The sequence below is a fragment of the Oncorhynchus clarkii genome, chromosome 17 (genome assembly GCF_045791955.1).
Source record: "Oncorhynchus clarkii lewisi isolate Uvic-CL-2024 chromosome 17, UVic_Ocla_1.0, whole genome shotgun sequence".
Lineage (NCBI taxonomy): Eukaryota > Metazoa > Chordata > Actinopteri > Salmoniformes > Salmonidae > Oncorhynchus > Oncorhynchus clarkii.
This window is the reverse complement of record NC_092163.1, coordinates 65,127,319-65,415,676: the sequence shown is the minus strand read 5'-3', so window position 1 is coordinate 65,415,676 and position 288,358 is coordinate 65,127,319. Positions and strand designations below refer to the sequence as shown.

The following is a 288,358-nucleotide window of genomic DNA, read 5'->3' as shown; positions in this document are numbered from 1 at the left end:
TCAAGGCTGGGTTGAAACAATGACTTAACAATGACCCAAGACCAGCTCAGCTAATCCCTACCATTGAGACAATGAGTTGTCATAATGCTGCATTAAATGTTCATTATCCTCAGGGTGTTGGCAGACGCATTGTAAGTAACTTAATTTATGTCCGCCTAATTGCCCTGAATTTCTTTGTTAATCCTACAGCTATTGGATGCAGTAATCATGAGCCTATGAACCAGAGTTACACTGTTAGCACTGAGGTGGTGCTCTAGCAGGAAGACCACTTTGTGCAGCTCACCCTGCACTATCACGTCTACTTCTGATACGCTTCCCAGTAAAGCATTAAAAACAATCAAGCAACCCAGAAAAGTGCTAAAAATAGCTAATATGCAGCCTGAGAAACAAGGTCCATGAAGTCAAAAACTTGCTGTAACAGATGATATTCATATTCTGTCTATCTCTGAAACTCACTTAGATAATACCTTTGCTGATACAGTGGTAGCAATACATGGTTACAACATTTACCGAAAAGACAGAAATGCCAACGAGGGTTGAGATGTTCTAATTCTGTTATATGGCTACAGGTTCATTTGCCTCACCTAAAGCCCATTCTTGTGGGAAGCTGCTATAGACCACCAAGTGCTAACAGTCAGTATCTGGATAATATGTGTGAAATGCTTGATAATGTATGCGATATCAACAGAGAAGTATTTTTTCTGGGTGATTTAAATATTGATTGGCTCTCATCAAGCTGCCCACTCAAGTCAACCTACCAGGGTATTACAAACAGCACAGGAATGAAATTTTCAACATGTATTGGTCACATCTTCATTAATGCTGCAGAAATTTGCTTTAAAGCAGTATCCAAGTATCCAGACGCTGCACTTAACACATTTATACAATTTCAGTTACTAATACGCACGCACCCAGTAAGAAAATTACTGTAAAAACTGTTATTTATGAGGAATGTAAAAATTGTACGGTTGAGAGGGATGAGGCAAAAGGTATAGCAACTAAGTCTGGCAGCCCAACAATTTGCAAACGTACTGCAGATTAAGAAATCATGTGACTACGCTAAGTAAAAATTAATCTATACTAAGAGACAAAGATAAATGACAGAAAGAATGATAGAAAAAAGCTTTGGAGTACCCTAAATTACATTTTGAGGAAAAAAGCCAGATGGCTATTTTATCACAAAACCCACTGATATTGCCAACTACTTTATTTACTTTTAAATTGGGAAGATTAAAAATCTTAGGGTTGACATGCCCGCAACAAAAGTTGACTACACATCCAAGTATATCTGACCGAATTATGAAAGACAAGAATTGTACTTTTGAATTCCGCTAAGTCAGTGTGGAAGAGGTGACATTTTTGTTGTTGTTGGTCTATCAACAATGACAAGCCAACGGGGTCTGACAATCAGGATGGAAAATGACTGAGGATAATAGCGGACGATATTGCCACTCCTATTTGCCACATCTTAAACGTAAGCCTACTAGAAAGTGTGTGCCTTCAGGCCTGGAGCGAAGCTAAAGTCATTCCACTACCCAAGAATAGTAAAGCCCCCTTACTGGCTCAAATAGCCGACCAATCAGCCTGTTACCAACCCTTAGTAAACTTCTGGAAAAAATAGTGTTAGACTAGATACAATGCTATTTCACAGTAAACAACAGACTTTCAGCACGCATATAGGGAAGGACACTCAACAAGCACGGCACTTACACAAATGACTAATGATTGGTTTAGAGAAATTTATGAAAAAATTATTGTGGGGGCTGTCGTGTTGGACTTCAGTGCAGCTTTTTACATTATCGATCACGGTCTGCTGCTGGAAAAACGTATGTTTTATGGCTTTACACCCCCTGCTATAATGTGGATGAAGAGTTACACAGATGGTGTTCTTTATTAATGGAAGCCTCTCAAACATAATCCAGGTAAAAGCAGGAATTCTCCAGGGTAGCTGTTTAGGCCCCTTGCTTTTTTTTCAATCTTAACTAATGACATGCCACTGGCTTTTGAGCAAGGCCAGTGTGTCTATGTATGCGGATGACTCAACAGTATGCTCGTCAGCTACTACAGCGACTGAAATGACTGCAACACTTAACAAAGAGCTGCAGTTAGTTTCGGAAAGGGTAGCAAGGAATAAGTTAGTCCTAAATATTTCCAAAACTAAAAGCATTGTATTTGGGGCAAATCATTCACTAAACCCTACATCTCGTAATGAATCATGTGGAAATTGAGCAAGTTGAGGTGACTAAATTGCTTGGAGTTACCCTGGATTGTAAACTGTCATGGTCAAAACATATTGATACAACAGTAGCTAAGATGGGGAGAAGCCTGTCCATAATAAAGCATTGCTCTGCCTTCTTAACAACACTATCAACAAAGCAGGTCCTACAGGCCCTGGTTTTGTCACACATGGACTACTGTTCAGTCGTGTGGTCAGGTGCCACAAAGAGGGACTTGGGAAGATTGTTGTTGTGAAATTGTTAGATTCGATTCCTCGTTGGTTATTACTGCATTGTCGGAACTAGAAGCACAAGCATTTCGCTACACTCGCATTAACATCTGCTAACCATGTGTATGTGACAAATATAATTTGATTTGAGATTGCAGTTGGCTAAGAACAGGGAGCACGGCTGGCCCTTAAAATTACACGGAGAGCTAACATTAGTGACATGCATGTCAATCTCCCATGGCTCAAAGGGGAAGAGAAATTGACTTCCACATTACTTGTTTTGAGGTGTTGACAAGCTGAAGGTACCGAGCTGTCTTTTTAAAATACTAGCACACTGCTCGGCCCTCATGCATACCCCACCCACAAGACATGCCACCAGAGGTCTCTTCACAGTCCCCATGTCCAGAACAGACTATGGGAGGGGCACAGTACTACATAGAGCCATGACTACATGGAACTCTATTCCATATCAGGTAACTGATGCAAGCAGAAAAATCTGATTTTAAAGCAGGTAAAAATACACCTTATGGAACAGCCGGGACTGTGACTTGGCAGCAGCTAATGGCGATCCATAATAAATACAAATACAAACATGTATTCTGACTCTACACACACGCACACCCACTTACATACAAGCTGCTGCTACTCTGTTTATCTTGTATCCTGTTGCCTAGTCACCTTACCCCTATACATATCTACATCCATCACTCCAGTATCCCTGCACATTCTAATGGTATTGGAACTGACCCTGTATATAGTACGCTTAGTACTTACTTAATGTGTTCTTCATATTTCTTCTCATTTTCTGTATATTATTTTCTGCTATTGGTTATTGCATTGTTGGGTTTTGAGTTTGCAAGAGAGGCATTTCCCTGTACTTGTGCATGTGACATTCAAACTTGAAACACGTAGACTCACTGTCCAAAGAATCCACTCTGAGACCAGTTGATTTGCCCTTACTCAGCCCTGTCAAACTTCTTTCTTGCCACTTCTCCCCTCTCCTCTCCGCCCACCTCCTCCAGGAGAATCCCACTGGTCAAGATGTGCCCTATCGTGACCTCAGCCACAGCACTTCCTATTATTACTCATGAATATTCATGAGCCCAGGGTTGTCACAGCTTGTTCCTGCCCTGTCATGTCCAATCCCGTGGGGAGTCACATCACTCACGGCAAACAGACATCTTGTCCAGGCTGGACCAGACGGGCTCTTTGAAGGGGAGCAATTGGCAATCACACCACTTTGATGATTTTGGGGAGCCATAAGGGGATGCAAGCTAAATGACTAGTCTGCTGGAGTGAAAACAGACAACCTTGGGTATATTGTGTTTTCTGCTCCATGTCTTGCTGGTAGCCTTGTCACTGCAGTGCAGAGGAGCCCGTCCAGACCCAGGGCCGCCCTCAGGCTGTTGTTACAGCAGATCATTGACCCTTCCATAGGCTGTCTGCCATCAGACCACAAATCAATACAGTTTGTCCTCTGTGGCATTTTACTTGACGTCTTTCACTATAAATTAAAGTGATACTCCAGAACTTTTGTATAATTTCAGCCAGTAAAATGGTTCCCCATTTTCTTGTGTATTTTTTAACCAGGCAAGTCAGTTAAGAATAAATTCTTATTTACAATGACAGCCTAGTAACAGTGGGTTAACGGCCATGTTCAGGAGTATAATTAAATATTTCTTCCCTTTCAGCTCCGGGAGTTGATCTAGCAACCTTTTGGTTACTGGCCCAACACTCTAACCACTAGGCTACCTGCCACCCCATTAGATCATCCAATTGTTTATTACGTCATCCATTTTGTATGATACGTGACTTACGCAACAACATGTTTTTAATGATATTTTAAGAATACAATCCAATCCCGGACTGTATCTTTAAGTGCATGGCATCATGTGGAGACAGATGAATATACACATTTTCAACACCCAAACCCTCATGAATTGTTTCTGGGGCACATTATGAATGCTGGATTATACTAAACTGGTAAAAAAACAAACAAAAAAATACTGATAATTAATTTTGTCATAAAGTCTTGGTGTTGTTGCCTTTGCACAGCAAAACATTAACTTAGGTGTCAGGTAAAATACACCCCCCCCCCCACTCAGATACATTCAAGAAGTGATTGAATTGTTAAATACAGGTAAATTGGTTTGCCTCTCAGTGATTCAGAACAAGAGCAGGGCCCGGCCAGGAGATCAGGGACAATGGCAGACGTTGAAGAGGATGGCTGACGTGTTATGATACAAATGTTCTGTTTTTCTCCTGAAGTTTTCAGTTCGGGTTCGATTCAATCCGTATCACCGAAGTTCGGCGTTTTGGCACGATTGAAATGTAAAGGTGATTTCCAATTGAGCCGAAATACTCAGCATTTACCCTGAATGCAGTGTCCACTAACGCAGGGACACTGCCTATACATTGATATTGCGCTGTAGCGCTGCGGATTTAATCAAGCCCTTAATCTGATTACTAGTCTCCTTGCACTGCAGTAAATTAATTGTTGTGTACCTCGGCCTGGCCAGGCCAGGGAGTTTTTGGGCTCAGGATCAAGGCATCACCACATAACCTGATTTATTTGTTCTATCAAATAACATCATATTATTTTCTGGATGGATCACTTGGTGTGTGTCTGGCGGCGTTCCTCACTCACAATAACCCAGTGTTTTGTCTCGTGGATGTGTCAGGACAGTGTCAAGAAAAGTTCAAATTAACCATCATCAGTATAAAATAAACAATGAAATTACGGGCTTGTGCTTTCATATGAAAATCTTGTGTCGTAGAATGTCTATTTTCCTCCATGCAAGTCATTTTTACGTGAATATACTTGACCTCCACACAACCCTTTCCCTCAGGCTTGGCTGAGTTTCAAGGCCTCATTTGATACATGACACTCATTTTATTCCAACACATTACCTCCAGTACAGTATTTGCTAGTACTGTGGCGCATACAGGAACATGTGTTGTTTTATTGCTGGCGGTCACCCCTAAATTGCTCAACAGAGGGATGGATATAAATCCATTTAAATGTGAGTGCATGCTCTATTATACAGTAATATCAATTCAGAAGCATTCTCTCAGGCGTCTGTAATTGTAGTCTGTATGGTCTAGACCAGACTGTTGTTTTGACTGGAGTCTCTCTCTCTGTTATGAGCTGGAGACTCTTTGTCACCAAATGGATACCCAATTAAAAATGCATCAAAAATTATACTGTACATCTACAGCTACAAAACTGACAGTTATTAGAATAGTTAATATTGTGATAAAGAATGATGATGACTCAGCTTGCTTTGAACTAAAGTTAACTAAATGTGTCTTACCTCAACAAAAATAAATGTAAAGAATTCAGACTCAAGTGTTGGGAAGGTTCTAACACTTCAAAGAGAAGGAAAGGATGCTGACGCTGTTGTTTGTGTGCTCTGCTGCCCTTGAACGATTGTCAAAACAAAATGTGACTTTGTTTAGCTATGTTTCACAACGTGTACAATGTAGAGTGAAATGCGAAACAACAGCAAACAAGTTTCTCTTTTCTACCCATTTTTATACACTGCTCCAAAAAATTAAGGGAACACTAAAATAACACATCCTAGATCTGAATGAATGAAATATTCTTATTAAATACTTTTTTCTTTACATCGTTGAATGTGCTGACAACAAAATCACACAAGAATTATCAAAGGAAATCAAATTTATCGACCCTTGGAGGTCTGGATTTGGAGTCACACTCAAAATTAAAGTGGAAAACCACACTACCGGCTGATCCAACTTTGATGTAATGTCCTTAAAACAAGTCAAAATGAGGCTCAGTAGTTTGTGTGGCCTACACGTGCCTGTATGACCTATATGGTCTCACAAGGGGTCTGAGGATCTCATCTCGGTACCTAATGGCAGTCAGGCTACCTCTGGCGAGCACATGGAGGGCTGTGCGGCCCCCCAAAGAAATGCCACCCCACACCATGACTGACCCACCGCCAAATCGGTCATGCTGGAGGATGTTGCAGGCAGCTGAACGTTCTCCACGGCGTCTCCAGACTCTGTCACGTCTGTCACATGTGCTCAGTGTGAACCTGCTTTCATCTGTGAAGAGCACAGGGCACCAGTGGCGAATTTGCCAATCTTGGTGTTCTCTGGCAAATGCCAAACGTCCTGCACGGTGTTGGGCTGTAAGCACAACCCCCACCTGTGGACGTCAGGCCCTCATACCACCCTCATGGAGTCTGTTTCTGACCGTTTGAGCAGACACCTGCACATTTGTGGCCTGCTGGAGGCCATTTTGCAGGGCTCTGGCAGTGCTCCTCCTGCTCCTCCTTGCACAAAGGCGGAGGTAGCGGTCCTGCTGCTGGGTTGTTGCCCTCCTACGGCCTCCTCCACGTCTCCTGATGTAATGGCCTGTCTCCTGGTAGCGCCTCCATGCTCTGGACACTACGCTGACAGACACAGCAAACCTTCTTGCCACAGCTCGCATTGATGTGCCATCCTGGATGAGCTGCACTACCTGAACCACTTGTGTGGGTTGTAGACTCCATCTCATGCTACCACTAGAGTGAAAGCATCGCCAGCATTCAAAAGTGACCAAAACATCAGCCAGGAAGCATAGGAACTGAGAAGTGGTCTGTGGTTATCACCTACAGAACCACTCCTTTATTGGGGGTGTCTTGCTAATTGCCTATAATTTCCACCTGTTGTCTATTCCATTTGCACAACAGCATGTGAAATGTATTGTCAATCAGTGTTGCTTCCTAAGTGGACAGTTTGATTTCACAGAAGTGTGATTGACTTGGAGTTACATTGTGTTGTTTAAGTGTTCCCTTTATTTTTTTGAGCAGTGTATTATAGATCATTAACGTTTGCAGCTGATGACTCACACACTATTAAAGTAGAACAGAACAGTCTAATCATCTGTACTATTGTCACAAAGGCTGATGGTGTATTTTCACACACTTGCATCTGTCTTTGTAAGAAAAAATGGAGGCATTTTAAAATTTGTCATCTTTATTAAGTTAACAGAGGTAAACAGAGGTGGCATGACTGGGGATTTTGCCAACTTTAAACCACGCCTGTATGTTCTTTCTCTCTCTCTCTCTCTCTCTCTCACTCACTCACTCACTCACTCACTCACTCACTCACTCACTCACTCACTCACTCTCACCCGTGCGCGCGGACATACACATACACACAACCTGCTCAGTTTAGCATTCCAGGAGAGTTATCCAATTACACCCACAGCATGACCCACATGACATTTGTAAAGTTGTGTAAAATTGACAGTGTGATTTCAGACTGAGCTCCCAATAGAGATGACCTCCCAATTTCCTTATGTGATTCAGCATGACCCACATGACATGTGTAAAGTTGTACAAATTGTGTAAAATTTACAGTGTGATTTTAGACTGAGCTCCCAACTGCCTCCCAGAGGACACTGCTGTTGTCAGTATCTGATGCTGTCTGTCGGCAGAGCAGGGAACAGATTTTCAAATGCTTACAGTTCAACTGCATTATCCAAGATGAGGGCAGATTAATAAATGCACTGCATTCATTTTATAGTGTTTAACAGTTTTTCTCAGTCGCATCAAATGCTTAAATACATTTCCAGAATGTCTGATCTTAGACCCACTTTTACAAAAGTGTAAATACAATTGTTATGAATTAATACAAACTTCACTTTAATGTGTTTTGTTCACAGAATACTAACACGTTGTTTTCATCAGAAGAGAAAATGTTGCAAATGTGATCACTGTTTCCGACTATCAGTAAATATGATAGCACACAATTGCAAATGGAGTTATCAGTAGTATGCCTAAAACAGGCCCAGTATAGGGAAAGATCTAGTCATGGGGACTGTCTAATATTTATGATTTTTCACAACATTTCAGACAGGCAGAGATGCAGAGAATGAGGTTAAGTTATTTCTAAGTAACTTTAGGTTACTCCTAAATAATAATGGAATTGATGGGAAATGATGTAAATATATCACTAGCCACTTTAAACAATGCTACCTTATATAATGTTACTTACCCTACATTATTCATCTCATATGCATACGTATATACTGTACTCTATATCATCGACTGCATCCTTATGTAATACATGTATCACTAGCCACTTTAAACTATGCCACTTTGTTTACATACTCATCTCATGTGTATATACTGTACTCGATACCATCTACTGTATCTTGCCTATGCTGCTCTGTACCATCACTCATTCATATATCCTTATGTACATATTCTTTATCCCCTTACACTGTGTATAAGACAGTAGTTTTGTAATTGTTAGTTAGATTACTTGTTGGTTATTACTGCATTGTCGGAACTAGAGGCACAAGCATTTCGCTACACTCGCATTAACATCTGCTAACCATGTGTATGTGACAAATAAAATTTGATTTGATTTGATTTGAAATCATCATCTCCTACATTGCAAAGCTTCACATTTCCTTATTTCTATTGGGGATTGTGTTTCTGCTTCAATGGAAAGTCTCCAAAACTATGAGCAGTCTATGTATTGAATACATGGAATTGGATTGTGATGAAAACAGTGAAGGAATCCTGTACACAATGTGCTTATTTAAAAAATAATAATAATCATCAGGAATACTTGATCTAAAAATGAGTTTACATCTTTTTTGTGTGAAATATGCTTCAAAGGAGTGTAATTAACCCTAATTCTGCACCTTTTGGTAGTTGATAGTATTTACAAAATTGATCATCATGATTTAGTGACGGCAAATAAAATCTATTGATCTACTGATGTTATTAAAAGACAGACCAACTTTCTGTTTTGTCAGCTTGGACTCAAAATATATGTATGTTTGTGTTAAACTTTTTGACGGCCTACCAAAAGGCCAAAAGGCCTCCTGCGGGGACGGGGGCTGGAACTTAAACAAATACAAAATAAAACACATCATGACAAGAGGGACAACACAGCATGGTAGCATCACCACATGACAACAACATGGTAGCAACACCACATGGTAGCAGCACAAAACATGGTACTGTAGTAACATTTTTGGCCACAGACAACAGCACAAATGGCAAGAGGTTAGAGACAACAAAATGAATGTGTTTGCAATTTTTATGGAATCATTTGATTTTGATTCATGTATTTATGCCTTGAGAAAGCAGCTTAATTTTGAAAATGCATTTACTAATTTTGCAAAAAGCCACAGAGTTCTGTGTCTTCTGAACACTGTTTTGAAAATCAACAACATTATTCCAAAAAAATGCTTATATTCGATTGAGAAAAACTGTGATGAGGAATATGATTACGTTTCAGAATGATGACATGGGTCATGGATCATTTCAAATGGCTTTGCTTAAATATGGAAATGCACTCACTCCATGGTGTGTGTGATGCATAATTGTTGAATTGTAAATTTTCCATCACGTAAATCCCACTCCCCCCTGTGGCTTTTAACCCCCTCCCCTCCCCCCATTATGTTTGGTGAGCTTGTTTTCCAGTGTCAGGGTGATGAATGACTGGTGTGTAAATGCCCATGTGCTTCTCAAAGGAAGAGCACACCCTCCTCTCAGTGCCATGGACACATCACACATCCTCCATCATAGAGATATAGGATCTTACTTTAAACCAGTTTGCTACAGAAGGTAAGTAATCCTGTGGATTATAATTAATGGACATTTTTGTAATGGTTGATCCATTTTCAGTAACGGAAAATCAATTCAGAAATTTTAAAGTGGAAATGACAAACTTCAGAATCCTTTATAAACCTCAAATACACTAGAAGTTGTAAATGTCCTGCTGTACATCACTATCAGATGAAATACAGGAAGTTGAAGGAAACAGTCTGACAAGAGTCTTCACATGTTGTGACATGGTACGTATTTCAAGGGATGAGTTGCTCTTCCAGGAGGCTTTACTTTATGTCTGTCTTTTGGGGTAAGTATACAGCGAATGTGCTTAGCTGTGAAGATGACGTGCAGCGGGCACAGCTTACTTGAAAGGGCACATTTTCAGCTTTGTCAAAGTTGAGTTGCCACATGGAATACTTATCAGTTTGGCTCAGATCTAACGCCCCTTTTGATGTGCCTGCAGCTTACACTGATCAGCCGTGAAAAAGTTTCTCTCATTAGAAATTCTTTAAACTCTCTGCTTCAAATCGCATTAGTGGAGCATAGAAAACTCCCTAGTGATGCAGACCACACAGTAATTGTACTGCATAAAGCACCTAATAGAGTAAAATGTGTATTGGGGGACGGAGCCTGACATATGGAATTGTTTTAAGATGGTCAAACTATGGGTAATTTTTCTATTTGATTTTGAATTTTAAGACCCCTTTAGGTATAAAAAAAAATTATTAAAAAATGATTTGATAAAATGTAGATTATAGGCTAAAGCCCATAAAAACACATTGAATAACACATTTATAAATGGCAAAAGGGACAGTCAAAAATAAATGATAAGAAATAAGCACCCCATACCATCACACCTCCTCTTACATGCGTCACGGTGGGAACCACACATGCGGAAATCATCCATTCACCTACTCTGCGTCTCATAAAGACACTGCGGTTGGAACCAAAAATCTCAAATTTGGACTCATCAGACCAGAGGACAGATTTCAACCGGTCTAATGTCCATTGCCCATGAGTCTTGGCACAAGCAAGTCTCTTTTTCTAATGGGTGTCCTTAAGTAGTGGTGTCTTTGCAGCAATTCGGCCATGAAGGCCTGATTTACGCAGTCTGATCTGAACAGTTGATGTTGAGATGTGTCTGTTACTTGAACTCTGTGAAGCATTTATTTGGGCTGCATGCTTTATTTAGGCTGCATTTATCCTCTGCAGCAGAGGTAACTCACGGTCTTCCTTTCCTGTGGCGGTCCTCATGAGAGCCAGTTTCATCATAGCGCTTGATGGTTTTTGCGACTGCGCTTGACATTTTCTGGATGGACTGTTGTTTCTGTCACACCTTGATCTGTTTCAACTGTCTTTGTGATTGACTCCACCCCCCTCCAGGTGTTGCCCATCTTCTCCATTATCCCCTGTGTATTTATACCTGTGTTGTCTGTTGCCAGTTTGTCTTGATTGTCAAGTCCACCAGCGTTTTTGTGTCTCAGCTCCTGCTTTTCCCAGTCTCTCTTTTTCTCACCCTCCGGGTTTTGACCTTGCCTGTCCTGACTCTGAGCCCGCCTGCCTGAACACTCTTCCTGCCCCTGACCCTGTGCCTGCCTGCCGTCTGGTACTGTTGCTCCACCTCTGGTTTACTGACCCCTGCCTGCTTTGACCTGTCTATTGCCTGCCCCTGTTGGATTATTAAACCATTGTTAATTCGACGTTGTCTACATCTGGGTCTTACCTTCATACCTGAAAGTTTCTCTTTGCTTTTTTGAGATGTTCTTGACATAATATGGACTTGGTCTTTTATCCTACCTTGTCACAACACAACTGATTGGGTCAAACGCATTAAGAAGGAAAGAAATTCCACAAATGAACTTTTAATATTATATATAATATTATATACAATGTAGAAAATAACAAAAAGAAAGAAGAATCATTGAATAAGTACGTGGCCAACATTTTGACTGTTACTGTGTGTAACGGTTCTCTAGTGGTGAAGGAGAGGCAGACCAAAATGCAGCGTGGTTTCTTTGATTCATGTTTAATAACAAAAAAAGATAAACACGAACACTACAAAACAATAAACGTGGAAACCCCAAAACAGCCCTATCTGGTGCAAAACACAGAGACAGGAACAATCACCCACAAACACACAGTGAAACCCAGGCTACCTAAGTATGATTCTCAATCAGAGACAACTAATGACACCTGCCTCTGATTGAGAACCATACTAGGCCGAAACATAGAAATACCCAAAACATAGAAAATCAAACAGACTGCCCACCCAACTCACGCCCTGACCATACTAAATAAATACAAAAACAAAGGAAATAAAGGTCAGAACGTGACAGTACCCCCCCACCAAAGGTGCGGACTCCGGCCGCAAAACCTTAACCTATAGGGGAGGGTCTGGGTGGGCGTCTGTCCGCGGTGGCGGCTCTGGTGCTGGACGTGGCCCCCACTTCACCATAGTCTTAGTCTGACTTATTGTCCGCTTCCGTGGCCTCCTAACCACGGCGACCCTTCTCAATGGACAGAGGGGCAGCTCGGGACAGAGGGGCGGCAGCTCGGGACAGAGGGGCGGCAGCTCGGGACAGAGGGGCTCTGGCGCCTCTGGGCTGAGGGGCTCTGGCGCCTCTGGGCTGAGGGGCACTGGCGGCCCCTGGCTGACTGGCGGCACTGGCGGCCCCTGGCTGACTGGCGGCCCCTGGCTGACTGGCGGCACTGGCGGCCCCTGGCTGACTGCCGGCACTGGCGGCCCCTGGCTGACAGCCGGCACTGGCGGCCCCTGGCAGACTGGTGGCTCAGATGGCGCTGGGCAGACGGGTGGCTCAGGCGGCGCTGGGCAGACGGGTGGCTCAGGCGGCGCTGGGCAGATGGGTGGCTCAGATGGTGCTGGGCAGACGGGAAGCTCCGGCAACGCTGGAGAGGAAGGCTCTGGCAGCGCTGGACTGAGTAGCTCTGGTAGCGCCGAACAGGCGGGAGACTCCGGCTGCGCTGGAGAGGAGGAAGGCTCTGGCAGCGCTGGAGAGGTGGGAGACTCCGGCAGCACTGGAGAGGAGGAAGGCTCCGGCAGCGCTAGAGAGGCGGAAGACACCGGCAGCGCTGGAGAGGAGGAAGGCTCTGGCAGCGCTGGAGAGGCATCCGCCAACTCCTGGACAGTCTGTGGTGCAAAGTGCCGTTGGTGGATGGAGTGAGACATGATGTCCCAGATGTGCTCAATTGGATTCAGGTCTGGGGAACAGGCGGGCCAGTCCATAGCATCAATGCCTTCCTCTTGCAGGAACTGCTGACACACTCCAGCCACATGAGGTCTAGCATTGTCTTGCATTAGGAGGAACCCAGGGCCAACCGCACCAGCATATTGTCTCACAAGGGGTGTGAGGATCTCATTGCGGTACCTAATGGCAGTCAGGCTACCTCTGGCGAGCACATGGAGGGCTGTGAGGCCCCCAAAAGAATTACCACCCCACACCATGACTGACCCACCGCCAAACCGGTCATGCTGGAGGATGTTGCAGGCAGCAGAATGTTCTCCACGGCGTCTCCAGACATGTCTGTCACATGTGCTCAGTGTGAACCTGCTTTCATCTGTGAAGAGCACAGGGCGCCAGTGGCGAATTTGCCAATCTTGGTGTTCTCTGGCAAATGCCAAACGTCCTGCACGGTGTTGAGCTGTAAGCACAACCCCCACCTGTGGACGTCGGGCCCTCATACCACCCTCATGGAGTCTGTTTCTGACCGTTTGAGCAGACACACGCACATTTGTGGCCTGCTGGAGGTAATTTTGCAGGGCTCTGGCAGTGCTCCTCCTGCTCCTCCTTGCACAAAGGCGGAGGTAGCGGTCCTGCTGCTGGGTTGTTGCCCTCCTACGGCCACCTCCACGTCTCCTGGTGTAGTGGCCTGTCTCCTGGTAGCGCCTCAATGCTCTGGACACTACGCTGACAGACACAGCAAACCTTCTTGCCACAGCTCGCATTGATGTGCCATCCCGGATGAGCTGCACTTCCTGAGCCACTTGTGTGGGTTGTAGACTCCGTCTCATGCTAACACTAGAGTGAAAGCACCGCCAGCATTCAAAAGTGACCAAAACATCAGCGAGGAAGCATAGGAACTGAGAAGTGGTCTGTGGTTATCATCTGCAGAACCACTCCTTTATTGGGGGTGTCTTGCTAATTGCCTATAATTTCCACCTGTTGTCTATTCCATTTGCACAACAGCATGTGAAATGTATTGTCAATCAGTCTTCCTTCCTAAGTGGACAGTTTGATTTCACAGAAGTGTGATTGACTTGGAGTTACATTGTGTTGGAGAGGAGGAAGGCTCTGGCAGCGCTGGAGAGGTGGGAGACTCCGGCAGCACTGGAGAGGAGGAAGGCTCCGGCAGCGCTAGAGAGGCGGAAGACACCGGCAGCGCTGGAGAGGAGGAAGGCTCCGGCAGCGCTGGACAGGCGGGAGATCCTGTAAGGATGAGCCGGAGAGACAGCCTGGTGCTGGGGGCTGCCACAGGAGGGCTGGTGCGTGGAGGTGGTGACGGATAGACCGGACTGTGCAGGCGCACTGGAGCTCTTGAGCACCGAGCCTGCCCAACCTTACCCGGTTGAATGGTCGGTTGAATGGTCCCGGTCGCCCTGCCAGTGCGGCGAGGTGAAATAGCCCGCACTGGGCTATGCAGGCGAACCGGGGACACCGTGCGCAAGGCTGGTGCCATGTAAGCCGGCCCAAGGAGACGCACTGGAGACCAGATGCGTAGAGCCGGCTTCATGGCACTTGGCTCGATGCCCACTCTAGCCCGGCCAATACGCGGAGCTGGAATGTACCGCACCATAGCCCGCACTGGGGACACCGTGCGCTTCACAGCATAACACGGTGCCTGCCCGGTCTCTCCAGCCCCCCGGTAAGCACAGGAAGTTGGCGCAGGTCTCCTACTTGGCTTCACCACACTTCCTGTGTGCCACCCCCAAGACATTTTTGGGGCTTCCATCCACGCTGCCGTGCTGCCTCCTCATACCAGCGCCTCTCCGCCTTCGCCGCCTCCAGCTCTTCTTTGGGGCGGCGATATTCTCCAGGCTGTGCCCAAGGTCCTTTACCTTCCAATTCTTCCTCTTTTCGCTGCTGTTGCTGTTGCCCATTACCACGCCGCTTGGTCCTGTTGTGGTGGGTGATTCTGTAACGGTTCTCTAGTGGTGAAGGAGAGGCGGACCAAAATGCAGCGTGGTTTCTTTGATTCATGTTTAATAACAAAAAAAGATAAACACGAACACTACAAAACAATAAACGTGGAAACCCAAAAACAGCCCTATCTGGTGCAAAACACAGAGACAGGAACAATCACCCACAAACACACAGTGAAACCCAGGCTACCTAAGTATGATTCTCAATCAGAGACAACTAATGACACCTGCCTCTGATTGAGAACCATAATAGGCCGAAACGTAGAAATACTGCCCACCCAACTCACGCCCTGACCATACTAGGAAATAAAGGTCAGAACGTGACACTGTGTGTATATGTATACAGTGCCTTGCGAAAGTATTCAGGCCACTTGAACTTTGCGACCTTTTGCCACATTTCAGGCTTCAAACATAAAGATATAAAACTGTATTTTTTTGTGAAGAATCAACAACAAGTGGGACACAATCATGAAGTGGAACGACATTTATTGGATATTTCAAACTTTTTTAACAAATCAAAAACGGAAAAATTGGGCGTGCAAAATTATTCAGCCCCCTTAAGTTAATACTTTGTAGCGCCACCTTTTGCTGCGATTACAGCTGTAAGTCGCTTGGGGTATGTCTCTATCAGTTTTGCACATCGAGAGACTGACATTTTTTCCCATTCCTCCTTGCAAAACAGCTCGAGCTCAGTGAGGTTGGATGGAGAGCATTTGTGAACAGCAGTTTTCAGTTCTTTCCACAGATTCTCGATTGGATTCAGGTCTGGACTTTGACTTGGCCATTCTAACACCTGGATATGTTTATTTTTGAACCATTCCATTGTAGATTTTGCTTTATGTTTTGGATCATTGTCTTGTTGGAAGACAAATCTCCGTCCCAGTCTCAGGTCTTTTGCAGACTCCATCAGGTTTTCTTCCAGAATGGTCCTGTATTTGGCTCCATCCATCTTCCCATCAATTTTAACCATCTTCCCTGTCCCTGCTGAAGAAAAGCAGGCCCAAACCATGATGCTGCCACCACCATGTTTGACAGTGGGGATGGTGATGAGCTGTGTTGCTTTTACGCCAAACATAACATTTTGCATTGTTGCCAAAAAGTTCAATTTTAGTTTCATCTGACCAGAGCACCTTCTTCCACATGTTTGGTGTGTCTCCCAGGTGGCTTGTGGCAAACTTTAAACGACACTTTTTATGGATATCTTTAAGAAATGGCTTTCTTCTTGCCACTCTTCCATAAAGGCCAGATTTGTGCAATATACGACTGATTGTTGTCCTATGGACAGAGTCTCCCACCTCAGCTGTAGATCTCTGCAGTTCATCCAGAGTGATCATGGGCCTCTTGGCTGCATCTCTGATCAGTCTTCTCCTTGTATGAGCTGAAAGTTTAGAGGGACGGCCAGGTCTTGGTAGATTTGCAGTGGTCTGATACTCCTTCCATTTCAATATTATCGCTTGCACAGTGCTCCTTGGGATGTTTAAAGCTTGGGAAATATTTTTGTATCCAATATCCGGCTTTAAACTTCTTCACAACAGTATCTCGGACCTGCCTGGTGTGTTCCTTGTTCTTCATGATGCTCTCTGCGCTTTTAACGGACCTCTGAGACTACCACAGTGCAGGTGCATTTATACGGAGACTTGATTACACACAGGTGGATTGTATTTATCATCATTAGTCATTTAGGTCAACATTGGATCATTCAGAGATCCTCACTGAACTTCTGGAGAGAGTTTGCTGCACTGAAAGTAAAGGGGCTGAATAATTTTGCACGCCCAATTTTTCAGTTTTTGATTTGTTAAAAAAGTTTGAAATATCCAATAAATGTCGTTCCACTTCATGATTGTGTCCCACTTGTTGTTGATTCTTCACAAAAAAATACAGTTTTATATCTTTATGTTTGAAGCCTGAAATGTGGCAAAAGGTCGCAAAGTTCTAGGGGCCGAATACTTTCGCAAGGCACTGTATATATATTGTTGAAGTCTTGTTGAAGTCGGAAGTTTACATACACCTTTGCCAAACCTTAGCCAGTTTTCACAATTCCTGACATTTAATCCTAGTAAAAAAAAACCTGTCTTAGGTCAGTTAGGATCACCACTTTATTTTAAGAATGTGAAATGTCAGAATAATAGTAGAGAGAAAGATTTATTTCAGCTTTTATTTCTGTCTTCACATTCACAGTGGGTCAGAAGTTTACATACACTCAATTAGTATTTGGTAGCACTGCCTTTAAAATGTTTTACTTGGGTCAAATGTTTTGGGTAGCCTTCCACAAACTTCCCACAATAAGTTGAGTGAATTTTGGCCCATTCCTCTTGACAGAGCTGGTATAACTGAGTCAGGTTTGTAGGCCTCCTTGCTCACACAAGCTTTTTCAGTTCTGCCCACATATTTTCTATAGGATTGAGGTCAGGGCTTTGTGGTGACCACTCCAATACCTTGATTTTGTTGTTCTTAAGCCATTTTGCAACAATTTTGGACGTATGCTTGGGGTCATTGTCCATTTGGAAGACCCATTTGCGACCAAGCTTTAACTTCCTGACTGATGTCTTGAGAAGTTGCTTCAATATATTCACATAATTTTCCATCCTCATGATACCATCTATTTTGTGAAGTGCACCAGTCCCTCCTGCAGCAAAGCACCCCCACAACATGATTCTGCCACCCCCTAGCTTCACAGTTGGGATGGTGTTCTTCGGCTGGCAAGCCTCCCCCTTTCTCCTCCACACATAATGATGGTCAGTCTGGCCAAACAGTTCTATTTATATTTCATCAGACCAGAGGACATTTCTCAAAAAGGTACGATCTTTGGCCCCATGTGCAGTTGCAAACCGTAGTCTGGCTTTTTTTGGGTGGTTTTGGAGCAGTGGCTTCTTCCTTGCTGAGCGTCCTTTGAGGTTATGTCGATATAGGACTTGTTTTACTGTGGATATAGATACTTTTGGTCCTGTTTCCTCCAGCATCTTCACAGGGTCCTTTGCTGTTGTTCTGGGATTGATTTGCACTTTTCGCACCAAAGTATGTTCATCTCTAGGAGACAGAACGCGTCTCCTACCTGAGCGGTATGAGAGCTGCGTGGTCCCATGGTGTTTATACTTGCATACTATTGTTTGTAAAGATGAACGTGGGTCCTTCAGGCAATTTGAACTTGTGGAGGTCTACATTTTTTTTCTGAGGTGTTGGCTGATTTCTTTTAATTTTCCCATGATGTCAAGCAAAGAGGCACTGAGTTTGAAGGTAGGCCTTGAAATACATCCACAGGTACACCTCCAATTGGCTCAAATAATGTCAATTAGCCTATCAGAAGCTTCTAAAGCCATGACATCATTTTCTGGAATCTTCCAAGCTGTTTAAAGGCACAGTCAACTTAGTGTATGTACAGTTCTTACCCACTGTAATTGTGATACCGTGAAATAATCTGTCTGTAAACAACTGTTGGAAAAATGACTTGTGTCATGCACAAAGTAGATGTCCTTACCAACTTGCCAAAACTATAGCTTCTTAACATGAAATTTGTGGAGTGGTTGAAAAACGAGTTTTAATGACTCCAACATAAGTGCATGTAAACTTCAGACTTCAACTGTATATACATATATTTGTTATACATATTTAACCCCTTTTTTGGGCGGGCTCTAAACTACCTTCATTTTTTTTTGAATATATATATTTTTTATTTCACCTTTATTTAACCAGGTAGGCAAGTTGAGAACAAGTTCTCATTTACAATTGCGACCTGGCCAAGATAAAGCAAAGCAGTTCGACACATACAACGACACAGTGTTACACATGGAGTAAAACAAACATACAGTCAATAATACAGTATAAACAAGTCCATATACGATGTGAGCAAATGAGGTGAGATAAGGGAGGTAAAGGCAAAAAAAGGCCATGGTGGCAAAGTAAATACAATATAGCAAGTAAAACACTGGAATGGTAGATTTGCAATGGAAGAATGTGCAAAGTAGAAATAAAAATAATGGGGTGCAAAGGAGCAAAATAAATTAATTAATTAAATACAGTAGGGAAAGAGGTAGTTGTTTGGGCTAAATTATAGATGGTCTATGTACAGGTGCAGTAATCTGTGAGCTGCTCTGACAGTTGGTGCTTAAAGCTAGTGAGGGAGATAAGTGTTTCCAGTTTCAGAGATTTTTGTAGTTTGTTCCAGTCATTGGCAGCAGAGAACTGGAAGGAGAGGCGGCCAAAGTAGGAATTGGTTTTGGGGGTGACTAGAGAGATATACCTGCTGGAGCGTGTGCTACAGGTGGGAGATGCTATGGTGACCAGCGAGCTGAGATAAGGGGGGACTTTACCTAGCAGGGTCTTGTAGATGACATGGAGCCAGTGGGTTTGGCGACGAGTATGAAGCGAGGGCCAGCCAACGAGAGCGTACAGGTCGCAATGGTGGGTAGTATATGGGGTTTTGGTGACAAAACGGATTGCACTGTGATAGACTGCATCCAATTTGTTGAGTAGGGTATTGGAGGCTATTTTGTAAATGACATCGCCAAAGTTGAGGATTGGTAGGATGGTCAGTTTTACCAGGGTATGTTTGGCAGCATGAGTGAAGGATGCTTTGTTGAGAAATAGGAAGTCGATTCTAGATTTAATTTTGGATTGGAGATGTTTGATGTGTTTGCTTTTTTGAACCAGTACCGTTTACCTTCAGATGAGTCCCGTGGCACTTGTCGGGGTCGTAGAGCGAAATGGATGTAAAGAGTCTCCCCTTTACATAGATTGTTTTGTAGGCCAAACCGTTCGGACGCTACAAACATTTATGTGAGAAAATAAATGTTTGAGATGTCTCATGGCCTGACAAACACCGCCCTCGTTCTGCCACCATTCACTGCAGATGCGGATGTGTGACACTGGTGGAGACACATCCAATGTGTGACACTGGTGGAGACACATCCAATGCAAAAAAAACATACAGTGCCTTGCGAAAGTATTCGGCCCCCTTGAACTTTGCGACCTTTTGCCACATTTCAGGCTTCAAACATAAAGATATAAAACTGTATTTTTTTGTGAAGAATCAGCAACAAGTGGGACACAATCATGAAGTGGAACGACATTTATTGGATATTTCAAACTTTTTTAACAAATCAAAAACTGAAAAATTGGGCGTGCAAAATTATTCAGCCCCTTTACTTTCAGTGCAGCAAACTCTCTCCAGAAGATCAGTGAGGATCTCTGAATGATCCAATGTTGACCTAAATGACTAATGATGATAAATACAATCCACCTGTGTGTAATCAAGTCTCCGTATAAATGCACCTGCACTGTGATAGTCTCAGAGGTCCGTTAAAAGCGCAGAGAGCATCATGAAGAACAAGGAACACACCAGGCAGTGTGTACTGTTGTGAAGACGTTTAAAGCCGGATTAGGATACAAAAATATTTCCCAAGCTTTAAACATCCCAAGGAGCACTGTGCAAGCGATAATATTGAAATGGAAGGAGTATCAGACCACTGCAAATCTACCAAGACCTGGCCGTCCCTCTAAACTTTCAGCTCATACAAGGAGAAGACTGATCAGAGATGCAGCCAAGAGGCCCATGATCACTCTGGATGAACTGCAGAGATCTACAGCTGAGGTGGGAGACTCTGTCCATAGGACAACAATCAGTCGTATATTGCACAAATCTGGCCTTTATGGAAGAGTGGCAAGAAGAAAGCCATTTCTTAAAGATATCCATAAAAAGTGTTGTTTAAAGTTTGCCACAAGCCACCTGGGAGACACACCAAACATGTGGAAGAAGGTGCTCTGGTCAGATGAAACCAAAACTGAACTTTTTGGCAACAATGCAAAACGTTATGTTTTGCGTAAAAGCAACACAGCTCATCACCTTGAACACACCATCCCCACTGTCAAACATGGTGATGGCAGCATCATGGTTTGGGCCTGCTTTTCTTCAGCAGGGACAGGGAAGATGGTTAAAATTGATGGGAAGATGGATGGAGCCAAATACAGGACCATTCTGGAAGAAAACCTGATGGAGTTTGCAAAAGACCTGAGACTGGGACGGAGATTTGTCTTCCAACAAGACAATGATCCAAAACATAAAGCAAAATCTACAATGGAATGGTTCAAAAATAAACATATCCAGCTGTTAGAATGGCCAAGTCAAAGTCCAGGCCTGAATCCAATCGAGAATCTGTGGAAAGAACTGAAAAATGCTGTTCACAAATGCTCTCCATCCAACCTCACTGAGCTCGAGCTGTTTTGCAAGGAGGAATGGGAAAAAAATTCAGTCTCTCGATGTGCAAAACTGATAGAGACATACCCCAAGCGACTTACAGCTGTAATCGCAGCAAAAGGTGGCGCTACAAAGTATTAACTTAAGGGGGCTGAATAATTTTGCATGCCCAATTTTTCCGTTTTGATTTGTTAAAAAAGTTTGAAATATCCAATAAATGTCGTTCCACTTCATGATTGTGTCCCACTTGTTGTTGATTCTTCACAAAAAATACAGTTTTATATCTTTATGTTTGAAGCCTGAAATGTGGCAAAAGGTCGCAAAGTTCAAGGGGGCCGAATACTTTCGCAAGGCACTGTATCTCTTGCTGAAATTGACAGATTTTTATGGGGATTTTTTGTTATGTTAATCAACTATATTTGATTATACCCTGGTCTAAAGTTACAGCAAGATGTTTTGCTTTTAATTTGGTTCACCTTTTCTTCTGTCAGCAGACACCAATTGTCTCCACACACGGAGGGTGAGATTGTAGTAAAAGCCATGCCATGGACCTGCCCTCAAGCTAGTGGTAATCAATGCAGGGAGAAAAATGAATTAGTGCGACAAATTTTCACGTTACAGACACAATCAAGGTCCAACACAGGGGAAAAGGAGTGCTGTTGAATTACAGCTTGGGTGTTGTGTCCCCTCTCCCCTCCATCCCTTCGCCCCTCTCCCTTCTCCTCTCCCCTCTATCCCACTCCGTTACCCTCAGGGTGTATCCACAGACCCACAGCGGTCAACCCAAGAAATATGACAGCAATATGTACAGGCAGTTGGCTTGACGCTGCTGCTTCCTCTTGTAGCACAGTCACCACAACAAAGTCACAATAATGCTTTCCAATCAAAAATGCATGTGGTTACGTTAATTATTAATCATGCCCTTTATATAATTGCTGTTCCTCTGTGTATTGAATTATTGAGAGGATGGGGAGAATTCTGTATATTTCTCTGGCTGGCACCCAAGAGTTTCTCTCCAGCAATTGCAGAAGAGGAGGCTGGTGGGAGGAGTTACATATGTAGGATCTTAATTTGAGCATGTTTGCAACAGGAGGAAAATAATCCTGGAGCAACAGGAAATGTGAATTAATATGTGGATTATACTTAATGGACATTTTTGTTGGTATTGATACATTTTTCATTAGGGCAAATCAAGTCTGACATTTCAAAGTAGAAATTACAAGCATTAAATGCTTTTTTAAAACTGAAATACACTACAAGTTTGCATTTCCTGCAAATGTTCTCAGCAACAAAAGTGTGATCAAATGAAGATCCTACGTTTGTATAGGAGGACGGGCTCCTTGTAAGGGCTGGAATTTTATCAGTAGAATGGAGTAAAACACATGTTTCCATGTGTTTGGTACTATTCCATTGACACCGTTCCAGACATTACGATAAACCTGTCCTCCCGAAGCTCCCCCCACCAGCCTCCTTTGAATTACAGATGTTTTTCTACTGCATCTGGTCTGGTGAGGACTACTGGCATGAAGAATATCTGAGAGACAGAAAAACAGAGATGCTTTCTCTCTGGATCCCCAATTGGATGTTTGGAAACCTTTTACCTCACCATTACATCATTTAGCAAATGCTGACTCACAAAAAGCATGTATCCATAGAATTCTGTATGAGATGACAAAATGTGTTCACACTATATTCTAGCACACACACACATGCACACACACATATTTGCAATCCCATATTATCATAGTGATGGGATTACAGCTCAAAATCCTTGTCATATCTAAAGAAGATCTGCTGATATTGCTTTGGGATCAGATACCAGTTAATTCAATATTATGACTAAATTCAAATCACCAAACATCCACAAGTTAGCCAATATAAAGAGAAAATTACTGTAATGAAAAGGGATCATCAAAAGACACATCTCTACCCAATCCAAAATGAAACACAGCTGATTTAGCATTCCTCCTCCCTTCCTTAGGACTCTCTCCAGTAAGAGAAGAGCTTATCGAGGCACCGTCTCAGGGTGATATTTCCATGAGATTTTGTGCAAACAAATTAAACGTCACACCCTGAATTATTAACTGGGTGATATCTCCAAGCTGTAGACACATCCACACATCCAGGCACAGCAACCCTGGAGCCGTGACTCACATCTGTCATGACGCCTAGCTGACGTTAGATACAGGGAGCTGTTGGGAAGCAGGCCCAAACAATACATTATTCTGTCCTCACTTCCCAAATGGTAGAAAGCTCCTTAAAGCAATTCACAGCAGTATTATGGCTGATTTATTCGTCGATAATAAAGCTGCCAGACTTGGAAACCATTTATGTGATAACAGCAGTGTTGAATTGCAGTGATTACAGAGCAATAGGCATATTTCACAGGTGTGGGTTTTATTTCAGTATAACAGGAGTGTTAAAGATTTTGTTGACGGCGGTGAGATTCAGTTTGACTGTTGACCAGGGGAGTCATGCACTCCAAAAATCTGAAGGGCAACAAATTACGTGAGGATGGCTAGGGGGTGGTCCGGAGGCCTACAATCTTTTCCTGCAATCTAAAGCCATAATCATTATGCTTAATTTTATCTAACAAATAAGTAAATATTTCTGCATATCTCAGCATACTGTACCGTTGAGCTGTCTGGATCCTCCTGTCTTGTGATTCTTATTTTTTAAGAAACTAAATATTCTTCTCTGTATCTCTGCTAAAATCTGGGTAAAAGATTGAAAGGAATGTTAGTCTAATTCTGTATCTTTAGTTAATGCTAGATTTTTCTAAAGTCGACCAACGTTGCCAGCAGGCATGCCAGCAAAAATAGTTAGACAAGCTAGCTACTCTAACTTGATTGATAGCCTGAAATGGCTTCTTGGTAACTAGTTATGAGGTTGGGAACCTATCTGGTCTAGCTAATGCCAACTTCATAAAATTGCTAGGTGGGTATTACAGAAAAAGAGGACAAATCTCAGGTGGCACATGCCCCTGTGCCCCCTATGGGCATGACGCCTCTGCTGTTGACAGATTTTTAGAAATTTCCCCTATGGCTGTACTTAATCTTCACACATGGCGACAACAGGAAAACCTGCTCACACACACGCATGTAGGCATGCACAGTCACAGGCAGGCAGTATGGCAGTGTGCACACACACATACTGCCACAGCCACCTGTGTTTAATGTTGCAGGCCCATCAACCATGGCCTTATGGGTGCTCATCAAAATCACTATGTCATATCCTGTCTTAGCTCCTGTCCATCACCAATATTTGCTAATTTATAAAACATCTAAGACAGAAATAACTTATTTACATAAGTAGTCAGATTCGTTGCCATGAGACTTGAAATTGAGCTCAGATGCATCCTCTTTCCATTGATCATCCTTGAGATGTTTCTACAACTTGATTGGAGTCCACCTGTCGTAAATTAAATTGATTGGACATGATTTGGAAAGGCACACGCCTTTCTATAAAAGGTCCCACAGTTGACAGTGCATGTCAGAGAAAAATTCAAGCCATGAGGTCAAAGGAATTGTCCGTAGAGCGCCGAGACAGGATTCTGTTGAGGCACAGATCTGGGGAAGGGTACCAAAAAATGTCTACAGCAATTTAGGTACCCAAAAACACAGTGGCCACCATCATTCTTAAATGGAAGAAGTTAGGAACTCTGGCCAAACTGAGCAATCAGGGGAGTAGGGCCACGCAATTGTTACGTCTGGAGGAAACCTGGCAGCATTCCTATGGTGAAGCATGGGGGTGGTAGCATCATGCTGTGGGGACATTTTTCAGCGGCAGGGACTGGGAGACTCATCAGGATCGAGGAAAACATTTACGGATCCTTGATGAAAACCTGCTCCACAGAGCTCAGGACCTCAGACTGGGGTGAAGGTTCACCTTCCAACAGGACACCGACCCTAAGCACACAGCCAAGACAACGCAGGGGTGGCTTCGGGACAAGTCTCTGAATGTCCTTGAGTGGCCCAGCCAGAGCCCAGACTTAAACCCAATTGAACATCTCTGGAGAGACCTGAAAATAGCTGTGCAGTAACACTCCCCATCCAACCTGACAGAGCTTCAGATGATCTGCAGAGAAGAATGGGAGAAACTCCCCAAATACAGGTGTGACAAAATTATAGCCATACCCAAAATACTTGAAGTTGTAATCACTGCCAAAGTTGCTTCAACAAAAGTACTGAGTGAAGGGTCTGAATACTTGTCTAAATGTAGAATTTCTTGTTTGTATTTTGCATGAATTTGCAAAATGTATAAAAACCTGTTTTTGCTTTGTCATTATGGGGTATTGTGTGTAGATTGAAGAGCAAAAATGGTTCTCAGGTGGTTGAGGGGCAGCTCTTGGTGAGGGGGGGGGTCTTGGTGGCCTGGTGGGTGGGAGCTTGGTTTCGGTGGCTGATGGGTCAATGGTTCAGGTCCCCAATTTTGACCTTGCGGGAGATCTGTTGACGTGCCCTTGAGCAGGGCGTTGACACTGCTTGCTTCTGTGGGTCACTCTGGATGGGAGTCTGTTAGAGGACTAATGTGCTGTCGATGTTGAGCGGATTCCCTGCAAGTAGACTGTATGTTTTATATATTCAATAAAACATGTTAAATGAATACATTTAGAATAGAGCTGTAACATAACAAAATGTGGAAAAAGTCAAGGGATGTAAATACTTTCCGAATGCACTGCTTGTTCATTGGATTCTCTTTCGGCCTATTCAAGATCATGTGCATGGGGTCTACAGGGAACTCAGATTGGCTGGGTGGCTAGTCTCAACTGTCAGGCTCTCTCAGACCCTGTAATGTAAGACTCTTAAAATGCATATCTCAAGCCCAGCCATGACAGTGCCTCAGACATTCCCTCATACTGTTGGACCCCCCCCTGGCCTGTGGGTAACCACTCTGCAGATGACGTCTCTAGTGTTTGCAGTTACCTTTTATACTACAGGGAGGCTGACTCACAGTAGGTGGTTTGGCTATGTGGACAAACAGTGTTTGGCTGTATTTTGTGTTTAATGGTGTTAAACTGGATGTAACATGGGATGAATTCCAATAATGAAATGCACAGTAACTTATTGCATACTATCTCACATACTAATAAACAATGCTAGGTGTACACTTCTATGCTACAATATTTTCCTCAAATCACACATTCCATTAGAATGTGAAGCTCCATTAACATAGCAACATATGGCCTTTGGGATGTATTATGTAGGTGAATAGAATTGAAGGTCACCCACAAGCAGTGCAGAATCCTTTAGCAAAAAGGAAGGTATTACATTTTTCTTTCAGAAATGGCAGGTTTTTATCATTTTCTTTTGAGACTGATAGAAAAATGGGCCATCCGTGTGTGTTGATTGTTCAGTGAAGGCAATTCCACCCGGTGAAGTGATATGTATTGAATTGAGAAAAACTTGCAGTAGGCTGTGCACATTGATGCCTTATATCAGCATTTACCAACCCTCTCCTGGGGAGCCACCGGATAGTCCACATATTTGTTACAGCCCTGTAACTCTTATAAGAAAAGAAAACAGTGGAGAGGAGTGGTATTTACCATATTTTGGATTGACTAAGGCTTAGATATTATAAATTCCATAATCCAGAAGGGTGTGTAGAGCATTCGGCTATAACTTGCTGTGAAATTAGATGGCTTTATTCAAGAATTGTGTTGAGGACAATATACATTTACCGTTACATTTACCGACCAAGGAGGAGGAAAGAAAAACAATATCAGCTATGACCCGGCTATAGCTTGTGTCAGTGTAAGTAAAATGTATTTGACAGTGTGTGATTAATGTGGATGACGTCACACTTGGACAATAACCATTTCATCAAAAAACACAAACCATTGTTGTTATGGGCAGTGTCATTCATTTATCGGGGAACACTATGTGAGTTGGATGCAGCACACCATATTCCAGACTTTCCTTTGTTAAATCCACCATTACACAAGTACATTTTACAAACTTTTTTTATTAGATAAATTAATGCTAAACAGAATTGTAAGAATTACAGATACCAGGGCCGGTTCTAGCCTTTTCGGGGCCCTAAGCGAGATTTGGTTGGGCGGGCACCCCCACCAAGTGGGCAAAAAAAAATTGTGGTTCCCCCTCTTGAAGGTGGAGAGAAAAATGTGTTTTAAAGTTTATTTCCTGCAGTTCTATCGCCATGGGGCAGAGAGAAAATGTGAACATTTGATAAAAATGTCATGCAGTTCTACACATTTTGCCATAGCACACATAGAACATTTAGTAATTTTATAAAAAAGGTCCTGTAATTCTACACATTTTGCCATGACTTATGCCATGTTAATGATATCTGAGTGAGAGTGACTAACAAAATCAATGTGGGCCTCCTGTAGGTCAGGGCGCCTGGGCACATGCTCTGCATGCCCGGCCGGTACTCAGCCATGATTATTACAAATTACAAACTGGCTAGACTAACTTACCAATCAATACATTTTTAGCTGACATAGCTAATTAGGTGACTGTCAGTGACTGACAAAACAAGATTAAAACTGGTGACGCACAACCAAATTTCAAACATGAACCTTGTGTAATCTACTATTATAACTTTCAACAGTAAGTTGAGACCCCACGACCGTTTATGTCGCTTATGCCTGGAGCCGGCCCTGACAGATACTGTATACTCTGAGATATGGTTAAGTAAGCTGACTTTTCTCAAATTTGTCCAACTCAGAAGGAAATGTACTATCTGCTTCTTAATTTGTGCTGCTTGGATTGACTGCTTGACTCTGAAAATATGGTTAAGCTTCCCTTTCCAACTCTTCATGACATTTCTATCATCACAGGTTTGGGTTTCTAAGTAGGAAATTCCTTCACGTAGAAAAAGTAGTAATGTACAATATCAACTATTCCTCACACCCAGCCGCTTCCCTAAAGACACTGCTACACTGACACTACTATCTGTTATTTGTTTGCATCTTTGCCGTTTAGCCCAGGCATTTATTTTGGGATGAATGCAATATGCCCTCGTTTCTTCATACGCTGTCAATCATATCACCGTTGTTTTCTTTTTTTTTCAGAGGCTTTGAACGTTGTCAGTGGGACTCTACAGTGGAAGATGACATTTTAATTTCAAAAGGCCTGACAGGAAGGCATGGGCAATATGAGCAGAGGTCTTCCTGTCTGCAGAGTGCTTTCAGAAAGAATAACCACAGACGACAGTCTTCCTGGGGGCAGCAACAGCATCCTCGAGACAGTGAGAAGCAGACAGGATGTGTAGGCATTGGGACTGGAAGAGTGTTATGGTACTGAGGAATAAATACTCACAGTGAGACCTCAGAACTCAGGGGAATCCCTCCCTCCCACAGGTAGGCTGTGTTGAGATCAACCTGGCAGAGACAAAGGTTCTGTATTGCACTCCCAATAATACACCCCTTTCTGTGACATTTTATGTACTTTTATATTAAATTAATATACATTTGGTTACATTATTCTTATTATGAACAACTCTGGCCATTGAAATGTTCAAATATGTCATTTTATCACAACTCAGGATATGACACAGGAGGCGGATGGATCAGTTCTCCGATAATTTATCATAACACGCAAAGGGCAGGTCAAGGACAGGCAAAGGTTCGTAACCAGGTCAGAGGAGTCCGACAGGTACAGGACGGCAGACAAGCTCAGGGTCAGGGAAGGCAGAAAGGTCAGAACCGCAAAAGCTAAAAACAGAAACTAGAGAGCATGGAAAAACAGGAAAGATGCTGAGACAATCTGACAAAACAAGACCAACTGGCAAAAGACCAACAGAAAACGCAGGTATAAGTACACAGGGGATAATAGGAGACACCTGGTGGGGGGTGGAGACAAGGGTGTGACACATTTTTAAAGCACCCCAGGGATGGGTAAAATAATCCGTAAAAAGAGCAAGCTATGGCCCTGAGATATGTCACTACGCTGGATCAGCAGAAGCCCTCCCGTCACCATCATTATGAGCTAGTTAGCCATCACTAATGTGGATCTGCTTCAGTTTATACTCACTTTCATTTACTGGCAACAATGTGATTTTTATAGACTCTCTCTCTCTCTCTCTCTCTCTGTCTCTCTCTCTCTCTCTCTCTCTCTCTCTCTCTGTCTCTCTCTCTCTCTCTCTCTCTCTCTCTCTCTCATATGCAGTAAATGATGCTATAAAATAGATTTTATGGCTGCTTAGTAGCATTCAGGCAGCTGTCATAGGACAGCTTTTATATGTGTCACATTATATGCAGCTTTCCACATCAGTCCCCAGATGCTCATCAGAACCGTCCCTATTTGATCCAAGTGACAGCCATACAAGTAATGTTAATGTTTATCATTGGGACCAAGGCCTCTTAATCATGTCAACAAAGTCTGTTGGGTTTTTGATTACTCACCGCCACCCATAAAACATCGTTTTTTTTCAAGGCTCTTTTAGGAGGTGAGAGGATCTGTGTCCAATCTCCATTGTGCCTTCCTGGTATTCATTATCTACATGATGGAGTTCTGTCTGTGACCCTGACTGTCCTGACTGTCCTGAACAGTAATATCAATGGGCTGTATAAAAGCATTATTCATACTAATGCCTGCGGAGACCTCTGCTTCACTCTTGTTCTCTCTCTCTCTCTCTCCCTCTCTCCCTCTCTCTGCACTGTGCCACCGATGGAACGAGGGTCCAGTTAGTGGCATCAATCTGCAGGCGAGGCGCAGAGAGAGGAGTGACACAGGCCCCATCTCTCACACACAGCCCTGCTCTGGTTGTGACATTAAGCTGGGAGATGATGGGGGAGTGTGACAGGGAGAGAAGGAGGAGGGATGGGGGCCCTCCATCAGAGGCAAGGCTCTGTCAATGCTTGTCTCTACAGTACTTTTTTATTGGACTTTAAGTCCCCGAAAAGCATATTGCAAACTGCCGCTCACAAATTCCCATTTCCAGGTCCCTTGCTGCGTGATAAAAAGTGGGAGATCATTCCAATTCAAATGTAATTTTAGCTTAGAAGAGTGCAGAGTTATTTTCTCCATTATAAAAAAGATAACCAATGTCTAGATGTTACCGTGAGTTTCTATTCTATTGCAGTAACACAGAGCTCTATGTCTTACTGTATTTGTTTTCATTATCATCATCTCAGAGTCATGGTTGACATAGATGGATATTGTTTTGGTTGCTGCCTGTTTAATTATCTCTCTCGTTCTCTGCAGACATCAATTCCTGGCTGTTAATGAGAGTGGTTATTGCAGTAATCATTCAGTGCTGATAAAAGTGAATGTCCTTGTGGGAGGAAATCAGTTGCTGCTGATACAGTCAACCTGGAATGAAACACTGGGCTCCTACCTGCCTGCCGCACTGCTGCGAAACGCTAATCACCTGGTCCCCAAATCTCATTTGTTGTTAATTGAAATTAGCTTTTTTTATTCAATCAAACCAATAACTCATCTGGTGTGCACAGTATTTTAGGCCCATCTGGGGAGACTAGATAATTATTTTCAATACACTATAATTATATCTCTCTAACATTATTCTAACAAATGCAAAAATAGAGCAAACATGCCAGAGCTTAAAATATGCTCTTACTCAGTTCGCGAGGTACATCTTCATTTCTTTGGAGGAAAAAACAGGAATATATTCCATTGAACATACTGTGTGGTAAACAGCTACAGCTGCAATCTATAGACGTATTCTCTATTCAATCTTTGACTTCTCTCATGTCAATTGAGGTTCATGATGGCTGGTTCTAAGGAATGTAACTTCAATACTGTATATCTTCATTATATACAGCCGGCATTCAGGTCAAAATATACATGCAGTAGTTTTTATTAGAAATAGGTGGAATAGGCTCTGTCCATTACCCAAAGCACTGTGAAATAACTGTTCAGCATGCCTTCCACTTAATCCCTCCTGCTGTTAGTACCAGAGAGCAAGGAGCAGCCTTGGCAAGGGAATATAACGACACAAGGTGAGATCCAGATGCAGACACAGGAGGCAGATGGTTTGACTCTCTGATGTTTATTGAACAACTAGGGGCAGGCAAGAGGCAGGTCGAGGACAGGCAAGAGTTCATAACCAGGTCAGAGTCCAAACGGTACAGGGCGGCATGCAGGCTCGAGGTCAGGGACAGGCAGAATGGTCAGGCAGGCGGGCTCAGTGTCAGGGCAGGCAAAAGGTCTGAATCGGGAGGACTAGAAAAGCGCGACTAGGACAAAAAGGACCTTGGAAAACCCGTGGTTGACTTGGCAAGACACGACGAACTGGCAACAGACAAACAGAGAACACAGGTATACATACACTGAGGGTAATAAGATGGGTGACACCTCAAGGGGGGAGGAGACAATCCCAAGGACAGGTGAAACAGATCAGGGTGTGACAGAATAGTACTAGCTACATGTAGGATCTTAATTTGAGCCAGTTTGCTGCTTCAGGAAAATAATCCTGCAGCAATAGGACATTTGAATTATTATGTGAATTGTAATTAATGTAAATTTGTGTAGGGGTTGATACATTTGTCCTAAGGGAAAATCAAGTCTGAAATGTTAAAGTGGAAATTACAGACTTCAGAAGCATTTTAAAACCTTTAACACACTACACATTTTATATTTCCTGTATTACAGGAAGGTTATCTTGTAACAGGCTGATCAAATTAAGATCCTACATCTGTATGTCATACTGTATATGGACAGCAATGAATATGTTGTAGAGTTTGCTCTGTCTGACCACAGTATTCCAGGGAGCTCAATAAACCTGTCACCTCTGGTAACTCCCTAATCAAGGGCACTGAGCAGAGAGCACTCTGTCTCAACGCCACTGCACCGATATTACTACATATTACATCCACCCAGAGACGGCGACAAGAGCGTAACCATGTCAACCCCACTCAGCCACAGATTGGCCCCTGTGGTGTATTGGCCTGGACAGCGATCCATCTCTCCAGGGATCAAAGACACATCAGAGGGCCGTGGGGCCAGCTACAGTATCTGCCAGGGATAAAAATAGAGGTGGAACACAAAGAAAAACAAATGTGAGTCAGCATCCTTGATTTTCTGTCCACCTGTAGAAGAATGTGTCAAAACAGTGTACAGAGAACTGCTGGTACCATATCAAAATGTTTTTAATCTATGATTTTAGGCGTACCTCCTATATACACAGTACCTGGGTATTTCAGTTACGGTAGGTAAAAATGTGCGTACCTTTTTGATTACAATTTTAGCCGTGTCTCAAGCTCTAGTCAGTTCTAAGCAGTGAATTGCTAGTTTGCATAGATCACAGAAGAAAATGTATGTTTGAACGGCATTGGGTATTTATGCATTAATGTCAGAGACGTACATGATCAGCGTTTTGTGTGTTGGGTAGCTGGAGGGAAAGCCTCTTATTGGAAGAGCTGAGGAGATGGGAAGAGTCCCAGGGGATCTAAGGTAGGCTTACAGTATATCTCCAGGGAAACGTTCAGCTCAGAGTCCAGGTCGTCTGCAGGTAAATACTGGCCCTAATTAAGGATTATCTTCCATTTTAGGAGCTCAGATGTGGACAACTGCTATGTGGGAAAAAATATTTGATCAGTTTAAGTGGATAGCTGTTAATTTAAGTGTAAGAAATATCACAGAGAGTCTAAAGGTCACTTTTACGCTCAAGGTTTTCAGTGGTTGTATCGTCAGTCAAGTGTAAAACGAAACATTTCCCTGTAGGGATGTGGAGAGACAGCTGCCTAAATCGTTTTGACATTTACTCAGTATCTACACATTACCTAACTTAGCTGCTACAGTCACAGAAGTAGGCATCCAAATGGAATTGTGCCAAAGAAAATATCAGCTTGGCTAGAGAGGAAGTAAGTCCTAATCCTGGTCTATTAGGAAATAGTCTATCAAGTGACTTGGCTAGAAGTGACTTGAAATGGGATCAGGTCTGTTTAATCACACATTATTCTTTGAAGGAGAATTTCCGAAGAGCATTATTTGGATCTGTTGTAATGAGTAAATGTCATTTGTTATTTGCAGGCTCTTTGACTGTTCTGCGCTTACAAATGCATGGACCAAAATAGAACGAAGTTTCACATTACTCAAATGAGCACATTACAGATGTAGGATCTTAATTTGAGCCAGTTTGCTACAGTAGGGAAATAATCCTGCAGCAACAGGAAATGTGAATTATTATGTGGATTATATTTAATGGATGTTTTTGTAGGGGTTGATCATTTTTAAAGGGAAAACCAAGTCTGAAATTTCAAAGCGGAAATTACAAACTTCAGAAGCCTTTTTAAACCTCAAAAACACTACAAGCTGTATATTTCCTGCATTGCAGGATAGTTACCCTGCAACAGGGTGATCAAATTAAGATCCTACATCTGCAGCTGCATACAAAGCTTTTATTTCTACAATATTTCTCTCAGAAGGACAAACCTTCAAAACAATCAACAGAAAATGGAGGAGTGACAGGTTCATTATCAGGATGGGAGTATTAGAGCATGTTTGTCTCCCAGAAGAGGAACACGATAGTGTCCTGGGGAACCCATGTCAACCTAGGTAATAACTGTACCTCACTTGTCCTCAGCAATTCTCAGCACACATCCATGCTCTACAGAAACTCCTCCAGAATATATCCAGTGACAGTAAATCCCCTCGCTCGTAAACACGCACGCACGCATGCACGCCCGAATGCACAGACACACACACACAGACACACACACACATATATATGCAAACAGGTAATTTAATGAGAAGAAACTTGCCCATCCATTACACTCCTGTATATCTGTTGAATCATTCAGGCAAATATTAAGAGCATTTCTTAGTAATAGAAACTAGTTAGAGCAGTGTTTCTCTTGATTGTCCTAATTAGTTTCCTCTTCAGGGATATGTCTGCTCAGGTTGACAAGGTGTAACTAACTCAGTGTATCTTGGTCAGTCAGTCCACTTACAAAGCCCATTAATCCTCCCTGGTTCTATCCCAAGACGACACCACAAACTGTGCTCTAAAATACCTGAAATTACTCACAAATGATGTACTATATCAAACACCTCCAATAATGTTCTTAAATTTGATCACACATGCATTTCTGAAAATGGCAGCAAGGCACTGATGCAGTTTATATAATTTGTTTTGAAACATGAGAATGTTGAAAAGGTCTGCGTAATCACTTAACATCTATTAGGCCTATGTTGGGCAGTATATACAGTGGAAGAACAAGTATTTGACTCACTGCCGATTTTGCAGGTTTTCCTCCTTACAAAGCATGTATAGGTCTGTAATTTTTATCATAGGTACACTTCAACTGTGAGAGACGGAATCTAAAACAAAAATCCAGAAAATCACATTGTATTTTTAAGTAATTAATTAGCATTTTATTGCATGACATAAGTATTTGATACATCAGAAAAGTAGAACTTAATATAGAGGAATGGGAGAAGGTCATGTGGTCTGATGAGACAAAAATAGAGCTTTTTGGTCTAAATTCCACTCGCTGTGTTTGGAGGAAGAAGAAGGATGAGGACAACCCCAAGAACACCATCCCAACCGTGAAGCATGGAGGTGGAAACATCATTCTTTGGGGATGCTTTTCTGCAAAGGGAACAGGACGACTGCACCGTATTGAGGGGAGGATGCCCTCAATGGGGCCATGCATCGCGAGATCTTGGCCAACAACCTCCTTCCCTCAGTAAGAGCATTGAAGATGGGTCGTGGCTGGGTCTTCCAGCATGACAACGACCCGAAACACACAGCCAGGGCAACTAAGGAGTGGCTCCGTAGCCAAATCGACGCTGGGCCAATTGTGCGCCACCCTATGGGATTCCCAATCACGGTTGGTTGAGATACAGCCTGGAATCAAACCAGGGACTGTAGTGACGCTTATAGCACTGAGATGCAGTGCCTTAGACCGCTGCACCACTTGAGAGTCCATTGATTACTTTTTTCAAATCTAATCAGTTTTCCACATTGACTCAACCTCATCACATTGAAAATGTTTTGTTGAAATGACGTGTAAACAACGTTGACTCAACCCAGTCGGATGGACCTCCTACCACTCACAGACATTGTACATCCTATTTGTCACAGGACTGTGTGTGGAGCTTAATTAGTTGAATTAATATGGCTTGTGGTTGTATACAATATAATACATATATTAAAGTAAACAATGAGGGAATGAAGGGTCCAGGGATCCTCTTGATTCACCATCAACAGTCATCAGAGAGAAATTTTTCCTGTAATAAGGTATTTCCTGCCTGATCAGAGCTTTCATGTGGTTTTGTCAGAATTCAGCACTGAATTGTGCCTCACAATTTATAAGGTTATAAGTAGTGAGAAAAGCTCTGTTAAAAAATGTCCCCTTGCATACTCAGGGAAAATACCCTCCATGTCCACTCAGTGTCATCTCCCTGCTCCTTACCCTGTGTTTGCTCTCACTTAGTTGTGCTGTCTTAGCAAAGTGAGTTCTCAAGGAGAAACATACACTTCCTGTGTCCTTGGAGAACTTTTGCTCACTGCTCTGAGGCAAACTCCTCTCTCTGATCTGCTGTGTATCACAACGGCACCCTGCCCTCCTACCTCAGACACCACTCGGGTACAGGCACTGACGAATAGTGCAGAGAGATAAATCTGGATCTCGGAGAAGCATTCTCTGGCGTATCTGAGATGACACTCCCCACATGGGGCTCCCATAGTCACAATGAGTAATTTGTTGCTGTAGTGGCCTATGGGTGGGGAATACAGACGCATGGTGCCGTCAGAGAAGAGATATACTGCAGAAGATGAATAAGGTTCATGCAGTGATGTAGTTGCTGTATGCACATGTCCTCTGGGGTCTGGTATATACACGTAGATCTTTCTTAATCAGAGTTGGTTTTAGGGGAAACTGCACAAGCAGAGAGGTGATGAGCTCCATACTATGTTGCTGATACTATCTCTGTCTTACCTTACATTCTTGAGGGGGTTGACCTCACCACATTTGCCTTTGAATGTTTCAAATCAAATTGATTTATAAAGCCCTTCTTACATCAGCTGATATCTCAAAGTGCTGTACAGAAACCCAGCCTAAAACCCCAAACAGCAAGCAATGCAGGTGTAGAAGCACGGTGGCTAGGAAATACTCCCTAGAAATGCCGGAACCTAGGAAGAAACCTAGAGAGGAACCAGGCTATGAGGGGTGGCCAGTCCTCTTCTGGCTGTGCCGGGTGGAGATTATAACAGAACATGGCCAAGATGTTCATAGATGACCAGCACGGTCAAATAATAATGATCACAGTGGTTGTCGAGGGTGCAACAGGTCAGCACCTCAGGAGTAAATGTCAATTGGCTTTTCATAGCCGATCATTCAGAGAATCTCCACCGCTCCTATGGTCTCTAGAGACTTGAAAACAGCAGGTCTGTGACAGGTAGCACGTCCGGTGAACAGGTCAGGGTTCCATAGCTGCAGGCAGAACAGTTTAAACTGGAGCAGCAGCACGGCCAGGTGGACTGGGGACAGCAAGGAGTCATCAGGCCAGGTAGTCCTGGGGCATGGTCCTAGTGCTCAGGTCCTCCGAGAGCGAGAAAGAAAGAGAAGAGAATTAGAGAGAGCACACAGGAGAAATACCCCAGATATAACAGACTGACCCTAGAGACCCGACACAAACTACTACAGCTTAAATACTGGAGGCTGAGACAGGAGGGGTCGGGAGACACTGTGGCCCCACCCGATGATACAGGCATGATATAACCCCACCCATATTGCCAAAGCACAGCGCCCACACTACTAGAGGGATATCTTCAACCACCAACTTACCATCCTGAGACAAGGCCGAGTATAGCCCACAAAAATCTCTGCCATAGCACAAACCACCAACCCAACTTTTGAGTTGCACTGGCCTACAATTTGCTGCTGTTTATGGATGAATTAGGAAATGCTGCTGTGGAGGTGTATTGTGATGTCTATCAATACGATGTGCTCAGCCGGTATGTCATTAACTCTGCCTCCAGCCCTTGTGTATGCAAAGGTTACTGGAATCAATTGGAATTCGGCAACAGAAGGGCCTTTCAAGATTGGAAATTAAATTCCCATCATCGTGAAATAAATCTGTTACCCACAAAATATCATGCTGTTCAGAACAGATCATAGGCAGCACATAAATGATTGGCCATTTGAATTATGGAATGCTGACATTTCCTTTACATTTTTCACTGTCGGCCTGACACGGTATAAAGGTTAATTGCATTATGTGGCCATCGCTGCTTTTGTTTCCCAGTGCACACAACAACGGAGTACTGATTATTCAGTATCATTACACTGTTCCCATTCACTCAATATTAATCCTACTCATATCACTGTTAGTCCTGGTTTAGGCTTTGCCCTGTTGGAGTCAGACTGGGCCCAAGCTCTGTGGGAAATGTGTGGTCATGCTGGTCTATGTCCCCTCATCACTAATTGATAAGCTTTGTTCTCTTAGCTGGGACTTCATGCTTCAGCTTGAACGACCAGCATTGTGGGTATTTCACCTCTCTGTTTGTACCTCCATCCATCACCCACCAACATGGCTTTAGAAATGGTGACCAGGCAGACAGATGTTCTAATCTAGAACAGGCCAGCATTCCACCACACTCTGAATACGTCTAAGAATGAGTCTCACTGGAGGCATGGAGCTCATTAATTTCTTTCCCGTGCAGGCCTGGGATAAAGCACTCACACAGGGTTCTGCAGTGGCCCAGCCCATCCCCATTCACTCCCCATAGAGCCTAGGGTCAGAGTCCCATGGCAGGGTCAGGTGACAGGTGCTGGATCATGAATATGGATGGCGCCTCTCCATCTGCGCCACTGCAGTCTGTAAACAAGTAGACAGCACTGGCTGGTATCTGAGTCTCAATGAGTAGCACATGTTGTCCTGGGAGTTTGGATATCAAAAAGTGCAATGCACAGTCATATGTAAATCTGAAGTCCTCAAAGAGATGTAATTATCTTAAACTGTAGTGTAATCACTACAATACTTGTATTGTGAAACAAAAACCTGTAATTGTTTGTAATGTTACGTGCTTCTTTTAATGAAGCTAATGAAACTTTTGGGTTTGGTGAGTCATTGGCCGAACATTATTTACAAATATAAAAGGTAATATAACAGCTTTTGTTTTTTTTCTTCATAAAATTGCACTTCAAACATGAATCAAATTGTAATACTAATATAAGATCTTAATTTTATCTACTTGAGCGCACGTGAATTTTATACTCTTTTGTTGCTAATACTTTTCCTGCACAGCAGTGTATTTCAGTTTTTAAAATGGTTTAAGTTTGTATTTTCTTTTAAATGTTACATTTCAAACTTGATTTTCCTTAACAAAAAGTATTAACCTCTACAAAAATGTCTATGAATTATAATGCACATAATAATTCACATTTCCTGTTGCTGCAGGTTTATTTTCCTGCTCTAGCAAACTGTCTCAAATTAAGATCCTATAGCTGTATATCTTGACATCTACAACACATTTTGATTACATCTGTATTACAATTATTAACAGTGTAGCATAGAAACTGCAACCAAGTTTCTATGTTCATAAGGCTAATAGCCTGAATATGTGCAGGGTGTAACAATTTGTTTTTGAATCAGTAAGTGACTGAAATGCATCGGAAAGGTATTGGAAAGTTCAGGAAATGGAAACTCATCAGGTAATAATTGTGTCTGTAGAAAAGAAGATCTGCATTGCTTTCAATCACAGTTCCTTCTCCTGCGTGGCGGGTGAGCATTGTACAAGGAAATAGATAAGTGTGTGTTATTGAGAATCTTACCTTTCAGAAATGGGGTCATAAGATCTAAAAGCTCCAACTGTTCAAAATCTAAAGCCAAAGTAGAAAGAAGAGAACAGAAACTGCTCTGTTTATTTCAACCACATATAGGAGGTTACTCACATGACTACAAAAAAAGAACATTCTGGAACCTTCTGGCGGGTCATACCAAACTTCGTCACCAGTTTGGTCGGACCTACTCTACATTGTGTTAACTGATTCTCATTGATTGAATGTTTAGGATGTGGGAAATGTTTCATGTAATTGCTGGGCAGATGAACATCTTAGCCAGTGGTATGAATCTTTGATAACAGTCCCTCGGGGACTTATCAGCCCTATCTGAGTCAGCCTAACTCATTCCTCTGGGAGGTTTTCTGTACAGCTAGGTTTAGTCACCTGCTAATGATGTGGAAGGTACTTGATGAGAGTATAAACAGAAGACCCTCTGTGTTGCTAAAGTTTTTAACTGAGAGGTGGCAAACGGCGCACAGCTGAACAGAAGACAGACATGTTAGCAATACACATGGTGATGTGTAGCTCAGTGGAGGCTGGTGACTTGAAAAATTGAGGAGGATGGGAGACCCACGGCATTGGAACGAAACGCACGGAGACCACAAGGTGTGTTTCAAAAATCAAAGATTCATTATTTTAACCTAAAGCATTTAATAAAGTCAAATAAAATACATTATAAAAACATATTATGGGGAAGGGGAATGAGAGGGCTACTTACAGTGTTGGAAAGGAATCACAGCAGTGATTGAATGAGGGTATGTGGCATGAGTTGGTGTTCATAGGCATGACCATTGCAGGACAGGATTTTACGGGGAAGACAAAAAAACAACACTACACAGTTAAACAAAAGAGCTAAGAATGAGTTAGTACAAGCAAGGAGTAAAATATTTGATGTGCAATGTGATTGTGTATGGGATTGACTCTACACACAGTAATGAGAGAAAATTGATATGGGTACTCACAGTGCTTGGAAGGGAAACATTCAATGTGCCAGTGGATGAGTGGTCACATGAGATATTGTTGCTTCAGTTCATGTCAGGAGAAAGTTGACAATGGTAGTGGAGTGGAGTAGTCATCACCTCTTAATCAGGGAACACGAGGGGACTAAGCTGTAAATACAAATAGCAGATACAGTGGGGCAAAAAAAGTATTTAGTCAGCCACCAATTGTGCAAGTTCTCCCACTTAAAAAGATGAGAGAGGCCTGTAATTTTCATCATAGGTACACGTCAACTATGACAGAAAAAAATGAGGGAAAAAAATCCAGAAAATCACATTTTTAATGATTTTATTTGCATATTATGGTGGAAATTTTATCACATTCACATTTTCTCCTGACCCACAAATGGACTATAAATGCATCACGTTACCAATTAGTTTACCCTGACCAGATGGTGGGTGATGGATAGGCTTTATGCAGTTGCTCTAATTAGGAGCCTACAGTTGATCAGATGAAAAAGTAGTCTCGTTTTCATCTCACACAGCATGTCAGATTTCTAATGTTTAGGTGTAGCTAGGCTCCAGCAACATTTATGTCATGTGTTTTTGCTTGTGACTGTCTGGAGTGATTATGTGTGATCATCTTTGCTAAATAAATACCGGAAGAAAGTGCAAAACCTACTTGAGCGCTCGTGAAAAAATGTGCTGCAGCAACCTCTCTCTTTAATCTAACTTTAAATGGATGATGCGATGGAAGCTATCAAATCACTCGGAATTGTTTTTGACATCCCAGAAAATATGTTCAGCGTGTAAAGCATCGTAATGCGCAATTACAGGCAGCTTGACGATAGGCTCAGGGTTAAGCAGCTTTTCATTTGATACCCATTGGTATTGAACACCCTCACTTTTTCATCCTTCTTCATGAAACTGATCTCAGGCAGAGGTCGACCCTCGCTTTTAATTCACACCTTTTCAGTGTACCCCAGAGAATGAAAGGGGTTCTTCAACAAAAAACACACTCCCGCTGGTAGCTAGCTAGCTACTGAAGTTAGCAAGGAAAAATTGAAATAAATTGCACTAACTGGACACAAAAATAGAGTTCTAAACCCAAGAAAACTATTTGTAATATACATCCTCCATCTCCTGTAATTTGAAAAAAAATATTTGAATTGAATAATGTCCCAAAAATGCTCAACCATCACTCTTCATTCTTTATCTCTATCCAACAAATGTCACAAAGCTTCTCAACACATAAAACCTGTGGCACAATCCCAATACAACACACTAGGTTCATTCTCTGATCCTACATCTATGATTGGCTGGACAACATGTCAGTTCATACTGCAAAAGCTTTGATTGGTTGGAGGACGTCCTCCGGAATTGGTCATAATTACCATGTATGTCTATGGAAGGGGGTGAGGCCTACCAGCCTCCTAGGTTCTGTATTGAAGTCAATGTAGCCTGAGGAGGACGGAAACTAGCTGTCCTCCGGCTAAACCATGGTGCTAGGGCGGCAGGTAGCCTAGTGGTTAGAGCGTTGGACTAGTAACCGAAAGGTTGCAAGATCAAATCCCCGAGCTGACAAGGTAAAAATAGATTCTTCTTCCCCTGAACAAGGCAGTTAACCCACTGTTCCTAGGCAGTCATTGAAAATAAGAATTTGTTCTTAACTGACTTGCATAGTTAAATAAAGGTAAGAAAAATCATAATACTTTGTCCTTCCACCACAGTCCACCACCATAGCATTTGGCAATCAGTCCCACTGGAGGAAAAATAACCCCAGCGGTATGGCCAAATCTAGATAGATGACCCACTCTCTGCGTCAAGTTGGAGGCGAATACCACTACTTATCTATGTTGAAAACATTCAAACTTGTACAAGTTCAAAAAAGGCCATGGTGGCGAAGTAAATACAATATAGCAAGTAAAACACTGTAATGGTTGATTTGCAGTGAAAGAATGTGCAAAGTAGAGATAGAATAAATACAGTAGGGAGATAAATAAATACAATAGGGAAAGAGGTAGTTGTTTGGGCTAAATTATAGATGGTGCAGTAATATGTGAGCTGCTCTGACAGCTGGTGCTAAAAGCTAGTGAGGGAGATGTGTTTCCAGTTTCAGAGATTTTTGTAGTTGCAGTCATTGGCAGCAGAGAACTGGAAGGAGAGGCGGCCAAAGAAAGAATTGTTTTTGGGGGTGACCAGAGAGACATACCTGCTGGAGCGTGTGCTACAGGTGGGTGCTGCTATGGTGACCAGCGAGCTGAGATAAGGGGGGACTTTACCTAGCAGGGTCTTGTAGATGACCTGGAGCCAGTGGTTTTGGCGACGAGTATGAGGCGAGGGCCAGCCAACGAGAGCGTACAGGTCGCAGTGGTGGGTAGCATATGGTGCTTTGGTGACAAAACGGATGGCACTGTGATAGACTGCATCCAATTTATTGAGTAGGGTGTTGGAGGCTATTTTGTAAATGACATCGCTGAAGTCGAGGATTGGTAGGATAGTCAGTTTTACAAGGGTATGTTTGAAGCTCGCCTGGAGGGTTGTTAACACATTGTCCAAAGAAGGGCCAGAAGTATACAGAATGGTGTCGTCTGCATAGAGGTGGATCAAAGACTCACCAGCAGCAAGAGCGACATCATTGATGTATACAGAGAAGAGAGTAGGTCCAAGAATTGAACCCTTGAACAGACCCTACGATTTGACACACTGAACTCTATCAGAGAAGTAGTTGTTGAACCAGGCGAGGCAATCATTTGAGAAACCAAGGCTGTCGAGTCTGCTGATGAGGATGTGGTGATTGGCAGAGCCGAAAGCCTTGGCCAGGTCAATGAATACGGCTGCACAGTATTGTTTCTTATCGATGGCGGTTAAGATATCGTTTAGGACCTTGAGCGTGGCTGAGGTGCACCCATGACCAGCTCTGAAACCAGATTGCATAGCGGAGAAGGTGAGATTTGAAATGGTCGGTAATCTGTTTGTTCACTTGGCTTTCGAAGACTTTAGAAAGCCATGGTAGGATAGATAAAGGTATGTAGCAGTTTGGGTCAAGATTGTGTCCCCCTTTGAAGAGGGGGATAACCGCAGCTGCTTTCCAATCTTTGGGAATCTCAGACGACACGAAAGAGAGGTTGAATAGGCTAGTAATAGGGGTGGCAACAATTTCGGAAGATAATTTTAGAAAGAAAGGGTCCAGATTTTGCAGCTCTTTCAGAACATCAGCTGACTGGATTTGGGAGAAGGAGAAATGGGGAAGGCTTGGGCGAGTTGCTGTGGGGAGTGCAGTGCTGTTGACTGGGCTGAGGTAGGGGTAGCCAGGTGGAAAGCATGGCCAGCTGTAGAAAACTGCTTATTTAAATTCTTAATTATAGGGGATTTATTGGTGGTGACAGTGTTTCCTATCTTCAGTGCAGTGGGCAGCTGGGAGGAGGTGTTCTTATTCTCCATGGACTTTAGAGTGTCCCAGAACTTTTTTGAGTTTGTATTGCAGGAAGCAAATTTCTGCTTGAAAAAGCTAGCCTTGGATTTTCTAACTGCCTGTGTATATTGGTTTCTAGCTTCCCTGAAAAGTTGCATATCACGGGTCTGTAAAAAATAACCAGGCATCCTCTGCTGACTGGATGAGATCAATATCCTTCCAGGATACCCCGGCCAGGTCGATTAGAAAGGCATGCTCGCTGAAGTGTTTCAGGGAGCGTTTGACAGTGATGAGTGGAGGTCGTTTGACCACTGACCCATTACGGATGCAGGCAATGAGGCAGTGATCACTGAGATCTTGGTTAAAAACAGCAGAGGTGTATTTAGAGGGCAAGTTGGTTGGGATGATATCTATGAGGGTGCCCGTGTTTACGGCTTTGGGGTGGTACCTGGTAGGTTCATTGATAATTTGTGTGAGATTGAGGGCATCAAGCTTAGATTGTAGGATGGCTGGGGTGTTAAGCATGTAAATATGGATTTGTTTGTCATGTTTTTATGAGGAAATAAGTAAGAACACTTACCACATTTTCCTGATCCATCGTAGTATGATATTTCAAATAGGTAAAAACTTATTTTCTTCTTGGTGCTACTCAAATAAAGAGAGAGTTCCTGTACAGCCCTCCCAGGGTCTTACACTTGATGTTCTGTAAAGATGGCTGCCAGTTACACTGACTTAGTATGTCTGCCATACTGCATTTTAAGACTGAAACCCCTAAAAAAAATTAATAATGAAACATATCCAACTCTGGGTTTCATTTCAGCCTAACATCAGTGATACGGATCACTTGATACTGTCCATAATCATACTGATGAATAATTTGATAAAATCCTTACCACAGGCCACGATTGAAAAATTCTAACCTTTCGATGTACTAAACAAAAATTCATTATAATGTATGTGGCTATGTGGATGACATCTATAAAAGAGGTCTGTTACAGATTCATTTGGCTGTATTAACAGTTTAATGTTGGCAAGCAGACACTGTAGAGTATGGACATGCTGGCTGATTCTCTGCAGCCATCATTCCACTGGATATGGGAGAACACTGTAAAGATGAAGGAACACAAGAACTAAACAAAAAAGTTTTCAGAGACTCCCAGCAGACATAATCTTTGATCAGATTATATGGATTAAAGTATGTTGTTTACACAACATTAAGTATTTTAAGGGGATTTCTGGTTGTTATGCTATATTTTGGAAAATAGTAATTTTCCCAAATCTGTTACAGACTTTTGGGTATTTAAAACAAATATCTTAATACTCACTTTAAGGTTTGTAGAATGGAATGCCATGATATTCATAGCATTTTGGTATTCCAAATGTAATACCTTGACCTTTTTGATTAGTGCTAGGATTGTGGGAAGAATCCTGTTTGTACAATAAGGAATAGCTGCTGCTTCGGCAAAAGCTAATGGGGATCCGAAAAAACATTCATACAGATTCTGTCATGCTCCCAATGGAATATTCATGGGGAGGTGTGAAGTATGTGAAGTATGTGTGCATATAGGATTCTGTTCAGTGAGAATAAAGCAGAATCAACTCTAGACCCTACTAGTCTCCTTTATGTGCCCTTTTTGGTTCTGTGCTTGACAGGCGTTTTCAGAGGTGAGCTTCTATGAATTTGTCCTATAGTACTTTTGTGCCTCTGTCCGTGGAGCTGCAATCACCACGAGAGACTCTGGAGTGCTGTGGAGCATTTCCTGAAAGAGGTAAAACGCATACAAATACACCTAGGGAGTATAACAGCCTCACAGCTGCAGTCTAAACGTTTCCCTACAGGCCCAGGGATATTACTCTGAAGGATAGTCTATACAAGTTTATAAAAACATGGGGCAGGTAGGATATTGGTAGGATCTTGATCTGTCTTATGGATCCAGTGGGAGGTTTATTTCTACACATCACTTTATATCCTCTCTCTCTTACTCTTTATCTTAGAAACTGCGTTTCTAATCCGTTGAACAGAAAACAAACCCCTCTCAAGCTAGGCATCCCTTACTGCTCTGTGGGCAATGGCTGTACACTATAGCAGCCTATGGAAGACAACCAGTCAACCCAGCGAGCTAACACAACAGCCCATTCAGCAACCCACTCAGGTCAGCAGTCTGTTTGTCCCTCCCGGATAAGTATGATGGTACCCCATCTAAATGCTGTGCTCCCTCTACTTTACACACCAAATGGGAGCCCCCACCACCGAGGTCCAAGGTTGCCACGCTTATTTCTCTTCTGACTGGGCGGGCGTTGGAATGGGCCATGGCTATCTGGGAGAGAGGTGAAGAGGGGATCATGGCTCTGTTTGTGCATCTTCGATTATCCCCTGGAGGGCAGAGAGGGGGGTGAAAGCTTACTTCAATTATGGCAGGGGGACCAGACGTCTGCCGAGTACGAGTTCACCTTCTGGACAGTAGCAGCCTCCAGTGGATGGAATGAGCCGGCGCTTCGAACGCTATTCAGAAGAGGAGGTCCAGACGGAACTGGCCTGTCGAGGTGACAACCTCTCCTTGGACTCACTCATTGCGATGGCCATCCTTCTGGATAACCTACTTCGGGACCATTGGTACTCTCATCGCTTCTCTCCCACGCTCAGTAAACACTCTGGATCAGCCTAAACCAATGGAGGTAGGGGTCACTAAGCTATTTTTTATGTCCATCACACTAGTTGACTGCCCCTCATGTACTGTGTCTACAACGTTAGTGGATTCCGCTGCCGCTGGGAACTTTATTGACCAGACCCTTGCCTCTCTTAACATAATCTCACACCCACTCTCCTCTCCTTTCCCGGTTCAAGCCCTCGATAGTTGGCCATTAATATCCGGAGACTGTGTTTAGCACGATGTCTGGTCACTACGATTACTTGGTGATGTCATTTGGTTTAGCCAATGCTCCGTCAGTGTTCCAGGCATTCGTTAACGAGGTGTTCAGGGACATGCTCGGACGCCAGGTGGTCGTGTATATCGATGACATCCTGGTCTACTCGGCTACCCTGGAGGATCACATCACTCACGTTCGAGCAGTCCTGGAATGCCTCCTGGCTAACCACCTGTTTGGCTGAGAAGTGCCAATTTTATCAGAAGGCTGTCTCCTTAGGCTACCAAGTCAGCCCGCAGGGAGTGAGAATGGATGACAAGAAGGTAGATGCGGTCAGGTCATGGCCAGTCCCAACCACCATAAAAGGGGTTACAATGGTTTTTGGGGTTTGCCAACTTTTCCGCCGTTTCATCAGGAACATCAGCTCAGTTGCAGCCCCTCTTACCTCAAGGGTGGTCGCCATGGGTTGGTGTGGAGCCTAGCAGCTGACGGGGCCTTCCGTCTACTCAACGGACGTTTCACCTCCGACCCATTGCTCAAACGCCCAGATCCCACGATCTCCTTTGTGATGGAGGTGGATGCTTCAGAGGTGGGTGTGGGGGTAGTTCTGTCTCAACAACAGGATAATCCACAAAATGTTATTCGTGTGCATATTACTCTAAGAAACTGTACCCTGCAGAGACGAATTTACAACTTCGGTGAAGTTGGCAATAGAGGAGTGGCTGGAGGACGCCAAGGAACCATACGTCATCCTAACCAACTATCGGAACCTGGAGTACATATGGACAGCGAGGAGGCTGAATACGCGCTAAGCAAGGTGGGCCCTTTTCTTCACAATGTTCGACTTCACACTGACCTATCGCCCAAGTTAAAAAAACACAAAGGCTCTATGATTCAGGAGAGGGTCCTGTCCAGAATGCACCTATAATCCCATTCTGGGATGTAGATGTGGACATTTGCCAGGCTCTGGAGAGGGAGCCCGGACCCACTAACTGTCCTCCCGAGCACATCTACGTTCCCACGGGGATAAGGGACCGGCTGCTGACCTGGGCACACACAGCTGTTGTTGCTGGACATCCATCTCTGAGAAGTACTGGTGGTCCACCTTGGCGCAGGACATCACTCGTTACATTAACTCCTGTTCCGTATGTGCCCAAACCAAATCCCCACTGGAACGCTCAGGCAGGGAAACTCCTTCCTCTTCTCGTTCCTCAGCATCCCTGGTCCCATCTATCCATTGACTTTGTTACTGATCTCCCCTCTGATGGTTTCACCACAATTTTGGTGGTTGTAGATAGATTTTCAAAATCCTATAGTTATGGAGAGCCTTTATGGAGAAGCTCGGGGTCACGGTCAGCCTCACGTCCGGGTATAGGCCTCAGTCCAACGGGCAGGTGGAGAGGATGAACCAGGAGCTGGTGAGGTTGCTTTGGAGTCACTGTCAGGACTGGAAGGGAGAGTGGGCTCGATTCCTTCCATGGGCGGAGTAAGCCCAGAAATCGCTACGTCACTCATCCACTGGGTTGACCCCCTTCCAGTGTGTTCTGGGTTTTCAGCCTGCCCTGGCTCCATGGACCCCAGGCCAGCCCAAAGCTCCAGCGGTTGATGGCACACAGAAGTGTGGAGCAACGCTCACGTGAGACTCCAGCGCGCCGTCCACAGTCAAAAGGAGCAGGCAGATTGCCACCGCAGTGAGACCCCCGTGTACCACCCTGGGGATTGTGTCTGGCTTTCTACCAGGAACCTCCCACTTCGCCTGCAAGTAGCTTAGCACCCGGTGTGTGTGGCTGTTCAAGGTTCTCTGGAGGGTCAATGAGGTGACAGGTTCCCAGTGACTAGCATTTCTCCATCAGATCTCTACTGAAATCCCGACGTCGTGGGGGTCAGCTCCGGTATCTGGTGGACTGGGTATGGCCCAGAGGAGCAGTATTGTTCTGGTGGAGGACATTACCAACATCATCCATGATTTCCACCTTCACCGCCCGGACCAGCCCACTCCTCATCCTCGGGGCCATCCCTCTGGTCGGCGTCGTCCTGCGGCTGGAGCCACACATCAGTGGGGGGGTACTGTCACATCTACTCCCGCTCCTCCCCTCCGGTGTTGGACATCACCGGTATACAAACCACCGGTCCTGGGATCAATCATTACACACACCTGGCATCAATCATTACACAGACCTGCACTCTATTACCTCCCCTATATCTGGCACTCCCTTAGGTTCTTTCCCCAGTCAGTATTGTTTGTTTCATGTCTATACACTTCTCATGTTTGTTATGTTGTTCAATGTTCCATTTATTATTAAACTCACCACCTGCACTTGCTTTCCAACTCCCAGGGTATACATTAGAGTTCCTTTGCATTTGCTGAGTATTCATTTTCAATAATTTCAATAATTAAACCACTGCGTCCTATTGACACAACAGACACAACCAATCAGCTCTCTCACTCACCCAACACAGGACACTAATCATCTCTCGCCTAACAACACCCAACACAGACTATCACCCTCATCGCTCTTCTCTCAGAAATTGTCTGTCTTCTAAGCAACAGAACACTGGCTTATATAGATGGAAAAGGAGTTGGTAATTGAAGACAGCTGCGTCCTCTGACGAGAGGGCAGGGTCAGCTCCAATTTGCCATGGAGTCGACCAATCAGCTGCTTGGGGGATTCCAGGAAGCCATCTTGAAACACACACATACAAATACACAAACCACAACACAGAAACTGGGGATCGTAACAATCAGCATTTCTTACCTGAGTATTTCTGTTAGCTATGTATTTTCTGTGTGTGTCAAATCAAAATGAAATCAAATGAAATTTGATTGGTCACTCACATATTTAGCAGATGTTATTGCAGGTATAGCAAAATGCTTGTGTTCCTAGCTTCAACAGTGCGTTAGTATCTAAAAACAATTCACAATTTATGAAATAAATTAGCTTGAGCAATGTCAGAGTGGCATTGACTAAGCCACTGAATTGCGACTCCACTTTGTCTCTGTACTGATGTTTTGCCTGTTTGATTGCCTTACGGAGGGAAAAGCTATACTGTTTGTATTCGGCCATATTCCCAGTCACCTTGCCATGGTTAAATGCGGTACTTCTCGCTTTCAGTTTTGCACGAATGCTGCCATCTATCCATTGTTTCTGGTTTGGGTATGTTTGAATAATCACAGTACAACATCTCCTGTACACTTCCTAATGAACTCAGTCACTGTATCCGTGTATTTGTCGATGTTATTCTCAGAGGCTACCCAGAACATATCCTTGTCCAAGTGATCAAAACAATCTTGAAGCATGGATTCCGATTGTTCAGACCAGCGTTAAATAGATCTTAGAATGGGTATTTCCCATTTGAGTTTCTGCCTATAGGAAGGAAGGAGCAAAATGGAGTCGTGATCAGATTTGCCAAAGGGAGGGCAGGGGTGGGCCTTGTAGGCAGTGTGGAAGGAAATTTGCAACACAAACAAACATGGAAAAGACTGAATGTGACACAGAGTATGGAGACAAGGAGCTTGTACCTAAAAGAGGGGCAACTTCGGTCGCATGGCCGTGGTTTAGGTATGAAAAGTCTGACACGGACCAGAAAACCGTGGACTGCAAAATATGCAACAGGCTCAAACACCACTAACCTATTTTACCACCTATGGAAGAATCATGTGAAGCTGTATGGAGAAAGTCTACGGATGAGACCCAAAAAAGTACAGTCGAGTGCTCAAAACATACCCCCGACTCAAACGTTGCAAGATGGTTTTGCCCACAGCACACCATATGGCAAAGAATCACAAATATGGAAGAAGATAACTGCTGCCATTAAAACTTACATCTGCAAAGACATGGCCCCAATTTACATGGTCGAGAAATGGGGGTTTCCTGAGTTGGTGCTAACCCTCGACCCAAGGTACCAAATGCAAATTGATATGTGACACGTATTAATGCCCAAATAATATGCAAAGCAGGCAAGCCCCAAAAAATATAAATATATTTTAGGCCTATAATTATTTTGTTTGCAACTATAGTTGAAGTGTTTTCTATTTACCTTTTTAGATGTTATACATTCATATTTTATATTTTGTTACATGCCTAATTGAAAATGTGCACAAGTTCTAAATAAAATAAAGAATCAAATATGAGAAAGTACCTTTTTATTTGTTGAGTATAATTCAAAATGATAAGACATAGGCCTTTACAAGTGGTAATTTTATATAAGTTATTTATTCATAGAATTTAAAGAAAATGTGCTATATCGTGATATGTGTTGTTATCGGGATATGAAATTACCTATATCAGGATATGAGATTTTGACCATAACGCCCAGCCCTAATACACGGCTGTGACTATAACCAAAGATAATTCTCCTGTGAGGTAATACAGTCTGCATTTGATTGTGAGGTATTCTAGGCTTCTTCCCGGAGAGTTCTTTATTCCTGTCTACACAATGTACGGAGAACCCAGATGGCTGTATGGATGGGGACAGTATATCCCGAGAGTGCCATGTTTCCGTGAAACAGAGTATGTTACAATCCCTGATGTCTCTCTGGAAGGAGATCCTCGCCCTGAGCTTGTCTACTTTATTATCCAGAGACTGAACATTATGATTAATATACTCAGAAGCGGTGGATGGTGTGCACGCCTCCTTAGTTGGACTAGAAGTCCACTCTGAGAAGCTCTTCTCCGCCAGCTATGTTTTGGAGCAACCTCTGGAATAAGTTCAATTGCCCTGGGGGGTACGAACAAAGGATCTTATTCGGGAAAGTCGTATACCTGGTCGTAATGCTGGTGAGTTACAGTCACTCTGATGCCCAAAAGTTATTTCCGGCTGCATGTATTAACACCCAGAACATTCTGGGCTAATAATGTAAGAAATAGCACACAAAAAAACGAAATACTGCAAAGTTGCTTAGGAGCTAGAAGCAGAGCTGCCATATCTGTCGGCGCCATCTTACAGGTATTGTGTCTGTGTGTGTGTGTGTGTACGTTCATGCATGTTTGTTTGTGTGTAAGAGAGAGATATGAAATAAATACCTATTAGACCTGAGGGAGAAAGAAAGAGCACAGGCATGCAGGAGAGATGAGGTTCCCCCAGTCAGGGAAAGGACAGGCTGCATAGCCAACGTCAAGCCATCAAATCTGCCTGGCAACTGTAGCCATGCGCTCATTATCAGTCTGCCTGTGAGATCTCCTCTCTCTACCAGACTTTCCCTATCCCTATCACTCATGACCCTGTTATTCCCAGACATCCACTTCCTGATTCTCACATTTGACCCAAGGTCACCAGCCACCACATAGCCTGGGTATAGATCCATTCTGAACTCAGAAACACACATTAAAACTACAGCACATTAAAACTTTTTACGACTGAAATCCTGTTAACGGGATCGATTTAACAACAGCCAGTGAAAGTGTAGGGCGCCAAATTCGAACAACAGAAATCTCATAATTACAATTCCTCAAACATACAAGTATTATACACCATTTTAAAGATAGACTTGTTATTAATCCCACCACAGTGTCCGATTTCAAAAGGCTTTACAGTGAAAGCACACCATATGATTATGTTAGGTCAGCACCTAGTCACAGAAAAACACAGACATTTTTCAAGGAGTCACAAAAAGCAGAAATAGAAATCAAATTAATCACTAACCTTTGATGATCTTCATCAGATGACACTCATAGGACTTCATGTTACACAATACATGTATGTTTTGTTCAATAAAGTTCATATTAATGAACTATATTTATAAAATATTTATATTTTGCTTCCAAAACATCCGATGAATTTGCAGAGAGCCACATCAATTTACAGAAATAGTCATCATAAATGTTGATGAAAATACAAGTGTTATACATGGAATTAAAGATATACTTCTCCTTAATGTAACCGCTGTGTCAGATTTCAAAAAAGCTTTACGGAAAAAGCACACCATGCAATAATCTGAGTACAGCGCTCAGAGACCAAAACAAGCCATGTTGTGGAGTCTACAGAAGTCAGAAATAGCATTATAAATATTCACTTACCTTTGATGATCTTCATCGGAATGCACTCCCAGGAATCCCAGTTCCACAATAAATGTTTGTTTTGTTCGATAAAGTCCCAAATTTATGTCCAAATACCTCCTTTTTGTTCGCGTGTTTAGTTCACAAATCCAAATTCATGAGGCGCAGGAACTTAGTTCAGACGACAGTTCCATTACAGTTCGTAGAAACATGTCAAACGATGTATAGAATCAATCTTTAGGATATTTTTATCATAAATCTTCAATACTGTTTCAACCAGACAATTATTTTGTCTATAGAAAGGAAAAAGAACGCAGCTAACTCTCACGGGCTCATGGCATTCTGCCAGACACCTGACACAAACAGCTCTTATTCGCTCCCCCTTCACAGTAGAATCCTGAAACAAGGTTCTCAAGACTGTTGACATCTAGTGGAAGCCTTAGGAATTGCAACCGGACCAAATTTTACACTGTATATTGGTTAGGCAAAGAAAACCTACAAACCTCAGATTTCCCACTTCCTGGTTGGATTTTTTCTCAGATTTTTCCCAGCCATGTGAGTTATGTTATACTCATAGAGATCATTCAAACAGTTTTAGAAACTTCAGAGTATTTTCTATCCGAATCGACTAATAATATGCATATTTTAGCTTTTGGGCCTGAATAGTAGGCAGTTTACTCTGGGCACCTTATTCATCGAAGCTACTCAATACTGCCCCCCAGCGATAAGAAGTTAAGAGGTATTCTACTTGAGGCGAGCAATGCCTCGTGACTTCTTTAATATTAGACATTGCACACCAGCAGTTATTGACAAATAGACAAACACCCCCGCCCATCGCCTTACCAGACGTAGCTGCTCTGTCCTTCCGATGCACGGAGAAGCCAGCTAGCTCTATATTATCCATGTCGTCAATTAGCTACGTAACGGTGAAACATAAGATATTACAGTTTTTAAATGTCCCGTTGGTAAGATAGTCTTAATTGTAGATCGTACAGTTTTTTTCCAATGATTGCATGTTGGACAGTAATACGGAAGGTAGTGGTGGTTTACCTACTCGACTGCAAATTCTTACAAGGCACCCCGCCCTCCTCTGCCTTTTTCTCTGTATTTTCTTCACGCGGATGACAGGGATTTGGGCCTTGTCTAGACAAAGCAGTATATCCTTCGCGTCAGACTCATTAAAGAAAACATCTTCGTCCAGTTCGAGGTGAGTAATCGCTGTTCTGATGTCGAGAAGCTTTTTTCGGTCATAAGAGACAACATTATGTGCAAAATGAGTTACAAACAAATCAAATCAAATCAAATGTATTTATATAGCCCTTCGTACATCAGCTGATATCTCAAAGTGCTGTACAGAAACCCAGCCTAAAACCCCAAACATCAAGCAATGCAGGTGTAGAAGCACGGTTTCTAGGAAAAACTCCCTAGAAAGGCCAAAACCTAGGAAGAAACCTAGATAGGAACCAGACTATGTGGGGTGGCCAGTCCTCTTCTGGCTGTGCCGGGTGGAGATTATAACAGAACATGGCCAAGATGTTCAAATGTTCATAAATGACCAGCATGGCCCAATAATAATAAGGCAGAACAGTTGAAACTGTAGCAGCAGCACGGCCAGGTGGGCTGGGGACAGCAAGGAGTCATCATGTCAGGTAGTCCTGAGGAATGATCCTAGGGCTCAGGTCTTCCGAGAGAGAGAAAGAAAGAGAGAAAGAAAGAGAGAATTAGAGAGAGCACATTTAAATTCACACAGGACACTGAATAGGACAGGAGAAGTACTCCAGATATAACAAACTGACCCTAGCCCCCCGACACATAAACTACTGCAGCATAAATACTGGAGGCTGAGACAGGAGGGATCAGGAGACACTGTGGCCCCATCCGAGGACACCCCCGGACAGGGCCAAACAGGAAGGATATAACCCCACCCACCTTGCCAAAGCACAGCCCCCACACCACTAGAGGGATATTTTCAACCCAACTTACCATCCTGAGACAAGGCCGAGTATAGCCCACAAAGATCTCCGCCACGGCACAACCCAAAGGGGGGCACCCCCCCCCCAGGGACGGTATGAAAGAGCCCCAGTAAGCCAGTGACTCAGCCCCTGTAATAGGGTTAGAGGCAGAGCATCCCAGTGGAAAGAGGGGAACCGGCCAGGTAGAAACAGCAAGGGCAGCCTTTCCGTTCACCTTCCCACTCCTGGGCCAGACTACACTCAATCATATGACCCACTGAAGAGATGAGTCTTCAGTAAAGACTTAAAGGTTGAGACCGAGTTTGCGTCTCTTACATGGGTAGGCAGACCATTTCATAAAAATGGAGCTCTATAGGAGAAAGCCCTGCCTCCAGCTGTTTGCTTAGAAATTCTAGGGACAATTAGGAGGCCTGCGTCTTGTGACCGTAGCGTACGTGTAGGTATGTACGGCAGGACCAAATCAGAGAGATAGGAAGGAGCAAGCCCATATAATGCTTTGTAGGTTAGCAGTAAAACCTTGAAATCAGCCCTTGCCTTGACAGGAAGCCAGTGTAGGGAGGCTAGCACTGGAGTAATATGATCAAATTAGCAGCCGTATTTAGCACTACCTGAAGTTTATTTAGTGCTTTATCCGGGTAGCCGGAAAGTAGAGCATTGCAGTAGTCTAACCTAGAAGTGACAAAAGCATGGATTCATTTTTCTGCATAATTTTTGGACAGAAAGTTTCTGATTTTTGCAATGTTACGTAGATGGATAAAAGCTGTCCTTGAAATGGTCTTGATATGTTCATCAAAAGAGAGATTAGGGTCCAGAGTAACGCCGAGGTCCTTCACAGTTTTATTTGAGACGACTGTACAACCATTAAAATTAATTGTCAGATTCAACAGAAGATTTATTTGTTTCTTGGGACCTAGAACAAGCATCTCTGTTTTGTCCGAGTGTAAAAGTAGAACGTTTGCAGCCATCCACTTCCTTATGTCTGAAACACATGCTTCTAGCAAGGGCAATTTTGGGGCTTCACCATGTTTCATTGAAATGTACAGCTGTGTGTCATCCGCATAGCAGTGAAAGTTAACATTATGTTTTCGAATGACATCCCCAAGAGGTAAAATATATAGTGAAAACAATAGTGGTCCTAAAATGGAACCTTGAGGAACACCGAAATTTACAGTTGATTTGTCAGAGGACAAACCATTCACAGAGACAAACTGATATCTTTCCGACAGATAAGATCTAAACCAGGCCAGAACTTGTCCGTGTAGACCAATTTGGGTTTCCAATCTCTCCAAAAGAATGTGGTGATCGATGGTATCAAAAGCAGATGCAGAGCCTCGGTCTGATGCCATTAAAAGGTAATTTACCACCTTCACAAGTGCAGTCTCAGTGCTATGATGGGGTCTAAAACCAGACTTAAGCATTTCGTATACATTGTTTTGTCTTCAGGAAGGCAGTGAGTTGCTGCGCAACAGCCTTTTCTAAAATGTTTGAGAGGAATGGAAGATTCGATATAGGCCGATAGTTTTTTATATTTTCTGGGTCAAGGTTTGGCTTTTTCAAGAGAGGCTTTTTTTTTCTGCCACTTTTAGTGAGTTTGGTACACATCCGGTGGATAGAGAGACGTTTATTATGTTCAACATAGGAGGGCCAAGCACAGGAAGCAGCTCTTTCAGTAGTTTAGTTGGAATAGGGTCCAGTATGCAGCTTGAAGGTTTAGAGGCCATGATTATTTTCATCATTGTGTCAAGAGATATAGTACTAAAACACTTGAGCGTCTCTCTTGATCCTAGGTCCTGGCAGAGTTGTGCAGACTCAGGACAACTGAGTTTTGAAGGAATACGCAGATTTAATGAGGAGTCCGTAATTTGCTTTCTAATAATCATGATCTTTTCCTCAAAGAAGTTCATGAATTTATCACTGCTGAAGTGAAAGCCATCCTCTCTTGGGGAATGCTGTTTTTTAGTTAGCTTTGCGACAGTATCAAAAAGGAGTTTCGGATTGTTCTTATTTTCCTCAATTAAGTTAGAAAAATAGGATGATCGAGCAGCAGTAAGGGCTCTTCGGTACTGCACGGTACTGTCTTTCCAAGCTAGTCGGAAGACTTCCAGTTTGGTGTGGCGCCATTTCCGTTCCAATTTTCTGGAAGATTGCTTCAGAGCTCGGGTATTTTCTGTGTACCAAGGAGCTAGTTTCTTATGAGAAATGTTTTTAGTTTTTAGGGGTGCAACTGCATCTAGGGTATTGCGCAAGGTTAAATTGAGTTCCTCAGTTAGGTGGTTAACTGATTTTTGTCATCTGGCGTCCTTGGGTAGACAGAGGGAATCTTGAAGGACATCAAGGAATCTTTGTGTTGTCTGTGATTTTATAGCACGACTTTTGATGTTCCTTGGTTGGGGTCTGAGCAGATTATTTGTTGCAATTGCAAACGTAATAAAATGGTGGTCCGATAGTCCAGGATTATGAGGAAAAACATTAATATCCACAACATTTATTCCATGGGACAAAACTAGGTCCAGAGTATGACTGTGACAGTGAGTGGGTCCAGAGACATGTTGGACAAAACCCACTGAGTCGCTGATGGCTCCGAAAGCCTTTTGGAGTGGGTCTGTGGACTTTTCCATGTGAATATTAAAGTCACCAAAGATTAGAATATTATCTGCCATGACTACAAGGTCCGATATGAATTCAGGGAACTCAATGAGGAACGCTGTATATGGCTCAGGAGGCCTGTAAACAGTAGCTATAACAAGTGATTGAGTAGGCTGCATAGATTTCATGACTAGAAGCTCAAAAGACGAGAACAGCATTTTTTTTTTTGTAAATTGAAATTTGCTATCGTAAATGTTAGCAACACCTCCACCTTTGCGGGATGCACGGGGGATATGGTCACTAGTGTAGGCAGGAGGTGAGGCCTCATTTAACACAGTAAATTCATCAGGCTTAAGCCATGTTTCAGTCAGGCCAATCACATCAAGATTATGATCAGTGATTAGTTCATTGACTATAATTGCCTTTGAAGTAAGGGATCTAACATTAAGTAGCCCTATTTTGAGATGTGAGGTATCATAATCTCTTTCAATAATGACAGGAATGGAAGAGGTCTTTATCCTAGTGAGATTGCTAAGGCGAACACCGCCATGTTTAGTTTTGCCCAACCTAGGTCGAGGCACAGACACGGTCTCAGCCTGCTGCCTGGCCTGCACCCTATTTCATTGTGGAGCTAGAGGAGTTAGAGCCCTGTCTATGTTGGTAGATAAGATGAGAGCACCCCTCCAGCTAGGATGGAGTCCGTCATTCCTCAGCAGGTCAGGCTTGGTCCTGTTTGTGGGTGAGTTCCAGAAAGAGGGCCAATTATCTACAAATTCTATCTTTTGGGAGGGGCAGAAAACAGTTTTCAACCAGCGATTGAGTTGTGAGACTCTGCTGTAGAGCTCATCACTCCCCCTAACTGGGAGGGGGCCAGAGACAATTACTCGATGCCGACACATCTTTCTAGCTGATTTACACACTGAAGCTATGTTGCGCTTGGTGATCTCTGACTGTTTCATCCTAACATCGTTGGTGCCAACGTGGATAACAATATCTCTATACTCTCTACACTCGCCAGTTTTAGCTTTAGCCAGCACCATCTTCAGATTAGCCTTAACGTCGGTAGCCCTGCCCCCTGGTAAACACTGTATGATCGCTGGATGATTCGTTTTAAGTCTAATACTGCGGGTAATGGAGTCGCCAATGACTAGAGTTTTCAATTTGTCAGAGCTAATGGTGGGAAGCTTCGGCGTCTCAGACCCCGTAACGGGAGGAGTAGAGACAAGAGAAGGCTCGGCCTCTGACTCCGACTCGCTGCTTAATGGGGATGTGGAAACGATGTGGAAAAAAACAAACAAAATAGCACAGTTGGTTAGGAGCCTGTAAAACGGCAGCCATCCCTTCTGGCGCCATTATTAGATTAGAGGATAGTCTAACCTTCTTTCTATTGGCCAGTGCATTAAAGCTGTTATGTCTAAACTGCCCTAATCTTCCTTTATTACGAGCAAGGATGGGACGTTAAATGGAGATGAAAGAACAGAACAATCCATATCTGCAATTTGCACTACCTCTGCATTAGCTAGCAGATTAAAAGGACAAGTTGCTCTCAATATTCTGTGGAGGCTCTGCCTTAAGTCTGCAGTACATTCTCACTCTCATCTCAGAGTGAAATATGAACAGACTTCAATCAGCCAGTGGAGGAGAGCGGATGGTGTGAGGCTCGACAGTGGTAATTAAAGTGCTGCATTATGGAGGAAACTTCAGAGACATGCACAGTTGAACAGACCTTTAGACAAGTCTGGGTAGTGCAGGGATGTGCTCTGTTGCAGGAAAGACACGTGAAGACATGTTGCTGAATGTTGAGGAGGTCATGTTCCAAGAGTGAAAGGTCACACTATACGGCAGCAAGACAATGTTTGACATGTCTGAGAGGAGGAATGTTTGAGCTCCTTCACCCTGGATCTGTAGATACTACTCAGTATAACAGCAAGATGAGGCTGAGTGAATGTCTCCATCTGGTCCTGCTTCCTCAGAGAAGTGTCAGTAGGCCCATACATGGCTGACGGGCAGTGGTCTTGACAGGCTGACCTCCCTGCTGCCTCACAGATAAATGCCATGTCACTCTGGCCAGGCATCATACTCACACTCTGATCAGACTCTCTCACTGGCCCTCTCACTTCTACACATTATCCTGGAAATGAGCAACCATCAGTCACATTAATCTCACTCTGTCTTATCACTGTCCATCATCGGACATGTGTTGTTTAGCCTAAGATGTATTTGTTTTAGTTTTTACAGCTATCTACAGAGCTTAATTTAATCACACTGTTGCGGGGTAACTTTCCTGCAATGCAGGACATTTTAAACTTTTAGCGTATTTGAGGTTTAAAAAGGCTTCTGAAGTTTATAATTTCCACTTTGAAATTTAAGACTTGATTTTCCCTTATGAAAAATGTATCAACCCCTTCAAAACTGTCCATTAATTTTAATCCACATAATCATGTCCATTTCCTGTTGCTGCAGGATGATTATCCTGCTGTAGCTCAAATTAAGGTCCTACATCTGTATATCAAAGCACTCTTAAAAAGTATTCGTTACTATTAAGTATTCCTTACATGGTCCATATTCTGAGCTGTTTTAGTTTCCCCCTCACTCCCCCTTACATTTCCCATAAACAACCCAGTCATTCAATTGCAGCTGGCAGCTGTGAGAGCGATAGCGATTTGGTCATTCCAGAGGCTGTTCCTTTGTGAGATCAAGCGGTATTAGAAACTGAGACACAGAGCACAAATGTGTTTGTTGTTTCTGCTCCCCAAGCTCTCCTTTGAAGCTGGTTATGTGATGTGGACTTTGGTATTCACAGAGACTCATCCTCTGGGCAGTTGACAGGGCCTGATAAACCACACTGTTTAATGCACAAGTTAATGGGAGGAATCAATAGCAGGCATCGATACAGAGAATACAAATCACCGGAATTAAAGCAGGGCGCGCTTGCCCAATAGTCTATCATTACTGGAGCATTACTGTCCACACATCCCAGCGTGATATGCCTAGAGAGAGTGAGAAGATCCACACATCCCAGCGTGATATGCCTAGAGAGAGTGAGAGGGTCCACACATCCCAGCGTGATATGCCTAGAGACAGTGAGAAGGTCCACACATCCCAGAGTGATATGCATAGAGAGAGTGAGAGGGTCCACACATCCCAGCGTGATATGCCTAGAGAGAGTGAGAGGGTCCACACATCCCAGCGTGATATGCCTAGAGAGAGTGAGAGGGTCCAGACATCCCAGCGTGATATGCCTAGAGAGAGTGAGAGGGTCCAGACATCCCAGCGTGATATGCCTAGAGAGAGTGAGAGGGTCCACACATCCCAGCGTGATATGCCTAGAGAGAGTGAGAGGGTCCAGACATCCCAGCGTGATATGCCTAGAGAGAGTGAGAGGGTCCACACATCCCAGCGTGATATGCCTAGAGAGAGTGAGAGGGTCCAGACATCCCAGCGTGATATGCCTAGAGAGAGTGAGAGGGTCCAGACATCCCAGCGTGATATGCCTAGAGAGGGGTAGCGGTGCAAGATGCAGGCTTCTTCCTGATTCCTCTCTACCTATTTAATGAATTCATCTGTGCCCATCCAGCTCCAGACAGCCTGTGTTTTCACTGCAGCTTCTCTCTGACAGGGCCAGAGCTTGCCATCTGTCTTCATCTCTCTCTGTGGGCAGGGACGGACAAATGGACGTGGGCATGGGAGGAGAAGTGAAAATAAGACCTTTTCTCCCCACCTGCCCCCGCTTTGAAACCATGGCTCATGCACATTCTGCAATATCTACCTCTTGGTGTAGCCTACAATTTAAACTGTTTTGTTTCTCCTTCCAGAAAGGAGGAATACTCAGAGTAATTTTGTTAAAGGCTTGGTATCATTCCTTAATGTATCATGTTTGACCAGTTAATCAGTCCACAAATGCATATGTCTTTTTATGCCTAGGGATCCTAGATAGATGGTAGATACGGTTCAGTATTAAAGCTTTAAACCTGCAATGATTTTAGTTTCAACCTGACATGTTCACTTTCAACCGTAGTAAATTACTTGCCAGTTATAAACCTTAGATATCAAGAGTGTGCATGTCTCCTCTCTATAATGTGGTGGAATGCATTGGGATTATGGTGCTTTAAAGTGAAGAACACTTAAAGATACAATCCAGGATCTTCAAAGCTTACAAATTTGTAATTGAACATTGAACCTCTGGAGCATCACTGGAGCACCTCTGGAGAACAGGCAGTGGGAGAACGCCAAGGAGGGAGGGTTCTTTTTCTTTATTTTTTCTTGTGAGAAAGTCTTGCCCCCCCCCCCCCCCCACCCATCTATCTCCTGCTCTCTTTACATCCATCCATCTCCTGCTCTCTTTACATCAAGGCTTTATCATGAAATCAAGTAAAGTGACATTCTTGAAAATACATTTGACCATTTTGACATTTACAGACCACGGTAAGGATTGTTTGACAGAAACGGCACAAAATTTAGGTCTACATGACATGGATTGCTTGGAGTGTAAAGGGGCCAATATTGTTCTAATAAAGACAAGTTTCCCAGCAACACATGAATGTGAAGAGAGCAGAAGATTGATGTAGGATGGAGATAGATGGCTGTATGTTTTGTTTATTCCATGTGTAACTCTGTGTTGTTGTATGTGTCGAATTGCTACGCTTTATCTTGGCCAGGTCGCAGTTGCAAATGAGAACTTGTTCTCAACTAGCCTACCTGGTTAAATAAAGGTGAAATAAAATACATGTAAAGAGAGCAGGAGATGGATGGACGATAGAGGTAGAGGAGCAAGTATTCATGCAGGCAAGAAAAGCAACAAATTAATGGGTTGCATATTAAACAGCTCTAATTAGAGGAACTTAACAACAGCAAAACAAAGAGGTACACTGTCTCCCAACAAAAGGGGGAGGGGGGGGGTGGCAGGCAGAAGACTTTCTCACAAGAAAAATCAAGAAAAAGAACCCTCCCTCCTTTGCGTTCTCCCACTGCGCAGACCTAGCGCCTGCCTATGTTCACGACATAACAATCCTCGAACAGATGGTGCTCTGCTTGAGCGAGAATGATCCAGCAGCCAATCGGAAGCAGCTGATTCGTTTGGACAGCGGTTCTCATATTTTCCTTGGAGGAGCACTAGGTTACGGTCGAAGAGGAGAATATCCGCAGACAACTAGTCAGTGAGGTTGCAGGTGGCGTTTCGAAGCGTTTAGATGTCTCTACAATCTACACCATGCTCTCCTCAAGGTTAGCCTACATGGGAACCGTGTCTGAATGAATATATAAACGACAAACCGCTGTAAACAGGCTACCCGTTGCTGCTTGAATGGAATAGATTAAGAAATGTTTTACACGATAATATTGAATGAATCCGATTAGGCTATCTATGTATTTATTGGATTTATTTGTTGGGTATGTAGGTTATTGACGCATAGAGGTGAAGGCTATTTGCACAAACCTTAAGTTACTGATGTCCAAATAAACGGGATGCAACTGAGAAGAGAGGGGCTTGCATGTCAATGAGGTGAGCCCTATACTTCACATGATTTATTTTGTATGAACAAAGTCAGAATATATTAAACTGAAGCTGCTTCTTCTGTAGCCTGCTATATCCTCTTTCGAGGTATTGTGCAGTAGTATGAGAACAGGTGGATGTGAATGTTATGGAAGCAGGAACTCTGTTGCCGGACACTTACCTCCACAAAAAGGTTGTGGCCAGGGGGTCATAGCTAGTATGCTATCAATTTTTCTGGAAATGTATAATTTTCCCTAACAAAATGGTATTTGTTTGCCAACAACCTACCGTTACTGCATCTCTGCAAGGGCTTTATGTGCATGGGATGGAGGGACACACGGGCAATATTATACGAAGGAATAACTAATAGGCAATCGGTTTCTATAATAATGTCATATTATAGGCTATCTATATAATTAATAAGGAGTAGCCCTACGACTACTCTGCATCTGCTGTTCTATATCTGCATTTATATTATTGTGATTTGGCTATATCCCAATCAGAAATATTACATTTTCAATCTCAATGCGTCAAATAACATGCTCGGAAACAAACTTTGATCCTCCTGCGGCACCGCTCACCGCTGCAACGTTGCAAAAATGTGATTTGCATATACATGTGAATGCATGTGGGCAAATGTCTCGATTCTTCCATTATCGGCAGAATAAATCGAACAGGAGACAGGTCTTCAAGAAAAAAAAGTCAAGAGAACGGGGTTATAAAGGGGGGCAGGGAGTGGGGTAGCCTATTGTCATTTTAAGAAACGCCTCTGCCGTTTTGCAGCTGTTGCTCCTGTGTAATAGCTGAGGTTAACTGAAACTGTTGTCTCACAAGCTTCTTATTCACCCTTTGAATGTCCAACAGTGTTAACAACACTAAGGCTAGCCTATGGTAGTGAAACAGTATCTTTGGCACTGTTTTAACCCTCTTGTTGTGTTCGTTTCATGTTTAATTCATTCTGTGTTCCCGGTCCAAAATGACCGCCCCATTATAGCTGATTATAAATCCATAATAATACATATATTATCACCTAATGTTATGTTAGATCTTTTTACCAACTTAAGTTCTTGTGAACATTACAAGTTTTGAACTTCTATTTTCTATTTGTGGCCTGTAGGCCTCATTGACCTGAGCTCATAGAACTTGTTTTTTAGTTTAAAAAAAGCATAATACATGGATTATTTTTTACTATAACAAATACTCAGATGAAACATATTGTGCTATTTATAAGAGACTACTTTGTGTCAAAGTTTAACAAGGACTCTCTCCTCCTAACCAGTGTCATGATCAAATATATTACAGTATGTTTCAGGAGTCTCACACACAGTATATCGTTTGGATCACTGTGCTGCCACAGAATGAACTGTGAGCAAGGCCTCAAAAAAGCTTCATAAACCAGAGCTGCAAGAAAAGTTCTATATATTATTGAAACAATGTTGCCATTGTTTGTGAGAATGCCAACAGGTGTGGTTCCTGTGGGGAGAATATTCTATTGGGGAAATGTTCCCGTGGGGGTTGCCATGGAAGCCAAAGAAGGGGAGTGAGGTGTGTGTGTGTGTATGCTCAAATACACATGCATGTGGGGGTCTGGGAGAGGAAGTGTGAATGGGCATGTGCCTGAACTCAATTTTATACACTAATTGTAGTCTCACCCAATCATTTCTAATGACCGGTCATATTTGACCAGGAACACCACAGGTGTACAAAAGTTAAATAAAACACACAAAATTGAATGAAAATCATCAAAATGTATTTTGTGTGTTCAGATGCCCTGTGTGGACAAAGTCATGGAACTTTATGACAATCAGATTAAATTAACTACATTTTTCAGAGAGAACTGGTTGGTCCAATTCGACCGGAACACAGCAGGAGTGTTAAGGAGTTCAGTTGTGTTATCAGTCAGTCTGTTAAAGTTGTAATTCGTTAGTATCACTTAGATACAGAGTTCCATTGTTTTATACCCTGTCATGAATTGGTTGCTATGGTATCAAGTTGCCTGTGCTAGAAGTACCAAATCATCACTTTGCCCACTGAGCCTCGGTCAGTGTTGGCAATATGACATAGACACTGAAAAATAAAGTGTTGAGAATGACCTTTTCTTACAGCAGGACAAATAAAGAGATGTCATCCTAAAGACAACACTGGACCTTGTTTGGAGCCCTATGTGATATGTTGAGATACAATCTGGATCTTGAGAAACAGACAGTGAACAGCAGGGACATCCATTTCTCAAAACTCAAATAACAAAGTATTAGGAGGGGAAGAGGAATGGCAAGGTGCCTGAAGAAGGTTTTGGCTTTTTTTTTCTTTTCGGTAAACTCTGTGGGCATAACTCCCCCTCCAACAAGCACACACACACACACACACACACACACACACACACACACACACACACACACACACACACACACACACACACACACACACACACACACACACACACACACACACACACACACACACACACACTCCTTCAACTCATAGCGGTGAGAACCGTCTGTGACAAAGGCCTGATAATAGGGTGTGTGTGTCTGTCCACCAGGCAGGGTTATTAGGAGACATTGAGAATACTACAATGTCCTCCACCATGGAGAAGAGAGTTCCCTTGGGGCTGGGGAGAGGGGGGCTGGGGATGGAAAGGGAGGGGAGGGGGGAGTGGAGGGTGTTGCAGCTCATGCTTCTCCCATTATTCTTGTAAAAAGGGTCAACACATTAGGATCTCAGAGGTAAGGCATGGTGCAGGCTAGGCAGCTGTTAAACTAATTATGTTCTCATAATCTGCTGAAGGAATCATTCTGTGCAGAGTGTAACTTTTACAGTGGGCTTATGGGCCCAAACCCCCCAGGCTTAGTAGTTGGACATTGCTGTTGTATTTTGTATTTTCTCAGTGCGGAGGGCACAGGCCACAAATACAAGCATACATTTCAGGCAACACTTCCCTTTACAGTATTCTTATTACTGGAAAGACTCAACACTCCTGTCTCACAGATAGTTTATTACCTCTGCAGAGGTGTAAAATGAGGAGTTATCAGTCCTTGGTTTGATGTAGGTGAATTTATCATATTCTAATCTAGACTACAATCAATATGCAGCTTTTCGTGTTAATGCTATGGACATGAAGCAGCTGAACCCTTTTATGCAGGACATAACTTCAGTCTTCAGCCAGCCAGCTGTCTCTGCTTGTATTATACTGTATTCTGAAACAACACACATTTTCCCCCTTAACCCTCCTGTATGTAGTAACCTATTACCCCTCTACCACACTTTTAGGGGAATATAGTTATTTTAATCCTTTCTGGGGGGGTTTATCTTCTGTGGTAGTTACCAATTATCTTTGCCAATCCCAGCCCACCAGACTGTTCGCCTCTTAAAGTGGTGTAAATGTTCATGGGCTTTTAGGAATCAGCATGACAGATTCAGCGTTTTTTTTAAATCTTGGACTTTATGTTTGCACTACTCAAATGAACCAAAAGAGTGTGTGGAAAATCTAATTTCTAATTTTATATTGCTCCTTGTCACTTAATCATAAAGTCACCATAGGAAGTTTTTCCTTGAGTGTGAGTGTCCGTTTAGAAGAGCCATTTGTGATGGTGGAGAATTGACTTATTCGATTTATTTGGTTTTCCCTAAGGGAAGCCTTATCTTGGTTATGTTTATTATGTCAGAATTATGTGATCGGATTGTATGTCTTCTATTGCTCACATCTCTGGAAGGATTACGCCCTGTGAACACAGGATTGGAAAAGTAAACACCTTTCTCCTGGGGGAAAAAAAGGATTTCGCTCCTCAGCACATATCAAAGACCGGCTGTCTGACAGCCAGGGTACAAAGCAAATCATTAACCATAAGCATTCAAAAATAATCCTGTAACTCAAATCTTTATCAATTGTCAGTTTGTATTCATGTATTCTTTGCATAATTCTATTTGATCTGACAACTAGAGGTACTGAAGTGAAGTGAACTATTAGATGTTGCTGGACATTCTCTTCTGTTTGATTATGCAGGTTTTATTGTAATGTATAACTATATAACAAGAGTATAGCTAACAATTTAATCCAAAAAACTCTATGTTGTTAGTATAGTATATGTAGTCTGAGATTGTGTACCAGATATTTATTGTGCTCTTGTCCCCTTAGGGTTTGGTTGAAATACTGTGTATGAATGAATCATTTTTCCTTACATACCTTCCTTTGTTTAGTTTAGCTGAATGTGAATAGACTCACACAATACTGCATCATTAAGGTAAATATGCAGTGACTTCAACCTCACTTCTATTAGACCTATAGTAAACTGAGTACAGTCCTTACGGAAACCAAAGAGAGCACAATTATTGTCATTACAGTCTATTCAAAATGATTACATCGAATGAAAGCCAACATGGAAACTTTTAAATGAAATAGAAAATCATTCTGTAACATTGACCGCAATAACTTTTTTATTGGTGTTGAAAACACATTTTGTTCGAGACTGTTTTGCAAAAGAAATATGTCCCTCCATTGGACCCATAAGTGGTGGAAGTGGACTTTGTGTTCTTGACAAAGAACATTTTCTGGATTTACATGCCATTTTTGTTGTCACAGCAGGCAAGCTATGACTACTGTACATACCAGGAACCATAGATCCCCAAGAATCATGTCCACCAGGGAGTTTTGCAGTTATATGTCCTGTGCTAAAGTAGCATTGAACCCATATGAATTCATACACATACTCCATCTCAATAGTACTACAGACACCTGTGATCTTCAAATCACTTACCCATAGGATCACATAGTTTACTGTGACTACTGTAAGGTTAAGTAGGTTAAGTACCCAATTGGAAGATACAAAGGCTGTCCTGATTCAAGCTAAAGAGCTTTCTGTTTCCTTCCATGTTGTGTTGTTTTCTTCCCCCTGATGTGTGGATGTGGAGGCCAGGTTTCAAGGCTGGTTTCCTCTGCATGCTTGGTTTCCTCTGGCTCTGAGCCCTCTGTGGGCTGTGTCAGGGTAGTCTCAACGCAGCTTTACAGCTGTTTATTAATACAGCATCTGCAAAGTTCACAGGCTCTCTTCAACTGTATTGTCATGGTTCCAGACACTAATTGTCACGTTCTGACCATAGTTCTTTTGTGTTTTCTTTGTTTTAGTGTTGGTCAGGACGTGAGCTGAATGGGCATTCTATGTTTTGTGTTTCTATGTTGGGTTTGTTGTTTGGCCTGATATGGTTCTCAATCAGAGCCAGGTGTTTGTCATTGTCTCTGATTGGGAACCATATTTAGGTAGCTTGTTTTGTGTTGTGTTTTGTGGGTGGTTGTCTTCTGTCTTTGTGTCTATGCACCAGATAGGACTGTTTCGGTTTTTCACATGTGTTGTTTTGTATGTTGTAGTGTTCTCGTGTATGGTCTTTATTAAACATGTTGAACACTAACCACGCTGCATTTTGGTCCTCTCCTTCAACGGAAGAAAACCGTTACACTAATGATAATCCCACCCCACTTAGACTTTCATATACATTTGTTAAATGTCACCCCCCTTGTAAAACTGAAATTTTTCCAATATAACTATTTTGATACTTGTGATAAATGTCACTGTTATCTCTGTCCGACATTTCAAAATGGAAACACCAACATTGGTTTTGTGTACACTGGTTTGGACTGTTGTCAAGGGAACCTATGAGAGCATGAAATAAACAAAACAAATCGTGGTTGAGTCAATATTGGATTTATCTATGGGTTTAACCTTTGGCTTAGACCTTCATTTGAAGCTTAATGACAATATTTAAACTAAAGCCTTTGTTTGGAATACAAAGTCTTAGATGAAATGATAAATGTTATCTCTCACACTGAAATGGTCCCTCTAATGTGGTTTGGAGTCATGGACAGAATCTCAGACTAACCCCACTAACCCATAGATATCAGATTTAAACCAATGTTATCACTGGGAATCCTTTATCCAAAGTTTGTTCAACATTTTAGGGTCCAGTGAGCATATTTTGAATACTCTAAAACAGAGTTCCCCAGCTGGCGGCCCACGCATGTTTTTGGACCCAAGTATTCCGAGCCCAAAATAAATACATGCTGAAGTTGTCCAGCATTTATGAAGTTGTTTATTCTTTTTTTTCATTGTTGATATGAAATACTGCAAAAACACCAGGAAATCAGCTCCAAGTTATGTACATTTGTGGAACTCTGTTCCACACACAATAGTATACAAATGTAAGCGAGGTTTTAAATTATTATGTTTTAGTCAAATATTATATCTCAACCTAGTTGATGATCCTTGCCCTAAAACCTCAGGATTTAGCAACTTGATTTATTTTACTGCAATTTCCTTTTGGAAGCAAGGCATCCTTGGCAGACATTTTTCGCTTTGCTGTATTTTTGATGCACTGTTGACTACATCTAAGCCTATTTAAGCCTATCAGTAATGGCTGTTTATAAACAGTGAATAAACATGATGAGGTAGGTTACAGACATTTGTAGTTAAAGAACACAGTGATCTCTATCTCTCCTGAGGGTTACATTTCCTCAGACTGATTTCTGACTCCACTAATCCTGATGGGTCAAGTCAATCTTAACCACTCACTCTGCCTTAGCATAAGAAACATGTCTGTATTACAAGTATTTCACCCCTTATTTCACCCTGTCCCGGAAGAAAAATCCCCTGTGCAGGAGGAGCTTGAACTTGTTTCATGTCACCCTTGCTCTGTTGCCAGACAGTTTTGCACTCCGATGAATACGCAGCTCTCTTCTTTCAAAGCCTCTTAGCAATATCTTCTTAAGTGAGTGTTGATCACAGATGTTGTTTGGTTGTAAGGCCTATGGCACTGTATTACTAATGTATGTCTCTTCCATGGAAAGGGATACGCTCTTCAGTAAATTCACCTAATTAGGTTAGGGGATTTCTTAAGTGTTGCTCAGATTATAATGCCATACAGGACTCCGCCACGGTAGAACCAGCTAGCCTGGATATGGTGGCAGACCTTTCTGATTCCAACCTCCGCATTATATACGTTTACTATAAAAACAGAAAAGGTTGGTACTCATAGTAAAGAACTAATGTAAACCCTCTTCTCAGTTCAAATGGTCCTAATGCTTCAGTAGTTTCAGGGAGGAATCAGTACTTATTGATTTCCACATGCCACTTTCAGAACTCAATTACAGAGCCTTGTAGTTGCTCAAGTGTGCATATGTGCCAGCCTCTCCTCGAAAATTACTAACACTCTTTAGTGACGGTAGCAAAAGCTTAGGAACCAACTCAATAGTCAGTGAAATCATTATTCTGAAGAACATTACCACAATAAAAATATATTTTAATTGATATAACATATTCACTTTAGGTTTAAAGGTATTGTGGCCCATTTGTTAGAGTCAGAACTGTAGTGCTATATGGGATGGCAAGATGCCTGGTGCTCCTGTTATGAGCTGCTCTTCTCCAGACTAGACCGTTGGGCCAGATTCTGGCTTCACAAGTCCTTCTCCTAAAATCTCTGTCCTTGGATAAAAATCATTCTGGATTATCACAATTTATTTGAATAAGTGACTGTTGAGGCTGAAGAGAAGTGTGAGGTATGTTCAACAAAATGCTGTGCTTGCAATGCTCACTGAAGGCTTCTCTCAGAAACACCCTAAATATGTTCAAAGAAATCCATCATATTTCTGTACCAAAACTAGGACACTGTGGACCCTTCATTAATAATCTAGAAACTTTTAATTTTTTTATACTTACGTATCTCAGAGTATTTAATGATGTGTGAAGAAGCTAATGATCTATTCCTGATGGGCCTATTGGATAGATGAGAGCACTCAATGGAATTTGATCTTTGTCCAAATATACATGTTCTGATGGGTGTTTTTTGTATTATTGTACATGCATTAAAACGAGCTGATTTCACATTTTTCCTCATAACTGATGATGCTGCATAATTCATATTAACAATCTTTCAGATGAAGATGTAAACAGAAGGCTTGCTCTCAACATCATCAGGAGCTGTGTTACGATCATGTTTTATTTAACATGACTGACATGTAACTTTCGGTAATATTATGTGACTGGACGTATGATACAGTGTACCCTTACATATACCCCTGACAATAGTTTTCATCAACTCCCTTTGTCTCATACATATCATTTTGTTATGCTATTTGTGTTCTTTTTTGTCCTTGTGTTAATCTAAACTATAGTGACTCAGTCTTTTTTTTGCATTTTTGTTTTACAGACTCACCTTGCAGTCCTGAGGTATTGATGAAAGAAAAACTCTGAACAGTGGGAGCTCACTGTAACACTGGAACTGTTTCATTGGAACCCCCTGGGCATATTTTTCCATCTGGATCATTTTAGAGGGATACACCTACAGGTCAACACCCCCTCTGGTTAATGACAATCACACAGCTCCCTCCAAGTTCATCTACCCCTTCTGGTGTCCAACCCTGTGGGTTTAGACAGGTGAACGCAGACAGACAGCATGGCTAGAGGGAGGTTTATCTATTGTCTACTAGGCCAGTTGTTCACTGGCCTGATTCTGTTTTCCGTTGGACTATCCTCAATCCAGAGAGATAATGATTGTCCCCAGCAGTGTGTATGCGAGATCCGACCCTGGTTCACCCCTCAGTCCACCTACAGAGAAGCCACGACGGTGGACTGCAATGATCTCCGTCTCACACACATCCCAGGCAACCTGTCCAGTGACACGCAGGTGCTCCTCCTGCAGAGCAACTACATCGCCAGGACCAGTGAGGAACTGGAGCAGCTATACAACCTGACAGAGTTGGACCTGTCTCAGAACAACTTCAGCGGCATCCGTGACGTGGGCCTCAGCAACATGTCCCAGCTCACCACCCTGCACCTGGAGGAGAACCAGATCACTGAGATGCCTGACTACTGCCTGCAGGACCTCAGCAACCTGCAAGAGCTCTACATCAACCATAACCAGATCAACATTATCTCCCCCAATGCCCTCTCTGGCCTGCACAACCTGCTCAGGCTCCATCTAAACTCTAACAGGCTCAAGGCCATCAACAGCCGCTGGTTTGAGTCTACTCCCAATCTGGAGATCCTCATGATCGGGGAAAACCCTATAGTTGGCATTCTGGAGTTTAACTTCAAGCCTCTTGTAAATCTGAGAAGCTTGGTTCTGGCTGGAATGGATTTAACAGACATTCCTGGAAATGCCTTTGTGGGACTAGATAACCTAGAGAGTCTCTCCTTCTACGACAATAAGCTAGTCAGAGTTCCTCAAAACGCTCTTCAGAAACTACCTAACCTCAAGTTCTTGGACTTGAACAAAAACCCTGTGCACAAAATTCAAGAGGGGGACTTGAAGAACATGCTGAGGCTGAAAGAGCTAGGCATTAACAACATGGGGGAGCTGGCCTGCATTGACCGCTTTGCCCTCGATAACCTCCCTGAGCTCACCAAGCTGGAAGCCACTAACAACCCCAAGTTCTCCTACGTGAACCGCCAGGCCTTCCGTGACCTCCCCGCCTTGGAGAGTCTCATGTTGAACAACAACGCCCTTAACGCCCTCTACCAGTCCACTGTGGACTTCCTGCCCAACCTGCGTGAGATCAGTATCCACAGCAACCCCATGCGATGCGACTGCGTCATCCAGTGGATGAGCTCCAACAAGACCAGCATCCGCTTCATGGAGCCCCTCTCCATGCTCTGTGCCATGCCAGCCAAGGTCAGAGGGCAGCATGTGAGGGAGGTGCTCCAGCAGGACTCAGCAGAGCAGTGCCTGCCGATGATCTCCCACGACACATTTCCCAACCACCTGAACCTGGACATCGGCATGACTGTGGATCTGGACTGCCGAGCCATGTCCCAGCCCGAACCGGAGATCTACTGGGTCACGCCCATGGGGAACAAGGTGATGATAGACACCATGTCTGAGAAGTACAGCCTCAGTAGCGAAGGAACGCTGCGCATCTCTCACATCCAGGTAGAGGACTCTGGCAGGTACACCTGTGTGGCACAAAATGTTGAGGGGGCAGACACTCGGGTGACTGCTGTTAGGGTGAATGATACTCTCTTAGACAGCACCCAGCTGATGAAGGTCTATGTTAAGCAGACTGAGTCCCACTCTATCCTAGTCTCCTGGAAGGTCAACTCCAATGTCATGACCTCCAACCTCAAGTGGTCATCTGCCACCATGAAGATAGACAACCCCCACATCACCTACACAGCCAGGGTCCCGGTGGATGTCCATGAGTATAACCTCACACACCTACAGCCTGCCACCAAGTATGAGGTGTGTCTCACCGTCTCCAACATCCACCAGCAGACGCAGAAGTCCTGTGTCAACGTCACAACGAAGCATGCAGCCTTTGCTGTGGAGATATCCGATCAAGGCACTAACACTGCTCTCGCAGCTGTCATGGGAACCATATTCGGCATCATCAGCCTGGCCTCTATGGCTGTGTACATTGCCAAGCGGTGGAAGAGGAAAAACTACAATCACTCCCTGAAAAAGTACATGCAGAAAACATCCTCCATCCCACTCAATGAGCTCTACCCTCCCCTCATCAACCTGTGGGAGGTAGACAGTGAGAAGGACAAAGAGGTGTCCTCCTCCTCAGAGACCAAACCCAGCCAAGTGGACACTACACAGAGCTACTATATGTGGTGATAGCTACTGGGTCGTTCCACCAATTCGGTGCCTTTTGAGAAGTGTAACTTGGTAAAAAAAAAAAATTGATTTCACCTAATATTATCATTCTGTCATAAAGAGCACATGTTGAACTTCATTAAAAACACATTTTCTCATCTCAAAAGGTTAAATACAAAATTACTATGGTAAGTGTCTATTAAGTGCCAAATAAAGTAACAGGGTTGACGGTAACAGGGTTGACAATTTCATCTAATATCAGCCATAAATCCCCTTGTGACAGGGGGAATGGAAGCGTGTTGTGTACAACAGGGAATGCAAGCTTCACAACAAAATTGAAGTTGTTAAAATATTTCTAGCCTGTCTATTGGTAACATGCTCAGTTTTCAACCCGCTCAGTTTTCCACCCTCTCAGTTGTCCACCCCAAAACACCAGAGAATGGCCAAAAAGAGTAGAAGCAGCTCACCTGCTTTTACACTTTTATATATATATATATATATATATATATATATATATATATATAAAAGGAGATTTCAGTTTACGTAACAAGGTTGACCTTAAAAATAAGGGACAGATGAAAATGAATCACTAATCACATTAAATAAATAATAATCTTTTGAAATGACTTTGTCAAAGTAACAATAGCCAAAAAAAGTATAACTTTACAATGATGGTGAAAACTTTAAGTGGGTTAAGTGGGTTCAAATCTTCCTAGAAGTCAGGTCACCGAGGGGGCACAGAGGGTCATGTAAAAATGCTGTTTTTTTTTACTTTACCAAGTCTTTATTCATATGGAAAATCAGATTAATTTAATTCTCCATGTGGTCTATATTAATAAAGGGCACTTCATTTAATAAACAGAATTTCAAAATTAAATATTGTTCCACAATTTCTACTTAAAATATCAAAGGGATGCAAAAGGCACTCATTTCGTGGAATGACCCTACTATATGGTGAAAGACACTACATGTGGGGTAAATCAGAAATCATTTTCTTATAGGAGCACAAGGACATTTCTTTCGCTTCTTTGTGTGACAGTAATATGACTTTTTTTCTGTTTTCTGCTTTGCTCATATGAGGCGAAGGACTGACTAGTATTTCAGACTTTTTAGCATCGCACATTGCCTTTCTTCTCATGCTCCCTTTTTGACACTCAATATGACAACTTTGTTTAGCTCCCAGGACTTGGTAGTCACTGTGCTTTATTTTTAGTACTTGTTTTGATAGCACAGCATGGGTATTGTAAAGGATTCAGTCTGGATCAGCTTGCAGGAGCTGGAATTGGATCCATTTAGATTTCTTTCTCTGGCATTATTCTTAGAGAATGCAATGTTTTTTTTTCTCGTAAAACAGTTTAACTGTTAACTGTTGTGCACTGAAATATATAAACCAATTTGTCTATGGACTCCAATATAAGCTGACAAAGTACGTTTAGACTTGATATACTGTCTATTGAAAAACGTTAGCAATCGTTCTGTAATGTTGTATCAACTATAATTTGAACAACTTTTTTGACATTAGTAAACATTATTTTTTTATTTAGAACTTAAGTTTGCAGAGAAAACACTGTAAACCAGCAATATAAATATGAATGTTTATTAACTTGGTAAGTAGACATAAGGCTTTTTAAATTCTCAGAATATTTGATTTCATTTTGCTAGAATCTGTCAACGATCACTGATTTTGTTGTGATTTACACACGCAAATATGTTGTCTATTGAGGAACAAGCAAAAATAAAATGTATTTTCCTCATATTTTTTATACGATTTCCAGGCCATGTGTCATCATTTGCAGGCTATGCTATGTCAGATATTTAAAACAGGAAAAAATCTACTTTAAAAGCATTTATTTATTAGTATGCACTAATTTACCATAATTCCATATGACTATCAAACTTGAATAAAAATGAAAACATCCTCTGCGGGGAGATAAAAATGTGTTTTACAGGATGACATAATGTCAATCAGTTTGTGAGTAGGTGTAGGCACAGTGTAGATTGTGTTAAAGAGAGTGAAGAGATATAACGACAGAGATTGAAATGCTGCTAAAAGCAATTATCAGAGCATAATTCATATCTGCCCGTTTAGTCTCCAAATACTGTTGTAAAAAGCCTACGAGGAGCAAACAACCCTCCGAAGCCACAGATGAAAAGTCTGAAAACCAGGAAGAAGACATATGGGGATAAATGTCAAGACAAGCCTCCCAAGCTGATTGACTCCTAGACTTCATTGGACACAGATGCCAGATCTTCAGGGTTTACATGCTGCCCACTGCCATTAATGACATGTAGGGCAACAGTGTCCTCCCTTGTCTTGTCCAGTCACCAGGATGAGACGAGATGGGTGTGGGGAGCAGGGAGAGGAGAATATGAAGTGGCCGAGCATAGATCAAAGGAGGAAGTGATTATGGATAATGGGCACAATTAAGCAGCACAGATTGCTGCATTTCTAACAGTCAGCAGCCCTGCCTTAATCAGACAGATGCTAGCAGCTTCCAATTCTCTGCATTCCTAATACAGTACGAGATGGAATTTCACAGGGGTCTAGAGGTGCATAACTGAGCCTTCTGAAGGATTTTGTGTTTATGTGTAGTTCTCCATTTGGTTTTTACATTAATGTAGATTTCCATGGTAGATGGAATCAAACATCAGTCTGTTTCTCATCCACCATAACTGCTCTTTCACCAATAAGCTCACTGGGAGGTGAAGAGGAGGAGGGAAAATGAAGGTTAATGTTGAATGTTAATGATGAATCCTCTGCCACTTCAATGCAGTGACTTTTTCGTAGCAGGTTAGGAGAACTTACGCAGCACGCTAGGATAATTAACGTAGCAGGTTAGGAGACTGAGGTTAAGGTTAGGAAAAGGGTTTTAGGGTTAGCGAAAATGCTCTCCTAAGTTGCTACGAAAAGTCACTTCCGGTCGTAGCTGTATCGAAGTGGTGTGAAAAGAGTGTGTCCCCTGTCACTCAACAGCTTTCTCATTGAAAATCAAATTTCATTGGCTCTGTCTCTAGGAAGGTCTGGGCCTATTGGGAGTTGATCATGCAGGAAGGCTATGTTGGTGTTTGATGTTGATTGACAGCTCAGAGCGCTGTAGAGCAATCAGGCCATCTCAGTCGGTGTTCCCCTGATAACATGTTCATCCCTCTGTTCTCTCAGTTTCTCTAACTGTCCCTCCCTATCTGTATCATCAGAGACCATCTCATAAACTCTAATGTACTACTTCACTGCAGAAAAATGAATAAGCAGGGCAGTAGAAGTAGTATATCTGCTACAGAATCTTTATGAATGTAATGGATGTGAGATTATGTCAACGTGGTTTTAACCAGGTAGGCTAGTTGAGAACAAGTATTGGTGTTGTCTAAAATTATGGGATCTCTCACCTAGATATCAGTAAAATAACCTTGCAACTTTGCAAGCACCACCAAGGACATATTCATAACAACACTTGTCCTATTGTTTCCTGTCAAACCTTTTGAATCCATTTAGGAAATGTTGTTACTCATGTTACATTTTTATTTGTCATTGAATTGCTGCAACAAAACTGGCTAACATTTTATTTCCATTTCCATTATGCCTCAGAACATGCACTAGGTGTGTCCTCCCTCCCTCCCTCCCTCTCTCTCTCTCTCTCTCTCTCTCTCTCTCTCTCTCTCTCTCTCTCTCTCTCTCTCTCTCTCTCTCTCTCTCTCTCTCTCTCTCTCTCTCTCTCTCTCTCTCTCTCTCTCTCTCTCTCTCTCTCTCTCTCTCTCTCTCTCTCTCTCTCTCTCTCTCTCTCTCTCTCTCTCTCTCTCCTCTCTCCTCTCTCTCTCTCTCTCTCTCTCTCTCTCTCTCTCTCTTTCTCTCTCTCTCTCTCTCTCTCCCTCTCTCTCATCCTCTATGTTTCTCTGACTAGTGAGATGCCGGGAGAAGTTGTGAGGAAATGTCATTAAATGTCACAGACCCTTTGGGGAGACTTATGTCCTGTGTTGTGTTGGGGCTGACAGAGCACAAGGCAAGGCTGTGTTTATGGGCATCTGACGATCGGAATGGAACTGTGATGCCAATCAATGAGTTCTTTTGAAAATGTGTGTGGTAGTCTGAGCCATGTCCCATCCGAAAGGCCTGTTTCCATGACAACCCCCGAACTGAGTACACCTTTTGAAGGAGGGGACCACAAAAACACCATGTACACTTTCACAGGTGTGTAGAGAGAAAAAACAGTTGCCTTGGCATTAGAGGGCATGTACACTTAAGGCTAGGCAGGCTGACCCAATGTGTTAATAAGCCATGCTTTTGAAGGAGCGTGGAAAGAACTACATGGATCAAAGTCAAGACAAGAATTTACTGAGAGTAGCTGTGATTTCATTGCGTTGGATTATTCTTACAATTCATGGTGCAACAGATCAATGCCAATGCACAGGTTGGCTGTGTCTGTGTTTCTGCCAATATTTCCTAAATCTTTTTCATTTGTCAAATCTGACAGAATGGGGACACCCCTAAATCTATGGCGACAAATGGAGATCAAATTTAAAGAGATATATTTGGCGAGGCTCTGGAGCAATAACTGAAACCAGATTAAGCGCTCCCTAATGACTGAAATATAAGCCTAATACTGTCTGTTGGCATAGTGTGTGGGAATACAGCTGGAGATTTGTCATATTCATGTTTCAGCCCAGAGCATGTTCTAGGTGGCTGGTGAGTCAGTGCTGGTGTCTGAGTTCTCTTTGCTGCTCTACTGGACTGTGGAGCTGGCAGCAGTGCAGCAGTCCAAAGCTGAGGTGACCTTCTGTCTCTGCCTCGACACACAGCCCAGCTATCAGCTCTCCCCCAACAGGCCCATGGCCGCCGGCGCTCACTGAGAGAAATTAATCAAAATGTAATCTTTCTGCTCAGCGTGAGGAGGAAGCCAAGGCCTGCGCCAGGACCTGACACTTTCTATTAGACCGGCCCATTTAACAGAGATAGTAGCTCCTTTAAGAGGCAGGAAGTAACTTCCTGTAGGCACATATTTGTTCAGCAGCGTTCAGTAGATATTAAAGGGAAACTGGATATACAGTAGAGCCTAGGTACACCTATATAAATGCTGACTTTGGCCAATTGATGATTATCGGCAAGGGGATAAGTTTCCTTTATTTCAAAGAAGAGGTTTTCAACTTATGAGATGTGTCTATTGTATAAATAATAATAAGAAAGTTTATCAAATGAAGATCGCAATAGCTGGGTGGAGGAAGTCACAGCGAGCATGAGAAATCACTGAGCAGCAACTGCTGTGGCTTAACTTTCTCTAAAATTGCTTTTCAGCCAACACAAAAGGTTATGCAATTTAAATATAACATTGTATGATTGACATGAAATGCATTTTCACAAACCACATTTTATGAAACTCTTGGTAACTCGATTTGTTTTCAGAATGCCTCCATAAAGTTACAGATACAAGTGTCAGCTGGAATGAAGGCTGTGCTTTGCCTTTCATGGAATGGTTGTGCCTTATGCTACAACAGATTGACCTTCATTGAATCTTGAGTGAAAGAGCAATTACTCATTCATATCTGAAGGCTTTTATGCCTAACAGATATGAATCATGATTTCTGTCATAATCTAAATAAGGACAATGATTGTAAGCAAATAACTCGGGACTGTGAATTAATCTTCCTCCAAATCCATTGGAGAAGTGATTTGACATGTTTATTAGCATCCCTGAATTGCTCACTCTGATTAAATTAATGACAGCACATTACAAATTCCTAGACACATAATGTCACTTTTAACAGTGAAGCTGGTAACATTTCCCTCCCTTTAATCGAAAGGTTCTCCTTCTCAAGTGACCTGCCTGTCACCACCAGCACAAGGTGTGGGTGTGGGGGAGTTGTTACCATGGCAACATTGATTTCTTTGTCTCCCCCTGGGATTTTACTTAATAAATATTGTTTAGATAACGAATACAATTACCTTGTTCATATAAAGAGTTTGTGAATGGGCTGTGATTTAATGCTCATCAGATTTATGTCCATGAACATAATCCCATTTTAGACGAGAGATAATTATGGAGTATCATGTATCAGCCCATTAAAATAAGGATTTGGAAGCTTATACTGTATTGCTGGCAGATTTGTTTCCGATATTTTGGACATTAATAGACTATGTGTATGTGGAGGCTGCTGAGGGGAGGACGGCTCATAATAATGGCTGGAATGGAGTCAATGGAATGGTATCAACCACATGGAAACTACTTCTTTGATACCATTCCATTTAAGAGTGGCTGACCCAGTGCTTCAGTGGTCTTCAGAGATGTGGAGGTTTAGAACCGTTAGTTGGCTCTCCCTATTTGATTTCTAGAAAAACAATCCTTTATCTGATCTTCCCTGTTTTTGTTTTGCTCCATTATTTTGGTTTGCTTCCTTAAAGTCTTAACGTTTGGTGTGGGTTTTTCTTTTGTTTGCCTCTTAGTGGGCATATTTATTGGGTGCTCATGGGGGGCGTCTTTTAGGTCCCAGTTGTTGTTGCTATGTAACTATCAGTGGACACCTCATGAGTGCCTTTTAGAACCCCTCTTAAAACCCCACCTGTTTTGGGTTTTCTTGCTGGGGAACGTAACAAAATGGGGGCTCGTATCTTGTTTCCCATGAGTATGGTAGTCGCTCTAATCACCTACTCTGACGCTTTGCTGTGCCCAGATAGTTGAGTGTTCAAAATACAAATTTTGTGGTTGAGTTTCCGTGACTGACATCCACCCCGAGGGGTTATAAGATTGATTGAAACATTTTGAAAGTTGCATAACACAGGCAAAAAAAATTAAAAGCCATGGACTTTAAGTTGGAAGAATTTCTGGAAACCCTACATGGGATAGATAGATAGATACATGTATGAAGGCAAATCTGCTCCTCATTACAAAGCATTATGACATCAGGGTGACATCTGGTGATCCAAAAGCAGTAGTCAAAGAGTTGATCTGTACTGTTTTGGTGGAGGAAGAAATCATTCTGGAGAGGGAGGATGATGAAAAGGGTCCTACTAGAGTACACCCCATATACGTACAACTGAGAGAGGAAGAACTAAAGCCAAAATGGGAGCAACAGAAATTAGAGTTGAAGCACAGGAAAAGACAAGATAAGTTGATTGAATGAGTTGGAGCTGGAAATAAGACAAAGGGAGATAGATCTGGAAGTACTCAAGTCAGGCCATCCTGCACCCTCAACAGTTTGGTTTTGGTCGGAGCAGTCAGCTTGTACTGCATTTCAACGAAAAGGAGGTGGATGTATATTTTACTTGAGCGGATTGCCACATCCCTAAAATGGCCGCGTGGCATTTGGTCACTGCTCCTCCAAAGTGTTCTTGTGGGAAAAGCTCCGAAAGTGTACAACGCTTTATCTCTTGACCATAGTTCAGATTAAGGCACTGTTAAAGCTGCTATCTTTCGGGCTTACGAGTTGATCCCAGAGGCATTCTGTCTTTAGTAATTTATGAAAGACAGAATCACAAAGCCATGTTGAGTTCGACAGGGAACAAGTTAATCTTTTTGATCGGTGTTTGGTTCTCAAGAGGTCAAGGGCCTGGAGGATTTAAAGAAAATCATACTTCTCGAGCAGTTCCAGAATTGCCTTCACGAAAGGGTTGCTATTTCTTTTGTTTGCCTCTTAGTGGGATAATTTAGTGGGCACTCATGGTGGGCGTCGCTATGCTGTTGTTGTTGCTATGCATCTTTCAGTGGTCACCTCCATAAGTGTCTTTTATAACCCCTTTTAAAACCCCTCCTGTTTTGTTTTGGTTGTTGTCAATAACTCTTTGTTAGTTCCCCCTTCTGTTTGGGTGACATTTTTGGGTTTCTTGCTGGGGAAGGTAACAGTATATACAGTATTATAGTTCAAGAATGAACCCCCATAATTTGTATTATTTTTAATAGGTCTCCCAAGTTAAAGGGTTTGCTCTTGTAGTCAACTTAGGTAAGAGAGATGGATATTAAGTGAACACAGGACACAGAGATGAAGGACACATCAAAGACCCAGTAGCTCTGCAGAGCAAAAACTTCTAGGCAGAGACAGCTAAATTGACCTTCAAATTGCTGTGATATATGAAAACACTCCGGAGTTCTCATGGAAGCATTTAGGAGCCCTTAGTCTGCCTGTGTCTACAGCTGGACATGTAATGGGCTACTACTATAACAGAGGTGGTTCCAGACTAAAACTGGATTTGCTTGTTTACTTAATTTGTATGTAGGGTTGCTCATTTTGGGGAATATTCAGAGGTGGAAACTTTCCGTGCGAATTAACGGGAATACATTTGCAACCCTATTTGTATGACATGATTTCTCCCCCAACACGATCTCCAATCGCTCTCCTCAATCTCTCTCTCTTTTACTCTCTCTCTCTCTCTCTGTCTCTTTATAATTTTTTTTTAAATTCGATCAGCTAAAACATGAATATAAATTACTACTTTGTTCTATGTTCTCATGGTTGTGTCTGTTGACTGATGTTGTTGTAGTTCTGCCCACAGATTGGTCTCTGTGGTGATGCACTCTTTGTTGTGTTTGGAAGAGTTCATTGGGGGTGAACTAGCTGTACTAGCTCAGTGAAACTACCAAATGTACTTTATTTCAGAATCGTTCATCCTCTGTTAAATTCATAATGAATCGGGTGGACTGATTTTACTGTTGTATTGTATTCTCCCAAGGCCTCATTAAAATAATCAGTTGGCTTGCGGTGCAGTGTGTGCATTGCTGCGGGAAGATGTTTTGGGGTGGGGCTGCTGTCGAGGGGGGAGTGGGTATTTTCCTCCACTCATACAGGAGTAATAAAGACCTAGTGCACTAATTTGGTAGGATTTGTTTTTGGTATGGATATATATACTGTATATGTTTTTATATATTTGTATTTATTTATCAGGGGGTGCTGCAGCTATGGCTATGAGTGTGTATAAATGTCACTGTTTGAGGAGCTTTCAATTAATTATCAATGGAATAATATAGTAATAAACACCGGAGATGTCCAATAAAACAAAACAGGAGCCTTAAATCCCTGGATGGTCACTGGAATCAATGAGAGTGACTGGGGAATCTGTGTTAATACAGGTCTGTCTGTAAAACGGCCACTTCTCAGAGGGAAAAGCTATCAATCCACACCTCCCATTATACCTTGAACTCCCTCTTCATAGGATGTCTTCCTCTCCTGCTGCTCCTGCCATATTTATGTGCCCGAGGATACGATCAAAGATGGTTCCACTCCATCACCCTTCTGATGGCCTAATTACTGATAGAAAGGAAACCTATTTATCAGCTCATCGTGTGTGAGTGTGTGCATGCATGTGCATTTGTGTGTGTGTGTGTGTGTGTGTGTGTGTGTGTGTGTGTGTGTGTGTGTGTGTGTACTTACAGGCCCTAGTTTTTGCAACCTCAGCTAATATCCTTACTACAGTCAGCATCTTTTTGACGGTTCTTATGTCACTTCTAAGTTTTCACCTCACTCACTGACCTCGGCAATAAAAAGCAGGTCACAAAACATCTGCTATAATTTCTAATCCATTCATTTGTATGTAAACCTCCCTATGCAATTAAACTGTTAGATAAAATAAGGCACTTTCTATCTAGAATTCTAGCCCAAGGCACAACAATTAGGTAATTCAAGAGTGAAGATATACCTGACCGCCAAGAAAAGTATCCACAGACACACGGCTGCAGTATACGGGCCAGGAAACATGTTGAAGGTCGTCACTCTCTCCCAGAGATATTGTTTCATCATATGTGAATATTGTCACCTGTGAGGCTGTGCAGTTGCTCTTTTGTTTCTCTTAAAAAAAAGAACAGTTCAGCTTAATTACAGATTTGAGCCATGTTCATTATGTTTTCAATTTGAATATGGAACAAATGTTATTTGCATTGCTTGTGATAAACAGGTCTGAAGTGTTTCTCATTTTACACAAAATGTACTAGAGCTGTACAGTACTGATGTGATGACATTGAGAATGTTCCCCAATGTTTTGCTATTGTCTGCTGTAGCAATCATTCTCCTTTTGTAATTGGTGTAAATTGACTTCTCCCAGACAGCCCATTTCATGCCTGTGTGGTTTGTGTGGGCAGTTGACAGGCTGGTGGGAGAAATATGGAGCCACAATGATTGCAAAATCATAATTGAAGAATGAGCAATGCTCAGCATAGACTACAAAGTTGTATATCATCACTCATTGCTTAATTTCTACACTTAACAAGCACTATACATACTTGTACAAAAATATGAATAATGGAATATGATATCAAACATGGGTTTCTTAACCTCTGTAAGTGCTGGTAGTCCCCTCTGTGGACTGGGGTTAAATATTGATTCAGCTGAGAGCGTCTGTGAGTGCTCTTCATAAGCCAATTGGCTAAGACAGAGCAGTTTTGTGAAATATGTATTATCAGCAGGTCATGACTTGTACAATACTGGGTACAGCAGGGTTGTTTCCCTTTCGACCAAAATAACTGCTTATAGAATCTTCACCAATATGGTCACGGAACAATTCCTTTTCTGTTGTATTCAGGAGCAAGCATGCAACTCAAGTGATCATCTGTCAATTATCCAACACTTACTGTTGATTGCTCACTGATCTGACAGTCTTTTGTGAATGCCCATTTCTCTACTGAGGGATTCAGCACCAAGCTACAGGATGTGGGAGGGAGAAAGTGAAAGGAAGCGAGACTCTCTCTCTCCATGTGTTTTCTCTGCAGAGCTCAGAAAGTGGTAAATTACTTAGTAATTGCTGTGCTCAAATAGCAGAGCCCTCTACCAGAGCAGTGATGTGTACCTATTTTGGTGACCGGTTGGAACGTAATATTCCAAAAGCACTGAGACACTTTTTATGCCATAAGGCTTTTCAGTACATATACAATGTTGCCATAACAACACAATCATCATTATTAGTGCATGGCTAAATATCTGTTTTTCCTGGTATTTCAACTCCCAACACAGTAGTAGACTCTCATCACTGAGCTCCTCTGAGCAGGTATCAGTGGAAAAGTAAAAGACCTCAACAGGACGGGGGGAAAGCAGCTATTGACCCAGTGAGGCTTCTGTGCCATGAAAGTACTTACCAGAAGAAAATCAATCTCCTGAACATCGAAAGGATGTTTTGATAGGAAATCAACACTTCTTAATCTTTACTGCAATATCTGTAAATGTATTAATGAGATCACCTTGTTGGAATTAGATCAATCTGACATAAGTGATACAGTAAATACATATTGCCCACACTCAAGGAGACTCAGGGCCCTGATGGACCACTACCGATGCAGCCTCCGGGAGGACGTCCGCAGGGACCTAGCTTGTCGGGACACCACACTCTCCCTCGACGAGCTTATAGACATGTCAATCCGACTGGGCAACCTGCTAGCTGCCCGCGGGCGTTCAGAGGGGGTCCTGTCAGTTCCACCTCGCAGCCCTCCGATGGAGTTGGGAGGAGCTGCATCTAGGGGGACCGGGAGAGGAGGCTCCTCCTGCACCTACTGCCGCCGGAGAGGACACACTTCGGACCGGTGCTGGAGGAGTCCGTCTGGTAGTCGAGATAGCAGGCGGAACACTTCTCGGCCACCCCAGGTGAGTAGGCACCAAACTCACCCAGAGCTCCCTGTTGGTCACATGTTTTTATTTTAATTTTTCCCTGTGTTTTTTCTCTCTCTCCGGCATAAGGCGCTAGTCGATTCAGGCGCAGCTGGGAGTTTTATGGATCGCGGACTCGCCCGTAAGTTGGGGATTCCGTTGGTGCAGATAGACCCACCTTTCCCTGTGCACTCCTTAGATAGTCGACCGTTAGGGTCAGGGCTGGTCCGGGAGGCCACGATTCCACTGGACATGGTAACGCAGGGGGATCATAGGGAGCGGATCAGTTTCTACCTTATTGATTCACCTGCGTTTCCAGTGGTGTTGGGGATTCCCTGGCTGGCTATTCACAATCCCCTCATTTCCTGGAAAGAGGGGGCTCTTCAGGAGTGGTCAGAGGAGTGTTCAGGTAGGTGTATGGGAGTTTCCATTGGTGCCACGTCGGTGGAGGGTCCAGACCAGGTTCACTGTGCGCATTCCCCCAGAATATACCGATTTGGCTATCACTTTTTGTAAAAAAAAGGCGACCAAATTACCACCCCATCGACGGGTGGATTGCGTGATAAACCTCCAGTAGAACGCTGCACTTCCCAGGAGTCACGTGTACCCATTGTCACAGGAGGAGACGTTGGCTATGGAGACATATGTCACGGAATCTCTGAGACAGGGGTACATTCGGCCCTCCATGTCACCCGTCTCCTCAAGTTTCTTTTTTGTGAGGAAAAAGGAGGGAGGACTGCGTCCGTGCATTGATTATGGAGGTCTAAATTCGATCACAGTGGGATTTAGTTATCCGCTACCTCTCATCGCTACGGCGGTGGAATCATTCCACGGAGAGCGTTTTTTCACGAAACTGGACCGCAGGAGCACGTATAATCTGGTGCGTATTCAGGGGGACACGAGTGGAAAACAGTGTTTAGTACCACATCAGGCCACTATGAGTACCTCGTCATGCCGTATGGAATAAAGAATGCTCCAGCCGTCTTTCAATCATTTGTAGATGAGATTCTCAGGGACCTGCACGGGCAGGGTGTGGTGGTATACATTGATGACATCTTGATCTATTCTGCCACACGCGCCGCGCATGTCTCCCTGGTACGCAAGGTACTTGGGTGACTGCTGGAGCATAACCTATACGTCAAAGCTGAGAAATGTGTGTTCTCCAAACAAGCTGTTTCCGTCCTCGGTTATCGCATTTCCACCTCGGGGGTAGTGATGGAGTGTGACCGCGTTAACGGCGTGCGTAATTGGCCGACTCCGACCACGGTAAAGGAGGTGCAGCGGTTTTTAGGGTTTGCCAATTACTACGGAGGTTTATCCGGGGTTTTGGCCAAGTGGCGGCGCCTATTACCTCACTGCTGAAGGGGGGGCCGGTGCGTTTACGGTGGTCGGCCTTTCAACCAGTTGAAGGTGCTATTTACTGACACGCCCGTGTTGGTGCATGCGGACCCTTCGTTAGCATTCATAGTGGAGGTGGATGCGTCCGGGGCTGGGGTTGGAGCCGTGCTGTCACAGCGCTCGGGCACGCCACCGAAGCTCCGCCCCTGCGCTTTCTTTTCTAAGAAGCTGGGTCCGGCGGAGCAGGACTATGATGTGGGGGACCGGGAGTTGCTAGTTATGGTAAAAGCCCTGAAGGTGTGGAGACACTGGCTTGAGGGGGCTAAGCACCCTTTCCTCATCTGGACTGACCACCGCAAACTGGAGTATATCCGAGCGGCGAGGATACTGAATCCTCGTCAGGCTAGGTGGGCCATGTTCTTTACCCAATTTAGATTTTACGATCTCTTATAGACCAGGTTCCCTCAACACTAAGGCCGACGCGCTGTCCCATCTCCATGACACTGAGGACCGGTCCATCGATCCTACAGCCAGTTTCATCCTGTCTGTTGGACTGGGTCTTTATGCGCCCTTGTGTGTGTGGCGTGACCGTCTCCCTGTTTTTTGGAAATAAAAGATCCACATCTTTGAACTACCCTGCTCTCTGCGCCTGACTCCTCCACACACTACCTCTAGAAGCCATTACAGTTTGTCCCATTTGGGAATTCTTGGTTGGTGAGCGGACCCCAGACCTCACAACCATAAAGGGCAATGGGTTCTATAACTCATTCAAGTATTTTTAGCTAGATCCTAATTGGTATGTCTAATTTTATGTTCCAATTGATGGCATTGCCTTGTCTCTCAGATCATTCACAGCTTTGTGGAAGTTACCTGTAGCGCTGATGTTTAGGTCGAAGTATGTATAGTTTTTTGTGTGCTCCACAGGTCTCAAACATTAAAAAAAACATTTTAAAAAATACAGCAAGAGTCGCAGCACAGAATGAAGAAATAAAATAGTACTAAAATGTGTATTGATTAGTTTCACCACTGTTGTTAGGTGTCTAGATGGAATTTGTGTTTGTGGTCCCGGCAACTGGACCTTTTTTGGATCACCATTATTTTTTGTCTTACTGAGATTTATTGTCAGGGCCCAGGTCCGACAGTATCTGTGCAGAAGATCTAGGTGCTGCTGTAGGCCCTCCTTGGTTGGGGTCAGAAGTACAAGATTATCAGCAAACAGGAGACATTTGACTTCAGATTCTAGTAGGGTGAGGCCGGGTGCTGCAGACTGTTCTAGTGCCCTCGCTAATTCGCTGATATATATGTTGAAGAGGGTGGGGCTTAACCTGCATCCCTGTCTCACCCCCCGGCCCTGTGGAAAGAAATCTGTGTGTCATACCCTGATCTGTTGCCAGTTCGTCTTGTCTTCTCAGGTCTTACCAGCGTGTTTTCCCGTCTCCCTGCTTTCTCAAGTTCTGTTTCCTAGTTTCCCCGGTTCTGACCATTCTGCCTGCCCTGACCCCGAGCCTGTCTGTACCTTCCTGACTCTGATCCCTTTACGAACCTCTGCCTGTCTTGACCCCAAGCCTGCCTGCTGTTCTGTACCTTAATGACTGCCCTGGGTTATGGACCTCTGCCTGCCTTTGAGCTGTCATTTGCCTGCCCCCTGATTGGGTCAGTATACTGTATCTGTATCTGTGACTCTAGCTGTCTGCATCTGGGTCTTATCCTGAGTTCTGATAGTGTGTGTTTTTTGGCAATTTTAATCACACACTGTCATGTTTTTCCCCCAACACCACTTTCCTTCAATTTGTATAGCAGGCCCTCGTGCCAAATCGAGTCGAAAGCTTTTCTGAAATCAACAAAGCATGAGAAGAATTTGCCTTTGTGTTGGTTTGTTTGTTTGTCAATTTGTGTGTGCAGGGTGAATACTTGATCTGTCGTTCAGTAATTTGGCTAAAAGCCAATTTGACATTTGCTCAGTACATTGTTTTCACTGAGGAAATGTACGAGCCTTTTGTTAATGATAATGCAGAAGATTGCCATTGACGCATGTCCTATGGTAGTTATTGGGGTCAAATTTGTCTGAACTTTTGTGGATTGGAGTGATCAGTCCTTGCTTCCAAATATTGGGGAATATGCCAGAGCTGAGGAGGATGTTAAAGAGTTTAAGCCAATTGGAATCCGTGGTCTGTATATTTTATAATTTCATTTAGGATACTGTAAGGGTTCCGTAACGACAGAGATGGGAAGCAAGTACAGGGTGAGGATTTAGCAATGAATAGACATGAAACTAAACAAGAACAGCGTCTGGACAAGAGAAACAAAACAACAGCAATGCAGACACAGGGATGAAACTGAGGAAGTGACAGATATAGGGGAGGCAATCAATGATGTTATGGAGTCAAGGTGAGTCTGATGACTGGTGCACGTAAAGATGGTGACGTGTGTGTAATGATGAGCAGCCAGGAAGCCTCGAGTACAAGAGAGAGGGAGCGGGAGCAGATGTGACAGGATACCATCAACCCCACAGGCCTATTTGGGTTGGAGGGTTTGTATTTTGTCCTGTAGTTTATTCAATGTAATTGGAGAATCCAGTAGGTAGTCTTTAATAGTTGATTCTAAGATTTGTATTTGATCATGTATATGTTTTTGCTGTTTGTTCTTTGTTATAGAGCCAAAAAGATTGGAGAAGTGGTTAATCCATACATCTCCATTTTGGATAGATAACTCTTTGTGTTGTTGTTTGTTTAGAGTTTTCCAATTTACCAGAAGTGGTAAGATTGTATGGATTCTTCAGTTACATTGAGCTGATTTCTGATGTGACGTTCCTTCTTTCTCCGTAGTGTATTTCTATATTGTTTTAGTAATTCACCATAATGAAGGCGTAGGCTCAGGTTTTCTGGATGTCTATGTGTTTGGTTGGATAGGTTTCTCAATTTCTTTCTTAGGTTTTTGCATTCTTCATCAAACCATGTGTCATTGTTGTTAATTTTCTTAGGTTGTCTGCTTGATATTTTTAGATTTGATAGGGAAGCTGAGAGGTCAAATATACTGTTGAGGTTTTCCACTGCTAAGTAAATTTCCAGGAAATTGTCTAGAAGGGATTGAATATGTTGTTGCCTAATTGTTTTATGGTAGATTTCCATTTATAGCTTTTGTTAATATTATTCAATTCCTTTGGCTTTTATGCCTCATGATTAAGCAAAGCTCTGTTCGAGTAGTGTGTGTGTAACGAATCTCCTCTTCGTCTGAGGAAGAGTAAGAAGGATCGGACCAATATGCAGCGTGGTAAGTGTCCTTCATAATTAATTAACTGAACGCACGAAACAAAATAACAAATGGACAAAACGAAACAGCTCTGTAAGGTGACATACACTAAACAGAAAACAACCACCCACAAACAAGAGTGGGAAAACAGGCTACGTAAGTATGGTTCTCAATCAGAGACAACGATAGACAGCTGCCTCTGATTGGGACCCATACCAGGTCAAACACATATAAATACCAAACATAGAACAAAAACATTGAATGCCCACCCCAACTCACGCCCGACCAACCTAAAATAGAAACATACAAAAGGATGTAACATACAAAAGGTCAGGACATGACAGTGTGGTTTTGCTGTGATCTGATAGAGCGTTCAGTCAGTCCACTGACAACCCTAAGAGACTCTGGGTTGAGGTCAGTGTTAAAGTAGTTTACAGTACTACTGCCAAGAGATGAGCTATAGGTGTACCTACCATAGGAGTCCCCTCAAAGCCTACCATTGACTATGTACATACCTAGCGTCCGACAGAGCTGCAGGAGTTGTGACCCGTTTTTGTTGGTTATGTTGTCGTAGTTGTGTCCAGGGGTGCATATAGGGGAGGGAATGCGGTCACCTCCAGGTAGGTGTTTGTCCCCCTGTGTGCTGAGGGTGTTGAGTTCTTGTCCAGTTCTGGCATTTAGGTCGCCATAGACTATTACATGTCCCTGAGCCTGGAAATGGTTGGGGATTCTATAGGGGGATATAGGTAGCACACATGAGGATGTTGTTCAGATAATTTCCTTATTAATTTCTAGCCAGATGTAAAATTGTCCTGTTTTTGCTAATTTAATAGAGTGGGTTAGGTCTGCTCTATACCAAATAAGCATACCCCCTGAGTCTCTTCCCTGTTTCACACCTGCTTTATTGGTGGATGGGACTACCAGCTCTTTGTAACCTAGAGGACAACCAGTTTCCTTTTTACCATGTTTCTTGCAGGATGACAATGTCTGTTTTTCCAGTTTCTTTGATGAACTCTGGGTTCCTGCTCTTAGGCCAAATGCAGATTACCTCAGACCTTGTGTATTCCAGGATGAGATAGTAAAAGTTTTGTGTTCCATAGTGTTTAGTGTTGTTTTTGAGTGATTTAGACCTGGACCATCACAGTAGGTGTGAGCAGAGCATGTTGAGCATCTGATACATACCTCTCAGGTCGCAGGTTAGGGCTTGGGCGGGTGTAATAGTGGGGGTTGGGCCTGTTGCTCTGCTCACGGCCTGGGCATAATAGGTCTTGCTGTCATGTTGAGGTCCTTGCCGCATGGGTGGGGGGCATGGGGTGGGCAGAAGGGGCATAGGTATGATATGGGGGTGTGGCCAGGGTTTGCTTGGGGTGGTCTTAGCTGGTTGGGGTGTGGCTGGTGATGCTGTGGTCTCTCTATCTCTCTCAATTTCAATGTCAATTTATCCAGTTCATCCAGTGCCTCCACCAGCACAACCAGGGTATATCCTGGGCGCCCCTTTACCACCTGAACCCAGTGGGATCCGTCTACCCATGCCACGGGGGTACGACGGAAGTCCTGCCAACTGCCAATTAAACCTTTATCTGGCCACTGTCCAACCAGCTCCATCGGACCATGAGAAGGTTTTCGCCCTCGTCTTGTGCCTCACCGGGAAAGCACTGGAGTGGGCCAGCGCCGTGTGTGAAGATGCGGCGTTGGACCATTTTGAGGAGTTCACCCGCCTTTTCCGGGCAGTGTTCGACCACCCACCTGAGGGCAGAGCGGCGGATGAGCATCTCTATTATCTGAGGTAGGAGACGAGGAGCGCGCAGGAGTTTGCTCTGGAGTTTAGGACCCTGGCTGTCGGCGCGGGATGGAACAACAGGGCACTGATTGACCATTACCACTGCAGTCTACGCGAGGACATCCGTCAGGAGCTGGCCTGCAAAGACACCACCCTCACCTTCGACCAGCTGGTGGACCTTTCCATCCGTCTGGACAACATGCTGGCTACTCGCGGACGTCCAGATTGGGGTCTAGTGGTTCCATCCTCCCGCACCCCCTCTCCGATACCCATGGAGCTGGGAGGAACGGTGCGCAGGGAGACCGGAGGGGGTTCCTGCACGTGCACCATCTGTAGCCGCAGAGGGCGCACTGCTGGTCGGTGCCGGGTTGGTTCCTCTGGGAATCGAGGCAGCAGGCAGGGCGCTCTTGCGTCACCCCAGGTGAGTTGGCACCATTCTCACCCAGAGCCCTTTGTCGCACATATATTTGTGTCTGTCACTTTTCCTGATTTCTTTTCCCCTTGTTCCCAGCATAAGGCATTCGTAGATTCAGGCGCGGCTGGGAATTTCATTGATTAAGTGTTAGCTTATAGTTTAGGGACTCCTATTGTTCCCATGGATGTACCTTTCCCATTCACGCCTTAGATAGTCGACCAATAGGGTCAGGGCTTGTCAGGAAGACCACCGCTCTTTTGAGTATGGTGACGTGGGGGGGTCACATGGAAAATATTAGTATTTTCCTTATTGACTCTCCTGCGTATCAAGTGGTGCTAGGCCTACCCTGGTTAGCTTTTCATAACCCCACTATTTCTTGGCCACAGAGGGGTCTCACGGGGTGGTCGCAGGAGTGCTTAGGTAGGTGTTTAGGGGTTTTCGTTGGTGCTACTATGGTGGAAAGTCCAGACCAGGTCTCCACCGTGCACATCCCCACAGAATATGCCAATTTGGCTCTCGCCTTCTGTAAAAAGAAGGTGACTCAATTACCACCTCAATTACCACCTCATCGAGGGATTGTGCGATAGATCGTGTATCCCTTGTCGCAAGCAGAGACGGTGGCTATGGAGACATACAGTATGTCTCCGAATCCCTGCGTCAGGGGTACATTCGGGCCTCCACTTCACCTGTCTCCTCAAGTTTCTTTTTTGTGAAGAAGAAGGATGGAGGTCTGCGCCCGTGCATTGATTATAGAGGTCTAAATCAAATCACGGTGAGGTACAGTTACCCGCTACCTCTTATTGCCACGGCGATTGAGACAATGCACGTGGCACGCTTCTTCACTAAACTGGATCTCAGGAGTGAGTACAACCTGGTGCGTATCCGAGAGGGAGAAGAGTGGAAGACGGCATTTAGTACCACCTCAAGGCATGAGTACCTCGTCATGCCGTACGGGTTGATGAATGCTCCATCAGTCTTCCAATCCTTTGTAGACGAGATTTTCAGGGATCTGCACGGGCAGGGTGTAGTGGTATATATTGATGACATTCTGATATACTCCGCTACACGCGCCGAGCATGTGTCCCTGGTACGCAAGGTGCTTGGTCGCCTGTTGGAGCATGACCTGTATGACAAGGCTGAGAAATGCTTGTTCTTTCAACAGTCCGTCTCCTTCCTAGGGTATCGCATTTCCATGTCAGGAGTGGAGATGGAGAGTGACCGTATTGCGGCCGTGCATGACTGGCCGACTCCCACCACAGTGAAGGAAGTGCAGTGATTCTTAGGGTTTGCCAACTACTACCGGAGGTTTATCTGGGGTTTTGGTCAGGTGGCTGCTCCCATTACCTCAATGCTGAAGGGGAGCCTGGTGCGCTTGCAGTGGTCAGCTGGGGCGGACAGGGATGTTTTTGGCACTTGAAGGCTGTGTTTACCTCGGCTCCTGTATTGGCTCATCCGGATCCCTCTTTGGTCTTCATAGTGGAGGTGGACGCCTCCGAGGCTGGGATAGGAGCTGTGCTCTCTCAGTGCTCGGGTACGCCACTGAAACTCTGCCCCTGTGCTTTCTTCTCTAAGAAGCTCAGCCCGGCAGAGCGAAACTATGATGTGGGGGACCTGGAGCTGTTGGCTGTCGTTAAAGCTTTGAAGGTGTGGAGACATTGGCTTGAGGGGGCTAAACACCCCTTTCTCATCTGTACTAACCACCGCAATCTGGAGTACATCCGGGCAGCGAGGAGACTGAATCCTCGTCAGGCAAGGTGAGCCATGTTTGTCACCCGTTTTGTGTTTACCTTCTCTTACAGACCAGGTTCCCAGAACGTCAAGGCAGACGCACTGTCCCAGCTGTATGACACAGAGGAGCGGTCCATGGATCCCACCCCCATACTCCCAGTCTCTTGCTTGGTGGCGTCGGTAGTGTCGGAGCTGGACGCGGACATTGAGCGGGCGTCACGTGCAGAGCCCACTCCCGCTAAGTGTCCAGCTGGGAGTCTGTACGTTCCGTCTGCTGTCCGCGATCGGCTGATCTATTGGGCTCACATGTCATCCTGGGGTCGGTCGGACGGTGCGCTGTCTTGGTGGGAAGTACTGTTGGCCCACTTTAGAAAGAGATGTAAGGGTTTATGTTTCCTCCTGCTCAGTGTGCGCCCAGTGCAAGGCTCCTAGACACCTGCCCAGAGGTAAGTTACAACCCTTACCCGTTCCACAATGGCCGTGGCCTCACCTGTCGGTGAATTTTATAACCGATCTTCCACCTTCACAGGGTAAGACCACGATCCTGGTCGTTGTGGATCGTATTTCTAAGTCCTGTCGTCTCCTCCCTCTGCCCGGTCTCCCTACAGCCCTACAGATTGCTGAGGCCCTGTTACACACGTCTTCCGGCACTACGGGGTGCCTAAGGATATAGTGTCTGATCGGGGTCCCCAATTTACGTCAAGGGTCTGGACGGCGTTCATGGAACGTCTGGGGTCTCGGTAGGCCTTACCTCAGGTTTTCACCTGAAAGTAATGGGCAGGTAGAGTGAGTTAGAGTGAACCAGGATGGTAGAGTGAACCAGGATGTGGGTAGGTTTCTGAGGTTTTATTGCCAGGACCGGCCGGGGGAGTGGGCGGCGTTCGTGCCCTGGCAGAGATGGCCCAGAACTCGCTCCGCCACTCCTCCACTAACCTTTCTCCATTTCAGTGTGTATTGGGGTATCAGCCGGTTCTGGCTTCATGGCATCCGAGTCAGACAGAGGCTCCTGCGGTGGACGACTGGTTCCAAAAAGTTGATGCCAGTCTGCAAGGAGCCGCCAGAGCTGCCAGTCTGCAGGATGCTGCCAGAGCTGCCAGTCTGCAAGGAGCCGCCAGAGCTGCCAGTCTGTATGGAGCAGCCAGAGCCGCCAGTCAGCATGGAGCAGCCAGGGCCGCCAGTCAGCATGGAGCAGCCAGAGCCGCCAGTCAGCATGGAGCAGCCAGAGCCGCCAGTCAGCATGGAGCAGCCAGAGCCGCCAGTCAGCATGGAGCAGCCAGAGCCGCCAGTCAGCATGGAGTAGCCAGAGCCGCCAGTCACCATGGAGCAGCCAGAGTCGCCAGTCAGCATGGAGCAGCCAGTCAGCATGGAGCAGCCAGTCAGCATGGAGCAGCCAGAGCTGCCAGTCAGCATGGAGCAGCCAGAGCTGCCAGTCAGCCAGGATCTTCCAGATCCGCCAGTCAGCCAGGATCCGCCAGTCAGCTGGGATCTGCCAGAACTGCCAGTCAGACAGGATCTGCCAGAACTGCCAGCCAGGATCTGCCAGAACTGCCAGCCAGCCGGGATCTGCCAGAGCCAACTACCTGCCTGGGCTTCCTCTCAGTGCTGAGCTTCCTCTCAGTGCTGAGCTTCCTCTCAGTCCCGAGCTTCCCCTCAGTCCCGAGCTTCCCCTCAGTCCCGAGCTTCCCCTCAGTCCCGAGCTTCCCCTCAGTCCCGAGCTACCCCTCAGTCCCGAGCTGCCCCTCAGTCCAGTGGGGCCCTTGGTGAGGACTACTAGGCCAAGGTCGGCGGCGAGGGTCGCCTATCTAGGGACGCTAAGGAGGTGGACTAAGACAATTATGGAGTGGGGTCCACGTCCAGCGCCAGAGCCGCCACCGCGGACAGATGCCCACCCACACCCTTCCCTATAGGTTTAGGTTGTGCGTTCGGAGTCCGCACCTTGGAGGGGGGGTACTGTCACGTTCTGACCATCGTTCGTGTGTGTTTTCCTTGTTTTAGTGTTGGTCAGGACGTGAGCTGGGTGGGCATTCTATGTTGTGTGTCTGGTTTGTCTATTTCTATGTCTGGCCTGATATGGTTCTCAATCAGAGGCAGGTGTTAGTCATTGTCTCTGATTGGGAACCATATTTAGGTAGCCTGTTTGGTGTTGGGTTTTGTGGGTGATTGTTCCTGTCTCTGTGTTTGCACCAGATAGGACTGTTTAGGTTTTTTCATTTCATTATTTTGTAGTTTATTCATGTATAGTTTTCCTTCATTAAAAAACCATGAATAACAACCACGCTGCATTTTGGTCCGACTCTACTTCGCCTAAAGAAAACCGTTACACTCCCTCCCTTTCCCACTCTCTCTCTCACCCCCCACCCTCCCTTCCCATCCACCTGTTTACATTACCAAAGCAAGTGGAATAGACAATAAACAAACGGGAAATAAACAAGGGAAATAAACCATCAGAAATTAACAGTAAACATTACACACACAAAAGTTTTATAAGAATATAGACATTTCAACTGTTATGTTATTGGCTATTTACACTGTTGTAACAATGTGCAAGTAGTTGAAATATGAAAGGAAAAATAAATACACTGATAAATATAGGTTGTATTTACAATGTTTGTGCTCCACTAGTTGCTCTACTACTCTCTTCCTCTCTTTCACTCTCTCTCTCCCCATCCCCCCTCCCTCTTCCTCTCTTTCACTCTCTCTCCCCATCCCCCTCCCTCTCCCTCTTCCTCTCTTTCACTCTCTCCCCACCCCCCTCCCTCTCCCTCTTCCTCTCTTTCACTCTCCCCATCCCCCTCTCCCTCTTCCTCTCTTTCACTCTCTCTCTCCCCATCCACCCCTCCCTCTCTCTCTTCCTCTCTTTCATTCTCTCTCTCTATCTCTCCCCCATCCCCCCCTTCCCTCTTCCTCTTCCTCTCTTTCACTCTCTCTCTCCCCATCCCCTCCCTCCCTCCCTCCCTCCCTCTCCCTCTTCCTCTCTTTCACTCTCTCTCTCCCCATCCCCCTCCCTCCCTCTCCCTCTCCCTCTTCCTCTCTTTCACTCTCTCTGTCCCCGTCCCCCTCCCTCCCTCCCTCTTCCTCTTCCTCTCTTTCACTCTCTCTCTCCCCATCCCCCTCCCTCCCTCCCTCTCCCTCTTCCTCTTCCTCTCTTTCACTCTCTCTCTCTCCCCATCCCCCTCCCACTCTCTCTCTCTCTCTCTCTCTCTCTCTTTATCTCATGGACACAGAGGTCAAAAAACAATCAGTAAATCAAATGTACATATCTTTAAAGCCCTTTTTACATCACCAGTTGTCACAAAGTTCTTATACAGAAACCGAGCCTAAAACCCCAAAGCACAAAAAATGCAGATGTAGAAGTACTGTGGTTAGGAAAAAATCCCTAGAAAGGCAGGAACCTAGGAAGAAACCTATAGAGGAACCAGGCTCTGTGGGGTGGACATTCCTCTTCTAGCTGTGCCAGGCAGATATTATAAGAGTACAGGGCCATTAAGGCCAGATCGTTCTTCAAGCTTCCAAAGGGTCTGAGGTCAGTTAAATTTGCTCCTGGGTCTGTGTTTTATTACCAGGGGATTGAGGTGAAGCTCTCCTTGACATCATCGCTGCTCTGTCACTGAGAAATACCTCAGATGACAAATATCACCATTTGTCAGCTACACTTTTCATGACTTATTTTGTCAGTGCATCGATCTCGCTTTAAAATATGTCTGGAACACATCTAAACATCATAATAGCACTCACAGTTATCTTTTCAACTGCCAGTGATTTAGAGATATCAATGTTACTGTAAACAGAAATAAAACTATGGTGAGCAAAACAGTTGCTGTAGGACTCCATGATGGGGGAAACCATAGAATCTCTCCAGGGTATCTAACATCATGTTCAGTTGATAATGATGCTATAGATTACTTTACTCTGAGGATTGACTCCTTTGACATTCCACTGAGCATAGTCCAATATGTCTTTAAAACAATGTTAAGTTCAAACCCCGACAAATGAGGCAATATATTTTTTTGTCTCTCCACAACTTAACAAGGTTTACTATATCCCATCTGTAACATGGATTTTGATCCATAGCAGGGTAAGTGGAAGTTGAAAATGAATCGATTGGATTCAGGGAGTTTCAGGGAGTGGAGACTCTTGAGCTTGGCTGGGCACGCTGTTCGCGAATTGCTCAAGGCTATAGGATGGGAAAATAATTATACTTATTTAGTTTGATATAATAAAAAACTATTCAAGATGTATTTTAGCATGTATTTAATGTGCATTCTCTATCCTCTTCATAGGATAACTGAATGTATATATTATATTGTATTTATATGTTCTATTGATTGTTTATTTTTGTTATTGTCTGAGCTGTAACGTCAATGCCTGTGCTTCTATTTTCTGCACTCACCCAGACCTATCTTCATCCTTCTAGAATGACACTCAACCACAGTACCCGAAGGCCAAGGTCCATCCCTCTCCATTACTTCAATTCCAGCCAGATTAAGGGTTCAATTCTTTTCAAATCAACAGAATGTTCTCTATTATGACCTCAACCTTTCTTCTCCATCTTTGTGAGATACAAATCTGTGGAATGGCTCTCTCCTCTCCTCCTTCCCCTGGGCCTCCTCCTCCTGGGCAGGCAGCAGTAACCTGCAGTCAGAAGAGAAGAGAAGAAGAGAAGAGAGAAGAGAGGACAAGGGAGCTGAGTAATGGGTGAGACGTCACTTTTGGGTTTTTCTGTGAAGAAATATCATCATGACACCTTCAGAGAGTCTCTCACCAGTGGCTTGTTCAGACTTGCAACACCAGGCATGTGAATCCCTTGGTTCCCCCTGCGTTAACATGAAAGACTCTTGTGTCCTCTAATCCACTACTGTATGAACATCCAGTCGGCTGTTTTGTTGCTGTTGTAATGTTCATCATCAGTTGTATTTAGCTGGGTAACAATTTAGTCATCAGACTTCACGCGACTGTAATAGACAGTTGAGTTTGTGCTCCAACAGTGATGGTTTAAAAACACTGCAAACCTTGGGGGGGGGGAGGATGACCATGCCTGACTCTACCTAATTGCTTTGTGAAATGTTGTCATGTGAGTAAATCATGCTGCTGTTGCTGTTGCCTAGCAGCAGAGGAAGTCTTCTGACAAGTCTCTGAGGATGCCTGCTCCAGGGCGTGAAAATTCAAGCTGAAGCCATTCTACACACAGACCTACATACAACCTTCATGTCACTTCACTGGAGAGGGAGGAAAAGTTTGTCAACATGTTTGTACATTGTGTCAATGTACATTACCTACATGTCTGTTAATGTGTTTAATTATTCTATATTTGTTTCTATGTTTTCTTTCTTTCTTACCTTTCACCAATTCTTCTTGTTTGGCAACCTCTGTTGTTTCCAGAAGCTGTGCTCCTCTTTGTTTCATTGGCAGTGGGTCTGTGGCCTTTTATGCACTGGGAGAACCGTGATGGGAGGCTCCTTTGAGAAGCACAGGGAAATGGCACAGGCAGAGTCCTAGTAATCAAGCCCATTCAGGCTAACAAAGGGAAACGGGGGTAGCCTTTGAAATGTTTTTTTTTTTTGTTCTCCAAAGTCAAACAAGACAGTGAGCAGCATGCCACAGCAACTTTCCCCACAAGCTGAGAGCAGCATCACTGGCAATTTGAAGCCAAGTCAATCAACAGAGAAGCAGAGGACATGGTCTATCATGGTTTTGATTCACTGGCTGTCCAACCACATGTATTATGCCCTTCAAAGTCCAGGTCTTCTGTGATGTTGTCTTCTCATTCAACAGGAGAACAGAAGGTAAGGGATGTACTTCATCTTATTGTCAGGCACTATTGTGAGAGCCAGACAATGTAAAGTCATTTTAATTACATAGATACCTTAATTAAGAAAAACAAGCTGGTACTTCTGGTACTTTAGCACCAATTTTCAAATGGGAAGTCCACTCAAAACACATTCCCTCTTTCTCAGTGCACATTACCTCCCTCTATTTTATTGGATAGCAAACTCCCATTGGTAAATGTAATGTATTTGTGTGGACTGAGTTTGCAGCACTCGGGGAATGCAGAGAGATAAACTTCAAGCTGTGCGGGTAGAATGTTATACAGTCTAGCTATAATACTATACTATAATACTATAGCTATAATACTATTTCAACCTGTACTGTTTGCTTATTTTTCAGCAGACAGGGAGGCAGGAGCACACAGTAAGAGGACAAACATGCTGATGGGAGTTTGAAAAAGTGAATATTTTATAAAGATTGGAGGACATAAGAAAAAAATATATATACTGCATTTGCTGACTGTACAGACCTGGGCTAATCGATCAGTTAATCATCATGACAGCCATCAATAATCTTAAACGCTCTGTCCATATCTAAAGTCAGTTTCCCTAAAAAGTCATCTTGTTGGTGAGCATCTACTGTCCTCTTCAATGCCCTAACGGCATTCATTTGGTTTACATTATATTTCATTCCCAGGAGAAATTCAGTAAAACTCAAAATCACGAATTTAGTTTTTTCACACGGATATTGTAAACGAGAGAGGATAGCGGGAGTATTCTCAGAGGAAGAGGACAAACGGTCAGTTGTGTGTGCAGCTGAGATGCCAGCCAGCAATGTTGCAATGTGACCTCTCTCCATCTGCTTCCTTCAGCCACTTGAGTCCAAACCTCTGCATTTATTATGTATGACAACATGGAAACAACATCATGCCATGGTACGGATATAGCTGAAAACTGCCAAAATGACTCCCCTGAAAATAAAAAAAAATTCTGCATCCTGTCCAACATCTATGCCTTTGTACAAAAAGCGAACTTAAAGGAAATCCTGATGACCGCATTGTTTGTTTTAAGGCCAGGCAGTATCTCTCCCAGCAGTATCACACCATATTGGACAGGATAGTGACTGAGGAAGAAGGTAAACAGAAGCCTGGAATCACGACTTTCCTTCTTAATTTCCTATCCCCTCCCCATGGGTCTGAGGAACAGATGGAGCGTGATGCTCCCAAACCCCATCATTACAGGATGGATGATGTCACTCACTGGCAGGACGGCAGGGTTGCTTCCAATGTTGTTCATTTGGTGTGTCATTATCTCCAAGGTAACACTGGTCAACCTGTTGCATCCTGACTGCTTGCATCACTGCCTGGCATCCGATCGTAAGGCGCTACAAAGGATAGTGCGTACGGTCCAGTACATCACTGGAGCCAAGCTTCCTGACATCCAGGACCTATATACTAGGTGGTGTCAGAGGAAGGTCCCAAAAATGGTCAAAGAATCCAGTCACCCAAGACATAGAGTGTTCTCTCTGCTACCGCACGTCAAGCGGTACCAGAGTGTAAAGTCTAGGTCCAAAAGGCTCCTTAACAGCTTCTACCCCCAAGCCATAAGACTGCTGAACAATTAGTCAAATGGTCACCCGGACTATTTACATTGACCCCCTTCCTTTGTTTTTGCACTGCTGCTACTTGCTGTTTATTATCTATGCAGCGTCACTTTTTTTACTTTGTTTTTTTTACTTTACTTTAATTTTTACTTTAGTTTATTTAGTAAATATTTTTTTAAACTCTATTTTCTCAAAACTGCATTGTTGGTTAAGGGCTTGTATGTAAGCAGTTAATTTGGCTCATGTGACACATAAAATTGATTTGATTTGAGAGGAAGGGAAGGTCCTTGCTCCTCATTCACGCATATGTCAGGTTGTCCCCATCACTCTCCAGCTGGGTTCAAACTAATGTGTTTGTGCTCATATGATGTGGGAACCACAGTGCACGTTTCCCTCCTATGGCCATGTTTTATTAGCTCGATAACAATGGCCTACCGTGATTCATTACGCGATGACTGTACCTGGGTATCTTTGCCAAGTCTCACAGCGCCACATACCGCAAAAATTGCATAAATGCATAGTGAGATTGTGCTCCAAGGCCGCTAGGCGGCGACATTGTAAAACATTCACACTAGACTTTCCGGAAGCGTCTCTTTGAGTGTTGTAGTGTCTTTTCTCGGTTGACATGTTTCTCTAGCTTGCTAAATTTGAGAGCTGAACATTTAGCGAGAAAATATGAGTATAATAAAGGTTTTTGATGAGTATTTGTGCAAGGGTCTCGAAAATGTTCCAGTTTTACGAGAGGGTAATGTCAGCAAAGAAGAATATTCTGAATTTCAGGTAAAATGCTTTATTGTAGCTAGTCGTAGCTGACTGGTTAGCCCATGCCAATACAACGAGCCAGCAATCTAACTTAGAAATAGTTAGGCACCATTATTCCACGTGTGTAATTGTTTATATGGATACACCATAGTTACTTGGCCTATGCTACACTGTGATAATGAAACTATTGCATCTTCTTGCATTGGTGCTTGTAAACAATGCTCTGATGAGAACCATGTTGAAGTCAATGAAGTAGCAGTTTTCTTTATTCGGGGGGAAATAACAAAATGTGCAACAACCTAATTTCTTTGCAATATGAACATTTAGAAATGTTTTCTTAGAATTAGCAACATCATGTCTGGTCGAGGACCTAAAATCAGTTGCGGTCAGTGCCGATTAAGATGAGGGAGGACGTTTTTTTTTAATGAGCATGGCCTTCTTTCTATTATAGCGTAAGGATGACTGTCATTCATCTTCCATTCACCCAGTTCAATGTAACAGCGATAGGTTTAGGCTACTACATGATACTAACATTTTCTCTATACCCATCATGAGGTTGCTACAACCTAGCCTATGAATTAAAGTTTATAACATAGGTGACACACTGACGGTGACATTCAATACCGCCTTGCACACTCTTGCCTGCATGTAGCTGATATAGGGTGTAATCATTAGTCCAAAAGTTGCAAACAAGAGTTTCTATTGGACAAATGTAGGTATGTTTATCCCCATTGTGTTCCATTTGCTTCTATTTAAGAAACATTTTTCAACAGAATCAGCGGAATGAATACACTCCATATCACACGTAAACACATTTCACGTTCATAGTATTACTTCTCGCATGTGCTCTCCTCCTCTCACCTCTTCCCTTCCCTTGTGGACTTCAATACACAACACATCAGCAGTATGTGACCAGGCAACAAAAAAAAAACATTCCAAGCCAAACCGCTACATACAGCCTACATCGTTGTCACCATATTTGCTAAAGTAACGTCATAGTCAGCATAGCTAATCTAATTAACTCGTTAGTATACCCGCTACAATAATGCAGTAATGTTAGTGTACAGTCAGTAAGCAGTTACACCGGTGGGCCCCGGTGGCAATACATTTGTAAAACCAGAAGCTTACCTTGAGTTGGAAGAGTTCCAGTGTTGTGTTTGATGTCATAGCCAGCTAGCTAACATAGCATCCCTCTGTTTGAGCAGGGTGTTTCAGTAGGCTGAACTAGCTAGCTTCATTTGCTAGTTAAGTCAATGAAACTGAAAGTGAAAAAAAAACGAAAAAAAGTCTCTATTTCTCTCTTGCTTCTCCTTCATTTTGGAAGAAATACATTTTTTCAAAACTGTTAAACTATTGTCTTTATCTCTCTTTGAGGCAACTACTCACCACATGTTATGCACTGTAGTGCTAGCTAGCAGTAGCTTATGCTTTCAGTACTAGATTCATTCTCTGATCCTTTTGATTGGGTGGACAACATGTCAGTTCATGCTGCAAGAGCTCTGATAGGTTGGAGGACATCCTCCAGAAGTTCATAATTACTGTGCAAGTCTATGGAAGGGGGTGAGATCCACAATCCTCCTAAGTTTTGTATTGAAGTCAATGTACAGAGAGGAGGACAAAAGCTAGCTGCACGGGCTACACCATGGTGCTACAGAGTGCTGTGGAGGCTACTGTAGACCTTCTTTGCAAAATAGTGTGTTTTAATCAATTATTTGGTGACTTAATTATATTTAGTATAGTTTCATCTAAAAAGGATCACTTTTTTAATGTTTATTTTATTTTTATGAAATTCACTGAGGAGGATGGTCCTCCACTTCCTCTTCTGAGGATCCTCCACTGTTTAAAACCAATGAAACCCATTGGAAACTGTGTGGTAATGATAATGGGCCTACATTTATACAGTTACTTGACTGTCCAGCTCACTAATAATCACCTAAATTGAAATTAGATAGTCAGGGAGTATTGCAAATTTCAAATACAATGGCTAGAGGACAATCTTTTGCAAATTCTAATGGCAATGAAATAATTTATAACAAATTTTCAGTGTGGCTCTCCGGACCTCATTGAAGAACAAATGCGGTCCCCAGGGCAAAATTTGTTTGACACCCCTGCTGTAGACACCGGTATAAAGAACAGCTGTAGTTCTTCATTCAGGCTGTCTAAACTGTTTTCTGCCAGCTGGTGGCAGCACAATATCATCCCTGGCCACCACTTGGACTGTCTGGGTGAAATAGAGAGAATCTGAAATAGGCTATTGTAACTACTGAACCTTCGGAACTGCACCACTTTACAATCTCCTTACATGTTAAAAGGAACATAGCTATGCAGGATTGGATGATATTACAGGGAAGAAAAAACATAGCTTCTATGTGTGATTGAATAAACTATGTCCTCTAAACAAGTGAAATCCCCCAGAGCCTAATATCTTGAGTGGGTTTCTATTTTTATTTTTTTAATTGGTCTGATTACCTTTGTATCTGATAAAAATCCCCTCCATCTGTCTCCTTGGTTTCAGTATTCTCCAGAGAACATCCAGGGGCCGGGATGTGACATAGACCCCAGTGAGTTGACTCTTCCTGGATGCTCCTGCTACGCCCACTCCTGCCTTAGAGAGAGCTGCTCCTGCCTGCAGACTTACGGACAGACATGCAGACAAACGTACGACAGCCATGGCCGACTCCAAGACCAGGGGGATACGGAGACTGGTTACTGCAGGCCTGTGTTTGAGTGTAACGCCTTGTGTGGCTGTAGTGAGGCCTGCTGTAACCGGGTGGTCCAGAGAGGCCTGGGGCTCAAGTTGTGTGTCTACCCCACAGAGGACAGAGGCTGGGGCATGCGAGCGCTGGAGCCCATCCCCTGTGGAACCTTTGTGTGTGAGTATGCCGGGGAGGTGATTGGCTTTGAGGAGGCCAGACGCAGACAGCTTGCTCAGGGGCTTGAGGACAACAACTACATAATTGCTGTGCGGGAGTATGCTGGCCAGGGCCCGGTCAGTGAGACCTTTGTGGACCCAACTGTGGTTGGGAATGTGGGGCGTTTTCTGAACCACTCCTGCCAACCCAACCTGTTCATGGTGCCTGTCCGGGTGCACTCCCTGGTGCCCAGGCTGGCCCTGTTTGCTGGCAGGGACATTTCCCCTCAGGAGGAGCTCACATTTGACTACTCAGGGGGCTATAGCAATACACCCTCTGTGGAGAGGTTGGTCCAGAGTGACCCTGGGACAGAGGCCAGTGAGACAGGTACCCTCCAGAGGAAACCATGCCACTGTGGTGCCCAGAACTGTTCCCAATTTCTGCCACTGGATTTATCTGTTCTCAACAATTAGATTAGAGGGATGCATTTATTTGGTAAATGTTTATACATTGATGTTTTGTTATTTGAAGTGATCATGTTGTACTGGAAAGGAGAGACACTTTGCACTGAACCCTTTTTTTGTTTTTTCTCTTGAATACAACTCTCTTTTGAATCACTAACACAGGCTTCTGAGGTATTCATCCTATGCTTACCAGTGTGGCATCCATCTGGCTTAAAGATGAAATCTGGGATTGGTGCCTCCATCTAGAATAAAGGGGAAATCTGGGATTGGTGCATCCATTTTGAATTCATACTGTCATTGATTATATAGGGCTCATGAGCTTAGTTCAACTGTCTTAACCCATCAGAACCCAAACTATAAGCCTGTTTGTAATTCTAAACAAACATGGTATAGTTTCAAAACATGGTTAAAATGTAATTGATGGTCAGTAGCTCTCTATCAATTTTAGAGTGGATACAGCCCCAACTCTCAGCTGTTTACCATAACAAGTGCCAGGGTGCCATTTATGATGACCCACTTTTCTGTCACGACTGCCCACTATCTCACTGTCCCCACCCTCTTTCTGTTGGATGGCATCGCTGATCTGATATAAAGATACAGCATTTCTATCACAAAGTATAAACTTCATCTGTGTTGTGCAGACCAGCTAAAAGCTCTCTCTGTCAGAGAGTACTTGTGCTATGTGGGGCACGTCCCACCAGACCTAGCTATCAAAACACTTCAGTCCACAAGTGGCCTATATATAAGCCCTCGCCCCATATCTCACTGACAGCAGATTCATCTAGCAGGTCTTTATATTAACTATGCACTGACTGATATTGACTACAGCAAAAGACGGGCCTGGCTTTGTAGGGTTTTGTATACTTATAAGAATCATATGTGCTCATAGATTGGCACAACAATGTTGTATGCAAAGACATTTCTCTCTCAAAAGACATCCATTTAACCTTAAAAGATATATAGCATACACGTTGGTGGTATCTTGTCTCCATCCCTCAACTTTACAAATATCTCTGTGGTCTTTCAACACAGTGTCCTCCTGAAGGTATCTTCAGCTCTTCATTGGAGCCAATAATCTCCAGAGGTGTGAGCAATTAAGAAGGGCCGGAGGGTATTTTAATATAGTAACGGGTCTTATTCCCCTGCCACGGGAGGGGCCAAGGTGTCCTGCTTTACTGTGACCATTCTTAAATCAAGCCCCTCCTCTCAAACTGCCCCACTTTCAGTCTAGACCCGCTTTCATCCCAGCTGCTTATTAATATCCACATCTAGGTTAATTAGCACAGAGACCGTGGTGTGTTCCATCCAGAAATAAGACCAGCACTCCAGTCACGTTGGGGGACGGAGGAGAGCAGCGTGGCTCAACCACTGGGTGGACTCATTTTACTTCACCCAGGACAAAGGGTTGGCGGAATTGGCACATTTTAGACCGTCCTATTGGTCCTGAAGTAAATCTTTGCCCAGCCGAGGCACCATACGAGCTGAAATGAATGCACCCATCCTCTCTACCATGGTTTGGAGATGGAAGGCCTAAGCCAATCAGAGTTAACCATCAGGTGGATTTGTTTTTCTTTGTTAGAGAGAGAGATGAACTTTAATGCATCAACCTAGATTTTTATCAGCTAGTATGAGGGTTCCCTTTGCTCTATTTGTTTAGTTATGTTTGGTTATGGTCCAAATGTTCCATGGCAACCCTTCTGCTGTCATCCCACTCCTATCGCAGATGGCACTGTATATCACAGAAACACCTTTGACCAGTGACATTTTGCTTTAATCAAGGTAGAGGTCTGGTTGGTATGTGTTAGCAGGTGACAGCTATTTTGGACAGGTGATTGGACACCAAGGATTATTTATTTATTACGTTTATTTGAGATGGACAATGTACAACAAAACATACGTCTCATTGTATGAGAAGTGATGTGTTGCACCAGATTGAGCTGACAGCTAATTTACATCTGCAGTCACCGGTTGTAGGCATGGTGCAGGCAGGCAGTGTTCCACACAAACTGTTCAGGACTGGAGCTGGAACTCAGTGCCTCATTCCCAGGACAGTCATCTAGCAACCAGCAGTTAACCACATGATATGAACTTCGTCCTGGTGATTACAGTGGTCAGCTGCTAGAGCACAGCCCTGGTGACAGTCACACTAGTCACAACACTTAAAAGGGACAGACATTTATTGTAGACTACAGTGAGGTTATACCCAGCTAGCACATTTGATTCCTTGGAAGTTGTGGGAATGTATGTTTTTGTTTTCCCATTTGTTCTGGTTACGAAGCCATACGTTTCCTGACCTTTAAACTGAACGTTTTCTAAATTTCGCCTGTTCTGGGAATGTTAATTGTTAGGTTGCAGGGAGGTTCTGTGAACGTTTTGCTATGAACGTTTTCCCTGAAAGTTTTCCTGGGAGGCTTTGTTAACGTTCTGAGATCGGAAATTACATTTTATTTGAAGCTAATTAAATTACGTTCTTTGAAATTGTTTCAATAAGAATTTTATTAACACTGCTAGCTTAGGTTAACTGTTTTGAACTCCAAGCACAGAGAGGACACATGGGAATTCATTTGTTTAGTCATTAATCATGCAAACAGATAAAATGTTTTGTTGTTCTATGACATCAGTGAGATTCAAACCTATGGTCTTCTACTCTCTATCCAGGGAATTAGTCCACTGCGCCACCAGGATGGAGCTAGTGTGCCATGTTTTTTTAAACTCATACAAACTGTTCATTTTAGTCTATTTAAACAGACTCAATTTCAAAGGAAACAAGCACTCATTAAGATGACACCTGAACACACTTAACGAGATAGAGGATAGAGATAGTTTTGTTGATGCTGAGAACGGAATGTATATGTTTTTAAATAACATTTTTATAATTTTCTTTCAACATTACTAATGTTTTCTTGTGTTTTTTTATGGAAAGTTTCCTTAATGTTCTGAGCACATGACTTTAAATAGAACCATGCGGAAACCTGCAGAAAACGTTACTCTGAAGTACTGTTCCCACAGAAGAATGTTGTTTTTTAGCGTTCTCTTAATGATCTTGAGAATATGACTTTAAATAGAAACATGAGGAAACCTGCAGAAATGTTATGCTGAAATACTGAAATTACTACAGAAGAAAGTTGTTTCTTAACGTTCTCTGAATAATCTGAGAACATTACTTTAAATAGAACCATGAGGAAACCTGTAGGAAACATTATGGGAAGGTTGTATGCTAAATAACCATAGGACAACCACGCTCTCACCAAGCTCTAAGAAACATATGGTTCTCAGAACGTTATGTGCTAGCTGGGTATTGTCCTTCTGTCTACAATATACAGTAGGTCATACCTGTACCATTTTAACTCTCTTTGACCTCAAGAAAAATGTATAGGGACAAATGTTTTGCTCAATTCTTCATCTAAAATGAGCATGGAGTTCAGGGAGAATGTGCTATTGTCCTAGATGCATAGTACTGGTTGATCTAGTAGTTTGTCTTGAAAATAAAAACTTGACTTGCCATAGTGAGCTCCATACATATAATCAGCAGAATTTTGAAGCCAGTGTTGTGGTGGTACACTTTCTGGACACTTTCTTTTGTGTGAGTGTCCAATGACACAATCTTTCCACATTTTACAGCTCTTAACTGGCCATTGCAGTGCCTTGTTTTCCACTGATGCTAGGTACATAAAGGGCTGCCAATATGACTTTAACGTGATAGAGACAACAAGAAGCGAGTGTAGAGTCTATTTCAGGATGAATCACCAGTGTAGTAATAAGGCCTGGCAGCCTGTCATCTCTGAAGTGGAGCACCTCTCTAATGAGGGAACAGATGTCATTGCCACCAAACTTGGGGCCAATTTTTTTTTTATCGAGTCAACACAGATAAAAATAGATCTGTTGGAGCCACAGCTGGGAGAATAAAAAATCTAATTTCAAGACAATAGTTAGTAGTGTTTCAGGGCTTTGGAGTTGTTTTGTAGATATTTGTATAGAGAAATTTGACAAAATCGTGTATCATCGAAACATTTGTGTTTTCTCTCAAAGATGTAACAATCCTATTACCAGTGTTCTCTCTCTCACCACAGTCCGTGACAATCTCTGATAATACAACACATTTGGTGTTTGACTGGAACATCTTTGTGTGATGTTTTCACACATTCCAGTGCCTTGAATTGTCCCTGTTTTGGTAGATGGATTGTCTACTGTATATTCATGGAAACATATGTACATTGGGACAGTACAACAGATACTGAACATATGTAACGTTAGTATGTATAAGCATGACAGTGAAAGCTTGTCAGTGAGGCTGTAGCTCTGTCTGGTTAGTCGGCTGACTGGGTCTAAATGAATTACCTGCTGTTAAAGGAGGATCTGGTTCTATGGGTTAAATAGGTGAGTTGATCATCACCCCTGAATTGCTTTCTAGATGTTCACCTTGTTCAAAGGAGGGGCTCGTTGGTGCAGTCATCACGCACTTGAAATGTGGAGAATCACACTCTTCCATTTTTAGGTCCACTAATTTAAATGCTGACAATCTGAGGCAAACACCACCTGGTAGACAATATGTTCTAGTTCATCTCTATTATGCTGAAATCAAGAGCATGGGGTGAAGAGACATTAGTATTTTGGTCTACAAAATGCGTATGAGTGGATGGTATGACAATATACTGTACACATGAGCAGAATGAATGTCCCATGATATCAAGCATTTATTATGTCACCCTTGAAGTGATGGGCTGTGTATTACCTTTTACCAAAGATGCAAGTCAATTCTAAATGCCTGCAAAGAATAATGTGTAGGAAAATCCATGATGTGAAAATCATTTTTCACACTTTGAGAGCAGCAACAGAAATAATAGCACAAACCAGTAGGCCTAATTAGAATGTCTCTATAGCTGGTTTAATAAGCATGTTTCCGTAGGGGATAGCGAAGCCATTATACCGGCATAATTGTATTTTATTTTTAGTGAGGAAGAACTCTACCCTGTAGGGCACAGCATCAGTTCCTGTTCTTTTGACAACAAGACCCAAGTGAAACTGAACCCTAGACCTGTACTCTGAAGAGAGGAGAGGGCAGTGAAATTCACGAGAACGTGCTGTGTCACTAGACATTTGAAAAGCAACCGCTTTTCAAGATTCAATCTTGAATCTGTTGGGCATAAAAAATATATGTATCCTAAATTGTCATCTGGTCTCAACTCCAATTACAAGGGTTCTTTTTTTCTCCCAACATCCTCATAGCAACTTTTGTCCTGTTTCTGTCACTCGCGTCTTCATGCAACCAAACCCAGAAACCTGTCTGTCCGCAGGCTGCTGTCCTACGACACATTCTAGCCAATAGCATTTGAAACATCCGATGTTATCAATGGGGTTATTCTACTTCATCTGGCATTTATTTTTACATTTCCGGCTTGGTTGACTTGATGGGATGCAAATGAAGGGAGGAAAGGAAGTTGCTTTCAGAGAGCTCAGTACTCCAATGCAGGCATGGCTTATAGTGTAATGTAGAGGGGGGGGGGGCACTTCTGAGATAGATAGACCAACCAGCCTTGTTCTGTCTCACTGGGATCTGAACCACATGGTTCATAACAGAGGTGTATGGGGCTGGCTGCTCCAGTCTGGTAAACTCCATTAGCTTTGAACATGCAGCGGCTCCTCTGAAGAAAGAGCTGATTCATAGTCTGCACACCACACGTCATAGATGGAACGAGCTGCATGGGGAAAGCAGCATAGAGACTGTTGACAGTTATGTGTCTCGCCTGTCAGGGGAGCAAAATTAAAGTGGTTCTCTGGTAGAGGGTTAGGGTCAAAAGTACAACACCCTGATGAAATGAATATTTCTGTGTTTGAAGAGCCTTTCCTGGGTCTAACCTGATCGGCTCTGTTACATTCACTGTGTAGTGTAAGCTTCACATCGTCACAAAAACTAACTCATGCCAAAAAGCCCCATCAGTAGAGCAGAACATGGAGAAGACAGGATATAGTGGATTACTGAACTTGAAACCTGGCACATTCTGAAAAACAGAAGGTTTGACCCAGCTTGCATACACAGAAGCTAGAGAAAGGTAGTGCAATGTTAAATCTGAGGAATGGAGGAGAGAGGAACTGTCTCTGGAGTCATTGCACCCAGCAGTGTCATGGTTCACTGTACCAGATACAGGAGACGGTGAGAAGCTAACACATCCTTGTGTTAGTGCATTGCTCCCTCTTCATATCCATTACCATGTCTTTCCATATAGTTGTTTTGTATATTTTTTTTGTATACATTACCCTAAGAATTTGTATACATTACCCTAAGAATGATAGGATGTGAATTACTTAATTAACTCAGGAATCACACCTGTGTGTGGAAGCACCTGCTTTCAATACACTTTGTACATTATCCTTCAATTACTTACATTTCTAGTGTTTCCATTATTTTGGCATTTACCTGTACATTTACACCCACACACAACGTTGGCAGAGGAATGGCATCAGGCCGGATCAGTCAGACACAGTGGTTCTAAAACTGAAAACACACACACAAGCATTCACGTACACATATACTGCACATTCCCTCAAAACTCACATACACCCACACACATGGGGAATGCATTTAGTCATCCCACTCTCTGTTTAACATTCTGTGCATTAAGTAGTTGTTGCAGTCTTTTCTGTGTGAGAACAGAAAGGAATAGAAAATCCTATCAGAAACAGACACATGTCCCAGAGTACTAAAGGCCATATCCACCACAAGCCAGACTGTCAGTGTTTCTGGCTTTGTCACTGTCGCTAAGCTCCCTGTCTCTGACCGTTTACTGATAAAATAATCTATCTCGATGTCTGAGCAGTTTGTTGTTTTAGTTTAGCTGTGGGAAGAATAACTCTCTGGATAAAGCAAACACTACCAAATATCCCTATTCCTTTGTATGCTTATAACCATATGATTCTTATTAGAAACAAGGCTGACTGCTCTCTTGATAAAAGGCCTTATTTAAGCAATAAGCCTCGAGGGGGTGTGGTATGTGGTCAATATACCACGGCTAAGGGCTGTTCTTAACTACAACGCAACGCAAAGTGCCGCGTAGCCGTGGTATGTTGGCCATGTACCACAAACCCCAGAGGTGCCTTATTGATGTTATAAACTGGTTACCAACCTAATAGAAGGGTAAAAATACATCTTTAGCCATACCTGTTGTATACTGTCTGATATACCATGGCATTCAGCCAATCAGCATTCAGGGCTCCCTCATCCAATTTACAATTAACATTATACAACGGGTGGGTCTAATCCTAAATGCTGATTGGTTAAAGACGCATTCCAGCCGGTGTCTAATCCACAAGTCACCACTGGCTAAATCTACAGTATGATGTTAAAATGCCGATTTACTCTATTCCACCTGACTGTGCAATCCACTGTCTCATCAGCCCAGCCAAACAATTTATAAACTTGATCTCTACTATAAAAAGCATCTAGACATTATCTCACATTTCTTTTCGACTAACATTTAGTTTTCAACAGCGGAGATTTGTATACACCTTGCTGTCTGGGTCTTTTTCTCCGACATTTGCGACATCTCCGACATTGTTTCAATATTCAAATTCGATCTCCAGCTGTCCCATTGTAATGAACGTGTCGGGAGTCGGGATGAGACAGACAGGGAGGCAGCGTTTCTCAACCAGTCGAAATCATGAATCAGCTCTTATAATTTTTATGGATATATACAAGGAAATGTCAATTGAAAAAAGGTAAACCAAACTTAAGTTTGCAGTCTTTCTTTTGGGATGTTGGCTATCAACAGCAAGGCAACTCCTATGACTAATTGGGAATGGGACGCAAGTGTAGGATGGTTCACCCTGTCGCTGGCCGCCTTTGAGGAGGGTGTATAGTGTGAAAGGCCGAAACACCCTAGCAACCAAAGGTACACTACTGACGATGCGCTCCCCAAATTTCACCAGGCTCACTGTTCATTAACTCTTGGAAGTGCTTGCACAAAGGATAGTAACATCTCATCCTGTGTTCTTGGAATCAGCTAGTTTGCAGTCTTTCCAGCTTCAGTTTGGAGTGTTAGCTGTGTTGTTAGCTAGCTCCTCTGAACAACAGTACTAGTGAGCTCATTTTCTATGCCAGGCGAAATCGCTCCTCAATAGGTCATTGTTATGGATGTATCCAAATGAAATGTCTCGAGAACACAACTTCAAACAAATGCAAATGCAGCTACTTGGCTGTTATTCTGGCTTCACTTTATGACGTCACTGTAAGTTAGCCATAGTTGGCTAGCTAGCAAGCAAGGGATAAGAACGATGCCAGCCAGTATGGCAATGGAACATTTAGAATGAACGAATGGGTTGCTTCCACAGATACAGAACAAAAAGACTGAACGGCTGGGTCGCGTCTCTAGCGAACCAATAGAACGAACAACCAGCCGGCTTGAGTACCAACCCTAGATTTGTGTCGGGACTATATCTTGTGGAAGGATGAAATTCTATGAATAAATTAATCAAAATAATGTTTTTTATATTAAAATATGTCAATCATTATTTGAATATTTTGGTATAAAAGTGATAATGCCCTCGAAGCTGGTGTTTGGAGGATATATTGACACGGTTTGCCAGCCCTCGCCTTCGTCTCGGGCCTAACAGCACCCGTGCCAATATATCTTCCAAACACTGGCTTCTCGGGCATTAGCACTTAAACAACACTGCAATTGCACTTCCTTGATTATTGGTGCTCAAAGGAGAAATACTTCCAGGGGAAAGGTAATAGGTGGACCAAGTGTGACCAACTTACGTATTTTTGTGATGAATAATACATTTTCATAATGCAGCGTAGCAACTCGAGAACACCCTGCAGTGTAGCAACTCGAGTACACCCTGCACTGTAGCAACTTGAGTACACCCTGCAGTGTAGCAACTCGAGAACACCCTGCAGTGTAGCAACTCGAGTACACCCTGCTGTGTAGCAACTTGAGTACACCCTGCAGTGTAGCAACTTGAGTACACCCTGCAGTGTAGCAACTTGAGTACACCCTGCAGTGTAGCAACTCGAGAACACCCTGCAGTGTAGCAACTCGAGTACACCCTGCAGTGTAGCAACTCGAGAACACCCTGCAGTGTAGCAACTCGAGAACACCCTGCAGTGTAGCAACTGGAGTACACCCTTCAGTGTAGCAACTCGAGTACACCCTGCAGTGTAGCAACTCGAGTACACCCTGCAGTGTAGCAACTCGAGTACACCCTGCAGTGTAGCAACTCAAGAACACCCTGCAGTGTACTAACTCGAGTACACCTTGCAGTGTAGCAACTCGAGAATGCCCTGCAGTGTAGCAACTCGAGTACACCCTGCAGTGTGCGAAGAGACAGCAGGTGCCATTTGGGTCCCTTCAGGAGTGTTCCTCCCATCATGCTTTCAAATGTGTCAAAGTGATCTGGTGTTACATGACACTCCCAATGCATTTGGGTCACACAGATCAAAGTGATGCTACAGTAAGGTCTACCACACAGCATTTAAATGAACTTCAAAGCATCAACTACAAAATGTATTACAGAGCGATCTGCAACTATTTACATCTCAAAGGCCTCTCAATGGCCTCCTTATTGTGCACTAATCGAAATCAGAGTGTACGGTGGATGTGGAAGGAAGCTCTCATATGTTAATAGATGCACAGAAGCTGAACATTACTCATCATCCCTTTAGAACTTGCAGTTCTCAAAGTAACATGATCTATCAACAAGATGTGAAGAAACTGAGCTGTGTGGCTGTGTCTGTTTCTGTGGCTGTGTCTGTGGCTGTGTCTGTGAGTCTATGTGTGTGTGTGGGTGCTTAAATACATGGTAATAATATAGTATTGAGAATATCACAGACCAGATGAGAAAGTGGACCCAGAGCCATATAGAGAATTGGGCAAATCCCAGTGGGCACACACTGGTTGAATCAACGTTGTTTCCACGTAATTTCAATTAAATGATGTTGAACCAATGTGGAAACAGCCATCACTAGCACATCAGAGGTGACTGCCTATAGACATAGATTACGAATCACTGGCCACTTTTAGAAATGGATCACTAGCCACTTTAATAATGTCTTCGTATCTTGCATTACTCATCTCATATGTATAAACTGTACTCTATACTGTTCTATGGTATCTTAGTCACTTTAATTGTGTGTAAATATTGCATCACCTATCTCATATGTATATACTGTATTCCATCGGAGCTAGAAGCACAAGCATTTCACTACACCCGCAATAACATCTGCTAAACACGTGTATGTGACCAATACATTTGATTTGATTTGATTTGATTTTAATAGACATTGAATTGACATCTGTGCACAGTGGGATGCGGTTTCTGTCTGAACATTCCTAGAGCCCACTTTCTCCTCCCTAGCCGTTGCTAAGTGATAATTGACGCTTCCACGTTGTGCTGTTTATTTCTGATAGCTTTCAAAATCTATTTAGATGTCCAGTGAAAGCGGATATGCAATCTGTGGACACCACTACACAGTACAGACTTATACATTATCCGAATGCTAACCAATAAATAGTCTGTTAAATTCACTATTCTATTTTGTTTGTTTATAGGAGGGTCATTTCATAGGGAATTATCGGAGGCGCTCTAGTATTGTTACATCACAAAAATTCTGAGAATAAAGACATTAATGACATGATAGCCGTTCTTAAACCGGGCTGAACTCTCTAAACAGTGCCATCAGAAGGTATTTATAGCCCTTGACTTTTTCCACATCTTGTGGAAAAAAATATGGTGTCCCTGGCCTACACACAATACCCCATAATGTCAAAGTGGAATCATGTTTTTAGACATTTTTACAAAGGTATAGAAAAAGAAAAGCTGAAATGTCTTGTGTCAATACGTGTTCAACTCCTTTGTTATGGCAAGCCTAAATAATTTCAGTAAACATTTGCTTAACATGTCACATAATAAACATTTTCGCTCCCAACAGGCGCAGCAGTCTAAGGCACTGCATCTCAGTGTTGAGGCGTCACTACACACACCCTGGTTCGAATCCAAGCTCTATCACATCTGGCCATCATTGGGAATCCCATAGGGTGGCGAACAATTGGCCCAGCGTCGCCAGTGTCGTCTGGGTTTGGCTGGGGTAGGCCATCATTGTAAATACGAATTTGTTCTTAACTGACTTGCCTGATTAAATATAAATAAATTACAAAGCCCTGCTTCTGACTTACGTAACTTTACTGTTAAGATTTATAATGACAAGTTATCAAACCTGTTCACAGGGTTGGGTAACTCTGGAGATTCCTTTGGTGTCTGTGCAATATGTGTTTTGCTGTATTTTATTTGTTTTATATTGTATTAGATCTTCTATGTATTTTATGAAAAAGTCAAACCTATGGACACACCTACTCATTCCAGGGTTTTTATTTATTTTTACTAAGGTCTACATTGTAGAATAATAGTGAAGACATCAAAACTATGAAATGTCACATATGGAATCATGTAGTAACCAAAAGAATGTTAAACCTCTTAAGGATCCACCCCTTTTTTTCCAATTTTCGCCTAAAATTACATACCCAAATCTAACTCCCTGTAGCTCAGGCCCTGAAGCAAGGATATGCATATTATTGGTACCAATTGAAAGGAAACACAAGTTTGTGGAAATGTGAAAGGAATGTAGGAGAATATAACACAATAGATCAGGGAAAAGATAATACAAAGAAAAACCAACTGTTCTTTTTTTATACCATCATCTTTGAAATGCAAGAGAAAGGCCATAATGTATTATTCCAGCCGTTGTGCAATTTCGATTTTGGCCACTGTGTATTTGCAAAGTTTTAGACTGATCCAATGAACTGTTGCATTTCTTTTCAAAATTGTGCACTCTCCTCAAACAATAGCATGGTATTATTTCACTGTAATAGCTACTGTAAATTGGACAATGCAGTTAGATTAACAATAATTTAAGTGTTCTGCCAATATCAGATATGTCAACATCAACTGTTCAGAGGAGACTGCGTGAATCAGGACTTCATGTTCAAATTGCTGCAAAGAAACCACTACTAAAGGACACCAATAATAAGAAGAGACTGGCTTGGGCCAAGAAACACGAGCAATGAACATTAGACCGGTGGAAATCTGTTCTTTGGTCTGATGAGTGCAGATTTGAGATTTTTGGTTCCAACCGCCGTGTCTTTGTGAGAAGCAGAGTAGGTGAACAGATGATCTCTGCATGTGTGGTTCCCACCATGAAGCATGGAAGAGGGTGTGATGGTGTGGGGGTGCTTTGCTGGTGACACTGTCTGTGATTTATTTAGAATTCAAGGCACACTTAACCAGCATGGCTACCACAGCATTCTGCAGCGATACGCCATCCCATCTGGTTTGCGCTTAGTGGGACTATCATTTGTTTTTCACCAGGACAATGACCCAATACACCTACAGGCTGTGTAAGGGCTATTTGACCAAGAAGGAGAGCGATGGAGTGCCACATCAGATGACCTGGCCTCTACAATCACCTGACCTCAACCCAATTGAGATGGTTTGGGATGAGTTGGACACACTTTCTCATTCCAGAGTGAAGGAAAAGCAGCCAACAACTGCTCAGCATATGTGGGAACTCCTTCAAGACTGTTGGAAAAGCATTCCAGGTGAAGCTAGTTGAGAGAATGCCAAGAGTGTGCAAAGCTATCAACAAGGCAAAAGGAGGCATTTTCGAGGGAATCTAAAATCTAAAATATATTTGGATTTGTTTAGCACTGTTTTGGTTACTACATGATTCCATATGTGTTGTTACATAGTTTTTATGTCTTCACTATTATTCTACAATGTAGAAAATAGTAAAAATAAAGAAAAACCCTTGAATGAGTAGGTGTGCCCAAATGCTTGACTGGTACTGTATATGCAGGGCTCCCTTGTAAAAGAGACACTGGTCTCAATGGTGACTCCCTGATTAATAAAGGCAAATAAAATACTCTGTAACCCACACATACACTTCTCTGTAAGGTCCTTCAGTCAAGCAGTGATTTTTAAACACATATTCAACCACAAAGACCAGGAAGGTTTTCCAATGCCTCGCAAAGAAAGGGCAGCTTTTGGTGGATGGGTAAAAATGAAAAAGCAGACATTGAAAATCCCTTTGAGCATGGCAAAGTTATTAATAACACTTTGGATGGTGTATCAATACACCCAGTCACTACGAAGCTACAGGCATCCTTCCTAAGTCAGTTGCCAGAGAGGAAGAAAGCCGCTCAGAGATTTCGCCATGAGGCCAATGGTGACTTTAGAACAGTTACAGAGTTTAATGGCTATGATAGGAGAAAACTGGGGATGGATCAACAACATTGTAGTTACTCCACAATACTAACCTAAATGACAGAGTGAAAAGAAGGAAGCCTGTACAGAATAAAATGTTATAAAACATGTATCCTGTTGGCAATAAGGCACTAAAATAAAACTGCAAAAATATGGCAAAGAAATTAACTTTATGTCCTGAATAGAAAACGTTATGTTGAATGTTCCTGGGTGGCTTTGTTACAGTTTTGGCTTAAATCGGCTTGAAAATCTATGGCAAGACTTGAAAATGTCTAGCAATGATCAACAACCAAATTGACAGAGCTTGAAAAAAAAATGTATGTGCAAATATTGTACAATCCAGGTATGCCAAGCTCTTAGAGACTTATCGAGAAAGACTCTCAGCTGTAATCCCTGCCAAAGGGTGATTCTAACATATATTGACTCAGGGGTGTGAATACTTACAGTATATAAATAAGATATTTCTGCATTTCATGTTCAATAAATTTGCATTTCTAAAAACATGTTTCCCCTTTGTCATTATGGTGTATTGTGTGTTAATGGGTGAGAAAAAAAATCAATTTGATCTATTTTGAATTCAGGCTGTAGTACAACAAAATGTGGAATAAGTCAAGGGGTATGAATACTTTCTGAAGGCACTGTATTTATGAATCTGAGTGGACGTAAGTGGTGTGATAGTTGATTAGGTAAAAATGCTGACATAGATTTTAAAAAAATGCACTTTATCCTGAAGTCGTCGATATTGAAAAACGTATGGCAAATGCTACAAGCTTTTCAACTGATCATCTTAGTGCGCCGCTGAATTCCAGTGGTAGGTGAAACAATCTCAAACCGTGCTATTTACTGTTAATTAAAAGTATAATCCTTAGTTGCTACATTCATTTTTGGAGTTGTAAATTATTGATATATCCATTGATTCTTGAAGAATATAAATGCCTCATGAGCTTAGTTCAACTGTCGTACCCCATCAGAACCCAAAACATAAGCTTGTTTTACTCCAATGTTTGTAAACAATGTAAATATAAACAAACACTGTATAGATGGATGGTCTGTCCTTGTATCCATTGCTCTGTCTATGAATTTGAGAGTGGTTACATTTCTCCAGGCCAATCCCTCAACTTTCTACCAAAAGAGAAGCGGGGTGTCGCTTTGTTATTGTTTCAACTAAAGATTCTACCTTTAAGTGATCTCAATGTTATTTTTGTTAAAAAAATCAACAAGTGAATAAGTGGGATCTGGAAACAGCCAGGGGACCACTTAAATGTATTAAATTCATCTGGGAAGTGTTTTACTGGCTTTAATGTTGCATGGATGCTTTTTAATGTTTTAGACAGAGTACACTGATTAGCCTGTGTTCTAATTCCAGAAGTTAAAAAAATAGAAAGACAAGACTTTAATGGGGCATATTAAACTGAACTAGATCACTCACACTACGTCAGAGTTTCAAAACTTGAAAGCAAAGAGAGAGCTTGCTAGCTGAAAGAGAGAGCACAGAAACTAAATTAGCGTTATCGTAACCAAATTGTAATTTCTTTCTCTGGTTGTTTGTTTATGTTCATTGTCCACCATAGCTGAAGATTATTTTCAAAACACATCATGCTCTCTAAGTTGCAGCATGGTTACAATACAGTTGCATTTTTCAGGATATTCCATCAAGGGCAAGGAATGATTATCTTTGTCTGTGTGAACAATAGCCTAGAGGAAATAGACCATGCAGTTTCAATTGTTGAGGTGTCTGACTCGGTTGAATCCTTTTCATAAAACACAATTCATTGAACAGTGTTAGTGACAGAGTTGAAGAGTTTGTGTTTTTGGCAGCAGCGTTTCCACACAATGACTGTGTTTCTCTAACTTCCCTTCTAAAACTGGCATATACAGCATGAGGCCTGGCTATAAGGGAGAGTGGATGTTTTTGACGTTTCTGTTTTTGACATGGAAAACATTTCTATTACAAACAGATACAGTATATAATAAGGTCAAAACATCACTCAATCAGGGATTTCATCCTCCATCATCATCATCATGTGCATGGTAAATTCCATGTCATGTGACATTCTTTTTTTCTTTTTGTTCACCTTTATTTAACCAGGTAGGCAAGTTGAGAACAAGTTCTCATTTACAACAGCAGTTCGACACATACAACAACACAGAGTTACACATGGAGTAAAACAAACATACAGTCAATAATACAGTAGAAATAAGTCTATATACAATGTGAGCAAATGAGGTGAGATAAGGGAGGTAATGGCAAAAAAAAGGCCATGGTGGCAAAGTAAATACAACATAGCAAGTAAAACACTGGAATGGTAGATTTGCAGTGGAAGAATGTGCAAAGTAGAAATAGAAATAATGGGGTGCAAAGGAGCAAAATAAATAAATACAGTAGGGGAAGATGTAGTATTTTGGGCTAAATTATAGATGGGCTATGTACAGGTGCAGTAATCTGTGAGCTGCTCTGAGAGCTGGTGCTTAAAGCTAGTGAGGGAGATAAGTGTTTCCAGTTTCAGAGATTTTTGTAGTTCGTTCCAGTCATTGGCAGCAGAGAACTGGAAGGAGAGGCAGCCAAAGGAGCAATTGGTTTTGGGGGTGACCAGAGAGATATACCTGCTGGAGCACGTGCTACAGGTGGGTGCTGCTATGGTGCCTTGCGAGCTGAGATAAGGGGGGACTTTACCTAGCAGGGTCTTGTAGGTGACCTGGAGCCAGTGAGTTTGGCGACGAGTATGAAGCGAGGGCCAGCCAACGAGAGCGTACAGGTTGCAGTGGTGGGTAGTATATGAGGCTTTGGTGACAAAACGGATGGCACTGTGATAGACTGTATCCAATTTATTGAGTAGAGTATTGGAGGCTATTTTGTAAATGACATCGCCAAAGTCGAGGATCGGCAGGATGGTCAGTTTTACGAGGGTATGTTTGGCAGCATGAGTGATGGATGCTTTGTTGCGAAATAGGAAGCCAATTCTAGATTTAACTTTGGATTGGAGATGTTTGATGTGAGTCTGGAAGGAGAGTTTACAGTCTAACCATTTTCTAATTCTGCTCCAGTCAATTATGGTGCCACCAATCTCCTGTGGTCAGATGTTTTGGTCTATACTACACTAGCTTAGATCAGGAACAGTTTTAAGCTATTAATCTGTTGCTATTCTGATGCTATTTATTTTGATGCTAGACACCCACATAGGTCCAATTGTCTCTGGACAAATCACTGCCAAAAAGAGACTGCAGTTTTAATAGATTGTTCATTCACAATGACACACTTCAGCCTACACTTTAGTCTACAAAGTTATTCATAGTGTCACAGTTTATAATAGAAGGCCTAATACACTTTTAAGCTAAAATAATCATCACAGCAATAGTAAAACAGCTCTACACATAAGTCTATTAATATGTCTATTTTTAAATTGCAAACTTCAGTGTCAATACCATAAAATGGATCGCAGCCTACAAGTTAAGCCTACAGTTTTTATCATTGAAACAACATTTCCCAAACACCACTGCTGCAATATATATATATATATATATATTTATATTTATATTGTCCTCAGTGGCAATCAGCTTCTTACCTCCTCCACATGCGCATTGAAGAAACGCCCCTTTTGCTTATATTTATAAATAAATATATATAATATAAGCAAAAGGGGCGTTTCTTCAAAGCGCATGTGGAGGAGGTAAGAACCACTGAGGACAAATTCAGCTGTCAAAGAAGCTTTGTTCTAACTGGAGTTTCAGTCGGCGATCATGGATTTAAACGAGGACGGCGCAGTGGAAATTCACGTTTGCTGATCCAGCCCGATTCGATCATTTTTTCGCCTCATTCTTTCTTTTGTGAAGGTAAAGTCTTATGCAGATTCTCACCCTGTAGCATAGTTTTGAGAGGAGCATCATCCTCTAACGTCATACATGAATTGTCAAGGAACCCACGCGTTATAGTCTACCTCGATATAGTAGGCTATGTATTCTATAGTCTTTAATGCATTGTGTTTTCAAGACCACCAAAATTGGTCTGTATCGTGGAATAAAACCTGAAACTTCAGACGTTAAAATGTCAGATTGTTGCATTTTGAATGAGCTGTGAGAAATTTCAAGGTGGCCACCGATACATTTTTGGTTTATGTGACTCGGTTACATTTGACAGCTTCAGGAAATGAAAGATGTAACAATGTAGCCTAAGCAACAAGCAAAGACTGACAATGTAGCATAACAATGTAATGATAATGTATCAATTGAATATATATATATATATATATATATATATATATATATAACTACTAATTTAGTTTCATCCTGATGATTTAGGAGCCTATCCAAGACAATTAGTGTTGCCTACATCAATGATAGAATAGGCCAACAAACCAAGCGTAAAAACAAGCATTGTCAGATGGTTCTGATGGAGTCAGTTAGACCTATTTGCTACATTCTAGATGGCTACAGTATTCCCTTCTGTTTGGATCATTTTTATATTGGGGATGTTGAGGCACAATGGTTTCGGGCAGGATTTGTACTAATGGAAAGGTCTGCAGACATTTCAGTTTGGACACTAGGTAATTAGAGTTGTAGGTTTTTCAGAATATTCCATAAAGAGTGAGGCCTACTTAAAAACATTCAGAAGCTATCTTTTGTTTGAGTGTAGGTTTCATGTACAGGTAACTGCCAAAAATAAAGGATACGCCAACATAGTTTCTTAATAGGACGTTAGGACACCACGAACCAGAACAACTTTAATGCACCTTGGCATAGATTCTACAAATCTGTTCAACTCTATTATTAGAGCGATGCGACACCATTCTTCTGAGATATTCCATCATTTGGCGTTTTGTTGATGGTGGTGGAAAATGTTGTCTCAGGCGCCACTTTAGAAACTGCCATACATTTTCAATTGGGTTGAGATCTGGTGATGGCCATGGCATATGGTTTACATTGTTTTCATGCTCATGAAACCATTCAGTGACCACTCGTGCTCTGTGGATAGGGGCATTGTCATCCTATGTGGGCATAGGCATGGTAGCCACAATAATGGCCTGCCCAGCAATATACTTTATTTACTGAAGTGTTTCCATTATTTTGGCAGTTACTTGTGCAGTTACCTCTCTTGTTATCCATAGCCTATCACTACCCAGCAACCTGCATGAGCTGTGTTGAAAACTATAATTTGAAACCATTAATTTCAAGTTCAGTTGACCTAAACCGATATATAAAGGAGGACCTCTGCCCTGTGGCGCAACAGAATTTGAGTGCGTCACCATTTCTAATAAAAGGAATACTGTCATGGACTAACTGCCCATGCAAAAGCCCAGAGATATTTACATGTTGAACTGGGGAATAAACTTTGCCAAATGACCTCAGTTAATTAATGCAAAAACAATTGAGACTAGCTTTAGTTCAAAAGTTACATGGTGTCTTGTAGTGAAAAGTATAAAAGAGCTCACTCAGCTGGTGATGCATTAAAAAAAAAAAAAATTGAAGTGAGATTCACATGAGCACCACAATGTCTTTTCCCCCCCATGCTCTACCAAGGTTTTCCAACACACAGCTTTGACCTACTACCGTAACTATATTGTACTTCCAACTATGTGTAGGTAGGTTGCTTAGGATTCAAACCTTCTCAAACATAATAACATATTTTTTTGGTCATTAGGTGCCAAACATAACAACAGGTGGTGGTGTGTTAGAGCCTGTCTGCATTCCTAATTTCTGTAACTATTAGCTTACCTGTGTAATATTGGCATAAGCTCACAACCACTTGTTTCAAACATGGTCCTATTTTATAAATTGCTGTGCTGATCAATGGACAGTTCATTACCTCTGTCAAAATAATATGTAGCTTAAAGTTATGTTTGTACTTGTATTTCTTTTTGCAATAAATATGGTGTCGCTACAATAATACACATTTACAATAGGCCTATATCTAAAAATGCATACAGCCAAAGGATATATGAATATAAACTGGTATACATAATTTTAATAGCGGAACACTGTAAAGTCCATTATCCTTCTGAAGAGTATAAATTAGGCTGTTTGAGAAGCTTTGAATCCCAAGCAACCTGCCTACACATAGTTTGAAGTACAATACCAACATAGCTACTGTAGTAGGTCAAAGTTGTGTGCTGGAAAACCTTGGTAGAGTATGGGTGGAATAGGCTTTGTGGTGCTCATGTGAATTTCCTTTTTCGGCTTCAGACGATGCCTATTCTGACTTAAATTGTAGTTTTGTTTTTAATTTCCATGGTTTTTATACTGGAAGGTGACTATTATAATACAGCTTAACACATGCTCTCCCTGTGAACCCTCACAATGTTGTGCATTTTATATTTTATTTATTGAATATCCCAGCTCATAATCCTACTGATCATTGCTCAAAGCAATTGGCGAGAGCAAGGAAACAAAGACTGAAGCAAATATTTACTATGCGATTACACAATGTAGCTGGCTAGATGACTACAAGAGCGCAAAATATGGATGAGCTGTTCTCATCGGAAGGGTTCTGAAATATTCTTTCTCGCCAAGGCGAGGTGTGACTGAATATATCATAGTTATCCTCCTCGGTGGAAATGACTTGGGACAGCCCTGGTGCGTCAGATGCGAGTTGATTTTGGAGGTAGTCCAGCTGAATTCTCCCCGGGACAACGGTGATCTACTCTGGCAGCACACAGTGGAGGAATTAGATGTTCCAGTGCGACGAGGACATCAAAAAGCACAGAGATGGCCAGGCGCTCTGTCAACCAGCTGGTGTTTGCATTTCTCTGTGACAGGTGCATGCCCACAATCCTCCACTCAGACATAAAGCACTGTGTCCCCGGGAAGTACCGTAGGGATGGCGTGCATCTCACGGATGATGGAAATGACCTCTTCCATGAGAGTCTGAGAGCTGGGCCTGCATCCACAAAGTGTCTCCGAGTAGACAATTGGTCATAAGTGCTGAGAATAGAGACATTTTATTCCTACTCTTACGAGTGAAAATAAAATCTATGCATGAAGCCTCTTCAGTAATAAGGCACACCGAGTCTACAACTATTTAGGACACCTCCATGAGCTGTCCTAACCAATTAATGAAGAGTTTCCAGCAGGTGTCTTGATAATAGAAAAAGGCAGAGATTCAGTGCTTCCTGCACCATAGACAGGCAATTGCTTTGGAGTTATAGAAATATCAAAACTTTCCTTCATGAACAACCCATAAATAATCTAGACCTACATGCAACAGTACCGCTTGCACTTTTGACAATGATTTCTTATGAGGCCTTATTCTCATGACGTATGCCTAAATACTTACAACCACTAGACTAATAAATAGTCAGCTTTTCTTTTCAATTATTTCATTAAGCTGTGTGTTATTTCAAGCAGAATATCACGTTGTTATAAAAGATGCCTATAAGTGGGTAATTGAAAACATTTAATTGCGTTTGGGTAAAAATGATAGACCTTTCAAACGTTTTATCCCACATTATCGGCAAGTAACTACTGTGCCAAAACAATTGAGTTGGTTAACAGTATTGACAAGTGTGTAGATATTCTGCTTTTAAACCATTATACTGTATGATTCAGTGCAAAATGCCTATCACATTATAAAAAATATTGGGATTGGTAAAAAAGAAAGAAATATGCATGCCAACCTATTTAGAGTAAGCAAAGTGATCGTTTCAGGTGAAAATGATATCAAACTTTTTACCATTGCAACATTTGATGTATAGTCACACTCGTGGTTGTCTGAAACCTGCTATACATTTCACAGCTGGCTCATCGCGATTGGTTATTCCCCATAATTTGCTATGAGCCGTCATCACTATCACTTCCTTTGCGGTACCTCAAACTGTCATTACTAAGAGTTGACAGTTGATTTTACTCCTGGCTCAGAGTTTGTCTGAGCAGTGACTGAACATCATCCTAAAACCTACTCTGAGCTTTTTTTGTCTTAACTGGGTTTAACAGGATTCTTAGGACCTTTTCTGAGACGCTTTGTGGAGACGGGCCCTGGTCTCTCCTCCTTTCTAGCAAAATGCACGCAGTAGTACACACCCCACACTGACATTTGTCTGCCTCTCCAGAAACCCAAAGTCTCTTTTTAAGAGCCATCTAATGAATTAAAATAAGTGGGTGTGTGTCGGGAGGGGCTGTTAAAACTATTAAAGAAATATTTTTCTAAATACTCCCACACCGATCTCGACAAACTGTTTCTGTATGGACCTCGCTTTGTGCATGGGGGCATTGTCATGCTGAAACAGGAAAGGGCCTTCCCAAAATTGTTGCCACAAAGTTGTATGCACAGAATCGTCTAGAAAGTCATTGTATGTGGTAGTGTAAAGATTTTCCTTCACTGGAACTCAAGGGCCTAACCCGAACCATGAGAAACTAGCCCCAGATCATTATTCCTCATCCACCAAACTTTACAGTTGGCATTATACATTGGGTCAGGTAGCGTTCTTCTGGCATGTGCCACACCCAGATTCATCAGTCGGACTGCCAGATGGTGAAGCGTGATTCATCACTCCAGAGAACGCGTTTCCACTTCTTCAGAGTCCAATGGCTGCAAGCCTTACTCTATTCCAGCCAACGCTTGGCATTGTGCATGGTGATCTTAGGCTCGGCTGTGGAAACCCATTTCATGATGCTCCTGACAAACAGTTCTGGTGCTTCCAGAGGCAGTTTGGAGCTCGGTAGTGAGTGTTGCAACCGAGCTTAGATGATTTTAACGCACTACATGCTTCAGAACTCGGCAGTCCCGTTCTGTGAGCTTGTCGCCTACCATTTCGCAACTGAGCCGTTGTTTCTCCTAGACGTTTCCACTTCACAATAACCACACTTACAGTTGACCAGGGTAGCTCTATCAAGGCAGATGCCACCTTTCCAACTGACTTGTTGGAAAGGTGGCATCCCATGACGGTGCCATTTTGAATGTACTGAGCTCTTCAGTACGGGCCATTCTACTGCCAATGTTTGCTATGCAGATTTGTCGGCAACAGGTGTGGTTGAAATTGCAGAATCCATTAATTTGGAGTAGTGTCCGCATACTTTTGGCCATGTAGTGTATCTCCTTCAAGAGGGAAACCTGCATTGTTCTGATCCACAGGCAGGAACTCTAACCATTTATACTATTAATCCTGATCTTAACACATTCACTTCGACAGACCATTTAAACGTCTGGAAGCGTTTGTTTCTAAATTATTTTCTTCATTCACTCAGTCATAATTGCATGTTTATTTTTCTTGCTTGGTCAATATACAATAGTCTAAAATAGTTGATTTGTTGAAAACAGACTTATTTAGTCACGTAGTTAACCAAAGTAGCAAGCATCTAATTTTATTTTGACTGCAAGCTTCTGCGACCTGATCTCATAGCGTTTTGTTTTATTCCTAGACACTCTATTTAGTATGATATGTTTCGTATGGGTGTATTAATTTGTGGATGACCATCATCCTTTTTGTATATGTTACAAATTAAAATGTGTTTATGTTACGAAATGCACAAATTCCAATTTGTACAGTATGTTATGAATTTCCAATACTTATGATACATTACGAATGACAATTTGTTGTGGCTAATGTTAGCTAGGTGGCTAACGTTAGCTAGGTTAGGGTTGGGAGTTAAGTTAAAGGGATGGCTAACATGCTAAGTAGTTGCAAAGTAGCTAAAAAGTAGTAAGTAGTTGCAAGGTTGGTAATTAGCTAAAATGCTAAAGTTGTCCATGATGAAGTTGGAACACTCAACCTTTTGGGTTGCTAGACATTCGTGTTATATGCCCATCCACACCATTATGATCCCTGCCTCCTACAAACAAAGACTGAAGAAGGAAGTTCTGGTAATCAGGTCTGTACAACGCTGGTCTGACCAATCAGAATCCAAGCACCAAGACTGTGGTGATCATGTGGACTGGAGTATGTTCCGGGTCACCTCTGGGTATTTTTTATTTAACCTATATTTAACTAGGCAAGTCAGTTAAGAACAAGTTCTTATTTACAATGATGGTCTAGGAACAGTGGGTTAACTGCCATGTTCATGGGCAGAACGACAGATTTTTACCTTGTCAGCTCGGGGATTAAGTCTAGCAATCTTTCGATTACTTGCCCAACGCTCTAACCACTAGGCTACCTGCCGCCCTTATAACATCAATGAATACACCAACTCAGACACCGGATTTAGAAAAAATGCATAGATGTGATACCAATGGTTTCTTCCAAAACTTACCCAAATCAAAAACTGTGGACCAGACGGCATCCCTAGCTGTGCCCTTAGAGTATGTGCAGACCAGCTAGCTGTTGTGTTTTTGGACATTTTCAATCTCTCTCTAGCTCAGGCCGTTATCCCCACCTGTTTCAAGATGACCACTATCATCCCTGTGCCCAAGAAAGGGAAAGTAACTGAACTGAATGACTAATGACTAATGACCCTCTCCGAAGAAGATCATCAGGAACCTAAGCCACCTGAGCCATGGCCTGTTCTCCCCAATTCCATCACTCAGATCCTGGCAATACAGACATCCTACTCTGCCCCCACCCCAATGGGCATTTTATCATGCTGAATAGCCACTACTCCTCCCCCCCCTGCCTTTCAATGGACAATTACCCTGCCCACACCCCAATGTACATTTTATATTTAAGCAATAAGGCCCACGGAGGTGTGGTATATGGCAAATATATTCATGGCTAAGGTCTGTTCTTAAGCATGATGCAATGCGGAGTGCCTGGACACAGCCCTTAGCCGTGGTATACTGGCCATGTACAGTATCACAAACCCCAGAGGTGCCTTATTGCTATTATAAACTGGTTACCAATGTAATTAGAGCAATAAAAATACATGTTTCCTCATACCTGTGGTATACGGTCTGATATACCAAGGCTTTCAACCAATCAGCATCCAGAGCTCAAACCATCATTGTCACATTTGTCACTATAAAGTCCATGGAGAGTAAGAGCACCTCCTTAGGAAACACTGTCACCACCGATAAATCCATGATAATTTCAATAAGCATTTTTCCACGGTTGGCCATGCTTTCCACCTGGTTACCCTACCCCAGCCAACATCTCAGCACCCCCTGCAGCAACATCTCAGCACCCTACCCCGGCCAACACCCCCCGCGCTTTCTAAAATCTTCGAAAGCCAAGTTAATAAACAGATCACCGACCATCTCAAATCCCACCGTACCTTCTCCACTATGCAATCTGGTTCCCGAGCTGGTCACGGGTGTACCTCAGCCATGCTCAAGGTCCTAAATGATATCATAACCGCCATCAATAAGAGACAGTACTGTGCAGCCGTCTTCATCGACCTGGCCAAGGCTTTATACATCTGGCCCTTCTTTGGACACTCTGCTAATAAACCTACAAAAGAGCTTCTACGCCATAACACTTCTTCCGTGGCCTCCAACTGCTTTTAAATGCTAGTAAAACTAAGTGCATGCTCTTCAACCGATGGCTGCCCGCACCCTCCCGCCCGACTAGCATCACTACTCTGGAGGGTTCTGACCTAGAATATGTGGACAACTACAAATACCTAGGTGTCTGGTTAGACTATAAACTCTTCTTCCAGACTCACGTTAAGCATCTCCAATCCAAAATTAAATCTAGAATCGGCTTCCTATTTCGCAACAAAGCCTCTTTCACTCATGCTGCCAAACATACCCTTGTGAAACTGACTATCCTACTGATCCTTGACTTTGGCGACGTCATTTACAAAATAGCCCCCAACACTCTACTCAGCAAACTGGCTGTAGTCCATCACAGTGCCATCCGTTTTGTCACCAAAGCCCCATATACTACCCACCACTGCGACCTGTATGCTCTCGTTGGCTGGCCCTCAATGCATATTTGTCGCCAAACCCACTGGCTCCAGGTCATCTGTAAGTCTTTTCTAGGTAAAGCCCTTATCTCAGCTCACTGGTCACCATAGCAACCCCCACCTGTAGCACGTGCTCCAGTAGGTATATTGCACTGGTCATCCCCAAAGCCAACACTTCCTTTGGCCGCCTTTCCTTCCAGTTCTCTGCTGCCAATGACTGGAACGAATTGCAAAAATCTCTGAAGCTGGAGTCTTATATCTCCTTCTCTAACTTTAAGCGACAGCAGTCAGAGCAGCTAACAATAACTGTACATGTACACAGCCAATCTGTAAATAGCACACCTAACTACCTCATCCCAATATTATTACTTACCCTCTGGCTCTTTTGCACCCCAGTATTTCTACTTGTACATAATCTGCACATCTATCACTCCAGTATTAATGCTAAATTGTAATTTCTCTTTTCTATTGTGTTATTGACTATACATTTGTTTATGTGTAACTCTGTTGTTTTTGTCGCACTGCTTTGCTTTATCTTGGCCAGGTCACAGTTGTAAATGAGGACTTGTTCTCAACTGGGCTACCTGGTTAAATAAAGGTGAAATAATAAATAAAAAACAGTTGTAAATGCGTGTGTAATATATATATATATTTTTTTCATTCACACCTGCACTATTGGAGCTCGGAGCTCAATAATTTTACTGTACACTGCAACTAGGCATGAGTCTAAATAAAAATCTATCTATAGTAACAATGTTATACATAGGAACTGCTATGTAATTACATGGTAATAGCTCTAGGCCTACAGGTTAAATATGCAGTATTTATCAGGGTAAATGACTGTACATCTGTGTGGTATATTTATCACACCAACTCTTGTCTCTTCCATCTTTTCCAGGCACAGTCCAGGGTGAGGCAACATGTCAGACAAGATGTCCAGTTTCCTCCACATCGGGGACATCTGCTCTCTCTATGCAGAGGGCTCCACCAGTGGATTTATCAGCACTTTAGGGTATGTCTGTCTGCCTACTGTTATACTGCTGCATATGAATCCAATCCCTCTCAACTTGAAAGACGCACATGCTCATAGATTCATGTCTGTCACAGTACACATCCAATGTCAGACACGGGTTGGTATACATTTACACATAAACATGCACATACACACAGAGCCAGGTACCAGTGAAATAATGAACCTGGTTGGTTTTGGGGGCCAGGGAGACAGCTGGAACTGCTGCCAAGGTGATAATGTCAAATAATGTAGGGGTTTATTTAATGGCTTAGTCAGAGTCATGGCTTTATTTCACAAGCTTTAATAATGTTTGCTCCTCTAGTGTTATTAGCAGAATAAAGCTTTACTCATTCCATTGTTATTAAAGTAATGCCGGTTTCAGCTGAAGTGGTGGAGCATATAATAATAAAAGCTAGATTGCAGAATGCTTGTCGTTGAGGTGATAATGTTCTATGCCCTTAGAAGACATTTTGAGAAATGGATAGGGAGAGAGTGTTTGGAGCTGGAGTGTGAGAGGCAGAGGTCACAGAACATTTTTGGAGTCCAGCTGAGGATGTAGAGAGGGAGGACTGAGGACACAGAAGTGAGGGGGTTAAAGGTGAGGGGGAGGAGAAAGTGAAACAGTAGGGACGGTGAGTGTCAGGGAAGAGAGGAATGTGTTTGAACAAGTGAAATGTTATATTGAATGGGATAGTGTCAGTGGGATACGGAGCAGGAGATGTGTTGGCTGTTTATAGGATGTGTTGGCTGTCCTTTTTGTCTCTTCCAAGTTGTACCAATTGTAAAACCATGAAATGATGGTCCTAAGTGGCTTAAATTATTTTGCTTCCTGTGTTTGAATTTAAATATTGAGAGCTTATGCTGTATACATTTAAACAGAAGCGATTGCTCAAATTAAACTGTACATTTTAAACTGTACATTTTAACATTTTAACTCGTCCTTCCCCTGTGTGATCACACCCATTTAACAGAATTTCATGCCTAAATTTTCATCACGGCTCAGTGAGGGTTGAGGGAGATCATTGACTGAAGCATGAGCTGAATTCACAACAAGGCTGATGGGCTTGACAACACTTCTAGTTCTCTGGTGTCAGAGCTGCGAAACTGCCTCGTCTCCTTCCTGTTCCTCCCTTCTATTTTCTGCTCCTGCCTGTTTGTTGTTCTTTTCCCTCAGTGAAAATGAACACGGTATCTGTGTTGCCATCTCCACTCTTAGCCTCCTTTTTAGCATTGTCATCCATGCCTCTTAATCATACATCATCACTATCTGGCCCTTTGCTGGGCCCCCATTCAAGCCTTACCCTGCCATCTCTCAAGAAGCCCCTGCTCTTACACAAATTGCGTAACCAGGCCATGGAAACAAATGTGTGCATGGCTTTGAAGAGCAGCACCTTGACCATACTCGGCTGTCAAGCTGCCAGCCTGGTAATCATTTTTTTTCTCTCCCCCTGGTCCCCTCTCTGTTGTGGTTGCTCTCTGTTAGGAGATGAGCTGAAGGGAATGAGCTATATTTAGAAACAGCAGGCAGTGTACAGGAGGCTGTGATACTGTTGGTTGTCTTTGTGTATCATACTGACCATTATAAAGCTTTGTAACGAGCCACCTGGTCTGCAGCTGGTTTTGAGAGGACAGTTCTGTTCACTACTGTAACAGGGGTCTGGCCTGGGCTGGCTGCTTCCTGGAGCACAGAGCAAGACTGCTGCCCTTTGCTGATTTTACATCAACGTTATTACACCTCTTTACATTATTACACCTCTTTACATTATTACACCTCTTTACATTATTACACCTCTTTACAGGCTCTGCATAGAAATTCAGTTGAATGACGTCTAGCATTTTCCTTGTAGTGTGTAGGCTGTATTGTTCTGTAGGACATTATTGTATTGTTTAAATAATGTGTAATTCATACAGATACATTTATCCATGATCTGTACAATTCAGGTCATCCATGTGATGCATGGACAAGATATTATTAAATAAAACAAATAGTTTTAGGCAATCGTAACCCAATTCATTTCCCTTGGGGATATGCTTACAGTGTGTTTTTAAAAATTTAAACAATATAATAATGTCCTACAATACATAGCCTGCACAGGCTATAAATGGAAAATGCTGACTGGACTGGCTCCAGAACCCCATCGAGGTGTCATATTTATCTTTCCGACTACCTGCCAAGCATCCTGTGTTTTGCAGCCAGGAGTAAATCTGAGGCCTATAATGGACTGAGCTTTTATGAAATGGATTATTCCATGGGTGTTATACCTGTGTAGTAACACTGTAAATACTATAGTAACAGCATTGTAGTTCCATATTATTTTAATAAGTGCTTTGAGTGTGCTATATAATGACAAATGAAGGGAGTTGAGTGTTACTACACAAGTAGAATAAGGAACGGTCTCTATTCCACTTGTGTAATTACAATAAACATTCAACTCCATAAATGTTATTATTTAACAATACTATGTAACATGTCAATACAACGTTGTGCCTTGTGTAATGTGTTGCTACACAGGTTATAAGAGCAACAACTCTTATCAGACACCAATAGTGTTAATGGCTCAGCAGAATGCTCCAAGAATGATGATCCATATGAGGACTTAGTCCCAATCTCGCATGGCTGCACCAAAATAGGAATCAGACAGAGAGTGGTCCTCTGTAGCTCAGATGGTACAGAATGGCGCTTGCAACGCCAATGTCGTGGGTTTGATTCCCCCGGACCACCTGTACGTAAAAGGTATGCATGCATGACTGTACAGATGTAGGATCTTACACTGAACAAAAAATACATGCAACAATTTCAAAGATTTTACTGAGTTACGGGTCATATAAGGAAATCGGTCATTTGAAATAAATTCAAATCTATGGATTTCACGTGACTGGGAGTACAGATATGCATCTGTTGGTCACAGATACCTTAAAAAAAACGTAGGGGTGTGGATCAGAAAACCAGTCAGTCTGTTACCACCATTTGCCTCATGCAGCGCAACACATTTCCTTCGCATACTCTTAGAGAAAAGGGTTCCAAAAGGCTTCTTTGTGTGTCCCCATAGGAGAACCCGTTTTGGCTCCTCTGTGGAAAGGGTTCTACCTGGAACCAAATAGGGTTCTCCTATGGGGACACCCAAAGAACCCTTTTGGAACCAGCTTGCCACTGGCCATCAAAGGTGAGCATTTGCACACTGAAGTCATTTATGACGCCGAACTGCAGTCAGGTCAAGACCCTGGTGAGGATAACGAGCAAGCAGATGAGCTTCCCTGAGACGGTTCCTAACAATCTGTGCAGAAATTCTTCGGTTGTGCAAACCCACAGTTTCATCAGCTGTCCAGATGGCTAGTCTCAGACCATCCCGCAGGTGAAGAAGGTGGATGTGGAGGTCCTGGGCTGGTGTGGTTACACATGGTCTGGGGTATTGAGGCCGGTTGGACTTATTGCCAAATTCTCTACAACAACATTGGAGGCGGCGTATGGTAGAGAAATTAACCTTAAATTCTCTGGCAACAGCTCTGGTGGAAATTTCTGCAGTCAGCATGCCAATTGCAGATTCCTTCAAAACTGGAGATGTCTGTGGCATTGTTGTGTGACAAAACTGCACAGTTTAGAGTTGCCTTTTATTGTCCCCAGCACAAGGTGTACTACCTGTGTAATTATCATGCTGTTTTAATTGGCTTCCTGATATGCCACACTTGTCAGGTGGATGGATTATCTTAACAAAGGGGAAATGCTCACTAACAGGGATGTAAACAAACTTGTGTACCACATTTGAGAGAAATAAGCTTTTTGTGCATATGAAACATTTCTGTGATCTTTTATTTCAACACATGAAACATGGGACCAACACTTTAAATGTTGCGTTTTATATTTTTGTTCAGTATAATTTGAGCCAGTTTGCTACAGCAGGAAAATAATCCTGCAGCAACAGGAAATGGAAATTATGTGGATTATAATTACTGGAATAGTTTGTAGGGGGTTGCTACATTTTTTTGTTAGGACAAATCAGATCTGACATTTCAAAGAGGAAATACTAACTATACTAACTTTTTCAAAACTCAAATACACTACAAGTTTGCATTTCACTTTGGACAAAAGCATCTGTTAAATGGCATATATTGTTAAATTATTATATATTAGAGTGCTTGATGAATGCCATTCACAGATGTTCAGGTGTTAAAATTCCAAGTGCCTCTATCAAGTCAGCTGTGTTAAGTTTAATAAGGCTCAATGGATTTAGATGTTTAAAAGTTAGGCTAAATGTGAATAGCCATGTAATACTAAGTATTAGTAATAATAATGCAAAAAAATCTAGAGCCCTTGAAACCCAAGAGTTTTAACCACCTAAAAGCTTTATTTACAGGCACAGCCCCAATCGTTTAATACTCCTCATTTCACCAGCTTCTCCCAAACCAAATATTTATTTTCATAAAACCCCCTTAATACACATTTCAGCCAGGAATTCAGAGGAAATTTCAGCTAAAGCTGTTCTTGCTCCGTTTATTTTTAGCTCAGAAGGTTTGGTTTAGTTCTGAGTGAGCAGACTGGCTTAGTATTGCTATGAATGCCCTTACAGCAGGTAGAGGATGAAACATAGTTCATCCACTAATTAGACTGCTTGATTTCAGGCCTTTATGTCCTTATACTGTAGCTTCTCTCAATGTGCGGCCTCCAGAGAGCACTGTGCCCTGCTCGGCGAAAATTAGGCATACTGAGTTTGATGGACAGTTCCCACAGCAATCTGCCCTCTACGCCTCTTGACCAATAATCTTGTCGTTGATACAATGAGGTAGTGCCATTATGCACTGTGATGCTGATTGGTGATGCATGCAGGGTTAACAGTCTCTCTGCCACCTAACTCCAAGTCCTCCTGACTTCAGAGTCTGGAAAGGCTCTTGATGTTGTCGGCACGATGGGTCGATAAGGATAACACAGTGCTACCAAGGACTGTGGGCTCTCCTTCCCCGTGACCGAGGTGAGTAAGACAGTTAAACGTGTTAACCTTCGCAAGGCTGACGGCCCAGATGGCATCCCTAGCCACGTCCTCAGAGCATGCGTAAACACGCCAGCCAGCTGGTCTGTTTACAGACATATTCAATCTCTCCCTATCACAGCCTGCCATCCCCACATTTTTCAAGATTGCCACCATTGTTCCTGTACACAAGAATGCAAAGGTAACTTAACTAAATGACTATCGCCCCGTAGCACTCACTTCTGTCATCATGAAGTGCTTTGAGAGACTAGTCAAGGATCATATCACCTCCACCTTACCTGTCACCCTAGACCCACTTCAATTTTCTTACAGTCCTAATAGGTTCACAGACGATGCAATCGCCATCACACTGCACACTGCCCTATCCCATCTAGAGGAATACCTATGTAAGAATCCTGTTCATTGACTATACAGTAGCTCAGCATTCAACACAATAGTACCCTCCAAGCTGATCATCAAGCTCGAGTCCCTGGGTCTGAACCCCACCCTGTGCGGGTCCTGGACTTTCTGACGGTCGCCCCCAGGTGGTGAAGGTAGGAAACAACAGTTCCACTTCACTGATCCTCAACACTAGGGCCCCACAAGGGTGTGTGCTCAGCCCCCTCCTGTACTCCCTGTTCACCCATGCCTGCGTTGGCCATTCACGCCTCAAACTCAATCATCAGGTTTGTGGACGACACAACCTTAGTAGGCTTGATTACCAACAACGACAAGACAGCCTACAGGGAGGAGTTGAGGGCTCTGGGAGTGTGGTGTCAGAAATTTTCCTCCCACTCAACGTCAACAAAACAAAGGAGATTATTTTGGACGTCAGCAGAGGGAGCACCCCCCTAGCCACATCGACGGGACAGCAGTGGAGAAGGTGGAAAGTTCCTCATCGTACATATCACTGACCAACTGAAATGGTCCACCCACACAGGCAGTGTGGTGAAGAAGGCGCAACAACACCTCTTCAACCTCCAGGAGGCTGAAGAATTATGGCTTTGCACCTAAAACCCTCACAAACTTTTACAGATGCACAATTGAGAGCATCCTGTCGGGTTTCATCACCGCCTGGTATGGCAACTGCACTGCCCGCAACCCCAAGGCTCTCAAGGGCGGTGCGGTCTGCACAGCGCATCACTGAGGGCGAACTACCAGCCCTCCAGGACACCTACAGCACCCAATGTCACAGGACAGCCAAAAATATCATCAAGGACAACCACCCAAGCCACTACCTGTTCACCCCACTATCATACAGAAGGAGAGATCAGTACAGGTGCATAAGAACTGGGACTGAGAGACTGGAAAAACAGCTTCTATCTCAAGGCCATCAGACTATTACATAGCCATCACTAACACAGAGAGGCTGCTGCCTACATACAGACTTGAAATCATTGGTCACTTTTAATCATGTCATTTTAATAATGTTTACATATCTTGCATTACTCATCTCATGTAAATACTGTATTGTATACTATTTACTGTATCTTAGTCTGCCGCTCTGACATTGCTCGTCCATATATTTATAACTCCTTTCCTTTAATTTTTGTGTCTTGTTAGATATTGCTGCACTGTCGGAACTAGAAGCACAAGCATTTCGCTACACCCGCAATAACACGTGTATGTAACCAATAAAATTTGATCATGATTGGTTTTCATTTGTGTCTTTCGCACTCAAACATCCACATGGACAGCCACACAAAGCCCTGAGCACCGCACCCTTCCAATACAGTTGTTGTGTTTTCAAATCCAATCAACGTGAGGTCTCAACCCCCCCCCCCCCCCCCCTCCCCCCCCAGAAAAAGAAAACGTCTGAGAACCAATCAAAGCTCATTAAGAAATAAGCACAAATCTGTGCAAATATTGTATTTACAACGGCCTCCTGTCCAGACCGGTGTGTGAGCTCTCCCTCGCTGACCATGTGAGTTGCATCAGCCAGGCTAGGAGTAGCATAGATCAAACAGGTTGTAGTTATGAGTAAAAGAGAGGTTTTAAATCCGGATGGAGATTACAGTATTGAGCGACTCAACAGCATTCTGTGCTGTGTGTGTGTACCAGTAGCATTCACTGCTCAGAATGAAACTTGTGGCTGATGTATTGTTTGTCTGTTTCTGCAGGCTAGATGTATGTGTAGTTAGAGGGATGAGTGTTTGATTGACAGCTGTCATTGCTCCTCCTGTTCCCAGGCTTGTGGATGACCGCTGTGTGGTACAGCCAGACACAGGGGACCTCAACAACCCGCCCAAGAAGTTCAGAGGTAATGAGTACACCCCTTCTATCACTCTGTACAGGCTGCTGTTCAAATGCAAGCGTCCAACCCACACTGTGGGATCAAAGAGTCAGCAAGGAGTTAAGGCATTGACTTCATGTGACCTTTTTTTCACTCTAGTTTCCTCTCTTAGTCCAGTCTCTGCTCAGATGTCATTACAATGGATATGATGTCAGCTGGAAAAGGCCTTGTAGAATCTCTTCCAACTCTGAGGCCATCATTGCAAGAGGATTATAACTAAGTACTGTGGGTTTAACCCAGTGGTTTGTGCTCCATGTAAGCATTACAACTAGTAGTTGACACTGAGGGGTTTTTAAAGGTATGTTGAGACATGGAGCCATGACCCCTGATCCTTTGTTATGACATGTGAACTGATGTCTGTGGAAATTAAACTCTACTGAAGCTAATTAACCTTGTATTCACCTGCCTCCCCTCACTGAAATGTGGCACTAGACTATACTACAGTACAGGCTACATTACAGTAGAGTTAATACACCACATTGTGTCACCTAGTGAGAGGCCTGTGTTGACTGTGGTGGGGGTGGTTAACTCCGATGCCCTTTGTTCTTTCACCGCTAAACTAAAATGTTCCTTATACTTGTATCTGGTAGTGGCAGCGTTTTTTTATTTTTATTAAAGGTGTTGGCAAATGTATCTAATGTCTTCAGACTATGAAAAGATGGCAGAGTGCCATGTTTCTTTCATTATTGAGGCTGATTCATGCAGTCCATTTCCTGCAAATGTAAGCAGTGTGGATTACGCCAGAACAGAGTTTAGTGTTTCTGAGACTGTCTGGAACAGGCTTGTGTGTTCTGTGAGTAAGAGATAGTAGGCTATTTACTGACAGTTTCTCAAGGCATTTAGGATTGTCAGCAATACATTTTAGTCATTTAGCAGACGCTGTTATCCAGAGCGACTTACATTGCATTCATCTTAAGGTAGCTAGGTGAGACAACAGCATCACAATCGTAGCACGGGGGGAGGGGGGACTTATTTAAGATACTCTTCTTTTAAGATACTCGTGAGACTTATTTACGATACTCTTTTTCAGAAGATGGGCAGGGACTGACAGAAGACGGAAGCTTTTTCCACCATTGGAGAGCCAGAACAGAGAAGTGCTTTGACTACAAGACTAAGCTAGTATATAGCCTGGTCATGAGTCGTGCTCAGGGTTCATGCATTAGATCTGATTGATCTACATACAGTACATCTTTCATGACAGGTCTGACAGGCTACACTGCTCATATTCAAAGTATTTCTATGAACAGATTAGCATTCCAAATCATATAGATTGATGCAGTAGTGCCGATGATGCATCCTACTGGGTGTTGAACTCCTGTGTGTTGCCAGGGTTTGCCTACAGTAATGTTGCCTGTGAAATGTCAAACTATTTGGTGGTTTTGAGGCCCATTTGTCCCTAAAGCGAGCCCTGGACATTTTCTTGATGTTGATTGCAAACCCTTGTTCCCAGCTTGCTGTTATTGGGGTTTGGATTTGAACAGGCTGAGGCAGCAACAAAAATGGTTGTTTGATGTGAGATTCTGTTTACTTCGCTTTCACTTTAACTAGAGCTTCATATCTTCAGAGGCATCTTAATCCATTAACAACACTATCCTCCTCCGAAGAAAAAATCATTCTACGAGTGTATTTTGATGCCACTGCTGTTTCATACTTGGATGTTTTGGAATTCACCTTTATTGCTTCAACACATCTAATGCCATGGGTTTGTTGTATAGTCATTCAACAACACCAAATTGTCAGCCCAATTACTGTGATTAAAGAGGTGATAGTACACTGGGATTCGTGCCTTCACTGGTGTCAGCCATGGCAATTAATGACGGTCTGTCAGTTTGAACTGGAGCCGGGTCAATCCTATTGCCATAGTAACAACATATTGGCCTTTCCCAGGTGGAGATTTCAATGGTGGATTACGTGTGCTACTGTCTCTTTAGCTCATGTGGAACACATCTGCTTAATTAATGCATAATGCAAATGCTGAATTTCATAATGAACTGTGTTTGGTACAGAATATGACGATGATGATAATAATAGACTACACTCTCATGTATAGTAGCACTTTGATTGAAATTAGATTAGGTTATTTGGGAGAAAAAGCTATCTACCAGCTATGGATTTGTATGATTGGTTGGGGTTTACTGTATATCAAGCTTCTGTGTTTAACTTTATTCTCAGTCTTGGCGAAGATATCTAACTTTTTCCCCCACTCAACCATACAACCTAGCCAAGACGTTAAGAATTCTAGTCTGATCAGTGATGTGTCAGACAGTAAAACAACGTGAGTGTTGACAGTTTTTACAGTGATTTTACAGTCCTCCCTTTAGCTCAAGGTCAGTGCAGAACGATTCTGATAGCAGCAGGGCGGGCCAGCTGGGAGTGATTGTGATGCTCCTGCTGATGGGCACCTGGAAGCTCTGGCTGCATACTGTCTCGGTCTCTAATGGAGCCCTTTTTAAATTAGCACAACACCTTGGCAGGCCTCCAGTGCAGACCTTTGAAAATACATTTTTTCAAATTCATTTATTCGAATCAAGGTCATGGAAATTAAATGGACCTTTTTATCCCTGAAAATGAAAGCCCTAGTTTACTTAATATAGCATGTCTGTGTCATTGTCACACAAATCACTCTATATTATGTCAACCTTCAGTGACAATGGTGACAAAATGAAGATGTAATGAAACACACCACAACTCCTCTAGTATATTGTACTCTCCTGCACTGTTGCACAATGGAAGATGATTCAATGTAAGGAGCCATGCCTGTTGTTGCTCAGGGAAATGTATTGTTTCTGGTTAGTTGTGTGATTTACTAAATGGATGGTTTTTGTTTTTGGCGCAGGAGCCCACGATACAGTAACTCCTTCATGTCAAGCAGCTGTTCAGTCTCAATCTAGAGGCTCAGTAGACTCAGGAGGCAGCACCATCACTGTCTTTAGGCCTCTAACAAGACTGGCCCAAATATGTCACTGCTTAGTATTGAGAGAAGAGGAATCAATAGCTACTAAAGCAGCAGGGTACCTTACTATCTTTATGTTCCTTTTCATTCTCTTTTTGGACTGAGAAAACAGGCCTACGTAAAATGTCTTTAGCCACGATTGTTTCTGCTCAATGGCATGTAATTGTCTAAATGGTGAGCAGTTTTTGTTTGCACGGCTGTTGTTTCAGTTCCCCAAATAGCCACATTAGACATGCACACTACTGGACAAGGATCTATTTAATCATCTAGTCTTGGAACCTTAACTTCAGTCACTCCCATTGCTGCAACTATCTGGACTGATGGTTTATTGGGATGTTATAGGTCAGAGGAGTTAAAGAGTTTGTCTGAGGGGTAGGCCTTAAATAGTATTGGTTAGACTCCAACTCCTTTTTAAGATGGCGCTGACAGACACGGTTGCCCCGTTTTCTTGCTCCTAGCCAACTTTTAAGTATTTTGTATTCATTATTTGTTTTCATTATTTGCTCAATGTTTCTTGTGTCATTACCTACAGCAGAAAATAGCTTTTGGACATTAGATCAGCAGTCACTCAAGCAAAATTTGCACAAAAATGGGTCATTTGTTTGAACTTCCCAAGGCAGCTCTATTCATCCTGGGGGTTGCAATAAAAAACGCTAGCGCCGGAGAAGAGGAAGAAGTGGGGCCCTAGTCAGACTCAAACGGCATGCATACCATCCACCAACTTCAGATTATTTTACTCGCTAATGTTCAGTCCCTGGACAATAAGGTAGACAATATCCTTCCTGACAGACACCAGGGACTGTAACATACTCTGTTTTACGGAATCATGGCTCTCTCCGGATATATTGTCCCCGTCCATTCAGCCAGTGGGGTTCTCCGTCCATCACGCAGACAGGAAGAAGGAACTCTCTGGGATAAAGAAAGGTGGAGGGGGTTATTTCATGATTAACAACTCATGGTGTGATTGTGTTAACTTACAGGAACTCAAGTCCTTTTGTTCTCCCGATATGGAATATCTCACCATCAAATGCAGACCGCATTAACTCCCAAGATAATTTTCTTTGGTCATCGTCACTGCCGTGTATATTTCCCCTCCAAGCCTACACTGTGACTTCTTTCAAGGAACTACACTAAACTATGTACAAACTGGAAACGGCATATCCTGATGCCGCAATTATTGTAGCTGTGGACTTTAATAAAGGAAATCTGAGGAAAACAAATGTTATTAACACACGCACATCAAGTACTTTGGATCATTGTTTCTCTCTCTTCCGGGATGGCTACAAGGCCCTCCCTTCGGCAAATCAGATCATGCCTCCATTCTGCTACTCCCCACCTATAGGCAGAAACTTAACAGGAAGCACCCGTGGTAAGGACAGTTCAACATGAGTCTCATAAGAGCTTTGCAGACCTGTATTGTGCAATATTTGCCCATATATTATTTTTCTTCAAGCTCGGTGAAGGAGTTTGGTATTATGGTTAGAGCAATTTTTTTTTTTTTTTTTTTTTTGAATTTTACCCCTTTTTCTCCCCAATTTCGTGGTATCCAATTGTTGTAGTAGCTACGCTACAACTCCCGTACGGGCTCGGGAGAGACGAAGGTTGAAAGTCATGCGTCCTCCGATACACAACCCAACCAAGCCGCACTGCTTCTTAACACAGCGCGCATCCAACCCGGAAGCCAGCCGCACCAATGTGTCGGAGGAAACACAGTGCACCTGGCCACCTTGGTTAGCGCACACTGCGCCCAGCCCGCCACAGGAGTTGCTGGTGCGCGATGAGACAAGGACACCCCTACCGACCAAGCCCTCCCTAGCACGGGCGACGCTAGGCCAATTGTGCGTCGCCCCACGGACCTCCCGGTCGCGGCCGGTTACGACAGAGCCTGGGCGCGAACCCAGGGACTCTGATGGCACAGCTGGCGCTTAACCACTGCGCCACCCGGGAGGCCCGTTAGAGCAATTTTCAAGTATTGCCATTTTGATTTTCAAGCAGATTTAAGTCAAAACTGTAGCTTGGCCACTCAGGAACACTCATGTTCTTCTTGTTAAGCAACTCCAGTGTATATTTGGCTTTGTGTTTTAGTTTATTATCCTGCTGAAAGATAAATTCCCCTCCCAGTGTCTGGTGTGAAGCAGACTGAAACAGGTTTTCCTCTTGGATTTTGCCTGTACTTAGCTCATCCTGTTTCTTGTCATCCTGAAAAACTCCCCAGTCTTTGCCAATGTCAAGCATACCCATTCCATGATGCAGCCACCACCATGCTTGAAAATGAGGCAGCTACTCCGGGATGTGTTGTTGGATTTTTTTGCAGTATTACTTTCGTGCCTTGTTGCATACATATTCATGTTTTGGAGTATTTGTATTCTGTACATTTGTATTCTTCTTTTCACTTTGTCACTCAGGTCAGGGTTTCTCAAACTCTGCCATAGGTCACCATGAGGCCATTGTGGATTTTAAAACAGCTACAGATTTCAGTGGCTGTGATGGGACAAAACGGAGGATAAATCCACACTGTGGGGACTCTACAATAATGACCTAAATCAGGGTATTCTGAATTCTGGGTGCACATTCTGGTTTTTGCAATAGCACTACACAGCTGATTCAAATAATCAATGCTTGATGAGTTGGTTATTTGAATCAGCTGTGTAGTGCTATTGCAAAAACCAAAATGTGCATCCAGAATTCAGAATTCAGGAAACCCTGATTTAGGTCATTATTGTAGAGTCCCCACAGTGTGGATTTATCCTCAGTTTTGTCCCACCACAGCCACTGAAATCTGTAGCTGTTTTAAAATCCACAATGGCCTCATGGTGACACCCCTTAGCAGATTCCTTCCTGTCCTGCAAGCTCAGTTCAGAAGGACGACTGCAACTTTGTGTCTGGGTGGTTTAATACAAAATCCACAGCATAAATATTAACTTAACCATGCTATATATTCAATGTATGATTTGTTATTGTTACCCATCTACCAATCACTGCTCTTCTTTATGAGGCTTTTGAAAAGGTATTTTGTAGTTGAATCTGTGCTTGAAATTCAATACTTGACTGAGGGACCTTTTTTCATAGATGTTGTATGTTTGGGGGACAGAGGAAGGGGTAGTCATTAAAATGTCAACCCCTATTATTTCAGAGTCCATATAACGTATTATGTGATTTGTCAAATTTTACATCTAGGCTTGCATAAACAAAGGGGGAGAATACTTATCTAACTTTATTTTAGATATTTAATTTTTATTCATTTGTAAAATTGTGTAGAATTCTTTTCACTTTGACATTATGGATTTTGTGTAGATCAATGACAAATTACTATTAAATCTATTCAATTGCACTTTGTAATGCAACAATGTGAAAGTTCAAGGGGGTGTAGACTTTCTAAAGGCACTGTATGTACATAGTCATTGAACACTGGTCACTTTAATAATGTTTACATACTGTTTTACATGTGTATATACTGTATTCTAGTCATGGCTCATCCTATAGAACTACTGCAAATTTTCTATTCATATACTGTCCAGTTGAAGTTAGAAACACAAGCATTTGGCTGCACCTGCGATAACATCTGCGTACACGACCAATAAACTTTGATTTGATTTTCTAACTGACCTCCGTGCCTTATTTGGCCATGCTGTTTAACTGGTGACATATGCAGAGGAAGAAAATATATATATTAGTTCCAGTCAAAAGTTTGGACACCTACTGGTTCCAGGGTTTTTCTTTATTTTTACTATTTTGTACATTGTAGAATAACTAAAGGAATTATGTAGTAACCAAAATATATTTTAGATTATTCAAAGTAGTCACCCTTTGCCTTGAAGAAACTTTCAAAGTTCTTGAAATTGTATGTTTTAATTTATTTATCTATCCATTTAGGTTCTTAAAATGTTCTGTATTGACTGACATGTCTTAAAGTAATGATGGACTTTTAACAAGGCACACCTGTTCATTGAAATGCATTCCAGGTGACTACCTCAAGAAGCTTGTTGAGAGAATGCCAAAAGTGTGCAAAGCTTGTCACAGGCCGGCTCATAGCCTGTGGCAAAAATGAGGGTACACAAACAGGTATAGACCAATCAAAAATGTTCTGTATTATAAGCCAAAACTATTAACTTTAAACAAAGGAATGAGGTGTGAAAGTATCATAATGTAGGGTGTATGTAAAGTGCAGGGATGTGTGAATCTGTGTGTTTGAATATGACTGAGTGAAAACTACAAAGGAACAAACAAAACAGGATCATACCTGGAGGAGCAGAGAGAGACGAGTGGTTAGTAAAGCAGTTTAAATACCCTGAGCCCAGGTGGCTCCAATCACTAACAACCCTCTACCTGCAGGAGGAACCTCCGCTGCAATGCAGGGGAGGGGCCGTGACACTGTCATCGAAGCAAAGGGTAATTTTCATCATAGGTACACTTCAACTATGACAGACAAAAAGAGAAAAAAAATTCCAGAAAATCACATTGTAGGATTTTCTAATGAATTTATTTGCAAATTATGGTGGAAAATAAGTATTTGGTCACCTACAAACAAGCAAGATTTCTGGCTCTCACAGACCTGTAGCTTCTTCTTTAAGAGGCTCCTCTGTCCTCAACTCGTTACCTGTATTAATGGCACCTGTTTGAACTTGTTATCAGCTTAAAAGACACCTGTCCACAACCTCAAACAGTCATACTCCAAACTCCACTATGGCCAAGACCAAAGAGCTGTCAAAGGACACCAGAAACAAAATTGTAGACCTACACCAGGCTGGGAAGACTGAATCTGCAATAGGTAAGCAGTTTGGTTTGAAAAAAATCAACTGTGGGAGCAATTATTAGGAAATGGAAGACATACAAGACCACTGATAATCTCCCTCGATCTGGGGCTCCACGCAAGATCTCACCCCGTGGGGTCAAAATGATCACAAGAACGGTGAGCAAAAATCCCAGAACCGCACGGGGGGACCTAGTGAATGACCTGCAGAGAGCTGGGACAAGTAACAAAGCCTACCATCAGTAACACACTACGCCACCAGGGACTCAAATCCTGCAGTGCCAGACGTGTCCCCCTGCTTAAGCCAGTACATGTCCAGGCCCGTCTGAAGTTTGCTAGAGAGCATTTGGATGATCCAGAAGAAGATTGGGAGAATGTCATATGGTCAGATGAAACCAAAATATAACTTTTTGGTAAAAACTCAACTCGTCGTGTTTGGAGGACAAAGAATGCTGAGTTGCATCCAAAGAACACCATACCTACTGTGAAGTATGGGGGTGGAAACATCATGCTTTGGGGCTGTTTTTCTGCAAAGGGACCAGGACGACTGATCCGTGTAAAGGAAAGAATGAATGGGGTCATGTATCGTGAGATTTTGAGTGAAATCCTCCTTCCATCAGCAAGGGCATTGAAGATGAAATGTGTCTGGGTCTTTCAGCATGACAATGATCCCAAACACACCGCCCGGGCTACGAAGGAGTGTCTTCGTAAGAAGCATTTCAAGGTCCTGGAGTGGCCTAGCCAGTCTCCAGATCTCAACCCCATAGAAAATCTTTGGAGGGAGTTGAAAGTCCGTGTTGCCCAGCAACAGTCCCAAAACATCACTGCTCTAGAGGAGATCTGCATGGAGGAATTGGCCAAAATACCAGCAACAGTGTGTGAAAACCTTGTGAAAACTTACAGAAAACGTTTCACCTCTGTCATTGCCAACAAAGGGTATGTAACAAAGTGTTGAGATAAGTATTTGGTCAATAACAAAAGTTTATTTTCCACCATAATTTGCAAATAAATAAATTAAAAATCCTACAATGTGATTTTCTGGATTTTTTTTCTCATTTTGTCTGTCATAGTTGAAGTGTACCTATGATGAATATTACAGGCCTCTCATCTTTTTAAGTGGGAGAACTTGCACAATTGGTGGCTGACTAAATACTTTTTTGCCCCACTGTAATATATTTTCATTTGTTTGGTTACTATGTGATTCCATATGTGTTATTTCATAGTTTTGTCTTCACTATTATTCTACAATGTATAAAGTTGTAGAAATATAGAAAACCCCCTTGAATGGGTTGGTGTGTCCAAGTGTTTTACTGGTACTGTGTTTGTGTGTGTATTTTTAGGAAAAAGATCCATTCGAGGCTGAATTACAGACTTAGGCTACCTACTTGAACTTGTAATTTTCTAAACATCTCTTCTGAATATAATATACAGTATTTCTCACCTTTCTCAGAAATTGACCACAATGTCTTGCACTGGTAAACCGCTTCCCCTTGAAATTTCTTCCCCCCCAGGCCCTGTCTTGTGCCGTTGTATAATATGTAATATGGTGTTTGAGATGCAAGACCAGATGGTTAATTGTATTTTAGCAAGACAAGTTCACAGTGTGTTCATGCAACAGTAAAGCAGGAATACACTATGCAGATTTCCTGGAACCAAATCATGCCTAATATCGCTGACATACAGAGAGGCACACTCACTCATGGAGAAGCACTGTGCTTGGCTGGAGATTGATCAATACTCAACTGACTTACTGTGAGACGGACGGCACTAGTGTTTGTGGAGTGAGCTCATCATTCTAGAATCTATCATCATTGCCCAGTGGAATGAGAGAGCCATGTTTATGGAAGCTTACAAGGTGTACCACATCTCTTTTTGAATGCGCAGAAGAACAGGGGCATAACATTTTCCTTGTTAATTTATAACTGACTTGCAAATTATAGGCAAAGCCCTGCTCAAGACTGTGTGACATGTAGCCTATGCGTTGGTTTGAAGACATGTAAGCATAGGAGGCCATAGTGCCTGGGCAAAGTGGGCAGCTGCCACACTACACTTTCAGATGAGGAAGCAGCGTTCTACCCCTTAAATGACAGATTTTTCACAAATGTGATTATAGAATTGTGAAACCCATTCAAAAGATTAGGGGACATGATCTGGAAGTAAATCAGAAGGGGCAATCACTTCACTTGGTCATTTTTCACGGGCAGCAGCTCATTCTAGCTATTTAATAAGCTAACTAGCTACAGAAATTAACAAACTACCTAGCAAAACAATACAAAAACATGATGGCTAGATATCTTGTTTAAAAAAATCTGATGACCCACAAGTTTCAAACCAAAGGAAGAAATATGAAGGCTTTATTCAGCAGCCACTAGTTAGCTGTGCGATTTTAGCTAGCGTTAGCTACACCACTTTTTTCACTGAGCTAGCTCCCTCGGTATATTGAAGCCAGTCACTAAATAAAATTGGGTGAAAATTCATTACTCACTGAAGTAAAGTTGTTGCTGGAGTGCTGACGGAAGTTTTTAAGCTGTCATTTCACCATATGAAATAAACTACAGTCCAGAGCGTCCGGCGATTGGCCGCAGTCGTAGTTCAGATCTGACACATGCAGTTGGACCAGATCAAAACATCAGCCTATATTTAATCTTCATTAACCCAGACCTCAAATCTTACGTAAATTGGTCGGATGCTATGTTTATGTAGTCTGTCCATGAGAGATTAGCCTACATTGAATCCATGAGGTGAATACTATGCGGGTAGGTAGTGAACTACTTTGTTGTTTCAGGCAATGTCAGCAGTTTCTACTGTTACTGGAGCTCTACCATTGTGGACATCTATGGCAGATTCAAGGCACCAGGGTTATTGTGGTTCTAAAGAAAGTACTTTTGAGATTGGTGTAGAACAATCGAGCACTTGTGGTGTTCTGAGAGTCCTAACAAGCCTGGTTACAGTTCACCTGCACAGTGAAAGGATCGCGTTCTCTCTCTGTGTTTGACAGGCATTGCATTTGAAGTATAGGATGGCCTACTGAGGAGATGACCTTGAGATGACACATGACTACCCTCTTAGTAGGTGCTGTGATATGAACATGTTTCACCTGCAGGGGCCTCGGTGTCCTCGTGGTGCTCCAAGGTTTAAGTGGGGTGGAGCAGCGTACTTGTGTTCACCCCACCTCTCCAGCCTCTCCCAGGCCTCATCATCACTCCTCCAAGTAGTCACAATAACAGGACTGAGACTCCATGCTACGTCTCAGTGGGCCTGAGCACTGAGCAAAAGTCCTAAAATCCCTGTTGAGTATTAATAGCCCGGTTAAGCTGGTTTCTAGGGAGCATATGCCCAGCATTTTAAACCTCACTTTTTTCTCTCTGATCTGGAATTGGTACTATGCGACAGTAATTGCTTTGGTGTCATGTCTGACAGTTAGGTGTGTCTCTCGAGGAAATATTACCCTCTGCTAGGACGACTCGTTGCTGTCTGTGATTGTATTTATACACTTCTCAGAGAGCTGTGATCTCATGGATTGAAGGAGAGAAGGCAATGTTATTTGAAGAATGTGACCTGTTGAATCTTTTAACCTCTGATAATCACGATCATCCATGTCGTAGTAATGTGAAAATTCTGAAATAAGTCTTTACAATATTTAGTACAGTGGGCTTCCTGCGTAAACTACAATTTATTTGATCTAAACTAGCATTGTTTTAAGCATTTCGATGGCCGCCTGTTTTATGTTGATTCCTGTCTCAGTTTCTCAGTGTATGCCCTCTGGGTTGCGTCCTACTGTACCCTGCCATTTCCTGCACAGTTTTCCAACTGTTCATAAAAAGGAAACTGTTCATTCCCTTCCTTCCCACTGTGTAGCATTTGCATATAACCCTCCCCATCCTGTCCCCCTAACCTGGTCTCCTTCACTCTCTAAACCCACTTCCTCTCCCTCTCTCATATAGCAGGCCCTCTCTTCTACCGCTCTGTTTTCTGTTTTTGGCTCCTCCTCCTGTGCTTACCCATCCAGCTCTTCCCTCTCTTCCTCCATGCGTCCCATGACAGCTAATCCCTGGACGCTGTGGCGTTTGTTGGCCAAGTTTTTGTGGTGTGCTTGGTGCTGATCTGGAGCAGCTATTTTTACCCCTGTCACAGATAATCAGATCTCCCATCATTGTGCTTTGCAGGTAGCCAGCCTCGGAACCGGAGGAGGAACTAGTGTGTTTTCTGTCAGGACTCACACTGTTCAAGATCTGATCAGCTCTGTGCTATTTCTAAAGAGCTCTACTATCCCCAATTGGATCAGGCCAATGTGTTTACCTACAAGAGAATCAAAATGTCTAAAATCACCATCATCCTGTTATACTGACAGCCTATTACTCTTCCATGCCCTTTTGGCAACTTTCCACTGCTTTATACATCATGTAGTGAATGTTATGAACTTGATAATAAATCTTCATCTGTTTTCTCTGTCTTTCCAGACTGCCTTTTCAAGCTGTGCCCCATGAACAGGTACTCTGCACAGAAACAGTTTTGGAAGGCAGCAAAACCAGGTGGAAACAGCACCACTGACACAGTGCTCCTCAACAAACTCCATGTGAGTACCTCATCTCACGGCTCATTATGCCTGCTGGTTCTAAACTGCATGCATTGCCGTGTTGCTGAGGTCGAGCAAATCATTACAAGTGAAACACTCTCCAAGTTTATAACACGGCATAAACCCAGATCTATATTCCATAAAGTACTGCTTCTTATTCTTAATGTGTTTTTGGAGCAGTAAATCTAATTGGTGGCCATTATATTCTCTGACATCTCGTTTTATCCCTATATTTCAGCATGCTGCTGATCTGGAGAAGAAGCAGAATGAATCAGAGAACCGAAAGCTGCTAGGAACTGTTATCCAGTACGGAAATGTCATTCAGGTATGAGCAGGAAGAGTAGGGGTGATAAGGTAACAAGGAGATTGAGTTTGGTAAAGCCACAATATAACAGTGTCATTAAGGTTAGTGGAAAGCCTGGAGCAGAGAGGCAATACAGCTCTTCCATAAATGCAGCGAATTATCATCCAGGCCTTATCACCCCCTGCATGTGACCAGTGATAGTCTCCTATGCAGAAATTAGATCATCAGGCCACAGGGAAACAAACGGGTCTAAAGTGTGTCAGTTGATTTCAAGTGACAGACCCTCAACCAGAACACCCTGATAGTTGTGATATCTGTCATCTAAAAACACCAACATATACTGTATCTATTTTAGGGCAGCTGTCTCCTGAACTTTAGTCCTGAACATGCTCACAGATTTGTATTGGCGGAAGTGGTACAGTAGGTGTATTGGGTTTATGTGTTTTAGGGGTGTGGTGACAGGTAAGGTATTGAGGGCAGTAGGGTACAGCTATGCTCCTCTGCCAGTGTTTGATATTTACCACAGGCTTACTGTGGTATGTGGTTGCAGCACTTGAGAGCATGCATTGTAAACGCATGTATCTGTAATTGTCTGAGACATTTCAAACGACAGTTGTCTTGTTTTTTCAGTCCCTGCATTCTCCCTCAAAACAAACAACCACAAAGGTTGGTTAAGGTCTAGTCTCCCAGTACCAGACATCACCCTGAATACTTGTTTGAGGGGTCGATGCTGGTTGAGTCAACATGGTTGATTTCTTGGGTGAAATTATGGGGCAAAGGAGGTCATGAGAAACATATTTGAACTAGGGCCTTGGAGTATTATAAAAACAATTCCAGGGGGAGAAAAGGGTCCAGAAAGTGGCAGAGTCTTTTGTGGATATTCAGGAATGGCCACTGTGCCAGTATTTGACATCTAACTCAATCTCTTCCTGTAGATATACTCCTTAATAGACTTAGACCATGACATTAACAGTATATGTCTATTAAACCCCAATATACAAAGTAAGAGACTTCTATAAGCAATACATATTTTAACTTGATAAAACTCTAATTGGAAATGTAAATTATGTTTACATGCACTTGCAACAGTGTCTGTTGTTTGCCACTCTGTTCCAGCTGTTGCACTTGAAAAGCAATAAGTACCTGACGGTGAATAAGCGTCTCCCTGCCCTGTTGGAGAAGAATGCTATGAGGGTGACGCTGGACTCTGCAGGCAACGAGGGCTCCTGGTTTTACATCCAGCCCTTCTACAAGCTGCGCTCCCTGGGAGACAGTGTGAGTGTCCAGCCCAGTGTTGGCTTTAGTGTGGGTCAGATAGGAAGTCTGGTCATGTCTCTGTAGATAAACAACAAAGCCCAGACAACAGCCTTTCCACTCAAGATCAAGATGCGATGCTTGTTTTTGTGATTCTTAGTTATTGGTAATGTTTCAATTTGTTAATTGGTTGTCTAGCATTTAATCATTCAGGCTAGCTGGTTCCAGTTGTATATGTCCATAGACATGTAGGTAGAGAGTGATTAAGAGCCTATGTAACAACTGTCTTTGGGTGAAAGAGAGGAGGACCAAAATGCAGTGTGATGATAATCCATTATTTAATGGGATACTTAATAAACAATGAACAAAACGACAGACAAAAATCAACAAAGACGAAACAGTCCCGTAACGTGAACACTAACACATAAGAACACTGGTAACAGGAACAATCACCCACAAAATACCCAAAGAATATGGCTGCCTAAATATGGTTCCCAATCAGAGACAACGATAGACAGCTGCCTCTAATTGAGAACCAATCTAGGCAACCATAGACTTACAAAAACACCTAGATCGGAAACACCCCCATAAACATACAAAACCCCTAGACAAGCCAAACACATACATCACCCATGTCACACCCTGACCTAACCAAAATAACAAAGAAAACAAAGAATACTAAGGTCAGGGTGTGACTGCCTAACAGGTCATGATCTCACTGAAAGTTCACCTGAACAGTCTGGCATGCAAGATTCGAAAGCTCCTGGTATACACCCTGAGATTCTTAAAACAGATGAATTAAAACACCATGAGATTCATTAAAACACCCTGAGATTCATTGAAACACCCTGAGATTCTTAAAATACCCTGAGATTCATTGAAACACCCTGAGATTCTTAAAGCTCCGTTCGTCAGTGACCACAGCAAAGATCATTAACAAAGAGGTCTCTAGGACAGCACTGCTCTGACGCTTGATGCCGCTGAAGTTTACCTGCTTTATAAATAGAAGCCGTGGTGCAGAGAATTGACAAGTTGTAAGATTAAATTAATACATAATTTCCTATTTTGACATTGTGTTGGCCTTAGGGTGTGTACCGGTTTAATTGCAAGTAGGCTACTATTGGTCATCATCATTAGCTTTAGTCATTTCTGTTTTTCAGGCTGAATTATTCCTGTGCTGATGAGAGGTCCAGTGTGGCCACCGAGTGCTTGGTAGCCAACATGGTCTGATGGGAACAAGTCGAACAATGTGTTATCATATTTGCCTGGTGTTACATAGCACCAGTAACTAGCTATAACAACATTGAGGACAGAGACTTTAGGGAAACATTAGGATAAAGGATGTTAAAAGGAATTCATTATGCAGTGCTCAGACCCGTTTGGCAGTACATCCTGTGCAGCAGCAGGACTTCACCTTGCTATTATGATACCACAGCTTTTCTCTCATATTATGCAATCAACTGATGCCAAAAGTTGAGAGGTTCTGTTTATCTTGAAGGGCACTCTAAACTGGACTGACCCCTTACTTTCTTTCCCTGTGTGTGTCTCTGGGCTGTCATGCGTAACAGCTCTCCTGGGGCCTCTGTAGATGAGCAGATAGCACGCTCTGGAGGACACTAGTGGTTGTACAAGTGTTACTTGTGGTTTTCTACTTGCTGATGGGTCTGATAAAGACAATCACACTGCCTCTCTGTTTGCTGTGTCTCTGAGGGTTTCTGTACAGTAAGTGTGGACAGCTGTGTGTTTCGGTGTGTGAACGTGTGTGAACGTGTGTGGCTGTGTGTGAACGTGTATGGCTGTGTGTGAACGTGTGTGGCTGTGTGTGAACGTGTGTAGTTGACCATGGATCTCTGTGTGTATAATAATGCTATTTGATTGCTCCCCTGTATGTCTAGGTGGTGATTGGAGACAAGGTGGTCCTTAACCCTGTGAACGCTGGACAGCCCCTTCATGCCAGCAGCCATCAGCTGGTCGACAACCCAGGATGCAATGAGGTAGAATACATGTTTCATCTTCATTGTCTCCTGGGTGGAGACTGCGTTTGTAACAGAAACCATATTCTCCATTGTTATGTAAACCAAGGTGTGCCTGCACATTTCACTTCCACAAATCACAAGTAGTGCAGGTTTTAACCATGTTGAGAAGTGTGCCTTATTCTTAATTCTCATGTCCTCTCAAAGATGAGGAAACATATTCACTGTACAACTAGCTCCTCTCTTATGCTTGTTTCATATATACTAATCATCGGCAGTATTATCTTGAGTTCATTAAGTGAGGGTCCTTAATCCACTCTTAAGGCTCAACCGTCATTAAGACAATTGACTCTTCAGTTAAAGACTATATCATTACCGTGCTCCTCCTTACAAACCCAGCAGACTCCCAGGCTCATTTGTTTTTGTCACTTTTTTAAGCCAAACTTAATTATGTGAATAAATGTCTTTACCTTAGCCTTTCCTGACTCATCCTCTTGGTTTTCAGGTGAACTCCGTGAACTGCAACACAAGTTGGAAAGTAGTTTTGTTTATGAAATGGAGCGACAACAAGGAGATTATTCTTAAAGGGGTAGGTACTCTGATAGTTGATCAAATGTATTAGACACAATAACACATTAAATAGGTTAGCTGGCTCTCCTTCCCCATGATACTGACCGGTGTCTATGTTTGTGTTGCCAGGGTGACGTCGTTCGGCTGTTCCATGCAGAGCAGGAGAAGTTCCTGACATGTGACGACTTCAAAAAGAAGGAGTATGTATTTCTCAGGACTACAGGACGCCAGTCCGCCACCTCCGCCACTAGCAGCAAGGCATTGTGGGAAGTGGAGGTGAGCATAGAACAAGTAGATAGTAGATACATGGTCTGAGTCATGTTACACAATCATGCCACAGGAGGCTGCTGAGGGCAGGATGGCTCATGATAATGTCTAGAATGGCGTGAATGGAATGGTATCAAACACAAGAAAATCATGTTTTTAATGTGTTCGATACTATTCCGTTCCAGCCATTACTATGAGCCCATCCTCCCCAATTAAGGTGCCACCAGCAGCTTGTGAATCACACATACAGTGATATTTATCGACATGGTTACACACAACCTTTGATTGTGGAAGCCTTGCATTGCCATGACATTCTGTAGACTGTTCCAAAGCTTAAGGCCTGGAACAGAGAGAACCAGGTGAAACTATGTGGGTTGTCCTGCATCTTACAATGTGTTTTTACTTGTATGTTATCAGTCCAGACGTTGTCCTCATGCTGTCAGGTGTTGCATTCTTCTGTCAGGTGGTCCACCATGACCCGTGTCGGGGCGGGGCTGGCTACTGGAACAGCCTGTTTAGGTTCAAACACCTTGCCACAGGGTCTTACTTGGCTGCTGAGGTGAGTCCCCTTACAGTGACAGTAGGCATATTACATGGTAGTCTACCAGCCAACCACTTGCAACGATCATTTGATTTATACCTGGGAGTATAATGCACACAATCATCTTGCAGTACTTCATTATGCGATCTGAAAGTCTTAACGACAGGGCTTGATTAAGTTTAAGTTGGATTGACTTTATAGTAATTTATAAGAGGACTATGTATTACCTCTTGCTTCCTCACATGTTGGAGTTAAGTATCCTATTATGGTTCTTGATCTATTTTCAGGTGAATCCTGACTATGTGGAAGAATGTCCTGAGCCCCGATCCTCAGTAAGTCAAACAGAGACAGCTCTATATCTGTGTTTCATGTCTAAGTTGTGTTTGCTGTCTTGCCCTACCTACTGCTGCTGATCTGTGGTGGATCTTGTTTCCTCTCCAGGTGGTGGATTTTGTTCCCTTTAACTTCCAGGTACTGTGCCTGTCCTTGTGTTTCATCCTTTCAAATACTTCACAGATGAGTTGAGGGACTCTTTAACCATGTTTTAATAATCAACTCACCCTCTTGAAGAGAACTAACTTAGCTAAATTAGTGTCCCCCAATTCAGGCTACTGTTTGTGTGTAGTGTGTTTGAGTGGTTATTATGAAAACAATTCACTATATGGGGTCGAAAGCTGAGGCCAAAACCTGTCCGTTTGTTCTGACCTCTGCTGCAAAAATGTTTTAAAGTAAAGAATAGTTCAGTGAGTGCAGGTTTTTCCTTTATTCAACATTCTCTATTACCATCTATCATTTGAAGCTATTTCTGTATATTCTAAAAGGAGAGTTTCTTTTTGTAACATTGGCAGTTCTGGTAGTTGTGGGAGAGCACCACAGCATATAAGCACACCATATATTTAGATGATCTGTATATGGTACTAGAGCTCACATATAGATGGCAGTATAACACCATATTACTGTGGATGAAGTCATTATACCGTATATATGGAAGGAATATGCCAAAGAATATTATTTTCTCTGGTGGAATCCAGGGTCTGCTTTCCAGTGGCGATTTTAGCATGTAAATCTTGGCGGGGCAAAAAAAATTGAAAGTATGATGCATGCCAGCAAAGCCACTAAACAACACAACATTAAACAATACATTAATTGCACTAACGGTGACAAACGGTGCCCACAAACAGTTAGGGCCTACATAAAGCTGTTCAAACAGCAGTCCCAACACCACTGCTACACCTGGCTATCAGCAGAGCCTTGTCTGGCAGCGAAACAGTTCATTCAGCCTCATTTACTGCCTTTATAAAAGCATAGCTTATTTGGCTGACTTGTTTAAATAAATGTGGTTTCTAATGACAATTGTACAAACTGATGTACAAACTATGGCGGATAAGAAGCAATCCGTAATTCGATTAAGCCATTAATGAGCTAGGACGGATAAAGGGTAAATGGACCAAATTATACACAACATACACATTTCTTAGAATTCTTAGATACAGTATATATATCCCCCTGGCATATTACATAATTTATGCAGCAGTATACAATAAATGTTTGGACTCACCTTGTTGTGCTGTGCTCACTTGAACAGGAAGGGGGCAGGACGGTCCTTCGTGGGCAAATTTTGTCATCCAAAGTCTGGCATTCTCTGGATTTATGGTGCTTTCAAAACAACTGGGAACTCTGGAAAAAAACAAGGTAGAATCATGATGATGTCATTGAGCTTGTGGTTGTAGCTCTAGAAAGAGTCCGAATTTACAGTTCTGAGTTGGATGACCGTTCAAAACATATTTCCCCAGCCGAAGCTCATTCAATCCCGACTTCCCAGCTGTCTTGAACTCACTGAAGTCAAGTTTTCACAGTTCCGAGTTAACAGTTGTTTTGAGCGCGGCACAAATCATGCTTCATTGACAGCATGGCCAATGTTGAAAGTTTATTATTTTAAACTTGGAAAAGAGCCCCTTAATCCCAGATTTGGGACCACACAGCCACTGTCACTGATTCCTTCCAAACCACTCATTGTTGAATTTGCGATTTTCAACTTGTTGTGTAATGTCCAATAGCTGAAACACCTACATATTGGAGCTGCCTTACGCAGTAAAACAAAAAAGAGACCATGTTTGTATGCGGCTTTATTAACTCAATGATATTTATATTTATTTTTTTACATTGTTTGCAAACTGATATGTGATATGCTAGAAATGTTGGGCTCAAAACAGGTGGGGCTCTGCCCCTCTCCTCTCCCTGACCTGAATGATGGGTCGCCACTGCTGCTTTCCACGATTCGTTTCCGTCACTGAATTTACAGCTTTCAAAAAATACTTACAGATGATAAAATATGATCATATGAGGCTAAATACATCACGAATTGACTTAGCTTTTCGATCCGTAAACTTGACAGGATGAGTCAACCACACATTATCTCTTCTAAAAGTGGAAAATGTCTCTGAATTGGCATGACTTCATCTAATTGGTACTGATGAGTACAGCAAAGGAAAGATGTTTGGGTGGGTGTATTTGTCTTGGGGGAAGCTGGATGAAGTTTGGTCAATTATTCCCGATGATGATTTCTCTCTTCTTACTGTACTATAAAGCTGCAAATTAGAAAATGTCTTTAACGACTGTGGTAATCCAAACAATGTTGCAATGCTTTATCATCTTAATGTGATCCACTGATATAGCATTGATTAAGCTATTGTTGCCATGCATAAGTCAAACTATGAACAGATTGGAGGAAATGTGTGCAACATCTTCATGCTCTCAGCCTCATCTGTTACACACAGTCATAGACAGTAATATCACTGCATTGAAATTATGAACTGAATTGCTGAGTCGGGATTTTAGTATGAAGCTCCATAAACTGACAGCGTCCTCTCCCTACTGTACCTGCAGTTGGACTCGGATCATGAAGCCCTGCGAGCGCGTCTGCGAACCCCTCAAGAGAGAGTCATGTACCAACTGGTGTCTGTCCCTGATGGCATGGACATCTCCTCTATCTTTGAGCTGGACCCAACCACCTTGAGAGGGGGTGACTCCCTGGTGCCCAGGTACATAGACAAATAGCACTCCCCTCCACACATGTATTACATTCTATGATCTGCCTTTCGTCGCATCTTCAATCAACCTGGTCTAAATAGCACGGGTGTGATGCTTGATACAAATCTGTCTCGTCAGGGCAAGAGGTGGCTATGTGTGGGGCTCTGCTTCCTCCTGTAGCGTCCATGTTACAGACTGCTGCTGCTGACAGTCACGTTGTGTTGACTGGACGGGGGACTGCTCTTCACACCTTTCCTGTCTGGCAGGGGCTCTGGGCTCAGTCCGTTCGTAAACAGGATTAGGGCATTTCATGGGCTTCAGATTTCTGGGCAGTGACAGAGGAGGGCCTTTGGGGTTGTCTAATCACACAGCCTAGTTAGTCTAAGAAACCCAGGAGCAGCATTTACAATTCAGAGATGATAATTTCAGGGCAATTTTAGGATAGCTAAAGGATGGCCGATTGTTTTCTCTTTGATCTGAATAGTGAGTTTGCAGGACAGCTGAGCTCAGTGCAATTTTGGAGCTTTTGTTTTCAAAGTGATTCATATTTTTCTAATGAAAAGATATCTCACCGTCTACCACTGCGTGTGTGTGCACCTGTGTGTGCGCGCCTGTGTGTGCGCGCCTTTGTGTGCGTGTGTGTGTGTGTTGTAGGAGGTAGCACAGTTTGTTAACACTAGCTAATGATAGTCAGGAAAGTCCCGGTATGGTTTGAAGCAGGAAACCATGGTGATGGGGCAGACTGCAGCGCTACAGACTGGATCAGGATATCCAGAAGATGTTGCAACATGCCGTGATTTAGTCATATCTTCCAGCTGAAAAGAGAAGCCAGATGTTGCATAACCATCCATCCACCCACACACCATAAACACACCATCATCTGGAAGGCATATTTTCCCATGAAGTAATTTGATCTTTCAGAGGGCTGCTGCCAACTACATGGGAATAGTCAGGTCCTGTCCATAGTACTGCATATACTTCTGTATTCACATCTGGTGTGTTCCTTCCTTTTCACCTCCTGACTGCATCATGTGTTGGCTAAAATAACAATTGTGTGGTTGTTTCTGTCACCAGCGCCACATAAGACAAGGTGTGTGCCCCCTCCCCCCGTAGTGTCAGTCGGCATTATGTCATGTTGTGAGGTGCCTGCCTGCTGGCTATCATTGGCAGCACCCTCGCCCTCTGGTCCCCCTCCCTATCTGAAATAACCCATATTTGCCAGGACAAAGGCAGCCAAGCTGGGCTTTAGGTGCCAGTCATTAAGAGTGAGTGTGGTAGAAGTAAGCCTGTTATCCTAACAGGCCATTATGAAACCAGGCCAAGAATACAGCCAGAGAAGGTGGACACACACATAGAGCCCAACCGGTATATTGTTTCACCGAAATACAGGGCCTTCAGAAAGTATTCATACCCCTTGACTTATTCCACATTTTGTTGCGTTCAAGCCTGAATTCAAAATGGATGAAATTATTTATTTTTCCCACCAATCTACACACAATACCCAATAATGACAAAGTGAAAACATGTTTTTAGAGAACTTTGCAATTTTATTTAAAATTAAATAACAAATTTACATAAGTATTCACACCTCTTTGTAGAAGCTCCTTTGGCAGCGATTACAGCTTTGAGTCTTTCTGAGTAAGTCTCTCAGAGCTTTCCAACACCTGGATTGTGCAACATTTGCCCATAATTCTTTTCAAAATTCTTCAAGCTCTGTCAAGTTGGTTGTTGATCATTGCTAGACAACCATCTTCAGGCCTTGCCATAGATTTTCAAGTAGATTTAAGTCAAAAATGTAATTTGGCCACTCAGCAACATTCACTGTCTTCTTGGTAAGCAACTCCAGTGTAGATTTGGCCTTGTGTTTTAGGTTATTGTCCTGATTAAAGGTGAATTCCTCTCCAAGTGACTGGTGGAAAGCAGACTGAACCATGTTTTCCTCTAGGATTTGGCCTGTGCTTAGCTCCATTCCATTTATTTTGTTACCCTGAAAAACTATCCAGTCTTTAACAGTTACAAGCATACCCATAACATGATGCAGCCACCGCTATGCTTGAAAATATGTAGAGTGGTACTCGGTAATGTATTGGATTTAGCCAAAACATACAGTGCCTTGCGAAAGTATTCGGCCCCCTTGAACTTTGCGACCTTTTGCCACATTTCAGGCTTCAAACATAAAGATATAAAACTGTATTTTTTTGTGAAGAATCAATTCTTCACAAAAATGTATTCTTCACAAAAAAATACAGTTTTATATCTTTATGTTTGAAGCCTGAAATGTGGCAAAAGGTCGCAAAGTTCAAGGGGGCCGAATACTTTCGCAAGGCACTGTAACTCTTTGTATTCAGGACAAAAAATGTATTGCTTGCCAAATGTTTTGCAGTATTTCTTTAGTGCCTTGTTGCAAACAGGATGCATGTTTAAGAATGTTTTTAATCTATAAAGGCATCCTTCTTTTCACTATGTCATTTACAGGTGAAGTCGGAAGTTTACCAACACTTAGGTTGGAGTCATTAAAACTCGTTTTTCAACCACTCCACAAATGTCTTGTTAACAAACTATAGTTTTGGCAAGTCGGTTAGGACATCTACTTTGTGCATGACACAAGTAGATTTCCAAACAATTGTTTACCGACAGATTATTTCACTTATAATTCACTGTATCACAATTCCAGTGGGTCAGAAGTTTACATTCACTAAGTTGACTGTGCCTTTAAACAGCTTGGAAAATTCCAGAAAATTATGTCATGGCTTTAGAAGCTTCTGATAGGCTAATTGACATAATTTGAGTCAATTGGAGGTGTACCTGTGGATGGATTTCTAGGCCTACCTTCAAACTCAGTGTCTCTTTGCTTGATATCATGGGAAAATCAAAAGAAATCAGCCAAGAAAAATAATTGTAGACCTCCACAAGTCTTGTTCACCCTTGGGAGCAATTTCCAAACGCCTGAAGGTACCACGTTCATCTGTACAAACAATAGTATGCAAGTATAAACACCATGGGACCACACAGCCGTCATACCGCTCAAGTAGTAGACACATTCTGTCACCTAGAGATGAACGCACTTTGGTGAGAAAGGTGCTAATCAATCCCAGAACAACAGCAAAGGTGAAGATGTTGGAGGAAACAGGTACAAAAGTATCTATATCCACAGTAAAACGAGTCCTATATCGACATAACCTGAATGGCCGCTCAGCAAGGAAGAAGCTACTGCTCCAAAACCGTCATAAAGAAGCCGGACTGCGGTTTGAAACTGCACATGGGGACAAAGATCGTACATTTTGGAGAAATGTCCTCTTGTCTGATGACACAAAAATAGATTTGTTTGGTCATAATGACCATCGTTATGTTTGGAGGAAAATGGGGGAGGCTTGCAAGCCGAAGAACACCAACCCAACCATGAAGCACGGGGGTGGCAGCATCATGTTGTGGGGTTGCTTTGCTGCAGGAGGGACTGGTGCACTTTACAAAAATAGATGGCATCATGAGGAGGATTATGTGGATATATTGAAGCAACATCTCAAGACATCAGTCAGGAAGTTAAAGCTTGGTCGCAAATGGGTCTTTCAAATGGACAATGACCCCCAAGCATAATTCCAAGGTTGTGGCAAAATGGCTTAAGGACAACAAAGTCAAGGTATTGGAGTGGCCATCACAACGCCCTGACCTCAATCGTATAGAAAATGTGTGGGCAGAACTGAAAAAGCGTGTGCGAGCAAGGAGGCCTACAAACCTGACTCAGTTACACCAGCACTGTCAGGAGGAAGGGGCCAAAATTCACCCAACTTATTGTGGGAAGCTTGTGGAAGGCTACCCGAAACATTTGACCCAAGTTAAACAATTTAAAGGCAGTGCTACCAAATACTAATTGAGTGTATGTAAACTTCTGACCCACTGGGAATGTGATGAAAGAAATAAAAGTTGAAATAAGTACTTTTCTCTACCATTATTCTGACATTTCACATTCTTAAAATGAAGTGGTAATCCTATCTATCTACCTAAAACAGGGAATTTTTAGTAGGATTAAATGTCAGGAATTGTGAAAAACTGAGATTAAATGTATTTAGCTACGGTGTATGTAAACTTCCGACTTCAATTGTATGTTAGTATTGTAGAGTAACTACAATGTTGTTGATCCCCTCTCAGATTTCTCCTTTCACAGACATTAAACTCTGTTTTAAAGTCACCATTGACCTCATGGTGAAATCCTTGAGCTGTTTCCTTCCTCTCCGGCAACTGAGTTAGGAAAGGCACCTTTATCTTTGTGGTTGAATCTGTGTTTTGATATTCACTGCTCGACTGAGGGACCTTACAGATAATTTTTTGTGTGGGGTATAGCTGAGGTAGTCATACAAAAAAACAAACATTTTAAGCACTATTATTGCACACAGAGTAAGTCCATGCAACTTATTATGTGACTTGTTTTGCACATTTTCACATAACAAAAGGGTTGAATACTTATTGACTCAAGACATTTCAGCTTTATTTTATTTTACTTCTTAAAACATAAGTCCACTTTGACATTATGGGGCAGTGGGCCAGTGACAAAACAATCTAAATGTAATCAATATTAAATTCAGGGTGTAACACTACGAATTGAGGAAAAAGTCAAGGGGTGTGAATATTTTCTGAAGGCTCTTTAATCGAACGATATTGGTCTTTTTCCATTTTATTGGTCATATGTACAGAATACACATTGTATACACTGTCCAACAAATTGCTTACTTGCCACAACAACAATAAGAAACAACAATAGGAAATAAGAAAACAAACATCAAGATAAATGGCTCAGTAGAACAGAATAAACATTTTAGCATGAGCATAATATAGGATACAATACAATATTTACACATTTTTGTGCAGTATTTTGTAATAAGAGTCTGGTAGCAGCAGTTGTGGTGTGTGTGTGTGTGTGTGTGTGTGTGTGTGTGTGTGTGTGTGTGTAGCATTAATGTCTATTTGTGTGTGGATGTTTATGTGAATTAGTGCATATGTGCTAAGGTGTGGAGAGTCAATCCAAGTGGTCAGTCCAGTTTAAGTGTTCAGCAGTCTGATGGAGCCTGGTGGAATCAGGAAAACCTCTCACAGACCTAGCCTCAGTCCAAATCTGCATGTGCTTCAGGGAAGGGAACAGAGCTGTGAAGTAGCAGAAAGCCATGAAGGAGTGACTGCTCAACTGCAGTTTTTCCCATTAAAACCCAGGAGTTATTATTTGTCATGTTGTGTTTCTACTGTTGTGTGAGAATCTGTTTTTGGGTGTGTGTGTTCATGCATGTTCAATCATGTGGTGTTCCTAGGTGTGGATTGATGCTGGCCCTCAGATCATCTTCTCCTATGCCATTGGCACCTACTATGCTGCAGCGGCCTCAGGAAAAAAAGAAAAGACATTAGTTTCTTCTCCATTTAGATTTGTTTCATCAAATTGTGAAATAATCCATGTCTGTTGTGAATATAGGTGATTATGATTCTTGGCATCATAACAATGACAGTCAAAGGAGTTGGACTGCAAGTTCCAACACAATCACCTATATTTACAACAGCCCTATTTTCCTGCCATTTTTTGTCTAGACGGCATAGTTGTGCAAGAAAGCAACGCTCGGTACCCTTCGTGTTGGTACACAAAAAAGTGTTTGAATTTTGGAAATGGATGCTCATAGAGTCGTGGCCAAATGTTTTGAGAATGACACAAATAATAATTTACACAAAATTTGCTGCTTCAGTGTCTTTAGATATTTTTTGTCAGATGTTAGTATGGAATACTGAAGTATAATTACAAGCATTTCATTAGTGTCAAAGGCATTTACTGACAATTACAGGAAGTTGATGCAAAGAACCAGTATTTGCAGTGTTGACCCTTATTTTTCAAGACCTCTGCAATCCGCCCTGGAATGCTGTCAATTAACTTCTGGGCCACATCCTGACTGACGGCAGCCCGTTCTTGCATAATCAATGCTTGGAGTTTGTCAGAATTTGTGGGGTTTTGATTGTCCTCCAGCCTCTTGAGGATTGACCACAACTTCTCAATGGGATTAAGGTCTGGGGAGTTTCCTGGTCATGGACCCAAAATATTAATGTTTTGTTCCCCGAGCCACTTATCACTTTTGCCTTATGGCAAGGTGCTCCATCATGCTGGAAAAGGCATTGTTCATCACCAAACTGTTCCTGGATGGTTGGGAGAAGTTGCTCTTGGAGGATGTGTTGGTACCATTCTTTATTCATGGTTGTGTTCTTAGGCAAAATTGTGAGTGAGCCCACTCCCTTGGCTGAGACATGAATGGTCTCAGGATGCTTTACTGTTGGCATGACACAGGACTAATGGTAGTGCTCACCTTGTCTCTCCGGACAAGCTTTTTCCGGATGCCCCAAACAATCGGAAAGGGGATTCATCAGAGAAAATTACTTTACCCCAGTCCTCAGCAGTCCAATCCCTGTACCTTTTGCAGAATATCAGTCTGTCCCTGATGTTTTTCCTGGAGAGAAGTGGCTTCTTTGTTGCACTTCTTGACACCAGGCCATCCTCTAAAAGTCTTCGCCTCAATGTGCGTGCAGATGCACTCACACCTGCCTGTTGCCATTCCTGAGCAAGCTCTGTACTGGTGGTGCCCTGATCCCGCAGCTGAATCAATTTTAGGAGATGGTCCTGGTGCTTGCTGGACTTTCTTGGGCACTCTGAAGCTTTCTATAGAAAAATTGAAGTTCTTGATGATCCGATAAATGGTTGATTTAGGTGCAATCTTACTGGCAGCAATATCCTTGCCTGTAAAGCCTTTTTTGTGCAAAGCAATGATGATGGCACGTATTTCCTTGCAGGTAAGCATGGTTGACAGAGGAAGAACAATGATTCCAAGCACCACCCTCCTTTTGAAGCTTCCAGTCTGTTATTCGAACTCAATCAGCATGACAGAGTGATCTCCACCGTTGTCCTCGTCAACACCCACACCTGTGTTAACGAGAGAATCACTGACCTGATGTCAGCTGGTCCTTTTGTGGCAGGGCTGAAATGCAGTGGAAATGTTTTGGGGGGATTCAGTTCATTTGCATGGCAAAGAGGGACTTTGCAATTAATTGCAATTCATCTGATCACTCTTCATAACATTCTGGAGTATATGCAAATTGCCATCATACAAACTGAGGTGGCAGACTGAGAAAATTCATATTTGTGTCATTCTCAAAACTTTTTGCCATGACTGTACACTTGTTTGAGGATGTTACAGAATGCCATCACACCCACCAATGGTGAGGGCCCGCTGTAGCTGTTATTACCATCATCTATGCCTAAGTAGGTTTTGGGTGATTTAAACAACACATTGATACACACACAAACACATGCTCAAAGAGCAAGCATCCTGCGAGGGAGAGGAATAACTCATCACGTTAGAGCAATGACAGTGTTGTTGTTATTGTAGAGGTTACTACTAGGGGGGGATACTACCGACTCGGCCATCTATGACCATGCAGAGTGACCATGCAGACAATGCACTGTTATAGATTGTTGAGCTTGAATCAGGAGCAGAGCATGAGTAATCATTAACATTTTATTTTATTATATTAGGATCCCCATTAGCTGATGCCATGACGCCAGCTTGTCTTCCTGGGGTGACATGAGTTATTGAGCATCCTGTCCCGTCCTCACAGGTCTTGGTTTACATAACAGGACAACAACATTTGCCCATCCAAGTTAACAGAGCATAGCAACGATGGCAGTAATTCTGTAGCTGGAAGGTGTGATAACAGGGTAAACCCAGCTGGTATTCCCCAGTATTACCACACACTTCTATGAATGTTTAAGCAATGCTCACTTTTCAAAGCTACTGTAAGGTTGACACCTAAGGAATTACAATCCACAGACATTATTTTGAATATACAAGACCTACTATAGTGTTTTTTTTATATTGTTGCTGTCCTCTGAGTTGCTCTGTCTTGATCCCTCAGGAACTCTTTCGTGAGGCTCAGGCACCTCTGCACCAACACATGGGTCCACAGCACCAACAACCCAATTGACAAGGAGGAGGAGAAGCCTGTCATGTTACGGGTGAGTGGCTGGGAAGGATAATAGTGTGTGGTCGGACTTGAAAATCTATTTATTGAAAGTATGTTTTACATGTCCCTGTTTAGATTGGTACATCAGCGGTTAAAGAAGACAAAGAGGCCTTTGCCATAGTGCCTGTCCCCCCAGCAGAAGTCAGAGACTTAGACTTGGCCAACGATGCCAGTAAAGTGTTAGCATCCATCGCTGGCAAGCTGGAGAGGGGCACTATAACCCAGAATGAGAGGAGGTAAAGTGTGTCCCTGCCGCACTCCTTTGACCTACTGTATTACTTTATCGTACATACACTACTGTTTGTGGTCACTTAGAAATGTACTTGTTTTTGAAAGAAAAGCAAAAAAAATTGTCCATTAAAATAACATAACATTTATCAGAAATACAGTGGGGACTGTTGTCCTGATTAAAGAAGCAATAAAACTGGCCTTCTTTAGGCTAGTTGAGTATCTGGAGTATCAGCATTTGTGGGCCTGAAACAAAGTACTTTCCTCAGAAACTCGTCAGTATATTCTTGTTCTGAGAAATTAAGGCTATTCCATGCGAGAAATTGCCAAGAAACTGAATATCTCGTACAATGCTGTGTACTACACCCTTCAAAGAACAGCACAATCTGTCCCTAACCAGAATAGAAAGAGGAGTGGGAGGCCCCGGTGCACAACTGAGCAAGTACATTAGAGTGTCTCGTTTGAGAAACAGAATACTCACAAGCCCTCAACTGGCAGCTTCATTAAATAGTACCAGCAAAACACCAGTCTCAACTTCAACAGTGAAGAGGCGACTCCAGGATGCTGGCCTTCTAGGCATAGTTGGAAGGAAAAAGCCATATCTCAGACTGGCCAATAAAAAGAGAAGATTAAGATGGGCAAAGGAACACAGACACTGACAGAGGAACTCTGCCTAGAATGCCAGCATTAGTTTTCAGTTTTCAGCTGTGCTAACATAATTGCAAAAGGGTTTTCTAATGATCAATTAGCCTTTTAAAATGATAAATATGCCTATGTAGATATTCCATTAAAAATCAGCCATTTCCAGCTACAGTAGTCATTTACAACATTAACAATATCTACACTGTATTTCTGATCAATTTGATGTTATTTTAATGGACCATTTTTTTTGATTTTTTTTCAAAAACAAGGACATTTATAAGTGAACCCAAACTTTTGAACGGTAGTATATCTGGTAGTTTGAAAGTATTTTTAGAAGGCTGTTGTTGGACTTTTGACATTTGGTAGAACTATTATTTTTCATGTTGAGATTGTCATCATTTAACACCTACACCAGGTAGTAGTTTTTCTTTAACACCTACACCATAGTTTTTCTCCTTTAGCTGTTGTTCCTAGCTCATCTCTCTGGAGAGGCTGGCTGTAGGAGTTGGTGTTATCTGGTACCTTGGTAGAACCAGTCACCTCCCTGGCCCTGTCACTTTGGTCTCTAGGTTTGTGACTAAGCTTCTAGAGGACCTGGTCTTCTTCGTGTGTGACATCCCCAACACTGGCCAGGATGTGCTGGAGATCATGGTCAACAAGCCCAATCGAGAGAGACAGAAACTCATGAGGGAGCAAAACATTCTTAAACAGGTACACCTCATCGTACAATACAGCGGTAGTATCATCTACATTGGGCTTGGTTAAGTTGACCTCTCTGCATTGTCAGTTCGAGCATCACAATTAAAAATTACACATGGAATCCATATCCCTCTTTAGATTTTCAAACTTCTCCAAGCCCCGTTCACGGACAGCGGGGATGGTCCCATGCTGCGATTGGAAGAGCTTGGTGACCAGCGCCACGCCCCCTTCAGGCATATCTGCAGGCTCTGCTACAGGGTATTACGGCACTCCCAACAAGACTACAGGAAGAACCAGGTTGGTGTGCATAAATTATTGATAGATTGATGTTGTATCAGACGCAGAGATGCAGAATTGATTTTGTTAAAAGGCTAAGTTTACTTGACCTGTTAGTTGTACGTTAGAATGGTGCTGACCCTCACTGACTCCCCCTCTACAGGAGTACATAGCCAAGCAGTTCCGCTTCATGCAGAAACAGATAGGCTACGATGTTCTGGCTGAGGACACGATAACAGCCCTGCTCCACAACAACCGCAAGCTCCTTGAGAAACACATCACAGCTGCTGAGATTGACACCTTCGTCACCTTGGTCAGGAAGAACCGGGAGCCCAGGTGAGACCAAGAGGAGGGGCAATAGGATGGGGGCATGCCATGAGCCTGATTCAGAAGGTTGTTTGTGGGCAGTTTGGGTGGAGCTTTTTTTGTACAGCACCAGCCAGGGAATGTAGTAGATGTAGATTTATTCAAATGTAGCAATGAGGATATCAGAGGAAGGGATTGTGTGGGATCATGGCACTGGAGGTAATTGCTGTCATTACTGCTGTCAAGCTATGCTACTGGTAATATGAGAAACATGCTGGTCCAATGGCCTGGATGAAGAGGGCTTTTACTGGAGTCTTATGGAGCTGGTAGGGGAACTGGAACAGAGCCAGAATAAGCCTACTCTGGGAGCCTGTAGTGTGGCCACTGGCAGTTGGGCCTGTACATTGACAATCATTCCCTTTCTCTTCATCTCTTATCTTCAGGTTTCTGGACTACCTGTCTGACCTGTGTGTGTCCATGAACAAGTCCATCCCAGTGACTCAGGAGCTCATCTGTAACGCCGTGCTGGACCCTTCCAACGCAGACATCCTCATCGAGACTAAGTATACCCCCCTAGATATGATGATTTTGTTTTACCCTAGCACTGAAAACATGAGCGTGGGTGTGTGCATGTGTTTGAACATTGATCTGATGCTTTCTAATTAGACTGGCTCAATTGCTGTTATTAGTAATGCTGTCGATTTATGGAAACAAAACACAGATGTGTTGTTTCAGTATTCATTATTTTCTGCAGTTTCTTTGTTGACTGTCTGTTTTATTTTCCGCCGACCAGGCTAGTGCTGTCGCGCTTTGAGATTGAGGCTGTAACAATGGGGGAGGCTCCCGTGGAAACGGAGGAGGACGAAGAAGAGGTGTGGCTCTTCTGGAGGGACAACCTCAAGGAGATCAGGAGCAAGAGTGTCAGAGAGCTGGCCCAAGACGCCAAGGAGGGCCAGAAGGAGGACCAGGAGGTGGTCAGCTATTACAGGTCAGGGATCAGGGCCTTACAGGGTTCACAATGAGTTTTGGTTGGATAGTTAGTGTTATGACAGTATGTAGAAGCATATGCACCAGTAATTTGGTTGTCTATGTGTAGGCCTGCTTTCAGACTAGGGCCCTGACCAGATGTTAAAGTATGTTCCTCTCCCTCCTGCAGGTACCAGCTGAACCTGTTTGCGCGGATGTGTCTGGACCGTCAGTACCTGGCCATCAATAAGATCTCTGGCCAGCTGGACGTGGACCTGATCCTGCGCTGCATGTCTGACGAGGACCTGCCCTACGACCTGCGCGCCTCCTTCTGCCGCATGATGCTGCACATGCACGTGGACCGCGACCCCCAGGAACAGGTCACCCCCGTCAAGTATGCCCGCCTCTGGTCTGAGATTCCCTCCAAGATCGCCATCGGCGAGTGAGTGGGGTTTATGAACGTGTTATTAGAGTCCTTTCAGAGATATTATACATTACCTGAGCTCATCTACAGGCAACCCTTTACACAATAATATTATCTCCCTTTCTAAGCTACGACAATGATGGGACAACCAGGGATGAGATCAAGGAGAGGTTCTGCCTGACCATGGAGTTTGTGGAGAACTACCTGATGTCTGTGGTGTCTCAGAACATCCCCTTCGACGACAGAGAGAAAAACAAGCTCACCTTCGAGGTAGGTTTCCCTGGAAACAGCATGATGTCAACCAGACAACTTTACTTTGAGGTAGGAATGCATAATGTATATGTGGAGAATTTACTCCCCTCCTTTTTCTCTCTTATCTATGAAGGTAGTTAACCTGGCAAGGAACCTCATTTACTTTGGCTTCTACAACTTCAGTGACCTGCTGCGACTGACTAAGATCTTATTGAACATCCTGGACTGTGTTCATGTCAGCACCATATACCCCGTCACCAAGCTGGAGAAGGGAGAGGAAAAACAAGGTGAACAGCACACTGCTGCCTGTCTGTTACCCTTCTGTCAATTGGTATTGGATGTTACTGATGTACTGTAATTGAGGCGCACTATCTCTCTCTCACTCTTTCTCAATACACCTCCCTTCTATGATGAATCATGGTGGAGTTGATAAGGTTTGGTTAATGTGTTGTCTGTGAGTAAGTGCCCCATTTCAATTCTGAGGTGTATGTGTATGTGTGTGTGTGTGTGTGTGTGTCCACAGGCAGTAATGTGATGAAGTCTATCCACGGGGTGGGGGAGCTTATGACCCAGGTGGTCCTCAGAGGTGGGGGTTTCCTACCCGTCACCCCCACCCACCAGCCGGAGGAGGGCGTGGTCAAGACCCAGACGGAGCCGGAGAGGGAGGACATCATGGTGATGGACACTAAGCTCAAGATCATCGAGATCCTCCAGGTAACTCCTGCCCTTTTCATCTGGCTTTTCATGTAGATTGTCTGATAATTGTATCCAATTATCATGGCTTTGATTTCCCATAGTATCAAATAAAATTGTATACAAAATCTACAACATATTTTTCTCTGTATGATTATTCTTAGTGGGGAGCTCGAAAGCCTGGTGTTTTAACTCAATTGTGCGTTCTGTTTCTGTCCGCTAGTTCATTCTGAATGTGCGGCTGGACTACAGGATCTCCTGCCTACTCTGTATCTTCAAGCGGGAGTTTGATGAGAGTAACCCTCAGGGTGATGGCACACCATCTAGTGCTAGTCAGGATGGAAATAATATGACAGGTCAGCATACTGACAGCCAGGGCCTTGTCCTTTGTTGTTACTGCTTTTACCCTCAAGCTACTGACCCTACAGACATACCAGATGTTTATTTTCAGAATGATTCAATGAATGTATGGTGTTGATGGTTTCTGAAGGGAAGTATGGCCTACAAAGGGCTTCACAATAATGTAAATGCTTCATTTTTTTTAGGGGCTCTAGATTTTGAGAACATTGAGGAGCAGGCAGAGGCGATCTTTGGAGGAAGGTAAACCCTCTCATTTTAAATCTTTATACATTGGAATGCAGTGTCCATTTGCATAATTACACTGTATGAACACTGGCGTAGGTCTTATGAAAGTATCCCCAGTGTCTGAGCCTGGTGTGTTGTCCTGCAGTGAGGAGAACACCCCTCTGGACCTTGATGACCATGGAGGGAGAACCTTCCTGAGGGTGCTGCTACACCTCACCATGCATGACTATCCTCCCCTGGTGTCTGGGGCCCTCCACCTGCTCTTCAGACACTTCAGCCAGAGACAAGAGGTCCTCATGGCCTTCAAACAGGTATACCACCGCCCAAACCCATAGGCTCCACAGCCACAAGAACACACAGGTGCTCTGTATCATAGCTCCTCACACCCATCAATAATCTTATCTTTAGTTAGAAAGTCATTTTATGAATTAGCAGCAGTCGTTGGGTTAAAAGGCGCTTGAAGGCCTAGCTTGCTGTGAATATTCAATGCCCAGGGGGCGGGGCACAATTGGCCCAGCGTCATTAGGGTTTGGCCAGGGTAGTCCGTCATTGTAAATAAGAATTTGTTCTTAAATTACTTGCCTAGTTAAATTAAGGTTAAATAAAAAATCAATACAATTAAGTCTACATTCAGGTATATGTCTTCCTCTTCCTCTTAGGTCCAGCTCTTGGTAACCAGCCAAGATGTGGACAACTACAAGCAGATCAAGTCAGACCTGGACCAGCTGCGCTCCATTGTAGAAAAGTCTGAGCTGTGGGTTTACAAGAGGCAGGGGGATGATGACGGAGGGGACGGACCCTCAGAGTCCGACCATAAAAATAAGGTATTGTTTCATCTGAACTAATGGTTACTGTACATCTGAAGGCTTTCGCTGAATGCTTCACATGAATATGAACAAGCTCTCATTCTAACTCTGTCCATGTGCAGGGGGATTCAGGCAGCTCAGACAAAAAGAAGACGGAAACCACCAGCAGTTATAATTACAGGGTTATGAAAGAGGTACAATCTTCTTAATTTTCTCTCATTGTTCCATCACACACTGTAAGGAGTCACATCAGATATGTGTGAGGTAGTCAGTCTCTGAGCCCCTTCTCTCTTCCCCTCTGTTCAGATCCTGCTGCGGCTCAGTAAGCTGTGTGTCCAGGAGGGAGCATCAGGGAAGAAGAGTAAGAAGCAGCAACAGAGACTACTGAGGAACATGGGAGCCCACAGTGTGGTGCTGGAGCTACTGCAGATCCCCTATGAGAAGGTACTGAAAGATAGGATGGGCCAGACCTATACTCTCATCACCTCATGCTTTAGAGAGACTAAAAAGGCATAAAGACATGAAGCAAGCACAAAGACTTGTACAATTACGAGGTCAACAATGACATTTGTGGAAGGTTTGAATGATAGCTCCAGCTCTTGGGTTGTGTGTCTGTCTGTACTTGTGATGAACACTTTAGGGCGAGGACGTCCGCATGCAAGAGATCATGAAGCTGGCCCATGAGTTCCTCCAGAACTTCTGTGCAGGGAACCAGCAGAACCAGATCCTGCTGCACAAGCACATTAACCTGTTCCTCAACCCAGGGGTGAGTGGACTCCTGGGGTAAGGGTTGGCGCTGGGCTGGGAAGAACCAGTGGTACTCCATCATTCCAATGCCAATAAAGCAGCTAGTTTAATGCTATAATAATCTTTCTCTTCAGATTCTGGAGGCAATCACCATGCAACACATCTTCATGAATAACTTCCAGCTGTGCAGTGAAATCAACGAGCGTGTGGTGCAGCACTTTGTCCACTGCACCGAGACGCACGGCCGCCATGTACAGTACCTCAAATTCCTGCAGACCATTGTCAAGGCTGAGAACAAGTTCATCAAGAAGTGTCAGGACACCGTCATGGCTGAGGTGGGGCAGGATAATTGCAGTGCACACTTGATTATAATGCAAATGAAACACACTATGCATTTCTGTAATATAAACTAGCAATACTACCCAAACAAACTTGCTTTCAAATCTATATGGTGTGTCAGTAGAAGCTGATAAGGACAGTATGTCTGTCTTCCTCCCGCTAAGCTGGTGAACTCAGGCGAGGACGTGCTGGTGTTCTACAACGACCGTGCATCCTTCCAGACTCTGGTCACGATGATGCGGTCGGAACGGGACCGTATGGATGAGAACAGCGCTCTGAGGTACCACATCCACCTGGTAGAGCTGCTGGCCGTCTGCACCGAGGGAAAAAATGTTTACACAGAGATCAAGTGCAACTCTCTGCTGCCTCTGGATGACATAGTGAGGGTGGTCACCCATGAGGACTGCATCCCTGAGGTGAGTGAATGTCGGTTGGGCCAACAGGCAAGCGAGGTAGACCGCTGGAAAGATATGATGAGCCCTATTTGTATATTGTGTAACTTATCTGAACAGATGCTTCTTGAAGCAAGTTAGGCTAAATTATAATTATTTGGCTCTTGAGAATAATGATGTACTGTACCTAGGTAACTCTAAAGTTGTTAAAGGTCAACTGTCTCTTAGAACCAACTTTTCTGGTTTTAAACAGTCTATGTGGCATCAATATGAGTCAGAAACATAAATTCTAGTGTCAAAATTGACTACAAAGTGTAAATAGGATAGTTTTGGTCATAAAGTCAGTCTCGTCCAAAACAGAGTTTTGTAAGTGAGTTAGTCATGACTTACTGGATGGTTTTGGTATGGAAGCAGCTGTGCTGATTGCGCTCTATCAGCTGTACGCACTCTATCCAATCATAGCAGCCAGAACCTCCAGACAGTGCGACAGACCTGCCCATTATACAGCGCCTCAGACTATTTTACATAAGAAAGCACATCGCCAATATTATATTGAAATAACCCTTGGCCCTAAGCCCTTTATGAAGTGGCCACTTGCTGATGTGTTTGATAGCGTCTATCACTCGAGTGTACCCGTTTTTGGGGAAATATTTGAATTGAGACAATCAGATTACACTTGTATCCCAACTGCAACTTGTCAATATTCCAAAAACCCAGGCATTCGCGAGCATCTTGTGACTCCCCGCAATCTGTTTTTGTAACATGATTCTCTATGAACACTGCCAGACAGACGCGCACTCTGATAATAGATAGTGAGAAAGTTGTAAAAAACGAAATGGCACCGAAACACACACTTTGCCACTCCCCAGTGACTTGATAAGCTGATTGTGGCCTGATAAGCTGATTGTGGCCTGGCTGCTCAATGTGCCTGTCACAGTAGCTACTACTTGCTAGCTTCATTGACAATCAGAGTTGAAACTTAGCTAGCTACCAAGTGATTTTGGGAACTGATAAACAGTGTGTAGCTTGTGCTTTATTTATCATCGTATGACAGCTTGCAGATAATGTTATAGACTTGTTATTGTTCTCAGAAATCAGTCCTGAGCTCGTAGCTAGACTTTCCCGACTTGATAGACTGTACGGAGTGCACTGACTAATTTTCCATGCTATTTTTTTTACGTGAGAAATACTGCACCAAACACCTAAATTAGACCTCTGCAAAAAGTCTACATTTAATTTCAGATTTCTTGATTTATCTTAGATTCATTCTGACTATATTAACAAAGTGACTATTTTGAAGAAACGGCTATGTTGTTGCTACGGTGACTCAGGAGGGACAAACAACAGTACCTGCCAGGGTATGATTAAGCAATAAGGCCCCAGGGGGTGTGGATACAGCCCTTAGCCGTGGTATATTGGCCATATACCACAAATCCCAGAGGTGCCTTATTGCTATTATAAACTGGTTACCAACATAATTAGAGCAGTAAAAATAAATGTTTTTTCATATCCGTGGTATGCATACCCGTGGTATACCACGGCTGTCGGCCAATCAGCATTCAGGGCTTGAACCACCAGTTAATATGCAAACGTTACAGACCCATATCAACCCACACAACCAAGACGGCTCTCATTTGGCTCCTGCTTGGCTTCAGTTCTATAGCATTTCTTAATGAGCAATCTTCAAAACGAGGCCAAATCACAAAGTGCCGTCGCCCTTTAATTCCAACCTTCCTCTCTAGGTGAAGATAGCCTACATCAACTTCCTGAATCACTGCTACGTGGACACAGAGGTGGAGATGAAGGAGATCTACACCAGCAACCACATGTGGAAGCTCTTTGAGAACTTCCTGGTGGACATATGCAGGGTAAATAAACACACATCACATCTGTTCCATATCTTATGGCTTGTCAAAAGACATGCAGGTGACATGCTACTGATAGCTTGTTGATAGTTTGTTAAGTGTTCTACAGGGAGACTCTCCAAATAAAGTGTTATGGTTTCAAAATTCCGGTAACTTTCCCAAAATCCTCCGGTTTTCCAGAAATCACAAGAGCCTAACCCTCCCCTAACCCTAGCCAAACCCTCCCCTAACCCCGGCCAAACCCTCCCCTAACCCCGGCCAAACCCTCCCCTAGCCCCGGCCAAACCCTCCCCTAACCCGGCCAAACCCTCCCATAACCCTGGCCAAAGCCTCCCCTAACTCGGACAAGGCTGGACCAATGGTGCGCTGCCCTATGGGACTTCCGATCACAGTTGATTGTGATACAGCCCGGGATCGATCCCGGGTCTGTAGTGACCCCTCTAGCATTGTGATGCAGTGGCTTAGACCACTGAGGATGCAAATTAAATTGTATTTGTCACATGCGACAAATACAACAGAATACAACCTTACCGTGAAATGCTTACTTACAAAACCTTAAAACCCCTGCAGAGTTTTAAAATTGTAAGAAAAATGTGCTAAATAAACTAAAGGAAAAATAGGAACACAATAAAATAAGAATAATGAAGCTACCGGTACCGGTACCGGTACCAAGTCAATGTATAGGGGTACGGGGTAGTCGAGGTAATTGAGGTAATATGTACATGTAGGTAAGGGTAAAGTGACTATTCATAGATAATAAACAGAGAGTAGCAGCAGCGTGTGTGAAGGAATGTGTGTGTGTGGCGTCCATATGAATGTATGTTTGTGTGTGTTGCAGTGCCAGTGTAGTATGTCTGATTGTGTGGTTAGAGTCCAATGACTGTACATCGAGCCTGTGTAAGACAGTCAGTGCAACAAATAAGAATAAAATAAGTGGGTCAATGTCAATATTCCGTTCAACAGTCTCATGGGTTGGGGGTAGAAGCTGTTAAGCCTTTTGGTCCCAGGCTTGGCGCTCCAGTACGGCTTGCTGTGCAGTAGCATAGAGAACCGTCTATGACTTGTGTGACTAGAGTCATTGAAGTGTTTTAAGGGAGGAAGTGTGATCCAGTGAATGCTCACCCATTACCCACTGTCTGATGAGTCAACCTTGTATATCTGTGTCTGCTGTCTGTAGGTCTGCAACAACACCAGTGACAGGAAGCATGCAGACACGGTTCTGGAGGGTTACGTGACAGAGACGGTCATGAGCATCGTCACCACATTCTTCAGCTCGCCCTTCTCTGACCAGAGCACCAGTCTGCAGGTAACCATGACTGCAAAACAACACAACTTAAATAACCACCATAACACACAACATGTTACAATCCAAGCAGTTGAATGGTGGATATTCTGAGCTGTCGGATGAAATCTGGTATCAATCATTTTCTGTTGATAGTGATCTGTGTTAACTTATTGTTTTATAAAGGGCATTCATGAACATTACATTTCTTCAAATAGGTGGCGCGTCAAGTGCATGTAAGTATGGGTAAATGTCCAGCTGTGGTTAGCTTCCTGTCCCCTGGGTGTGTTCCTTACCAGCAGTCCTAGACTAGCAATAGATTTCATATGGAACTGAGTCAGCACCTTCCAAGAACCCTTTACAGATGCTGGCGTCTTGAGAATCCTCCCCCGAGTTCCTTCCCAGATCTTTGTTTCGCAAGATGCCATCACTGCTGGGATGTGGTTGCAAACAGCAAGTAGAGAATGGTCAATCACTCTGTGGTCTACTGTAGCCTAAAGAGGTTGGGACATGTCCCGTGTGAGGGAGTAGCCCATTGCTTTTCTTGGAAGACTTGTCCACTTCACTCTATGGCTTTTTCAACCACTCGTGGTGTAGGCTAGTAATACCAATGCAAGATTAGCTTGTAAGGAATTGCGTTTCCTGTTTTGCAGGAATAGTTTCACTCCCATTAGACTTTATTAGGTTTTGTTTTTCTCATTTTCTCACCCTTAAAACTCCCTCCTCCATCCACCATCCCACATCCCTAGACACTTACAGTAATATGCGTGTACACAATTTATGTGAAGCACCTAATGATGATATTCATTCCCTTCTATCCCATGACAGGCAAGCATTCTGGGAAAGATGACCGAGGTATATGTTGTGCTGTAGGTTTGTGTGCAGCTTGCTTACAGGGTGTTGTTAGGTCCTGATGGTAGTGGTGATACTGTATGTACTAGACATTGGTACAGCAGAACTGGTTGATACCTGAACTGATTCTGGTGATAACCAACAGGCATACTAGAAGTGATAGACCGTCTTACCTACTGTAGGTGTATAATAGAGCACGTCTACAGCACATACGGTTAAAGATTCTAGGATTCTACGGGCAAACAGGAGAAAACGCTTTGAAACAGGAAACATAAATTAGCATTCAGGTAATACCTTGTCAGTTTCAAACTTTTCTCTGGTTTCTCACTGCAGAACATGACCCGTTTGTGTCTGAGAGCACCCTATGGTCTGAGATAAACCACAAAAGCCTTTGTTGATCACCACTGGGGATTTTAACTTTGGTTAATGTGTAGCTTCTGACTCATCTTTTGACGTCTTCTCTCCTCTCATATCTCCTCTACTTTCTTCCTGTCTGTTTCTATCGGCTCTCTCTCTCTCTCTTTCTCTTTTTTTCTCTCTCCCTCAGACTCGCCAGCCGGTGTTCGTTCAGCTCCTTCAGGGGGTGTTTAGGGTGTTCCACTGTAATTGGCTCACCCCCACACAGAAGGCCTCAGTTGAGGCCTGTATTAAGGTGCTGTCTGATGTGGGTAAGATACCTGCACTTGGCCTCCACCTGTTTCCCAAACACTGTCTTGATAAAGTCTGAGAAATAAATCCAATGAGCTCATTTTGTCTATCAACTACAATATATATATATATATTTCAACATCTTTTGAAACTATTGTGAAACGAGCGCCCCTCTTAAGTTTGCATCCTACTGTTTCATTGCACACAGCCAAGAGTAGAGCCATTGCCATCCCTGTGGACCTGGACAGCCAGGTGAACAACCTGTTTGTCAAGTCCAACAATGTGGTCACCAAGTCCATCCTGAGCTGGAGGCTCTCTGCTAAGAATGCCCCCAGGAGGGACTCTAATGCCACCACGTCGGTCAGCTACAGGAACATAATAGAGAGGCTACAGGTGAGACTACATACTAACCACGTTTAAGCTACAGGAACATCATAGAGGCTACAGGTGAGAGTTCATACTGACCATGTCCGTCAGCTACAGGAACATCATAGAGGGACTACAGGTGAGATTCAATAACATCATGCTTCTGTTGTTAGGAAAATTAGCCATGACTTCAGGTGCTGAGGTTTTGGAACTCCAGGTCAATTGGCCAATCCATTCCCAGAAATGGAATGCATGGAAGTGCAATAGTAAAGGAAAGATTTGTAATTCCCAAGAAGGATAATACAGACTTTGTTACAATTTCTTTTCAGCCAACATACTGAGGATACTAGCAGACAATATTGCCACTCCTATTTGCCCTATTTTCAATTTAAGTCTACTAGAAAGTTTGTGCCCTCAGGCTTGGCGGAAAGAAAAAGAAATTCAGCTACCTAAGAATAGTAAAGTCCCCTATACTGGCTCAAATAGCCGACCAATTAGCCTGTTACCAACCCTTAGTAAACTTTTGGAAAAAATTGTCTTTGACCAGATACAATGCTATTTTAAAGTAAACAAATTGACAACAAACTTTCTGCATGCTTATAGAAAAGGACATTCAACAAGAACAGCACTTACACAAATGACTGATGATTGGCTGAGAGAAATTGAGGGGGGGCTGTTTTGTTAGACTTCAGTGTTGCTTTTGCCATTATTGATCAGAGTCTGCTGCTGGCAAAACATATGTTATGGCTTTACACCCCCTGCTATATTGTGGATGAAGAGTTACTTGTCTAACAGAACACAGAGGGTGTTCTTTAATGGAAGGCTCTCCAACATAATCCTGGTAGATACCGGAATTCCCCAAGGCAGCTGTCTAGGCAATTTAAGTTTTTCAATCTTTTCTAATGAATTGCCACTGGCTTTGAGTAAAGCCAGAGTGTCTATGTATGCGGATGACTCAACACTACACATGTTAGCTACTACAGCGACTGAAATGACTGCAACACTTAACAAGGAATTAGTTAGTCCTAAATATTTCTAAAACTAAAAGCATTGTATTTTTTACAAATCATTCACTAAACCCTAAACCTCAACTAAATCTTGTAATAAATAATGTGGAAGTTAAGGTGGCTAAACTGCTTGGAGTTACACTGGATTGTAAACTGGCATGGTCAAACATATTGATACAACAGTAGCTAAGATGGGGAGAAGTCTGTCCATAATAAAGATCTGTTCTACCTTCTTAACGGCACTATTAACAATGCAGGTCCTACAGGCCTTAGCTTTGTCGCACCTGAACTACTGTTCAGTTGTGCCACAAAAAAGGACTTTGGAAAATGGCAATTGGTTCAGAACAGGGCAAAACGGTTGTTCCTTGGATGTACACAGAGAGCTAATATTAATAACATGCATGTCAATCTCTCCTGGCTGAAAGTGGAGGAGAGATAGACTTCATCACTACTTTTATTTATGAGAGGTACATGTTGAATGCACTGAGCTGTATGTTTGAGCTACTGGCACACAGCTCGGACATCCATGCATACCCCACAAGACGTGCCACAAGAGGTCTCTTCACAGTCCCCAAGTCCAGAACAGACTATGGGAGGCACATAGTACTACATGGAGCCATGACTACATGGAACTCTATTCCACATCAAGTAACTCATGCAAGCAGTACAATTTGATTAAAAAAACAGATAAATGGAACAGTGGGGGCTGTGAAGCAACACAAACAGGCACAGACACATGCATACACATACACGACAACATACGCACTATACACACATGTACACAAGGATTTTGTTCTGTAGATATGTGGGAGTTGTGGAGTAGGGACCTGAGGGCACACAGTGTGTTGTGAAATCTGTGAATGTATTTTAATGTTTTTAAAATTATATAAACTGCCTTAATTTTGCTGGACCCCAGGAAGAGTAGCTGCTGCCTTGGCAGCCATTGTTTTTGGTAAACAATGGTTAACTTCTGCTTTTATTTGTTTGTCGAGTGAGCAGTTTGAGACAATAAGGTCACAATGTTGACCAGCATGTTTTTCAGTTTTGTCAGCTTCCCTGTTGGGGCAGGACTTCAACAGTAGGGGCTGGCACCCAGGCACCAAACTCATAGAGACAGTTAGGTTGGGATCAGACCTACCCCTGATCTAACACTCAGTGTGCCAATGCCCTGAGTTTGCCTGTGCCCTGTCTGTGTCCTATCTCTGTTTCTGCTACGCCTCAAACCGTGCCTGTCCTCTGCTCTGCTTTGTGTTGTAGGACATAGTGTCAGCCCTGGAGGACCGTCTGCATCCCCTGGTCCAGGCTGAGCTGTCTGTCCTGGTGGACGTGCTGCATCGCCCTGAGCTGCTGTTCCCTGAGAACACAGACGCCCGCAGGAAATGTGAGAGCGGCGGCTTCATCTCCAAGTGAGACTCCAGTACCCACAAACCACGGCAAGCCACCCACATACCTGACAAGTTTACAAACAATCGACGCGCCTCTTGCCACGTCCAGTGATGGACCATAGTCTGCAATTTTCTTAGAAATTCTGCAATTTCTTCCAAAGCATTCGTAAACCAAATAAGTGTTAGTCCACTTCGAAATTACCTAGCTGTGGTTTGACTGGAAAGTCTGTACAGTCTCATGATACTGTCTCAGTGTTCAGGAATGCATGGTGTTAACCTGATCTGAGCTCTTTCATACTGTACCTGTTGCACTGTAACTAGAGTTGGGACACATTTCCCCTGTAAGTCTACACAGTAACTGAATTCATCATTGTGCAGGGCGTCCCGCTCCAAACAGGCTAAGTACGGAAGTGACCCAGGGCTTTGTTTTCACATGTCCTACCCTGAGCCTACTGGAGCTCTGGCTCCCTCACACAGTCCTCCCTCCCTCCCTCTCTCCCTCCAAGCCTGCCTCCCCCACACAGGCCAGGCCACTCCTGTGTGTGTTGTGCTTGATAAGGGCTGAGATTGGATAACAGGGTGGGAGTGTGGATGTCTGTGCTCTTTGAACAGATTCCGGCTCAGGGATTAGCCTACGTAAAGGGCCGCAGGGAGGGGAAATTCATATGTGGAGGAGCACGTGAGACACCACCAGTTCACACTGATTCAGGAAACTGATTTACGGTACAAAGGCAATACAGTACAGTACTAGCCTCAATGTGTAGAATACAATGGGACCTTTATGGAAAGCCTGTATGCCAGAAGAGATTGGGTCTACTGGTTCATTGAAGCTTCAGCACTTGACTCATATACAGGATTGGTAATTTGGATTGAAAGGCTCCTAACCATGAATACAGTAAAACGCAGAACCTGATTGACCGCTCTAAGACCCACGTGAGGTCAAATCTCTACTCAAACATTTACAGCCAATAATACATTAAGCCAATCAATTAAGATTATGCCAAGAAGACATTTACCCTCATCTCTAAACTACAAGATTAACAGTAATTACTGTAGTAGAATCTCTCTGAAATCAGGGTATTTTTTAGTTGTTGTGGTATGCAGTTCTGTACAGTGCAGTATGTGTGATCCACCTGCCCCTGACCTCTGACCTCTGCCCAGGCTCATCAAACACACCAAGCAGCTGCTGGAGGAGAACGAGGAGCGGCTATGTATCAAGGTGCTGCAGACTCTGAGGGAGATGATGACTAAAGACCGTGGCTATGGGGAGAAGGTAGCTACCTACACTAAAATGGCCCTCTTCACCACCTCACAATACTCATCTGGTTCTCTCTACGCTGGGATTTATCATGAGAGGAAACAGAGTTACTAAGAGGCCTGGTATTCTGTAGCTCTTTACAGAGGTCAGTGCAGAGGTCAGAGTTTAAGAGCAAATATGGAGTTGGAGGTTCAGTTTTCCTCTGCTGACCTGTGCCCTCCCCAAGATACTGGGTGTACTCAGGTCTGTGATGGATGGGATGAGTCTTTTGGCTTGGTTTATAACCTACAGTAGCAGTTGCCCTTCTGCAGGAATAAGATGCCAAGGGTGTGTGTATATACGGTATCCTCCGTGCTATTCACAATCACACACTAAGACACGCGCTTAAACACTAATACACCATTTATGTGCCAATGACTCTCTGTACTAATCTCTGATTAATGCACTTTGTTCTCTCTGCTGTTCTGTTGATACTTACAAATCCATTGCTTTGAGATGTAGTAACTTGTGTGTTTTTTACTAACTGACATGGTGTGTGTTTCTGTCCAACTGTTTGTCTGTTTCCAGCTGCCTCCCCTCCCCTTAACCCAGCTCTACTAACTCTGCCACTATACTCTTCTCTTCCAGCACATTGCCTTTGATGATGAGATGGATGTGGCTGAGGTTGATCATTTTCCTTCTTTCGTTTGATTTCCGTCTCATACTAGTGGTGTAGCTAGATGCACCTGTGCTAAAGTTTTGCTGTATTATGTGCTGCTGACCTCCGTGAACTCTTCCCCATGCTCTCTCTGTGTCTGTCAGAGTAGCTGCCAGTTGCCATGTGTTGTACTGTGTAACTGTGCCACCACTAGCATGCTAAGAACTGTCTGGTAATGTTGCCAACTTGCCATACTCCTATGTGTCTTTATTGTAGTAATCTGCTTGAAGTTTAGTTGCTGGTCATTGTGTACTTCTGTTGTACGAGTGTGTCAGAAGTTGTGTGTCTTTTCAGAATGGACTTGCACATTGTCAATCTTTTATTTTAGGAAACAGTGCATACAGACTGTAATGATAGACCACAACGAACAAAATGAGTCTACACGTCAGTGGATGTAGCCATTTAGTACATAACTGGAACACGGTGATGGCTTTATGGTTCAGTCATAATGATGTACTTTCTAGTCTTAGCAGCTTTGGAATTTCTGTAGTGAAATACTTAATGGTGCCATTCCTTTCTCCATCTGCACATTTGTTTGTGTGCATTTCCTTGATTCATTTTCCCCCCCTTGTGTTCAATGCACTTTGTCACTTAAGATGTACAGTAATTTGCAGTGCTACGCCATATAGTATATTTATGTATCCTTTGAATGGGAAAAGTGGAGATATTTATTGTGCAAACTGCAAGCAACTTTGAAACAAGTTCAATTCGGTTTGCAGCTTTATTCACCAGTTTCTCCTCACAGAACTGAAGCTAGACAGAACAAATTCCTTTGGGAGATCAAGTGGGAGGCTATCTGAATGGAGGCAGGACATAAACAGGCAGCACCCAGGGTTTGGCTTGAGGGGGGAGCAGCAAGGGGGAAGGTTGGTGTCGGGGTGTTGATCATACCCAGTCTCTCTTTGGATGGTGGTCAGAGGGACAGGGGCAGGGTGGTTGCCCCTAAGCACCCCATCACCATTACCACAGCAGGTGTGTGAGTATTTATACACATGGAACTATCCCTTAAACGTAGTGGTGGAAACCAGATCATCCCCACATCCATAGAGGGTAACGGGGTGTTTGTGTGCGCAGGTGTTCTTGCTTTGCGCGTGTGCACTGTATATGTACATCAGGGAGTGTGTCTGTGCGTGCCCTAGAGGAAGTGGAAACTGCAGATATCCTCTTTCTTCCCTTTCATCTTGTACTGCGTCTGTCAGGGTACTTTCAGAAAGCCTGAGGCCGGTGCCATATGGGAGGGACTAATGTGGCATCACATTCTCACTGATGTCATAGAACAGAACACCTCTTTTACTCAGAAGCTGTTCTATTATTATTCCCCTTCTCCATGTCAACGCATCAGACTGTACAGGACACCACATTGACCAACACCTATATTGAGAATGTATGACATTTAAGAGCACAACTTTCAGTCACAGATTATATCGTTTTTTGTTTTTTTTTACCATTAGAAGGTTTTGTTTAGTATTAGTTGCAGTATTACTGTAGTTATCTTTTTGGTCACAATAACATCATCTAGTCAACTTGTATTGTCTAGTAAATGAGCATGTACACAAGATAGTAATGAGTTACAGCAGTAGAGACTAACTTCCTTTCAGAAAAAAAGGAAAGCACACAATGGAGTGAGAGAGACTGATAAGAAGGAGAGGTAAACACAGATATCAGTTAGACTGACTGTTGGAGAGTCTACGATCTGAGCTGTATGTCTGCCAGGAGGTCACATACTCACATGAGTGTCTTCTCTCTCTTTTTCCTCCCTCAATTCCTCCCCCCAGTGTTATCCAGTGATGGAAATCCCCGGCTACTTCTTTGTTGCCTGAACGGACCCTTCCCATTCGTAGTGTCTGAAGAATGTGTACACCCCACCCACACATCCGGCACGTGCATGGACCCAGGAGGGCCCCTCTATGGGACGCAGTGTCCCAGGCTCCATGCTGATCCAAAGCCCACACTTCCCCTCCGCGGCAGAAATGGCAGCAGCAGCACTGGGCTGTCTGTCAGTTAGCTTTTAAATTAGCCCTGTGTTCAGCCCGCATTTCTGCTCTGCCCGACATTGCACCTCCTCTGTGGCGTACCCCGCTACAGGCCTGACATATAGTACAGTACTCCCCCTATCCATCTGGGAAGCACTGGGGACTGTAGGTCTGATCCTGTGTGTCTGTGTGTGTGCCGTGTGACTCTTTCGCTCCCTTTCCTTGCTGTGTGTGTCCATGTCGGCTGATCGCTATTGTCTCATTATCCCTGGCAATGTCGCTCTTTCTGTCCCCCTCTCTATTTCTCTCTCTATACCAATCTGTTTCTCTCTGTCTCTCCCTCTTCTCTCCATTCACGGCTCCATTCATTCTGCATCTCTTAGTGCTGGTGTCCTCTCTGCCTCAGTATGTCCCTGCTTGTCCTCAGCTATTCCCAGAGCTTCTGCAGTGTGTGTGAGGCGAGGGGACGCTAGTTGTTTCTCTGATCCCCTCCAACAGGGGGAACTATAGGCATTTCTGCTGGCCGTGCAGCTCTGTCCCAGTTTCCATGTAGCCTGCCTTCGTCCTGCACGATTCTTGGGCTCCCGCCAGCTCGCAGGCAGCGGTTACATAAGAGTTAACGTTATTTTTTCCCCCTGGAATTCAGACTCTCCACTGATGTGTGACCTTCAGCAGTAATTGCCAGTAAAAGTGCGGCGGGGCTGTTTACTGAAAGACTGGCAGTGCCTCGTGTTGGGGGGCGCTGGGGCGAGCAAGGGAGCGTGGCAAGGGAGGGCAGGAGTACAGGCCATTTTCACAGCATACACCTGTTAACTGTTTCAGGGTGGAGGGCACTGCACAGCCTACACCTGTTAACTGTTTCAGGACCACCTCTGGTTCACGGAAGACCACTGATGTAATGGTGTCAGACAAGAACAAAGGAAATCATCTCTCTGTCCTCCCCCTTTGATTATCCCCTCTACCTGCCTATTTACTGTACTCTCTAGGCTATAATAATAATGCTAGGGGATATGTGGGGGATCAGCGGGGATGGGGGCCAGGGACAGGTAGTTATTGCTAGGGTGCCGATGACAGTCCTGTCACTAGACGAAAGGTCAGGCAGGTTATATAAAACAGAAAGAAGGGGGTGGTGTTATTCATCTTCACACCTTGAGACAAGTGCAGAATCCTTTCATCTTTCCACTGCTGAAATGTGGCAGTAACTGAAATGTGACAGATGACCTAATGTTTGTAGTGATCCCGCCCATTATACTACTATATACTTATACTATACTACTATATAGTCGACGTCATATAGTCTGAGAAAACTTATAAGTGGAACCAATGTTGGCAGTCATGGGTCGAGCTGTGTCTAGGGCTGATGCCAGCAGTTCCGTGGGGAAATTATTGGCGACCCTGCCCCAGTAACTGTGCGTTCAAGATGGCTCTAACGCCCAGGAAGCGCCGATTCAAACTCCCATTGAATGTCAAGATATATTAGTCACTCACAAAATAGTGAGTTTTGCTGAGCATCTATCTTAGTTTACTCCGGTTATGGCCGGTATGTACTTCTAAAAAAGCAACCGAAAAAATGCCTCTTCGGCACCTGAAATGTGCGTGCTTGTAAATGTTTATTGAGACCATTTTTGGAAGTACATACCGGCCGTAATGGGAGTATTTGAAGATAGTTACTCAGAGAAACTGCATATTTGGTGAGTAACTAATGTATTTTGACATTATAACTCTAGCAGAGCTGTCTAATGCGAGTTTGAATCTGAGCTTCCTGGGCATTAGAGAGGAGACACATCATACTCATCGTCAACATCTCTAACACAGACACTTGGGCAGGTCGACCTCAGCCTTCAGCTCACTGGAACATGGAAGACAAATCAGGTCCAATGAGGACCGTAATGAATGTCATTCTCCACCACTCAAAATGTGACGAATGGGAAATACACTTGAAAGTAACATTGTGATTGAATTGAAATAGACAAGTGAATCAGGGTTGACACATTTGAGCCTTGTTTGCATGCATCATCCTTTTTCCTGTGGATATTGATGTTTTATGTAAAGAGGGGCCTGATAAGGGGGCTACTGGGGCAGAGTCAACCCCATTGTGGTCTGTCTATCTGTCTCTCTGCCTTTTCACTTTGCATTTCCATTTCAATGTATCACATCTGTCTACTCCTTCTAAAGGTCCTTTTTAACAAGGTGTTTAAGCAAGCATTTGAGTCTGAGTATGAGTCTGAGTGTCAGCTGAGGTGTTAGGTTTTTTTGTTTGTGATGTTTGTTTTAATGCTTTTTTTCATTTGCGTATATTATTATGCACTGTATCACTAATACACTATATATACAAAAGTATGTGGACACCCTTTCAAATTGGTGGATTCGACTGTTTCAGCCACACCCGTTGTGGCCAGGTGTATAAAATTGAGCACACAGCCATGCAATCTCCATAAACAAACATTGGCAGTAGAATGGCCTTACTGAAGAGCTCAGTGACTTTCGACGTGGCAACCGTGATAAGATGCCACCTTTCCAACAAGTTAGTTCCTCAAATGTCAGCCCTGCTAAACCCGGTCACCTGTAAGTGTTGTTATTGTGAAGTGGAAATGTCTAAGAGCAATAACGGCTCAGCCGCGAAGTGGTAGGCCACACAAGCTCACAAAACGGGACCGCCGAGTGTTGAAGCGCATAGCACATACAAATTGTCTGTCCTCGGTTGCAGCACTCACTACCGAGTTCCAGTAAGGCCATTCTACTGCCAATGTTTGTCTAGATTTCGTGACTGTGTGCTCAATTTTATACACCTGTCTCGGGCTGTTTTTCATGGTTCGGGCTATCCCCCCCCACATACAGAAATGTCTTGTCAAGATTGGTGTGGAAGAACTTGACTGTCCTGCACAGAGCCCTGACCTCAACCCCATCGAACATCTTTGGGATGAATTGGAACGCCGACTGCAAGCCAGGCCTAATCGCCCAACATCAGTGCCCGACCTCACTAATGCTCTTGTGGCTGAATGGAAGCAAGTCCCCGCAGTAATGTTCCATCATCTAGTGGAAAGCCTTCCCACTACAGTAGCAAAGGGGGACCAACTCCATATTAATGTCCTTGATTTTGGAATGAGATGTTTGACGATCAGGTGTCCTAATACCTTTGTTCATGTAGTGTGTACTTCTGTCATGCCACTAAAAGCCAGATCTGCAAGTCTGATTTGTCCGTCGTAACCCCTTAGTCCTTCATGTTAGGACGTGACATTTCTAATCCTTTCACATAAAAAACTAAACAGTACATTTGTACATGCAAGAAACTGTGCGAAAGCATTGGCATGTGAACACAAGGAGCGTAGAATAGTGATGACACAGAGTGCTCCAATAACCGCATAAACTTAGAATACTGTAGATACGTTAGATAAGGGCATGTTTGTTGTCCCCTTGCTTCTCCGTGGCTGGCTTTGAGTCATGCGCTTTTATTACTGTTGGGCACATGACAGGCCAACTGATTGACTGTAACCAGCCAGATGGGCAGGGAGCTTCTTTGCAAAGCGGCATGGCCTTGTATCGGTCTGTTTGCACTGTGAGGCAGGTGACCTGAGAGCTGCCTGAGGTTAATTTGCTCAGGGAGAGTTCTGCTCTTTGTAGCAACAACATGACTAACCGTAGTCTAAGCCACACCTTGACTAACCCAGACCTTTTATTTATCTATCCAATCAGCTGGCCCCTCCGCTGGCTGAGCCAGAAGTTCCTGCTGCAGATGTGAGTTCAACACCCATATTGGCCCTGGGCCTCAGCATATGGGTTGTTGTTGAATATACTGTAGTTGGTAGATTGTCCGTCCTCTACGTTGTGGTGGCCGCATTCCATTACAGTTGTCATCACTCCTCCCCGCTCATCTAGATGGAACAAGTCAAACCCTTCCCCACGTCTTTCCTTTTTCAGGTCCGACTCACCAAAACACACATAACAAACGCCAATGTTTCCAGCTTGTGGACTTTCTATAATACTGTGAACCGACATATGTTTGTCCCTTTCTCCCTCCCTCTGTTCATCCCTCCATCCCAGTCCAGTTTCCTGACCTTCTTTCTGCAGGGTTTTGGAACTGCGCGCTGGGTGTTTTTCCACGGCAGATGGGAACATGGGTTTACACTGTGTCTGTGGCCTTACTAGCACACAACACTGACTCCATTATTTAACCTGGATAGGGCTGGGTTTTTTCTCATGGCTTGAGTTGTGTTTCTGCCCCTGGCAGCTTCTCGCTACCTTATGTAATTAACATGGTTTCATTTGTGTGACGACTGCAAAGTAACAAGGGAGATACTCTGACCTGTACAGTTTATCGGTTGAAATGTATCCAATATTAAAGGAGTGAGCAGCAATATTTAAGCCTTGTTTAACATTGTTAACGTAAATGTTTCAAATGAAAAGGGTTTTAAATGAATGACCTTTTGTTCCGGCAGCAAGCTACCTTATGTTATTAGTTTTTTTTCTCTCGTCTCTAAGCCTGCATGGTTATGTTCCTACCCCACATCCACCCCAGCACACCACCCACCTCCCTCTGTTAACTGCATGATGTAATTTGGCCCAGTTTCCTGCATGTCAGGAAAGTGACTAATGTGCACAGGATTAACACCCCTCTTTTGTTTTTGTTTTCCCTAATTTCCTTTTTGGACTTGATTTGCTTTCTGCTAACTCACCTCACCCTCAGGAGCTTGACCCCAACCAGCCCGAGAAGCAACTGGAGGACCAGAGGAGGGTAGGTAGAGTCCATTCTGGTCTGATCCTTTCTGGTCCAGTGTCCCCCAACACTGCTCTCTCTGGCCCACCATTGCTGGGCTGGTTGTCTTAATGCATTGATGCACCACTCTGCCCTAGCCTGCAGCCACTCTGCTTCCACAGCATGCCCACCTACAGTACTCACAGGGTTACCCCCCTACTAACTAACTGGCCACTGGGTGTGAGTGTCAATGGGTTTAAAGAGGAATATACAAAACTGATATGTATAAATATGAGTTGGAACATTCCGAGGCTCATGCAATACCAGGTATCGATGGAACTGCAGTTTGGATGTAAGTTATCTAAGTAACAGAAGGTTGGGCTGCAGTAAGAAGTTCATACCAAGGATGATTTAGCTATTTTATTTTGAATTTTATGGCCCCATGAAATATAAAAAATATATAAAAAAATTATTTGATGAAATTGTTAATTTGGCCTTACTTCTATTAGCCCGTACAAATGCATTGAATAAAAGCTTCACTACATAGAACAACAGATAGTCACAAAAGAAAATCAAAAGAAAGAAGTGTCCGTCCTATATCTGTGAAATATATCTGTGAAATATATCTGTGAGATATAAAAAAGATCAGGATTTGTTTTATTTTATTTTTTTGATTTTTTATGTATTCAACACATTATTTTTGGCACTAAACTGTCTCCATACTGTATATACTTCCATAAAAAAATGTCAACGGGTAGCGGTGGACTTCAGACGAGTCTTGTGAGGTATCCTACAGCAAAACAACCGACGTGTTTGTGAGAGTCTCATCTTCCCACAGATGGGTCTTAGTGTGTAGCCCAACTGTTTGGCCTCTACAGACAGAAGTTGGCAGATCGGCTGTACCGACTTCAGACGAGTCCCAAACGCTTGTGGAGCAAATGGAGAACACTATTGTGTTCGCGACAGTCTCATCTTTCCATAGAGAGGTCATAATAGTTTGTAGGGCAAACCGTTCGGACCCTCTAGCTCTGTCACCTTTCACTGCAGATGGGGGAGTGGTGTGGTGGATTGAGACGCATCCAATGCAAAAAAACGTATATATCTCTAGTTTAAACTTACAGATTTTATGGGGATTATTTAGTATTATGCTAATTTGATGTCCTTGGGGGCGCAAACATTGACTCTAGGGTTTATCTCATGATGATGATGTAGGCTTCATCCTCTGACATCACCTCTTTCCACCAGGGTGAAGCCTTGAGGCAGATTCTGGTGAATCGTTACTATGGGAACATCAAGCCTGGGGCCAGAAGGGACAGTGTGACGACGTTCATCAATGGTCCTGTCCCCCCTGGAACAGAAGGGAAACCTCGAGCAGGTACCTGTGTGTCAATGTATCTCTGTGACACTCTGTATCTGTTTGTCTGAACTGGCTGACGTACAGTATACAGTGGAGTCATTTTGAACACTATATTTCTGAGATGTTATTTTTTACTTGTCACACAAAATATTTTTCTTTGAACAATTGGATTAGTATAAAATAATATATATATATATGTGTATGTATACATATACAGTTGAAGTCGGAAGTTTCCATACATCTTAGCCAAATACATTTAAACTTAGTTTTTCACAATTCCTGACTAAATTCTAGTCCAAATTCCCTGTCTTAGGTCAGTTAGGATCACCACTTTATTTTAAGAACGTGAAATGTCAGAATAATAGTATCACATTCCCAATTGGTCAGAAGTTTACATTCACTCAATTTGCTAGCATTGCCTTTAAATTGTTTAACTTGGGTCAAACGTTTCGGGTAGCCTTCCACAAGCTTCCCAAAATAAGTCGGGTGAATTTTGGCCCATTCCTCCTGACAGAGCTGGTGTAACTGAGTCAGGTTTGTTGGCCTCCTTGCTCGCACACGCTTTTTCAGTTCTGCCCACAAATTTTCCTCCAAACATGACGATGATCATTATGGCCAAATACTGTAGTTCTATTTTTGTTTCATCAGACCAGAGGATATTTCTTCAATGATCTTTGTCCCCATATGCTGTTGCAAACCATAGTCTGGCTTTTTTGGGGCGGTTTTGGAGCAGTGGCTTCTTCCTTGCTGAGCGGCCTTTCAGGTTATGTCGATATAGGACTCATTTTACTGTGGATATAGATACTTTTGTACCCGTTTCCTCCAGCATCTTCACAAGGTCCTTTGCTGTTGTTCTGGGATTGATTTGCACTTTTCTCACCAAAGTACGTTCATCTCTAGGAGACAGAACGCATCTCCTTTCTGAGCGGTATGACGGCTGCGTGGTCCCATAGTGTTGATACTTGCGTACTATTGTTTGTACAGATGAACATGGTACCTTCAGGCGATGGAAATTCCTCCCAAGGATGAACCAGACTTTTGGAGGTGTACAATTTATTTTCTGAGGTCTTGGCTGATTTCTTTTGATTTTCCCATGATGTCAAGCAAAGAGGCACTGAGTTTGAAGTTAGGCCTTGAAATACATCCACAGGTATATCTCCAATTTACTCAAATGATGTCAATTAGCTTATCAGAAGCTTCTAAATCCATGACATAATTTTCTGGAATGTTTAAAAAGCTGTTTATAGGCACAGTCAACTTAGTGTATGTAAACTTCTGACCCACTGGAATTGTGATACAGTGAATTGTAAGTGAAATTATCTGTCTGTAAACAATTGTTGTTAAAATTACATGTGTCATGCACAAAATAGATGTCCTAACCGATTTGCCAAAACTACATTTTATTAACAAGAAATTTGTGGAGTGGTTGAAAAACGAGTGTTAATGACTCTAACCAAGTATATGTATACTTCCGACTTCAATTGTATGTATGTATGTATATGTGTGTGTGTGTGTGTGTGTGTGTGTATATATATATATATATATATATATATATATATATATATATATATATATATATATATATATATATATACTGGTACTCTATGTGTGTGTATATGTGTGTATATATATATATATGACTATATATATATATATATATATATATACACACACACATAGAGTACCAGTCAAGAATTTGGACACATCTACTCATTCAAGGGTTTTTCTTTATTTTTACTTTTTTCTCTGCTGTAGAATAATAGTGAAGACATCAAAACTATGAAATAACACAAATGGAATCAGTTAGTAACCAAAAAAGTGTTAAACAAATCAAAAAATATTTTATATTTGAGATTCTTCAATGACAGCTTTGCACACGCTTGGCATTCTCTCAACCAACTTTATGATGTTGTCACCTGGAATGCATTTCAATTAATTAACAGGTGTGCCTTCTTAAAAGTTAATTTGTGTCAATTATTTCCTTCTTAATGCGTTTGAGCCAATCAGTTGTGTTGGACAAGGTAGGGGTGGTGTACAGAAGATAGCCCTACTTGGTAAAAGACCAAGTCCATATTATGGCAAGAACAGCTCAAATAAGCAAAGAGAAATACAGTCCATCACTACTTTAAGACATGAAGGTAAATCAAGCCGGAAAATCTCAAGAACTTTGAAAGTTCCTTCAAGTTCAGATGCAAAAACCATCAAGCGCTATGAAGAAACTGGCTCTCATGAGGTCCGCCAGACACAGAGGTCTGGCAGACGCAGAGTTACCTCTGCTGCAGAGGATAAGTTCATTAGAGTTACCAGCCTCAGATATTACAATAAATGCTTCACAGAGTTCAAGTAACAGACACATCTCAACATCAACTGTTCAGAGGAGACCGTGAATAAGGCCTTCATGGTCGATTTGCTGCAAAAAAACTCTACTAAAGGACACCAATAATAAGAAGAGACTTGCTTGGGCCAAGAAACATGAACAATGGACATTAGACCGGTGGAAATCTGTCCTTTGGTCTGATGACTCCAAATTTGAGATTTGTGAGACCCAGAGTTGGTGAAAGGATGATATTTGCATGTTTAGTTCCCACCATGAAGCATGGAGGGGGTGTGATAATTTGGGCTTTACAGGTGACAGTGTCAGTGATTTATTTAGAATTCAAGGCACACTTTTAAAGTTTCCTGAAGTGCAGTCGCAAAAACCATAAAGTGCTATGATGGAACTGGCTCTCATGAGGACCGCCACATGAATGGAAGACCCAGAGTTACCTCTGCTGCAGAGGTTACGTTCATTGGAGTTACAATTCTCAGAAATTGCAGCCCAAATAAATGCTTCACAGAGTTCAAGTAACAGAGACATCTCAACAACAATTCAAGGCATGCTTAATCAGCAGGGCTACAACAGCATTCTGCAGCAATACACCATCCCATCTGGTTTGGGCTTAGTGGGACTATCATTTGTTTTTCAACAGGATAATGACCCAACACATCTCCAGGCTGTGTAAGACTATTTGACCAAGAAGGAGAGTGATGAAGTCCTGCATCAGATGACCTGGCCTCCACAATCACCTGACCTCAACCAAATTGAGATTTTTTGGGATGAGTCGGACTGCAGAGTGAAGGACAAGAAGCCAACAAGTGCTCAGCATATGTGGGAACTCCTTCAAGACTGTTGGAAAAGCATTCCAGGTGAAGCTGGTTGAGAGAAAGCCAAGAGTGTGCAACGTTGTCATCATGGCAAAGGGTGGCTATTTGAAGAATCTCAAATATAACATCTATTTCGATTTGTTTAACACTTGTTTTGGTTACTACATGATTGCATATGTGTTATTTCATAGTTTTGATGTCTTCACTATTATTCTACAATGTAGAAAATAGTAAAAATAAAGAAAAACCCTTGAATGGGTAGGCGTTCTAAAACTTTTGACCGGTAGCTTGTGTGTGTATATATATATATATTTGTTTTGTATACAATATAGCTCATCTTTATCAAGGGACCCAACTGTACATCTCAATACCTCAGAGTATTAAAGCTTGTTGACATGTTCCAGACTCTAATCAGGATGATGAGTCATGGTTAGTCTCTTCTCCACGCCTGGAGAATAGGAATGAGTTCCTTCCTGTTCACGCTTGTGTCTGCATGCCTGCCTGCCCCCACCATGTCTGCCATTAAGACTTTGGACCCAGGCTCTGTCCCTCAGCATTTGAGCACTCTCCTCTGACTGAGCCAAGCCGTGCTGTTGCCAGGCGACCAGAGAGACGAGCTCTTGATTAGAATATTTCGTGGAGTGTGGACACCTGCTCCCACAGCCAGAGAGTGGCCCTCTGGGTAACATTATCACACATCTGCGTCCTTGTGTGGCTGGAGCAGGTGTCATCACTGGACAAGGCTAGCTAGTCTTAGCTAAGAAATACAGCTATTTTCAAGACATGGAATGATCATCACTATACTTTTGGCATCCGGTTTTTGGTTTAGTTTAGAGATCATATCCATCAAGATTCATCTCATTAAATTATATAATAAGCTAATGATGCAGTGAATCAATGAACAGGAAAGAGACAGACTGACCTCTTTAATCTGCCCGTCAAGCAATCCTCTTGATTGAGGAAATCCCTGTGAGATGATGCAATTGTACTTTTACTCTCATTTACAGTGACAGGTTCTCATGTCTGTCTGTCTGTCTGTCTGTCTGTCTGTCTGTCTGTCTGTCTGTCTGTCTGTCTGTCTGTCTGTCTGTCTGTCTGTCTCTGTCCTTCCTTCCTTCCTTCCTTCCTTCCTTCCTTCCTTCCTTCCTTCCTTCCTTCCTTCCTTCCTTCCTTCCTTCCTTTGTTTGTTTGTTTGTTCTGGCTCTTGATGACTATCTGCCTGTCCCGCTCTCCCCGTCTCTCTCTCCCTGTCCCTCCCCAGTGGTGAGTTCAGGGGCGGCCGCAGCCCGAGGGGAGCTGACCCTGCATGAGGTCCAGTGCCGTCTGGATAAAGAGGGTGCGTCCGACCTGGTAATTGACCTCATCATGAACGCCACGAGCGACCGTATCTTCCAGGAGAGCATCCTATTGGCCATCGCCCTGCTGGAGGGCGGGAACACGGTCATCCAGGTGAGAATTAACCCGTGCCAGGGGCACAATGTGATATGAGTAGAACATGTTAGAGAAGAGGTAGAGTGGGAGAGACTGGGCCCAGAGGAGGAGAGCAAGAAGTGGAGGCAGAGCAGGAACTAATGGTCTATCTGCTGGGAGAGGTCCAAGCTCTAAGCTCTGAGTAGCTCCCCAATGCGTCACTACCTCCCCTCCTCTCAGCCAGCCAGAAGGGGTTGCTATGGCAACAAAACCAATTACTTCTCTGACTGCACAGCAAGGTTAAGAGAGGAACATAGGGAGCGGGGTGGGTGATTGTTGGGCAGTTGCATTTTCTTACTTTGAACCTGCGTTTTTTGAGAGTGTGTGTATCTCTGTGTGAGTTAATGCATTAACAGGCCTGTTACGTAATAGGGCTTGTATTTGTATAGTGGTTTTACCTGATGAACCCTGGCTTGGCTTCCCACTGCACAGGCAGTTTACTCAAAGGAACTCACATATGACTCCTGTTATATAACCACAGCATGTCACTGGTTGAATAATGCAAAGACCACAGAGCCTTATTAACTGCGTCTCACTGTGCTGTCAGAACAAGGGGAGGAGGAGCAGCCCTGGGAGCCAAATGTTCTAGAAAGACCAGACACCTGTAGAAAACCACACCCTAGTTTGTAGTCCTCCATCCCACTGTTTCACCTCACACAGATCCACATATCACACACATACACACCCAGGGCAGCTGTTTATATGTAGATCTGTCGAGTGTTTTGGTCAGGTTGGGTTCAAAAGGCTATATGTCTTCCTCTTTTGCTGATAGTAGATAACAGTGGGTGTGTGCCATGAGTGTGTATTTCTTTTGGCATTGTGGCGATGCGCCCTGTGAAGTTTGGGTTAATATTTGCAAAGTTGTGTGTGTGTGTGTTTGGTTGGTGTTTACCAACCTCATGCAAGAGTGTTCATTCTGAAGAGTTTCTCACTGCAGTGTGGGTGTGTGAGAGAGTTGAGCCGGGGAATTACTGCCATTACTCATTGAGACTTCTATTGTAAGGGGATCGCTGATCCTCATGCCTTTTTTTTTTAGTTGAAGCATAATTTACTCCCACTCTTAAACACCATTATGCTATCCTGCACACGCACTGGGGCCTTGGAAAGGACCTCCCTGCAGGAAAACATTACAGGTAGTAGTCAGGGAAAGAGATTGGCAGGATAATGTATTATTTGGAGGGGGTGGAGGTGGGGTTCTCTCATTGTAGCCAAGGAGCCTGCACAACTACACACAGGGCTTCATTCTTTCATAATCCCAGATTGTTTTTTCACTCACAATTTGCAGGGGACAAGTCAGCTTTGTTGCGGGATTACGTATGGTGCTGAGTGAATCATATCAGCAGTCGCATCACATTTCTGTCTCTTAGAAAATGCTGGACCTCTCTTCAATGACAAAAAGGCTCTTGATGTCAATTTTTTTGTGGTAATCTGGGGCAGTTGCCGGGCCAACGGGAAAGAGGTAGGGAAGGAGGGAGTAGTATGAAGGGCCAGTAGTATGAAGGGCCAGTAGTATGAAGGGCCAGTAGTATGAAGGGCGAAAGGGAAAGAGCTGAGGTGAGCTGCAGCCCGGCAGGGGGAGAGAGGAAGTGCGTTAGTGAAAACCAAGATAATTTATTTATATTTGCACACAAGAACATACCAAACAATATGATAAGAGTTTAAAAGGCAAAAGAAAGGACCTCCTGAGTGGCACAGTGGTCTAAGGCACTGCATCGCAGTGCTAGAGGCGTCACTACAGATCCGGGAGACCCATGAGGCAGCGCACAATTGGCCCAGCATCGTCCGGGTTAGGACAGGGTTTGGCAGGCCGGGATGTCTTTATCCAATCGTGCTCTAGCTACTACTCTGGTGGGCCTGGTGCATGCATGCTGACACGTTCGCCAGTTGGACGGTGTTTCCTCTGACACATTTGTGCGGCTGGCTTCCGGGTTAAGTGAGCATTGTGTCAAGAAGCAGTGTGGCTTGGCAGAGTTGTGTTTCAGAGGACGCATGGGTCTCGACCTTCGCCTCTCCCGAGTCCGTACGGGAGTTGCAGCGATGGGACAAGACTGTAACTACCAATTGGATGTCACGAAATTGTGGAGAAAAAGGGTTAAAACATTTTTTTTTAAAGGCAAATGAAAAGAGCATGTGCAGGAGAGGTAGAAAACACAGAGGTGTGTCAGGCCCCTCCCTGTTTCAAAATATGCTATATTAAAAACAAACAGAAAAGGTATCCAGATTTTTAAGACTAAGAAACTTATTTTGCAACCCAGGCAGGCTAAGGCTGTAGTATTGAGCCAACCAACCCACAGGAGCAAGGAAGCAGAGGCTTGTACTGTACATTGGCTACTGGTGGTCACCTGTATGGAGATATCTATCACCTGTGGCTACTCCCGTTCAGAGCCTTAAAGTCAATGTAAGGCTCTGCTCCAGCGTAGACATCCAGATAGGTCAGACAGTAGTGACTACTGCCAATTGGATTGTGACGCTCCTTGCTCTGTTTGGAAGGCTCTCTGACCCACACTGGAAGTTGATGCCCACACTATTGGCTATTACAGCACTGACAGTGGGCAGAACAGCCTGCAGGCTGTGGTGAGGTCATTATGCTGTTTCAAGGGATAACTAACTTGATTCCTCCTCTGTAGAAACTCAAATTAGGTCATTGTTCAGTTTTTGACTTGTTTTAATTGAGTCTGAATTGATTGTTCTTTGCATGATGGAACACTGTCTTGAACAAGCTTTCTGGTCCACTATTGGTTATTATCAGTGCTCAAAGGCAAAACTGGCTTATTTTCTATTTTCTTCTTTGTCTTGTGAGAGTGATATAAAAAACGGAACTTCTTAGAAAACCAATCCCTTCAGGCCTGTAGGTTCGAGAGAAAAGTATAAATAGAATTGTCAGAGGGAGAGGGGGCGTTGGACGGGAGGCTGGAAACTGACATCCCATTTTGATCAACTCTGCCTTCTGACTGACCTGTCGTTTCAGAGGAAGCTGATGCTGCTGGTGTTTTGGCACATGAGCAGATCAAATACGCCGCTGGAATTCCGATTAAGGTGTTCCTAATACTTCAAAATATTTCTTAGAAATCCAGGTATTTTAATCGGCGTATGATGATTATGACCTTGTGGCAATTAAGAGAAGAGTAAGGTGTTTACATGACTAATGCCATACTCGGCCTACTGCCGTAATCCGTTTAATATTGTGTTGTTAGTGTGCATATAAACATACTCACTGTTCCAAACTCTCCTGAACTCCCCCCTACAATTCCACCATCCTGATGGAAGTGGCTGGTAGGGGTTGTGATTGGAGGTAGGTAGTTTATTTGTTTGTTTTTCTATCCTCTTATACTGTATGTGACCGGGCCTTGTGTGAGAGCGGGTCTCCTTGGTTACCGACTGGTGGGCATGGTACGGTGCAGGAGCCCTCCAATGATTACAGCCACAGCTCTGTCGCTCACTGAGGAAGGGAGGGAGGGAGCGGGAGCCTGCGATATAAATAGACCTTACATAACTGCCCCTTGTTGATGCCAAGAGCCAGCATAGCAGTGAAGGGAGAACAATAAAAAAGAGAAAGAGAGGAATGCAGAATTACCTTGTTTTTTTATGGAGGAGGCCCCTTTGCCAGACATTGGGGAGAGACAGAGACCATAGTGCACCCAGTGGGCCCTACAGGTAGGGTCTAGTCTGCTGCAGAGAAGAGGATACGCTGGTGGTTTCCTAGAAGAAGGAATCAGCAGGTTGATGGTGCATATCAAGGGCCCAGGGATAAATAAGCTCACCACCACAGCCGTGCTGGTGTAAATTACACTTAGCAATGCCCAAGTACTATTGAGTATCACCTAGTAACTACACCTTAATGCCTAGTCTACACTCTTAGGAAAAAGGGTTCCAAAAGGGTTTTTCAGCTGTCCCCATAGGGGAACTGTTTTGGTTCCAGATAGAACCCTTTTTTGGTTCCATGTAGAACCCTCTGTAGAAAGGGTTCTACCTGGAACCAAAAGTGTTCAACCTGCAACCAAAATGGGTTCTTTAAAGGGTTATGCTATGGGGACAGCTGAAGAGCCCTTTAAGGTTCTAGATGGCACCTTTTTTTCTGAGTGAATAATAAAACCCCTCAATTTTCCCATAGAGAAAAATGTCAATCTTCCTTCCGTGTTGTGCTATTGTTGCAGACTATGACATGTTGTTATGTACCCAAGATATAGATTTGAAACCTGTTTCAGATAATTGGAAACTGATAGCAAGTAAGTCAGCAAACTGACAAGTTCCTTGATATGTGTAGATGGAACAACAGGCAAATTGCCCTGACAGGGTTTCCCTTAGCAGGCTCTGTTCCTGCTTGTGCTGCTGCTGCTGCTGCCGCTGCTGCTGCTGCTGTTGTTGTCTTGAACATAAGGCGACAGTCAGGTGTTGGCATAATGATGGTCATCCAAGTGATCCGAGATGGAAGTACTTGTTTATGGTCACAGTCATGAAGGCTTCCCATTCAAACTAGGTAATGTTTTTAAAAAGTTGCTTTCTGGCAGTTTTCCCCTCTGTGTGGCAATGTGGGTGGATGTTTGCCTGCTTACATAGCCACTGTTGATTTCTGATCCTAATCACCATCAATGAATGAGCCTGGTGTTGTAAACAAGGTTGACTTAACCTTGTTGAAAGAGGGACAAACTACAGTACTTTGATTAACTTAATGGTGGACCTCCCCCACTCTCTTCCACCTGCCTTTGGTCTCGCCTCCCCTCCTCTCTCCCCCCTTTCCCTCTCACCCACCTGCCTCTTGTTTTGGTTATATTATTGCTAAAGTACTTGCTGAATATGCTGAGTTGACACACTTCCTGTGAATGTTGTGTACCTGGCTGGGATTGTTGTGTACCTGGCTGGGATTTCTGTGTACCTGGCTGGGGTGGCTGTGTACCTGGCTGGGGTGGCTGTGTACCTGGCTGTGATTGCTGTGTACCTGGCTGGGATTACTGTGTACCTGGCTATGTTCTCTGTGTGAATGTGTATACAGTGCAGCCTGCCCTGCACGGTACCAGTAGAGTTGTGCCCCTGGGGCAGAGAACAGATGGTAGGATTTCAGGTGAGCACAAGGAGGGTTATGTAACAGAGCTGCAGAGAGAGAGCCTCTGGCTGCATAACAGACAGGCAGGCAGGCTGGCAGGCTGTCTGTCTGTCTGTCTGTCTGTCTGTCTGTCTGTCTGTCAGGGTAGATGTGGTCAAACGGAACAACAAACATGCTAGACCTTTAGGCTGTTTACCTTGTATTTGTTAAATGGGAAATGTGCGTATGTAGATAATCTGACAACATAATCATAATACGTCACTATGAAAACCTCTAGCTACCAATTCCCTTATTAACACAGAATTATCTGAAACAAAACCTCTTAAATCTGCAACATTGACTTGTTCTTCTTGTCCAATTCTAGAAATCCTTCTTCATGCGTCTGACGGGAGAAAACAAGTCAGAGATGTTCTTCAAGGTGTTCTATGAGAGGATGAAGCTGGCCCAGCAGGAGATCAAGGCCACTGTGACTGTCAACACCAGCGACCTGGGCAGCAAGAAGAAGGACGAGGAGCCCCCAGACAAGGACACGCCCACCGCTAAAGGAAAGAAAGGTCAGGGGTCAGGGTAGTAGGGCTGGTGTGAACAGCATCCTGGTCCTGTCAAGTGGGACAGTTAATACAGTGAATTTACTACACTCGGAAGATGGTAGAAATCATAAATCAGTCATTCACAAATACCTTGTTGTTTGACACTGCAGTGCAAGCTGGGGCCAGATAATGAAGTTCAAGGTCTGTGACAGCTCCAACTCTGCTCCTGTGTGCACTGTACAGTGAGACTATCCTCTATGTTACTCTGGTGTCCCCTTCGTTGTGAGTGTCTCTTATTCCTCATGTTCTTCTTTTACCAGGGAAGGTGGTGGCTACAGTGGCGGTTGCTGCGGTGACAGAGGAGGTCAAGGAGCAGCTGGTGGAAGCGTCCACGGTCACAAAGAAGGCGTTCACCACGTACCGCCGTGAGGCCGAGGCCGAGGAGCACCTGGCCACCGCCGAGTGTCAGGGCCCCGCCAGCACGCCTGATGACCAAGAGGGGGAGATGAGTGTCATCATTACCATCATGCAGCCCATCCTGCGCCTCATGCAGCTGCTGTGTGAGAACCACAACAGGGAGTTGCAGGTTGGTCAGCCACACCACCAGGGGGCACTACTGTGGTTTACGATGCACCAGTTAGTTATAAAGGGGGGCTGCAATGGTTGCTCAGGCCCTATGGCACACTTACAGTTTCAGTATTGGTACATTTCCATCACCAGATCGTTATACAGAAATGAAACCAGATGGTGAAAATAGACATGATTTGTTGGAACAAAGTGATGCAACTGTTTCCGTATCTGATAGTGGTTGGTCTGGTTTAACTATGAGGACAAGTGTGGTTGTGTTTTTAAATGGGGAGGTTCAATATCTCAGACAGACATTGAACTTCCCCCACTAACAAACTCTGTGGAGTAAGGTCAAGACTCCACATCATTGACAGATAGCTGGATGCTGAATCACCATGGCTCACCATCAGTTTTGTGCACTGTATTTGGCCTGTTTGGATTGATCCTGAGGCAAACACAGCGGGCTAAACTAATCATGGTTTAATCTCATTGACATGTTTAGACATGAGTTAAAGATGCGTCTCATCCCTAAATAATCCAGCCATTGATTTAAACTTGAATAAAATTGAATTTGATTCGTCACATGCTTCGTAAACAACCAGTGGCGTGTATTCATGGATGCCAAGGGAAGCCAGGCTTCCCAAAAAATGTAAAAAAAAAAAAAAAAAGAAATATAAAATAAGAATATTTAGTCTCTCTTTTTTTCATAATTTGTTTGTACAGATGAACGTGGTACCTTCAGGCGTTTGGAAATTGCTCCCAAGAATGAACCAGACTTGTGGAGGTGTACAATTTTTTTTCTGAGGTCTTGGCTGATTTATTTTTTATTTTCCCATGATGTCAAGCAAAGAGGCACTGAGTTTGAACGTAGGCCTTGATATACATCCCAGATACACCTCCAATTGACTCAAATTATGTCAATTAGCCTATCAGAAGCTTCTAAAGCCACAACATAATTTTCTGGAATATTCCAAGCTGTTTAAAGGCACAGTCAACTTAGTGTATGTACATTTCTGACACACTGAAATTGTGATACGGTGAATAATAAGTGAAATAATCTGTCTGTAACAATTGTTGGTAAAATGACTTGTGTCATGCACAAAATAGATGTCCTAACCGACTTGCCAAAACTACAGTTTGTTAACAAGAAATGTGTTGAGTGGTTAAACAACAAGTTTTAATGACTCCAACCTAAGTGTCTGTAAACTTCTGACTTCAACTATATTTCATTGACTATTTAACTATTTAACTAACTATTTAGCAGTCTTATGGCTTTGGGCTAGAAGCTGTTCAGGGTCCTGTTGGTTGCAGACTTGTTGCATTGGTCCTGGATGGCAGGGAGCTCGGCTCTGCTGATGTACTGGGCCTTACGCAAATGCACCGCCTCTTAGGCAGTGGGCAACTATAACAGGCAGCCTTTTTAACATAGCACATTAATCATTTATATTTTCTGATAATGTTATACTCAAAGCCAGTACTTTTGTAGTTTTTCAGTGGAATAACCCATTTGTTCATAGAGGGATCTAAGGTTATTGTTCATAATGTTTAGAGTGAATGTATGAATTAGTGTGTCTCTAATTTATAACTTGTGTGTCTCTTTCCGCTCCAGAACTTCCTGAGGTGTCAGAACAACAAGAACAACTATAATCTGGTGTGTGAGACGCTGCAGTTCCTGGACTGTATCTGTGGCAGCACCACGGGAGGCCTGGGGTTGCTGGGACTCTACATCAATGAGAAGAACGTAGGCCTCATCAACCAGACAGTAGAGAGCCTCACAGAGTACTGCCAGGGACCCTGCCATGAGAACCAGGTGGGCACACACACTCACACCTCCTGCTACCTAGATCAAAAGTTATGTTTTTTATGTGTGGATGGAGTATCATGAAACGTTGTAGTCAAATGACCCAGTGTTTGCGTATAACTGCTGTCTCCATTTCAGTAATTGCAGGGTTGGTCTTATTTGGCAGTGCTTTAATTAAGCTTTTAAATTCTCTTTACAAGCCCAGATAGGTCCCAGAACACACCTCCATACAAAAAAAATGTGTTCCTTGCATGGCTTTTTCTTGCAGGATCATGTCAGACTAAACAAAGGCCTTTGTAATATTGTTTTCTGGTTAATCTGGAGATATTTTGACTCAATCATAAACACAACTTCAAAATGTTTCCTGTTTGTCTGTTTCTCTGTCAGAACTGCATCGCCACTCATGAATGCAACGGTATCGACATCATCATCGCTTTGATCCTCAATGACATCAACCCCCTGGGCAAGAAGAGGATGGACCTGGTGCTGGAGCTCAAGGTTGTCTTGGTTTAGTAGTGATGTTGCACCCTTTCTGTTTTCCTTTATTATCCATTTGACATATTTCTTTGTTCTGTCTTGGTTTAATGCATTTTTTAACCAACAGCACTCATGACAACCTGAATGTTATTCATCCTCCTGATGTTCTGTATCCCTTGTAGGGTTGCAAAGGGTCTGAAACGTTCTCAGGAAATTTTCCATGGGAAGTTAAGCCCGGGAAATTTGGGAATTTTGCTTAAATTCATCAATAAAGTTAGCTTATAACAGTGAACCTTTTTTTTTGGTTACACATAAGGCGATTCTAGGTCTTGTGGCATATTTTGGTTAAACTATCCCCAATTCAATGGAATTGCAACCCTCTGCAAGGCACAGTGCGTTCTTCCATCACTTGTGCAGTGTACTCTTCCATCACATGTACAGCTGATTCTCAAGATCTTGCACACTAATGAGATGCTATTGAGGCCACACTACTATACTGTCTGAGCCAAGGACTACAGGCTTTCCGGTAAGTTTTGATTACAATACAGGGTGAGGGTGAATATACACCCTCATAATAAAGGGAACACTTAAACAACACAATGTAACTCCAAGTCAATCACACTTCTGTGAAATCAAACTGTCCACTTAGGAAGCAACACTGATTGACAATACATTTCACATGCTGTTGTGCAAATGGAATAGACAACAGGTGGAAATTATAGGCAATTAGCAAGACACCCCCAATAAAGGAGTGGTTCTGCAGGTGATAACCACAGACCACTTCTCAGTTCCTATGCTTCCTGGCTGATGTTTTGGTCACTTTTGAATGCTGGCGGTGCTTTCACTCTAGTGGTAGCATGAGATGGAGTCTACAACCCACACAAGTGGCTCAGGTAGTGCAGCTCATCCAGGATGGCACATCAATGCGAGCTGTGGCAAGAAGGTTTGCTGTGTCTGTCAGCGTAGTGTCCAGAGCATGGAGGCGCTACCAGGAGACAGGCCAGTACATCAGGAGACGTGGAGGAGGCCGTAGGAGGGCAACAACCCAGCAGCAGGACCGCTACCTCCGCCTTTGTGCAAGGAGGAGCACTGCCAGAGCCCTGCAAAATGACCTCCAGCAGGTCACAAATGTGCATTTGTCTGCTCAAACGGTCAGAAACAAGACTCCATGAGGGTGGTATGAGGGCCCGACGTCCACAGGTGGGGGTTGTGCTTACAGCCCAACACCGTGCAGGACGTTTGGCATTTGCCAGAGAACACCAAGATTGGCAAATTCGCCACTGGCGCCCTGTGCTCTTCACAGATGAAAGCAGGTTCACACTGAGCACACGTGACAGTCTGGAGACGCCGTGGAGAACGTTCTGCTGCCTGCAACATTCTCCAGCATGACTGGTTTGGCAGTGGGTCAGTCATGGTGTGGGGTGGCATTTCTTTGGGGGGCCGCACAGCCCTCCATGTGCTCGCCAGAGGTAGCCTGATTGCCATTAGGTACCGCGATGAGATCCTCAGACCCCTTGTGAGACCATATGCTGGTGTGCGGTTGGCCCTGGGTTCCTCCTAATGCAAGACCATGCTAGACCTCATGTGGCTGGAGTGTGTCAGCAGTTCCTGCAAGAGGAAGGCATTGATGCTATGGACTGGCCCGCCCATTCCCCAGACCTGAATCCAATTGAGCACATCTGGGACATCATGTTTCGCTCCATCCACCAACGCCACGTTGCACCACAGACTGTCCAGGAGTTGGCGGATGCTTTAGTCCAGGTCTGGGTGGAGATCCCTCAGGAGACCATCCGCCACCTCATCAGGAGCATGCCCAGGCGTGGCCACACACACTACTGAGCCACACACACTACTGAGCCTCATTTTGACTTGTTTTAAGGACATTACATCAAAGTTGGATCAGCCTTGTAGTGTGGTTTTCCACGTTAATTTTGAGTGTGACTCCAAATCCAGACCTCCATGGGTTGATACATTTGATTTCCATTGATTATTTTTGTGTGATTTTGTTGTCAGCACATTCAACTATGTAAAGAAAAAAGTATTTAATAAGAGTATTTCATTCATTCAGATCTAGGATGTGTTATTTTAGTGTTCCCTTTATTTTTTTGAGCAGTGTATTTTATATGACATACATAATTTATTTGTTAACTAGTAAATAGTAGCCTACAGTAAAGTGTGTTTAAATCATTTCGAACTTGTTAACAACTTCTGCTCGTTTTGCTACCATGTGGGTTTTAGCTTGCTTGAGTGTTAATTCACCTGTTTCCATACATGTTTAATTATCAAACATTTATCTTACAAATGAGTTGTTTAATCTAACTGCACAACTATTTATCTGTACATGGAATTATATTTGTTGTTTTCTTACTCTTTTTATGATCTTTACAGGAAAATGCCACGGGCACTATCTGATGTGTCGAGATATTTCACTGCAGCTAATGTAGAAGGAAAAGCTGTGTACATTTGCAAATACTGTGCCAAATCATATGTGAAGAATACAACAAAGATACAGAATCATTTGGCCAAGTGCATAAAGTTCCCTCTGCACTCACAACTAGCAACCTCTGACAAAAGTCCCTCTATTTCTATTCAAGGTGAAAATTATGATTCAGAAACCTTATCGATAGCAGCAGCTCATGGTCCTCCTGGAATCAGAAGTTTTTTGACTCAATGAAGCAATGTAGTCAAAGACATGCTGATGAATGTCTTGCTGTGTAAGCAAATGGTTCACCTCTGATGCTCTCAGGCAATGTGTATTGGAAGAGATTTCTGAATGTTCTTCAACCAGCATACACCCCTCCAACCAGACATGCTTTATCTACTCTGCTGGATGCAGAGTTCAACAGAGTTCAAGTGAAGGTCAAGAGTCAACAGTGAAGAGGCGACACCGGGATGCTGGCCTTCTAGGCAAAGGTCCTCTGTCCAGTGTCTGTGTTCTTTTGCCCATCTTAATCTTTTATTTTTATTGGGCAGTCTGAAAGGCCAGCATCCCGGAGTCGCCTCTTCACTGTTGACATTGAGACTGGTGTTTTGCGGGTACTATTTCATGAAGCTGCCAGTTGAGGACTTGAGGCATCTCAAATCAAAACAAATTGTATTTGTCACATACACATGGTTAGCAGATGTTAATGCGAGTGTAGTATGAGATGAGAAATGTAGGGTATGTAAACATAAAAGTGGCATAGTTTAAAGTGGCTAGTGATACATGTATTACATAAAGATGGCAAGATGCAGTAGATGATAAAGTATAGTGGCTCGGGTGGTTGTTGTCCTTGATGATCTTAATGGCCTTCCTGTGACATTGGGTGGTGTAGGTGTCCTGGAGGGCAGGTAGTTTGCCCCCGGTGATACGTTGTGCAGACCTCACTACCCTCTGGAGAGCCTTACGGTTGTGGGCGGAGCAGTTGCCGTACCAGGTGATGATACAGCCCGACAGGATGCTCTCGATTGTGCATCTGTAGAAGTTTGTGAGTGCTTTTGGTGACAAGCCGAATTGCTTCAGCCTCCTGAGGTGCTGCTGCGCCTTCTTTCCAACGCTGTCTGTGTGGGTGGACCAATTCAGTTTGTCGGTGATGTGTACGCCGAGGAACTTAAAACTTACTACCCTCTCCACTACTGTCCTGTCGATGTGGATAGGGGGGTGCTCCCTCTGCTGTTTCCTGAAGTCCACGATCATCTCCTTTGTTTTGTTGACGTTGAGTGGGAGGTTATTTTCCTGACACCACACTCCGAGGTCCCTCACCTCCTCCCTGTAGGCCGTCTCGTCGTTGTTGGTAATCAAGCCTACCAGTGTAGTGTCGTCCGCAAACTTGATGATTTGAGTTGGAGGCGTGCATGGCCACGCAGTTGTGTGTGAACAGGGAGTACAGGAGAGGGCTCAGAACGCACCCTTGTGGGGCCCCAGTGTTGAGGATCAATGGAGGTGGAGATGTTGTTACCTACCCTCACCACCTGGGGGCGGCCCGATAGGAAGTCCAGTACCCAGTTGCACAGGGTGGAGTCGAGATGAACAGCATTCTCACATTGGTATTCCTCTTGTCCAGATGGGCTAGGGCAGTGTGCAGTGTGATTGCGATTGCGTCATCTGTGGACCTATTGGAGCGGTAAGCAAATTGGAGTGGGTCTAGGGTGTTAGGTAGGGTGGAGGTGATATGGTCCTTGACTAGTCTCTCAAAGCAGTTCATGATGACGGAAGTGAGTGCTACGGGGCGGTAATCTTGGGAACAGGAACAATGGTGGCCCTCTTGAAGCATGTGGGAACAACAGACTGGGATGAGGATTGATTGAATATGTCCGTAAACACACCAGCCAGCTGGTCTGCGCATGCTCTGAGGACGCTGCTGGGGATGCCGTCTGGGCCTGCAGCCTTGTGAGGGTTAACACGTTTAAATGTTTTACTCACGTCGGCTGCAGTGAAGGAGAGTCAACAGGTTTTGGTAGCGGCCGTGTCAGTGGCACTGTATTGTCCTCAAAGCGAGCAAAGAAGTTATTTAGTCTGTTTGGGAGCAAGACATCCTGGTCCGCGACGGTGTTGGTTTTCTTTTTGTAATCCGTGATTGACTGTAGACCCTGCCATATACCTCTTGTGTCTGAGCCGTTGAATTGCAACTCTACTCTGTCTCTATACTGACGCTTAGCTTGTTTGATTGCCTTGCGGAGGGAATAGCTACACTGTTTGTATTCGGTCATTTTTCCAGTCACCTTGCCCTGGTTAAAAGCAGTGGTTCGCGCGAATGCTGCCATCAATCCACGTTTTTTGGTTTGGGAATGTTTTTATAGACACTGTGGGTACGACAACGCCGATGCACTTTCCAATGAACTTGCACACCGAATCAGCGTATTCGTCAATGTTGTTTTTGGACGCAATGCGGGACATATCCCAATCCACGTGATCGAAGCAGACTTGTAGCGTGGAATCAGATTGGTCGGATGAGTGTTGAACAGACCTGAGCGCGGGAGCTTCTTGTTTTCGTTTCTGTCTGTAGGCTGGATGCAACAAAATGGAGTCGTGGTCAGCTTTTCCGAAAGGTGGACTGGGCCTTCTATGCGTCGCAGAAGTTAGAATAACAATGATCCAGAGTTTTACCAGCTCTGGTTGCACAATCGATATGCTGATAGAATTTAGAGAGTCTTGTTTTCAGATTAGCCTTGTTAAAATCCCCAGCTACAATGAATGCAGCCTCAGGATATGTGGTTTCCAGGTTACATAGAGTCATATAAAGTTTGTTCAGGGCCATCGATGTGTCTGCTGGGGGGGGGTGGGAATATATACGGCTGTGATTATAATCGAAGAAAATTATCTTGGTAGATAATGCGGTCGACATTTGATTGTGAGGAATTCTAAGTCAGGTGAACAGAAAGACTTGAGCTCCTGTATGTTGTTATGATCACACCACGTCTCGTTAATCATAAGGCATACCCCCCCCCCCCCGCCCCTCTTCTTACCAGAAAGTTGCTTGTTGCTGTCGGCGCGATGCATGAAGAAACCAGCTGGCTGCACCGACTCCAATAGCGTCTCTCTAGTGAGCCATGTTTCCGTGAAGCAAAGAACGTTACAGTCTCTGATGTCTCTCTGGAATGCTACCCTTGCTGTTTCTCTCTGTTTCTCAAACTAGACACTCTAATGTACTTCTCTTCTTGCTCAGTTGTGCACCGGGGCCTCCCACTCCTCTTTCTATTCTGGTTAGGGTCAGTTTGTGCTGTTCTGTGAAGGGAGTAGTACACAGCATTGTACAAGATCTTCAGTTTCTTGGCAATTTCTCGCATGGAATAGCCTTAATTTCTAAAAAACAAGAATAGACTGATGAGTTTCTGAAGAAAGTCTTTGTTTCTGGACATTTTGAGCCTGTTATCGAAACCACAAATGCTGATGCTCCAGATACTCAACTAGTCTAAAGTTTTATTGCTTTTTTAAATTGGTACAACAGTTTTCAGCTGTGCTAACATAATTGGAAAAGGGTTTTCGAATGATCAATTAGCCTTTTAAAATGATAAACTTTAACAATGTCTACAATGCATTTCTGATCAATTTGATGTTATTTTAATGGACAAAATGTGTGCTTTTCTTTCAAAAACAAGGACATTTCAAACTTTTGAATGGTGGTGTATGTTAACCTTTTTGGAAGATGCGATGGATCGTTGAGGATCATTCAATATTCCCTTTTGTTTTTCATTAAAATCATGTGAAGAGTCAACTAAGGTTAAATTCGTAACTACATTTATTTTATTTGTTTTCTATTGGAAGTCATTTAATCATTTGAAATTATATCTACTTATGATGAGGTAAAATGTTTCTGTTTCCATATGATGTGGTAAATATATCCAATGCAAAACACATCTACATTTAAATGGTATTAATATTAATTTACATATATTTACATATATTCCTGTTAATTCCCATATATTCCCGTTAATTCCCACGGAAAGTTTCCACCTCTGAATATTCCCCAAGATGTGCAACCCTAACCCCTTGCCCCTCTCTCCCCTCTCTGTTCCAGAATAATGCCTCCAAGCTCCTCTTGGCCATCATGGAGAGTCGCCATGACAGTGAGAATGCAGAGAGGATACTGTACAACATGAGGCCTAAAGAACTGGTGAGTGCCATGTATTGGTAGTCAGATATACCTGCAGCATGGCATGGCACAGAGGACATTTTTAAGGGGAAGTTATCTGACGGTCTGGTTTGTGACGTTCATATGCAGGTGGAGGTGATAAAGAAGGCCTACATGCAGGGAGAGGTGGAGCCGGAGGAGCCTGCTGAGGAAGATGAAGATGGTGAGGAAGAGCATGCTGCCTCTCCACGAAATGTGGGCCACAACATCTACATCCTGGCTCATCAGGTACTGTAGACCGATGACTGACTGCATGCAGCTTTACACCTCCTGTAACAGCTCCTATACAACCTATAAATGTATTACATCAGAGCTCTTCCACTCTAACCCCCTTTAGGCACAATTCAGCTCTATTCTATTAGTCTATTCAAGTAGTTATGTGGGTGAACAACACTGACAGTTTCAGTTATGTAAATAAAAATGTTGATCCCAATGCATGATACCCAGCATGCTAGTGTGTGAAAACTGAATAGTCCACATATTGTACACAAACAGTGGCATGTACTGTCAGATGCGTCTGGTGTTGCAGTGATCTGGTGTCAGTGTCAGTTCCCTGTCCCCACAGGCAGCTAGAGGAAGTTACAGAACACACCTACTGTAACACGTTTCATGCCACCTATCAGATACAATGAGGAAAAATAGACCCCAAAAAAATGAAGTTGGTGACTTAGAAGACGCTGATTGTAAATTTTGACCAATGACAGTACAATAAAAATTCATTAGTATAATGTGATACATCACCCGATGGCATTGGTGCATTCATGCAATGCATTGGTGCGTTCATCCAGTTGGCCCGCCACAACAAGGAGCTGCAGGCCATGTTGAAGATCTATGGGGAGGGGGATGATGCCCTGGAGTTCTATGCCAAGCACACAGCTCAAATTGAGGTCAGTCATTTTATCCATCTGTTTTCACCATGTTGTTTTCTGTTTTATTACCCCTGTATTAACTTTGGTGGATTGCAACATGTATTTTGGCAATATGTTTTGACTTTTTGTTATCCTAGGCATGTGACAGTCATATTGTCTTTCTTTGCCTGCTGTCAGTATTTTGTATGTTATTAGGGAAAGAATGCTGTCAAGGAAGAGCTTATCAAATGAGTGTTCAAGGTGTTGTGCAGTGCTTTTATACACACAAACAATCACCTTCTTTACTCCTCTTCACTTGTATAACAGTCTATTATAGCCAGATCATGTCTTAGCCAGTTTTCCAAGATGAAGAATAGGCACCAACATGCCACTGTCAAACCATAAAGTATTGGGCCTACCCAGTCCAGGGCCTAGAGTTGCCCATCCTTCTCCTGAGAGAGAGGGTTTGTGATGGGCAGCACTGGCTGCATGTGGTTGTGCCCAGATTGTGCGTCTGGATCGCACCATGGAGCAGATAGTCTTCCCCGTGCCCAACATCTGTGAGTTCCTCACCAACGAGTCCAAGCTGCGGGTGTACTACACCACGGAGCGTGACGAGCAGGGCAGCAAGATCAACGACTTCTTCCTGCGCTCCGAGGACCTCTTCAACGAGATGAACTGGCAGAAGAAGCTGCGAGGTACTCAAGAGCCAACCACTGGTAACGCAAACACGGTTCCCTGTGCGTCTCTCTCCTTACCTCTCTATACTAGGTACCTGCTTTACATGCCCTCACCCCTCCCTGGCCCCTCAGGGCTCCTCAGGAGACTCCCCAGGCTGGGTCAGGTCCTCCATGTATGGGCCAGAGACCCACCCTGAACCCTGGAGGAGAGAGGGCATGTAAAGGTTATATGTTAAGTTAAAGTACATAACATAAGGTGGATAAATGTTAAGATATTTACAATGTAAGGTTGCAGGGCTCCAGAATAACATCTCCCTGGTGTCACTGGTCCCACTAGCTTTTTCAATTGGTGGCACCCAAAAACACATTTCTGCAGCGTCCCACATCAGAATACATTTGAATCATAATCTTATACAGTATCTTATATCATCTCATTATAGAGTCATTCACAATGCTTTATTAAAAACTGAGATGGTATTTCATCTATAAATTGTTACATCTAACCTCCCTTTAAAAACAGGATGATCATTCTTCCATGGGCAGAGAAATATTTGCTGTATTATAGCTTATCTCATGCTACTTTACACATTTTGCCATGAGGCTGACATTTTTTTTTACAGTTTTAAATTTCAGGGATTCTTGAAAGACGGGACAAACAACTTTTTCCACAAAAAGATGTGAAATATATATTTTGATACAACAAAGTATCAGCTATCACAAATCAAATCAAATTGTATTGGTCACATACACATATTTGGCATGTAAAGGAACAACCTCTTAATAAAAATAAAGAAATATCAGAAAATCCAACTAACTGGATTTATGTCTCCATCAGACAGCATAAAAAGCATTACATTTTTTATTTGATTGTCCAACAAGAGTTTAATGGCCTTGATTGTTTCATTCTAACTTTAGATTATTCAAATACAGTATGTAATACAAATCTCCAAACTTCTTTTTGTTTTGTTTTATAGCACTATTAAACGGTCCAGGGCTAATTTTATTAGCATTTTGGCATGTTTTTCTAGATTTAGAACATAAAACAACATTTATAAAGCAAACATTATCCCTTAGGTCTAGCACAGCTAATTATTCAGTTGATTAATCATACTGTATGTTGCAGAACAGTGATTTTAAATATTTTTTCAGAATATTAACAGTAAATATGCTACATCAGTGACTGAGTTGACAACAGACACTCAAACCAGACATACGGTGCATGCAACTCAATATTAGCAAGGTGTTCTTAATGTTTTGTACACTTAGTGTATCTTGATTGGATAAGTATTCAACCCCTGAGTCAATACATGTTTGAATCACCTTTGGCAGCAATGTGAGTTGTGAGTCTTTCTCTGTCTAAGAGCTTTGCACACCTGGATTGTACAATATTTGTACAATTATTCTTTAAAAAAATATTCAAGCTCTGTCAAATTGGTTGTTGATCATTTCTAGACAACCAATTTCAAGTCTTGCCAAAGATTTTCAAGCCGATTTTAAGTCTAACTGTAACTAAGCCACTCGGGAAGATTCAATGTTGTCCTGGTAAGCAACTTAAGTCGCCTTGTGTTTTAGGTTATTATCTTGCAGAACGGTGTATTTTTCTCCCAGTGTCTGTTGGAAAGCAGATTGAACCAAGTTATAGGCTCCTGAGTGGCGCAGCGGTCTAAGGCAGAGCATCTCAGTGCTAGATGCGTCACTACAGACCCTGGTTTGATTCCAGGCTGTATCACAACCGCCCGTGATTGGGAGTCCCATAGGGCGGCGCACAATTGACCCAGCGTAGTCCGGGATAGTGTTTGGCAAGGGTTGGCCGTCATTGTAAATAAGAATTTGTTCATAAGTGACTTGCCTGGTTAAATGAAGGTTAAATAAAAATATGCAAATTTTTCAGTTAATATCCATTATAATTTTTTTTCCCTCTAGGATTTTACCTGTGATTAGCTCTGTTCCATTTTTTTATCTAAAAAACTCCCTGATCCTTGCCGATAACAAGCATGCCAATAACATGAGGCAGCCACCACCATGCTTGAAAATATGAAGAGTGGTACTCAGTGACATGTTGTGTTGGATTTGCCCCTAACATAAGTTTCTATTCAGCATAAAAGTTACATTTCTTTGCAGTTTTACTTCAGTGCAGTGGTCAACAACCGGTATTCCTAGTTGACCAAACATTTCTGTAAAAAACAACAACGATAAAGCATTGTTTCACGCTGTTGGCGGTGGGTGCACTTGATTTTGCAGCCCTAGTGGCAAAGTGTTCCCATTTTGAACCATTTCATGTGTCTGAAGGTAGAACCCGCCTACCCAACAGGCCCAGAAAGCAAAGCAAGTGCACTTGTAAGCCTACCACTTGCCAATCAGATAGCACTGATCACCGTGTCTGCACTGTTTCCTCATGCCATAGACTGTAAAAAGAAGCCTCTAACACACTGCAAAGTTACTGCGAGATTTCCAAACTTTTTAAACCATGACTGAAGAGAAAATTAACAAATACAGCAAAGAGCTGCTGTTGTTATGAGTAAGTTAATGTTTAAGTTGTTATTCAGCCCTGTCAACGCTTTGTTCAACACTTTTATAAGCCATAAAAATTGTGTTCCCCTTGGTTACACTCACGCTACAACCAGCACTGCAGCCGCAATGAATGAGTATAGCAAAGTGCTTTGATTATTAGTGGCTTGTGTCTTTTTTAATATCTTGGAATATTTAACTGTCTCTGGTCATAGGAATAACAACATGAATTGGTGCATAATGCAGTGCGACTTAAGTTTCGCCACATGCTGGAAGACTGTCCCCTTTTCTCAGTGGAGGTAGGGAGAAATGCTTTTAATTGGTTAATGTTGCATAGGCATACGTTTTTTTAAGTAATGTTTTGAGCGGTAGATCTCGGCTTGCATTTTGACTCAAAGTGATCTTGATTCAGAAAAGGTTGGTGACCACTGCCTTAGTGACAAATTGAAAACATAATGCATGTTTTGAAATATTTGTAGTCTGTACAGCCTTCCTTCTTTTCACTCTGTCATTTATGTTAGTATTGTGGAGTAACTACAATGTTGTTGATCCCCCCTCAGTTTTCTCCTATCACAGCCATTAAACTCTGTTTTAAAATCACCGTTGACCTCATGGTGAAATTCCTGAGCAGTTTCCTTCCTCTCCGGCAACTGAGTTAGGAAGGACGTCTGTATCTTTGTAGTGAATGGGTGTATTGACACACCATCCAAAGTGTAATTAATAACTGCACCATGCTCAAAGGGATATTCAATGTCAGTTTTTATTTTTGTAACATTTTTTACACCAATCTACCTTCTTTGCGAACCATTGGAAAAACTCCCTGGTCTTTATGGTTGTATCTGTGCTTGAAATTCACTGCTCAAATGAGGAACTTTACAATTATTTCTATGTGTGGGATACAGAGATCATTTAAAAATTATGTTACACATGATTATTGAAAACCGATTGAGACCTTGCAACTTATTATTTTACTCCTGAAATTATTTAGGCTTGCCATGACAAATGGGTTGAATACTTATTGACTCAAGACATTTCAGTATTTCATTTTTAATTATTTCGTAAACATTTCTCAAAACATTATTCCACTTCGACATTATGGGCTTTTGTGTTTAAATCAGTGACACGAAATCTAAATTGAATAAATTTTAAATTCAGGCTGTAACACAACACAACTTTCTGAAGGCACGGTATTTTTGTTTAATACAAACATTCGTAAAATATGGAAAATTATTAATTTGAAAATCCCTTATAAAAACAACCATTCTTTCAGATCTTTCAGCACTCTGACGGAGTTGACAAAATGCCATTTTTCTTCTTCTTTCAAGTGGTATACACAGTAGCAATTTTGTTTTCCATAGTTGATTTATTACTCTAAAACCAAATTAAATGTAATAGAATATTCATTTTGGTTCAAATATATCAGGCAGAAAGAGTTGACAGTTTATGGTTGTAACCATGGTGAATCCAATATTGTTTGTTTAAATCTATCAAAAGTAGAGAACTTTCCAGAGTATGAGTGGTATTGTTGCGGACATGAATAAGGGGTCCTTATGGTATAGCTGACCCTGACGGAGTTGACCAAATGTCTGGGGACATCTTTTAGGAATCACAGTTTTGAGAGAAATATTGTTTAAAGTTACAGAGGGCTATTGTAAGAAACTGCATAAGAGTGCTAGAGGCGTCACTACAGACCCTGGTTCGATTCCAGGCTGTACCACAACCGGCCGTGATTGGGAGTCCCGTAGGGCGGCGCACAATTGGCCCGCCATCGTCCGGGTTTGGCCGGGGTAGGCCAACATTGTAAGTAAGAATTTGTTCTTAACTGACTTGCCTAGTTAAATAAAGGTTAAATAAAAAATATGTAAAGGTCATTTTTCAGTTAATATCCATTTATTATCAGTAAAAAAAACTATTTAAACACTTTTTCCGCTATTTTTTTGGGGGGGGGGGATCCTTTGCTCATGACAAGGGGATTTCCAGGCATAGAGCCAACATGGAAATTAATAATATTGAAAGTATTTAGAAATTTCACAAAACAAATCTTTCCCCTATAAAATTCCCCTAAATGTACATTTTAAACTCAAATAATGCAACAAAATATATTTTTTAGTTTTACAAAAAAAAATAGGTTTACCTGCCGAACAAGGATTGTCCCAACTTCAAGAATCTCTGAGCTAATTTCCTGCTATTTTCCACTTTTCCATAAGGCTGAGAGAAAATTATGCAATTTCTTTCATGGCTTCAGATGTGTTCATATGCTATCCACAACCCCCAAAAATGGGGGCTGCCTCACCTTGCGGGGGCTGTTGGGATATGTGCTACGCCAGTAATACACACACAAATAATCAAATGGGATATATTCTGATTGTTTACTTCACCGAGTACATGTGATAAAGGAGGGAGAGTATAGATAGCTAGGCAAGAGGCTGAGCTTCTCTGAGAATAGGGAATGATCCTCTCCCAGGGTGTAATGAGATTGGAGGTAAGTCTGAGTGGGTCTCTTCCAGAGAGAGTCAGTCCAGAATCCAGCAGACAGTCAGTACAGGAGCAGTCAATACTCCCTTCACACACATCTGCTGGCACCAGGCCCACAAGGGTTGAGGCAGAACAGACTGAGAGAGTAGGTAGTCTGCTGACATGAGCGATCTATAGGACTGCTCCCTGGTGTAGGACATGACCAGATTAGGCCTAACTACTGAAGAATGGGATCCAGACACCATTAGAGTGACTGAGGGAGAGAGTGATTCAAGAGAGCTAGAGAGGAAAGGAGTTTCTGAGGAGGTAGAGGATGAGACGCTTTGAAAATGAGATGTCTCTCAGAATCTGTTTGCAGACACTAAGCCTGTGACGGAAGAGTCATTATCTGAATAAGCATTGTCCTACAATAGTAACTCATGGTGCAATCGTTGGAGCTCTCATCACCAAGTCTACCCACCCAACGTACCCCATGTTGCACATCTAGTAGGGCGTCTCCTTATTGACGCCTAGCATCTGATCCCTTCATCCCCCTTCAGGCTGCGGTCGCTGTATGACTGCACTCTTTGTTTCCTCAATGGGAGCGTGTTTCTGCCTGTCTGTCCCTCTGTGAGCCCTGTACTGCAAGAGGGGACTGTACTCTGACACACATGGCACACTTGTCTTATCTGAATGAATCAGCAGCACAGCGACTGAGAGAGCATGTTGTTTCATTGGTGCATGACTGCGGTTGCTGCTGTTTATAAAAGTCCCCACCCTTAGTTCCTCTTTTCAAATGAAAAAAGGGTTGACTGTTGAGATTACGAGTTGAAGTTCAAATCCCCAGGTTTGGACAGTACTGAACACACTCCAAAATCACCCAATAGGTTTAATATACACCAAATAAGCATGCTAATTGGCTTTGCACCCTTTTGATGTTTAGGTGATGTTTTTGCTTTGCTGTTTAGTGTGTTTTTGACCCTTGCAAATGATTTAATAAACTGACTGTGAACCCTAACCTGGACGTAAGTTTAATACAGAATTAACCCTCAATTTGATACATTTCTAAAGACATTAAAATGAAAACACTGCTCTGAGGTGAAAAAGTATAAACTTATTTTCCACCATAATTTGCAAATAAATTCATTAAAAATTCTACAATGTGATTTTCTGGATTATTTTTTCTCATTTTGTCTGTCATAGTTGAAGTGTACCTATGATGAAAATTACAGGCCTCTCATCTTTTTAAGTGGGAGAACACAATTGGTGGCTGATTAAATACTTTTTTGCCCCACTGTATCTATTGTAACTATGTAGTGCTATTTACTAGTATCATCAAGCTTTGATTATTTGAATCAACTGTATAGTGCTAGGGCAAAAAACTAAATGTGCACCCATTGGGGTCCCCAGTACCGAGTTTGGGAAACACTGCCCTACTGTGTATCATGCTTCAGCTGGCACAAACAAGGCAACAACTTCAGTCATTTCCTGCATCATTTGCAGGATAGTCACAAGACATCCCACTGGGGTGTATTACTTGCTGCAAGGAAAAACTGATAAGTGAATCGCCCAATCACCCCATGATGTTTGGGTACCAGTTAACAATAACCTTACTACAACTAACCAACTGATACAACATTGTCACTCCTTCCCCCTTTCAAAATGATCATACTTGACCTACAGTACCAGTCAAAAGTTTGGACACACCTACTCATTCCAGGGTTTTTCTTTATTTCTACTATTTTCTACATTGACGATGATAATAGTGAAGACTTCAAAACTATGAAATAACACATATGGAAACATGTAGTAACCAAAAAAGTGTTAAACAAATCTAAATATATTTTATATATTGTTCAAAGTAGCCACCCTTTGCCTTGATGAAAGCTTTGCACACTCTTGGCATTCTCTCAACCAGCTTCATGAGGTAGTCACCTGGAATGCATTTAAATTAACAGGTGTGTCTTGTTAAAAAAATAATTTGTGGAATGTCTTTCCTTCTTAACGCGTTTGAGCCAATCAGTTGTGTTGTGATCAGGAAGGGGTGGTATACAGAAAATAGCCCTATTTGATAAAAGACCAAGTCCATATTATGGCAAGAACAGCTGAAATAAGCAAAGAGAAATGACAGTCCATCATTACTTTAAGACATGAAGGTCAGTCATTCTGGAAAATGTCAAGAACTTTGAAAGTTTCTTCAAGTGCAGTCGCAAAAACCATCAAGCGCTATGAAGAAACTGGAGCTCATGAGGACCGCCACAGAAAAGGAAGACTCAGAGTTACCTCTGCTGCAGAGGATAAGTTAATTAGAGTTAACTGCACCTCAGATTGCAGCCCAAATAAATGCTTCACTGAGTTCAAGTAATAGACACATCTTAACATCAACTGTTAAGAGACTGCACGAATCAGGCCTTCATGGTCGATTTGCTGCAAAGGAACCACCACTAAAGGACACCAATAATAAGAAGAGACTTACTTGGGCCAAGAAACATGAGCAATGGACTAATGACCGGTGGAAATCTGTCCTTTTGGTCTGATGAGTAAAAATTTGAGATTTTTGTTTCCAACTGCCGTGTCTTTGTGAGACGCAGAGTAGGTGAACAGATGATCTCCGCATGTGTGGTCCCCACCATGAAGCATGGAGGAGTAGGTGTGATGGTGTGAGGGTGCTTTGCTGGTGACACTGTGATTTATTTAGAATTCAAAGCAAACATAACCAGCATGGCTACCACAATATTCTTCAGCGATATGCCGTCCCATCTGGTTTGCGCTTAGTGGGACTATCATTTGTTTTACAACAGGAAAATGACCCAAAACACACCTCCAGGCAGTGTAAGGGCTATTTGACCAAGAAGGAGAATGATGGAGTGCTGCATCAGATGACCTGACCTCCACAATTGCCAGACCTCAACTCAATTGAGATGGTTTGGGATGAGTTGGACCGCAGAGTGAAGGAAAAGCAGCCTACAAGTGCTCAGCATATGTGGCAACTCCTTCAAGACTGTTGGAAAAGCATTCCTCATGAAGCCGGTTGAGAGAAGGCCAAGAGTGTGAAAAGCTGTCATCAAAGCAAAAGGTGGCTACTTTGAAGAATCTCACATATAAAATATACACTACCGTTCGTTCGGGTTTGGGGTCACTTAGAAATGTCCTTGTTTTTGAAAGAAAAGCACATTACTTGTCAATTGATCAGACATACAGTGTAGACATTGTTAATGCTGTAAATGACTATTGTAGCTGGAAACAGCTGATTTTCTTTTAATGGAATATCAATCAATCAATAAAATGTATTTATAAAGCCAGCTGATCAGCTGATATCATCTGTCACAAAGTGCTGTACAGAAACCCAGCCTAAAACCCCAAACTGCAAGCAATGCAGGTGTAGAAGCACGGTGGCTAGGAAAAACTCCCTAGGAAGAAACCAGGCTATGAGGGGTGGCCAGTCCTCTTCTCGTTGTGCCGGGTGGAGATTTATCTACATAGGCGTACAGAGGCCCAATATCTACAGAGGCACATTATCAGCAGCCATCACTCCTTTGTTCCAATGGCATGTTGTTAGCTAATCCAAGTTTATAATTTTAAAAGGCTAATTGATCATTAGAAAACCCTTTTGCAATTATGTTAGCACAGCTGAAAACTGTTGTACAGATTAATGAAACAATAAAACTGTCCTTTAAACTAATTGAGTATCTGGAGCATCAGCATTTGTGGGTTTGATTACAGCCTCAAAAGGTCCAGAAACAAAGACTTTCTTCTGATACTCATCAGTCTATTCTTGTTCTGAGAAAGGAAGGCGAGAAATTGCTAAGAAACATAAGATCTTGTACAACGCTGTATACTACTCCCTTCACAGAACAGCGCAAACTGGCCCTAACCAAAATAGAAAGAGGAGTGAGAAGCCCCGGTGCACAACTGAGCAAGAGGACAAGTAAATTAGAGTGTCTAGTTTGAGAAACAGATGCTTCACAAGTCCTCAACTGGCAGCTTCATTCAATTGTTCCCGCAAAACACCAGTCTCAATGTCAACAGTGAAGAGGCGACTCTGGGATGCTGGCCTTCTAGGCAGAGTTGCAAATAAAAAGTCATATCTCAGACTGGCCAATAAAAATAAAAGATTAAGATGGAGAAAAGAACACAGACATTGGACAGAGGGACTCTGTCTAGAAGGCCGAATGTGTTTACATGTGCAATAGATACTGTATGTGTATTTGCATCTCCTTTGAATCGTGACTTAGTTTGATGAGTGCAGCAGTATTGTGATGGTGGTGTAGTTGTAGTAGTGAATGCACTGTGTGGTTGTCTGGTGTAGAAGTGATACTGTTGACTGTCTATTGACTGTGTGTGTTGGCACTCCTCGTCCCCTCTCCAGCCCAGCCCATTCTATACTGGTGCTCTCGCAACATGTCCTTCTGGAGCAGCATCTCCTTCAACCTGGCTGTACTCATGAACTTGCTGGTGGCCTTCTTCTACCCTCTGGAAGGAATCCGCAGAGGTCAGTGAGTTCTGTCCTCCACCTCCCCTTCCTCATTTTCCTCCCCATCTGCCGTCTCTTAATCATCTGAGTAATTTGCAGGTTGTCTGTGCCAATCAATGGCTGATCTCTGTATGTGTAATATTAAATCAATCACATTTTATTGGTCACATACCCGTGATTAGTAGATGTTATTGTGGGTGTAGCGAAATTATTTTGCTTCTAGCTATGAGAGTGCAGTAATATCGAACAAATTAAACAACATATACCCAATACACACAAATCTTAGTAGGAATGAATTGAGACTATATATGGACGAGCGATGTCAGAGCGGAACGGACAAAGATACAGGGGAATAGTATAGTAAAAAACAGTATATACAGTTGAAGTTGGAAATTTACGTACACCTTGGCCAAATATATTTAAACTCAGTTTTTCACAATTCCTGAGATTTAATCCTACTAAAAATTCCCTGTTTTAGGTAGATAGATAGGATTAACACTTTATTTTAAGAATGTGAAATGTCAGAATAATGGTAGAGAAAAGTACTTATTTCAACTTTTATTTCTTTCATCACATTCCCAGTGGGTCAGAAGTTTACAGTACATACACTCAGTTAGTATTTGCTAGCATTGCCTTTAAGTTGTTTAACTTGGGTCAAACGTTTTGGGTAGCCTTCCTCAAGCTTGGGTGAATTTTGGGCCATTCTTCCTGACAGAAGTGTTGTAACTGAGTCGGGTTTGTAGGCCTCCTTGCTCGCGCACACTTTTTCAGTTCTGCCTACAAATTTTCTATAGGATTGAGGTAAGGGCTTTGTGATGGCCACTCCAATACCTTGACTTTGTTGTCCTTATGCCATTTTGCCACAACTTTGGAAGTATGCTTGGGGTGATTGTCCATTTGGAAGACCCATTAGCAACCACGCTTTAACTTCCTGACTGATGTCTTGAGATGTTGCCTCAATGTATCCACATAATTTTCCACCCTCATGATGCCATCTATTTTGTGAAGTGCGACAGTCCCTTCTGCAGCAAAGCTCCCCCACAACATGATGCTTCCACCCCCGTGCTTCACTGTTGGGATGGCGTTCTTCAGCATGCAAGCCTCTACCTTTTTCCTCCAAACATAATGATGGTAAATATGGCAAAACAGTTCTATATTTGTTTCATCAGACCAGAGGAAAAAGTACAATCTTTGTCCCCATGTGCAGTTGCAAACCGTAGTCTGGCTTTTTTTATGGCGGTTTTGGAGCAGTGGCTTCTTCCTTGCTGAGTGGCCTTTCAGGTTATGTCGATATAGGACTCGTTTTACTGTGGATATAGATACAGTGCCTTGCGAAAGTATTCGGCCCCCTTGAACTTTGCGACCTTTTGCCACATGTATTTTTTTGTGAAGAATCAACAACAAGTGGGACACAATCATGAAGTGGAACGACATTTATTGGATATTTCAAACTTTTTTAACAAATCAAAAACTGAAAAATTGGGCGTGCAAAATTATTCAGCCCCTTTACTTTCAGTGCAGCAAACTCTCTCCAGAAGTTCAGTGAGGATCTCTGAATGATCCAATGTTGACCTAAATGACTAATGATGATAAATACAATCCACCTGTGTGTAATCAAGTCTCCGTATAAATGCACCTGCACTGTGATAGTCTCAGAGGTCCGTTAAAAGCGCAGAGAGCATCATGAAGAACAAGGAACACACCAGGCAGGTCCGAGATACTGTTGTGAAGAAGTTTAAAGCCGGATTTGGATACAAAAAGATTTCCCAAACTTTAAACATCCCAAGGAGCACTGTGCAAGCGATAATATTGAAATGGAAGGAGTATCAGACCACTGCAAATCTACCAAGACCTGGCCGTCCCTCTAAACTTTCAGCTCATACAAGGAGAAGACTGATCAGAGATGCAGCCAAGAGGCCCATGATCACTCTGGATGAACTGCAGAGATCTACAGCTGAGGTGGGAGACTCTGTCCATAGGACAACAATCAGTCGTATATTGCACAAATCTGGCCTTTATGGAAGAGTGGCAAGAAGAAAGCCATTTCTTAAAGATATCCATAAAAAGTGACGTTTAAAGTTTGCCACAGCCACCTGGGAGACACACCAAACATGTGGAAGAAGGTGCTCTGGTCAGATGAAACCAAAATTGAACTTTTTGGCAACAATGCAAAACGTTATGTTTGGCGTAAAAGCAACACAGCTGAACACACCATCCCCACTGTCAAACATGGTGGTGGCAGCATCATGGTTTGGGCCTGCTTTTCTTCAGCAGGGACAGGGAAGATGGTTAAAATTGATGGGAAGATGGATGGAGCCAAATACAGGACCATTCTGGAAGAAAACCTGATGGAGTCTGCAAAAGACCTGAGACTGGGACGGAGACTTGTCTTCCAACAAGACAATGATCCAAAACATAAAGCAACATCTACAATGGAATGGTTCAAAAATAAACATATCCAGGTGTTAGAATGGCCAAGTCAAAGTCCAGACCTGAATCCAATTGAGAATCTGTGGAAAGAACTGAAAACTGCTATTCACAAATGCTCTCCATCCAACCTCACTGAGCTCGAGCTGTTTTGCAAGGAGGAATGGGAAAAAATGTCAGTCTCTCAATGTGCAAAACTGATAGAGACATACCCCAAGCGACTTACAGCTGTAATCGCAGCAAAAGGTGGCGCTACAAAGTATTAACTTAAGGGGGCTGAATAATTTTGCACGCCCAATTTTTCCGTTTTTGATTTGTTAAAAAAGTTTGAAATATCCAATAAATGTCGTTCCACTTCATGATTGTGTCCCACTTGTTGTTGATTCTTCACAAAAAAATACAGTTTTATATCTTTATGTTTGAAGCCTGAAATGTGGCAAAAGGTCGCAAAGTTCAAGGGGGCCGAATACTTTCGCAAGGCACTGTACTTTTGGTCCTGTTTCCTCCAGCATCTTCACAAGGTCCTTTGCTGTTGTTCTGGGATTGATTTGCAATTTTTGACACCAAAGTACGTTCTTCTAATGGAGACAGAACGCATTTCCTTCCTGAGCGGTATGACGGCTGCGTGTTCCCATGGTGTTTATACTTACGTACTATTGTTTGTACAGATGAACATTCAGGCATTTGGAAATTGCTCCCAAGGATGAACAAGACTTGTGGAGGTCTACATATTTTTTTTCTAAATTCTTGACTGATTTCTTTGGATTTTCCCATGATGTCAAGTTAAGAGGCACTGAGTTTGAAGGTAGGCCTTGAAACACATCCACAGGTACATCTCCAATTGACTCAAATTATGTAAATTAGTCTATCAGAAGCTTCTAAAGCCATGACATAATTTTCTGGAATTTTCCAAGCTGTTTAAAGGCACAGTCAACTTAGTGTATGCGAACTTCTGACCCACTGGAATTATAAATTAAATAATCTGTCTGTAAACAATTGTTGGAAAAATTACTTGTGTCATGCACAAAGTAGATGTCCTAACCGACTTGCCAAAACTACTATGTTAACAAGAAATTTGTGGAGTGTTTCAAAAACGAGTTTTAATGACTCCAACCTAAGTGTATGTAAACTTCCGACTTCAACTGAACATATGAGATGAGTATTGCAAGATATGTCAGCATTATTATGTGAATGAGATGCCGTAGAATAGTATAGAAAACAGTATATACACATGAGAAGAGTAAGGCCAGGTATGTAAACATTAAGTGACTAAGATAGTGTAGAATAGTATAGAATACAGTGTGTATATATATATATATATATATATGAGATGAGTAATGCCAGATATGTAGACATTAAAGTGACTAGTGTTCCATTCCTTAAAGTGGACAGTGATTCCTAGTCTATGCCTATAGGCAGCAGCCTCTAATGTGCTAGTGATGGCTATTTAACAGTCTGATGAATAGAAGCTGTTTTTCAGTCTCTCAGTCCCAGCATTGATGCACCTGTACTGACCTCACCTTCTGGATGATAGCGGGGTGAACAGGCAGTGGCTCAGGTGGTTGATGTCCTTGATGATCTTTTTGGCCTTCCTGTGACATCAGGTGCTGTAGGTGTCCTGGAGGGTGGATAGTTTGCCCCCGGTAATGCGTTGGGCAGACCGCACCACCCTCTGGAGAGCCTTGCATTTGCGGGCAGTGCAGTTGCCGTACCAGGCGGTTATACAGCCCGACAGGATGCTTTCAATTGTGCATCTGTAAAAATGTGTGAGGGTTTTAGGTGACAAGACACATTTCTTTAGCCTCCTGAGATTGAAGAGGCTCTGTTGCACCAGGTTCTCTGTTTATTGTACATGTGTGACTGTTACAAAACAGGATATTTGAACGAATGACACACAGCGACCATTAATGTGATGGGAGCTGCATTACAATGCATAATACACACAACCACAAGCTGTTTGGGAAGGTGAATGGAGCGAAAACTGGTTCACCCCTTTTCTTTTAGTATTTTATGAAGTTATTGTGATTCTACTTTGCCATACTTTACATGTCAACAGTAATTTACAATACACATGCTTATTTAGACGTTTAGTGACTTGATGCCTACTGTGCCAAAGTGATTTAGAGTTGTTAAATGGGAGTGACCAGTGTGTTGCTATTAGGGTGGCTCTAGCCTTCATGGCAGAGAAAAGCTTTAAAGAAGGTTTTCTGCAGTCCTACACATTTTGCCATTGGCTGAGATAAAATGTTGCATTTTCGGCCATGATTAGCAAAAGTTTAGATAACTGACACATTTACAAATCTAATAATTATTAGCCTACATGGTTAATTGTGACTGTCAGTGACTGACAAAACAAGAGAAAAACTGCTGATGCACAACCAAATGTCAAATTCTACTATTCTGACTCTAACAGTAAGTTGAAACCCTGAGTGTAATCACAATTTTTCCTTTGCGGTAAAAATATCAAATAAAAAATGTTTTATTATCACATACACCTGATAGGTGCAGTGAATATGTTGTTTTACAGGGTCAGCCATAGTAGTACAGTACCCTTGGAGCAAATTATGGCTAAGTGCTTTGCTCAAGAGCACATCAACATATTTTTCACCGTGTTGACTTGGGTATTCAAACCAGCAACCATTTGGTTAGTGGCCTAACTCCTCAAACTGCTAGGCTACCTACTACCTGTCTGGGCAGTGTCTTAAAATCATCCTAAAATTTGCTCTGAGCTGGAAGTTTATTTAGTCTTATAACAGGTTTTAACAGGATTGCTAGGACCTTTTTTTGAGATGCTTTGTGGATACAGGCCATGAGCTGATTATTGATACAGGGTTTGAGCTAAAGTTAACACACACACCCACTTAATGAACCTGTCACCAGATTCCTGTCTTCACGCTGACACTGATGAGCCTTCAGTCAGGATCCACTGCCATGTACAGTATCTGTCTATTGTTTGTAAATTGGGCTGTGTGTTTGTACTATGTGTTGCCTCCGTGTGGTCTGGTTACCCTAAGCCTGGCAGGAACCATAATGCCCAGAACACAGACTGCAGTGTTTGGTCTACCTTGAAAAGTGACATCTAACCGATAAGGACTGGGGTGGGTCCCCCTCAGCTCTTAGATCATTCCCAACAGTCTCGTCAAATAATTAATGTCCGATAAGCAGCAACAAAGTAGAAGAAATTAGAATGTGCTTGGAAATCAATATTTCTGTGGACATAAAGAAAAAGATGAATTCACAATACAAGTAGTACTCATTCTTTCTCTTGCTCTCTCTCTCTCTCTCGCCTCTCCTCTCCATGCCTGAGAGCAGTGTTAGTCTGTGGTGGTGTGTAAACCACAACCCCAATCATTAAGGCCTCTATTGTTCCAAGGCAGATGCAGAGAGAAGACCCACATTGTGACTCACATAAACTTTACATTGTTCTGTCTAACTGGGGTCAAGCAGTGCAGTCCCTTTTGTGTGTGTCTGTGTGTCTGTGTGTGCGTGCGTGCGTGTGAGCTAGCGATCGAGCATAGCATCAGAATCAAACTGCAGGGCTCAGGGCACGTCTGCTGGTGTGCAATGGGGGAAATGATGTCAGCTTAACAATGTAGCCAGCCATCATGGCTTGCATATCATTATTGCTCATATTAAATCTTAAACGCCCATACAACTGATTGGTCCATACTAATGTATGTCTGGATGTATGCCAGCTCTAATGCTGCTTGTTGTTAATGTTCAATCCAGCTGCTTGTAAAATAGAAGTGAACTTCAGTGGCCTGGTAGACTTTTACAACTTTTTTAGCAATACTTCCTAAGTATATTGTGTGGAAGTGTGACATTTAGATAATAAACTAAGCTTTTATTGAAATATATTTTTGAGAGCAGGAGAAATGCAAAGACTTGTGCTTACATTATGCAGGTGTAGAGATAGGTGAACAAAAAGTAGGAATAATAGGATTAGATTAGTGAGAAATAACACCTGTAATACTGTGTCTCTGAAAGGTGGTTTCTCTAAAGGTCCTGTGAGTTAACAGAATTGAGCTTTGCCCAGAGCTCGGCAGATGCACTCTCCAATAAAACATTCCTGGGCTTGGCTGTGGAGTCCAGCTCCCTGGCGGGCTGTCAGCCGGCAGACCTGGGATCACTCCCAGACCATCCCTCATGAATTTCTCAGGAGCCAGGTGTATTTTTAGCTGCCCCAGTAATGTAACATGCACCTGTCATGTGATCTCTGCACGGAGAGGAGAAGAGCGGGCAAAACTGGCCTCTGGCTGGGGCCTAGAAGTGAATACGGCAAAACCGACGATATTGTTTTTGTCTTAACACACAGGCACGAACACAGTTATCCGACTGACTTTGTCACAGACAGAGCTGGGACTTAGCCACCAAGTTAGTGCCAGTTAAGCTCATGTTAAAGCTTCACTGAACCACAACATTCTGATGTGTCACACTTTCACCTCTGTTGTAACCGGCAGCATTGTGAAGTTCTAGAGCTCTGCCTCGTCTCCCCGAGGAGATATTACTGCAGAGGGATGTCCCGCACTGCAGGTCTAGAACAGATTGTTTGCTTGTTAATACGACCCAATGCGTTGCCATCTATCATTACAGCAGTTGGATGACGCTTGTAGTGTTGGCTGCTTTTGTCTTTTGATTCAACATTCAATATAAACATATCTTTAACTGTATCTACCGTAGGCCTATGTGTCACTGTATGAATATTCCATGTAGGTATCTTGTATGGACAACACTATCAACGCCCCATCTCTACATTTACCCCCCCTTCTCACCTCTCTCCTCTCCCCCTCCTTCTTCCAGGTACTCTGGATGGTCACCTGTCAGCCCTGCTGTGGATCGCCATGCTGGTGTCCCTGGCGATCGTCATCATCCTGCCCCAGCCACACGGCGTCCGGGTCCTCATCGCCTCCACCATCCTCCGCCTCATCTTCTCTGTGGGCCTGGAGCCCACCCTCTTCCTGCTAGGGGCCTTTAACGTGAGTGTGTGTGTGTGTGTGTGTGTGTGTGTGTGTGTGTGTGTGTGTGTGTGTGTGTGTCTCTGTGACTGGAAAGGTTTGTGGTCACATGGTCCTGTCACAGTAGCGCTTGTGCCCTCAAATACCTTATCCAGTGTCCTTGCCTGACCTGTATGTGAGGTGAAGTGTGTAGTATGTCACTGTGGGATTCCACAGAGCTGTGGCACTCTTGTGTCAACCAGACCAAATGAACACTCACTGTACCTATCCAGTGTATGTGACAATAAAACATTATTATTTGTTGTTGTTGTTGTTGTTGGATGGATGCATGACCAATGCTTCTTGCACATCAAGTTTTTTGGAGTGATGTCAACTTTTCCGGGAGCAATTTTTCACGTATATGCCAGTCTCTGTAAAATAACAAAAGTTTGTTGAGTCTTAGTCTACTGTGCTTTATTGGTTCTTGAATATCTTTACTTAGTTGTTACAGATGCCAGTATGTACTTTTAAATTAACATGGCAAAGGTTTTGCTCTTTGACTCAATCCTTCAATGTTTTCCACTGTTCCTCAGGTGGGCAATAAGATGATCTTCTTGATGAGTTTTGTGGGGAACAGAGGGACGTTCACGCGGGGCTACAAGGCCATGATCATGGATGTAGAGTTTCTCTACCACCTCCTCTACCTGATCATCTGTAGTCTGGGTGTCTTCGTCCATGTTTTCTTCTACAGTCTGCTGGTAAAAACTGTACTCTCACTCACTCGCCTTCTCGCTCGCTCACTCTCTAAAATCAAATCAATTCAAATTTGATTGGTTGCATACACATATTTAGCAGATGTTATTAATTAAGGGTGTAGCAAAATGCTTGTGTTCCTAGCTCCAACAGTGAAGAAATATCTAACAATACACACAAATGTAAAATAATATAATTAAGAAATATACAAATATTAGGACGAGCAATGTCGGAGTATGGAGTATGTGTGCATACACAGTTGAAGTCGGACGTTTAAATACATTTAAACTTAGTTTTTCACAATTCCTGACTAAATCCTAGTAAAAAATTCCCTGTCTTAGGTCAGTTAGGATCACCACTTTATTTTAAGAATGTGAAATGTCAGAATAATAGTAGGGAGAATGATTTATTTCTGCTTTTATTTCTTTCATTACATTCCCAATATGTCAGAAGTTTACATACACTCAATTAGTGTTGGATAGCATTGCGTTTAAATTGTTTAACTTGGGTCAAACATTTCAGGTAGCCTTCCACAAGCTTCCCAAAATAAGTTGGGTGAATTTTGTCCCATTCGTCCTGACAGAGCTGGTGTAACTGAGTCAGGTTTGTAGGCCTCCTTGTTCGCACATGCTTTTTCAGTTCTGCCCACAAATTTTCTATAGGATTGAGGTCATAGCTTTGTGGCCACTCGAATACCTTGACTTTGTTGTCCTTAAGACATTTTGCCACAACTTTGGAAGTATGCTTGGGGTCATTGTCCATTTGGAAGACCCCTTTGTGACCAAGCTTTAACTTCCTGACTGATGTCTTGAGATGTTGCTTCAATATATCCACGTAATTTTCTACCCTCATGATGCCATCTAGTTTGTGAAGTGCACCAGTCTCTCCTGCAGCAAAGCACCCTCACAACATGATGCTGCCACCTCCGTGTTTCACGGTTGGAATGGTGTTCTTAAGCTTGCAAGCCCCCCCCTTTTTCCTCCAAACATAACGATGGTCATTATGGACAACAGTTCTATTTTTGTTTTTCAGACCAGAGGACATTTCTCCAAAAAGTATGATCTTTGTCCCCATGTGCAGTTGCAAACCATTGTTTTTTTTATGCCGGTTTTTGAGCAGGGGCTTCTTCCTTGCTGAGCGGCCTTTCAGGTTATGTCGATATAGGACTCGTTTTACTGTGGATATAGATACTTTTGTACCCGTTTCCCCCAGCATCTTCACAAGGTCCTTTGTTGTTGTTCTGGGATTGATTTACACTTTTCGCACCAAAGTACATTCGTCTCTAGGAGACAGACCTTCCTGAGCGTTATGACGGCTGTGTGGTCCCATGATGTTTATACTTGCCTACTATTGTTTGCACAGATGAACGTGGTACCTTCAGGCGTTTGGAAGTCTTGGCTGATTTCTTTTGATTTTCCCATGATGTAAAGCAGAGGAACAGAGTTTGAAGTTAGGCCTTGAAATACATCCACAGGTACTCTTCCAATTGACTCAAATGATGTCAATTAGCCCATCAGAAGCTTCTAAAGCCATTACATAATTTTCTGGAATTTTCCAAGCTGTTTAAAGGCACAGTCAACTTAGTGTATGTGAACTTTTGACCCATTGGATTTATAAGTGAAATAATCTGTCTGTAAACAATTGTTGGAAAAATTACTTGTGTCATGCACAACGTTGATGTCCTAATCGACTTGCAAAACTACAGTTTGTTAACAAGAAATTTGTGGAGTGGTTGAAAAACGCGTTTCAATGACTCCAATCTAAGTGTATGTAAACTTCCGACTTCAACTGTAGGGCAGCAGCCTCTAAGGTGCAGGGTTTAGTAACCAGGTGGTAGCTGGCTAGGGACTAAGTTCAGGGCAAGGTACTGGGTGGAGGCCGGCTAGTGATGGCTATTTAACAGTCTGATGGCCTTGGGATAGAAGCTCTTTTTCAGTCTCTCGCCCCAGCTTTGATGCACCTGTACTGACCTTGCCTTCTGGATGATAGTGGGGTAAACAGGACGTTGCTTGGGTGGCTGAGGTCCTTGATGATCTTTTTGGCCTTCCTGTGACACCGGGTGCTGTAGGTGTCCTGGGGGACTGGTTAGTGTGCCCCCGGTGATATATTGGGGAGACCGCACCACTCTCTGGAGAGCCCTACGGTTACGGACAGTGCAATTGCCGTACCAGGTGGTGATACATCCCGACAGGATGCTCTCCATGGTGCTTCTGTAAAAATGTCTTAGTGTAACCGGTGTGAAATGGCTAGCTAGTTAGCCGGGTGCGCACCAGTCGGTGATGTCACTCGCTCTGAGACTTGAAGTAGTTGTTTCACTTGGCTTTTGTGGCGCGATGGGTAACGGATGCTTCATGGGAGGCAGTTGTTGATGTGTGCAGAGGGTCCCTGGTTCGAGCCCTGTTAGAGGCGAGGAGGGGGACGAAAGCAATACGGTTACGTTGATGCTGTTGACCTGGATCACTGATTGCTGCGGAAAAGGAGGAGGCCAAAAGGGGGGTGAGTGTAACCGGTGTGAAATGTCTAGCTAGTTAGAGCGGTGTGCGCTAATAATGTTTCAATGGGTGATGTCACTCGCTCTGAGACTTGAAGTAGTTGTTTCCCTTGCTCTGCAAGGGCCTCAGCTTTTCTGGCGGGATGGGTAACGGCGCTTCGAGGGTGACTGTTGTCTATGTGTGCAGAAGGTCCCTGGTTTGAGCCCAGGTAGGGGCGAGGAGAGCGACAGAAGCAAATGCTGTTACATTAGGGCCAAGCAACATTTCTTAAACCGGAGTATGCATACCACCTCAAAACATCTTCCTGAGGTTGCAATCCATTTCAGCACACTGTCTGTGTGGGTGGACTGTTTCAGATTGTCAATGATGTGTATGCTGAGAAACTTCTCCACTGCAGCCCCGTCGACATGGATGGGGGCATGCTCCTTCTGCTGTCTCCTGAAGTCCACAATCAGCTCCTTCGTTTTGTTGGCGACTCTCCACCATGGCCCCCATGTCCTCCCTGTAGGCTGTCTCGTCATTGTTGGTAATCAAACCTACCTCTGTTGTGTTGTCTGCAAACTTGATGATTGAGTTGGAGGCGTGCACGGCCACGCAGTCATGGGTGAACAGGGAGTTCAGGAGGTGGCTGAGGACGCACCCTTGTGGGGACCCTGTGTTGAGGATCAGCATAGTGGAGGTTTTGTTACCTACCTTTACCACCTGGGGGTGACCGGTCAGGAAGTCCATGACCCAGTTGCACAGGGCGGGGCTCAAACACAGGGCCCACAGCTTAATGATGAACTTGGAGGGTACTATGGTGTTGAAGGCTGAGCTCTAGTTAATGAACAGCATTCTTACATTCTTACAAGTATTCCTCTTGTCCAAATGGGATAGGGCAGTGCGATGGCGATTGCATCATCTATGTTTTGAGGTGGTATGCAAATTGCAGTGGGTCTAGGGTGTCAGGTAAGGTGGAGGTGATATGATTCTTAACTAGCCTGTCAAAACACTACATGATGTCAGCTGTGAGTACTACGGGGCAATAATAATGTATTTTAGTTACCTTCACTTTCTTGGGTACAGGAACAATGGTAGACATCTTGATGCAAGTGGGGGCAGCAGACTGGGATTGGGAGAGATATATATCCGTAAACAGCCTGCGCATGCTCTGAGGATGCGTCTAAGGATGCCGTCTGGGCTGGCAGCCTTGCGAGTGTTAACATGTTTAAATGTCTTACTTTAGCCACGGAGAATAAGAGTTCTCGGGAGTGGCCCGCGTCAGTAGCACTGTGTTATCCTCAAAGCAGGCGAAGAATGTGTTTCGCTTGTCCAGGAGCAAGATGTCGGTGTCCGCGACCTTGCTGGTTTTCCCTTTGTATCCTTGCCACATATGTCTTGTGTCTGAGCCGTTGATTGCAACTCCGCTTTGTGTCTGTACTGATGTTTTGCCTGTTTTATTGCCTTACACAGGGCATAACTGAACTGGGCCATGTAGCCATCCCGGAAGGGAGAACAATGTCCCAAAGTTGTTGAACCGCGAGTACCGCAGGCAATGTGTTCGTAGAACTACAGATTTGCTTTATTGAAGTCCCCAGCTTCAATAATTGCGGCCTCAGGATATACACATAGTCCAGTGTACTTCCTTGCGAGCCGTCGTGGTATCGGATTGAGGGGGAATATACACCCTTTGACGGTGACCGAACAGAATTCTCTCGGGAGGTAATGCGGTCTGCATTTGATTGTGAGGTATTCTAGGTCGGGTGAACAAAAGGACTTGAGTTCCTGTACATTACCACAATCACACCATGAGTAGTTAATCATGAAACATACACCTCCGCCTTTCTTCTTCCCAGAGAGTTCTTTATTCCTATCTGCACAATGTACTGAGAACCCAACTGGTTGTATGGGACTGGGACAGTGTATCTCACTCACTCACTCACTCACACACTCTCACACTCACTCACCCTCCCTGTCTCCCACTAAGCTGTGTTTGTTTCTCCTGTAGCTCTTTGACCTGGTGTACAGGGAGGAGACGCTGCTGAACGTGATCAAGAGTGTAACCCGTAATGGCCGCTCCATCCTGCTGACTGCCGTGCTGGCTCTCATCCTGGTCTACCTCTTCTCCATCGTTGGCTACATCTTCTTCCAAGATGACTTCCTCCTCAATATTGACAGGATACCTAATAAAACACTAGGTAAGGTCAAAGAGCAGGCACTATGACACTTAGGGGTTCCCAAACAGAACAACTTCTTCTGTCTATCCTCCCCATTCTGATTGTCATTCTGATTGTTAAAATTACTTACACCAGATTTCCTGCTGTGAAATAACTCTGCAAGGCCAAATAGGGTCCCTCCGTTACAATAGACAATATTGAGCCAACAAAGGCATGAGTGTTCCTCCTGACCTTTTGTTTTCCTGTTTGGCAGAGAGTGGAGCCAGTATGGTGGGAGATTTTCTGTCAGCAGGAGTGTGTCGGAAGGACAGCGGGGAGAACTGCTCCACAGAAGCTGTTATGGATGGTATGTGCTCCAGGAAAAGTGTGGGTATATGTGTGTGCACACAGGCTTGCATGTATGTTCTCCTGTGTCCTCACAGACCACCTGAGTCAGTCCTCCCCCAGAGAAGACGCTTCCCACAATTCCACTCAGACGGAAATCTGTACTATGAGGCAGTCATGGGATTAGGCCTTGGTTGGGCCTGGCTGGGTTTGGCTGGGGGAAGCACACAGGGTTTTAGACCTGGCTAGGTTTGGCTGGGCTGGGAGAGGCTATACCGACACTCCTGGTGCCCAAATTGATGACATATGTTGTGCAGAGGAGAGTCGATGGATTCTGTTCAGTCAGTCGTCCTGATAAGCCTTTCGTTCCCAGGTAGCTAGTTTATGCTGGCAACAACAGCATGGCGCAACTTAAAACTTGTGAAAGAAAATGTGATGTTTATTTCAATGGGAAAAGGAGAAATAATTGTAGTATTGGTCACCCTATGGAATCTGGATATCTCCGTGTCATGCAAATTAGCTAACGTTACGACAAGCCGGTGTGAATGACCAATGCAACGGTGTTGTGAGGTGCTTCCCTCTGGGCAGCAATTGCTTCACCGGGCAGCTGTATCACGTCGCTGGCGGTAGTTGACGTTGCCAATTTCTTCCATACTCCATTATATTTTGAGCAGCCTACACAATAAATAACTTGTAATGGTAGTAAACATCTTGATGGCACGGCGATACAGTCTACTGCTGCTCAATGGCAAGAGTTTACGCTGCAAACCTGCAACTTAACACATGGTACAGTGTCCTTGCTCCCGAGTCCCGCGTGCCGAGCACTGCTGTCTTGAGGTAACTTAGAGGGAAGGATAGATAGTGGAGCTAATTTCAGGCCAGGGTGACGAGCAGCTGAAGCACATTTGTTGATTTTGTAGTCTGATAAAAACTGAATGATTCTCAACTCCCAAGTTCAAACTTCCTTCAAGTTTCAAATTCACGCTGAAATTTCTAGCAACAAGCATTAACTAGCTTGCTAGGCTGGGCTCATTAGGAAAAGACAACTGACAGACCCAGGGGTTTAGGCCTGGCTGGGTTTGGCTGGGCTAGGGAAAGCATAGGGGTTTATGCCTGGCTGGGTTTGTCTGGGCTGGGGGAAGCACACAGGGGATTAGGCCTGACTGGGCTAGGGAAAGCGCACAGGGGTTTAGGCCTGGCCGGGTTAAGAAAAGCATAGGGGTTTATGCCTGACTAGGGTTTGGCTGGGCTGGGGGAAGCGCACAGGGGTTTAGGCCTGGCTGGGTTTGGCTGGGCTGGGGGAAGCTCACAGGGGTTTTGGCCTTGCCGTGTGTGTCTGCTACTCGAGGACCAGGATCCAGAGGGAGGTTGGAGGAGAGGTTAGGGATTAATTGCCATCAGGCACAGGACGGGTTCGCTCTGAGAGGGTGCCGGGGGCAGCTCATTGGGATCCTGGCATTCTAACAGACACTGTTGACTTCTTTAGAAAAATCTCCCAAATTAAAGATGACCTCAATGCTGCCTTAATGTGCTGAGCCAACCTTTTCTGACCTTGTCAGGCCTGACGGTGTCTGTGTTCAAACCTCATGTAGGCCCAAATTAATGACACTAGTCTGGTGACCTGTTGTTTTGTGAGAACTGTTTTGGAGGGTTCCATTGGTATTTTCAGTGGTTCCTGTGCTGGGAAGAAGCAGGCTGTGGTAGGGTTGATTTGCAGGTTTATTTGGAGTGAGATATTAAGCTTTTGTTTACACAACATTGTCCTAATTCACTAAATCGTTGTGTGCCCCCCCCCCCCCTCAAGACAGAATTTGCCATGAGGTATTGTATATGAGAAATGTAGATGTGAGTTAGAGGATTGGATTTGTTGTGGATATACACAATGTCCCTGATGTCCCTCTGTAGCTGCCATAGCCACCCAGCCGTCGGCGGTGGTGATTGAGGACAAGGAGCGGTCGTGTGACTCCCTCCTCATGTGTATCGTCACTGTCCTGAGTCACGGCCTGAGGAGTGGAGGTGGTGTGGGGGATGTTCTGCGGAAGCCATCCAAAGAGGTATGCAAATGCCCATGTTGAACACCATCAATCCATTTACATTTCCCACAGGTCCAGAAAGAGGAAGAAACCAACACAGTTTAGCTTCACCTCAATCTCAATTATTGCTAATCAACAGGGAACAATTTTGCTGCAGTTATATTTCATAGCTGCAGTTGTCTTTTGATAGTTGACTTGTTGAAATGTACAGCTGTATGTTATCAAATTCCTGTTCCTTTCTCTCATGTATTTGCTAGGAGCCTCTATTTGCTGGCAGGGTGATATATGACCTACTTTTCTTCTTCCTCGTCATCATCATCGTCCTCAACCTCATCTTCGGAGTCATCATCGACACCTTTGCTGACCTCAGGAGTGAGAAACAGAAAAAGGAGGAAGTCCTGAAGACAACATGCTTCATCTGTGGTGAGTGGCCCTACCTGGGTCTGACTGGGCTCTTCTGGCCTGTGTCCACCGCGAGTGTTCAGTGGGCTGATGCTCAGCTATCATGATGGTAGCTGCAATTTGAGCTGGGGTTGGAATGACTAGTGGATTTGGTCTGTAGAGTCTATGAAAAGTAGTGCTATTTAACACTAGGCTTGTGGTGCAGTCCAGTGAGTGTTGGATGAGGATGAACATATGAGTGGTCTAACCTGAGACTCTCTGTAAGTCTGTCTGAGGCTGTTACTTAAGCAATAAGGCCCGAGGAGGTGTGGTACAGTGCCTTGCGAAAGTATTCGGCCCCCTTGCACTTTGCGACCTTTTGCCACATTTCAGGCTTCAAACATAAAGATATAAAACTGTATTTTTTTGTGAAGAATCAACAACAAGTGGGACACAATCATGAAGTGGAACGACATTTATTGGATATTTCAAACTTTTTTAACAAATAAAAAACTGAAAAATTGGGCGTGCAAAATTATTCAGCCCCTTTACTTTCAGTGCAGCAAACTCTCTCCAGAAGTTCAGTGAGGATCTCTGAATGATCCAATGTTGACCTAAATGACTAATGATGATAAATACAATCCACCTGTGTGTAATCAAGTCTCCGTATAAATGCACCTGCACTGTGATAGTCTCAGAGGTCCGTCAAAAGCGCAGAGAGCATCATGAAGAACAAGGAACACACCAGGCAGGTCCGAGATACTGTTGTGAAGAAGTTTAAAGCCGGATTTGGATACAAAAAGATTTCCCAAGCTTTAAACATCCCAAGGAGCACTGTGCAAGCGATAATATTGAAATGGAAGACCACTGCAAATCTACCAAGACCTGGCCGTCCCTCTAAACTTTCAGCTCATACAAGGAGAAGACTGATCAGAGATGCAGCCAAGAGGCCCATGATCACTCTGGATGAACTGCAGAGATCTACAGCTGAGGTGGGAGACTCTGTCCATAGGACAACAATCAGTCGTATATTGCACAAATCTGGCCTTTATGGAAGAGTGGCAAGAAGAAAGCCATTTCTTAAAGATATCCATAAAAAGTGTTGTTTAAAGTTTGCCACAAGCCACCTGGGAGACACACCAAACATGTGGAAGAAGGTGCTCTGGTCAGATGAAACCAAAATTGAACTTTTTGGCAACAATGCAAAACGTTATGTTTGGCGTAAAAGCAACACAGCTCATCACCCTGAACACATCATCCCCACTGTCAAACATGGTGGTGGCAGCATCATGGTTTGGGCCTGCTTTTCTTCAGCAGGGACAGAGAAGATGGTTAAAATTGATGGGAAGATGGATGGAGCCAAATACAGGACCATTCTGGAAGAAAACCTGATGGAGTCTGCAAAAGACCTGAGACTGGGACGGAGACTTGTCTTCCAACAAGACAATGATCCAAAACATAAAGCAACATCTACAATGGAATGGTTCAAAAATAAACATATCCAGGTGTTAGAATGGCCAAGTCAAAGTCCAGACCTGAATCCAATCGAGAATCTGTGGAAAGAACTGAAAACTGCTGTTCACAAATGCTCTCCATCCAACCTCACTGAGCTCAAGCTGTTTTGCAAGGAGGAATGGGAAAAATGTTCAGTCTCTCGATGTGCAAAACTGATAGAGACATACCCCAAGCGACTTACAGCTGTAATCGCAGCAAAAGGTGGCGCTACAAAGTATTAACTTAAGGGGGCTGAATAATTTTGCACGCCCAATTTTTCAGTTTTTGATTTGTTAAAAAAGTTTGAAATATCCAATAAATGTCGTTCCACTTCATGATTGTGTCCCACTTGTTGTTGATTCTTCACAAAAAAATACAGTCTTATATCTTTATGTTTGAAGCCTGAAATGTGGCAAAAGGTCGCAAAGTTCAAGGGGGGCGAATACTTTCGCAAGGCACTGTATATTTGGCCAATATACCACGGCAAAGGGCTGTTCTTTTGCATGACGCAAAGCGGATTGCCTGGATAAAGCCCTTAGCCGTGGTATATTGGCCATATATCACACACCCCCGAAGTGCCTTATTTCTATTATGAACTGGTTACCAACGTATTAGAGCAGTAAAAATAAATGTTTTGTCATACCCGTAGTATACGGTCTGATATACCACGGCTGTCAGCCAATCAGCATTCAGGGTTCAAACCACCTTGTTTATACTGTTGCATGCCTCACAGCTGGCCCGTGGTAGAATGGGGGCTGTTTTGCTCCGCTCAGCAGCATAGACATCACAACACCTCCTCTTCCCAGAACCAGAGTGGTTAGTCATGGATGATGCAATGCGGAGGAGTAACTTCCTCCTGTTACCATGCAGGTTCTTGACCATGTTAGTGTGCAACACTCACTCAGCCATGAAACACTCCTCCCAAAGTGCAACGCAATGGAAATGAACTGTATCACATCGGCATACACAAGCTATTAGTTAATGTAGCCTTAGTTACTTTAGCCTATACATTTGTTTTTCATGCATTTTACGTATGGCTGGCCCCGTGGAATGAAGTAGGATAAATGGGCAAGTAAAATACAAATGTAAGACATTAAGAACCAGCTTTAAGACCCTATTCTATTCTCCCTCTGAAGTGTATTGTATTCTTCTCTCCAATGACAGAACTTCCCCATGCTATAGTTGTCATGACTAAAGTCATCACAGACAATAACCAGACTGATAATGAATGGCTCATTATTGCCACACATGGATTTGTTTGTTTACAGATTAAGTAACTGCCATGCATTCATGTTCCGGCATGTGTTTGACAATTTGTTTTTGTGTGTCCCTTCGTGTGCAGGCCTAGAAAGGGACAAGTTTGACAACAAGACGGTGACATTTGAAGAGCACATCAAGGTGGAGCACAACATGTGGCACTACCTGTTTTTCATAGTGCTGGTCAAGGTGAAGGACTCCACAGAGTACACAGGACCAGAGAGCTACGTCGCTGAGATGATCAGGGTACGACTAGACTACTATGCGTATTATGACCTAGATATCTTATGACTTGTAAAGCACCAGCCAAAACAGCTTATTATGAAGGAGATTATTGATGATACACATCAAGATAGGCAGGTATGTGGTCATAAATAGATCTCTGACAGGGAGTTGGCAGTTCTGCATGACTTCATCAGAAGCGCTCACATATCTGAGCTTTGATCAAATGTGTCTCCTCAGAATGAGGGTCAGCTCCTATACTAGATAGAGAGATTTTGGCATGCAGTAAAATAACTCTGTTCCATGGCGAGAATAAATCTAAAAACATGTTCAGAAACAGAAAACCACATAAGCGCCAATACATTGTAGACTTTTTAAAGGTCCTCCTCCACTGCTTTGCTGCAGATGGCCCAGTCCACCATCTACTAATCTAAATTAACTCAACCTAGGGATATGTGGGTCCTGAGTCGAGGAGAGTTGATTGCTATGGCTGGCCAGGTTTTTCTACCATTAATTGGCAGCTGGCCCAAAGCAGTGGCATTGTGTTGTGTAATCCCTGCCTTCGTGACCATTGAATCCCTCCAAAGTATTATCACATCTGTAAGCTTTGTGAATAGAGAATTAAGATCCAGACAATGTTCCATTGGCATGGAGAATTAAGATCCAGACAATGTTCCGTTGGCATGAAATGTGTTAATCCCCGAAAGCAGCCATCCCAGCAAACCAAAATTGGTTCTGGGATAGTTCCTAGAACATTTATTTGGTTGTGGTAAATGTTCTCATAACACAAAACTGTCCAGTCGTGCTGATAATTATAGAATGTTTGTGTAAAACTTTCACCTGATGTTGCAAGAAAGGTTCCGAGAACCCATTTCACCTGTTCTTTAAAGGTTCACAGAATGTTTCATTGGGTTGTGGGAACAGTCTGGTGGGAACATTGTGGGGAGATCACAAAACATATGTTCCAAAACAATAAAACTATACAGTTGTGTGGATAATTCAACCATGTTTATTTTACAAGAATGTTCCCAGAACACATTTCTTCTGTTCTTCAAAGGCTCCCAAAACATGTCTTAAGGTTGTGGGAACATTATGGGTATATGACAAGAGATAGTTTCCTAAAACGCTAAAACTGTCCAGTTGTATTGTATTTGTATTTATTATGGATCCCCATTAGTTGCTGCCAATGCAGCAGCTACTCTTCCTGGGGTCCAGCAAAATTAAGGCAGTTTATACATTACAATACATTCACAGATTTCACAACACAAGGTGTGCCCTCAGGCCCATACTCCACCACTACCTTCATATCGCCAGTACTAAATCCATGTGTATGTATAGTGTGTATGTTATCGTGTGTGTGTGTGTGTGTATGCATGTGTCTGTGCCAATGTTTGTGTTGCTTCACAGTCCCTACTGTTCCATAAGGTGATTTTGATCTATTTTAAAAATACATCTAATTTTACTGCTTGCGTCAGTTACTTGATGTGGAATAGAGTTCCATGTAGTCATGTAGTACTGTGTGCCTCCCATAGTCTGTTCTGGACTTGGGGACTGTGAAAATACCTCTTGTGGCATGTCTTGTGGGCTTTGCATGTAGTTTAGACAGACACCTCAGTGCATTCAAAATGTCAATACCTCTCATAAATAAAAGTAGTGATGAAGTCAATCTCCCTCCACTTTGAGCCAGGAGAGATTGACATGCATGTTATTAATATTATCTCTCTGTGTACACCCAAGGGCCAGCCGTGCTGCCCTGTTCTGAGCCAATTGCAATTTTCCAAAGTACTTTTTTGTGGCACCTGACCACACGACTGAACAGTAGTCCAGGTGCGGCAAAACTAGGGCCTGTAGGACCTGCTTTGCTGATAGTGTTGTTAAGAAGGCAGAGTATCACTTTATTATAGACATACTTATCCCCATCTTAGCTACTACTGCATCAATATGTTTTGACCATGACAGTTTATAATCTAGTGCTACTCCAAGCAGTTTAGTCATCTCAACTTGCTCAATTTCCACATGATTTATTACAAGATTTAGTTGAGGTTTAGGGTTTAGTGAGTGTTTTGTTCCAAATACAATGCTTTTAGTTTTAGAAATGTTTAGGGCTAACTTATTCCTTACCACCCACTCTGAAACTAACTGCAGCTCTTTGTTGAGTGTTGCAGTCATTTCAGTCACTGTATTAGCTGGCGTGTATAGTGTTGAGTCATCCACATACACAGAAACTCTGGCTTTACTCAAAGTCAGTGGCATGTTGTTAGTAAAAATTGAAAAAAGCAAGAGGCCTAAACAGCTACCCTGGGGAATTCCTGATTTCAACTGGATTATATTTTAAAGGCTTCCATTAAAGAACACAGTCTGTGTTCTGTTAGACAAGTAAGTCTTTATACACATTATAGCAGGGGGTGTAAAGCCATAAAACATCCAGCAGCAGACTATGATCAATAATGTCAAAAGCTGCACTCAAGTCTAACAAGACAGCCCCCACAATCATTTTATCATCAATTTCTCTCAGCCAATCATCAGTCATTTGTGTAAGTGCTGTGCTTGTTGAGTGTCCTTTCCTATAAGCATGCTGAAATTCTGTTGTCAATTTTTTTACTGTAAAATAGCATTGTATCTGGTCAAACACTATTTTTTTTTCCAGAAGTTTACTACGGGTTGGTAACAGGCTGATTGGTTGGCTACTTGAGCCAGTAAAGGGGCTTTACTATTCTTGAGGGCACACGTTCTCTAGTAGGCTTAAATTGAAGATGTGACAATATCGTCTGCTATTATCCTCAGTAATTTTCCATCTAGATTTTCAGACCCCGATGGCTTGTCATTGTTAATGGAAAACAAAAAATGTTTCACCTCTTCCACACTGACTTTACGGAATTCAAAAGTACAATTGTTGTCTTTCATAATTTGGTCCAATATACTTGGATGTATCGTGTCAGCGTTTGTTGCTGGCATGTTATCTCTAAGTTTGCTTATCTTGCCAATGAAAAAGTGGGCTTTGTGATGAATGAGCCATCTGATTCAATGAATGAAGGAGTCGAGTTGGCTTTTTTTTCCCAAAATTGTATTTAAAGTGCCCCTAAGCTTTTTACTATAATTTGTCTTGTCTTTGGCTATGCCGAATTAAGTGATATTACATGCTATTCTATAAAATTATTTATCTGTAATTAATATTACCTGAATGAGCTGATCATGTAAATGTAATTAACTAGAGAGTCGGGCACCACAAAATAATATTTATAGAGCTGTTATCTTCTGAATAAACTCTTAAAGACCTAGTAATATTTTACATCAATAGCAGTCAATATCAATCGTCATCTTAATTCAGTCTCATCTGAAAGATGTAAATTCTTGGTTTTCTGCACGAACCCTGGCTAACAATTTGAGTCAGGAATACAAAATTGTGTTTAATTATTTATTTACTAAATACCTAACTAATCACACAGAATTACACATACACATAATTAAATCATAACTTGATTACAAATTACGTCATAAAGGAAACATCCCATTCGCAACCAAAGCTCACGCTGATGTTGGCTTCGTTCTGTAGTTATTATCTGAACCATTCTGATATCGGATCGTCGTCCTACATCCTCGGAACAGGAGGTTATATTGTCGTCAAGGGCTTTTTTTAGGAAGGGAGAGGAGGGCGTGTTTGAAATGTTTTATAGCCCATGTCCCTTCACAGGGGCGGGCCACTGATTGAGCAGAGCCCTGTCTTATGAAAACCCAAATCTCACATTTTAGAAGCTAAAATCACATTTCATCCCATCACAAATAATTTAATATTCAAACATTTAAATTGAACAACAATTCCATGTGAATCCGATAACTCTGATGTGTAGACTTTCCACTGTAGAGTTTATGTCATCTTATCATTGATGAGAATGTCTCAAATGACAACCGATCTGACATTATATTCATTAAGTACCTCTGCATATGTTCAATTGGTCGCATTACCAGAATATAGTTAATTTACCCCCACCTTCTGATGTTCCCAGAATCTCTATGTTAACCAAGGGTTTTGCAAATGTAACCTCAGTAGGGTAGAGAGAGGAAAAAGGGGGGAAGAGGTATTTATGACTGTCATAAATCTACCCCCCAGGCCAACGTCATGACACATTCTTTATATAATTTATCTTTGTTTCATAGTGTAGTTGATTTTTATTTTTATTTTGTTTAGTCACATGATTTCTTAATTTGCATTACGTTTGCTTAATCAGTTGGGCTGCCAGACTCATTTGACATACCTTTTGCCTCATTCCTCTCAACCATACCATTTTTCAGTTCCTCATCAATCCAAGGGGAATCAACAGTTTTTACCTTAATTTTCTTAATGGGTGCGTGCTTATTAGTAACTGGAATAAGTCGTTTCATAAATGCGTTAAGTGCAGCATCTAGTTGCTCCCCTATTTATTTAACGAGGCAAGTCAGTTAGGAACATATTCTTATTTACAATGACAGCCTAGGAACAGTGGGTCAGCTGCCTTGTTCAGGGTCAAAAGGACAGATTCTTGTCCGCTCGGGATTCGATCTAGCTTTCGGTTACTGGTCCAATTCCCTAACCACTAGACTACCTGCCGCCGCTTACACACCACAGACCAGCAAATATTATTTACATCATCAATATATGAATCTTGTATGACCTCTTATACACTATATTAGGCCCAGCCTTTGGAACTTTGGTTTTCCTAGATATGACTATTATATTGTGATGAAAACATCCTATGGATTTGGATACTGCTTTAAAGCAAATATCTGCAGCATTAGTAAAAATGTGATTAATACATGTTGATGATTTAATTCCTGTGCTGTTTGTAACTACCCTGGTAGGTTGACTGACAACCTGCACCAGGTTGCAGGCACAGGTTACAGTTTGGAGTTTTACCGGAGCTTTACCTAAAAAAGACTTATAGATGACCTGGAGCCAGTGGGTTTGGAATACAAATATGTAGCGAGGACCAGCCAACAAGAGCATACATGTCACAATGGTGGGTAGTATATGGGGCTTTGGTGACAAAACAGATGGCACTGTGATAGACAACATCCAATTTGCTAAGTAGGGTGTTGGAGGCTATTTTGTAATTGACATCGCCAAAGTCAAGGATCGGCAGGATAGTCAGTGTTACGAGGGTATGTTTGGCAGCATGAGTGAAGGAGGCTTTGTTGCGAAATGGGAAGCTGATTCTAGAATTAATTTTGGATTTCAGATGCTTAATATGAGTCTGGAAGGAGAGTTTACAGTCTAGCCAGACACCTAGGTATTTATAGTTGTCCACATATTCTAAGTCAGAACCGTCCAGAGTAGTGATGCTATTCGGGCGGGCGCGTGCGTACAGCAATCGGTTGAAGAGCATGCATTTAGTTTTACTAGCATTTCAGAGCAGTTGGAGGCCACAGAAGGAGTGTTGTATGGCATTGAAGCTCATTTGGAGGTTTGTTACCACAGTGTCCAAAGAAGGGCCAGATGTATACAGAATGGTGTCGTCTGCGTAGAGGTGGATCAAAGAATCACCCGCAGCAAGAGCGACATCATTGATATATACAGAGAAAAGAGTCAACCCGAGAATTGAACCCTGTGGCACTCCCATAGAGACTGCCAGAGGTCCGGACAACAGGCCCTCCGATTCAACACACTTAACTCTAGCTGAGAAGCATTTAGTTGACCAGGCCAGGCAGTCATTAGAGAAACCAAGGCTGTTGAGTCTGCCGATAAGAATACGGTGATTGACAGGGTTGAAAGCCTTGGTCAGGTTGGTGAAGACTTCTGAACAGTACTGTTTTTTATCGATGGTGGTTATGATATTGTTTAGGACCTTGAGCATGGATGAGGTTCACCCGTGAACAGCTCGGAAACCGGATTACATAGCGGAGAAGGTACGGTGGGATTCGAGATGGTCGGTGATCTGTTTGTTCACTTGGCTTTTGAAGACTATAGAAAGGCAGGGCAGGATGGATATAGGTCTGTAACAGTTTGGGTCTAGAGTGTCTCCCCCTTTGAAGAGCGGGATGACCGCGGCCACTATCAAATCTTTAGGAATCTCAGATGATATGAAAGAGAGGTTGAACGGACTAGTATTAGGGGTTTGGACAATGGCGGTGGATAATTTTAGGAAGAGAGGGTCCAGGTTCTCTAGCCCAGCTGAGTTGTTGGGATCCAGATTCTGCTGCTCTTTCGGGACATCAGCTGTCTGGATTTGGGGGAAGGAGAAGCGGGGGAGGGGGGCTTTGGCCAGTTGCTGCGGGGGGTGCAGAGCTGTTGTCCAGTGTTGGGGTAGCCAGGTGGAAAGCGTGGTATACTGTAGAGAAATGCTTATTGAAATTCTCGATTATCGTGGATTTATCGGTGGTGACAGTGTTTCCTAGCCTCAGTACAGTGGGTAGCTGAGAGGAGGTGCTCTTATTCTCCATGGACTTTACAGTGTCCCAAAACTCTTGGGAATTAGTGCTGCAGGATGCAAATTTCTGTTTGAAAAAGCTAGCCTTTGCTTTCCTAACTGATTGTGTATATTGGTTCCGGACTTCCCTGAAAAATTGCATATCGCGGGGACTATTCGAAGCTAGTGCAGTGCGTCACAGGATGTTTTTGTGCTGGTCAAGGGCAGTCAAGTCTGGAGTGAACCAAAGGCTATATCTGTTCTTAGTTCTACATTTTTTGAAAGGGGCATGCTTATTTAAGATGGTGAGGAAAGCACTTTTAAAGAGCAACCAGGCATCCTCTACCTACGGGATTAGGTCAATATCCCTCCAGGATAGCCAGGCCAGGTCGATTAGAAAGGCCTGCTCGCAGAAATGTTTTAGGGAGCGTTTGACAGTGATGAGGTGTGGTCGTTTGACAGCAGACCCATAACAGACACAGGCAATGAGGCATTGATCGCTGAGATCCTGGTTGAAAACAGCAGAGGTGTATTTAGAGGGCAAGTTGGTCAGGATGATATCTATGATGTTGCCCATGTTTATGGATTTGGGGTTGTACCTGGTAGGTTCCTTGTTAGATTGAGGGCATCTAGCTTAGCTTGTAGGACTGCCGGTGTGTTAAGCATATCCCAATTTAAGTCACCTAGCAGTACGAACTCTGATGATAAATCAATTCACATATGGTGTCCAGGGCACAGCTGGGAGCTGAGGGGGGTCTATAACAAGCGGCAACAGTGAGAGACTTATTTCTGGAGAGATTAATTTTTAAAAGTTGTAGCTCGAACAGTTTGGGCATAGACCTGGATTGTAGGGCAGAACTCTGCAGGCTATCTTTACAGTAGATTGCAACTCCGCCCCCTTTAGCAGTTCTGTCTTGACGGAAAATGTTGTAATTGGGGATGGAAATTTCTGAATTTTTGGTGTCCTTCCTAAGCCAGGATTCAGACATGGCTAGGACATCAAGGTGGCGGAGGGTGCTAAAGCAGTGAATAAAGCAAACTTATGGAGGAGGCTTCTGATGTTAACATGCATGAACCCAAGGCTTTTCCGTTTATAGAAGTCAACAAATGAGAGTGCCTGGGGACACACAGGGCCTGGTTTAACCTCTACATCACCTGAGGAACAGAGAAGGAGTAGGATAAGAGTACGGATAAAGGCTAAACGAACTGGCCGTCTAGTGCGTTCGGAACAGAGTCTAAATGGAGCAGACTTCTGGGTGTGGTAGGATAGATTCAGGGCATAATGCACAGACAAGGGCATGGTAGGGTGCGAGTACAGTGGAGGTAAACCCAGGCATTGAGGGACGATGAGAGAGGCTGCATCTCTGGAAGTGCCAGTTAAGCTAGGTGCGGTCTCCGCATGTGTAGGGCGTGGGGCAAGGGAGCTAACCGAGGCATGTAGAGCGGGACTAGGGGCTCCGCAGTAAAACAAAACAATGAGAGCTACCCTAAACAACAGTATACAAGGCATATTGACAATAGAGGGAGGCATAAAAAAATCACAGGTGTTGATTGGGAGGGCTAAGACAACAACGGGTAAACAGCTAAGACAACATGGGTAAATGGTTAAATGGTGATGAATGGGCAAAGAGGGTCAGTTAGCTACACACAGGGCCTGAGTTTCGAGGCTGGGGCTGACAGATAAACAAAATGAAGTGCCGTGTTAATGAACAGTCCAGTAGGCATTAGCTGTGTAGCCGAGTGATCATAGGGTCCAATAAGCAGCAATAAACGAAACCGGGAGCCGCTTGGCAGTCGTCACTATGCTAGCCCATTGGGAGACACAGCGCTCAGAGAGTTAGCAGGCCGGGGCTATGAGCTGGGTCCTCACCAACATCAACGACTCAGAGGCCGGTTGAGAGCACATCGGCCGAATTGCGTCAGCAGACCAGTCATTTTTGATCGGCAGGGCTTCTTGTCGACAAAGGGTCCAGGCCAATAGGTAAGAGAGGTATTGTAGTTGGTGTACTACGTTTCCTATCCGGGGGAATGGGAAGGGGCCTAGCTTGAGGCTAACTGGTGCTTGCTTCTGGACAAGAACGTTAGCCACGGCAGCCACTCGGTAGTAATGATGCGATGATCCGGTGTAATGGCCCAGGGTATGCGGCAGGAATCCGGTGATGTAGTGGGGGAAAAAAGCAGTCCAATATGCTCAAGGCTGACATCACACTGTGCAGACAGACCGATATTATCCGGGCTAAAGCAGCTGGTGACTGTGCTAAAGGTAAAGACTGCTAGCAGTGACTAACAATGACGAAATAGATAGTAGCTAATTAGCTGGCTAGCCTCTGAAGGCTAGCTTCTGTTGGAGGGTCCAGTTATAAGGTCAACAACAAAAAAATTGCAGATCCATACCACGTTGAGTGAGGCGGGTTGCAGGAAAGTATATTTTATTCGAAAATGAAAAAACAGATTGAAATATATGTATATAGAAAAGCAAAAAAAGCTGAATATTTACACGGGACAAAAACGGGACAAAAACAAACATGTCTTGCTGCTATGCCATCTTGGACAAGGAAAAAACTTTATCTTGTCCTTGGCCTATATCCTAATCTGACTTTGGTGCAGGTCATGTTGTTCTTCACATTACTGTCTCTGGTAAACACACACTATATCAAAAATAGAAAGTGTCCAGATACATATACTGTATAATTTATTAGATGATGCTTACCCAGAGACACTTGTCTAAATTGATGGGTCATGTGAAAGAATGAGTCACTATTATCTAGATATGTACAATAGATTTCTGTAATCCTCCCCAGACACACCTGGCTAACTTGATGGATCATGTAGTCATCTGTTTTAGTGTAGTCTTTTAGCTAGCTAGCTAAACAATGAATCCATAATCCCAACCCATACGACTAGCAGTAGCAACACTTTTGCCGTTCTCCATGGCTAATGTTATATCTTTCAAAAAAGTCATGGTAGCAAGGATTATCTACACATACTAAGCAGCTCATGTTATAAACAGAAGCATGCTACATTGAGGAACTCAATCCGAACTCATCTCTCGGCATGTCCGACCCATCCATTATCTCAGCCAATCATGGCTAGCGGGAAGTATTTTTCTGAGTCTAAACCAACTAGGCTCACAATTTAACAATTTAATTCATATTTACAGATGGCATACAAGCTTGTTATTAAGGCATATGAAGTTCACCTGTTCCAGAAGGCATTTCTGCCAAAAAAAACAACATTTTGACAAATGCCTCTCATGTGACATACACTTCAAAATATGTTCATTTATTTTTTATTTAACTAGGCAAGACCGTTAAGAACAAATTCTTATTTACAATGATGGCCTAGGAACACTGCCTTGTTCAGATTTTTACCTTTGTCAGCTCGGGGATTTGATCTAGCAACTTTTCGGTTACTGGCCCAACGCTCTAACCACTAGGCTACCTTCTGCCCAAAGTTAGTGCAGGGCTCTCTAACCCTGTTCCTGGAGAGCTACCCTCTTATAGGTTTTCAATCCAACTCCAGTTGTAACTAACCTGATTCATCTTATCAACTAGCTAATTATTAGAATCAGATGCGCTAGATTATGGTTGTAGCGAAAACCTACAGGACGGTAGCTCTCCAGGAACAGGGTTGGAGAGCCCTGTGTTCTAGTGTAATAGGTTTAATACTGTATAATAGGCTAATTCTATTGATCCATTTTCCCTTCTTACTCTGCTGGTTACCCTAACAAGTATAACAGTGTCAGATTCTGCTTGTTGTTGTGAAGATGCCTCAGATGCACAGAGGGGATTGAAGAGATCAGGGGGTGTGAAAGAAGTCAGACAACTCTGACAATGACTGGGACTGACGTCAATGGCAGAAGGCTTTAGCTGAAATGTCGGATTGAAGGTGTAAATTGATGATGCTTGACTCCGGTCCACCAGAATCTGTTTCCCTCATTATTTTTGAGGCCCACGCTCACTGCTCCAAGATGCATCCGCATCTTGATTTGAACTTTGAATCGCATTGATAAGAAAATGCATTAGAGTCATTTCAGAAGAAGGGAGAGTGAGGAGTTTTTTTGCTGTGTTTTGCACACTGTTACTATTTGTTTGTTAGGTCTAGTTTGAAATGTGAACTGTGTCTTTAATTTGCATAGAAGAATAGTAGATGTAGTGGCTTGCCTGTGACGTTTCTGTTGCTGTCAAAACCACACAGCTTCCTGTTTCTCTGTCATGGCCCTTGTGGTTTTAATAATGAAAAATGCACTTCTTTCATTTCCATTGAACCATTTTGAAGATTAACTTAATGTCAGCGTTGACCGCACGCGGTCTGAGACTTACTGGAAGTGTTTTCACTTGTAAACACCCAGCCCCCCAAACACACTGGTTTGGGGGGCTGGGCTGTTAAACTGACTCTTGACACAGATGGCAAAGGGCAGATTTAAGCAATCTTGCTGTGTCTCTGCTCCCCTCTCGTCCAAGATTAGCCTGGCACTTTTGATTGAAATTGATTGCAGACAAACAAGGGTCTAATTCTACATTCAGCAGTATGCTAGCATAGGAAACTAGTATACTGTGTCTATTGGGGGTGCGTCTCTAGTATATTATAGTATGCAGACATCCAATACAGAATGTACTTGATAACATGCGGGACAGCAGCACTGTGTGATTTTGGATGTTCAGGAAGTGGAGCATGCACACAGCACTCCTTTCCTCCTCTCAGAATGAGTACATGTCTCTGTGTGATTCCCCTGTCCTGCTGTTTGTCTGATCCAGGACCAACCTGTGGCCCACTGCAGTCGCCACTCTCACCCCCCACTTCTCAGACTACACCACTGAAACCAAGGGACTTTTCCATCCATGCAGCTGTGCTCACAACAGACACAGGCCACAGTGCAGGTGCTCCCCAGCACCCTCCTGTTCAGGCAACACTGTGCTTCTGTTAACTGTTGGGTCTGTAGTAAGGCTAATTGATAGCGTAATGCTATTTTGTAAGGTGAGAGAGTGCATATGCATGTAGCTAAAGGAGTGACTGTTTTGTATGGTGTGTGTGTCTACGCACTTGTGTTTTTGTTGAAGGGAACTCCAGACAGACCCATTCACACGGCCTTGGCTTGTTTGAGGTCAGGTTCAGACAGTGCACAATAACATTGGTATGTCGTGGCCTAGTGCTGGAGGAGATGGAGGGGTGAAAGAATGCGTTTGGAGTGACCCTTGGCTGCTCGCCTGGATGATTGCAGCAACCCTTTCACTGTCTCAAGGCTCTAAAGTGACTGGCTGCCACTCATACTCTCCACGTGTAAAACTGTATGTACACTGTGTGCACTAGGCAGACCTTGTGCAGTAGAGCAATTCCACGGTAACAGAATGACGCTGAGGCTCACTTCACTTTAAACGTATGCCAAACAAAAACCATTGATTGCCAAGTTAAACCATACAACACTATGCACAAGGACTACTTCGAACAATTTCCACCAAAAATGTTACAGAAACACATTTACTGGAACAACAGTGCAGTTTGGTAACAGAATGACAGTAAAATCTCCCTCAGTTTTTTAGGTGACCACATTTTCCAAAAATGATATGATATGACACCTTGAGTTTGAAAAAAATCTATTTTGATTATTGAACTACAGTAAGTGAAGTGGATCAACACCCGGTAACATATGGATGGTAACAGAATGACATCATGGGTCTGTGATCTATACTATACAAAAATGCATAATTATGAATGTCATATTCTTCATGGTGATGTATCCTGAATAGGTACACAAAGGTAGAAAGAGGCATTGTCCTCCTTTGCATGTTTGAGTATTATTCTACACATTGGCTATTATTCTAATTAGCTCTCCCCCAAACAAGACAAAATTTGGTTGGTCCGGGCCGCATCAAATCTGTACCAATCATAGACGTCTATGTTTCACAAGTTTGGACCTCACAGTAGAGCAGAGCAGAGTAGAGTACAGCAAAGCACAGCAGAGTAGAGTACATCCCAGTACAGCACAGCACAGTATAGTTCAGTACAGTAAAATACAGTTCAATAGAGTATAGTTCAGTACAGTAAGAGTAAAGTTCAGTACAATACAGTAAATTATACTGTAATCTACTCTAGTGTGCTCTGCTGTATTAAACTCTTTACTGTACATTACCGTACCTTACTGTATTGCACTCAAGTTTACTGTACTGTACTGTGCTGTCCAAACTTGTGAAACAGATGTCTATGATTGGTATTCATTTGGACTGACCACATTTCATCTACTTTTCAGCGTCCATAGACTTCCGTTGTCGGTCGGTGCTCAGTGGGTGAGAGGGCTGGTTACAGTAAATGGAAAGAGAGGGGACTCATGGGTAGGGGTCTGTAAGAGCCGGGAGAGGTGACATTAAATGGAGAGAGAGAGAGGGAGATGTTGTCTCAACTGTTTTCACACTCTTGCTTTGACCACCATGCGACAGAAAGAGAGATAAACAGTTATGAGCTGAACGTAACAGTATGCCAAGGGAGGACAGTAGCAGGTATTCCAACTTTTTGGTAACAGAATGACAAGACATTAGGCAATATTTCTTAAACTTACAGAAGGCAAATAATTTCTGTAAAACTAAATATAAATGTTGATAATACCTTTTAAGACTTTTTCTGCTAGATTTTTTCTAAGACATCTTTTCCAGCTCTTTGGCCAGAAATCAAAGCCTTTGCTTATTCCTAATTTTTAGGATGCCTTAATAAACACTGGATGTACAAAACATTAAGGACACCTGCTCTATCCATGACAGAAGGTGGTGGGGGGTGCAACTCAATATTAGGAAGGTGTCCTTAATGTTTATATACACTTAGGTTTCATTTAACTCCAAACTGTGCTCCTACGAACTTCATATGTTTGTGCTCATGGGGGTTTTTACACGGAAAAGCCTAGTACATTTTCTCTTTTGTGCACAGATAGAGCCCAACACTCTTAGACAAAAAAGGTTTCAAAAGGGATCTTTGGCTGTCCACACAGGAGAACCCTTTTTGGTTCCATGTAGAACAATCGTTGGAAAGGGTTCTACATTGAACCCAAAACGGTTCTTCCTAGAACCAAAAAGGGTTCTTCAAATGGTTCTCCTATGGGGACTGCCAAAGAACCCTTTTAGGTTCTAGATAGCACCTTTTTTTCTAAGAGCATAGGGGTGCTGAAGAACCTGCCCTTTTGCCCTCTTGATCATTTGATCGGTGGTATAAAAAAAAAAATTGTTATTCTATTTTTTTGTCTATTTTCTCTATAGTAACTTTAAATACAATGAATTGTCTATCATGAACTGATGAATCTTAAAAAATATGAAATAGTTCAAATCACAATGCGGGATGCACCTCGGAGAAGCGATTGGTGGGCCGCAATAATAATGAGGGCAGACTTGCAGACTTGAGTCAAGCACCATCAATTTACACCTTCAACCCGACATTTCAGCTAAATCCTTCTGCCATTGACGTCAGTCCCAGTCATTGTCAGAGTTGTCTGACTTCTTTTACACCCCCTGATCGCGCCAATCCCCTCTGTGCATCTGAGGCATCTTCACTACAACAAGCAGCATCTGACACTGTTATACTTGTTAGGGTAAAAAGCAGAGTAAAAAGGGAAAAGGGATCAATAGAATTAGCCTATTATACAGTATTAAACCTATTACACTAACACAGGGATCTCCAACCCTGTTCCTGGAGAGCTACCATCCTGTAGGTTTTCTCTCCAACCCTAATCTAGTGCATCTGATTCTAATAATTAGCTGGATTAAATTCAGATTTTCGGTCACTGGCCTACACACAATATCCCATAATGTGAAAGTGGAATTATGTCTTTTTTAAACATTTTTACAAATCAATTAAAAATGAAAAGCTGAAATGTGTTCAGTCAATAATTATTTAACCCCTTTGTTATGGAAAGCCTAAATAACTTAAATAAATGTTTTTAACAAGTCACATAATAAGTGCAATAATAGTGTTTAACATGATTTTTTGAATGACTACCTCATCTCTGTACCCCACACAAACAATTATCTGGAGGTCCCTCAGTCGAGCAGTGAATTTCAAACACAGATTTATCCACAAAGACCAGGGAGGTTTTCCAATGCCTCACAAAAAAAGGACACCTATTGCTGGATGGATATATTTTCAAGCATAGTGGCAGCTGCATTATGTTATGGGTATGCTTGTAATTGTTAAGGACTGGGGAGTTTTTCAGGATAAAAAAGGGAATGGAGCTAAGCACAGGCAAAATCCTAGAGGAAAACATGAAGGTGATGAATTCACCTTTCAACAGGACAATAACCTAAAACACAAGGCCAAATCTATACTGGAGCTGCTTACCAAGAAGACAGTGAAAGTTCCTGAGTTATACACCCAGCAACTGTGCTGCTGTCAACAATTTAATTACGCTTTTTTGCCAACGTTTACTGACACAGGCCATATTCAACGGGTGTTGAGCGTTCATAAATTTGTCAGTTATTCTTTACCAGCTACGTCTATCAACATCAATCGCAGTGAAATCATAAACATTCTATTGAAATGGATACTTGCATAGTGGAGTATTTTGTTATGACATGTAGCTAGCAAGCTAAACAATGAACCATAATTTAAACTCATGACGTTACTACCCTGCATGAATCTGCTGGTATCTAACCAACCAGGTTCAATATTAGCTAGCTAACATTAGGCTATAACTAGCAAAGCAAATGACTCTGAGATGTGAATAATATTACTACACAAATCATACACGTAACGTTAGCAAGCGAGCCAGCCAGCTAACTTTAGCTAGCTAGCTAGCAGTACATTTTAACTTGAAATGAAAACGACTTTCTGACTAAATCTGAAACGTGTAATATCTGAAAATGGAGCTAGCTAGACTATCTTACATGGATAGATGCTTCTCCCTCTCTGTCACGGATTCCATGGTTGCCCTTAGTTTGAAGATGTAATTCGGAGACAGGTGTTTTCTCCATCTCCTTAGCTATCAAACTCTAATTCCACTGATTTCAAAACTCGGTCCTCCAGAAAGTGGAGAGCAGCACTTATGCTGTTCTACTATGCAATATATATTTTTAAAAGCCATGTTAGACAGGATTACCAACAGTACACATACTGACCAACTCAAATAGACAGAAGCATGCTACATGGCAGACCAATCCGAACTCATCTCTTGGCATGTCCAGCCCACTCATTATTTCAGCCAATCAGGGCTAGCAGGAAGATTGCTTACTTTTTCTGTGGCTAAACCAACTAGGCTCATAATTGAACAATTGTATTCGTATTTAACGATGGCATACATATTTGTTATTAAGACACATGAAAGTTTACCTATTCCAGAAGGCATTTTGATCAAATAAAATAAAAATTACTTGCAAATGTCTCTCCTGTGACGTGCGACATATGCCCAGTTTCCTGAAACGAGCAGAGGTGTAAATAACCTAATTAAGTAAAAATACTTTAAAGTACTACTTTAATCGTTTTTGGGGGTATCTGTACTTTACAATACTATTAATATTTTTGACTAACACCCAAAAGTACTTGTCACACTTTGAATGCTCAGCAGGACAAGAAAATGGTCTAATTCACACTTATCAAGAGAACATCCCTGGTCATCCCTACTGCCTCTGATCTGGCGGACTCACTTAACACATGCTTCATTTGTACATTTTGTCAGAGTTGGAGCGTGCCTCTGGCTCTCCGGAAAGAAATAAAAACTAGAAAATATGGCCGTCTGCTTTGCTTAATATAGGGAATATGAAATGATGTATACTTGTACTTTTGATATTTAAGTACACTTTAGCAATTGCATTTACTTTTGACACTTAAGTATATTTAAAACCAAATACTTTTAGACTTTTACTCAAGTAGTTTTTTACTGGGTGACTTTCATTTTCTATTAAGGCATTTTTACTTTTACTCAAGTATGACAATTTGGTACTTTTTCCACCACTGGAAAAGAGCCACATTTATGGTCAGTTTACATATATATTATATTATATATTAGAGGGTATTTATGTCAAAAAGTTGTATAATACCCTGTATAATAAACTGTAAACTAATAATTGTATTACATAATTTCTGATATCACATGCCTTACTTTGATATTCCTGCATAAGTAAAATCAGGATTATGCCTGTACTGCCATTCATTCCAATTAGACTGGTTTGGATTACTCCCTGACCAATATGGGTGCCATTTTAAACCCATTCTGGAACTTTGAGGGTTCTAGTAATTGAATCGGATCTCTATTGTTCATTCTAAGTAAATGATGTGTTCTCTGTTTGGCCCTCACACATTCAACAAGGCAAATGGTAGACCTGACTGTGTTTTTAAGGAAGTTAAATTGGAACTCCCTGGTATGGAAAGTCCCCAAATGTAATTCTATTACATTGTATTATAGACTTGATTTGTGCACACAGAGAGTGAAACAAAGAGTTGCTTATTTGAGAGAAACACAAGTCAAAGCAGCATATGTATACCAAGTGAAGCCTTAGCTAACTAATACATTTGATGTCATTTGAGTTACATTAATGTGTAAGGCTTTGTCCCCCCCAAAAACAAAGGGTATTAGCATGTTAGTGGTGAAATAAAATAAAATAAGTGTATATCAGAAATTGTACTGCATTAAATGAATGACAACATGTATGAAAATATTTATTTTTCCCTGAGCAAGCAATTGTAAAGATTTGATTGATGTTTAAATTGTAGCTTATTTGATCAATTCTGAACATTAATAGGGTTGTACAGCTACCAGTAATTTACCAGTAAGTTACCGGAATCTTCTGTAATTCTGGTCATTTTAATTTTATAAAAATGTGTTCATATATAGTATTTTCTTCATAAAAAAATAATCTGTGTCCATATTGTCAATGACTTTCTAGTTAATAGACCATATTGTTCAAAAGAAAAGGGCCTAATTAATGAAAAGAAAGCATCTAATTTTTTTCACAACTGCCACGTTTGGCGCCAAAACATTTACAACAAAGCATTTTGACATAGTAAAATAAATAAATGAGTAAAAAAAAAATCATGCTGAATCCCTCATGGTATTTACTAAGTTAATGGTTAATATTTAGGATAATGTTTTAATTATATTTTCAAATCATCTTATTTTATATATTTTACATCTGTTAACCTGTTGCGACGACCAAACCCGGATCCGGGATTCTATTTAGACCTAAGCTCATTACCATAACGCAACGTTAACTATTCATGAAAATCGCAAATGAAATGAAATAAATATGCTATCTCTCAAGCTTAGCCTTTTGTTAACAACACTGTCATCTCAGATTTTCAAAATATGCTTTTCAACCATAGGAAAACAATCATTTGTGTAACAGTAGCTAGCTAGCGTAGCATTTAGCGTTAGCATTAGCGTTAGCATTTAGCAGGCAACTATCACAAAAACAAGTAAAGCCTTCAAATAAAATAACTTACCTTTGAAGAACTTCTGATGTTTTCAATGATGAGACTCTCAGTTAGATAGCAGATGCTCAGTTTTTCCAAAAAGATTCTTTGTGTATTAGAAATAGCTCCGTTTTGTACATCACATTTGACTACCAAAAAAAAAAAAAGAAAAACGAAAATTCAGCCCTCAAAACGCGAACTTTTTTCCAAATTAACTCCATAATATCGACTGAAACATGGCAAACGTGGTTTAGAATCAATCCTCAAGCTGTTTTTCCACATATCTCTTCGATGATATATCCTTTGTGGAAGCCTGGTTTCTCCTTGCTCTCAAATGGAAAAATAATTGCACCTGGCTTTGCGCTCCAATTTCGACGCAGGGACACCAGGCGGACACTTGGAAAATGTAGTCTCTTATGGTCAATCTTCCAATGATATGCCTACAAATACGTCACAATGCTGCAAACACCTTGGGGAAACGACAGAAAGTGTAGGCTCATTCCTTGCGCAATCACAGCCATATAAGGAGACAATGGAAAACAGAGCTTCAGAGATTCTGCTCATTTCCTGGTTGACGTATCATCTTGGTTTTGCCTGTAGAATGAGTTCTGGGGCACTTACAGACAATATCTTTGCAGATTCTGAAACTTCAGAGTGTTTTCTTTCCAAAACGGTCAATAATATGCATAGTCGAGCATCTTTTCGTGACAAAATATTGCGCTTAAAACGGGAACGTTTTTTATCCAAAAATGAAATAGCGCCCCTAGAGATCCAAGAGGTTAAGGCCACACAGAGGGCCAAATATAATTAGACTTGTGATAATCTGAAGTCATATGATAAAATTCCCAAAGCTCATTGAAAGTTAATAAAATTATTGTAGTTTACAAGTAAACTTAAACGTTTCCAGTAATTTACCCTCTCTTTGCAACCCTAGATATACAATATAAAATTAGTATACAAAAGATTAGGAACGACTGCTCTTTCCATTACATAGACTGACCAGGTGAATCCAGGTAAATGCTGTGGTCCTTTATTGATATCACCTGTTAAGTCCACTTCAATTAGTGTAGATTAAGGCAAGGAGTCAGTTTGAAGAAAGATTTTTAAGCCTTGAGACAATTGAGACATAGATTGTGTATGTGTGCCATTCAGAAGGTGAATGGGCAAGACAAAATATTTACAGTTGAAGTCAGAAGTTTACATACAGTTAGGTTGGAGTCATTAAAACTTGTTTTTCAACCACTCCACAAATGTCTTGTTAACAAACTATAGTTTTAGCAAGTCAGTTAGGACATCTACTTTGTGCACGACACAAGTAATTTTTCCAACAATCGTTTACAGACAGATTATTTCAATTATAATTCACTGTATCACCATTCCAGTGGGTCAGAAGTATACATACACTAAGTTGACTGTGCCCTTAAACAGCTTGGAAAATTCCAGAAAATTATGTCATGGCTTTAGAAGCTTCTGATAGGCTAATTGACATCATTTGAGTCAATTGTAGGTGTACCTGTCGATGTCTTTCATGCCCTACCTTCAAACTCCGTTCCTCTTTGCTTGACCTCATGGGAAAATCAAAATAAATCGGCCAAGACCTCAGGATAAAAATTGTAGACCTCCACAAGTCTGGTTCATACTTGGGAGCAATTTCCAAATGCCTGAATGAACCACGTTCATCTGTACAAACAATAGTATGCAAGTATAAATACCATGCGACGACGCAGCCATCATACCACTCAGGAAGGAGATGCGTTCTGTCTCCTAGAGATGAACGTACTTTGGTGTGAAAAGTGCAAATCAATCCCAGAACAGCAGCAAAGGACCTTGTGAAGATGCTGGAGGAAACGGGTACCAAATTAACTATATCCACAGTAAAACGAGTCCTATATCGACATAACTTGAAAGGCCGCTCAGCAAGGAAGAAGCCACTGCTCCAAAACCGCCATAAAAAGCCAGACTACGATTTGCAACTGCACATGGAGACAAAGATCGTACTTTTTGGCTGGCCAAAAATTTTATGTTTGGAGGAAAAAGGGGGAGGCTTGCAAGCCAAAGAATACCATCCCAACCGTGAAGCATGGGGGTGGCAGCATCATGTTGTGGGAGTGCTTTGCTGCAGGGGGGACTGGTGAACTTCACAAAATAGATGACTTCATGAGGGAGGAAAATTGTGGATATATTGAAGCAACATCTCAGGACATCAGTCAGGAAGTTAAAGCTTGGTTGCAAATGAGTCTTCCAAATGGACAATGACCCCAAGCATACTTCCAAAGTTGTGGCAAAATGGCTTAAGGACAACAAAGTCAAGGCATTGGAGTTGCCATCACAAAGCCCTGACCTCAATCCCATAGAAAATGTGTGGGCAGAACTGAAAAAGTGTGTGCGAGCAAAGATGCCTACAAACCTGACTCAGTTACACCAGCTCTGTCAGGAGGAATGGGCCAAAATTCACCCAATTCATTGTGGGAAACATGTGGAAGGTTACCCGAAACGTTTGACCCAAGTTAAAACAGTTTAAAGGCAATGATACCAAATACTAATTGAGTGTATGTAAACTTCTGACCCACTGGGAATGTGGTGAAAGAAATAAAAGCTGAAATAAATAATTCTCTCTACTATTATTCTGACATTTCATGTTCTTAAAATAAAGTAGTGATCCTAACTGACCTAAGTCAATTAAATTTTAATAGGATTAAATGTCAGAAATTGTGAAAATCTGAGTTTAAATGTATTTGGCTAAGGTGTATGTAAACTTCCGACTTCAACTGTAAGTGCCTTTGATCGGGGTATGGTAGTCGGTGCCAGGTGCACCAGTTTGAGTGTGTCAAGAACTCCAGAGCTGGCGCATTTTTCTTGCTCAACAGTTTCCTATGTGTATCAAGAATGGTCCACCACCCAAAGGACATCCAGCCAACTTGACACAACTGTTTTGAACACTCAGTGTTTTTTTGGAAACATTTTTACAATATGTACTTATTACAGTGTAAGGCATAGTAATGTGAAGTGTTACCAAATATTTTCTATAACTTTTATAATTATGATGAGAGACCGGAATTAAAATGTATTGCCGTTATTTACAGTGTTTCAACAAATGTTCTAGTCATGCTTGAATAACATATCTCCTCCCTCTGTTCACCAGGAGCACAACCTGGACTGGTTTCCACGGATGCGGGCCATGTCCCTGGTATGTAGCGATGCGGACGGGGAGCAGAATGAGATCAGGAGCCTGCAGGAGAAACTGGAGTCCACCATGAAGCTAGTCTCCAACCTCTCTGGACAACTGACCGAGCTCAAGGAGCAGGTGAGGGGGCCATCTAGCCTCGTAGTGAACTGATCATAGTCTGTATAGATATTGATATGAAAATAATTTTTATTTTCCATATATTTTGTGTAGCATTTGATGTGTTTAATGGTAACTTGCCTTGTTCAGTTCAATAACATTTTTAATAAATCATTTCATCAAACTCGGCACACTGTTTCCTGTAAATAAAATAGTATTTTGGTCTTTCAATGAAATGAGAAGTGTTTGAGGATACGGGTGGTATCTAGACCCAGACAGGAGGAAATGGTTGTTGTATGGCTAATGGTTTAGATGAGGACACAACTACCCTTTCCCCTTGATTTTTCAGGATTAAATATCTCCATAAATAAATCTTTGTTTGGTTGATGTCTACTTAGTTTTTCAAAATTCTTTCACATGTACACTAACATAGACCAAATTGAAAATGTTACTTTAGGAGTTTAGTTGACCGACAAATTCAAACTTAACTGTGCTTTTACATTTAGATTTTTTTCAGTCTTATTTTCCCAGAAGTCAGGGCAGTGCCCCCCCCCCCCCTTACCCGGAAGGTTCATGAGCATGCTCCATGGCACTCAAAAGTGGCACACAAACAAGAACATCGTCTCACAAACAACAGACCCAAACAAGAGCTCCCTCTGTTACATCATTCCAATGAAAATTGACTTAATTAGTTTGCTGTGGCACAAATAAAGAGTCACATTCTACTATAACTGAGTTTAGCCAGTGGCCACCCTTATGGCTCTCTATCGTAATACTATAATGCTGCTCTTTCTAGCACTTCCTGACATCTAATAATGATTTCCTTTATAATGCTCAACTCATGATGACCAACAGCATTGTTATGAGGGTATTTGTATTGCCGTTGCAATATTAAGATGACAAAGAAAACGTTTTTTTGTTAAACTTATTTTGTTTGTTTTAGAATTTTAATTGATTTAAAATAGTTGTTGTCCCTATTGCCATAAAGGCCAACATCTTTCATTATTACTCATGCGCCTGGCTTGAAAGTTTCACTATTGGTCTTTTCTTTTGGTCTTTTGGTCTTTTCTTTTGTTTCCTGTGGTTTACTTGTTGTTAGAGGAGATGACATTCTGAAAGGATAGAGGATACGTTTCAAATGAAACCCTGAAACCCTCCCGTCAAAGCCAAAAGCTCTCAGCACATTGCTGTGCAAAATTTGCAGGCACGGGCAGTTTATACTTTTGTTTCTCTGAACAAGAAACGTAGTAGCATCTTATTTGGAGGTACTGTAAGTGTCAGACACAGACAACCTATATCCCACCCATAGAAGTTACAAAAGCAGGAGATGTACAGATACAGGAAATGAGTAATGAGTAAATAACCTAGCATCTGTCCTGTGTGTTGTCCTCTAGATGACAGAGCAGAGGAAGCAGAAACAGAGGATCGGACTGTTGGGTCATCCTCAGCATCCTCAACATGCCAACCCCCAGCAAACTGCGTGAGGCTGAGGCAAGGACGCCCCCCCTACCCAACCACAAGACCCAGGGAGAGCTACTTCTACTGCTTTGTGTTTGAATAGGGAACAGATTGCAGAGTCTTCACTTAGTGCTCCTTCCCGTCCTGCATATATACTGTAGCTACCAAATGTGTTTGTGAAGCGTAGCACATTGAATTAGCTAGTCATATAATTGTAATATGTAGGTTAGCCTACAAAGGTATAACTCAAACAAAATCACTCACCATGCCCAGGCAACCCATCCTTTTTCCAGTCCAGTTGGGATCGGTGCCAAATGTTTTCTATGTAAAAATGTAAGTGAATTCTCATTACATGGCCTTTACTGGGTGAACTTGAAATACAGCAGAGCAGGGCCGGCGTTATGGGCGGGCTGTAGGGGGCCTGGTCCACCCTACCGTTCCTCCTTGAAATATTGATGTTTTATTTGACTGAGAAGTCAAAGACGCATCAATCTCAGATAAAGCATCCGAGCGAAACAGCGCCCCTCTGTCTCCGTATGTGTAGACCATGTATCTGATGCTGTCTGAACAAAAGGAGTATGTCATGTCATACTTTTTCTGGCCAGACAGCATCAGATACATGGGCTACACGTAGTAATACAGAGTGGTGTTGTTTCACTCGATGGTTTCAGCAGAGAGGCAGAGGTGAAGCAAGAGGGCTCACTCTCGCCACAAATCTGTCCTGAATGCGTGTCTATGGGCATAATATGCAGACCTAAGCTTGTTGCCTGCATTCCCACAGTGACTCGCACTGTTAGGGCGGAGACATGAGCATCTCGTCATTATATACAGACATCTGGTTTCAGCCACTTGCAAATTACAAATAAAAGTTGGTGGGTAAACAGTGTACTGTTAGCTTCCCCTAAAGTAAATTGATGTTTTGCCAAAATGATATAATTACTCCAGTCAAAATACTTTACTAGAGAGCTTGACTTAGCCATAGAGGATCATTAGCTTCTTTCAAAAAAATAGCTGTGGATTATTTCAAATCACAAGTGCATAGGCCTATGCCTATTAGGAAAGCCAGCCATTTGGGCAGAGTACGTGGCAAAAAGCCTAGCTGATTATTGAGTTGCGGATGTCAGTGAAAAGCATGTCAAATGTGAAGATAATGTGTCTTGAGTATAATTTAAAATGTTGAGACAAGAAGCAGAGGGGTGTGGCGAAGATATGGGCGTCTCTCTCCAGAATGCATGCACTCAGCTCTCCAGAATATGCTCCGCTATGTCCCGTGAATTCTTGCACATTCATTGTTTCATTGTGTGAATGGTTTTCCCTTTGATCATTTATTTTGATAAATTCCCCATTACACATGTAACCAGTAGGCCTAGTAAATGTACTGTTAATCTCTGTTATTTGGTTACATTAATTTCTGCAGTCATTTACTGTTCTCATTCTCGGAGTGGAAACATTGTTTACAGAGTTCACAACGTGCTACACTTGTGAGAAACAAGTTTTGGTTTATTTCATAACCATCATTTTAGGAGTTTTGTCATTGTATTTTGTTTGGAGTGCTCCATGTGAGCAATGAGCATGTGAGTGGTTTCTCTCCCCTGATAACGTTGAGGGAGCGCCTGAGCACGCCAACCTGCTGAGTTGATGCAATGTTGCACTAGCAAGTCAAGACAGATAGATAGAAAGAGAGGCAGGCAGGTACAGTAGAGCGATGAATGTGATTGAAATAACCTGAATTTTCTTCAGGATATTTTCTACAGTTTTTATTTGTCGCTTTAGGCCTATGTATTTTACTTAGTTGACGATGGAAGTTGTTGGCCTAGGTGCTGCATTGGCCTATAGGCTATCTCTGAACTCTGTGTTAATTTCTTTAGCCTATAAACTATAAAAAACAAAGGGAGTCGCACACTCCATATATAAACTCTCAGTAATTTATTGGGTAAATCACCAACGTTTCGGCGTGACTCTCTATATTTTTATAGTTTATTCGCCATTAGTCAGTACCTCCACACAAAATAAGTTTTCTGGATGTGCGCCAGCTCATGTTTATTTTATACATTTCTTTAGCCGCCAATGGATCACGGTGTATCGATGTGTCCATTTGGCAGAGGCTGGTGCTCTTGCATTGGTTGAATTTTAACTTTTAGATTTGTGTAATTTTAATTCAGATTTTTATGATTAACCACGTAACAATAATTTTGAGAAACAAAAACATTATTATGAAAATGAAACTGTTCCACAAAATGTGCATATACAAATAATCATAACTGATACGCAGATAGGTAGAAATGGCGGGATAAACTGTAAGCTTTCCCAAACTTGAAACTCACAAGCTGCCTATGACCTTTATTATAACACCCACCAACAAAATTTGTGCAAGCGCGTGCACGCAAGAGGTCCCGTGAAAAAAATGGGTCCGCCTATAGAAATTAAATGCCTGTCCAACTGATTCGTTCTGGCGCCGGCCCTGCAGCAGAGCTGTACCGGACACAGGAAGATGTAGTGCGACGTGAAATGGCACTGGGATACATGGAAATAAACATCTTTTTGTATTTACTACTGGTATAGCAAGCAGTATTTAATGTCTTATTTTTGTATCCTGTGCAATATCACTACTTTAATATGCAAACTCCTTGGTGTGTGAATTTAAGTTGTTCCTAAAGTAATGTCTTATTTAATAGGGACAGAACTTTTTTCCACATGGGAGCTTCATTTTGTATTATTTTGCTTTTAAATGAAATAGGGACCTGTTGGACTTCACATATGAAAATGACTCCATGTAGAATAGCAGTTGGTCAGACAGATTAAGCATTGTTCTGGCCTTTCTGATTTTACTTGTTTTATTTATTTCAGAAGGTTGCATAAAAAGTCTTAAATGCACTTCATAGAGATAGTATATTGTCTGAGAGCAAGTATAGGTCTTGTTTTCGGTTTCATTTCTGCAAATAAGATTGTGTCCTGTCTTGTACTATTTTATGGTATTTGCTTTCTTATATAAAACTGCCATTTAAAGCTTTTAGGATACTTGCTTTTCTTCATCCAAACAAATGTGTTATGTAAAAATGTCATCATGCTGTTATGTTTATGAATCATATTTCCACATTGTCTTGCACTACATCTGTCATCGAGGTTTATCCTCTTGTAATTATAACACCTGTCATGTGTGCCATTTGTCCCTTTAAGGCCTTTTTTGTTCTGATTTACTACTTGTGACAAAGCCACTATCTTCCTTTGTTTTATCATTCACCGCAGATTTCTGTTCTCAATTCTGCTGTTTATTTGATATATTATTATTTATTGATTCGTATTGTTGTACTTATGTCGCTTAAGCACTATGTCGCTTAAGCCATTGTTTTTTTGTATAGGGACCCATGTTTTCAGAAAAGTAATGTGGAATTTAAAATCAGTGTTACTGAAAATGAATGTGCAAAGGACTAATTTTAAAGATTTAAGCACTGTTAGAATTGTAAAATAATGTAGAATTGTCTAATAAAATATATGTAATTCTCCTTTACATCCACCACTGAATTGTGTGACTACACTGTATGCTACTGGGCTACCATATGAAGGGAAGCTGTAGTCCAGTCTTCTCGTGTCCCTCTGCTCACTGTGTAAATGGACAGTCTTGTAGTCCATTGTAAAATCTAGCTGAAAAGGTCAGAGGTAACTTCCCCACATTTTTCACCTACTTATGCAGTGTCTGCTTCTGTTAAAGAAACATTACTTTATTTGTAGTCAACTCTTTGTAAGTATTGTCACAAATATTGAAGAATTTATACACAGTATAAAGTATATGCGGATATGCTGGTGCACAGAAGAGTGTTGGAGATTCAGATCCTCTCAGGGTGACAATTTAGTTATTCAGAGAAACGGAGCATGTTAATAAAATATGAATAGACTTGTGCGTGTCTGTAGACTTGAGAACATCAGCAAGTTTACAGAGTAACCAAACGCAAAGGCACAAAAGGAGCTTTTAATTGTCCAGCTTCATCGGTGGACTTTCCTGCAGTATTTTCCACATACCTAAGGTTTATTAAACAGCAGTGGTGGAAAAAGTACCCATTTATCATACTTGAGTAAAAGTGAATATACCTTAATAGAAAATTATTCAAGTTAAAGACACCCAGTAAAATATTACTTGAGTTAAAGTCTTTGGTTTTAAATAGATTTAAGTATCGAAAGTAAATGCTATTGCTAAAATATGCTTCAGAATCAAAAGTAAAAGTATAAATCCTTTAACATTCCTTATGTTAAGCAAACCAGATGTCACCATTTTCTTGTTTGTTTTTTATTTACGGACAGCCAGGGGCTCACTCCAACACTCAGACATAATTTACAGACAAAGCATTTGTGTTTGGTGAGTCTGCCAGATCCCAGGCAGTAGGGATGACCAGGGATGTTCTCTTGATAAGTGTGTGAATTTGACAATTTTCCTGTCCTGCTAAGCATTCAAAATGTAACGACTACATTTGGGTGTCAGGAAAAATGTATGTAGTAAAAAGTATATTATTTTCTAAGGGAATGTAGTGAAGTAAAAGTTGTTAATAGTAAATTACAGATACCCCAAAAAACAATTTAAGTAGTACTTTACACCTCTGCTAAACACTGACAAATGAATATGGAGTGAATGCTTGTAATCTGTGCAGAGGCAATACAGTATGAATATGGTTGTGACTAAATACAGTCACCTCAAATTATTGACACCCTTGATAAAAATGAAAAAAAGATGATGTATACAATAAATAATATGAATACTGAGCTACAGTGCCTTCAGAAAGTATTCACACCAATTTACTTTGTTCTACATTTTGTTGTTACAGCCTGAATTTAAAATGTCACTGGCCTACACACAATACCCCATAATATCAAATTGTAATTATTTTTCTTTTTTTTTTCAAGGTGCACCTGTGTAATGATCATGCTGTTTAATCAGCTTCTTGACATGCCACCACTGTCAGGTGGATGGACTACTTGGCAAAGCAGAAATCCTCACAAACAGGGATGTAAACCAATTTTTGCCCAATATTTCAGATAAATAAGCTTTTTGTGCGTATGGAAAATCTTTAGGATCTTTTTTTTAAACTCATGAAACATGGGACCAACACTTTACATGCTGCGTTTATATTTTTGTTCAGTGTAAGCTCAGGGGTAAAAATGTTGTTAACAAGTCAAATAAGTTGCATGGACTCAATCTGTGTGCAATAATAGTGTTTAAAACAGTTGTATAATACTGACTCATCTCTGCACCCCACTCATACAATTATCTGTAAGGTCCCTCAGTCGAGCAGTGAATTTCAAACACAGATTCAACTACAAAGACCAGGGGGATTTTCCAATGCCTCGCAAAGAAGGGCACCTATTGGTAAATGGGGGGAAAAAAACATTGAATATCCCTTTGAACATGGTGAAGTTATTAATTACATTTTGGATGGTGTATCAATACACCCAGTCACTACAAAGAGATAAGTGTCCTTCCTAACTCAGTTGCCGGAGAGGAAGGAAACCACTCAGGGATTTCACCATGAGGCCAATGGTGACTTTAAAACAGTTACAGAGTTAAATGGCTGTGACAGGAGAGAACTGAGGATGGATCAACAACATTGTAGTTACTCCACAATACTAACCTAATTGACAGAGTGAAAAGAAGGAAGCCTGTATAGAATATTAATATTCCAAAACATGCATCCTGTTTGCAACAATGCACTAAAGTAGTACAAAAAATGTGGCAAAGCAATTAACTATTTTTCCTGAATGCACATTATTGAGTACCACTCTCCATATTTTCCATAAGTATAGTGGTAGCTGCATCAAGTTGTGTATGATTGTGATTGCTTTGGACTGGGGAGTTTTTCAGGTTAAAAAAGAAACAGAGTAGAGCTAATCACAGGCAAAATCCTAGAGGAAAACCTGCTTCAATCTGCTTTTCACCAAACCACTTTCGGCAGGGCAATAACGTATAACACAAGGACAAATATATACTGGAGTTGCTTACCAAGAAGACAGTGAATGTTCCTGAGTGGCCGAGTTACAGTTTTGACTTAAATCTGCTTGACAATCCATGGCAGGACTTGAAAATGGTTGTCTAGCATTGATCAACAACCAATTTGACAGAGCTTTGAATTTTGAAAAGAATAAAGAATATTTTCTCCAGAAAGGTGCTTCTACAAATTATTGACTCAGGGGTGTGATTACTTATGTAAATTATATATTTCTGTATTTCATTTCAATACATTTGCAAACATTTCTAAATACATGTTTTCACTTTGTCATTACTCACCCATCTATACTTTGTGTAGATGGGTGAGGGGGGAAAACAATTTAATCCATTTTGTTAGCACAACAAAATGTGGAATAAGTCAAGGGGTATAAATACTTTCTGAAGGCACTGTTTTTTGGTAATACAATTGCACAGAGAAATAGATTTTGTTTAACAAATTATATATTTTTGCTCTCAAAAAGATAGGTGTGATAAAATTATTGACCCTCACAAACCTCTACAAATGCACAATTGAGAGCATCCTGTCAGGCTGTATCATCGCATGGTATGGCAATTGCACCGTCCGCAACTGCAGGGCTCTCCAGAGAGTGGTGCAGTCAGCCCAATGTATCACCAGGGGCACACTGCCTGCCCTTCAGGACATCTACAGTACCCAGTGTCACAGAAAGGCAAGGAAGATCATCAAGGACATCAGCCACCCGAGCCACAGCCTGTTCACCCCACTACCATATACAAGGCAGAGACAGTAAATGTGCATCAAAGCTGGGACAGAGAGACTGAGAAACAGCTTCTATCTCCAGGCCATCAGACTGTTAAACAGTCACTACTAGTCTTAGTCACTGTTCTACCCAGCTACCACCTGATACTCTACCCTGCCCCTTAGAGGCTGGTCACTTAAATAATGTTTACAAACTGTTTCACCTACTTCATGTGTATCAAATAGAATAAAATATGAAAAGGTATTATATAAACGGTATGTACTGTACTCTAGTCATTGCTCATCCTATATACTGCTGTACACACATTTTCTATTCATATTCTGTCCATACTGTCAATAGACACCATTATTTGTATGTACAGTGCCTTTGGAAAGTTTTCAGACCCCTTGACTTTTACCACATTTTGTTACATTTGGTTTTTCCCTCATCAATCTACACACAATACCCCATAATGACAAAGCAAAAACAGGTTTTGAGAACTTATTCATTTATAAAAATAATAACTGAAATATGACTTTTACATAGGTATTCACCCTTTGCTCAGTACTTTGTTGAAGCACCTTTCTACTCAACAAATTGGATGCAGTCTATCACAGTGCCATCCATTTTGTCACCAAAGCCCCATATACTACCCACCACTGCGACCTGTATGCTCTTGTTGGCTGGCCCTCGCTTCATACTCGTCGCCAAATACACTGGCTCCAGGTCATCTACAAGTCTCTGCTAGGTAAAGCCCCGCCTTATCTCAGCTCACTGGTCACCATAGCAGCACCCACCCGTAGCATGCACTCCAGCAGGTATATCTCACTGGTCACCCCCAAAGCCAATTCTTCCTTTGGCTGCCTCTCCTTCCAGTTCTCTGCTGCCAATGACTGGAACGAACTGCAAAAATCTTCTGCACATCCTACCATTCCAGTGTTTAATTGCTATGTTGTAATTACTTTTCCACCATGGCCTATTTATTGCCTTACCTCTCTTATCCTACCTCATTTGCACATGCTGTATATAGATTTTTCTACTTTATTATTGATTGTATGTTTGTTTATTCCATGTGTAACTCTGCGGTGTTGTATGTGTTGAACTGCACAGAAGATCTCCACAGAAGAACTCTCACCTCCCTGACCAAGGCCCAAGGCCCGATTGCTCAGTTTGGCCGAGCGGCCAGCTTTAGGAAGAGTATTGGTGCTTCCAAACTTCTTCCATTAAATAATGATGGAGGCCACTGTGTTCTTGGGGACCTGCAAGCTGCAGAAATGTTGTGGTACCCTTCCCCAGATCTGTGCCTCCACACAATCCTGTCTTAGAGCTCTACAGACAATTCCTTCAACCTCATGGCTTGGTTTTTGCTCTGACATGCACTGTCGAATGTGGGACCTTATATAGACAGGTGTGTGCCTTTCCAAATCATGTCCAATCAATTGATTTTACCACAGGTCTAGTCTAATCAAGTTGAAGAAACATCTCAAGGGTGATCAATGGAAACAGATTCTCATGCGCACAATTTTGAGTCTCATAGCAAAGGGTCATGATATTTATGTAAATCAGGTATTTCTGTTTAATATTTGTATTAAATTTGCTAAATTTCTAAAATCCCGTTTTCACTTTGTCAATATGGGACATTGTGTGTAGATTGATTAGTTTAAAAATATATATATATGAATACTTTCCGAATGCACCGTAAACATATTGTAATAAACAATGGAATATTTTGAATAGGCTAATGGATTCCAAATTAGAGAACTGGTCTGTTCCATATTTATCTACAGTGATGGACTGGGACTAAAATCAACCCTGGCATGGGCCCAAAAATTCAACCTGGCATTTCTAACATTGAGCCCCCCCAATTATTAGCCAGATAATGATCAGTTTGAGCAACAACAACAAAAAAAAGTTAGACAGGCCCACTGGGCTAAAAATGGACCAGCCCATCTGGTATTTGCCCAAAATGTCAGATGGCCAGTACTCCCCTATTTATCAACCTTCTAATCTAGGTATATTGTCCAGACTTATCATACTACAGTGTAAGCCTACTATGCTATTTGTAATTATCTGCCATGAAAATATATGTTGTTCTTGCTGGGAACATACATGTGTGTGGTGTGTGGCCACTAGGTAGACCGGGACGCTCAGCTCTAAAGTGTATGACGTCAGTGGCAGGGAGCTGGTTTCGGTTCGCGTGGCCATGTTGGAGCTCAACGTGACAGCTCAGTGCAGCAGGTAACACACCGATCAACAAAATCATCCATCTGCAGTTGCACGTGTACCCTCAAATTATTAATGTGTGGAAACCGTGTCCACTCTGAGCCTATTGGCACATGCGAGAATACAGAGCAGCGTGGGGAAAATAAAACATTAGGCTATGCACCACACCAAATAATTATTCCCACGGGGCATTACAGTTGTATATAAGAGTTTACATATTGACTGTAGTCTACTCTTAGGTTAGGTGGATTGGTTTATAAGGAATTATTGTCATGGACACAGGCAGGCCTATATAGGCTTTATCTAAACCTAAAATTGAAAACCTACTAAAGATAATACTTAAAAGAGAAATATATGAAATACAATTTTCTCATCATGAAGGTAAAAAAAACATTCGCAAACATTTGTATTTTAAATGGGCAATTTGCATTTGCTACATCCATTTTTGGACGTATACATTAATATACATTACTTTTGCATTAATATACTTATACATATGTAGGCCTACCCACTGATTTTTGAAGAATAGAATTTATAAATAAATACCTGATGAGCTTAGTTCAACTGTGGAATACCCCATCACAACCCAAACGATAAGCTTGTTTTACTCCATGTTTGTAAACAATGTACATATAAACAAACACTATATAGCCTCAACACATGGTTAAAACTGTAATGTTATAATGGATAGTCAGTTCTTGCATCAATAGCTCTGTCTATGAATTTGAGATTGGTTACATTTCTCCAGCCCCATCCCTCGGTTTTTTACCATAGAAGGGGTAGCTTACCTTCTCTCCCCTATAAACCACTATTCTGCATATGACTATAGAATAACAGGAATGTGATAATGCATCTATTGTATCTTAATTCTGACACTTTCCTATAATAACTTTATATATGCCATGTCAATATTATGCATATGAATGCTGTACATGGAACAGAAGCCGGAATGTAGAACATACAGTAATAACAAACGGTAGTCTTTAAGGCTAAGTGTGTAAGAAATTCTGCTCTACTTCCTATATAGTAAACATATACTTGCACGTTCTGCCTAGAGTTGTCTTATGTTCTCGTAGCATAGCTGTAGCATGGTGGTACACGGGACACAGCCCGCTAGAATAAGAGGGAGGGCCATTCTCGTGCAGATCCTCTTTAACTATAGAAATGGGTTGTACTCTAGATGGCTTGAAAGCACCGTCCAACACGTGAGTCTCATGTGACGGAGGTAGATCAGCTCTCCAACGGAGAGACGTGTCTAGTCACAGGGTTTATTTAACACGTAGACCAAACCACCCCTCTATCACACATTTACCCGGGAGTAGAGCATCTGAACTATTGCTGTGCTTGGATCTCAGAGTGACAACATCACATTGACAGTCTCTGCAAAGCAATAGCCTGATGAAATAATATTCTTTATAGAAAAAGTGTTCACTATTGAATAAAATAACATAACAATAATTTTAGCAGTAAGAACAAACTTTTTTTACTCTCAGATGACAGAATTAGCTGAATATTGAAAGACAACTGAAGCCTAGTTTTAATATTGAATTGTTTGGATACCAATATTTGGATTTCATAAAGACGCAAAATGGAGAGGATTACAAGTGCGCAACCTCCTCCTTGTATGGCAAAACACCAGTCGCAGGAGATGGCAGACATGCAAGGGTAAGCCCCCAGAAACAGCTTACAATGTATGCATTACAAAACTGCAAAACAAAATAGTATTCTTATGTAAATAATATTTTTTTTTAAACAATATAAGCATGACTTATCAATACTTTCTATTATTTTTGTCCTATAGAAAAGATTTCCCAAAGTACGTGTGCAAACACCGAAAGGGAATGAAGCGCGTGGAAGACAGTAAGGTATGCTTATGTTCTTTACTTAAAACATTTTGTACATCTTAGGTTTACTTTTGTCGGCAATTTCTTATTTCTTATTCCCTATTGAATACATTTTACACATCTACTAACAAATGTACTTGTTTTTCTCCCACAGGAGACATACAAGTTACCCCACCGATTGATTGAGAAGAAAAGACGTGACAGAATCAATGAATGCATTGCCCAACTGAAGGATTTATTGCCAGAACATCTCAAACTCACAGTGAGTACTAATTTAATGTGTAGCCTACTACTACTGACTGTGTAATAGGAATGCAAAAGCGCCACCTGGTTGTTCATGATTAATTTGTTGTCCAAATCAATGCCTTGATTAGTCTGATTCCTTAATCCAAAAATGTTGCCTGTTATGACAAAGGCAACATATTATTCTTTTTTTTTTCATAATGTAAATAACTTGTTTATTATTATTATTATTACATCAATAGTATTTCATATTATCCGATTGAAAAGTTTGGTTAATTATAATAATTGAATTAACTGCCTACGCATATTGCCTCAAACCCTTTCAAAACAATTTACATAAACAATATGTTGATAAACTATGTCTTAAATGTACTGTGTTGTGTTGGTGTGGTGTGCAGATTGCCTGCCTCCCTACCCTGTGGCAGTTTGTCTTCTGTTCAGCTGCTAAAACTGTTATATAAGAAAGATCAACATGCTTATCAAGGTCTTCCTGTTTTAGACTCTAGGCCATTTGGAGAAAGCTGTGGTGTTGGAACTCACCCTGAAGCATGTGAAAGCCCTGAGCACTCTCCTGGAACAGCAGCAGCAGAAAATCATTGCATTTCAAATCAGTAAGTTTGATACCTTGAGTTACACTGTTTCATTTTATTATGGGCTACACTCTTTCCCCCCAATCAATAGTATTACTTATTATTGACGGGCTATACCATCGAGACGATGCTGCTCAATCAAAGCTAAAATTGTATCTTTCCCATTAAAAAAGAAATAAAACAAGTAACCTGTTTCATTGCCAAAACTGTAGCATTATTAAATATGAACCTAATACCTGATATTACTTTGTTTCTCTCAGGGGATCAGAGCAGTGTTAGCTCAGAGAACAGTGAGGAGATGTTCCACTCTGGCTTCCATGTCTGTGCTAAGGAGGTCCTCCAGTACCTGGCTAACCAGGGGAGCAGCAGAGACCCCCTGACCCCCTCTGAAATGATCAGCCACCTCCACAAAGTAGCATCAGAGGTGCTCCAGGGTCCATTCAGCCCCCAGTCCGAAGAACCCACCCACAAACCCATCGATAGCATGGAGAAGCCTGCTGGTCAGATGCCTAAGGGCAAGGAGGGTCACCCCAAGAACTTTGTGTCTGTCATTCAAAGGACATACCCCCACGGACATGGAGAGCAGAGTGGCAATGACACAGACACTGACAGCGGCTATGGAGGGGAACACGAGAAACGGGACCTCAAAGCCCAACGCTCAAGCTACTACAGCAAGGAGGGGGAGCTCAAATATGCTCTGGCTGAGAGGATGGCAGGAGGTGGCGTCAAGCAGGAGGGTGCTGAGCCCCAGGCCAAGAGGTTAAAATCTGACTACTCAGAGGACGAGTCTTCCTCTGGGCAGGTGGTTAGCAGCCATCACAGCTACATGAGCTTCTCCCAACACCAGACCCCCCTCTGCGTGCCCTTCTACCTCATCCCTCAAGCAGCTGCATCGTGGCCCATGATGGAGAAGTGCTGGTTCCCAGGGGGCATGCCCTTTTTGTACCCGGGCATGAATGTCTCAGCAGCCAGCTTGTCTCCAGAGAAAATACCTAAAAACTTAGTAATGTCTCCCAGGGCAGGTTCCCCGACACTCTACCAAGCACCCATGGACTCACCAGCCCTCCTTCAAGCTTTAAAACAAGCCCCCCCATGAACTTGGAATCCAAAGACTGATACAATTTTGTGTTTGCACCCTGCTCTATGAATGTTTGGGGTTGAACGGATCGCCTGCTGGAAGGCGTCCAGGTTAGCAAGGACAAACACAAGAGCACCAGTTTGTCTCCCTCAGCAACAGCAGCCCACACTCTCCCTTTGAGAGCAAACAACAACTGTCACGCACAAACCCAGTGGCCACAACCCTCCAAACCAGCCCACAGATCAACCTTGGAGCCAGTTAGCACTGAAGCTCTGACCCTATGGAGGATCACAGATGACCTGTTGCAAAGCTCTGAGTCACTGTGAAGAGCTGGTCAACACAAGGACATGACAAAAGTGGTTAAGAGAAGGACTTACTGTGGGGATGGCTTCCCTGCACTTGTGTTGAATGTCAGAGTAAAACATGGAGATGAGCAGACAGCACAGCCTCCAGCCATTCAGACCTGCCCTTTGCACACACACCGGTCTGTATTGATTGTAAGAATTTAACAAAACCCCTGTAGATGCTGCTTGAGGTTCTATGTGTTTTAGACGTGCGACCGGAGGATCCACATTTTCTGCATCTGTAACTGCTGAAACTGCAACGGACCCGCCTTTAGACCAGAACGCTACCAAATACGTCTCTGGTTTATGTTGACCAGGGTTGTCACAAAATCCATTGCTCCCTCTTCACCCACCAAGTGTACGCTACATTGCAGCTAAATGGACTCCACTGGATTTTATTCTTTAGAAAAAGTCAGGATGGTGTCACCGGACCTGATATGTGTCACTCATGTAAATAGAGGAGTGATGCATTCAGTTATGCATTTTAGTTTTGAGTTTGTAAGTCACTACCATTCGTGCAAGTAGTTCTTGTGAGGTAATGTCTTGTAATTATTTTGTTTATACTACTTGTACATCTCTATTTTTGATACATGACCTATAGAGTGTATTTGCATTGTAACTAGAGGGAGGGAATTTTAGATGGCCATTTTGCTGTTTGCCAAGAGAACATGTACATAGCATTGTGCTAAACCTGATTTGCATCATGCTCATTATTCATTTCGGGTCTGGTCAATTTCTGGCCTGTTCGTAGTTCATGCTTGATTTTGCTTAAAGCAGACAAATTATGGCAGATGCCTAAATGTATTTGTATCAATTATTGAGGCTGTGTCAAAGAGAGGAGAATGAATGTAATGCTACAGCAAAATGTTAGTTTTGTATAGGATAAGGTACTTGGGATTTTCATTTTGGGACATAACAGAAGGTTGCTTGTAGTACATATTTTGTCTATAAAGTATTGTTTACATAAAGTTTTTTTTCGGTGGAAATAAGAGTTTGGGTCTGAATCTTGGTAGAACCCTAGCATGTTGCACAGCAATGCAACCCAACCTTGCTTCTCATCATAACATCACATGCTTACATAACATTAACACTCACATAATCCATAAAGCAGCAGTCAGGGGCAGACTGGGACTAGAAATCGGCTCTGGCATTTCTGACACACCGGCCTATTTTTTCCTAGAGGCCCCCACAACAGCCCATTTTTTTCCTTGAGGCCCCCATTATTAGATAGATAATTATAATTTTGTGCAACAACAAAACAATAAAAGTTAGACAGGCCCACTAGGATAAAAATGGACCAGAATATATGGCATTTGCCATTGTAGACCTAAATCAAGAAGACATGAAAAAAAAGAAAACTTGGATTTAAGCAGGTTGCTGTAGGTAACTATACATTTACAATATCATGTTCCACACGACACAACTTGATAGGGATTCTATAACAGACTAATAGGATATTATAGTATGACTACCTGACATTTTTGGAACTAGTGGATTGATTGATAGAAAGAAAATGGATTAGTCTTCATCATATAAAGGATAGCCTAGTCAAGCATATATTCAATAATATTTTGAGTGATTGTAAGTTTTATCAGTTAGGGGAAAAGTTATGTGAAAACGTTTTATATAGGCATATGCCTATTCATCAGAAAATAAGAACTAACCAACAGAACCAATATAGGCCTGCCTGTTTTAGGCCTATAGCCTTTTTTTCATACAGCATGTGGGCCTATTCCCAAAGCAAAAAGATAGGTAGCAGAAGCATAATCTTCCAGCACCAAACTGGACAAGATCTGGACAATGTGCATAACAAGTGATATGGAGACATTATAGGCTGCTATACTTGTTGAAGTCGAATTGCAGTTCCCATTGCTAATGCTGGTCAATCTGAATAGTGCAATAGGCTACCAGTTTATCATATCTGTTTACCTGTCCCACCGTTAATGCATTAACTGTATTTTCAGTGCAGTACAGTTGACTGTTAAAGAATAACAATGGAAGACAAAGCAATAATCTCATACTGGCATAAAGCATAGCCTATCTTCCAGCACCAAACTGAACAAATGTGCATAACAAGTGGGATGGATCTAGCTATATTAATGTATTCTATATATATTTGTTTACATTATAGGCTGCTAAAAGCTACTTGTAGTTGCATAGGCAGCGGGACCTTACAGCACACATAGTTAATGGTCAACCTGAATAGTGAAATATGCTATCTGTTTAACATCTCATTAATGGCTGCCCCACCATAAAAAGACTGTAGGTCATGGCAAGCGCCGCTGCGCTGTGAACGTGAGGCACGTTTCTCCCAAGAATTTATATATATGCTAGATGACTGACGGGCGCTCTTTTAAACCATTTTTGGAAGCTATAGAAATGCATTTATTAATGTCTACATTTGTTTTTGCCATTTTTATGCAAGCTAAACATGTATTTTTTTAGAATAAAAAAACAAACAAAAACAAAAATAATCCAGTCCCAGTCCAGGGTTTTAAAATAATAGAAGCAAGTTACAAAAATAAAAATAGAACAAAATTGTGAAAAAGAAATGACAAAAAAACAAATAGTACAACAGCAACAAAAAAGTTTAATAAGTGGCCATATTAAACTAGTATAGGCCTAAGTGCATATTGCCTAATAGGTATAGATGTAGGATATTAGTTTGAGCTCATCTCCTACAGAAAGAAAATAATCTTGCCGCAACAGGAATTGTGAATTATTATGTGGATTATAGTTCATGGACATTTGTGTAGCAGTTGATACATTTTCCGGAAAAGGAAAATCAAGTCTGAAATTTCTAAGTGGAAATTGCAAACTTTAGAAGCCTTTTTAAATCTCAAATACACTACAAGTTATCCTGCAACAGTTGTATAGGACCAAATAAAATAATTGAAAAGTGACAATACAATCTATAATAATTTAAATGCAGAAATGTCAGGACTTATTTACCTTTATTTTGTATTTTATTTATTTCACCTAACCAGGTAGGCTAGTTGAGAACAAGTTCTCATTAGCAACTGCACCCTGGCCAAGATAAAGCAAAGCAGTGTGACACAGACAACAACACAGAGTTACACATGGAGTAAACAATAAACTTGCCAATAACACAATAAACAAGTCAATGACACAGTAGAAAAAATAAAGTCTTTATACAGCGTGTGCAAAAGGCATGAGAAGGTAGGCAATAAATAGGCCATAGGAGCAAATAATCACAATTTAGCAGATTAACAATGGAGTGATAAATGAGCAGATGATGATGTGCAAGTAGAGATACTGGTGTGCAAAAGAGCAGAAAAGTAAATAAAATAAAAACAGTATGGGGATGAGGTAGATAGATTGGGTGGGCTATTTACAGATGGACTATGTACAGCTGCAGCGATCGGTTAGCTGCTCAGATAGTTGATGTTTAAAGTTGGTGAGGGAAATAAAAGTCTCCAACTTCAGCGATCTTTACAATTCGTTCTAGTCACTGGCAGCAGAGACCTGGAAGGAAATGCGGCCAAATGAGATGTTGGCTTTGGGGATGATCAGTGAGATATACCTGTTGGAATGTGTGCTACGGGTGGGTGTTGTTACCGTGACCAGTGATCTGAGATAAGGCGGAGCTTTACCTAGCATAGACTTATAGATGACCTGGAGCCAGTGGGTCTGGCGACGAATATGTAGCGAGGGCCAGCCAACTAGAGCACACAGGTCGCAGTGGTGGGTGGTATAAGGTGATTTGGTAACAAAACGGATTGCACTGTGATAGACTGCATCCAGTTTGCTGAGGAGAGTGTTGGAATCTATTTTGTAGATGACATCGCCAAAGTCGAGGAGTGGTAGGATAGTCAGTTTTACTAGGGTACGTTTGTCAGGGTTTGTGAAGGAGGCTTTGTTGCGAAATAGAAAGACGATTCTAGATTTGATTTTTGATTGGGGATGTTTAATATGAGTATGGAAGCAGAGTTTACAGTCTAGCCAGACACCTAGGTATTTATAGTTGTCCACATATTCTAGGTCAGAACCATCCAGGGTGGTGATGCTAGTCAGGTGGGCGGGTGCAGGCAGCGAAAGGTTGAAAAGCATGTATTTGGTTTTACTAGCGTTTAAGAACAGTTGGAGGCCACGGAAGGAGTGTTGTATGGCATTGAAGCTCGTTTGGAGGTTAGTTAGCACAATGTCCAAGGAAAGGCCAGAAGTAAATAGAATGGTGTCGTCTGCGTAGTGGTGGATCAGGGAATTGCCCGCAGCAAGAGCGACATCATTGATATATACAGAGAAGAGAGTCGGCCCGAGAATTGAACCCTGTGGTACCCCCATAGAGACTGCCAGAGGTCCAGACAACATGCCCTCCGATTTAACACACTGAACTCTGTCTGCAAAGTAGTTGGTGAACTAGGCGAGGCAGTCATTAGAAAAACCAAGGCTATTGACTCTGCCGATAAGAATACGGTGATTGACAAAGTCGAAAGCCTTGGCCAGGTCGATGAAGACGGCTGCACAGTACTGTCTTTTATCGATGGCGGTTATGATATTGTTTAGTACCTTGAGCGTGGCTGAGGTGCACCCGTGACCAGGTATTTAATCAGGGAGTCACCATTGAGACCCGTCTCTTCATTACAAGGGAGCTCTGCATACACAATTTCATAAAATACATAAGACAGTAGCCTATCATCTGAGAATGAATAATTAAACGAGACACTCAATCATGATCACCACAGTGACCCTTGATGTCAGATTTTCTAAATAACAATACTAACTCGCCATCTTGTGGTGAAAAATAAGACCTACACGTAATGTTGATTGAGTCTCGAGACAAAGCCGTCATGGTCATATGACAGCGGGTATGCTACTTCCTGTAGACATACTTTTGTTTGGCCGAACGGAACAGCTGTCTGGAGGCGGATAGAACCATATCATTAGGAATTAATAGGATCTCTGAATAGAAGTTACTGGTCTTGCTGTACTACTGTTGTGTTCAGTGGCACTCATCAAGATGCTGGCGTTAATTAACAGACTTTTGGACTGGTTTAGGTCTCTCTTCTGGAAAGAAGAGATGGAGCTCACGTTAGTTGGACTTCAGTACTCCGGGAAAACCACCTTTGTCAATGTGATATCAGTAAGTAATAAGGATTTAATTACCACACCACATTTAATATTATTTTTTCGTATTGACATGCTGGTGTTGGATAGGAAGAGACCACGAGCCGCTGGACTGTCTAGCCCAGGTAGCTAGTATGTAAGGAACCTGTGTGCTTAGTTGAGTTGGTTAGCTACCATCTGAGCTGATACACTGTTTGCTAACATAATGCTATGCTAGCATAGCAGTAAGTACAGGTGCTCTGCAGTGTCATCAGCTAGCTAGCAAGTAGCCGACTCAACTCCACGATTTACGATGGAGTTGAGTGGCGACTACAGTGAGCGGACTGTAACTCCGACGTAAAATAAAAGTACGTTTTATATGTTTTTACAGATTTCTGCGCCCAAAGAATGTGTGTAATTGGGCTATTTTTGTGCTGAAATTAGTAGTCTTTGATGTGACGTTGGAGTTCAGTTTAATCGGTTACAGCTATAACGTTAGTAGTTAGTATGCATCATGACTGGCTAACTTTAGCCATAAATAAGGCTACTTTATCATGTAACTAACGTTAGCTATGTCACACGTATTCTAAAGTCAAATCCGTTAATTTATTTATCTAACTCTCATATGGCAACGCTGGAGTTAATATGTAACGTTAGCAAGCTGAGGGGCATCACTTTTTTTGTTTCTGCAGTCAGCTAAATGTTGGCAAGCTAGTTAGCATAGCTAAAGCATAACAAACCGTTAATCTGTCTTTGTCAACACATGAAATGGACAGTCAACATCACTCAAGTTGTAACGAAGTGTGACCATTTGAAATTATTAAACCCACAGTCCTTTGTTTTGGCCTAAACCACAAAGTAGCTAGCTAGCTATAGGCTAGGCCCAACTTCTGAGAGCTGAATCACGAGGCTAGCAACATTTTTTTACTCCAAACTGTACAATCCAACTTTAGTTTTTTTTCTGGCAGCCTTCTGCTGTTATTACATCATCCAAGTGAGATAAAGAGTCAGGTTTCATTCATATCAAGGGGAGTGACTGGCTCCCTGCACTGATACAATACACATGGAAACATAACATCAACAGTCAGGCCTATAAGAATTGCACAGTTTACAACGAGAACTCCGAGACCAGATTAACATCCTATCTAGGCTACTGTTTTAAAAGTGCACACTACATAGTACTTAAGGGTATTTAAGAACGTGGAGTTGGTTCACTTTCTCAGACCATGGCTGTGTTCAGCTGACCTACTGCTGATTAGGCTACATTTCCCTCTCCACAAGCCTTATCAAATGTGTCCCAATGTCCATATTTGCTCTTTGGCAATATACTTGTAGACAGGCAGGCATGTAGAATTTTGGGCCTGATTTGTCAAGTCATTTAGAAGGACTAATAGTGTTGCAAAAGGAAAGCAGGTCCTTTGTTTTCCCTAGTTGTTCCACAATGTTGGCGTTCTACCCCATGCAGAGCACACTTGTTACAGTCCCCTAAAAATAAATTTAGCCAATCCATACACTAATATATATATATACACACACACACACACACGCGCATGCATACATACATACATACATACATACATACATACATACATACATACAGTGGGGAGAACAAATATTTGATACACTGCCGATTTTGCAGATTTTCCTGCTTACAAAGCATGTAGAGGTCTGTAATTTTTTATCATAGGTACACTTCAACTGTGTGAGACGGAATCTAAAACAAAAATCCAGAAAATCACATTGATGATTTTTAAGTAATTAATTTGCATTTTATTGCATGACAACTATTTGATCACCTGCCAACCAGTAAGAATTCCAGCTCTCACAGACCTGTTAGTGTTTATTTAAGAAGCCCTCCTGTACTCCACTCATTACCTGTATTTACTGCACCTGTTTGAACTTGTTACCTGTATAAAAGAAACCTGTCCACACACTCAAACACTCCAACCTCTCCACAATGGCCAAGACCAGAGAGCTGTATAAGGACATCAGGGATAAAATTGTAGACCTGCACAAGGCTGGGATGGGCTACAGGACAATAGGCAAGCAGCTTGGTGAGAAGGCAACAACTGTTGGCGCAATTATTAGAAAATGGAAGAAGTTCAAGATGACGGTCAATCACCCTCGGTCTGGGGCTCCATGCAAGATCTCACCTCGTGGGGCATCAATGATCATGAGGAAGGTGAGGGATCAGCCCAGAACTACACGGCAGGACCTGGTCAATGACCTGAAGAGAGCTGGGACCACAGTCTCAAAGAAAACCATTAGTAACACACTACGCCGTCATGGATTAAAATCCTGCAGCTCATGCAAGATCCCCCTGCTCAAGCCAACGCATGTCCCAGGCCCGTCTGAAGTTTGCCAATGACCATCTGGATGATCCAGAGGAGGAATGGGAGAAGGTCATGTGGTCTGATGAGACAAAAATAGAGCTTTTTGGTCTTAACTCCATTTGCTGTGTTTGGAGGAAGAAGAAGGATGAGTACAACCCCAAGAACACCATCCCAACCGTGAAGCATGGAGGTGGAAACATCATTCTTTGGGGATGCTTTTCTGCAAAGGAACAGGACGACTGCACCGTATTGAGGGGAGGATGGATGGGGCCATGTACCGTGAGATCTTGGCCAACAAACTCCTTCCCTCAGTAAGAGCATTGAAGATGGGTCGTGGCTGTGTCTTCCAGCATGACACCGACCCGAAACACACAGCCAGGGCGAGTAAGAAGCATCTCAAGGTCCTGGAGGGGCCTAGCCAGTCTCCAGACCTAAACCCAATAGAAAATCTTTGGAGGGAGCTGAAAGTCCATATTGCCCAGCGACAGCCCCGAAACCTGAAGAATCTGGAGAAGGTCTGTATGGAGGAGTGGGCCAAAATCCCTGCTGCAGTGTGTGCAAACCTGGTCAAGAACTACAGGAAACGTTTGATCTCTGTAATTGCAAAAAAAGGTTTCTGTACCAAATATTAAGTTCTGCTTTTCTGATGTATCAAATACTTATGTCATGTAATAAAATGCAAATTAATCACTTAAAAATCATACAACATGATTTTCTGGATTTTTGTTTTCGATTCCGTCTCTCACAGTTGAAGTGTACCTATGATAAAAATTACAGACCTCTACATGCTTTGTAAGTAGGAAACACTGCTGATTTAGCAGGTTATCAAATACTTGTTCTCCCCACTGTATGTATGTGTATATAAAGTATGTGGACACCCCTTCAAATTAGTGGATTTGGCTATTTCAGCCACACCCATTGCTGACGGATGTATAAAATCAAGCACACCGCCATGCAATCTCCATAGACAAACATTGGTAGTAGAACAGCCTTATTTAAGAGCTCAATGATTTTCAACAGGGCACTGTCATAGGATGCCACCTTTCCAATAAGTCAGTTTGTCAAATTTCTGCCCTGCTAGAGTTGCCCTGGTCAAATGTAAGTATTATTGTGAAGTGGAAACGTCTAAGAGCAACAACGGCTCAGCCGCGAAGTGGTAGGACACACAAGCTCACAGAATGGGAGTGCTGAAGCACATAGTGCGTAAAAATCCTCTGACCTTGATTGCAACACTCACTACCGAGTTCCAAACTGCCTCTGGAAGCAACGTCAGCACAATAACTGTTGTGAGCTTCATGAAAAGGGTTCAGCTCGAGTGGTGTAAAGCTTGCCGACATTGGACTCTGGCGCAGTGGAAACACTTTCTCTTGAGTGATGAATCACACCTCGCCATCTGGCGGTCGGACAGATGAATCAGGGTTTGGCGAATGCCAGGAGGATGCTACTTGCTCGACTGCATAGTGACAATGGTAAAGTTTGGTGGAGTAGGAATAATAGTCTGGCCCCTTAGTTTCAGTGAAGGGAAATCTAAAGCATACGATGACATTCTAGACGATTCTGTTCTTCAAACTTTGTGGCAACAGTTTGGGGAAGGCCCTTTCCTTTTTCAGCATGTCAATGCCGCTGTGCACAAAGTGAGGTCCATACAGAAAGGGTTTGTCGAGATCCGTGTAGAAGAACTTCACTGGCCTGCACAGAGCCCTGACCATCGGACACCTTTAAATCAATTGGAATGCCAACTGCGAGCCAGGCCTAATTGCCCAACATCAGTGCCCAACCTCACCTTACCAGACGAGTGGTGGCTGTTATAGCAGCAAAGGGTGGACCAACTCCATGTTAATGCCTATGATTTTGGAATGAGATGTTCAATGAGCAGGTGTCCACATACTTTTGGTCATGTAGTGTGTGTGTGTCCATCACAGGTTGGTGGCACCTTAGATGGGAAGGACAGGCTTGTGGTAATGACTGGAGTGGAAAGATTGGGATGGTGTCAAATGTATCAAACGTATTATTATTATGAGCTGTCCTCTTCTAAGCAGCCTCCACTGGTGTCCATTATCAAATCAAATGTATTTAGAAAGCCCTTCTTACATCAGCTGATGTCACACAGTGCTGTACAGAAACCCAGCCTAAAACCAGAAACCGCAAGCAATGCAGGTGTAGAAGCACATTGGCTAGGAAAAACTCCCTAGAAAGGCCAAAACCTAGGAAGAAACCTAGAGGAACCAGGGCATGAGGGGTGGCCAGTCCTCTTCTGGCTGTGCCGGGTGGAGATTATAACAGAACATGGCCAAGATGTTCAAATGTTCATAGATGACCAGCAGGGTCAAATAATAATAATAATAATCACAGTGGTTGTCAAGGGTGCAACAGGTCAGCACCTCAGGAGTAAATGTCAGTTGGCTTTTCATAGCCGATCATTCAAAGTATCTCTACCGCTCCTGCTGTTTCTAGAGAGTTGAAAACAGCAGGTCTGTTCCATAGCCGTAGGCAGAACAGTTGAAACGAACAGCAACACGACCAGGTTGACTGGGGACAGCAAGGAGTCATCAGGCTAGGTAGTCCTAATAAATCGATACCGATTTATTGGAGGATAAAAAAAAAAGCTGATACCGATTTAATCGGCCAATTTAAAAAATGTTTTTATTTGTAATAATGGCAATTACAACAATACTGAATGAATGCTTATTTTAACTTAATATAATACATCAATAAAAATCAATTTAGCCTCAAATAAATAATGAAACATGTTCAATTTAGTTTATATAATGCAAAAACAAAGTGTTGGAGAAGAAATTAAAAGTGCAATATGTGCCATGTAAAAAAGCTAACGTTTAAGTTCCTTGCTCAGAACATGAGAATGTGTGATAGTTGGTGGTTCCTTTTAACATGAGACTTCAATATTCCAAGGTAAGAGGTTTTAGGTTGTAGTTAATATAGTATTTATAGGACTATTTCTCTCTGTACTGTAGCGACCCGCACAGACAACTGTGTGTTATGTGTTAGGCTAGTAGGTGGTTGTGTTGTACTTACCAGTACCCAGTGTTCGCGGGGTCTGACATGCTAATCAACCTGCTATCTGCCAATCACGGGAATGCCTGGAATGGTCTGATGCCGGGCATCTTGGCGGAGAGGGGTTGGGCTGGGGGATGGAGCATTGTGTCTGGCCTTCACAAGAGAAGGTCAAGGTTGGCTTGTGGGTTATCTTTCATTTATTTGGCATGGGCTACGGCCAAACAGTAGCCTGTGTAAAGTTGGGTTAATAAACCGTCAATTCGTAAACTCAAACCTCTGTCTGGACAATTGTTCCTTTATGATCAAGTCAGGTCATTACAATACCATTTGTATTTCATATAACTTTGACTATTGGATGTTCTTATAGGCACTTTAATATTGCCAGTGTAACAGTTGCCAGTGTAACAGTATAGCTTCCGTCCCTCGCCCCTACCTGGGCTCGAACCAGGAACACATCGACAACAGCCATCCTCAAAGCAGCGTTAGCCTTGCAGATCAAGGGGAACAACCACTCCAAGTCTCAGAGCGAGTGACGTTTGAAACGCTATTAGCGCGCACCACCCTAACTAGCTAGCCATTTCACATCGGTTACACCAGCCTAATCTCGGGAGTTGATAAGCTTGAAGTCATAAACAGCGCTGTGCTTGTGAAGAGCTGCTGGCAAAACGCACGAAAGTGCTGTTTGAATGAATGCTTACGAGCCTGCTCCTGCCTACCATCGCTCAGTCAGACTGCTATATCAAATCATAGACTTAATTATAACATAATAACACACAGAAATACGAGCTTTTGGTCTTTAATATGGTCGTATCCGGAAACTATCATTTCGAAAACAAAACGTTTATGTCAGTGAAATACGGAACCGTTTATCTGACTGGTGGCATCCCTAAGTCGACATATTCCTGTTACATTGTACAACCTTCAATGTTATGTCATAATTACGTAAAATTCTGGCAAATTAGTTCGCAATGAGCCGGGCTGCCGAGACTGTTGCATATACCCTGACTCTGCGTGCAATGAACGCAAGAAAAGTGATACAATTTTACCTGGTTAATATTGCCTGCTAACCTGGATTTCTTTTAGCTAAATATGCAGGTTTAAAAATATATACTTCTGTGTATTGATTTTAAGAAAAGCATTGGTGTTTATGGTTAGGTACAGTCTGGCAACGATTGTGCTTTTTCGCAAATGCGCTTTTGTTAAATCATCGATTATATGCAACGCAGGACACACTAGTAATATCATCAACCATGTGTAGTTAACTAGTGATTATGATTGATTGTTTTTTATAAGATAAGTTTAATGCTAGCTAGCAACTTACCTTGGCTTCTACTACATTTGCGTAACCGGCAGACTCCTCGTGGAGTGCAATGTGAGGCTGGTGGTTAGAGCGTTGGACTAGTTAACTGTAAGGTTGAAAGATTGAATCCCGGAGCTGACAAGGTAAAAATCTGTCGTTCTGCCCCTGAACAAGGCAGTTAACCCACCGTTCCTAGGCCGTCATTGAAAATAAGAATGTGTTCTTAACTGACTTGCCTAGTTAAATAAAAAAATTGTTTTTTTTTAAATGGCCAAATCGGTGTCCAAAAATACAGATTTCCGGTTGTTATGAAAACTTGAAATCGGTCTTAATTAATCGGTCATTCTGATTAATCGGTCGACCTCTATTAGAGAGCATACTTAAATTAACACAGGAGACCGGATAAGACAGGAGAAATACTCGATATAACAGACTGACCCTAGCCCACTGACACAAAGTACTGCAGCATAAATACTAGAGGCTGAGACGGGAGGGTTCGGGAGACACTGTGGCCCCATCCGACGATACCCCCGGATAGGGCCAAATTGGCAGGATATAACCCCACTCACTTTGCCAAAGTACAGCCCCCACACCACTAGTGGGATATCTTCAACCACCAACTTACCATCCTGAGACAAGGCCGAGTATAACCCACAAAGATCTCCGCCACGGCACAACCCAAGAGGGGGCGCCAACCCGGACAGGAAGATCACGTCAGTGACTCACCCCTCCTAGGGACGGCATGGAAGAGCACCAGTAAGCCAGTGACTCAGCCCCTGTAATAGGGTTCGAGGCAGAGAATCCCAGTGGAGAGAGTGACAAACCCACTGGACCCACAACCTGCTTAATTCATGACCCCAAATGCCAAGACCATTTAAAGTCTAGGCATATGTATTGGCTTGACTTAAGAATGTCCTTTACAGTAATTGTTGGATACTCTAGTCTGAGTAGAAGAGGATAATTACCAAAGAGGCTTTGCAATAGCAGATTGGAATAGTTTCCCCATGCTTGTATTCATCACAAGAATGCAGCACGTTTTCACTTCGTTATGGTCAGGTGACCTGGATGTGGTCTGGAGCTGGACAAAGCTGCGCTCTCACCCAATCCCTCTGTTTGCCTTGCTACTCAAGTGTTTGTATAAAACTATACTGATGGCAATGGTGCCTGTCATTGGAGTTTTGCTTTTCTAGAGCTCATTCCTACAATCCCCTTTGGAGCAGACATGAGATACCCCTCTCAATCTGTTGGTGTTACATTTTTGCAAGATGGTGCTTGTGAACTCCCTCCTGCACTAAAAGGGAACTGTGAAGTGAATGTGTCATTTGAC

At 42.6% G+C, this 288,358-nt stretch overlaps 5 protein-coding genes and 1 long non-coding RNA gene across 7 annotated transcripts in view; 5 read left to right on the top strand and 1 right to left on the bottom strand.

The window, feature by feature from the left end:
* Positions 1–61,903: 61,903 nt before the first annotated feature.
* On the top strand, positions 61,904–74,701 carry LOC139371280 (leucine-rich repeat neuronal protein 1-like). Of its 2 annotated transcripts, none has more exons than XM_071111564.1 (2): positions 61,904–62,366; positions 70,551–74,701. In XM_071111564.1, exon 2 carries the CDS (start codon positions 70,797–70,799, stop codon positions 72,957–72,959), a length of 2,163 nt encoding a protein of 720 aa, XP_070967665.1. In that variant the 5' UTR covers positions 61,904–62,366; positions 70,551–70,796; the 3' UTR covers positions 72,960–74,701. The 2 variants fall into 2 exon arrangements, with proteins under 2 accessions (XP_070967665.1, XP_070967666.1); XM_071111565.1 differs by having other exon boundaries at positions 62,025–62,089; positions 70,551–74,695.
* A 26,258-nt stretch (positions 74,702–100,959) lies between these two features.
* On the top strand, positions 100,960–107,943 carry LOC139369882 (histone-lysine N-methyltransferase SETMAR-like). Its single transcript, XM_071109164.1, has 2 exons — positions 100,960–101,143; positions 103,641–107,943. The coding sequence occupies exons 1-2, from the start codon at positions 101,039–101,041 to the stop codon at positions 104,448–104,450; spliced, it is 915 nt and encodes a 304-aa protein (XP_070965265.1). The 5' UTR covers positions 100,960–101,038; the 3' UTR covers positions 104,451–107,943.
* Positions 107,944–121,380: 13,437 nt separating this feature from the next.
* Positions 121,381–265,822, top strand: LOC139371277 (inositol 1,4,5-trisphosphate-gated calcium channel ITPR1-like). Its single transcript, XM_071111561.1, has 62 exons — positions 121,381–121,526; positions 130,360–130,473; positions 137,624–137,694; positions 149,891–150,006; positions 150,245–150,331; positions 151,427–151,585; positions 153,460–153,558; positions 154,043–154,126; positions 154,237–154,383; positions 154,838–154,933; positions 155,203–155,247; positions 155,357–155,386; positions 157,802–157,956; positions 165,878–165,977; positions 166,061–166,221; positions 167,425–167,566; positions 167,693–167,851; positions 167,994–168,166; positions 168,580–168,699; positions 168,930–169,124; positions 169,293–169,544; positions 169,655–169,800; positions 169,916–170,065; positions 170,302–170,492; positions 170,695–170,827; positions 171,017–171,071; positions 171,202–171,367; positions 171,716–171,880; positions 171,985–172,056; positions 172,169–172,306; positions 172,503–172,628; positions 172,744–172,944; positions 173,113–173,364; positions 175,083–175,208; positions 176,383–176,511; positions 177,887–178,007; positions 178,196–178,380; positions 180,618–180,766; positions 181,907–182,018; positions 182,631–182,666; positions 188,367–188,408; positions 189,358–189,405; positions 190,612–190,741; positions 195,129–195,316; positions 200,743–200,932; positions 201,229–201,494; positions 203,085–203,285; positions 203,664–203,774; positions 210,251–210,346; positions 210,455–210,592; positions 211,153–211,251; positions 211,718–211,910; positions 221,224–221,346; positions 228,556–228,731; positions 229,283–229,447; positions 233,922–234,111; positions 234,344–234,436; positions 236,320–236,468; positions 236,705–236,870; positions 239,665–239,825; positions 260,706–260,867; positions 262,241–265,822. The coding sequence occupies exons 2-62, from the start codon at positions 130,382–130,384 to the stop codon at positions 262,328–262,330; spliced, it is 8,313 nt and encodes a 2,770-aa protein (XP_070967662.1). The 5' UTR covers positions 121,381–121,526; positions 130,360–130,381; the 3' UTR covers positions 262,331–265,822.
* On the bottom strand, positions 151,887–154,354 carry LOC139371279 (uncharacterized). The gene is made up of 3 exons (XR_011627217.1): positions 154,213–154,354; positions 154,008–154,056; positions 151,887–153,599 (listed from the first exon to the last, which is right to left on the bottom strand). It is a non-coding gene; the product is annotated as an uncharacterized lncRNA (long non-coding RNA).
* A 6,611-nt stretch (positions 265,823–272,433) lies between the features above and the next one.
* LOC139371276 (class E basic helix-loop-helix protein 40-like) lies at positions 272,434–276,307 on the top strand. The gene is made up of 5 exons (XM_071111560.1): positions 272,434–272,882; positions 273,019–273,082; positions 273,216–273,323; positions 273,804–273,915; positions 274,155–276,307. Exons 1-5 carry the CDS (start codon positions 272,806–272,808, stop codon positions 274,988–274,990), a joined length of 1,197 nt encoding a protein of 398 aa, XP_070967661.1. The 5' UTR covers positions 272,434–272,805; the 3' UTR covers positions 274,991–276,307.
* A 3,826-nt stretch (positions 276,308–280,133) lies between these two features.
* The window catches only part of LOC139371275 (ADP-ribosylation factor-like protein 8B-A), a 15,356-nt gene continuing 7,131 nt past the window's right edge, over positions 280,134–288,358 (top strand). The window contains exon 1 of the mRNA XM_071111558.1: positions 280,134–280,420. Within this exon, the coding sequence (XP_070967659.1) occupies positions 280,298–280,420 (123 nt within the window). The 5' untranslated portion in view covers positions 280,134–280,297. The remainder of the gene's footprint in view (positions 280,421–288,358) is intronic.

Coding starts and splice junctions, on each gene's coding strand:
- LOC139371277 (XM_071111561.1), top strand. CDS start 130,382: ATGTCAGACAAGATGTCCAGTTTCCTCCACATCGGGGACATCTGCTCT. Junction 169,125..169,292: donor GAGGTGGTCAGCTATTACAG/GTCAGGGATCAG, acceptor TCCCTCCTGCAG/GTACCAGCTGAACCTGTTTG. Junction 171,072..171,201: donor GAGGCGATCTTTGGAGGAAG/GTAAACCCTCTC, acceptor GTTGTCCTGCAG/TGAGGAGAACACCCCTCTGG.
- LOC139369882 (XM_071109164.1), top strand. CDS start 101,039: ATGAGTATAATAAAGGTTTTTGATGAGTATTTGTGCAAGGGTCTCGAA. Junction 101,144..103,640: donor AAGAATATTCTGAATTTCAG/GTAAAATGCTTT, acceptor CCTTGGTTTCAG/TATTCTCCAGAGAACATCCA.
- LOC139371276 (XM_071111560.1), top strand. CDS start 272,806: ATGGAGAGGATTACAAGTGCGCAACCTCCTCCTTGTATGGCAAAACAC. Junction 273,083..273,215: donor AGCGCGTGGAAGACAGTAAG/GTATGCTTATGT, acceptor TTTCTCCCACAG/GAGACATACAAGTTACCCCA. Junction 273,916..274,154: donor AATCATTGCATTTCAAATCA/GTAAGTTTGATA, acceptor TGTTTCTCTCAG/GGGATCAGAGCAGTGTTAGC.
- LOC139371280 (XM_071111564.1), top strand. CDS start 70,797: ATGGCTAGAGGGAGGTTTATCTATTGTCTACTAGGCCAGTTGTTCACT.